This window comes from Rhinolophus hipposideros, assembly GCF_964194185.1.
Source record: "Rhinolophus hipposideros genome assembly, chromosome: 20".
Lineage (NCBI taxonomy): Eukaryota > Metazoa > Chordata > Mammalia > Chiroptera > Rhinolophidae > Rhinolophus > Rhinolophus hipposideros.
The window spans coordinates 50130435-50403798 of NC_138066.1; the positions used below are offsets into that span (position 1 = coordinate 50130435).

A 273364-nucleotide genomic window follows, 5' to 3' on the forward strand; every position below is an offset into this window, starting at 1 on the left:
TAGTGAGGAAAATCAGAGCTCTGATTGTCTGCAGGGAGACGGGGATTTCGGAAAAGGGGTGTGAGAACTTTCTGGAGAGATGGAAATGGTTTGTCGGATCCTTCTTTGCATGGGTTTATGCAGTTATCAAAACTCGTCGAGTTTCACCACATGTTAATTTTGCCCCAATAAAAACTAACCAAGAAAAAAAAGCCAAAAATCTGAATGTCTCTCTGTGTTTTTTTTTATAGGGGATTTTAGTCCACATTATTTGTGAGTATTGATATTGATATATTTGGACTTATTTCTGCTATCTTGTTTTACTTTAAAAATATAGTTAACATTCTTTCTTGTTATTTCTTATTTTCCTTAATAAGACTTAAAGCTTGGAATTCACTTCTATATTCAACTTTGGCTGTATCCCATTATTTCCTGAATGGTCTGTAATAGGTTTTGATTTCCTTTTTGACACCATCATTATTTAAGAGATGGTTTTTATATTTCCAAATCACTGGCGGTTTCTTTTAGGCTTTTGTTTAAACTTGGCTCTTAATTTCTGGTTTTTGTTTGTAAAAAGTTGTGGTTAAAATGTAGTCTGTACCCTCTCCGCTCTATAGAATGAGGCAGAAAAGAGACTATACTCAGATTTGCAGATGTGTTATTTTTTATTCCGATGGCCTTGAAATGTCCTCTAAAGGTGAGAGAATTTTTAAAAATTGTGGCACATATAAACTTTTGATGCTTATTATTGAGGCCAGCAACCTAAGTGCTGTAGCTATTTAATGGTCCAAAATTCAAACAGCCCGACAATATGTGCTGAATTTTACTATGAGCCTGGCTGTGTGCTATGTTCCTGGATCTAGCTGTATCCATCTCCGCGTGCACAGAGCAGGGCTCCCTGTTTGCCGGAAGGCGTTTGGTGTCCGGACCACATGTATCCTGAAATATTTATTGCTTGCTTCAGCTAGCAAACGCAGCACCTAGCCCGTTGATACTGTCACACTAAGGTAAAAAGAATCATCTCTCAGTTGTGTCCTTGGGTGGAAAACCTGAATGCAGCAAGAATGAAAGAATGAAAGAATATTTAGGCTATGTCAGCAGTAACGTGCAGTCAAGCCCCGTGTCTTTTAAAAAATAAGTATCTTTAATGAGGGAATAAATCCATATACCCACCACCAGATATTCGAGCCAGATGTTACGTTTTTGACTTTTAAGAAGACCTTATGGCCTGTATCTCAGGTTCTGCCCATCATTTTTTACGCTTAAAGTTTGTACATTTCACTACAGGTAAATTTTGCCTCGATAAAAACTAGCCAAGAAAAAAAAAGCAAAAAAATATTAATGTCTCTATTTTTTTATAGGGGATTTTAGTCCATTCGCTTTATTTGTGAGGATTGATATTGATATGTTTGGGCTTCTTTTTGCTATCTTGTTGTTATTTTTTATTTTGTATCCGGTAGGACATTCCTTATCAGATTTTACCTGTATGTGGATAGAAAAGAAAGCAGTTTAAAAGATCTACTCTGAAACAACGTATAACCAATTTTGCAACTGTTCCATTGGTGTGTGAAAAGAGAACATATTATGGTTGTAGGACACACGTTTAAAATCTATCTTTCTACCCATGTATCTATCTATATGTATTAGTTATCTATGGCTACTCAATGAATTACTACAAAACATAGTAACTTAAAACAAAAGACATTTACTATCTCCCGGTTTCTGTGGGTCAGGAATTCAAGAGCAGCTCAGCTGGAAGGTTCTGGCTCGGGGTGTCATGAGGGGATAAGGTGTTGGCCAGGGCCACTGTCCTCTAAAAGTTTCACTGAGGCCAGAAAATTTGCTCCCAATGTGGCTTATCTGTGTGGCTGGTAGCCGAAGCCATTTGGGCTCCTTGCCCTGTGGACCTCTCTTTACAACTTTACAACTGGCTTCCCAAGAATGAGTGATTCAAAGGAAAGAGGAAGAGTATATAATCCAGACAGAAGCTGGGGTGTCTTTTATAACCTAATCGTAGAGGTAACTTACCATCCTTTCTTGGGACTCTGTTGGTCACACAGGATGTTCAGTAGCAGGTGGGCCTACACACAGGGTCACCTCTGAGGCTGGCTGTCACACTCTGTCTATCTAGTTATAGGTAGAAATGTATTGAAGTTGATGAATTATCTCATGAAAATACTTTAAATTTTTGGTCCACTTGATATAGATGACAGAGTGTCTACTGCTACAAGCATAATGCTGTTAACTTTCTTTGCATTGGACCATTTTTCATGTATATATTTTGATCCCATGTTAATTTGCGGTGTGGCAAATTATACTTTATTTTCATTGTGGAGTCTGCCTTTCAGCAAGATAAAATAATCCCAGTCGTTTTGATATCTTTTGCTTTTGCGTCTATGATGCCTGATAACATTTCCATCTCTGGTTTGGGTTTGTTTGCATTTACCTAATAACCTTTGCTTGCTGTTTTAATTTTTAATCTCTCTTTAATATTTAATTTCTCTTGTTTCGGACGTGCCTCTTGTAAAGCGCAGATACTCATTATGCTTATTTTTTAATAAGGGAATTTTAGTCAGTGACTTTTATTGTTATAACAAGTATATTTGGTTTTAATGCTGCTCTCTTTTTTTGCCTGTTCGTCCCATTTTCTGGATTTTGTTCCATAGATTATATTTTTACCCTCCTCTCATATTCTCTACATATTTTTAAGGTGTAGACCTGCTTTAGCTTCTTTCTGAATTTAACTGGAAATTTAAGAACATTAAAATCTATATATTTTTTGAATTATTTTTTCAATTACATTAATGCGTGTACATCATTTTAAATGTCAAATGAAAGGAAAGGAACAAAAAAAATAAGTTTCAAGCTCCTTCCCTTCCACAATAAACTAAATGGGTGTGTTTCTCTCCCCACCAAATTCACATGTTGAAACCTAAACCCCAAGGTGATGGTAGTAAAAGGTGGGGCCTTTGGAAGGAGGGGGGGGGCATGAGGGTGGGGGCCACAAAGGGGATTAGTGTCCTGATAGAAGATGCCCGTTCTGCCATGTGAGGTTACAGTGAAAAGCTGGTCACCTAGGAAGTGGGCTCTCACCAGACACTGAGTCTGCTGGAGCCTTCATCTTGAAGTTCTATCTTCCAGAACCATGAGAAATAAATGTCTGTTGTATATGTGCTGCCCAGTCTGTGGTGTTTTGTTGTAGCAGCCCGAACAGACTCACACGCCTTCCCACCCTCCCTCTACGATCCCTTTCCCAGACATATTTCACTTGGGTTGTTTCTGTTTTTGTATGCACCTCCGTAGTTTACTTCTTCACATTATTATTGACCTGCCATTTTGGAGGATGAGGATTTATCACCGTGCCCCTTTTCCCCACCCCTCTCTCCATCCTTCTAATATAATTATATCACGATTTTAAGTTAAAAATCATTTTTTTTTTTTAGCATTTATGTTGTCAGGATTATGTGATAGGGACGTGAAAAAAAACACACTTAATTTTCACCCCTGGGGTAAGTATTATTATGATACCAGTTCCTTTCTCGTGTAACTTGGCTGTTCTTAGAGTTAATACATATCTTGGAGTTAAGGATAAGATACTCACAGATTCCCCAGGAACAGGAGGCATGGCACACCATGCAGGGCCACAAAGGGCCACAGGAGGAAGGACCAGAGCTGTTCAGAGGGCGGGGGTGGGGGTGGGGGTGGGGGTGGGGGTGGGGGGGTGTTCTCCTGGGAGGGAATGGGCAGGGAGAGTAGATACGCTGAGATGCTACTGGTATCTAGTGGATGGAGGCCAGAGGTGCTGCTAAACATCCTACAGTCTACAAGTTAGCCCCCAATAAAGAATTACCTGGCCCCAAATGGCAATAGTGCTGAGGGTGAGATACTTTAGTCTGAATGGCTTCCTTTAGTATTTCTTACAGGAAAGGTCTGCTACAATGAATATCTGCCATTTTGTTTATTTGGGAATGTGTTTATTTTGCCTTCTTTTTTGAAGTGCAGTTTCAATGGATGGATAATTATTCGTTGACAGGTTCATCGGAATATGTCAACCCACTGCCTCTGGCTTCCATGGTTTCTGAAGAGAAGTCAGTTGTGACCCTACTGTCACTCCCTTGAGTAATGAGTCATTTTTCTTTCGCTACTTTCAAGATTGTTGTCTTTGCCTTTGGCTCTCAGCAGCTCAACTATGTGGGTCGCTTTGTTTCCATCTTACTTGTAGTCTGTTGAGCTTCTTGGATGTGTAGGTTAGTATGTTTTTAAAAAATCAAATTGGAGAAGTTTTCAGTTATAATTTCTTCACATGTTTTTTCTGCGCCTTTATTTCTCTTTTCTCTTCCTGGGACTCCCATTATATGTGTCAATTTCCTTGATGTCATCTTACAAGTTTCTGAAGCTCTGTTCATTTTGTTCACATTTTTTTCTTTCTGTTCTTCAGGTCGAGCTACTGTTGAGTTATCGGATCCTTTCTTCTACTATCTCAGATCTGCTGTCGAGCCCATCTCACGGATTTTCAATTTGATTATCTTGCCTTTAAGCTCTAGAATCACAGTTCCCATTTCTCTCTTGAGCTCCCCTATCTGTTGAGTTGTTGTCATCATGTTTTCTTTAATTCTTTGAACATAATTTAATTCAGTTTTGCTTTTCCTGTCCTCATTTTTAAAATAGTGGTGAAATATACATAACATACAGTTTGTCGTTTTAACAGATTCTGGGTCCTCTAGTTCTTTGAACAGATTTATTATAGCTGCCTTGAAGTCTTTGCTAAATCTAACCTCAGGGCACAGAGCCAGTCTCTACTGACTGCTTTATTTCCCAGGGTGTGGCTTGCACTTCCCCACTTATTTGTATTCCTCATAATTTTTGATCAAAACTAGACATTTTAAGTAATATTAGGTTGGTGCGAAAATAATTGTGGTTTAAAAGGTTATAAATAACTGCAAAAACCACGATTTCTTTTGCACCAACCTAATAAAGTAACTCTGGATTCTGTTCATTTTTCTTATTTCTTTATTTTTTATTTTTCACTTGTCTGTGGGATCTGTTCTTCCCACGGTCTGTGGCTGCTGATGTCTTTGCTCTGATTTTTGACTTTCATCCTGCCTTCCTTGGGTCACCCCTGAATCTGCATCGCTTAGTGGTCAGCCAATGATTTTTCTAGGAGGAGTTCACGGACTTAATTGTCGGACCTCGTAGTTCCCCAGTCCAGGGGCTCCCCGGTGCTTTTCTGACTGGTTTGCTGCTGGTCCACCTCAGGATGCAACCTTAAGCTTACAAAGTTGGACTTTCCTCCTTGCGCCAATCAAGCCCTCCCCTGGCCCTGCTCTGACTGCGCCCATCCGTATCCACCTTGCTTTGGGAGGATGGAAGCGTCCCCAGATGAGACCCTTGATCAGAGACCCTTCCACTTCTTCCCTGATGCCCTAGCAGTGTTCCAAGAACAAGAGCCCCTCAGCTTATTGTCTGCCTTTGGTCAATTTCCAGTACCCCCACAGGTGGATTTTTGACAATTTTCTACAGTTTGGTTACTTTTCGTTGCGAGAATTCACCCACCTCTTCGTACCACCAGAGCCCACATGTACCTCCAACAGATTGAGGTTTAAAAACTGTATGAGCACTCGTTCTCAACAGATGTCGAAAAGGTATGTGACAACATTCAATGGCCACTTAGGAATAATAGTAGTAATAAGAAAACTAATCTACTAATAATGATTGTCTACCCCACAGTGACGACAGCAAGCCTTGCACTTACTGAGGAAGTGTTAGAAGCTGTCTCTTTAAAGCCAGAAACCAGTCCGGGTGCTTCAAGTCCAAAGGGACTTAATAGAAGAAAGTAGGTGCTTAGAGGATTAATGGCAGGCTGAAACAGTAGAAACCCGAGTGCATAACTAGCTTCAAAGTCATGATGACATCAGAGCCGTGATCCTAAAATCCTAAAGTGACTGTGAACATTTTACTGCTTCACACCTACGGAGCTGAGGCTGGACAGTGCCGCCAGGAGACTGGAAACCCACTCGTGAACCACACCACCGCAGAGAAAGAGTCGGACTTCTTGTCCCTTCGCTGTCCAAACATCACAGAAGTGCGTCATTGGCAGACCTAAGCCACATCTGGTACCCTATAAAAGCAAGGCATTCTGGGAAACGAGGTTTTGGCCGGCTAGGTCCCCTGACACAGGGCAGTGGAAATGGATGCTGAATGCCACGGAGAAAGCCCAGTGCGAGCCTATAGAAACTTCCTCCTCGGGTCTTTGGAGTGAATAACAGGCTCTGCTTTAGCTCCAAACCTGTCTTGAATTTCTCCGGGTCCCCAGCCCAGGTGAAGCCAGGAAAATGGCTGGGGAACAATCACGAAGTGTCTGACATTTATGGACGGTGCTTCAAAACTTTTCAGCGTTGGCCAGATCTGGCGGAAAGAATGTGTCTGAATGCGTTTGGGCTGCTTTAACAAAATACCACAGACTGGGAGGCTTATAAACCACAGACATTTATTTCTTGTGGTTCTGGAAGCTGGAAGTCCAAGATCAAGGTGCCGGCAGATTTGGTGTCTGGCGGAGACCCTCTTCCTAGGTGGCTGTCCTTTCTACAGAACCTCACACGATGGCAGGGACTGGAAGCTCTCGGGGGTCTTTCTAAGGCACTGATCCCATTCCTGTGCTCTGCCCTTAGGACCTATTGCTTCCAGAGGCCTCACCTCCAAATACCATCACCTGAAACGTTAGGATTTAACAAATGAATTTGGGGGGGAGCCCACAAACAATTGCTCGATAGCAGGGTCCCTAACTAATAAATGGGAGACTTCGTAGCTCAGCACGATGTTGGTTAGACTCTGGAGGTCTGAGCAACGTGCCCATCGAGGAGAGAACAGGCCGTGGGTGCTTCCTGATGGAGGAGGTGGGAGGGTTACTGGGGACCTGCAAGCTCTGCCCATCCTCAGCCCCACCCCACTTCCCTGCCCCACATGGTGGCTCCGTGGCTCCCCCTGCAGCCGAAGGCCTGTCCTAGTGAGTGATAGCTGTAGCCCTAGAGCAAGCGTCCCTTCTAGCTCTGAGCCTCTTGGCCACGTCCAAAGCCTTTCTCGCTGGTTTCCTCTCCAGACGCTCTGTCCCCTCCCTGAACACATGTCTTGCTGCCTCCTTCTTCCCTCACCATCCAGGTGGGCTTCATTCACATGGACCGGATCCCTACCACCTGCACCTACAGTCATCCCTTGGGCGACCCCTGGGCGTAACTCCTGGCTTACTTCTCTGCCCCCGCTGGTTCTGTCCCCATTTGGCCCAGATCCTGCCCGGCGGGACCACTGAGGATCTGCTCAGCTCCCTGAGAGCAAATCTCCTGAAGATGAAGGTGCTCTGTGTCCCCCCCAGGCTGCTCCCACTTCCAACTGGAAGCACTGAGGGGCTTGAGAGTGTCCAAGAGCCACCTGGGAGGTGGCTGTGACATCCAAGCACTTTAAAGTCCAGGCTACAGCTTCCCCTCCTGATTTTCAAGTTCAGTCTCACATTTCTCCTTGGAAGCGTCATTTTGTTTTGCCAGGTTGCTGTGGCAGGGGGACTCTGGCTCCTGCGTACTATTTGGGAGAACAAGCTGCCTTGCGCGACAAGGAGGATTCTTCCTGCAGGACGCAGGCTCGGGTTTACAGACGGAATGAACCCCGGCGGCGCCCTGAGCCCCTCCAGGCAGCCTCGTCCCGCTCAGGGCTGAGCGCGCCTTCGGAATGTGTGAAATGGATTTCACATCCTTGCTTTTGGTGAGAGAAGACAGCACGTGACAGGGCTCTCCTGCCACCTCAGTACCCCGACTTCTATCTGCGATGGTGCCAGAGGCTTTAATCCTGCACGGCCACCCACATCTGCTGCCTGCAGGTAAGCCTGCCTGGGTGAGCCCACCGCACTTCCACACCCTGGAGGGAGAAACAATGAGACATGGGTTCACACAACGTCCGCTCCTCCTGCCATTTGACAGCACGACCTCTTCCATCTCCCACGTGGAGCTTCATGTGCTTAATTAATATCACATTCATCAGAGCTTAATTTGTGTTTTTGGGACATACAAGGATTTTTAAAACCCTACCAAGAGAGCAGTAACAGGCTCCGGCCTGCTCTCTGGTCTGGGAACGAGTAACAAGTCCCTAGGACAATATTTTCTCATCTCCCCATCATCTTCCCACTTCCCATTAGGGCACGGGACTGTCTACCACGGGGAGCCCCCACCCCAACCCCCCATGCAGAAACTCCATGGCCTCCCTCATGGAGACAATGGCAATGTTGAAGCCACGCTAGTGCCCTTCCTGGGGACGTAGGCAGCAGCTGGCAGCAGGCCACTGTCCCCGGGACACTGCCGTGCTGGGCGTGGCAGAGGCGCAGCGTTTTCAGGTGGAACCATGGGAGGGTCAGGCTGCCCCGCAGCGCGCCAGAGCCGGCCTTGATTGTGGCTCCTTCCTTCCCGTCCACCATTTATTTTTAACCCCCATCTACATTTCTCCTTGCCAATCACCCCGAAGAATAATGGGAAAGGGGAGGTGGCACCTTCAGGGTGTAGATGTCACTCTGATGGGAGGGAGAAGAGAGAGGGAGACAAATGCAGCCTGAACACCCACGTGGTGGGGGCTGGGCTGTTGAGGGCATTTCTGCACAGTGAACGGCATCTGTGCGCCTGGGGGCAGCACCTGGGCACTGGAGCATTCATTGCTCTCCTCACTTTGCTCAGAGCCCAGACGGTGCCCATGGGGTGTGAACACGGTCTTAGGGGGAAGCCAGGGGGCTGATCCGGGCTGTTCCTTGGTGTGCTCCATGCAGAAGCCCCTCTTGTCCTGGGCATGGTCCCTGGGGCCCTTGCCCTTGCGTTAGAGCACAGCTCAGCTATTTTAGAAAAACAAAAATCAAGGGGAGGGAAGCGTCCAGTGTGGCAGTGGCCAGGCAGCGTGCTCCGTGGTCACCTGAGACAGGTGGGCCAGGAAGAGGCAAAGTGCCCAGGGGGTGCGGAGGGCAGAGGGTGGGCAGGGAGGGAGGCAACCCTGCCTTTGTCTGCCTGTTCGCTCCTCCCTGGGCTCCAATATGGCCGGAGAGGACTTCTCCTTCTCCCCCCTCCCTGCTGCTTTTTAACATCTTCTGTCTGCAAAGCTTTCTGTGTCAGCTCCCTGGCCCCCGAGTCGCCTGTCCATAGAGGCGCTCAGTCCAGCCGTGACTGGGAGATGTGGTCTGTGCGTTCTCCCAGGCAGGGTGGGAGGAATCTGAAACCCGCTGGCTGCTCAGGCTGGCACGTCCCCTTCCTCTGTGTGCTGTGCCCGCAGCCACACCCAATGGCTGTGAGCTGCTAGTTCTTCCTCAGCCCCTTCCCGTCACCACCCCCAAATTACTCCCTCCTTCCACAGCTTCCCAGGGTGGGGTAGAAGGGAGGGAGGGGGCAGGGAGCAGAGTGACCATTGTTGGGAGGAAGCCCCTTCCTGCCTCCAGGCTGCCTGAGCGAGGGCCAGGCACGGTGTGTCGGTGTCGCACGATGGCAGAGGGAGTCCCGGGAGTGGGCAGAGGGCCACACGGGGGCTGGGATGTGCGTGTCCTGTCTTGGTGCAGAGCTCAAAATGCCCGAGGCAGCGGTGATGATAACAAAGGAAATAAACATATGACAATAATAGGTAAAAAGGGGGGTGGGCATGGGCTGCGCACACATGGGGGGGCCACTGGCACCACCTGTTCGGAGACACTGGGGCGATGCAGTCCCCTGGAAACCGGTCCCTCCTTTTCTCTTTGCTGCCTGGAAGGGATGGGCGGGCAGGAAAGCCAGCGTCCACCCTGCCAGCTATGTCTGGCCACCACTCGATGCACCTACCTTCAGCCATGCTTTGTTCTAAAGCCTGTTGGAGGCCCCAGGGACCGTGCCCTTGGCGGTGACTGTTCTTCTGCCCCTTGGGGAGCCGGGAGTGCAGAGCTGTGGGGGCACCTGCCTGGCATGATTAGGAGGACTGTATGTCTCTCTGTCCACCGCTGGCATGGCATGGCTGCAGGCAAAGACGACAGACCAGGAAGATTTTTTCAGGAGAGCTGGTGATTTGACCTGACACCTGTCAGTAGGCACTGTCCTCCTGCCTGCATGCCCCCCGGGGAAGAGCCACCGAGGGGGGAGAATTGCCCCTTGGACAACGGAGAGCTGAGGATGGCTGCTAATGAGCTGGGGAGCGTGCAGGCGCCTGGGTGCCATCTCCCCGTCTGCCAGGCCCTGGGTGGGGCTGCCCTGTCCCCCAATGCTCCCAGCCACCTCACGGGGTGCCTAAGGTTGACCCTGAAAACCACCTGCTTCCTTCTCTTGTCAGGACAGTCCTTCAAGTCTGGAACTTTCTGGAATGTTCTCTCTGCCTTTGAGGCATTTATGTTATTCATTATTATCATTTTTAAATCATCCTCTGGCATATTTGTCCTTAAAGATAAATAAAACCGGTGGCCTCAGAAGAAACCATCCCAGCCGATACCTTGATCTTGGACTCCCAGCCTCCAGAACTGTGAGGAAATACATTTCTGTTGTTCACGCCGCCCAGTGTGTGGTGCTTTGTTAGGGCGGCTGGAGCTGACTAATACAGAATCGGTTGGGAAAGAATCCAAAATGTATGTCCCTAAAAACCTCTGATAGGAGGGGAAGGCTTCATGGGAATGTTCTCACGGGAACGCACCAGGATATTTTCATGATTAGTCTTCATACTCCAACCAAGCCCCCTGCCCAAGACACACCCCCTCCACAGTGTTTCCTTAAAGCGTGCTCCTCTACAAAGGTATTTACACAACAGATCAACATTTAAACCTATGTTTAAAAAGCAATTATGACTCTGTTCGCCTGTCAGAGTGGGGTGGTTTCGCTCGTGTTTCCAGTTGGTTGAATAAATAATCAGCTTGTGTGGGTTTTTTAAACCTACCCCCTACGATAATTATGTATTTACCTTTATGATAATATCACGTCACTCTCGTTTTTAGCTACTAATGGAGATGAAGTTGTTCCAGTAAAAGGTAGAGGGACCGAGGGGCCCAAAATGCCGGCTGGTGATCTGAGGTCCTAGGACCATTGAGGAAATGCCACAGCCAAAGAATCCAACTTGTGGGTCCCGCGTGCAAACACCTGCATTGCGTTGTTTAATGTAATTTTATTCCTGGGGGAATGCTTTCAGGCTCTTCTGCTCCAGCCTCCAGTGCCTCTATGCGTGGGTTCAGGGCTTACCATACCTCACTGCTGCCCTGTGGGGGTCCGGACAAGAGCCAGACCCCCCCTCGACCCCTCCCCCCACCACCCCCCCAGTGGAAGTCAGGCAGCTCTGCCCCTAAAACCTGTGGCTTTCAGGCTTTTGGCAGGAAGTGACCTTCAGGTGTGGAAGCACGGGAGTTCCTGCCACTCGACTCGCCCATCTCCCCTTCTGGCCCTGGTGGTGCTGAGACCATGAGAAAGAAGGGTTTCATGCAGAGGCTGACCCACAGGCTGACCATCAGAGCCATGCAGATTCCCAGGCACTGGCCCCCTAGCCCCCCCCCCCCTCCCCCAGACTGCTAAACGGTACTGCCGAGGTGGGGCCAGGTTGCTGCTGCTTCTAAACACTGCTCTGGTGACTGACAGGCAGCTGTGCTGAATAGGGAGGGTGGAGGGGGAGCCAAAGGGGGGAGAGGGCACCCATACCAAGTCTCGCCTGGGACGCAACCCACAGATGCCCTTTTGGCTTGGCTGTTTTGGAAGGAGGGGTAGGGAAGCCTGACCTTCCTGGGAAACCCAGGGCTCCAGCATCACTCTGTCCCCGCCCCACTGCTCCTCTTCAGGGCCTGAACCAGGCAGCCAAGACAAGCAGCGGGGCCCAGCCGCTGAGGCTGGCGAGGTGCCCTTGGTCACCTGGGAAGCCAGGAGATGTCCTTGCCTGAAGATGTTTCTCCCTTCTCCCATGGAACGGAGGCCATGCAGAGTGGGAGCCATGTGTCATGTGGTGTGGGGGGGTGGCAGCCCCTCAAACACCCACCCACCCTTGGTTTCTAGCATAACATGAAGGTGTCTGATCACAGAGGTCCTTTCTGCTGTATATGGTGTCTTTATTAACCACTTGAGGGGAAAATTTAATTTGTAATAAATCTGTATTACAGTGGAAATTCGACTGCGCCAATGGCTATAAAAATTAATTCCTTATCCTAAACATTATTATGTAGCATTTAAAATGAATTGACTTGTGGTTGGGTTCCTGGTTTAGGTCATTATTAGTAATTAGTGTAATCAGATAGCATCGGTAGTATTTTCCTCCTTCCCTCAGCCCTCCCTCCACCGGCCTCACCCCTGTGTCTGGTGGAGAACTGGGTTCCATGAAATAATCAGACTTGTAAATGGGACATGACAGGTAGAAACTGCCTGCTGATGGTGGTGGCTAAGAAAGATGCTTCCTTTCTATTCCTGAATGGCCCATTTTAGTCACTATTTTTTCTTTTTCTTTCCAAGTGCTGTGTACTCTTGGGGATAGCGAGATAATTTTCCTCTGGAAGGAAACTGCTGAGTGGATAAGGACTCTGACATCTGCCTAGGAAGGAGATGAGGGTCTCACGACCACCGGCAATTGTCTGGAAAACATCGTGTCTATGTATGTGGATGGGCATTTGTTTTCCCCTGAGGAAACGAGTCAGTAGATTTTCCTAGTTGCGCAAAGGGAATCCATGCCCCAAACAATAGTAGCTAATATTGATTTATTTTATTTTATTATTTATTTTTTAAAATTTTATTGGGGAATATTGGGGAACAGTATGTTTTTCTAGGACCCATCAACCAGCTCCAAGTCAAGTCATTGTTTTCAATATAATTGTGGAGGGTGCAGCTCACTGGCCCATGTAGGAATCGAACCAGCGACTTTGGTGTCCTGAGCACTGCGCTCTAACCAGTTGAGCCAACTGACCGCCCCAGTAGCTAATATTTACTGAGAAGCGATTATAGACCAGACTGGCTGAGGACCCTAACCTGGCGTTCATGGAAGTCCAGGAGCCTGGATGAGGCAAATTTACATCTTTAGTTTCAGGAACCTTCTACTGAAATTTAGCATTTCCCCATGACGAATGGAGCCAACGCACCACAGTGGTATTGACTGTAGTATTTGACCTTGAGCTCCAACTAGGTGTTCACAAACGCGCTAACCATTTCCCACAATGCAGTGCCGTTGTGCAGGTCTGTGGGGGTGTGGATGAGCCACTTCTCACTGAGTGTGAAACAGCTCAGGATCTATGTGCCTTACCAGGGGTGAGGTCAACCTGGTTAAGCGGCTGCAGCACCAAGGGAGCCCTTGGTGCTGTCCTCTCTGCCACCTCGCTCTCCTGGTTTTTCACAGTAGTTCTTGGCCAAGCCACAGGATTTGAAGCTTTGTTGCTTTCTCTAAGGACTTACCTGTCAAGGAGAATTAGTTTGAGAGGGAAGGGGAATAAGGACTCAGTGTGAATCTAGGGTAAAAATCTCTGGGATCTGAAGACAGTGGGTGTGACAGCCAGTGAGGGCCTCAGGGACCCCACGGAGACATTCACACAGGTGCTGACCTCTGTGCTGACCTCTGAACAGGGAAGCACCTGCCGGGACCAATTAGAGCCTGTCTTTCTGGGTTGTGTTCATTTGCATAAACTCTGAGCTCCCAGGAAACATTTTCCAGCAGGCCTCCTCGTCTTTTGCTAAATGAAAAAGGTGCCTCTTCTTTCTTCAGCTGTCAGCTTACAGGGCTTCCCAAGAAAGCTTCTGCTGGGTCCTCAGACCAAGTCCCCTCCTTTGGCTGCACCCTTGGGACTCCACCCTCTGCTCCACACACCTCCCTGGTAAGTATTGTGTTTCCTCTCAGACTCCAGCACCAAGGACAGGGACTTACACTGTTGTTTTATCACATTGTAAAGCCAATGCCTGTGCGTAGTAGGTATTTTTGACTCAGTGAATGAACGGGTTTCTTTACACGACACGCAGCTGCCCCCTTGTGAGCCAGATGTTATAGAATGGCCACTCATAGGCCATTTAGCAAAAGGCCAGCCCGTTGGCATTTTCCTTTTTTTAAAAAACATTTTTAAAAATTTTTTATTGGGGAATATTGGAGGACAGTGTGTTTCTCCAGGGCCCATGGGCCCATCAGCTCCAAGTCATTGTCCTTGAATCTAGTTGTGGAGGGCACAGCTCAGCTCCAAGTCCAGTTGCTCACAATCTTCAGTTGTGTGTGGGGGGGTGCAGCCCACCATCCCATGTGGGAATTGAACCGGTGACCTTGTTGTTGAGAGCTTGTGCTCTAACCAACTGAGCCACCCGGCCACCCTGTTGGTATTTTCTTTAGCTCTTAGCCTGGTGAAATCTCTGCTAGTTTCTGCGCCTGCCCCTTAAGGAGCTTACAGCTGAGCTGGGGAGATAAGATGTAAGTACATGAAAAGATTAGTTTTATTTTTGGAAAGTTAAGCGTTGTAAGCCAGCATTCCCATGAGGCTGTGGGGTTAGGCTGGAGGTAGAACATTCTTACCCAATTTGGAATCGCTGACAAGTTCCAGAAAGGGCTTAATTCTTCACCCTTTTTATTATTCTTATTTTTAATATTCTGCAGAGATTCTGAGATGTTGAGGTGAGACTTGGGAGAAAAGCAAATGTCGAAATGAAGTGGTGTGCTGGAGCGCGGGGAGGGGAAAGAGAGTGAGTGGGAACTTGCAAGATTACGTTAGAGGGACTGGCTTTTGGGAGCTCCGGGGGCCGTCTTGGGGTCAGGCTAATACATTTGTTCAGAACACCGTTCATGATAAGCTGTGTGCACATCCTGGCTCCTGTGTCTTAGCTGATGGTGCTTCCAGCTGCTGGAATTCGTAATACAAATGGCATACAGGTAACATGGTCTCAGATGTTTGTCCCAGGGAGATTGGCGGAAGGAACTAGAACATGTAATGAGCAGCAGCGGCCCCTCCACCCCGCCCTCAAAGCTGGAGGAACGTGAGCACAGCGCCTCCACTGAGGAGGAGATGATGGGCGGTCCGTGTGGGACCTTAAAGACGCAGCTCCTGTATCCCCAGGAGTTTTCTTTCATTTCCTTCCCGGGAATCCTAAACACCCGAAGGCAGTTGCGCCAAGTGGCCACAGGGTGGCAGTGTGGACTTATATCCCCGAGCGTGTCCAGTAGCTCAACTGCCCTAATTTAGATGCTTCTGGAAGCTGGGGGGCAGCCCCGCTCAGGCTGAGAGTTGGGGCAAGAGCCAGGAGGGTTCTGCTGTAATTCATTCGACCCATGCGCTGAGCTGAGCACGTGTCTGCATTTCTCTACAGATTGGGCAGCTCCCTGTATGTGGAGGCTTCAGGGTGCTTATTTGCTGGGCTGGCAACACGCTGATAAAAAGTTAATTTCTATTTGCTGTTGCTCAGTAATTGGATGAACATGAAAGCAATTAAATATTAAAACATACAAACAAATAACTAAGTCACTGTAATTAGCCAAAGTTTGATCACTGTCATATTTATTTAAGAAGAGGTGATATGCCTCAGCAGGTGACATTTTAAATACCCTGGGCCTCTCTGGTGGTGTCTTTGGAGAATGCTGAATAATGTACGGAGAATTTAATTAAACCCGGTTGTAAATCAGCTATGATGACAGGGAAATGACAGCCACATGTTGAAACGAGAATTAGTCCACAGCAAGGGGTATTAATTAACTCCTTTTCTGAAGGCCTTTGGCACTAAGTGGCATTAAAAAAAAAAAAGAAAGAAAGAAAAGAAAAGCAGCAGCAGCAGCCAGTGCTATGACATGGGGAGGGGATGGTGCCTGTTATTATTTCTCTAATCATCATTATTACTTATGGCTGGAATTTCTTCAATGGCCAAGTGCAGCTAATAATTACACCACAGGACAATGAGAGTAAACAATGTTTCCCCGGGAGCCATGAGGTCCAGGTAGAAAGTAGCAGTATCCAGGATGCCAGGGAACAAGAGTCCCTTTGGAAAACACGGGCACTTTTATAAGCAGTGGATTATTCTCCAGATGTGACTCAGGGAGAATATACACAGAGGTGTTAGAGGCACGTGACAGACCTGGGAGCTGGGAGAGCCACACAAACCATCTAGCCTGATCCTGCGCCCCTGTCCCAAGAGGAACCAGAGGCTCAGGGAGGTCTGAGGATTTGCCAAGGTCACGGGCTTCCTGGGGCAGTCAGGGTGCAGCCTGACCCTGAACCCGGCTGCCTCCCCTCCCCGCAGTTGTGAGTGTAAACCACTGTGGGGACAGAGCCAGGAGTGCAGTTTCCAGGCTCTCAGCCTCACGTGGAAAGGTGCTGGCTCAGGTAGTAAATGGCCATCAACTGTGATCAGATGGCCATCAGCTGTGGCTAGTTGGCCGTCAGCTGTAACCAGTGAGCCATTGGCCCCTAATGTAACTGCTGTGGCTACACTAGCAGCAGATGGGGGCTAGCAAGAAGATGGGGGCTGAGCTGGCAAGCGCGGATTGCAGTTAGCACGGCGGGTTGCGGACAGTGTGGCTCCAGCCTCCAGCGAGACTATAGTGGTATGTCTCCTTTTGCTTATGGCTCCGTGGGTGTTCCTTTTTGGCCTCACCCTGTCCTGCGTTCTTATGTGGGGAGCGGGAGCTGAGACTCTGCAGGCCGCCCCGCATGACAACCACAGAGGACGGAGAAGTACGTGGAGTGGAAAGCTGCTGTTGTGGAAGGCTGGGTGACAGAAATGTGTGTCTGTCCCCGATGCTAAAGCTCCTCGGGCACAGGTTAGACTTAGAACCGAAAGAATGTGTAAGATGATAAACTCATGTCATTTTATGCCACTCAGCTGGTGACAATTTTTTATAGCAACAATAGAGAATGAATATGCACACCTGTCACGCTAGTCTTACCTGTGAGCTCGTTCTGGCAATGATGCCTGGCCAGTAAGCCACGTAAGCAATTAAGTGTGATTAGTTGATCACCACCTGGGTAGTGGGCACCGTGCACCAAACCACATTGTACGAGACGCACTTTGTATTTCACTTAGACGATCAGGACGCACGTGTGTAGAAGGGCTACAGCGACATGTCTAAGACACGCTGAGAAGGACAGCTAAGGAGGGACCAGATCTCTGCCACTCAGGGTGATCTGGGTGGCTTCCTGGAGGAAGGAGGTTGGGCCTTGAAGCCTTGGAGGATAACCAGGATTGGAGGAGAGGCGGGGAGGGCCTCTGAGCTTGTGCAGTGGGAGGGGCACGAGTGGAAATCTCAGGGACGGGCAGAGAAAAGGTGTCGGGGACATGGAAGCTGGAGGAGCCCCAGCCTCTGCCCGCCTCCCTGGGAGAGAAGTGGTGAGGACTCCCATCAGCGCTGGGGGGCTTGCCGGGAAGAGCAGGACCAATATTCTGGACAGTTTCCCTCCTATAGGGTGGGGTATGAATCTGCTAGTGGAGGCCGAAGGTGGGAGGGGCTCTCAGCTGCTGCAGCTGAGAATGCTTCCGGCGGCCTCTCTCCATCTGTCCTCCCTCAGTCTTCCTGGTATGAGGCCCCGGGGTGTGGAGCGGACTTTGGCATCTAGGAATTCGCCTGGGTTTCCAGGAGACACGTCTTATGTTAATTTTTGCTGCAAAAGATGCACTAGAGCTGATGGTCCAGGTAGGTCTTATTTTGGGGGAAACACGGTAGTTCCTTCCCGTTTCTGTTTCTGTAAGTTTTCCTGTAACAAGTGTTGAGGTGTAGGGGTGCATGTACAATTGCAGAATGGTCAGTGCTTGGAGCAGGAGGGGAACCACAAGAGCTGCCTTGTGTTGGAGGGCAGGAGCACAGGGAGGACCCTGCAAGGGTGGTGGCGCGGGGAGGGGTGCCCCTTTGCACCTGGAGGGGCTGGATCTTCAGCCTGCTCGCCAGTGATTTGCAGACCCCATCGTGGCTCAAAGAAGAAATGGCCCAGGGGAGTCCACTGGCAATCATTTCTGAGATGGGAATGCAAGCCCAATACTGGCCAGTGGAGAAGAAACTGGTGGGCTGGTAACTGCCAGGCGTCGGCTTGCAAGTCTGAAACCTAGTGCGGGATATTGGGGAGGGGGGAGATCAGGAGAGAGCAATCTGGATCTTTCTTGCCCTGCCTTACCTGGCAGGATTCACCTGTAGCCTCTACACCTTCTGTCTGGCTGCCACCAACACCTGTGAGTCTGGCCCCTCCCCACCCCTTCCCAGGTGGGCCATCTGAAGCAGGCCCTGCCCACCAGCTCTGGTGGGCAATGAGGCCTCCAACAAGCCCATGTCCACGCTCTCTGATCGCGTCAGCACCCTCCTTCCTGAGCTGACTGCCCACCAGGAATGCAGCCCTAGCCTTCCCAGGCCTGTGAGATGCCAGCTCCTCCTCCTCTGGCAGTCCTGTTCCCTTCCTGCCCTTTGCTTAGCCTGGCCTGGGGTTCTGGTGTCCCTGATGAAATGGAGACAGCCAACCAGTTTCGAGGAGGAGGAGGTTGGCTGGGTCCAGTGTGTGTCCAGAAGCTCCCAGGACTGACCAGGGCTCAGCTCTTAGGAAGAATCAGCTGTGGGTCCTCCACCCGCTCCCCGGGGTGTGCTTCTATAGAGAGGGGGCCCAGGCACCTGCCGTTTTTAAAGATCCGCAGTTGATTCTGTGATGGAGGGGACAGGGCTGAGAACCCCCGGGAAGGCTCTGGAAAGAGTTGGCTAGTTCACAAACGGGGAGCTTTCTCTGGAACCCGCCCTGCAGGAGTAGTTTGTGGAGCACAGATTTCAGACTCGAATGCATCTGGGCTTGAGTGTTGGCCCTCCCCTAACTGGTGATGTCACTTCAGACTAGTGACTTCCCCTCCAGGGCTTCAGAGTTTTATCAGTAAAATGGAAATAATTCCTCAAGTACCAGAGCCCACCTGAGCCAGCTCGATGAAGCTTAGGAGGTGTCGCTTGTGAGAATGGGGGGCGCCCTGGAGCCCCCCAGTTCAGCAGATCACTGACCTCTGGTCTCCTCGTCTCTGCAGGTGACTGTCCTCTGCCTCTCGAGGTAAATGCATGGACCTCTGTGGTGTCAGGTCCCAGTTCCCGGGGGGCCCTGTCTGGCCGTTTGGCATTCTGTCTGTCGGCTCCCAGGGTCTCACCTGTACCCAGGGTTGCAAGGGCCATGCCACTCTCCTGAATGTCGGAGACACACTAGGAGTAGGACCACATCTTCCTGGTTTCATAAAACGCAGACGCCTGTGTTTGCAGAACAGACAGGATGGGAGAGGGTTGGGCCTCCCCTCTGCCCTCTCTCCTGGTGCCTGCACACACTGCACCCAGGGGCGGGGCATTTGCTGCTCCGATTGGCAGCAAGAAGGTCTCTTCCCAAGGCTCGGGGCTTTGCAGACCTTTCCTTAAACAAACAGGAGAATTTATTTGTCGGTCAAACTACACGGAGGCCAAAGGGCTGGTGACCCCTTTTAGTTTGGAGTGAAGGGGTCACTAGGTTATTTGCTCTTGAGCTGGATAATCGGGCAGCAGGGGGACTGGCTCGTGATAGACCTCAGTCAGCTCTGCCGGTTCTGCTCACGTAATCGAGATGGAGTAGACAGCCCGTGACCAGCTGCTAAGTGGCACCTGGCGCCACTAAGGTGGCCTCCACCTGTTCCCTCCCAACACACCTCTCAGCTTGCGTCTCTCTTTTAAGTCCCACCCCTCGCCTCTGCTTGACAACCCCCACCCCCATCTTTTCACCTAAGCTGTTACCTGTCCTCAGTGAGTACTGCTCAGCCCAGTGGGTGACCCACAAAGGTGTTGGCACAAGGAGGTGCCCCTCCTCTCCTGCTCGGCGCTCAGTGGATGGCGCAAACCTCCATGGCAGGAAACGCCAGGGAAGGTGGGAGGCAATGCTGGAGGACATCAGGCCTCGTATCCAAACACAGGGCTTGAACTTGCCATCAACATTTGTTTACGTCAGGAAAAAAAGGCTGTGGGGTTGTAGAGAAAGTCCAAACAGTACAATTGTGAATAAGTCATTTTGAAAATAACCTGAGTACTACCAATAGTCATTATTCGACTTTGTATGCGTGCCCCAACCAGATCGTCGGCCACATTTGTTGATGACAATCAACGTTACACAGCTGTTACAAACAGCTATTTTCATGAGGTCAATCTGATCGACTGTATTTTTTTTCACTCGGGGTTATTGGGGTATCATCTGCTTACAGTAAAATTTGCCCTTGTTCATGAACAGCCCTGTGAGTTTTGAGGAATGCATGCAATCTGCAGCCAGCACCACCATCAAGGTGTGTCACCGTTCCCTCCCACCAGAACATTCCCTCGGGTTTCTTTGTAGTTAAAACTCCCCCGGCCCTTGGTCCCTAGAAACTAGTTATCTGTTATCTTTCCCTGCAGTTTTGCCTTTTCCAGCATGTCCGACATATAGTATATAGGAATCATAGGTGTATGGCCGTTTGAGTCTGGCTTCTTTCGCATAACACGGGCATTTGACAATCATCTGTGTTGTGTGTATCCGCGAGTTGGTACTTTTTACTGCTGAGTAGCGTTCGGCTGTACACATGTACCATTGTCTCTTATATCCTTTATCAGTTGAAGGACTTTTGGGGATGTTTCCAGTTTTTGATGATGCTGAGTAAGGTTGCTACAAACACTCACTTGTGGGTTTTTGTGGGAACAAAAACATGTTTCCAGTATGGATTGCTGCGTCATACAGTAAATGTTTGCTTAACTTTATAAGAAACTTCCAAAACTGTCTTCCAACGTAGCTGTATAGCTTTGCATTCCCACCAGCAGTGCGTGAGAGTTCCACATCCTCACCAACACTTGCTATTGGCAGATTTAAAAAATCGTAGCCATTCTATCTGTTGTGATGTCACATTGAGGTTTTCTCTTGCATCTCCCTAATAAATAGTGATGTTGGACATCTTTATGTGTGTTGATTAGCCATTTGTGTACCTTCTCTAGTGACGTGTGACATGTCTTTTCAAATCTTTTGGCCCCTTTAAAAATTGAGTTGTATGTTTTCAGATTTTTATGTTTTGAAAGTTCTTTAAATATCCTGGACTCCAGTCCTTGAACAGATATGAGTTTTGCAGATATTTGCTCCTGGGCTGGGACTTGTCCGTTTGTTTTCTGAACAATGTCTTTCAAAGAATGGAAGTTTTTAGTTCTGAAGAAGTCCAGTCTATCATTTTTTTCTCTTATGGATTGTGGGTTTTGTTTTGTATCTAAGAACTTTTCCCCTAATCCCAGGATCCTATGTCTTTTTCTAGAAGTTTTCAGTTTTACATGTAGGTCTCTGTTCCATTGTGAGTTGATTTTTAAATACTGTGTAAGATATAGGTTGAGAGTCATCCTTTTTGCATGCAGATATTCAGCACCCTTTCTTGAAAAGACTGTCCTTTCCCACTGAAATGCCTTTATGGAAAAGAAATTGAGCACTCTTCATTAGTTTTGAACATTTTGGCTTAATGCTTAACGTGATTTGAAGATCGACTAAATTGTTTATCCCAACACTTTTTCGTGGTGGTCACAGGTGGAACTGACACCTCACAGTGACATGTAGTTGCAACCAGAAGAAGCGAGTTGGTGGCTGCAGCTACTGAACCAAGATACTTCTTTTTCAATCCCATCTGACAATTGAGTAAAGGGTTTTTTTCTTTTGAATTGAAGTTTGGTGATTTCACTTTCACCTTTCCTTATGTCAGTTGTTTTTGCAATCTTGGGAAGTGCTGTACATTTCATATCTTTAAAAAATGAGTTCAACACCCACAAAACTCTTCATATGAGATATTTTTAAAAACCTTGTTAGGAAATTGCTTTCAGGTCATATACGCAAGTTTGAAATATTTTTTAAACAGGTGATGTTTTGGGTAATAATGATGCCAGCCTGACTCCACTGAGGATTTTCCACCTTTCTCTCAGGACACAGAACATGGTACAAGAACGTGGCACATGGGTAAGGTGCAGTGCTAATGCCAGGGCACTAGGAAATACCAGTGACACCAATGTGCTTTGTACAATGTGACTTACCCCACACCTGCAGTGTTCCAATTTTCGATTCAGTTCTTCTTCTAATCTGTTAAAAAATGTTGAGGGCAGGTGGCATGTTATGATTCTGCATTTGGAGGTTGGGGGTCTGAGGTTCTCCAGTGGTGTCCACCAGGTTCCCTACTGTGTCCTGCCATGTTTGGCACATTCCTGGCATTCCTTCGTCGGAGAGATTGTGTGTTCCTGGGGCTCTTCCTTCTCTGAATCCTGCTCTGTTCCTCTGTCCCAGAGCTCTCAATGAGCATGAGCAAGGCTGCATTTGACCATGGAGCTGAAAGACTCAGACAGAACCAAAGGCACAGTGCTGTTCTCTCATCCAGCAAGCACCCGAGAGCTTTTGGCACTCCCGGGGTGGCGCTGAGGACACCATCCGGGGGGTCCCTGTGGACAGCTGCACTGACAGCCATGCCCTCTTATCCTGGGTGCCCGGGATGTGGAGATAGGGCTCCTCAGTGAGCCTACCTGTCGGCATTGGAGTGTTTGGTCTGCACGCCCTCTCGGGTTTCCTGTGGGCCACCTGAATTTGGGGTTCCCATGCTTTTGCAGACATCTTCTCACAGTCCTTTATTGTCTCAGTTTGGGTGGAAGCCACTAGGTTTCACAACAGCAGTAAGTGCAAACTTGCTTTTCTCTGTTGTTCCCCCCCAACCACCCACCCCCGTGCAGCACCTTAGTTCTCAGAAAGGTGCCCCGGAAAGCTCCCCGTTCTTTGGCTTTCATGAGTCCTGTGAACGCTGTGAATCCATTGGTGCCCAGCGAGCACTTGAGTGGGGCCTTTTAAGAGCTCTCCAGGCTGAATGTCTCAGGCACCCTGGAGAGAGGCGCTCGGCAGGGATTTCCCTGCTCCTCTCTCCTGAGTGGGATTAAGCAGGACATGAAGAGAACCCTGTTCCCCATTTCTGGATCCATTTTGCAGCTAGGACTTGCTTTGGAGAAGGCAGCCTCTCAGCCTCTCTGTGCCTCTGTGATGTTTGACAGTTAGCCTCTCATTCTCCTATTGTCTGTCTTCGCAGTGAAAACATTGTGTCTGTTGAAATTTTTCTCCTTATATCATCAACACGGTGGGGACACTGGAATCGATAATGTAGACCTCCGTGGGCGTGAGGTCAGACTCTCCGTTCTGAAATCAGGGCCTCAGTACTTTCCTATGTGAAAGGAACCAGCAATCAAAACCACCTCAGTGGGTTAGTGCACACATCTCAGTGTGTCGGGGCTGCTCTAACACCGCAGACTGGGCGGCTGACACATTGATTCTCACAGTGCTGGAGGCCGGAAGTCCCCAATCAAGCTGCAGGCAGATTCGGGGTGTGGTGAGGGCCTTCCCAGGTTCCAGGCGGCGTCTTCTCACTGTCCTCGCAGGAGGAAGAAACAAGGGAGCTCTCGGGCTCCCTTCTACAATATAAGGGTGCTAATCCCATTCCTGACGGCTGTGCCCTCGTGACCCACTCTCCTCCCCAAGGCCCCACCTCCTAGTACCATCTCACTGGGGGGTAGGATTCCACCTGTGAATTTTGGGAGACACATATTCAGTCTATAGCACACATAGAGGGCTTAGCCAGGTGGGGACCCATGATTTGGGCACAGAGAATGGAGCTGCTCCAACCAGACCATGGAGCTGAGGTGGCGGTGTGGATTGATGGGGGAGAGAGAGAGAGAGAGGGAGCCCTGCACACTTAGCATGTCCTCCTGTGTGTCTGATGCAGCCGCTGTTAAAAATAGAACTGTACTTTGCAAAGAGAGTCTGAAATGACACCCACCAAGTGCCCATTAACTCATCAAAGTGGTGATTCCAAATTGATTATTTCGAGTGTAAGACATAATAACATGTTCATCATGGAAAATAATTAGCGGTGAGTGGGGCCTGGGACGGCCTCCTGACTGCCTGGCTGGCTCCCCCACACTGCAGCTGAGGGGTGGGGACAGGGTGGGCTCAGAGGGTGAGCTGCTGGCTTTCACAGGGGAACCGTCCTTGTCCTGCGACCAGCCCTCCTTCAGCCCCTCTGGCCCAGCCAGGCCCTCTGCTGGCACGGTGGGTGCTCCCCAGCCCGGCCCCTCTCCAGCTGCTTTGCAGGCGGGCCTCTGGTTGCTGGGCTCCACCAAGTGGGCAGTAATTGGCTGGGCTGCAGCAGGGAGCCCGGGCTTCTGATGACATGCATTTCTCACTCGCTGAGCACGGGCAGTAGCCTACGCACCTTCACACCGTTTCCTTGGAAACCAAATTGCTCTGGCAGCATACTGCAGTGACACACACACACACACACACACGCACACCCCCCACACCCCACCAGAAACAAGTGCCACAGGGAGCTGTCATCACGCTCCCTCCACCCCTTCCCCACAGCCCCCCACTTGTGACCCCCCCAGGCTCAGACCCCACAAAGGGGTGGTTGGAAATGCCCACCCTTGGGAAGGGAGCTGAGCGGTCTCCTAGAAGCACGGCGTCTGCTGAGGTAGCAGATTGAGCAGGAGGTTTATGAGCACTTGAATGGGAAAATGGCTCCTGACGCTGTGGAGAGCAGGCAGCCATGGAACAGGGTGGGTCTGGGAGCACCCCAGCTTCTCTGGGGGGGTTTGGTCCAGAGCCTCATTCTGTGGGGGGGGGCAGTGAGCCCAGCACGGGAGGGGCCACACAGCTCTCCCCCCGCCTGCCCACCCCTTTTCTCCTTGCCCCTAGCCCCTCTGTATTTCAGCCCCTCTGTATTACCAACAACAGGCAGAAAGCGTGGTTGGTAGCAGGAAATACTTGAGGAGAGGCTGTCCTCACCCTGGTGGGCAGTGATAACCACATGGAACATGGGGGCTGTGTGTGGCCCCCAGACTCCCCTCCCCTGCTGTCAGCTGTCTCCTGGACTTGCCTTCAGCTGGAGGGCGTCTTCCCCCATAATCCCTCAGCCTGGCCTTCCCGGGACAGCCTGTGTCCCCACCGGCCTAGGGGCAGGGGTCAGGCCACCTTGCCTCAACTGGGGCAATGCTGCGGAGCCAACATGCTCCAGAGCTCCCCGCAGGGCTGGCTGCTGTCCCTGCAGCTGCAGATCTCTAAGACCCCCTGCCCACGAAGCACCACTGCCCCGGGACCCCAGCAGCGACCCCAGAGGTGACTCCAGCGGTGACCCCAGTGGTGAAAGTGTGTAGGCATGTGACTTTTGAGTGCCTTCTTTCCTTCATCACGTCTTCCAAAATACTTTGAACACCTACTATGCGCCAAGCACTGTCACCTGTTCTGGTGGAGAAGCTGTGTTGGTTGGCGGAGACAGGAAAGAAATCAACAGTAAGAAAAATACCCGACACAAAGACACACTGTGTGCAGAGTTAAAATAGGATGACATGCTCGAAACTGGCAGGGGCAACAGGAGGTCAAGGAGGGCCTCTCGGAGGAGGTGATATTTAAACTGAAATTTGAGTCACAAGAAGGAGCCAGCCTGTGAAGGATTTTGCAGGCAGAGGGAGCAGCCAATGCCAAGACCCTCGAGGTGGGGAGAAGCTTGGTGCGTTCAAAGGACAAAAAGGGGGCTCTGGGGTGGAGCAGGTGAGGGAGGGGAGAGTGGCTGGAGAGGAGCCAGAAGGAGTGGGCGTGGGACCAGGTCTTGCAGGACGGCTTCTTGGATTTCCTCCCAATTGCCATAGGGAGGCAGGATGGGGCTCAGTGACTCGATGTGATCCTACTTTCTCTCCCTATGGATTTGCCCAGTCTGGGTCCCTCACATAAGTGGGATCACATAGTAGTTGTCCTTTTGTGTCTGGCTTCTTCACGTGGCCTAATGTCCTTGGGATCCATTCATGTTGTAGCAGGTGTCAGAATTCCTTCCTTTTGAGGGCTGAATTATTTTCCATTGTCTGGATGGACCACGTTTTGTTTATCCGTTTATACATTGATAGATGTCTGGGTTGGGTCCACTTCCGGACTGTTGTGAATAATACTGAGATGAACATGGGTACACCACAGAGGGTTTCTGAGCGCGGCAGTGACAGGGTGTATTTGCGTTTCAGGTAGATCTCTTTGGGGAAGATGGATTGGCGGTAGAATAAGCAGTCAGGAGGCCAGTGATGAGTAGGTGGGGGTGGTGGGCGTGGGCAGGGCATTTCCTGCTCCCCTCTCTGGCTGGACCCACCAGAGTCTATCTCATGTCCAAGAGGATGTAAACACCATGCAGGCAGGATTCTTGTGTATTTCATTCTCTGAGTGCCTCCAGCCCATGTACGTGGCACATGGTAGGTCCTTGGTAAACTAGCAGGGATGTTTCCGTGATCCCTCTTTCTCTCTCAGACCCCTCTATCCTGGCTCATCTCTTAATTCCATTGAAACACAGTCCCTGTCAACTGGAAATGAGAGTGAACTTGGGCGGTGGCAGATTATGTCTCTAGAACTTCACGTACAGAAAATAAACTTGCACCTGGACCAGCTGTGCGTGAGCCCAGCCTTGGGTTTCAGGGGCCTGCCGTGGGTGCCACGGCTGCCGAAGATCCTGGCTGACGGAGATAACATTTGACAAACAGGGAGCGAGTGCCTTTCCCTCTCTGCTCCTTTTTCAGATACCCCGCGTTCTTTATGGCTTTGCTCAGGTAGATCATTCCTTGCCATAAATTTTGTTATCTTCAGTGCTTTTCCAATTATGGATAACAACAGAAAAGCAGTCATTGGTTTCTAAAAGGTCATCAAGATAGAGAGCCCGTTTGGGAAGGGAATGACTTATGTAGTTGGCTTGTATAAATCTGGAGAAGTTTTATGCACAAGTCGGACAAGAAATGTAAGTGAGATTCATAAAATATATAAAGATTTACGGTGTCTCGGCTGATGAAAATTGCCTCTCCTTTTGCCGTCTGTGTGGGAATTATTTGTTCTTTCCAAGTGTTTTACATATGGCTCATGAACCGACAAGTCTCCACAACGCCCCCACGAGGGGCTGGTGGCATTCTGAGGGCACAGCAACAATCCATTGTGGCATTTTTGAACAGCAGGCTGGAGATCTGAGAAACTCTGGCTCCTTCTGAATGCTGAAATGCTCAAATCCCTCCACACAGCTGTTGATAGAGAAAACACGACACTTGGGGGACGTCTGACCCCCACCAGCTGGAATGAGCGCTGGGGACGGGACACATGGGCCTGGCTGCTTAGCATTTCTCAGGGGGGTTCCAGACCACCTGGGTTAGACCCAGTGCCGATTCTCAGTCTCCTCCACAGAGAGTTGAACGTGACTAGTTGAGGTGGGAGCCGGGAACCTGTATCTTGAGCAAGGGCCTCAGGTGTTTCATTTATATGCTAAGGTTTGAGAATGACCCATGTAGCATTTTGCCTTCCTTTTCGTGGACAGGGGTGAAGGTTCAGGAAGTATCCTCCGCCTTCTAGGGACTGAGAATATTACAGAGAAGAGAAGGCCCAGGACCTGCGAAGCCAACATGAAGAGCTTCTTCATGGAAGCTGCTAGCATTTGCCCTGGAAGGCCCTCAGTGACTCAGCTCGAGGGTCTCCCGTACGTTGCAGCTTTGCCCACCCCAAGTGTGGCATGATGGGGACCCTGTTAGCCTCATCTGTGTGATGATGTGCAGTAAAGAGTCAGACAACTGGCTCTTAGGGGGGAAAAGACCCGATGTTTGCCAGGTCCTCTGGTGTAAATACTCCTACCATGGTCAGTTTCGAGCTCACGAACAGGACCGCTCCGATTGTGGAGTTGGGAAGAAGTATGCAGGCTTGGCTCTCACAAGCCAGTCGGAGGTAGCTTCAGTACATCATGTGTCCGTGTCCCAGGAAAAGACCTGGATATAGGGTCAGAGAAGAGGGTCTGGAAGATACTGGAGGGCTGGGCAGACAAAGGGTCATGTCCAGGAGGCCAGCCAGGGGGCTCCCCATACACCCAGGGAGGAAGGAGAACCGAGGAGGGGGAAATGGCACTGGAGCTCATGGTTTATGCTGCCTGCCCCCCGCCGCCAGCCCTGGGGCAAAGGAGGGTGACTGAGCCCTGCCACCTAACCTCAGCCATGCTGCTGGTTGTCACCAGATGACAGCCAGGGACCTCTTGTGCTTGGGGCCCCAAGAGGCAGGGAGAGGCCAGGGGTTTCCTTTGTGATCAGGGCTTATGCCTCCCACTCGGCCTGGGGCAGAGGTCAAAACGAAGTTCAAACCCTCAGCCTTGCACGGAGACCTCCCTTTCCACGGCCGGCCTCCCACTTCTGCCCCACACTCTGGTGAACAGACCGGACCCAGTGAGACCCGTGTTTTTCTACCTCCTGGGTCTCGCTTGGGCTGTGCCTTCCACTCGCAATATTCTCTCCTCCTCCTGCTTTTTGGATTGTGGAAATCCTAGACTTTCCTAACGGACCTCTGCTAATGCCACCGCTTGGTGAGGACCTTCTCGGCTCCCCTCCACCAGGGAGCGCCCCTCCCTTCTTGACCCCAAGACGCAGTGTGCCTTTCCAACAGCATTGATGACATCTGCCCAGTGTGGGCAAGTGGCCTTTCCAGGGACATTGGTGATGTTTCCCTCCACAGCGGCTGTTTATTCAGCGTTAAGGTTCCAGGCTAGGCAGCTCGCCCGCCCATCTATGTGGCCGCTACAGCACTCGGCCCTGCAGCCTGGGACCTTGCTAAGGTCTTGTTTTACTCCGAAAGACCAAAACCAAGTTGTCACCAGCAGCAGTGACTGCTAGCGCGCTGGGATGCTGGTTGGGCCAGGCGTGTGCTATTCTAACCTCACAACACCAATTGTGCAGCTAGTGTAGGTCGCTCTGTCCTGGGGACTAGTGGCTGAGAGTCACAGCGATGACAGTCGGAACCTGAAATCTCCAGCTCTCCTTTCCTGAGATTCCCTCCAGGGCAGGTTCAAATCCAGCTGCCAACGTCAGGCCGAGGGTGGGTCACTGCTCCCTGCCTTGGAGAGATGACCTGTTCGCATGTGGTTTGGGACTGGCTACAGCCACATAGAGATGGCACATGGCCCCTGTCACCAGCCAGAGCCTCTCCTCACAGAGCAGGCACGTCCCTCCCGTCCCTGGCTCCTGGAGGGGACCCTGTGATTGGTAACCCCTGTTGATGCCATGTGGGTTGGAGGTCACAGTGGAGATGGCAGTGGCCTCCTTGGGCAGTGACCTCCTCTTTCCTTCTTCCCTCCCCACGTTCTCACCACACGCCATCAGAAGGAAGAATAATTTAATGGTTAAACACTCAGGCCCCAGAATTCCAACCTCAGCTTACCCATTTCCAATCGCCGTGGCTCTGGGCAAATTACTGAAACGGTCTGTGCTCAGTGCTGCATCCATGCAGTGGGCACAACACTGTGGCACCTGTCGGTTTCTGTGGGCCTTAGGTGACATAATGCAGACGAAGTACTTGGCGCCCGCCTGGCACATGGCACATGTGTGGTGCACACTGTCTGCGATTCTGTCCCCATCATACCCGTTAGTGTCAGGAAGCCCCACCTCCGGGATCGCAGGCTCGTCTGGCGTGTTCCTGCTCTCGTGTGTTGGCCTTATTACCATGTGCTGAAATTTAGTCACACAGGGCGAGGGCCTCACCATGCCCAGCACATAGTAGGCATCTTGTAAATCATTGTTGCCTTCAAGGGTCTGGGTGCAGCATCCCCACGCACCTGGCAGAGTGCTGGGCGCCTAGTAGGTCCTTCGAAATGGAGCCGAGGGGTCATTCTAGGCACCCTCTCTTCCTTCTGGCGTTCCCTCCTTGGTACACTGTCCCTCACCCCTCATCAGGCAGCACAAATGAGCTGCAGGAGAAGGTTCTCTGTCACATGGGAGGGTCTGTGGCAGGGAAGTGAGGCATCAGGAGAAACATGCTCTCAGACCCTGGTGTGAAAGGGCTTGATTTTAGCAGAAACAAGGAGATGTGACTGTGTCTTGAATTGCCCGGCCCCCGGCCCCCCGACCCCCACTCCCATTTTAATAACCGGCTCAAGGTCAGGAGGCAGCAGGGTGGCCTGCCTGCTCAACTCATAGCACTTCCACCCTGTCCGACACTCCGGCCTTCTCTCAGGGGTCACAGCCCTGGGCCCCGCGTCTGACCCTGGGCCAGAGTGAAATCTCGTCTGACTGATGTGCCTTCATGAGTGACAGGATGGAGGGGACAGAATGTCCCCATCAGGGCTCATCTCCAGGACAAAGGCTGGCTGTGAGGCTATGTCCCTGGCAGACTGACTAGACCCTGGGAGTTCGTGTGCTGGGGCATTTGTCATGCTGGAGAATGACAAAGAGGAAGCAGGTGTCTGACCTGAGATGACAAAAACACAGAGCATGGAAAGCCCCCTGGGGGGGGTGGCGGGGAATGGCAGAGGGCAGAGATACGGTGTCATTTTTCAGCACAGTTTTCCTCCATTTAATGTTCCCATAGGTTATGGGAACGATCATCTCATGTCCTGTAGAGATGCTTTATGGTGTCGGGGTGTAAGGTTTTAAGAGAGAGAAAAGTTAATTGTGAACTTCCTGTCCTACAAAACCCTCATGTCTGTAGAATGCAAAGTTGATTTTGTTTTGCTTTTCTTGGAAATGGTTCAAAGTGAGAAAGATAGATAGAAATCTCTAACCTCCTGCTGCATGTAAAGAAAATGAACCTCCCCTCTTGAACCTTCCTTTTGGCATGGAAGACCCCGGGATGTGCCTTCTTGCTCCTCTCTGTGGGGGATTGAAGAGGTTCCTGGGACAGCAGAGAACTTGATGCTAAATAGTTTTCGAAACCTTTGGGTCTTTGGTATAGTTCCCTTGTCTTGGCTCCGTGATGAGGAGGGTCTGAGGAAAGTTCTCTCTCTCAGAGGGACCCTGTCCCAGACCACGTGTGTCCCAGGAGTCAGTTTGCAGTTCTTGTCCCTGCGAGTGAAATCGTTACTGAAAAAAACCACACTTCTCCTTTGCGAAGAGGAAAAGAAAAGAAACCATGGTCACATTCGTCTTGGGCCCAGGAGCACAGGAAAGATGCTCAATGTCATTAGTCATCAGAACATGCAAGTCAAAACCACAATGAGGGGCCACTTCCCATCCACTAGGATGGCTGAAATCAAGACCACTCGTAACAAGTGCTGACCAGGATGTGGAGAAATCGGAACCCTTGCACATGGCTGGTGGGAATGTAAAATGGTGCGGCTGCTTTGGAAACCGGTTTTGTGGTTTCTCAAAAAGCTAAACATACAATTACCATGTGACCCAGCAATTCCACTCCTAGAAATAGACCCCAAAGAATGGAATGCGTGTATTCAAACCAATACATGTACAAGCCTGGTCACAGCAGCACTCTTTGCAACGGCCAAAGGGTGAAAACAACCCACGTGTCTATCAGCGGGTCAACAGATCAACAAAATGTGGTCTCTCCGTATAATGGAATATTATTCAGCCGTAAAAAAGGAATGAAGTTCTGATACATGATACAACGTGGGCAAAGCTCAAAAACATTTTCCTAAGTCAAAGAAACCAGTCACATATTGTATAATTCCATTTATAGGAAACATCCAGAATAGGGAAATCTGTAGAGACAGAAAGCAGATTGGTGGTCGCAGGAGACTGGGAGGGGTGGGGGGAGTAACTTAACGGGTACAGAGTTTCCTTTTGGGGTGATAACAATGTGCTGGAACTACACAGAGGTGGTAATTGCACAACATTGTAAATGCACTAAAAGCCATTGAATTGTTTGCTCAGTTTAAAATGGTAAACCTGTTAGGTGAATTTCTTCTCAATTAAAAAGATATCTGAAACAGTTTCAGGCAGAGCCCTGAGAAGCAGGCTCTCTGAGAGACGGGCCGACTCGAGGGGTGCTACTGTGCAGGAGTGGAGAGTGGTTGTTTTTTTGTCCAGAATTTCTTGCTTCCTCCAATTCAATAATGAAGGTTTGGGGAGGAGCTCAGGTAGTAGATAAACTCCCTCTTGGGAGAATCTTGGGAACCAGGCTGCACAGAGCTAAGAACCCAGGGGTATACAAGCTGGCAACCCCATCAACCCCACATGTCTCCTGCCACATAAACCCCCCTACCCACAGCTGCCTGCTCAAACCACCAGGCCTTATGGCCGGGGCCAACCTCATCACGAGAACCTGCACAGGTGAGGGTGTTGGCAGCCAGCAGTGAGAACGACTCCAGGAAGGTGAGCACCTGGGACTCGTGCATGGCCCCCATGGGGCTGCAGTGTCCCTGTCTCCTCCTCCCATCCCTGGGCTCCAGATGGGCAACGTGCTTTATCTGGTCCCCCCCCAGCTGGGTCCTCAGCGGGGCCTCTCCCCCTCCAAAGGGCTGGGAGGGGCCCTTCTGCACAGAAGGTGGCAGTGAACTGAACTGCTGGCACCCCCAGGTCCTCACCCATCCCCATCCCTATCCCCCCACCCCCGCCCTCCGCCATCACCCCATGTCCACTGCCTGACCTCAATTATGTTTTCTCCAGTGTTTCCTGCTGCCCTGGGCCCCCCTCCTTCTTCCATGACATCCCTGCCTGGGGGTCAGGGAGAGGCAGGTCCCCAACTCCCAGGCCTCAAAGAAACCTATTGGAATGGAAGTGGCTTTTGAGGGTTGTGCTAAGAACCCTTTCTCCTTGCATTAACCAGCGAAGAGAGACGCCCCACCATGAATGCGCCACGCTCCACACGGGAGGAATGGATATGAAAAATCTTCCTTGATCTTTATCTGCAGAGCCCTGCCCCACCCCCACTGCCCCTAGCCCTGGAGCCTTAGTAATCCACGCGAGAGAGAATAATTAATTCAAAAAGGCCCCCTTCCCCCGGCCTCGGCCCTTTGACGAGAGAGGAGGGGAGGGAGGGAGAGGAGCGGAGAGGTCTGTTGGCATAATCCCGTCTTGGGGCAAGATTGTTCCAGTCCTAATGAGACCCCTGGGCATTATCTCCGTATATTGTCGTGGCAGCCAGGAAAAGGGCAAGCCCAAGTTTATTTCTGAACTTGGACTGACTTAAAGAAGTGGCATCACATTTGAAGGGCACCCAGTCGATCTGTTACCCTCGCCGCATGAAACTGTATTTGCTCGCCACTTCCTATCCTGCTGGGCGTAGCTGGGCTGTAAGTCACTGGTGACAACATGCTTTATTACGCCGTCCTGTTTATGAACTGTGCCTGGAAAGAGATGATAGAAATATGCAGCAATATGCAAAGGCTTGCAGGGCGGGGGAGGTGGGGGAGCAAATGCTAGTTGCCAGGGCAACAATGGGCTATTTTGGGCATTGGGTTTTGTGGATGATGAAAATCATTCTCCTCGGTGGTTGGACTCTCCCCTCCCCCACTCCTGGAGGTGTTAAACGCAGAACTGAACATTTAGGAAGGGGTGGCTTAATTTCTTAATTACTGTATTTCACCTTCTGCCACCTTGAAAAATGGATGAAGAATCTAAGGATGTTGATAAGCATTGTTGAGTGGAAGGCGAGCTTTCCTTCTAGTAGAAAGAGATGTGTGAATAATTTACTGCTCTTCACTGATCCCCGCTCCTCCCCCACCGCATACACCCACCTTTTTCTACCTACACCGGCTTAACTCTGATAAACTCCCTGAGCAAAATCCCTGAGCTCCGGACCTCAGCAAAATCGCAAAACCTGCAGGTGTGTATGTGTGAGCAGCATGAATTCCAACGAGTGTTGGGCAACTTGGCTGCCAGGGAGATGGCAGGGGGAGCAAGCGGACTCCATCTCACAAAGGCCCAGGGGCCAGCCCTGCTCCTGTCCCTCCATCTGGGACACAGATTTCCCAGAGGAGGGGTTTGCCCCCTGAGGGTCCTGAGCCAGTTCCATAACCCCAAGGACCACCAGGCTGGTGCCCTCCCCATCTATGCCTGTGCTGTGTCCGTTTTCACAGGACCGGGAGCTCATGGGTATCAGCCTCACTACCTGTCTGTTGTTTCATCAGTGGTTCTCAGAGTGGGTCCCCTGACCAGCAGCATTAGCAGCGCACTGCCTGGGGACTGGCTCCAAATGCAAATTTGGGGGGATACACTCCAGACTTGCTGAATCAAGAACTGGAGGTGGGTTCAGCAACCTGTGCTTTAGAGAGCCCCCCTGCGATGATGAGGCTGGTCCAGTGTAAGAACTGCTGTGTTAAAAAAAAAAAAAAAAAAAGGCAACCCCAGGTATTTTTAATCTTGCCCAGCACCCGGCATGAACCCCGTCACATAGTTATAGGTGCCTAGTACATAGGTATTGAATGAAGGGAGCTGGGAGCAGTCTTGGGATCCACCCTTCTGCTCTCCCGCCGGCCTCAGCTGTCTCCCTGCTCCTCAGCATGCTCTGGCGTGTGCAAAGCACGAGGCTGGTGGGCAAACAGCAGATGGATTTCCCGTGCTCACAGGCCAAGATCTGGGACTGGAGAGAGGTGGCTCATGGCGGACCTTTTCTTTCGGACCCGGGCAGTCTCACCTGTCCGGCTTTCTGTGGCCAAGTACCCCTCCCCACTCCTCCCCGGGGCAGGGGGTTGATCTCCCAGGGGCACCCCGTGAACTAGGACACCCAGATATGTTCCCCCTGCCCACTGAGCTCTGGTATTAGATCTAAGACACGCTCTGGGCGCGGGAAGCATCTTACAGAGCAAGCTGGGTTCTGGAAGCTTCTATAGGTATCAACATTGGTGGGATTGGGGAGGGGCTCTTATTCCGTGGTTGCATGTGTTTGTGCCATTAAAATACTTCTTTTGTGCCTCTGGCTCTGTGACAATGAGCTGTGCTGTGTTATCCCATCCACTCCCATCACCGAAAAGAAGCCCCCGTGCAGATGTCCTCTGTGGGCCAATGTTCAGGAGGTTCTCTGTGATAAATCGGGGGCAGGTGCTGTTGGCTTCAGATGTGGGCTCTTCTGCTGGGGTGGGGTATTCTAACATCATTGCCCAGAGATTGAAGAGAGGGAGAGGATTTAAGCTTCCTTTTAAAAATGAATCTTTAATTACATATTATCCGAGTAATACACGCTCATGTAGAAAATTTGGAAACTATAGAAGAGTACAAAGAAGTAAACGAATTATCTATACTTTTTCTGTCTGGAGAGAAAAGATAACATTTTCCTCCTTTTTGTATTCGACTCCGCTCTCTCTGTCTCTCTCCTTTATTTTTACAAACCTGAGATCATATTCCCCTTTTTTTTCAGCTAACATCATAATGTGAGCATTTCCCCCATTTTTAAAAATAGTCTTCAATACATGCTTTTTTTCTTTTAGTGGGTGCATGCAATTTTATAATGTGGATGTATCACAGTGCAGCTTTATCTGCGAATAAATTATTTTCCACGTCTCTTTCAGGGTATGGAAGTGGCAGCTTGTGATTTTAATACCAAAGAAAGCCGAGGAGCCAAGAGGCAGAGGTGAGTCCCTTTGTCTCTGACACCTGGAGTCAGTGCTGAGGAGAAGGGGCCAATCCGTCAGTGGGGTTTGAAGTGAGTTTCTGTGTGACATTTGGGGGAAGAGGAGAAATTACTCCCCCCAGGGCAGGTGGCCACGTCTGGCATTTTGAAGGTTGGCAATGAGATAAATATGGTGAAACAGAAGTTCATGCAAAGCTTCCTTTTAATGCACTGAAACAGGGTTGTCTCAGGAGGAAAATGGGAGCCCTGCATGGATCCAGGCTGATGGACTGCTAACCCCTTGGGGATCGGAGGCCCTGATCTGGGGTCTTACGCTTTCTGGGGTAAACAAACCTCTCCTGTGGGGAGAGGCCGAGGTCAGCTCAGAGTGTCGTGTGGTGATAGTTCTGCTCCATTTCCCCCTCTGTTATCACATTTTGGGTCCATACACCCATGAATGAGAGTGGGTGAAACGAAAATCTCCTAAAGAGACCGAACAGGCGGCACCAGCCTGTACCGAGTGGCCTCCTGCCTGTGGACGCTCCCTCCGCTTTCTAGTAACGCCTCTAACTTTTCCTGTCCCTTCCAGCTCTTGTTTTACAAGCATTTGGACTCGCCATCGGTTTGCAAAGCCTTGTCAGGCCCACTCCTTTTCTTCCCATCACTCCCATCGCAGCCACCATAGCCAAAAGGGAATTCCCAAAGACTGTGGGTGTGGGTCACCCTCGAACCACGGGGACATTTCTTGATAAAGTTATTTCAGTAGAATTTAGGGCAGCATAAGTGCAAACGCCCTTGTGATTCTCAAGGGCAGGAATTGTCCCCTGTGGCAGTATTGACGTCTGGCTGGCGAGTTCTGTGTTGGGAGCACTGTCCTGTACGCTGGTCCCACCCACTTTGTGCCAACAGCACCCCACATCACGACAACCAACAATGTCTTCATCCCCTGGGGGACAAAATAATTGAGAATACAGATCTAGAATAGCATTTCCCAAAACGTGTTCTGTGGAACCTGAGTTTAACGGGATGCGAATAGGTAGTTTCTGAGCTAACTGGAGAAACTGGTTTGGACCAACTTCATAGGATGGGCTCTGCTTCCCCTTCCTGTGGGTCACTTGTCTCCTTTCTCACCGTGCTTTCAGCAGGTGTCTGCTCCCTGGCGATGCTTTCTGGGTCACCTGCATTTGCAGAAATGGTTTTCTTTTGATTGTTGTCCCTTCAGTTCTTTTCGGAGTTATGCCATGTCACAGTCTCTCCCGAGCTCCAGGATCTCTGACTTGTTCGTTTGTGCCATCAAGGTCATTGCTTTTATTTTGGGTGAAGAGTTTGGCTGCATTTTTCATCTGTTCAGTGACACCACTTTTGCCACTCTATGGGGAACACTGTGTGGCCCTGCTGGGTGGCTGCTGGTGCCCTGCTGCCCGGAGCAGGCGGTAGGCTGCTGGCTTTGACACCTACTGCTTCATGCTATTCCCCATCTGCCTAACTCCCTCCATAACTCCCCACTGCCCTCAGGCCCGAGGCCACACTCCCTACAAGAGCCCTGAGGCCCTCTGCAGGCAGCACCCCACCCCCCAACCTCATGGGGAACCTCACACCCCCTCTCACACCTGTGATCCAGGTATATACCTACCACAGTGCTTTCCCTCCGCGTGGAGCACCCTCTTCTCTCTTTGCTTGGCAACGTCTAATACACCCTCGAGGTCTCGGATTAGAGGTGTCTTCTTCCAGGAAGCCCATCTGCCTGGGCTCACCTATGGTCCTGGCAAGTGGCCTTGGGGTCCTTCCAACCTCAGACCTCACACGGATGGACCCACCCACCTCTGGTTCTGTTCTCCAAGCTCAGTGAGGAAGGACTGGCTGCTGCGTCCAGCTGGCACATACCCACATTTTTATGAGTAGCCATTCAACTTTTAGGTTATGGAACGTGTTATCTTTAGTTCTCTCCACTCCTTCACACCCTAGACATTATCTGTCACCATGGTTTGTCATTTTCCCGCCCTCAAAATGGCTTTCAGTGTCATCCCCAAAGCCTTTGCCCAGCCCAGCCTGATGATGTCCTTATCTATTCTGTCATTTTCCGTTCTTCTTTTTTAAAAAAAATAAGGACTATTCTTTTAGAGCAGATTTAGCTTCACAGCAAAATTGAGAGGAAGGTACAGAGATTTCCCACAGACACCCTGCCCCCCACCTACACAGACTCCCCCACTATCAACAGGCCCCACCAAATGGTGCATTTGTTGTGATGGATGAACATGTGTGGACATAATGACCAGAGTCCAGAGTTTGCACCAGGGGTCACTCTTGGTGCTGTGCAATCTATGAGCTTGGAGAAACGAATAATGACATGCGTCCACCCTTACAGTGTCATCCAGACACTAGTTAGTTTTACTGCCCTAAAAATCCTCTGTGCTCTGTCTATTCCTCCTCCCCCCACCTCCCGTGAACCACTGATAGTTTACTGTCTCCATAGTTCTGCTGTTTCCAGAATGTCACATAGTTGGAATCACACAGTATGTAGCCTTTCAGGCTGGCGTCTCCCACTTAGTCATATGCATTTAAGTTTTCTCTATGTCTTTTCATGCTCATTTCTTTTTAGCGCTGAATATTCCCTTGTCTGAATGGGCCACGGTTTGTTTATCCATCACCTCCTGAAAGACGTCTTGGTCCTTTCAAGTTTTAGGGATTATGGGTAAAGCTGCTGTAAACATCTGTGTGCAGGTTTTGTGTGGAAGTCAGTCCTCAACTAATTTGGGTTAAATACTGAGGAGCAGGATTGCTGGGTCACGAGGTAAGAGTACGTTAGTGGGGAAGGAACCGCCAAACTGTCCTCTGAAGTGGCCGGACGAGTCGGCGTCCCCACCAGCAGTGAACGAGAGTTCCTGGCTCACCTCCTGGCCAGACTGGGTGTTGTCAGCTCTGGGTTTTGGCCATTCGAAGAGGCGTGTCGTGGTCTCTCACTGTCATTTTAATTTGCATTTCCCTGATGACACAGGACGTTGAACCCTGTTTACATATTTATTGCCATCGGTATATCTTCTTTGATAGACATCTGTGAAGGTCCTTGTACAATTTTTCAATCGAGTTGATTGTTTTCTTATTGTTGAATTTTAAAAGTTCTTTGTATATTTTGTACAACAGCCCTTTATCAGGTTTGTCTTTTGCAATTATTTTCTTCCAGTCTGTGGCTTGGCTTCTGAGTCTCTTGACATTGACTTTTGCAGTGCAGAAGTTTTTCATTTGAATGAAGTACAACTGATTAATTACTACATGGTATGCCTTTTACTTTGAAATCACTTAGATTGCTAAAACAGTGCACAGATAGTACAGTGTTTCTGTTTACAAGTGATCCTTCACTGGGAGGCCCCCAGGGAACGCGGGCAGTGTAAGCAGACGTGCCTGGTTGTCACACCAGGGATGGGGAGGGTGCTTTTAGCATCTAGAGGGTAGAAGCCAGGGACTCTGCTAAACACCCTGCAATGCACAGGACAGCTCTCACAACAAAGAATTATCTCGTTCAAAATGTCAGTAGTGCTGAACTGAGAAGCCCTGCCATGTGCCCCTCAGCTCCATGAATGTCATCTTACAATAACCGGGGCACATTTACTAAGACTGAGAAATCAATGTTGGCTACGATACTAGTATCAGTTGGCTTTTTTTAACCCTCTTAACATTTTTGAAGTGTGCAGTATATTACTGTTAACTAGAAGTGCAATGTCACACAGCAGATATCCAGGACCTTTTCATTTTGAAACCGTGATATAATTTGAACTCCCCATTTCCCCTGCTCCCAGCCCCTGGCAACCATCATTCCACTTTCTGCTTCTATGCGTTCGACGACTTTCCAGGCCTCATGGAAGTGGAGTCATGCAGGATTTGTCCTTTTGTGACTGGCTTGTTTCATTCAGCATAATGTGCTCATGGTTCATCCATGTGATAGCACGCGTCAGAGTTTCCTTCCTTTTTAAGGCTGGGTAATATTCCATTGCATGGAAAGACCACGTCTTCTCTATTCATTCATCTGTCAGTGGACAACTTAGGTTGTCTCCATAACTTGGCTATTGTGAATGACGCTGTAATGAACACGGGAGTGGCACCTGTCTCTTGGAGATCCTGATTTCAATTCTTTTGGGTAAATTCTCACACGTAGGATTGTTGCTAGTTTTATTTTTAATTTTTTGAGGAGCCGCCATACTGTTTTCCATAGTGGCTGCCTCATTTCTCATTCTCACCAACTGTGCACAGAGTTCTGATTTCTCCACATGCTGACCAACACTTGTTATTCATTTTATTTGTAGAATGGCCATCTTATCAGGTGTGAAGTGGTATCTCATTGTGGTTTGATTTGCATTTCCCTGATGATAGGTGATGTTGAGTGTCTTTTCACAGACCTGTTGGTCATTTTTGTGTCTTCGTTGGAGAGCTATCTATTCAAGTTCTTTGCCCACTTTTTGATTGGGTTGTTTGGGTTTTTTACTATTGAGTCATAGGAGTTACTTATATAGTATGGCTATTAACCCCTATCAGACATATGGTTTGCAGATATCTTCTCCTGTCCTGTAGGTTGTCTTCTCTTTCTGTTGGTCATTTCTTTTGCTGTGAGCAGTTGGCTTTTTAACACTTTTGTTTTATTTCTTTATACCTCAACTCCTTCTGCTCTTGTTTAAGTTACTGGTGGCATGAAACAAAATTTAAGTGCACAAAAGAGGTTTCCTTCATGGGGTGACACCATTTAATAAAATAAAACCTATGTCACCCGGTCACCTTTGTATCATCGATGTGTTTGGTAAAATTCATATTTGGCCAGGTTTTACAAAATCAGGACCCAGGTGTACTTTCTGTGAACCCATTAACAAATCTCCTGTGTGAGGTGAGAGATCTGGGTGGCACGACACAGTCGGGGGGATCTTTCTGGGTGATACCAGGTCCCCTGTCCTGAGCACAGGTCATCATCTGAAACTGGCTCCCAAGGGAGCTGCTTACATCTGTCACCATGTGGATGTGAAGGACCATTTCCGAGTAATGACTGCTCATTTAATCCATCAGATATTTACCGACTCCCCCAGGTCCTGGGTTCTGAGGTGGGGGGGGGGGATCACAGTGGGAGGCAGTTGCTCCCTGACTTTGGCAGAGTTAGGTCTCTGTGGTACCCAGAGCAACAGAGTCAGCTCCTGGGACTCCCCATCTGGCCAGATTGAAGAGAGGTTGGGGAACAACCACGAGCCGCTGTCATCATTTTCACTGGCTCTCCCCGGTCTCAAGCACCAATGCAGATCCCAGAAAGCAAAGCTCTGCTCTCTGCTCCCAGGGAGCTGACACTAGGTGTGTCAGAGAGAAGAGAAGCTCATTCATTCATCACCCCACCGAAAAGGTGCCCTGGATCAGTGGTGTCAACCTGACCATGACACAGTGCCCTGGGTGTCTTGTTAAAGGCACATTCTCATTCAGCGGGTCTGGTGGCCCTGACATCCTGCATTTCCAACATGCTCCGTGATGCCCACACTGCCGGTCCTGAGCCACAATTTGAGAAGCGGAGGAAAGCCAATGACAAGCCGTGACCTCGAGATGCTGCACAAAGCAGGGGCTATCCTGAGCCTTGAAGGGTGGGCAGGATGGAGGTGGCTGGTTGCTGGGGCCAGGATGTCCCAGGGCAGGCCGAGGGCTGGGAAGCAGAAGGGGAGACCCTCAGCTGCCCTTGTCTGCAAAGAAGAGGTTTTCATTCTCTAGATCTTCCGTTTTCCTCGAAGCAGAGGTGTGACTTGCGGTGACCCAGAAGGTGCAAAGCAAAGGAAGGACAGGCTCATCCTCATTTAGTTCAACCAGATTCACCGAGACACCTATGAGTCCGGTGGCAAAGCAGCAGGAAGGCGGCGGCTCCTTAGGGACATCGTGGCAGGAGGGGAGGGCTTTTCCAGGCTGACAGCTGGAGGGTAAGGAGCCAGCTGTGTGCAGCCCAGTCTTGTCCTCGTCCTCTGATGTCTTTGCCTTTGGGCCACCAGTGGGGCTACCAGCCATCCAAGGGCAAAGTTTGTGCTTTTAGAAATTTCTCTCCACGGAAGCGATTAGCCAGCCAGACCTGTTGTCCTTTTGCGAGCAGCAAATTACCCAGGAAAATGTAATTACCCATTCGCTTTGTTATTAGTGCGGTGCTAAGAAGATTGAAGCAATCGCCCCTTTCATGGTATTTCAAAGCGTATTCACACGATGCAGCCCTGATATTAAACACAATGAGACTTTTTCGAATTCAATTAAGCATTTGCCTACTGTGACTCTTTATTCATTGCAAATTGTCTCGGTAAATAATCTTCATCAGAAGTCAGAACCAATCCCCATTAGTTGTTTAGATTAATTAATGGGTCCCCCCAGAGCCACCCAAATGAATTCAATTTGAACATCAACAACTTGGCCGTGGACTTTCCCAGGTTGGCATTAAGACGATATTAAACCTGCAATAAGTCACATTTAAAATGTTAATTCAGAGACCCTCTCCATTTAGGGCATTTAATTAAATCCTTAAATAAACTGCTCGGGCTCAGTACCAGATGGTTCTGCATTTTCACTGCGGCACTGAGCCGGCCCGGCGTTGATAACCAGGATATATAGAGTAATAAAGTCTAATCTCGTTTCCAGCGGGGAGATTCAGTGTATGTACACAGCCCGGGCTCAGATCGTAAGTTAATGACATTAGCCCCAGTGTACTCCGGCATCTGTGCAGCCAGAGATGAAATTAGTCTCTTTTCCTATCATAAGATTCTTTTCAACTTCACTATATTAATTTTTAGCCAAATACTAACTCATAAGGAAAATTGAAGTTAATGTAACCAAAGATAAAGTAATGCAGCCTTAATATTCTGAAGGGATTAGGGGGACCGGTGGAAATACACTCTGCAAATGTCATCGACTTGGAATGGATTAATGGGACTGGGGGTGGGGAGAGGAAATGAAGACGCCAAGACTCTCATCTCTGCCCATTTCCCCCATCCCAACCTGCTAGGGTGAATAAAGGGCCTAACCTAGAAAATTCAGTCCTTGGATCCGTCTCACAAGGGTAGTGGAGAGTGTCTGTGGTGGGCAGGGACACACAGCCACGAGGAGAAGTTACTCCTTCACCTCAGTGCGGGTGGGGGGGCCCAGGTGTCCCTAGGCAGCAGGATTGCTTCCCCCGCCCCTGAGTGGTCCCTAAATTTCCATGGCTCAGCCTCTTAATCTCCTGGTACTGGAAGCATTGGTCCTCCAGGGGGAGGGACCAGGCAAATCGCTCTCCCAGCCTCCTCAGGATGCCCAGTGGGACCACTGGTCCTCCATTTGCCAGCCCAGAGACCCTTGGCAGCACCCCGAGTTATCAGTGATGTTTTATCATGCAGTGACTGGAGATCTGGGGCAAGCCTACATTTAAAGGACTTCCCTCACCCCCAAAGTCTGTCAGTTCTCAAACAGCGAAGCAAAGACTCTGCACCCTCTATTCAGCTCTGTGACCCTGGCATTCAGAACTGGCCACATCTCTCAGGACACTCTGCCCCCTATGGGAATGCGGAAACAAAGAAAACCCAAAACCTTTTCAATTTGTCTCACGCGTACAACTTTCGGCTCCTACAATTCCAAACAAAGCAACAGAAAATGTATTGAATTTTCTAGCCTCATCTTAGGAAACGATTCTGGTGGTCCCTGATGGGCTGTGAAAACCCTGCACTCACCTTCACTTGACCTTCTTTGATTTGGGCTATGGGACTTCCATTTAGCTTTCTTTTCCATCCTGACCTGGACTGTTAGACTTGTCGCTAAAGAATCTCATACTGAGGTGGCTGGTAGATTTCACCTGCCTGCTGGCTGTCACTGATGGACACTGTTCAGAGCCCTGTGTTAAGAAGGATTCTGAGCCTGAACCCACTCACTCTAGCATCGCACAAGTTAATATGGTGGGAAATTAGGCACAGCAAGAGCTAAAGCTGCAGAATTCTCATGGATAAAGACGCTGAAAGCCGGAGCTTTGAGCACTTAGAGATGATCAGTTTGGGTGTGCTTAACATCTGTGTCCCAGTACAAGGAATTGGTTAGCATTTCAAAGTGAACCCAGCACAGCTCTGATCCCAGAAAGGACCCAGCAGAGAGGGCCACCCCAGCTGCTTCGAGACGAACCCCAAACCGTTCCTCTGACCCCACTGGGCTGAGGTTTCTCCAGGTGCCTGGTGGGGGAGGGACTGGAGGTGACAGCAGCGCCACCCTGTCTGTTGTTGGCAGTTTGGGGTGTACTGCTTTTCCCCGAAGTGAACAGCCTGGCACACTGCATCCAGCTTTCCATGCTGTCCGAGTGTTTATGTGCCAAACAGTTCCGTCGGTGGCCTTGCCCTGGCTCTGTCTGACTAAAGATGACGATTGTTACCCACCTGGGGAGACTCATTCCCTCCAAGAATATTCTCGCCCTCGGTAGCCTGTACCTTCGTCTGTAGCTGGAGAAGGTATGGAAGGACGCAGCTCAATCCCCTCAAGGCCTCAGCCTGCAGCCCGGGTGTAGAAACCATGCTCTCCTGCAGCTGGCACACATGGGGCTGGGAACCGGGGACATGCAAATCAGACATTTCCCAAGGGCCAAGCAGGTGACTGTTGGTGCAGGAGCAGGGAGGGGCAGTCCTGTGAATGCAGCTCACAGTGTTAATTGACACTTATGGGATCCTTCCCAGGGAGGACTAAACAGACCACCTGGCCGCTGCCCTGGGGGCCAGCACAGGGAGTCTGCTGTCTGGCATCCCCCTACCTGAGTTGTGTTTCATTAAAATAAAAGAGATGTGAAGTAGACAGCATCACCTGCAGTCACTTACCAAAAAAGAGCTAAGATGGTCGGATGGCCCGGGGAACAGGCCAGGCTATCTCCTCTGGCCTCCCTCCACGCCTTGAGACCCATCACTCACTCTGTCCTTCGCAGACGGCTGCCGCTCACTGTGCAGAGTGGGCAGAGGAGGTGTCATTGTCTTTTGCCTCCTTTTGCTACGTGGCCTCTGTTTTGGGGGTTCATGAACGTGGTGAGCACAGCCAGGAGCTCCAATTCATAAGCAAACACTGAGAGTGAATGGGGGCCCCGGTAGGCCTGTCCCCATGTTTGGGTGTCTTTCGTGGTCCCCTCTGGCTCACCAGGTGGTCAGATGAGTAAAGCACTGCAGGCCTTGGGGTGATCAGCAGGAATGCGGGCGGGCCTGAGTGAATCTGGGAGATGACAGGGGGAGGTGGTGGGAAACTGACTCCACCTGCTAAGGCTCCTCCTTGCCTCGGCTCTCTCAGTAGGGGGGGTTCCGGCTCCTGCTTTGTCCTTTAGTAAATGGCTCCTTGAGATGAAATTGTTTTCCCCTTTGCATTAGTTCTCCATCACTGCTGTAACAAATGACCATAAATCGTCTCTGCCTCTGCCGTCATATGGTCTTCTCCTTGGTGCGGCTGTTTGAAATCTCCCTGTGCATTTCTGTTTATAAGGATACTCGCAGTGGCATTTAGGGAGGGTCTGCCCATATAATCTAGGATAGTCTTCTTATCTCAAGATCCTAATTTAATGACATCTGCAAAGACCCTTTTTCTAAATACTGTATTTTGCTGTGTATAATGCGCTCCTGTGTATAATGCACACCCACGTTTTTGGCCCAAATTTTCAGGGGGAAAAAATCTTTCATTTTAATTTTTTAATTCAAATTTATATTTGTTTATATTTAGGTACTTGTTTTTTGTATTATAAAGGAATTTTAGCATTTTTTTTTTAACATATGAAGGTACAAGAAATTTTATGTAACAAATAATTACAAAACACAAGAACAGATACAGGGGACAAGAAATTTTATGTAATGGTAACAAATTTACGACATTTATGCATCATAGAAGGCCAAGAACTCTTCGTCTTGCAAGTTCGTAGTAAGTTCAACAAAACCGATTATTGTGTTCCAGGAGGGTGCTATTTTGCATACGAATATTATTACTGATTTCTAGAGTCACACTTTTAACTCATAAGCATGAATAAAAGAATTAAAAACATTTATATAGATACAGAATTAGTACCACCCATGTGTAACGCACATCCTTATTTTTCCCTCACAAATTTGGGCAAAAAGTGCACATTATACATGGCAAAACACGGTAAATAAGGTAATACCAAGGGTTCTGGGGACTAGATGGGGATGCATTTTTCAACTTACCACACCCTTCTTGATCATGCTTCCCAGAACTTTTTATAACTTTGAGGCCAAATTTCTAGTCTGTCTCTTTCTCCCATTTTCTTTGGGAATCTTGTTTTTAAAGGGACCTTAGCCTTTCTGAAACTTCCAGATATAATTTTAAATGTAATAGAATGTGAAACCCTAGGGAGAGCCCATGGACCCTTCCAGTATATAAACAGTCAAAGCAGGGTCATCCAGGCTCATCGAGCATTTACTGAGCACCTACTATGTGCCCAGCTCACTCATTCCTCACAACCACCCCATTTTACAGATGTAGAAACTGAGGCCCAAGATTGTGAGAAGGTCATACTGGCAGTCACCAGTCTGGCGGGATGGGGGTCCAGGAACTATAAGTTCAAGTACAGGTGCTCTTTGTGGCTCTGCTGGGCTTGTCTGAAATCACTCACTATGCTGGACCCGCTGGGAGCAGGCCCTGGAGTCCTCCATTCCAGACTGGAATTTCTGTCCAGCACCTGGTCACTGCCCTTGCTCCAGACCCCTTACCCTGTACTTTTCAGAGCCATCTGGGCTCATCTCTTTCGTACGAGGTCCTGAGCAGCAGACCCTTCCTGTGTGGGCACAGACGTTCCCTGTCCCAAAGTCTTCTGCTGCTATGAGGCTCCATCATCTGGGGTGGGATTCGTAGGCCACTCCTCCTTTACTGCTGCCCTGAGGACCCCCTGTGAGAAGGACCCTCTTAAAGCCTTCAGCCCTCCCACAGCTCCGTCCCCATGTCACACGCTAAATGACAGTGTTAGCCCACTCCCCCTTCACCTCTCAAGTCTGAACCATCACCTTCTGGGGCTACCTTTGCCCACCCAGGTCACCTTCCCTGCAGAGAACATGGAAGAGTTAAATTCTCTATCCTTTTCAAAGACCATTAGCCAAGAGCAAGCTACAAATCTATTCTCTTTTTCTTCTTCTGGTTCTGGCTCAACCCAGGGACCTCACGCCCCGTCAGGAGGGCGGGTGATTTTTCTGAAGCTCTTCCTGGCCTCCGTGCCCTTTCCTCTGGCTGCCCTGTGATTCTTGCAGTTTGACTGCCCCATGCGGCAGACCCAGGGCAGGAGGTGGGGTGAGGAGAGAGGGGCAGCTGAGCTGGCTCGTCCTCCCTCTCCTCTTCATTGGCCCTTCCGGGTATGATTGTCAAAAGCCTAGGACGGTTCTCTGGGTCTTGTAATGTCCTTTCTCCAGGAGTCCATGAAATACTTTTTCTCTAGGATGTTTTATGCTGTTAACAGACCTATCAAACTGAGTGTCCCCAGATCATGCAAAATTCTCCCCTTGGTACCTGTGCCAGCCCTAAACTCGCCTTTCTGAAATGTGGCCACACTTCATCCCCAGCCTGGACAATGCCAGCTGTCCTAGGTGTCTGAGGTCTGGCCCTGCTCTGAACCTCATCTTGGAGCGAGGTGCCGACACAAATGCTCTCTGTGCCCTTAGAAATTAAGGCTGGCGTCGGCAGCCTGTGCTTTGGATTTTGGAACTGGCTCTCCAAATAAACTTTTTGTCTGATCTGTCACATGCTCCCTCTGTGTAGACGCCATGGTGATTCCAAGACCTTTGGGGAGGGCCCCAGGCTGTTCCAAACCGCTTCTATAAATAACCAGCTTCAGGAATGAATGAGGAGGATGGACTGCATTTACAGGTTTGCCTCTTCGTTTTTCCAGTAACCCAGATGTGTGCTGCTGGGCGAAGGCCACATCCAGGGGAGGGACAGCCCACATCTGCCACAGGCAGAGAACTTGGAGGAGGAGGGCAGCTCTTTCGCTGCCATTTAGAAGAGGATGGCGGGGGGCCGGGCTGCCAGCCCACTTGACGCAGGAGTGCTGGACTGCCTTTGGCACTGTGGTTGGCACGTGACTGAGGGTGTTTGGGAGAACAATGGCACCAGGTCCAAGTGCGTCTTTCCCTGAGGCTGTCCCTCACTGACACATCTGGGAAGCATCAAAATGAGACTGAGAACACTACGTAATAGGAACCAACGAGGGCCATTCTAGGCATCCCTTGTGGAGAAAACCCTTTCTATTAAGTCCAAATGCCTATGCTCCTAAGTGAACCGCGTGCATTTCTTTAGGGCAAACAGGTAACAGCCAGCTGCTCGAGCAGGCCTGTCGGTCTCGGTCACCTACCTGTTTCCTTTCCTCATCAGTGAAACAGAGGTGCACCCCACGGGGTCCCCAATCAAGCCACACCTTGATTGGGTGTGGGAGCTCCAGGTACTGGGGGAGCCAAAAGGGGTGTGTGCCACTGGGGAGTAGGTACCAGGAGTGGGGTCCTCTGGCCTGTGGGTGGGTGGTCAGGGCTGGGGAGTGGCCACAGAGGTCACGGCAGGGCTGTGCCTGCTCAGAGGAGCAGGACGTCTGCTCACTGGTGAGAAGAGAGCAAGCTGGACTAGAGAGGCAGGTCCAAGGAAGTGACCTGGACGTGGGGACGAGGAGATTCTGTCCCGTTTGAGCAGAGGGTCACTGCAGCACAGTTGTGCATGGAGAGACATGTGAAGGTCAGACAAAGACGGATGGACCTACACCTTATAGTCCTGTGGCCATGGCGTGATGCAAAAGGCCAACCCTCCCCCAACCCGGCAACCCCCTCACTTTGAACCCTTGGCCTTGACTATCTGTCACTCTCCCGTCTGAACTAGCCCTAGCCCTCCGTGCCTGTGCCCTGGCTTGCTTGCTTCATTCATTCGTTCTAGCGAGTGCCTCAGTGATATATAATGCTCTCCAGTTCAGAGCCCACATGGACCTGATCCCTGTGAGGACCCTGGCGCCCCTCCCCCAGCACCCTCGCCTTTGCCCTTTAGAGGTAGCCACTTGCACTGTTGTGCTGAAACGCCTTTTTGGTCTGGCCCAGTCTCCCAGGAGCACCCCGGGTGCAGACCGCTAGACAGCACAGGCCCAGCAGTTGGGACACGAGCACGGGCAGCACAAATGAGACGGGTGACACGAGTGCCACTTTCCCTGTTTCTCCCTCCATGGCCAGAGGAATGAATGAATTTGGGGTGTTCTGGGCTCTTTAACAGAGCAGCAAGTGGTCTGAAAGCGGTAGGAAAAATAAGTTCAGACACAGGCAGCTAGAGGCAGAGATTAGCTCAATTTTTACTCTAAAGAAAGAGGAGGGAGTGAGAAGGCCTTCCTCCCTTGTTGGTGACTGGTCCCCAGTTCTCCAGGTGACAGCCCTGCAGGGCCTCAGCCAGGCTCGTGGGAGAAGCCGCTCTCACCTGGCGGGATGCCTCGCAGGGGAGGCCATTTGGGATTACTGTTGGCCTGAGGGTTACATCCTGGAAGACACGGGCGCTTCCCCAGACCACACCCGTCCACCTTTGCACCACAGCAGCCTCTTGGAGGGACTCTGGGGACTCCGGTCTCTGTGACGGTGCAGAAACATCTAGAGAGTGGCTGGGAGTGTCCCCTGTGAGCCCAACAGACGTGGTGGTGAATGCCAGCTCTGCCATTTGCCAGCTGTGTGGCCTTAGTGAACTTCTGAATTGAGGCCTTAGCCCCTCACCCGATTAATGACGACAGAGCTGGCCATGTCACAGGGCCATTGACAGACTAAATGAGGTAAAAGACAGAATTCACTCAGCACTGGCTGGGTGTGTACCAGCATCCAGCAGGTGATAATTGCCATCCTAGCGTGGCTCCTGAGCACCCACAGACAAGAGGTGGAGGTCCTGGTGGGGCTGGGGCAGAGGATGGCAGCCCAGAGGACGGCTCGGAGGTGACCTGTAGAGAGTGATGGAGAGAGGGTGTGTATCAAAGCCCTGGGCGCATCTGGACCCTGGCCAGCCTAGAGGTGAGGTGTTGCCCAATTTTCAGAATGACACCCAAGACATTTCGACACATCTGTGAGGAAGGGCCCACTTGACACACGGGCAGCCCTCACTTCTGGTCGCCTCTCCTGCCTTTGACTAATGGCTGACCTGACGTCTTTCAGCGAGTGACCTTGTTGCAGCTGGTAATTCAAATATCTTTCAATGTCAGAAATAATAAACGCCTCCAAGAGATGAACAAGCAGAGCTTAAGTTGAGTGCAGATTAATGGGGTTTTAATATTCCTAATTTAATCACTCCTTCCTGTCGCACAGTGGGCTACATGATATAGCAGCTAATTATTTTTTTAAACCATGATGGGGATCTCTCCTAATCAATTTTATATTTAACGTGAATGAAGGACAGTGATTAATGAGAGACTAAATCTCACCAAACAGGCACAAGCAAGCAATTAGTTAAAATACAATGAGATCATTTTTTTTTCTTCTGAAGTAGCAAATTCTTCAGGGATGGGATGGGGGCACAAGTAAGCCTCTTTCATTGTGAAAAGGAGGACATACCTTCAAGTTTTAAAAAATGTGTTGGTTGGACAGGAATAAGCACTGTGTTTGTAATCTGAAATAATGTGCCCTGGTGGCATTTCCTTTTATAGGGAGCATAGCACAGAGTCGTGACAAACACATTCATGTTGGGAAAACGATGTATACTTGGCCGTCCATCACCATGGGTTCCACATCTGCAAATTCAACCAACAGATTAAAAATATTTTAAAGAAATGTTACATTGTTCCTGAAGTGTACCATGCAGTTAGCTCCACGATGGTTGCACGGTTGTGACTGGACCGGACATGCACAGACGTCTTTTTTCATGTCACTATTCCCTAAACAAGGCGTTATAACTATTTACATAGCATTTACATTGTACTAAGTATTGTAAGTAATCTAGAGATGATTTAAAGTAAATGAGAGGACATGCGTAGGGTTCAATGGGTAAAGACACACAGCACAGTGTCTGACACATGTGTGCCCCAAATCTAACTTTAATTGTCATGACACTGAAAGGTGTATCTTTGGCTGGGGTCCCCAAGAGTAGGTCCTGAGACGACGGTCTGCACAAAAAGGTTTTTAGGAGGCATTCTCCAGAAAGCAGAACAGCAGGGTGGGAAATGAGACCAACAGGGGAGGAGGGCATGCAAGGGGTCGGTATTAGGCCAAGCCCACGTTTTGGAGATGATGGTCAGACCCAAGAGTGGTCCCATCAGGGTTGCAGGGGCTGGGAATGTATAACTCACCCCACCAGTGATGAGGTAAGGGCGGCGGGAACTCCCGGGAGCTTTGGGTCCTCCTGCCAACCGGCCTCCGGCAGTCAGAAGACAACCCTCCCAGACAGAGACCAGGCGCCGTCTGTTGAGGGTGTGCAAAAATGGTGAAGGGACCCAAGATGACATGGGCAGGGGCGGACAGCCACTGCCCTGGAGGTTGGGCCAGTTGCTTCAGGTCACTTGGTGGATATGAATGAATACAGACCCCTGACCAGGAAAGGAGATGGTTGGGTCAGATGGGAACCCGCACCCTAGGAGCCTCGGGTCCCTGAACACAAGGGGTGTGCTCCGTGCACCGTGCCACGTTCCCAGGGAAAGCCAAGGGGCAGCGCAGGACTCCGCAGGCCAAAGAAGCCCTCACCTAAGCATATCAGGCAGAGGTGGCCATCTTTGCTAGCGTATTCATTCATTCATTCACTCACTCACTCATTCATTCATTCATTTAACCTTTATTTAGCAAATGCCCATGCTAGCCAGTGACTGTTCTAGGCACAGGTACAACAGTGAACATGGATCAGAAAACCCGGCTCTCACAGAGCTGCCATTCTAGAGGCAGAGATAGACAACAGTGTATCTTAGAAGGTAAAATAAAGGAAAATAAAGCAGAGAGGAAGCAGAGGGCAGGGCTGGGACGCAATGCGGAAGTGTCTTAGGGAGCCTGGCCACGGAGCTCTGAGCAGAGTCCGGGCGGAAAGGACAGAGTTGCCACGTTGTGTTTTGTAGAGGCATTCAAGGCAGTGGAAACAGGAAGTGCAAAGGCTCAGAGGTGGGAACATGCCTGGCAGGTGGGAGATGGAAGGGACCTGCTGTAGCTGCAGTGAGAGGCTGAGGGGTGAGGGCTTGGTAAACGGGCAGGACTCGGTGAGGCCTTGGGCCACTGTGAGGACTGTGGCTGCCCTCTGAGTGGATGGGCAGACACAGTCTGATTGCCTGTTAAAACTCCAGCTGCCATGTTGGAGAACATTCTGTGGGGTCACAGGCGAGAGCAAGGAGACCCGCAGGAGGTTTCTGGAAGAATCCGGGTGGGAGATGACAGTGACTCCCAGGGTGGTGGAGGTACTGGGGGTGGGAGGGCTGGATTTGGGGTGAGTCGGAAAGGTGGAGCTGGCAGGATTTGCTGAGAGATTGGATGTGGGGTGTGAGGGTCAAGGAGAAGCCCAAGCGTTCTGGAGGGAGCCTGTGGAGGGCTGGAGCTGCTATTCGCGGAGATAGGACAGTCTTAGGTAGAGCAGGTGGGAGGGCCGGCATGGATGGAGGCCAGGTAGGAGTTTGGGTGTTGAGTCTAAAATAGCCATCATGCATCTGAGTGACAATGTCGAGGACGCAGTTGAATATGTGAGTGTGGGCTTAGGGCAGAGAACAAGCTGGAGAGATACAGTTAGAGAGTTGCTCCTGGTGGGTTTAACTCTGTGAAAGGGGCTGTGGTCTGGATTCGGACTGGCCTGGACCAGGGGGCCTGTCCTTCCCAGCTGTGAAGACTCTGAGCTTCTTGTCTCAACTGGAAGGAAAGATGGAGTGGGATGAACTAGGAAGAGGGGCTGAGTTGTAGAGATGAAAATTATGTCATGGGGACAGTCACGGCCTGGGTCGCACCCCACAGCAGGTAACCATAGCGAACATTCGCACAGTACTTAACGTTTTAAAAATAGAATTCTTTCGTATACGTTGAACTTTCTAAACTCAGTATTATTTCACCCTCTCTTCCCCAACCTTCCAGATGGGAACTGAGTGCCGTGTTTGCGCGAGAATAGAGGCCAGCAAGGGGCCAAGCCTGGCATGCGCTCCATCCCACCCTCCTTCCTCTCACCAGAAGGTGGGGGGAGCGAGCCTACAGAGGGCAGAACTCATTTCCTGCCCTTGGAGCTGATGGCTTCTTTCCCATTTGACCTGAGAAGTTTTATATAAACATCATCTTGTGTTTAATTTCCTTTGTTTGTGGAGGTCAATTAAAGGTCTCAACATAATTCTATTAAAACTCTGTCTCCCGAGTGAATAGTTGAGGCCAAGTTATAAAACTTTGCAAGGGGAAGCCGTCATTTGCCTGGAAACCCCTTCCTTGGCCTCAAGGAAAATCAGAAGGAAGACAGATTCTGCAGATACAAGGGCACTATGACCTTGTGGGGTTCTTTGTTCATTTCCTTGTTCGCATCCTTTTGGCCCAAACAGTCCACACAAAAGCAGGAGCCTTGGTCCCTGCCTGTACCCCCCTTAAAAATCAGCTCTTCCTTTCTCACACCCAGGCACAGTGCAGTGGGTTACCCCAAGAGCCCCTCTCCCTCAGGCGACAAGGGGGCTCTGGTGCCTTGGGGGGCAGTGCCTTCGCTGGGTCAGTTCTTCCCACGTGTTCACAACACTCAGAGGGGATTAGTCCCTGGGCATTTTTCTCCCTTGGTTTTTAAACCATTTCTGTTTCAAGGAAATTGAATCCATGTGTGTTTGGATTAATTGCTTAACTCCTAAAAATGTTGTTTTGTAAGAGCAATTTGAGGTCCAAAAAGCTTTTATGTTGCTTCCCACCCTGTGCACACGGCCCCAGCCCGAGATCTGAGCGAACCTTTCTGGGCCAGGGCTGTGCTCACAGCCGGATCAGGCTAAGGAGGAATTAGCAGCCCAGGCGGGGTTCATTCACCCCCAAATAAAGTGGGCTTACTATCCCCACCCTGCAGTATAGGAAGCTTCTGGGGTCCTGCTGGGTTTCTGGGCTTTGGAGAGTGCAGACACCTTCTGTGGTGTCGTATTTAATTTGAGGTTTCCTTTTTCCCCGGGTCTGATTCCCAGAACTCAGCAGCGTCTGTGGTGAGTTCAATTGCAGTGGAAGAGATTTCAGGACGCTGAAGCGTGAACGTCTCAACCTAGTAGGTGCCTTCTGCTCTCAGAATTGTTCCTGGGTCCAGGCTTGTGAATGATGGGATGGCCACTATCGCAGGTGGAAGAGGAAGGACTCAGTTTCCTGAGTGGTCAAGTCCATCAGGAGGCTGGGGGGTTAACCCCCAGCCTAGGAACCACCCCCCCACCATCCCAGACTTCAGTCCCCATCTGTTTAATGGGACTAACCCCTGACCCCAGCATTCTTCTGACAGCCTGTGTAAGGACCTCCATTCTTGCTGGTGCCAGGGCTCTGCACCTTCCCAGTGGTGCCTTGTTCAAGCCATCCTCCCCCTGCCATGCGTCTGTAACCCCTCCTTCTGCTGACCTCATTTATTCCATCATTCATCCAGCCCCACTTGGCCCCCCCCACACCACACCAGCCTTCCATTCCCTAGCTATCACTGTAACCTGCAAAGGTTAGCACCTACGTGTTTCCTATCACCTTCCTGCGTGCCCTGTTGTCTTTCCAGCAGAAAGACCCACCACCCACTCTCTTCAACACCCTCGCCCCACACACACTCAAGAGAGGGCCAGGACAGTCTGGTTAAACTGCCTGGAGGTAGATCAAAGTGGGGTGTGATGGGAACGTTAATCTGCCCTAGGGTTCGGCATTCTGACCCTGGGAAGATAAATGTTTGTGACTAATTCCTCCTGGAGACTTGGTCCAAGTTTGTTTGTAGGCTTCAGTGTCCCTCATCGTCTCAATTCTCCCCTCAGTAACAGGACCAGGACTTGGCTTTCTCAAGGAAAGGTTTCTGGGGGGGCCAACAGGAAGAAAGCAAGAGTCCCGCCCCACCCCGCCCCCTGCTTCTGTGCAACTTTATACCAATGGCATAAGCACCAGGTTATTGGTGATGACATCTGCGATGCAATTCTGACACGACCTGGAATCGAACTGGCTTCAAATTTGAGACCTACCCTCCCAGGTTCAATAATTCACGAGAACAGCTTATAGAACTCAGGAAAGCACTACACTTATGATTACAAGCTTATCGTAAAGGATGCAATCAGAACCAGCCATAAGGAGAGAAGTCTGGGAGGGTCTCAAATGCAGCTTCTGTGTCCTCAGGATGTGTCACCCTTCTGGCACATCGACGTGATTGCCAACCAGGAAGCTCCCCTGAGCTTCGATGTGCAGAGTTTCTACTGGGGTTTCATCACATCGGCTCAATGGATCAGCCTCCTCATAAGCACATGGTCTTCTGGCCTGGCCTCCAACACCGTGAATAACAAAGCACATCCACCACTCCGGAAATTCCACGGATTTCGAGGTAGCATCCCAGGAACAGAGGCCACCAAGCTCTTTATTATACAACGGTACACGTATATGTGCAGCTGATAAGCTCTTACCACCACGTGTCATTGTGTGTCCTGACTTAACAAATGGGTCTCCTGACCTCGCTGGCTGAAGTGGTGCCCACATGCTGTGCAGAGATAACAGTAGCAAACTTGCTGGAGGCCACTCCAATGGCCAAGTGCTGTATTCTGAAAGAAGTGAAAGCCCAAGTTCACAAGACCATAATGAAATCTTTCAAAATATACACACATATATATTTTTAAACACAGGATTCCCCAAGACCTCCCTCATTGTGTTGTTCTCTGCGTCAGGATTAAAAAGCGTCGTACCCCTTCCCGACTCTGCCACCCGTGACCCTCCACTTCAGCAGGACAGGGGACTGGCAGGGTCTGTTAAGGCCCATCTTTGTTTTCCGCATCCCTCAGTGAGGATGGGGGCAGGTAAGATGTATTTTCCCGCTGAGAGGATTTATACCGCCCTCCCTAGGAGGCAGGGTGAGCCACAGTCACTTGGGGTTTTCAATTACCGTTTGTGTCCTCTCTGCAGCCCTTGATATACTCACAGCCTGTGATGAGGTCCCCCCTCAGCCATCTCTCCACCAGCTCCCGCTGACACTGTCTCTTCATCATCCCTTCTGTTCCCAGGCCCTTCACCTGCGGGTGTTCTACCCTGAAGGCCCTAGAGTTTGCTGGTGTCCTCCTTCCGCTGGGGAGGCCACAACTGGTGTCAAGTCCTGCGTAGCATTTGCCTGGTGGCATGGATTTCCTAGGAGCCAGTTCCACAGCATTCTCACTGCCATCCAGGCTGGGGTGGCTTCTCTTCACATTGGTGTCCCCATTGGCTCCCAGGAAGTTTGCCGCTTCTATACATTATGAGCAACTTTCCCCATGAGCGTCCTTCTGTTCCGTCAGGCCTCTCCAGCTTGTAATGGTGCCATAAGAAATATGAATGAGCCATGGCCCAGTGTGGCATCTTGTTGAATTACTTTTGAATCTTGACTCCATCATCACTTCTTTTAAACACCCTCCCAGGCTGAGGCCATTTGCAGATTTTTAAAGCACACCCCTGCTTCATTCCAAAGTGCTGTAGAAATACTGACAGCACAGAGTAGAGGACCTCCGCTGTGGCCCTCACTGCAGGCTGCCTCAGTGTCCAGCAAGCTATGAATTTCCCTAATGGTCCTATCGTCTCCGTCATTCACAAATGTTTATGCAAATCAGTTGGAACATTATTTGGGTCCATCAATCTGATAACACATTGAAAATGCAAATCAGATTCATGTGGTATGTTTTAGTCTCAGAGAGTTTCCAGTTTTGTGTTGCCTTCCCTTATGCATTCAGGAACCAACTCTATAATAGTTTTATCCTTTTCTAAAGCTTTATATCACATTTACTAGCCATCATTTCTAGATTTTCTTTTATTCCTTTCTTGGTGAAAATCAGGTCAGGAGTGGTTCATGGCTAATTTTTCAACACCTTCCTTGCCCACCGTCATTTCTCAGGAATTACCAGTAGGAGCTCTGAGATGATGGCTGCTGGCTCTTCAAACACCCTGATGCAATTCATCAGGGGCTGGGGAAGAACTCGTTTGTAGCAGCTCAGGTAGCCATTTTTTCTCCCAGCTTCTATCTGGTGGCAATCCCTTCTCTGCATTTCATGCAACAGAAAGTTCCTGAGCTCCTGCAAGAGTGCCTGATTTGAAGATAGTCCTCTTTCCTGCAACAGGCAGAAACAAGATGAGAACTGAGCTTTTCTGCTTTTTCTCTCTTCTTAAGGGAGGACCTTGGGGGTCCTTGGTCACCTTGATCTGGAAGTTGCTTTTTCCTTTACGGATTGTGTTTTAGTGTTCAGTCGAAGACCTCTTTATTGTTAAGGTTTTCGCCTGTGTTTTTTCTAAAAATGTTGTAGTTTCACATTTTACAAAGTCCACGATTCATTTTGAGTTCATTTTTGTATAAAGTGTGAGATGGGTAAGGGTTCACTTTTTTATTTTTTGTTTTTTTGTCTTTGGATGTCCAGTTGCTCTGGACATTGGCTGAAAAGGCGGTCTTTCCTTCATCAGTTTGTTTTGGCATGTTTGTCAATAATCAGTTGGGCACATTTGTTGGGGTCTATTTTGGGGTACTCTGTTCTGTTCCATTGATCTATGTGTCTAATTTTCTGCACAATAGTGACTACTGCAGACAGATAAAAAGTCTCAAGACAAGGTAGAGTGATTCCTCTCATTTTATTCTTTTTCCAAATTGTTTTGACTTTTCTAGTTCCTTTATCTTTTCATTTAAATTTTAGAACAATCTTGCCTATAGCTACGAAAAATCTCGCTGGGATTCTAATAGGAATTGCGCTAAGCCTGTGTATCTATTTGGGAAGAATTGACATCTTTACTGCACTGAATCTCCCAATGCATGAAAATAATATGTCTCTTCATCTCTTTGGGTTTTCTTCTAGTTTTTTGATCAGTGTTGTGTAGTTTTCAGCATACAAGTCCTACATGTGCTTTGTTAGATTTACAACTAAGTATTTCTCTTTCTTTTTTTTGAATGGTTGTAAAACCTATTATTTTTTAATTTTGGTGTCCATATGTTTGTTAGTATATATAAATATGATAGGTTTTTATATGCTTGTCTTTTGTCTCTTTCTAGTTCCAGGAGTATTTTTTGTTGTTGTTAGTTTCTTGTTTTTTATTCCTTGGGCTTTCCTAAGTTTGTCAAGTGAGACCTCAGGCGTGAAGTGGTGGGTGTGGGGAGGTGGGAGGGACATGTATGCGTGGCCAACAGGTGGACTTTGGGGCAGGACCCTTCCACGGGGGCTGAGGCTCTACCGCCTGAGCCAAGCGCTGGAAAGACTGTAAGTTGGTTTGGAGGAATAATTTGGTGTTCCAGGCCCCCACGTTCAGCTGCAGGCTCCCACGTTCAGCTGCAGGCTCCCACGTTCAGCTCCAGGCTCCCACGTTCAGCTCCAGGCTCCCACGTTCAGCTCCAGGCCCCCACGTTCAGCTCCAGGCTCCCACGTTCAGCTCCAGGCTCCCACGTTCAGCTCCAGGCTCCCACGTTCAGCTCCAGGCTCCCACGTTCAGCTCCAGGCTCCCACGTTCAGCTCCAGGCTCCCACGTTCAGCTCCAGGCTCCCACGTTCAGCTCCAGGCTCCCACGTTCAGCTCCAGGCTCCCACGTTCAGCTCCAGGCCCCCACGTTCAGCTCCAGGCTCCCACGTTCAGCTCCAGGCTCCCACGTTCAGCTCCAGGCTCCCACGTTCAGCTCCAGGCTCCCACGTTCAGCTCCAGGCTCCCACGTTCAGCTCCAGGCTCCCACGTTCAGCTCCAGGCTCCCATGTTCAGCTCCAGGCTCCCACGTTCAGCTCCAGGCTCCCACGTTCAGCTCCAGGCTCCCACGTTCAGCTCCAGGCTCCCACGTTCAGCTGCAGGCTCCCACGTTCAGCTCCAGGCTCCCACGTTCAGCTCCAGGCTCCCACGTTCAGCTCCAGGCCCCCACGTTCAGCTCCAGGCCCCCACGTTCAGCTCCAGGCCCCCACGTTCAGCTCCAGGCCCCCACGTTCAGCTCCAGGCTCCCACATTCAGCTCCAGGCTCCCACGTTCAGCTCCAGGCTCCCACGTTCAGCTCCAGGCTCCCACGTTCAGCTCCAGGCTCCCACGTTCAGCTCCAGGCTCCCACGTTCAGCTCCAGGCTCCCACGTTCAGCTCCAGGCTCCCACGTTCAGCTCCAGGCTCCCACGTGTGTTACTTGTACCTCCGCCTTAGTTTTCAGGCCAAAGTGGTTGTTGGTGGTGGTGAGTGTGAGTGTGTGTGTGTGTGTGTGTGAATTCTAACCTTCTATATGTTGAGAGGGAAAAAGATCTGTCTGACCTTGGCCAGGACAGCGAAGGAGCACAGTTCAACTGAAGTCTTGCATTGCCCCAGCTCTGGAGGAGATGGAGGGAGAGGGTCTGGGTAGATAAGAGACGCACTCACAAAACAAGGAGGATCAGAGTGTCTGAGGATGTTCATTTCTGCACTGGAAGGTTTTTCCTGCAGTGGCCCCAAATTGCTTTGTGTGTGTGTGAGCTTATATTTTCAAAGGGGCTTCTTTAAAGCCACAGCCCCAGGAGGGACCATGGGCCATCTCAGAACTCTCAGCTCCTGCAATTCCTTATGTGATGGGTGAGCTGGTCCTAGGTGCAGAAATGGGGCAGAGATGAGATTTGTGGCAGTGCCACAGCCACCCGTTTTTTCATTTTTAGAAAAGTCTGAGGATTCCCATCGACCCCTGGGAAAATGCCCAATGCCCCTTTAGTGTATGTGTAGGCCTCTAGTTAGAATAATTCTATTGAAAAAGCTGATGGTAACTGACCAGTAGGTGGCTGCTATCATGCTACAAAGCTACAAGGCATTATTAGTTATCCTCCTGTGATGGCTAACTTTATGTATCAGCCTGACTAGGCCACAGGGTGCCAGATATTCAGTCAGACATTAGTCTTCTTTTCCTTCTGTGAGAATGTTTCTGGATTAGAGTAACATTTAAATGGATAGACTGAGTAAAGCAGATTGCCCTCCATGAAGTGGGTGAGCCTCGTCTGATCAGTTGAAAGCCTGAATAGAACAAAAGGCTGATTTTTGAGGAAGAGAGAATTCTCCTACTGACGGCCTTCAAACTGGGACGTTGCTCTTCCTTGTTCTGCAGCAGCTTCTGGCCTTCAGACTCAAGCTGGGACATTGGCACTGCAGATTTTAGACTTTCCAGCTTTCATAATTGCATGAGGTAATTCCTTATAATAAATCTCTCTATATATATCCAGTAGGATATATATATATGTGTGTGTGTGTGTATATGTTTGCATATATATACATACATATGCATGTATTTATATGTATATCTGTGTATACACACATAGGATAGCTGTACAAATGTATATACATATGTAACCCATATGTACCATGTTTCCCCGAAAATAAGACCTTTTGCTCCAAAAGATGCATTAGAGCTGATGGTCCGTCTAGGTCTTATTTTCAGGGAAACATGGTATGCATATACAGGATATATGCTTATATCCTGCTGGTTCTGTTTCTCTGGAGAATCTTCTCTAATAAACCCCACTTTACAGATGCAAGAAATGAAGCTCGGAATGGTTTCCTAACTTGCCCAAGTCCACCGAGATGGGCTGTGCAGTCTGGCTTCCAAGCTGTTGACAACTGAACCATAACATCCCCAGTTATAAGACTTTATGCTTTGGGGTAACAAAATTGAAATTTTAAAATACGTTTTACCATAATTTGTGACTTCATGCTCAGCCATGGCTCTAGAACACCCTGGTTCTCCTTTGAGATTTGAGGATTTGTCTATTTGGTGGGGTCTAAGTCACATAGGGAATTCCACTCCCCAACTGCAAGGGAGTCTGGGAAGTGTAGTTATTGGATTTTCCAGCCTCTGAGTCCCAGGAAGAGACAGTGGAAAGGGCTGGAGTAGACGTGGAGTGAGCCAGGCCACAGGACCCAACAAGCCATGCACGTCAGGCCCAGGCCCTTCCCCAGGAGTAAACACTGTCGCATTTTTCAGTTTGTTTAGATAGGCCAATTCTTCTAGGTCTTTTCTGCACAATAATATGCATATAATTTTCTGTGCAATATACACATATGTGTACCTCTATATGTCTGGCTTTAGTTTGAAAAAAAGTAAATATCCCATAATTGAAACTTGCCTTTTTCACCTAAAAATACGTCTTGGAGAGTTTATCATGTCAGTTCATTCAGAGTCGCCTTCTTTGTTTCGGCCGCCGCCTAGGATCTCACAGGAGAGTGAGCCACGACTAACCGGACCAGGGTCGTGTTCCTGGACGTGGATTGCCCTTCTTTCTGCTGTATTACAAGGTCCCATGTGGATAGCACACATTGCATTCCAAAAAACCTGATGCCACCCATCATGAAATGTTCCATTACTTTAGGTGCCACGAAGGAAGAAAAAAGAAATGCTATTTGTTGCAAGATGCATACATTTCAGAGACGTTGAAAAGCAAACAAACGTGCACCTTGGCATTGATGAGCTATGGTATCTACTCCTGTGTGAGAGAGTCTGTGTGGAGTCTTCACCATGGAGGTGCCAGGCTGAGGCGTGAAGGCAAAGACGTGAAAAGAGAGTAGGGAAGGGCACGCCAGTGCCAAGGCCCTGAGGCTAAAGGACAAGATCTAAATCATTGACAGAAACTGTGAAATGTCTCTTGGAAGGTGGTGAGTGACCCCTACTCAATTGCCTTGTGAGGTGGCGTCATTGTTACCCGGGGCTGCTGTAACTAATTAACACACACTGTGAGGCTTAAATGCACAGAAATGGATTCTCTCACAGGTCTGGAGGCCAGAAGCCAGACGTGGAGTGAGCCAGGCCACGGGACCCAACAAGCCATGCATGTCAGTCCCAGGCTCTTCCCCCGGGTTTTTTTTTCTTCCTTCGTGGCACCTACAGGAATGGAACATTTCATGATGGGTGGCATCAGGTTTTTTGGAATGCAATGTGTGCTATCCACATGTGACCTTGTAATACAGCAGAAAGAAGGGCAATCAACGTCCATGGGATGAAGGTGTTAAGACGGGCTCCCTGGAGGCTCTGAGAGGAGTCTCCTTCCTTCCTCTTCCATCTCCTGGGTACCACAGGCACCCCTCTCTTGTGGCACCATCACTCCCATCTCTACCTGCATCTTCATACGGCCTTCTCTGTATCTCAGAGTCTCCGGTCTTTCTCTGCTTTTCCTTGTAACGACACCTGTCATTAGATTTAAGGGCCACCTGGATAATCCAGGATGATCTCATTTCAAGACCTTTCATTTAATCACATCTGCAAAGACCCAGTTTCCAAATTAGGTGAGACCTAGCTGTGCGAGGTGGGAGAGCTCTGCAGGCAGGAGGGTGGGCAGGCTTGCTGCTCTAGGAATTCTGGGGCAGCTCCACTTGAGGGACAGGGTTGGGGAAGCAGAACCCTCCTTGCTGGGGCATACAGGGTGCTCCGCTGGGCCTGGACAGCCCCAGGGGGACGGCAGACGCTCAGGGGCCCACCCAGGAGGGCTGTCAGCTGGGCAGGAGCAAGCTGCATGTGGGTAGTGGGCAGTTCTCTGGAATCAGGATACGTTTAACCAAGACGTATGTCCTGAGCAAAACAGCAACAAGGGCTCTATCTCCTCGCCATCTGTAATGGCTTCTGACCTCATATCCCCTCATCTCCGTGGGGTCGTGTTTACCTCATTCCTGTTAGCTGGCTGGAGGCTGGGTTGTCGCCCACCATTCCCGAATAGTTATGGAGTCTCTGTTTTGCAGTTGATGCAATAAAATACATCCCCTGTCCACAGAAATTCTGTGCCCCGGGGCGAGAAACAAGCGCAGCCGAGTAGCATCATTTGCAGACCGCCAGGTGAGCGCCGTAACCAAGGCTGCGTGGGGGTGGCTGCTGGGAGCCGGGCCAGGCCCCTGCTGCGTGTTGGCTCACCCCGTCTCTAGGTGAGGAGATGCAGACTCCCGAGTCAAGGCCCCTGCGCAGTCATACGGCTGGTAAGGGGCGGCTGGGGTTCCACACACGATCCAAGCTTCAAAGTCTTGCTCTTTCTGGAACCATGTGCTGCTCATGAATGAGGGAGGGGTGACATTATTGGGGGTGACGGCTGAGCAAGGTGGAAGGACCGGAGCAGGATGGGCTGCCCTCAGACAAAGCCCAGGGCCACCCAACGGGAGCTCTGGACATGTGCCCGGAAGTAACAGGGGCCCCTGGATGAGTGTCCCAGGGCTGCCTGATAAACTACCACAAATTGGGGGACTGAAAACAACAGAAGTGTATGCTGTCACAGTTCTGGGGCCCAGAATCCAGGTGTGGGCAGCACAGGGCTCCCTCCGAGGGTCTTAGGGGGGGGGCCCTTCCAGCCTCTGCCAGCTCCTGGGGCTCCAGGCCTTACCTGGTGTCACTTGGCCTGTGGCTGCCTCACGTCAGTCTCTCCTCCATCATCTCATGGCCATCTTCCTGGGGTGTCTCCAAATCTCCCTCTTCCTATAAGGACACCAGTCACCCCACTTAATCTAGCGTGACCTCATCTTCACTTGATCACATGGGCAAAGATCCCATTTCTAATTGAGGCTACTTTCTGAGGTTTCAGGTGAACATGAAATTTTGGGAGACACTATTCAACCTGGTATACCCCCAACTCACAAGTGGAGGGATTTCTCAGAAAAAGTGAGCTCTAACCTGAGACCTGGATGGGGAAAGGTAGGGAAGAGTGTCCTAGCTGCAGCCAGCAGTATATGCCAAGGCCCAGAGGTTGGAGAGCATGAGCCAGTTTCAGTATGGTTAGAACATTCTAGAAATGGTGCAGCGTGGGGTTGCACGGCAGGCAGGGTCAGATCAGGAAGAGGCCTCCTGAGCCATATTCTGGAATCTGGCCTTTATCCTGAGCCATGGAAGGGCCCTAACCTGGGGTGTGAGGAGATGGCCTCCTTCTGAGGGGGTGGAGGTCCACAGAGTCTGTCCCTACGCGCCTGCCCAGCCTCCCTCCAGGGGACACTGAATCCTACCTTTCACCTCCCACTTGCTCCTCGCACACTCCCACCCACAGTGCCCGGGCCCCCAGCTGTGACAAGTCCCAGTCACCCACCCTCCTTCTGAGAGCTCCCGCAGGAATGGGGGACAAGAGAGCGAAGATGACAGGGCAGTGCAGAAGTGCAGGGGCAGGCGCTGATGCCTGGAAATGGCCCTGACACCCGCCCTGACACAGAGCAGGCCCCTGCCACACCCGGGATGGTCTGGTAAGGAAGGAGAGGTGTGTGGGCTCAGCCTCAACTACAGGAGGCAGAAAGCATGGCAGTCTGTTTGCTTCCTCTCTGAGTAGAGAGGAGGACCAGAGTGGTCAGGAAATGTCAGACTTTTTTTCCAGATGTGGGATAGGGCAGCCTGTCTCTGGCCTCTCTCTGCCCCTCTGGCCTCCTCGGGGGCCAAGGCTGTTCCAGAGTATGGCATGGGAACCCCCATTCCTCTTGAGGGGCTCAAATCATCTTAGAACGTTAAGTTTCCTCCTGCTTTTTGCTCCCAACCTTAGGAGGTCATACAATTCATATCCTGCCTGGGAGTAGGACCGAACCCAAGCTGAACCAGGCTGGTAAGGCAGCCCCTCCTCTGGGCACCCCCCACCCCCCAAGGAGAAGTTCCCCAGTAATCAGGTAATCACCATCAGCGACACCCCCCCACAGCACCAAGAACACAGACCCCCAGCCCTGGCCGCTCTGCCTCTCTGCTCAGCCAGCACTGTTGCCATGGTGACGAGCCCACGTGAACATCTCCATCATAATGCCAGCGTCTTCCCGGGTTCTGCCCAGCCTGGCCCCTACCACAGCCCTGGGTAGGAAAGAAACCCTCGGGTCCCCATGCCGAGGCAATTAAATAGCAAGGACAGGAGCTGGGAATGGGCAAGGAACAGAAAGGGTCGGAGATGATACCATGTTTCCCCGAAAATAAGACCTAACCGGAAAATAAGCCCCAGCATGATTTTTCAGGATGACAGCCCCTGACATAAGCCCTCATACGTCTTTTGGAGCAAACATTAATCTAAGACTGGGTCTTATTTTCGGGGAAACACGGTAGCATCACAGGGCTGCGTCTTGGCAAGTCGGATTCCGACACTGCCCTGGCAGGAGAATAAGGCTTTCCCTGCAACTCTCCTGATTCTTCCAGGCATGAGCCAGTCCACCTGGACCATCCTTGAGATGAGCGGGTGTGGTGGGTCACAGAGGGTTGAGGTGACGAGGGGGGAAGAGATGGCCCGCCCACGCAGGGCAGATCCCTGAATAGAAGCCAGGACCCTGCAGCCAGACACTCAAAGGAGCTGGGTCGGACAGCCAAGAGGGATTCAAGGGGACCCATTTCCTAATCCCTAGCAATGCTTTTCGGAGCCTCCTTCACCTTCTCCTTAGTTCTCTTGTATGAATTGATGCAGTGGTTAGTCTCGTGTCAGCTTGGTCAGGCTGGAGTACCCAGTTATTTAATCAGACATTAATCTAGACGCTGCTGTCAAGGTATTTTGTAGATATGGCTAACATGTACAATCTGATAACTGTAAGACCTCCCTCAAAAAGGAGGTGGACTGCACCCGATCCGTTGAAGGCCCTAAGAGCAAAATATCAGTTTTCCTAGGGAAGAAATTCCCTCTCAAGACTGCAGCAGCAACTCCTGTCTGCGGCCTGGCAGGCCTGCCCTGCAGATTTCAGATTTGCCAGCCCCACCACCACCTGAGCCAACTTCTTCAAATAAATCTCTCTCTGGAGAACCCTGGCTGACACTCCAGTCCTGTCCAAGCAGCAGTTGGCTCTTCCCCTCCCCACTCTCCTCTCACCCCTTCGCCCCCCTCTCTCCCCTCCACCCCCATCTCTCCCTCCCTCTGTCTCTCTTCCATTCAGCTTCTTTTGCTCTTTCCTTTCCTCTCACCACCACCTGGATTCTCCACAACCAATACAACCAAGCCCAGGAACTGACCTCACAAATAAAAATCCATTTCCTTCCCCCACCCCCTCCGTTCAGCTTCTCTCTCCTCCTCCTTCTGACCTGCCCCCGGGGGGCCAGGAGCCAGGCTGGGAAGCTCTCCTGGAGGCAGGGTGGGGTTACAAGCTGAGAGAAAGCTCTGTTTCTGTGGCTGCGTGGGCGGGGGAAGGTGGGGAGTGCTGGGGGCAATGCATGTATGCTCCCTCACAGAAGGTTTTACTTGGAGATTGGATTCTGCAGCCACGTAGAAATGGAGTGTGCTGGTATTGGCTGGCCCTCAGTCTGGGCTGATGCCCGAAGCTGAGGGAGACATGTGACTTGAGGGAGCCCTGGCAGTGGGTCTGTGCCGACCGGGACAGGACGGATGGGCTGCCCCCTGGGACAGCCCTCTGCCCTGCAGTCTCTGCTCTTTCTGCCACACCAGCCCTATGTCTCTGCCCAACCCAGCAATGGAGGCAGCATATGCTGAGTACAGTGAGAACTACAAAAGCAAAGTTCACAGTGTGTGGGGTGGGGCAGCAAGGAGATGGGGGCCACGTCCCTTTGAGGGAGACTGGAAAGGCTTAGAGGAGGGGGTCATACTGGGCATGAACTTCGGAGGGTGGCCAGTGGGGTGGGGGCAGCCCGAGAAAAGACCAGAAAGGTTGCTTGGGCCACATCTGAACAGCCGTACAGTTCAGGGGGCTTAGCAGTGGGGAAGTTGAGGGTTTGGGGCATGTGAGTGGCGTCCTGGGGTACAACAGAATCAGGATTCAGCCTTGGTGGGGGTGGGTGGGCAGCTGTGTCCAGGGCATTGGAGGAGGAGCAGGGCAGAGGGGAGACATGGCTTCAGACGGGGGCAGGTCAAGCTGTTCAGCCAAAGGAATCCAGGGGGAGAAATAAAACTGGGGGTCACTCCCACAGACAGAGGTGAACTCTGCCATGAGAGCAAGATATACAAATCAACTGATACCCGAAATGGACAGAGGGGTTTTCCATTTAGAAGATGCTGGTTGCAAAGCAAAGAATTATCTTATAATTAGACTAACTATGACCAAGCCATGGGTCTAGGAAATAAACAGTGTGGGGTTGAACCCCAGGTCAGAAATGTGTCAGCAATGTGTTCGAGGCCAAGTCCTTTCACTTCCTTGTATCATGGACAAAAGACCCTGTGCCCTTTTGCCTAAAAAAATTGTTTCTGCAACGCATTTCTTTTCATCCCCATCCTGGCACTCTCTCTTTGTCTCTAATAATAGACTTAATTATTTAAATTTAATTTGTTAGAGGGTTGATGTTTAATTTGAAAATCCTAATGAATTATTAATATTTAATAAATAATAAAATTTAATATCTATTAACTTGGGTTTAAATATATAAACTACTTAATTTCTTAATTCAATGCCTATTTAAAAAAAAATAAAACAGGAATTACTCCTTGGAGCCATCAGGCCCCCGGGTCTCCGGCAGTGAATGGAGCATGAGTGGGCATCTGTGTGTGCCCAGGCTGGCTGAATGTACAGAGGGAAGGATCAGGAGGACGTTGGGTCACCCCCTCGCCTCCCCAAGTCCCAGAAGGATCTATGGCTCAGTGACAATTTCTGTTTAGCTATGAAGCATCACCAACTAATACATTCCCAGTGGTCCCATCGCCCAGTGGGCTTCCCTCTTGGTGTGGCTGCTACAAGTGGGCGACCTCGTGTCAGGCCAGCCGAAGAAGGAGCTGTTTTAAGAATGAGGCTCATAGGGAGCCTCATGCAAGTAGCTTTTATTTTTAAAGATTTTTATTAAAAATACAGTTGACGTACAATATTATATTAGTTTCACGGGTGCACCATAGTTATTCAACGTTTATATACCTAAAGAAGTGATGGTAAATCCAGCAACCATGTGACACCATCTCACGCTATCATAATATTATTGACGATACTCCCCATGCTGTACATTACATCCTCATGACTTGTTTTTATACCTGGAAATTAGAACCTCCTATTCCCCTTCTCCCTTCCCCCCCTTTTTAATTTTTCAATTACAATTGACATTCAATATTAGTTTATATTCATTTCAGGTGTACAGTGTAGTGGTTAGACATTTATATAATTTATGAAGCGATCCCCCTGATTAGTCTAGCACCCATCTGGCACTAGGCATAGTTGTTACCATATTATTGACTATATTCCCTATGCTTTCCTTTACATCCCCATGACTATTTTGTAACTACCAATTTGTACTTCTTAATCCCTTCACCTTTTTCACACTGTCCCCAAGCCCCCTCCCATCCCCAACAAATCTAATACCCATCTGCACCATACATAGCTATTACAATATTATTGACTGTATGATATATAAGTGAAATCACATTGCATCTGTGTTTCTCTGTCTGACACTCCACTCAGTACACTACCTTCCAGGTCCATCCATGCCAGATGGATGGCAAGAATCCATTCCCTTCCATGGCCGAGCAATATTCTATTGTATATATGTACCATATACAAACATATGGATGTACATGTCCCCTCAAAGTAGTGTTTTGGGTTTCTTTAGATAAATACCCGGAAGTGGGATTCCTGGGTCCTTCTTTGTCTCTTGTTATAGCCTTTGTTTTAAAGTCTATTTTGTCTTGTATAAGTATTGCTACCCCAGCTTTTCTTGTTTTGTTTCCATTTTCATGAAATAACTTTTTCCATCCCTTTACTTTCTGTCTGTGTGGCTGTCAACCTGAAGTGAGTCTCTTGTAGGCAGCATAGGTAAGCGTTTCTGTTGAGAAATCAACCGAGAGTCTTATGGGGGCTCCTTTATAAGTTACTAGTTGCCTTTCCCTCGCTGCTTTTAGGATTTTCTCTTTGTCTTTAACCTTTGCCATTTTAATTGTAATATGTCTTGGCATGAGCCTGTTTGGGTTCATCTTGTTTGGGACTCTTCCTGGGCTTGTATGTCCATTTCCTTCACCAGGTTAGGAAAGTTTTGAGTCATTATTTCTTCAAATAGGTTCTCAATCCCTTGCTTTCTCTCTTCTCCTTCTGGTACCCCTATGATGAGAATGTTGTTAGGCTTAATGTCCCAGAGGTCTCTTAAACTCTCCTCGTTTTTCTTTGGATTTTTTTTCCTCCTGTACTGATTAGGTGTTTTCTTCTATCTTGTCTTCCCAAAATTGCTGATTTGATCCTCTGCTTCATTTAGTCTGCTGGTTATTTCTTCTAGTGCATTCTTCATTTCAGTTATTGTATTCTTGACTTCTGAATGGTTCTTTTGTTTATCGTTTCTATGTCCTTTTTTATGCTTGCTATCTCTATAGAAGGTCTCACTAAGTTCCTTGAGCATCCTTATAACCATTGTTTTGAACTCTGTCACTGGTAGGTTGCTTGCCTCCATTTTGTTTAGTTCTTTTCTCTGGAGTTGTCTCCTGTTCTTTCATTTGAGATGTATTTCTTTGTTTCCTCACTTTGGCTGCCTCTCTGTGTTTGTTTCTATGTATTAGGTAGATTTGCCACGTCTTCCAGTCTTGGTTGGGTGGCCTTATGTAGTAGATGCCCTATGGAGCCCTGGCACAGACTCCCTGGTCACCTGCTCTGGGTGCTCCAGGAGTGTCCCTTGTGTGGGCTGTGTGTCCCCTCCTGTTATAGTTGAGCCTTGGCTGCTATTGGCACATCAGTGGGTGGGAATGACCCTCAGGCTGATTGGCTAAGGGGTTTGACCACGTCCACAGCTTATGGGTTGCTGTGCAGGGGGCTTACCCCACAGAGTGGGATTCATCCCGGTGGCTCTGGTGCCTGTTGAGACCGTCCTTTGTGTGGGCCACTTGTGGGGCTAATTGGGTGGTGTTCTGCTGCGGGCTGAAGCCAACCTGCAAGTATGTTGGTTCTGGGGCCTTTTGGAAGGGGCTCTGATGCAGGCCCAGGTCACCACTGCCTGTGACCTGCTGGGGACTACCTGGCAGGAGCTACAAAGTGACCCGTGGTTGGTCGCTGCCTGTGCTGGAGCTGAAGGCCTGTGGGAGAGGCCACACTGCAAACCGAGGATGTCTGCCACCAGTACCAGGCCTGGGGTAACTCCACAAAAAGCTAGGACACCCTGAGGTCAGCTGCCGCCGACTGGTTCCCTTAAAGTTCATCCACTGATAAAACCTCATGCGGGATGCAAGATGGGTGAGGCAGAGTCTCAGGGAATCACTAGAGTGGGAAGAGTTGTGGTCACCAGGTTAACGTAGACACTTGTTTGGTGCGAGTGCTGAGCCTGGAGCTATTCAGCAAAAGTCTCAGAGCTCACAGAGGCTAGTTGCTGCCCACCTGGGGCCCTCGGACTCCAGGAGTTTTCCAAGAAAGAATGCAATGTGGGCTGGGCTGGCTGCTCCCGGGAAAGTGCCTCTAGAGTTGAGAGAATTGGGTGGGGTGGGGTCCCATTGGAGCTCACCAGGACAATCAGATGAGATTTGGCCCTGTGGGGGCGGGCTCAACATAGGAAAGATGGCGTCTGCCTGCCAGCTGCACAGGAGCAGAATCCCTCACAGCGAAACTGGCAACTGTCCTCCAGTCCTTGGTCCAATCTCAGTCTGACCCCTGTATGCCTCCTATGCCCCCTGAGTCACCATCCCTCCACTGGAGCCCAAGGTGAGTGCCTGTGAGCGAGTGAGTCTGTGCTCGAGCTGTTTACGAGGACACCTGGGTTTCCCGCAGCCTTCTGTTCTACCTGACTAGTCGGAATCCCCACTGTTTTTCACAGTCAGATGTTGGGGCTCCTCTTCCTGGTACCAGTACTCTGGGTTGGGAGTGTGGTGTGGTGCTTGGGGGTCCCTCGCTCCTTCGGGGAGGGGACGTCCATGACTGAGCTATCCCTCCTGACTCTCTACCACAACACAGAGGTTTGGGCCGGTTCTGCATCTCTGGTATCCCTCCTACCAGTCTCTATGTGGCTGCTCCTTTATATCCTTAGTTATAAAGCTTCTGTTTAGCTAGACTTCAGGTGGTTCTCCTGGTTGATTGTTTTATACTTTAGTTGTAATTTTAATGTGTTCATGGAAGGAAGCAGGCACAGAGTTTCTCTGCTCTGCCATCTTGGATCTCTCTGCCCGGTGCTTTTGTTTGACTATTAATTGGCACCGATATACGGCACGTGTCTAGTTAGACTAGCAGTTAGCTACCAACGAGGTTCTGGAAGGCCATGCTGCTCCTGTAATTCTGATACAGAAGTTTCTAAAAAACATGCTGCAGCCCCACCTGAAGTGGCCATGCCCATGTTGTTCTCGGGTGAGGGGGGCTTCTGTGTCTCCCCAGTAGTAATATACTTACATTTGACCATGTGCTATGCGACAACTCACAGGACTGGTTCTAATCGAGTAACGCTTAGAGGGAAACATTTGGAGTGGATGAGTCCTGTGGTCCCTGAGGGGCTCTGGACCTTTATTTGGGTCAGGGGTTTAAGGCAAATGGAAAAGTTCCTTCCATTTCCTTGCCCTTTAAGGATGCACATGGCTTTCTTTCCCTGGTCATTTTGTCCTCAGACGGAAAAGTGAGGCTGCCTGGACATGGGTGCCTGGAATCTTGGGCAGGGCAGGGTCACAGGCCAAGCACTCAGGGCACCTGAGGCCAGGTAACATCCATCCTGAGATGCTGGGTCAACTGCAGCCAAGCAAGGGAGAGCTGCCCCAAGATCACCAGTCATCCAGGAGGCCCAGCCTGGTGCAGGTCACACGGTCATCTCATTTTACTATATGCATGTTGGCCTCCTGCTCTGGACTGGAAGCCCTTTGAGGATTCCTGCCTTGTCCACCTGTGCATGCCCCGCCCTTAGCACAATGCCTGGCATAGAGTAGGTGCTCAGTGTGTGGATGGAAGGAGAGGCTGAGTGGTGGAAGAGAGAGAGTCAGAATTGAGAGGCAAGAGCCCAGAGCCTCCAATCTCTTGAAGAGTGAGAATTCACTAGTAGTGAGACATAAAAGATGGCAGTGGGGGAAGCAGAGGGGGCAGCAGTTTTTATCACAGCTTCCCCAGGAGAGTCTATGCCTATAGCCCCCTCACCAGCTTCTCCTTCCAACCCAGATGCAGGTTCCCCATACTCCCTCCCAGGAACCCCCACCCCACAGGCTGGTGTCCTGCTGCCTGGAGGGTTGGTAGGGGAGAAGCTGATTAAAAGCTGCCCCGCTGCGGGTTAACTCTCCCACCTCAGCGCTCCCAGTGGTTGCCGGGCTGCTGTGACTCAGGCTGAGGGACTGCGGGCAGTTTTAAATGAGAGACAAGGAGCATTTCTGATCTCATTTTCCAGTATTTCAGTTGTGCCATAATCTATTTACCACACAATTTGTGTCACTTTGATAAGCGGCTGCTTCAAGACTGCATTTATTAAAATCAAGAGCAGGGACAGCTTTCAAGTCTCTCAAGAATTGTAATAAATGTTTGAAATTAGTCATTACGGTGTTTGGCCTGGTTCACGTCATATACTCCATCTCGGTGACAAACAATCACATCTCCTACACGTCCTTTGTGGTGATGATGGTGGAGACCTCGCCTTGACGCTCCCACACCTGGGAGTCGGGCAGGACGGGGTGGGGGGTGGGGAGGAGGAAGCCCCTCCCAGGCAGCCCTGTCCCCTGTCAGCAGCTTAGCCCATGGCATGCTCTTTGAGCTGGAGCTTTCATGCTTAATAAGGGGTAAAATGGCCCAGGAGCAACTTCTTCCCTTCCTCTCGTCTCCTCCTCCACCAAAACCATTGGCTCTTATTTCTCTCTGGCCTCCCCTCCATCCCAAACCCCTGCCCATCTAAGGTGCTATCTGAGGACATTGTAACTTTGCAGCTGGTTTACAGTTTTCTTTGGGATTTTTTGTTTGTTTGGTTTTTTGTAGCTGTGGGAAGTAACCCTGGCCTCAAATATGCCCCTTTTCAGAGGCTCAAGTTCAGCAGAGCGTTGGGCCCTGGGAAGGGAAGAGGGTCATCAGGAATATAAGAGGGATCAGCCAGGCATGGGAAGGGGCCTGCTGGAGCCTGACCCTGCCTCCCTGGTGCCCTGGGGGACACGGTCTCAAGTGATACCAGGAGGTGCTGATCAGAGTATGAAAACATTAGCATCAGAGACACCAAGAATGGCCCAGGGCAGCACAGCCTTGGTAGTGGGAGAGTGGAGGTAGGAATACACATTTTCTGAGGATTAGGAGACTTTCCCTTTGAAGGGTCCTCAGAACTGGTGGCGCCCCCTCTAGTGCCCTTACAGCGCCATACACCACCTGCTGTGGGGACTTTCCTGCTGGCTCCACAGATGCCACTGCTGAGTGGGCAGGGACAGCAGGTCCACAGGGGAAAGGGAGACACTGGGACACGGAGTCTCAGGATGAGCGAGGGCACGGTGGGGCCTTTGGTGACAGGTTTTTATTTGATGGGGAAATGGATCTGTTCAAAGGCTGGTGAAAGGAAGTCCTTATGGTTTACAAAAAGTATTGAAAACGGCATTCATCTCCTTTGAGAAAGGGTTTTCGCAGGGCAGAGACCTCAAGTGCATGTGTCACAGGCATTGCAGGATGGGCGGGGCAGGGTGTGTGTACGCGGCTGTGCCTGGGAGTCAGGCAGACAGACAGACAGAGACCTGTAACTGTTAGGTTGGTGCAAAAGTCATTGCGAGTTTTGCAATTATTTTTAACCTTTTAAACCACAATTACTTTTGCACCAACATAATGAAACATCAGAGAGAGATTGGAGCTGCCCATTCAGTCTTGTTCCCTAGTGAAGTTCTTTCCCAAAGACACGAGCGGGGAAAAAGGGCTTTTCCTTTACTATATATGTAGCTTTATTTATAAAAACGAACAACAGAAAACATTTTTGGTCTGATTTTAAAAGAAGCATATCCTCATTGCTGAAATTTTGGCAAACATAAGAGAGAACGAGCACAAATACATATATTTTCAAAGAGCTGTCATTCACTAACCTGGAGATGACCATGGTCACATTTTGATGTATGTTTGTGTGTGTCTTTTCTGGATTATGTCCAGGTTTGGGTCTGAGAGAACTAAACTTAGATATGTTGATACTAACTCATGCTGTACACATCTATATACATTTCTAGAGGTAACTGTGTATTTATATTATGTAAATCTGAGTCCACACTGATGCCTCCACCTCTAACCCATAACTGCCTGGATCAGTCTAACCTTCCCCCGCTTGTCTGTAACTTGCCTTTGCAACAGTGTAAAACTGTTGTACGATAAGGTTGTGTATTTTGGCTAGTATTTGCCCCTGGTTCCTGGGAGGAAACATCTGAACCCCTAAATTTCCAGTGTGCTTGGAGTGTCTGTGTCGTTCCTGATGGGCCCCTAGGACCCATCAGGAGTTTTTGCTAATGAGGTGACTCATGGTGAGCCCTAGATAGTTAGTGCTAATGAGATAACTTCGGATGGGGGCTGGTCATGCCGTCAAGACCAACCACGTGATTAGAGGGTTGGGGTTTTGAGCCGTGTGATACAAGATGGAGCTTTAGGGAAGGGACAGGGGATGGTGATCAAGTTCAACTGCATGGCGATTGATTCATTCAGTCATGTCTATGTAATGAAACCTTAACGACACGGAACATGTACACTGAGGGCTAAAAGCTGGATGCCTTTTTGGAAGAGTTAACGGTCACTTCTGGGGCATGGGAGACAGAAAGGACTTCTACTCTTATGCTATAAACTTCTCAAACATTTCGTTCAGACATTGCTCATACATAATAATTTAACTTTTTAAATACTTTTAAAAAGGCCAATAAACACATGAAAAAGTGCTCGCCATCATTAATAAACAGAGAGAGGAAACTAAAACCATACTGAGATACTACTACCCAGCCACTAGAATGACTAAAATGAAAAGACAGACAATAACAAATGGTGATGAGGTGTGGAGCAACTGGAACTCCCATACATTGCTGGTGGGAATGCAAAATGGTGCCACTACACTGGAAAGATGAAGCCGGGTCAGGTCCATCTTTCATCCCTGGTGCTCATCTCAGGCCCGTGCAAATTCACTTCCCACGTCACTCGTCCCTCACGTCTGTTCCCTGGGGCCATATTTCTCGATCACGTCCTCTCATGTAAGCCTGTCTCATTCTGTGTCGCCCAAGCTAAGACACCAAATTTTGATTCTCTGCCTTGGCTTTTTACCCATTTGGATGCTCAGGCTTCTGTGTTTGAAGCCTGCTTCAAAGCCTTTGTTTGCGGTATCCCGTGCTTTTCCACTGTGTGTTCCCATAAGAATCGCTATAACCCCACCTTCTGTTTTTTCCTCCCAGCCGCCATTCCCTCCATAACCTGTTTCTTTCCCTTCTTTCTTCCCTCTTTCTTCTTTCCTCTCTCCTGGCTTTCAAAATTCTTTCAGGCCTCCCTGCCATCATTATTCACACATGCAGATCTTGGTTCCTGGTTTGCATGAATGTCTGACCTTGGGTAGAGCTGCTCAAGGCAGGATGGATGTGTTGTGGCTGCATTTAATCAGCTGGAGCAGCCCAGGCTTTAAGAAACCACAGAGACCCAATTCCGTGTCCCCTGCCTTCAGATGGCAATGAACTTCTGAGAAATAGCTAATCAATAGATTGAACAAACAACTTGGGCAGCAGACCCTCTCTGTCAGGACCTTAATTACAGTTGCAGAAATAAACCAGGGGTGGGGGGAGCAGTAGCTGGGAGACAGGTAGGAGTCCTCTGTTAAGCCCTGATTTCTTGGGTGGGGTGGGAGGGCAAAGTGAAGTTCTCCCCTCCTGGGAGGGAGGATTGTGGTTTAAGGGGCCAGGATTTGATTTCTGGGAGGCAGTAAGAGACAGGAGTTTGTCTAGTTATCTGGCTGGCTCTGTACCCACACTGAGCTGAGAGCTCAGACACTTTTTCCCAGCTGGGCAAGACCTGGTCCCTTGGTGGCTGCCCCATGAAATTATTTTGAAACCCATAAAGTGCCTCCCAGCTGTACGAGCTGGAGACTGCATTAACTGTCCCTCTCAGCCAAGAACCACCAGGTCTCCCCTTGGCCCGTCCGTACCTCTGAGGTCTGGCGTCTACCCATCCAAGAGATGAGGATGACTCCGGATAGGTCAGCTGGCCAAGTGACCCGCTGCGGGGTCCCCGGAGTGGAGGGGCATGCTGGCTCTCCCAGACTAACTTTGCCTCAGAGGGTCATTGCCTTTAAACACATTTTCTTTAGCAAAATTGAAAAGTATAAAAGAACTGTTTGACGATTGCAGACAAAATAAAATTTAGATGAGCAAAACACAAAAAGTAAATTCAATGTAAGTGAATCTAAAACTCGCCTCCCAGAAAAGGCTGGTAAGATTGTGGTGTATGTTTTAGTGGAATTTTCTCAGGGACTTTCCTGCTCCCAGCTTTATAATCGTGTGTGTGTGTGTGTGTGTGTGTGTGTGTGTGTGTGTGTGAGAGAGAGAGAGAGAGAGAGAGAGAGAGAGAGAGAGAGAGAGAGAGAGAGAGAGAACAGGCAGTGGTGAGATGTGGAGATGCTGGGCCGAAGTGGCAAGCTGCCTGCCTTGCTGCCTGGAGCCGGAAATTTCCATGGCAGTAAATACATCTCCTCTGAGAGGTGGCAGGCTCACAGAGGACGTGAGTGAGGTGCCCGTGTCAGCTCGGTGTTTACTGCACACAGAGAATATTTACAGCTCCATCTTTGGTGTGAAATGTGGCTTTTCCAGATCCCACGAAGGTCACTGGAATGTCAGGAGGATTTATGGGTGTTTTATAGCACATTTGTGCCGGCAAGCAAGACGACAGGATTCTGGGCCTCTGGACCCAGCGCAGAGAGACTCCCAAAGAGGGAAAAAGGGAGCAGCTGGCAGCGAGTCAGCCCCCCAATCACGCTCATTTATGCCAGCGTGATGCTATTTGTCCGTGTGCGTGTAGAACATATGTTACTCTAAGGCTGGGGAGGGGAGGTGAAGATGTGCAGAAGGGGAGAACAATTAGAAGACTCATGAATCACGATTCTGTTTCTGCTTGTACTGTCAGGGCTAATTATTTCTTGGTTTGGCACAAGAGATTCTGCATTAATTAAAGCCAGTGAGGTCCTGAGTAGATGAGAGTTCTAGATTGTAGAATCTCGGTCCGGGAGCAGGGCCCTTCGAGTTAGTAAAAGGTTGTTGTCATTTTCAGTTGAGGAAGCCAAAGCCTGAAGACTTGTTGTTGAATGTGCTCGCACGTTATCAGAATTACTGGGGAGAACGACGCTGCATGTCGGCTCCGTGCATCAGAGGGAACTGAGTTGGGCTCCATCTCTGGAGGTGAGCACTCGTCACCCTGTGCCTTTTGTTCTGAGCCAGCTGCATGCTGTGTGTCACCTCACACGTTTCTGCCTCGCTGGGTTGTAGGTTTCTTCAGTGCAGGCACTGGTCCCGATCCTCTTGAACTTAGTCATGTGTTTATTCGTGTGCTGGCTCCACACCTCCCTGCGGGAGGGTCTGTGGCATGGCTCTGAGGCTGCAGATGAGAATATAAGAAAGCCCGGCCCAGGAATGTCCATCTCCTAAGGTGCTGGAACCATGTCGCCAAGACACAGGCAACGTATCCTGCAGCAGCTCACAGCTCTGCCCCCCACCATGTGCCTCTGGCTGGACCTGTTCCTCTCGGCCATGGGACTCTGGGCATTTCCCATCTATCTTTGTAGCCTCAGCCGCTCAATCCATAAGGGCACATTCTTGCTTTAAGTGATCTTTCATGATCCTGTGTTTTTCTAACTCTGACCAGGAAGCAGGCACCCAGGCTGAAACCTCCTTTTTGGTTGAGTCTGTGCTGCTGTTCCTAAGTGTGGGGTTGGCATGGAGAGCAGTTGGGAGAGGATAAAATTGTCAAAAGTACACGAAAATAAATAAATGGGGTGAAGGGAAAGCTTGTCTTTATAGTAGATGTCAGCTAACAAATATAAAAGGAATGATGGCGCTACGTAGTTAGAAAAAACTCATCCACTAATGCTAAAACCGGTGGTGAAAGTATATAATTAGGGTCCGGAGATGCATATAGTCTCCAGGTATCTCCCCATAAATTACATGTCACATACAAAGAGAAAGTGACTGCACAGTGGGAAGAGCTGGCGGAAACTTCCTGAACTCGGGCATCAAAGCTGACATCACCAATGTGGGACCAAATCATTAGTGTGTGCCACCTGGCACGAGCACACATCTGTGGTACCCCCTTCAGTCTGAATATGATCAGGAAGAAACATCAGAAACACCCAAATTGAAAGACAGTCTAGAAAATAAACTAGCCGGTCTTCTTCTAAACATTCTGGTGAAAGAAAGACCAACAAAGACTGAAACACTGTTTCAGATTCAAGGAGGCTAAAGGGAGGTGACTGCCAAGGGTTAGGTCCCGGACCAGGCAGCAAACGGCAACAAAGGACATTATTTGGATAATTGATTTAAACTTTGAATACTGTATTCGTTTGCTGGGGCTGCCACAGCCAAATGCCATAGACTGGAGGGCTTAAACAACAGAAATGTGTTTTCTCACAGCTCTGGAGGCTGGATGTCTGAGGTCAACGTGCCGGCGTGGCTGGGTTCTGGTGAGAGCTCTCGTCCTGGCTGGGAGACACCTGCCTCTCCCCGGGTCCTCACACCGTGGAGGGAGAGAGACAGATTGAGAGCCAGCTCCCTGCTGTCTCTTCTCATGATGTCGCTCATCCTGTCAGGCAGGCCCCACCCGCACAACCTCCTCTAAACCCAGTCACCTCTCCAAGGCCCCCCTCTAATACCATCATACTGGGGGCTAGCGCTTCAACACATGAACGTGGGGGGGGGCACCAACATCCGTTCCACAACAAATACGACTGTGGATCAGATAATATTTCATCAATGGTGGATTTCCTGACTTGGTTATGTAAGAAAATGTTCTTTTTCTTAGGAAAATGCCCACTGAAGTACCTGGAGGTATTTGGTAGTTGGGAGCGGGAGGGCACCGTGTCTCCAACGTACTTTCAAAAGGTGCAGAAAAAAAGGTGTCCAGAGAAAAAGCAGAAAATGTAGATAAGCAGTGGCCCTGGTAAAAGGTATTGGGAGTTCCTGGTGGTATTCTTGCAGCTTTTCAAAATCTGAAACTATTTCAAAATAAAAATTTACCAAAAAATCAAAATCAAAGTGGCTCAATAAACTGTGAAATGTAAGTTATTGGTGTTGAATTAAAGCCTACCTTGATTTGAGATCTAACTGTACCGAGTTCCCTAGTCTTTGAAAGTTGAGCTATGTGTTCATGATCTTTCAATGCAACAGTTAAAAAGTCGTTTTCCAAATGAGCAAGTAACCAGGTTACCACCATCACCTTACTCCTTTGCCCTTCCCCTGGAAAGCACTCAGATAGCCAGAGAAACAATTGTTAGGTGCTTGTACCTGGCCAGACAAAAATCTGCCCCAGCCGTGAACTGAGCTCCTCTCTCTCTCCCTTCCTCCAACATACCCCCTCTGTGATATGAGAGAACAGCTTCTTCTCACCTTGCTTGGCTTCAATTTTTTTCCAGAGAGAAGTGGAAGAAACTGTCTGGAAATTGCTCTGTGGGAAAAAAAAGTAGCAGAGTTGAAATTAAATATTGTAATGATATAAAACAGTAAGCAACCCTGCTTGACAGCTCTGACAGCTACTTGTTCCAGAAAACAGCATTTATGATGTCAGGCCTATAAGGGGGAATGTTTGAATTAAAATAATTACAGCTGATAGCACAACAAAGATTCCTTGTTGTCAATCATCCTTCACAAATACCACGGATAGGACTTTCCCAGAGGTGGGAAAAGTCTCTGTCAGTGGGAAGAAGTAAGTCGGTGCTTGCTGCAGACTCCTCCGGAAAACCAGATGTCCTCCAGAAGCCAGCACCTCACTTCCTGATGAAGCCCGGTTGGGGGAGGCCTCTGGGCCACTGTGTCCATTGGACTGAGAAGATGGTCACTGTCACTCCTGGGACACATTTTACCCTCTTCTGGTGAACTGTTTTGACTGAGTTGCTCCATTGTTTTGATGACATCATATGACACCCAAAGCTAAGTCCTTTATCTCCGATCCCTTTGGGAAATTTGAATTTGAATCTGGATTTGAAATGACAAGTAGTCCAGTTTCCATTTCCTTGTGGTGTGGAGGAGGATTGGGACCTGGCCAACATGGCCGGATGGCCAGAGAACCTTCTCAACCCACAGGCAGATCCCTTCTTGTTTACTCCCATTCCTCAGGTTTGAATTCTTCCCAGAATAGAATGACCCCAGTCGCCCCTTGGACCCATTTAATCTTGAGGGATCTTGCAGGGATTGGGCCTGGGGAGTATTCAAAGCTACTGGAACCCAACAGGGTGGGGACAGAGTGGCAGGAGGGTCTAAAGATGTCAAGGAAACAAGGCAGAGGAAGGGAGGGTTCCCTGGGCCTGGAGCTGGGCCCCTCCCCTCCACTCACTCAGCTCCATGCTGCTGGGCAGGGCAGAACGTCCAGACTGTGGTCTGGGACAGAGCCCTGCACGTATGCCCGGACCCTCCATCCTGCTGCTTCTCCCTGCCACCCCTCCTTACCATGCACCCACTCATCCCAGCCCCAGCCGTGAGGTTCCGCTCAGGGTGGTCAGGCCTCCTCTGCACGTTCTCAGGATTGCAGGTGGGGAGTATCTCCCCAAGCACGATCACGGGCCTCCCTCTGCACTGGGTTGGCACCGTGTCCCACAAATTCATGTCCACCTGGAACCTCAGAATGGGACCTCGTTTGAGAAAAAGGTCATTGCAGATGTAGCTGATTAAGGATTTGAGATGCGATTGCCCTGGATTTAGTGGGGGCCCTGCATCCAATGACACCAGCTTCTGGACGTCATCAGCTTACTGCTGTTTGTGTTGGTCACTGGGCATTGGTGCACTGCAGGCCAGATGGCTTTCCTGGGGCTGCTCTGATCAAGTCCCACACACCGAGTGGCTTAAACAACAGAAAGTGCTTCTTTCACAGTCTGGAGGTCGGAAATCCGAGACCGAGGTGTCAGCAGGGCGGTTCCTTCTGGAGGCTCTGAGGGACAGTCTGTCCCAAGCCTCCTGCCTACTTCCTGGTGGCCGTCCCTGGCGTTCTTTGACTTGCAGACTCATCCCCGCCTCTGTCTTCATCTTCACTGGCCCTCTCCCTGTGTGGTGTCTGTGTCCAAATGTCCCCTTTCTTTAGGGACACAAATCATATTGGATTAGGACCCACTGGAACGACCTCATGTCAACTGGATGACCTCTGTAAAGACCCTCTCTCCAAGTAGGCTCATATTCTGAGGTACTGGGGGTTGATGCCAACATATGAATTTTGGGGGAACATAATTTAGCCCATAACAGAAGGTGACAGGGAATTTCTAGTTACTATTGCTCTGTAAGAAACTAGCTAAGTGGCACAAAACAATAAGTATTGTGCTCGCAAATGCAGATAGGACACAGCAGGCCTGGCTTTCCTCTCTCCATGGTGTCTGGGAATCGGCTGGCAAGGTTTGCTGGCTGGGTGGCTCAGCAGCTAGGGGCTGCGGTCACCTGGGGGTGTCTTCTCTCACACGTCTGCTGGTTGATGCTGGCTGTGGGCTGGGACTTCAGTGTCCCCACGTGTGGCCTCCTCATGTCACCTGTGCTTCCTCACACCATGGCCACCTCAGGGTTCTTGGCCTGTTTATGTGGCTGCTCAGGTCGTCAGAGGCAAGCATCCTAGGACCAAGGCAGAAGTTGTGTGGCCTTTCTGACCCAGCCTCAGAAGCCACGCACTGTCACTGCTGCCCCACGTTGTCAGTTCCGGTGAGTCACAAGCACTCTCCAAACGTCACCAGCTCAGGGAGAGAGTTTTAGATTCTACACTCTGCTCTAAGGAGTCTGGATTGACTTCTTTCTCCCTCCGCCTCTCCAAACCCCACACTGCCCACACAGTGGAGAGTAGAAGCACGTCCTGACAGTGCAGAAGCAAGTTGACTTGTGGGGTGATTCCCTGGGCCTGAGCACTCACCGGGTCAGGAGGCCATTCGTCCATCCATCCATCCGTCCATCCATCCATCCATCCACCCACCACCCACCACCCACCCATCCATCCATCCATCCACCCATCCATCCACCCACCCACCCATCCACCCACCCACCCATCCACCCACCGATCCATCCACCCACCCACCCATCATCCATCCACCCACCCACCCATCCACCCACCCACCCATCCACCCACCGACCCACCCACCCACCCATCCACCCACCGACCCATCCACCCACCGACCCATCATCCATCCACCCACCGACCCATCCACCCACCCACCCATCCACCCACCCACCCATCCACCCACCGACCCATCCACCCACCCACCCATCATCCATCCACCCACCCACCCATCCACCCACCCACCCATCCACCCACCCACCCATCATCCATCCACCCACCGACCCATCCACCCACCCACCCATCATCCATCCACCCACCCACCCATCCACCCACCCACCCATTATCCACCCACCCACCCACCCATCCACCCACCCACCCATCATCCATCCACCCACCGACCCATCCACCCACCCACCCATCATCCATCCACCCACCCACCCATCATCCATCCACCCACCCACCCATCCACCCACCCACCCATCCACCCACCCACCCATCATCCATCCACCCACCGACCCATCCACCCACCCACCCATCATCCATCCACCCACCCACCCATCCACCCACCCATCCACCCACCCACCCATCATCCATCCACCCACCGACCCATCCACCCACCCACCCATCATCCATCCACCCACCGACCCATCCACCCACCCACCCATCATCCATCCACCCACCGACCCATCCACCCACCCACCCATCATCCATCCACCCACCCACCCATCCACCCACCCACCCATCCACCCACCCACCCATCATCCATCCACCCACCGACCCATCCACCCACCCACCCATCATCCATCCACCCACCCACCCATCCACCCACCCACCCATCCACCCACCGACCCATCCACCCACCCACCCATCATCCATCCACCCACCCACCCATCCACCCACCCACCCATCCACCCACCGACCCATCCACCCACCCACCCATCATCCATCCACCCACCCACCCATCATCCATCCACCCACTGACCCATCCACCCACCCACCCATCATCCATCCACCCACCCACCCATCCACCCACCCACCCATCATCCATCCACCCACCCACCCATCCACCCACCCACCCATCTACCCACCCACCCATCATCCATCCACCCACCGACCCATCCACCCACCCACCCATCATCCATCCACCCACCCACCCATCCACCCACCCACCCATCATCCATCCACCCACCGACCCATCCATCCACCCACCACCCACCCACCCCCCCATCCAGACATGTTTTCTGAGTCCCCACTATACACCAGGGGCTGTTCTATTCCTGGAGATTCAGGTGATCTCCCTGAATCCACTGTGTTGAAATTCCAGCAGGAGAAAGCAGACGAGAAACAAATAAATCAGTAAACACGACGATTTTAAATAGTGACGCGTGCGTGAGACAAACAAAGCTAGATAAAGTGATGGGGAGCAGTGAGGGCAGGGGCCGCCTTCCGTGGGGCGCTCAGGGCAAACGCATCTGTATGAGACGGGGCCTGCGAGGTGGGTGGCAGCGTTTCCTGCAGGAGCCCAGGCCCTGGCGAGGAGTTTGGGTTCTGCTCTAAATGGCTCCCCAAGGTCTGAAGCCAGGAGTACTTCCAGGGGCTAGGCCTGGGGTGTGCCCCAGACCCGGCCAGAGGGTGTGCATGTGTTTGTGGAGTGAGCGGTTTCATTGTCCCAGCGCTGTGCACTGGCTTCCCATTCATAATGCAGGGCATTTCCGGGGCAGATTAAATTCTACAAAGGAGTAAATGGCCTGGGAAAGTGAAGTGACGCCCTGGTGGTGGACAGCAGTACATTATAGGTCTTTTATTAGCCAGCAGCCCGTGGCAGCGAGCCGACCGGCTCTTATAAATGCACACATATGAGAAAAACAGGAACTGCATCCATCAACCTCTCAACTTCGCTTGAAAGGTCTGGGCTTGTACTGAAGGTGGCGAAGGCTAGGAAGGGATTGTCTGGCCCAGGAAGACGGTGCCCCGTGCGTTAGCCCCAGGCCTGGCCTGCGGCGTGCCGCCTGTCCAGAGTTCCAGTGAAAGTGACTTTAAAAAGTGTATTTTCATAGCAGTGTTAGCAGAGCACCATAAAACAATGTTAGAGGGAAATTCTGCCTGGTTGTTTTGTTTTGTTTTGATTTTTGTTTTTCGATGTCTGATCTTATTTATTTGTTACTCTTAGAAAATCTCGTTTTTGATCCGCTCAGACTAAGAGGTAGAAGCTCTCAGAGAGGACAGCCTGCGTCTCCTGGCAATCTGTTCCTGGCATTTTTCTTTGGCCTTCTTCATTCTCTTGGCCAAAAGCTTAGCATATTCTGCGGCCTCTTATTGTTCTTAGCACAGTGTTTCTTCAGAGCAATATGCTGACGTTTGTGTTGCAGGACTCGTGGAGTAATAGGGTGCTGAATCTTGGGTGCTTTGGTCCTAGGTTTCTTACCTTCTTTGTTTAGGGGCTGTCTCACAACATACTGGCAGACGTCATCTTCTTTAGAGAAATTGAAAAGTTTGCGGGTTCTCTTAGCTCTGTTGGGCCCCAGGCAACAAGGCACAGTAGTATCAGTGAGACCAGGAACATGTTTCTCTCCCTTTTGGACAACGACCACATCGAGAACACTCAGACCGGCATCCACAATACAACCCCGAACAGATCTGTGCTTTCTTCCTCCAGGCCTCCTTGGTCTGGAACAGGAATGCCCCTTACTCAGGAGCGGCGACACGGGGCATCACGACACCCCGCTTCATGGGGAAACCTTGTTTGTCGTTCCCACCACTGATTCGAAGCACACAACCCTTCCATTCTTCACCCAGAGCGTCAGCAGCAACTTCTGTGGCCACACATTTCTCCTAAAACGTACGAAGTTTGCGTTCATCGTCCACTTCAGTGAGTTTCTGGCAGCCAGTGGCTGGGAAAGAGATGTTCAGCTTCCTCCTGAAGCCGCCGACGGCCTCCAAGGCGCCATGACAAAGAGCCTGGCTGTTTTTGTGATCCATGAGGCTCCCGATGCCAAAAAACACTGCAAAAGGGAGGCCTGAGCGAGATTCCCCTGGATCTTCTGCACTCCCCATAGTGGGGGAAGGGGCAGCAGCACAGACAGCAGGTCCCCAGAGGTCCTCGCTCTTGGCCTGAGGGACAGAAACCCAGGCCAAGTAGCTCCAGCGGCTCCGTGTTGTTCTTGGCTTCTAACTTGGAGGGAATTGTGACGAGTGCTGGGGGTAAGACGATGTGGGACTCAGCCACCCAGCTTGGGGGCAGGGAGCTGGCAGGAGGGGTGGACCCGGGATGCTGGAATGTGAGCCCCGAGAGCAGCAATGTCCCCACTCCGGGAACCACACGTGGCACAGAGCAGGCTCTGGACACGTACTATTTGTCCAGTGATGGCCCAGCCAGCAGATAGGCCCTGGTCACTGTTTGTGAAACACCACGGTCGGTTGGTGGTTCTGCTTTGCGAATCCGCTGTCTTAAACCAGCGCCTTTCCTGCGTATGTGTCTTGTCGCCCTGGATTTTAAGCTCTGAGGGCAGAGGAGGACCGTACACCCCAATGTGTCCCCAGGACAGTGCTCTTACAGTAAGACGGCCTCTCTCTGCATCAAGGCATCTCAGTAGAAAGGGCAGTGGGCAGCCTCACTCACAAGTATTCTGTGACACCCTCCCAGGGCCACTCAGGGCACCCACTGGGCTGCGGGAAGAGAATGTCACTGCTTCTCACTGTATTTATTTTTTTAGTATCATGTTTTAAATGTTTTCAGTTTTGTGTGTATATTTTATAATGTGTATCCTGCCAGTTACTTTAGGCCACTGGTTCTCAACTGGGGACGATTTTGCTCCCAGGAAACACTGGACAGTGTCCAGAGACATTTTGGTGGTCACAATGGGAGTGGGAGTAAGGGGTGCTCCTGGCATCTGGTGAGTAATGGCCTGGGCTGCTGCTAAATATCCTGCAATGCACAGGATGGCCCCCAACAGGGGTGGGTCTGGCCCCAGCTGTCAGCAGTGCTGAGGCGGCCATTGTGGTCTAGTGTCCCTTCCTGCCCCCATCTGTACGAACCAGGGTACGACTGCTGCCTACCTTCTGGGTTCTTATGGAGCAACTGAGCTAATACATGTAAGGTACTTAGCACCAACATGGCCTCTTCCAGTTGTATGTATATTAATTTATAAATAATTGTACATGTGTTGTGGGTGGTGTTCAAAAATTTTATTCTGGTAGGAATTCACCATAAAAAACATTGGAAGCTCTAGAATAAATAGATAGATGATAGACAGATTGATTGATAGATAGATAGATAGATAGATAACAGTAGTAACTGCAGATAACACTTTTCGAGCTCCAGGTATCTGCTGAGTTTGCCTTAAATACCTGAACTCATTAACCCTCCCAATAACCCGATGGGGTTGGCATTAGGTACCTGATAACTATCTGTGGCTGAATGATTAATATTAGATTTATTACAAACGCCTTGTACAGATCGGTCTAAAGATCTGAGGGGAGGTTAATTTCATTTAGGATACTCACGAAACACTCCTCAGAGGTAGGGTTGGAGAAGTGGGGATGGATTACGTAGCCATGAGGAAGCTTGGGTCCTATGGAGTCTCAGATGTCTGGCTAAGAGGTTTGGATTCTGCTGGCAGACAGTGCAGAGTTGCACTGTGAGGAAGAAGTGATGCATTTGGAGGCTACCCGAAACTAACGTCAGGCTCCAGGTGGCCAAGTGCATTCCTACAGTCACACAAATATAGTTCAGGAACTAAAAGTGATTAAAACCATCACCTGCATTTCTTAGAGTACGGTAAAGGGAAGTGAGCTTATGGTTTTGCCGCAATGTTTGGAGTGTAGCTTCGTGAGTCTAGTTCCTATTTTTCTCAACCTGTACCGTCTGAGGGGACATCAGAGACAGGCTTCAACAACCAATCAGAAACCAGGCATAGGCCCTGGAGAAATCAGGCGGTCAGGCAGCGGGTTTGAAGAAGATCAGATAATAGGTCTTGAAGGAAACATGAAACTTTCTCCTTTTGTCCCCATTGTCGATTTCCCTTCGTAATGGTCTGAATTTCACAGACAATAGGCATTCACTCAGAAGTGGTCACTGAAGAATGTGTCATGAAGGGAGGACTTACAAAGGTGTGGGCTGGGATGGAGAGAACCAGCAAGGGTGGTGAAGGCCCCCAGTGGAAGCTGTTACCACCCCTGGGGCTGAAAGGTAAGGGCAGAGGGCCAAGTCCTTGGAGCAGTAGAGGAAGCAGCGATGGCCAACACAAAATTCAGCAGGGAGGGAGTAGGGGAATCAATATCCCAGCCTCTTTCTCCTCCTGCCCTTTACATCTGCTAGTGTTTCCCATTGGCCCAACCCAACTAGCAGCCATAGGGCAAAGGAGACTGGTAGATGCAGTCAGCAGAGGCCAGCCTCCAAGGTCACAGAGCAGGGTGGTTTTGGAGGGGCAGGGAGAATATCCAGCCCACCTGGGAACTTGGGAGGCAGATGTCAAAAATACGAACCACCACAAATAATGTAAGTATTGAATGACATTACCACATGGTTATGTCTGCAAAGTGACTTTTTTATATTCAGCATTTCATTTATTTGTTTATGGTTTTTACTCTCCAAGTGTGTTTCATCACCCCCATTTTCAAATGCCTTTAGTGGGACAGTTTCCCTGTTGGTCACAATGGGTCCGAGTAAGGGGTGCTCCTGGCACCTGGTGGGTAATGGCCCGGGATGCCGCTGACTACCCTTTAAGGCATAGAGCTTAGGTTATTATTCTTTTTTCTTCTCTTGCATTCAATAAACATCCATTGAGCATCTACTGTGTGTGCTCAGCCCCTTTTCCTAAAAAGCTACATAAATGATGCTCCCTCCTCAGGTGCTCTCTGTCTCGCATTGGAGATTGATGTACAAACCACAGTCACACTGGCAGCTTCTGAGAGGGGGAGCCAGAACAGCAAAGGGCACTGAAAGGGTCCGCCGGCTTGGCCTCCTGTTTCAGGTTCTCGGCAGAAGGGCTGATGAAAGACAAGAAGAGAAGGTCGGCCAGCGACCCACATCCTTGATGTGTGATCAGAAACGAAGTCATGGGCAGCCCACGTGCCTGTTTTAACTCAGTGTGGGGACAGTTGTAGGGAATAGAGTTCATTGTTTTGTATATTTAGCCATCCGAAAGCCCTGTTTTAAAAATGTTCACTTTCTAATTAAGTGACAAAGTGTCCCTGTTCCCTTGGAAGCCACAGTGGATGGAGTCACCAAGAGGGAAGTAAATAGTACCGGAGATCTGGGAGATAAAGAGAATTAAAAGAGAAGCAGGGCCTACTGCGTCCTGCCCTCACCACATCCCTCCTGGGTCCATCGTCCATTTCTTTGTTCAGTCATTAGATCATTCACGGGCTGGTCCAGTCATTTTATTGGTTCATCCATTCATTCAACTCACTTTTCATTTCTCTTATGCATTGCCCGATCCGGGATTCTCCTTCCTCACTGTTGCAGCTGACATTTATTGAGCTGCTGTACACCAGGCACAGATAATGCAGAAAAGATGGAGATCAAAGCAAAAGTCACACCCTCAGCGAGCACCTCGATGGGTCCATTGTTCTCTGGGCCCCCTTTCTCCTCTGCCTGAATTGTGTTCCTGTCCTGTGGCCAGAGCCACCTGCAGTCACTGGCCCTGAAGGCAGCCCTTTATCTCCCCCAGACCAATTCACAGAGACCCCTTTGGAGTCACAAACTGAACTCAAGCACTGTCCCTCTTTGTAATTCTCAAAAACTCCTGTAATCAGATAATGTGAACCTTCGAATTTGTTCTTTTTCAAGATCGTTTGGGTTATTCTAGGTCCTTTGGTTTTCGAGATAAATTGAGAATCAGTTTATCAATTTCTACCAAAAAAAAAAAATCCTACTGGGATTTTAATCAGGATTGAATTTCATCTGTGGAGCCATTTAGAGGGAATTGGCATCACAAGCAAGATATTAACTCTTCCAATTCAAGGTTATGGTATATCTCTTCAGTTGTTGAAGTCTTTTTTTTTTTCTTAATTTTCCCTCAGCAATTTTTTTGTATTTTCTGTGTAGAGTTCTTATACCTCTTTTGTTAAATTTATCCCTAAGTACTTTATAGTGTTGATTCTATTGTACATGAAATTGTTCTAAAATTTTCATTTTTCTGTTTCTACTAATATATAAACATTCAATTGATTTTTATTTATTGACTTTATATCCTAACACCTTTGTAGATTCATTTATTACATCTGGTAGTTTTTTTAAAAAAATATATTGTTGGTTGTTTCCATGTCTGGGCCACCTTTAGGATGTTCTATGTAAACATGTCATCTATTGATGAAAGAAGTTTTATTTATTCCCCTTTAATCAGATGCCTTTCGTTTCTTTTTCTTGACCTACTGCACTGGCTTGAATCTTCAATGTTGAATCGAAGTAGTGAAAAAGGACATCTTGTCGTTTCTGATCAGACTTTCACTGTTAGGTGTAATGTTAGCTGAAGTTTTTTGTAGACGCCCTTTATCAGATGGGTGAAATTCACTTCTATTACTATTTTACTTAGAGGTCTGATTATAAATTGATGTTGAATTTTGTCAGATGCTTTTTCTACCACTATTGACGTGACCATATGGTTTTCTTTTTTAGTCTGTTAATACGGTAAATTACGTTGATTAATTTTAGGGTGTTAAACCAACCTTGTATTCCTGGGAAAAACCTCATTTGTTCAGGATGCATAATCCATTTTACATATTGATGGATTTATTTTGCTAAAATTTTAAAGAATTTTTGTATCTGTGATCATGAGGGTTATTGGTGCATATGTTTCTTTTATTGTAATATAATTATCTGGTTTTCTTGTATCAGGGTGATGCTGGCTTTATAAAATTAGTTGACAAGTATTCTCTCTTAAATTTTGGGGAAGAGGTTTTGCAGAATGGGTATTATTTATTCCTTAAATGTTTGTCAGAATTCACCAGTGAATCTTGGTGAATCCACCTGGGCTTGGATTTATTTTTGTGGGAAGGTTTCTACTAAAAATTCAGTTTTTCAGGTACATATAAGGTCATGCAGATTATTTATTTCTTCTCAAGTGAACTTTCATCGTTTGTGTTTTTCAGGGAAGTTGTCAATTTCATCTAAGTTGTCAAATTTATTGGCAGAAAAGTCATTCATAATAGCTCCTTACTATCCTTCTAATCTCTGTAAGAGATGCAGTGGTGTCCCTGCTTTCGCTCCTGATATTGTTAAACTATGTTTTCTCTCTGTTTTATCCTGATCAGTCAGGCTAGGTTTGTTTTGCTTTAACAATTTTAATGATCTTTTTCCAAGATCCTACTTTTGGTTTCTTTGATTTTTCTATTTCATTTAATTCTGCTCTTATCTTTATTATTTCCTTCCTCGTGCTCATGTTAGGTTTAATTTGCCCTCTTTTCTCATTTCTTAAGATGGGAGCTTAGATCATTAATTTGAGACAGTGCTTCCTAATATTCTTCTTCTTTCTAATATACATCCTCTGTTTAAATGAATTTCTTATAGATATCATCATAATTTCTTATAGATATCATAATAATTCTTATAGATATCAATCCGACAATCTTTGCTTTTTAATTGGAATATTTAAATCCTATATATTTAATGTGGTTTTTGATATGGAATCCAACCTACTATCTTGTTATTGGTTTCCTGTTCATTCCATCTGTTTTTTTTATCTCTCTTTTTTCCTGACCAATTTTGCTAGGGTATCTTGTTCTCATTTAATTTGATCTCTACTATTAGCTTATTTGCCTCTCTCTCTCTCTCTCTCTCTCTCGACTAAACTGCATCTTGGCTTGGTGAGGTCCCACCTCCCTAAGCACATGTATGCGCAATACCAGGCAGAATCAGGGTCTGTTAGCCAGGGACAAGGAAACGATGGGTGTGGGGGGCCCAGCAGTGTTGCTACCTGTAGCTCCAACTTTCTAATTCCTAGCTTTAGTCTCAGGGAAGTCTAGCTCTCTTCTGGTGTCAGTCCTTGAGTGTTTGTATCTTGTTTGCAATCTTCTGTACTAGATTGAATAATGTACCCCCAAATTCACATCCACCCAGAACCTGTGAATGTGATCTTATTTGGGAAAAGTCTCTTTGCAGGTGTAATGAGGTTAAGATGAGGTCATATTGGATTAGGGTGGCCCCCATCCAATGACGGGTCCTTCTAAGCAGAGAGAGACTTGTGCACAGAGCCATGCGCATAAAGATGACCACATGGGACACAGAAAGGTAGCCATGTGAAGCCAGAGGCAGAGACTGGAGTGATGACGTATCTGTAAGGCAAGGGAAGCCGAGCCTTGCCGGCGGCCACCACAGAGGGGCCTGGGACAGACTCCCCCTCAGAGTCTCCAGAAGGAGCCAGCCCTGCTGACACCTTAATCTCAGACTACTGACCTCTAGAACTAGGAGCAGATACACTTCTGTTGTTTTAAACCCAGTTTGTAACAAACACACCCTCCAATAATACACCATTTCATCGAGCTGCTTTGGGTAGATTTCTGTTCCTTTCAATCGAAGGAAAAGTCTTAGTCATAACGCGTCCCTTTCTCCTTTACACGTGTTTGGAATTCCCACTTTCTCCTGACCCGTAAGTTCGTGGACACCCAGTGCCCTCACCAGTCCTCCTTCTCTCTCGCCTGTGACCTACTTTTGCCCTTCACCTTGTCACATGACCTCTCTGGGCCTGCTGCAAATCCCGAAGGACATCTGCTTGGTCTCCCCCAGCACCAGTGTCTGTCAGCCCCCAGGGAGGGGAGGCTGATGGGTAAGCTGGTGCCTCCCACAGTGCATGATGGGCGGGGGCCCATCGGGACGGTTTGGGGAGGGTGCATGATAACTCTGTCTATGGGTCCGAAGTCAGTCAACCAGGTCAAATCCAGAGAGGCCAAGAATGCCTGTGCCCCGGGGCCCTTCCCTCACTCCAGCCTCTGCCCTTGGAACCGAGCCCCTTCATCTGCCAAAAGCAAACCAGAAGTGAAGGACCCCCGGGACGCAGGATTAGGGACACTTACAACTAATGCCAAATAAACAAGACAGAATTATATGTAATTACTCCTAAAGTCATTTACTTGTACCACTAATTGACCTGTGCGTCCTTTAATCTTTAATGCCCTTTAAAATTCAGCCTGAGGGAGTTGTCGTGGTTACTAACGTTTGTCACGGTGTGGACTCTGGAGGCATGAGGCTTTGGTTAAGATGTCTTCAAAAGAAATAACCGATTTAGGAAGACGTGACATTCACCCGTGGGGTGAAGAGACGCAGGGTGAGGGGCTGTGGCTGCCTGCATTTTCCTGGGTTGGAAACAATGGTGATGATGGTCATGACAGTGAGACTTATTGATGGCTCAGCATGTGCCACAAATGATTTCAGTTCATCCTTTTAACAAATCTTTAAGGTAAATGCGACACTAGCCTTCTACTGGAGAAGACTAAGGGTGGAGAGTTTAATAATCTGCATTCACGGCCGTAGGTGCTGAGGCCCAGCTGGACCTCACTTCTGTGGGAGCCTTGAACCCCATCCTGCGCCTCATTCGGGTGGCCCATAGCCTCTGCCTCTCAGGCGCCCTTGGAGGACGCCACACCTGCACGTGCCCTCGCTTCCCTTCCCTTTGGTTGTCTCATCTGCAGAATAAGTACAATGGTTCTCACTTCGTTGTATGTTTGAGGACTGAGATTACATGAAGGCAGCAGCTTAAGAAACAGCAGGTCTCTCTGCTTCCTTCCACGCGAGACTGGAATGACAGACGTAAGCCTTCTCATTTCCTGAAGGTGAGAATATGGAGAGACAGTGTACTGACTTTTTGTTTTACCCCTTTGAGTGTTGCCACAGCCAGTGTTCTGAATGTGGTAAAAAACCAAAGCACCACCGGGCTGGTGTTGTGTGGGGGTTAGAAATCTTCCTTGGAATAGATGTCACCTGTTGGCAATATTGCATCAATTGCCTTAGACTCTCGGTGGCCAGGCGCCATCAATGCTACTGTCTCTTATCTTCTTATCTTGAGGTGAGAACATTTAACATGAGATCTGCCCTCTTAACCAATTGTAGTGTACAAACAGTATTGTTACGTAGAGGCTCGATGTACAAATCTCCAGAACGTTTCCATCTTGCATAACCGAAACTTTGCACCCCTTGAGCATCAACTCCCCCTTTTCTCCTTCCCCTCTGACAACCCCCGTCCTATTTTCTGCTTTTGTGAGTTTGACTCTTTTAGCGATCATCTAAATGGAATCCTGCAGTATTTGTCCTTTTGTGAGTGGTTGATGTCACTTAGTGTAATGTCCTCAAGGTTCATGCATGTTGTCATTTATGGCAGGATTTCCTTCTTTTTTTAAGGCAGAACGATATTCCCACAATTTCGTTGTATGTTCCTGACACCGTGGAGGGACTCTCTTGCCTGGACGCAACATCAGCTGCCTCCTGGTCTCCAAGCCGCCTCTGGGACCAGCAGCCCAGCTGGGTCCTGCGTCCTCGTGGAGGGGGTCCCCACACAACCACACCTGCTTTCTCACCCTCCACGTCAGCAGCTTACACTCAGGCCAATGCCACGCGGTCACTCACTGGACCGTGCCACACCCAGGCCACACTCCTGCTATTGTCCCTGTGATTTCCTAGTAAACATCTGCTCCCGCTGTTTGAGCTGGGCCACCCTTTAGCTCTCAGCGCAATTCCTCCATCCGCTCAGCGTGCATCTCGTCTCCCCCCACCCCAGCTCCAGGACCACCCGTGACAACCCAGCCTGCCCTCCTCCCGGGGTTCCACAGGAGCCTGTCGGTTCTCTGCTGGCCACTCATTCTGCTCACCGGGCAGCAAACTCCCCGCTGGGCAGGTAGTCAGCAGTCCATCCACGCCCGCCTGATGAATTGGCTGAATTAATTAATTTGGGGCTCATGTTCCCTGCTTGGGTGGGGTCAGCCCCCAGGGTGGGACTGGCACGCCTGGCACATTAAGCCTGGCCTCAGACCCCATTAAATGGAGGAGGAGGAACCCCCCCCCCCCACACACACACACACGCTGTCTCAGGCTATTTAAGGAGGTTAAGGCAGAGGGGAAGGCCTGCAGCTAATTGTCCCATGCATAAATCACAGCGTGCTGCTGGGGACTGCCTGTTAGCAAGAATGTGTTAATTCGGTAATTACTGAGGAAGGGGTGGCTGTGCTGTAATCTCTGGCATTATTTTTTAACTGAAATATGAAACAGAAATGGAAAGACTGAGGGAAAGATTTCCCATGCCCTCGGGCTGTGAGCTGCTGACTCCCTTTGTTTCTCCTCAGCACCTATGTCTCCCCCACCCCCCAGGGCTGTGGCCCCAACACTGAGGGGTCATGTGTCGAGGTCAAGGTCTGTGTCGTGGAGAAACAGGATTAGAACCCACATTTCATGACAAATATCACAACAGCCAAAAGATGGCAGACCCCCGACCAAAGCCTTCTCCGGAGGTTTTCCAAGGGGCTGGTGGTTCCCCACCCCCCCAGGTGGGGTCTTCTCCCGAAACCCCTGCTTCCACAAGGCTCCCATTCACTCCTTGCCCCACTATTGCCCTTGGTTCTGTCTCTCTCTTTCCTGCCTGTCCCTCCCCCCAGTGATGGCTCAGACACCATGTCCCGCTGCGAGCTAACCAAGGTGTCTGAGTGCTTTGTGGGGATTGTACTTGGTTATTGAATGTGGGGTCTTAAATGCTCGGTAATGCTGCAGGCAAGGCGTGCAGCTTTACAGAGCCCACAGCTCTGTCTTCCTGTCTGCCTACTACCTCTGGAATCTCTGCTTTCCTCCCAATTCCCATCCCTGTAAACAGTCTGGGTGACTTGGTGGGTTTCTTCATGGGACCACTGCAGCATCTCCGTGAAGACTCCTCCTTTGGCCTGGCCTGGCCCCTCTAAGCCTCTCCTGCTGCCACGCAGGACACAGGTGAGGGGCGGGCAGGCTCAGGTTACAGTCTCAGAGAAACCGCCCAAGTCCTTTCGATGGCCCTGCAGGCCCCTCCTGGGCCCCCGATCTCCTCCATGCCTTCGGCTTCACCCTCGTTCTGCTCCAGCCACACTGGCCGCCTGCTGTTCTAGCTCCATGGATCTGGGTTGGGGGGCTCTGGACTCTGGTCCACGTGTAAGCTCCCCAGGTGGGTCTGATATGCAGCTAGGCTTGAGACTCAGGATCTCCAGGCTGACGTTCAAGGTCACCCAGTACTTGTGTGACCTGGCCTGGGTCTCTCCTTCCAGGCTCCTTTGCCCCCCCCTCCCCCCCCCTCCCCGTCCTCGTACCCCGGCACTTCCCTTGAGAAGATTAAATGAGATAATGTATGTAAAGCTTGACATATAGTCAATTACTTAACAACTGTTAGTTCCTTCCCGGCCCCCCCTCCACACCCTGCACATGCTTCCCATCCCACTTCGAGCCAGATTCCTTAGGGGCCGTGTTCCTTGGGACAATGAGCATGTCTATACTCCAGCACCCAGCAGAGGGACCCAGCACTGGCACTTAGTGGCACTTAGTGGGGACTCAATAGAGAGCAGAATGATGAAATTCACGTTCCTGACGCTGCCCACCTAATTCCAGTAATATTATCTCTTCCTCCACTCACCCATCTTTCCATCCATCGATTCATTCATCCAGCACATTGAACACCTGTGGTGTTCTAGACAAAGGGCCCTGAGCTCTGAGAGCTGACGGTCCAGTGGGGAGACAGACAAAGACCTGCCAAAAACGCCAGCCCAGGGAGTGAGGCAGGCTCTGGGCAAAAATAAAGGAGACTAAGGACCAGCAATAAGTTCCTTCCCCCAGGGCAGGGGATGTTTCCTACACTACATTTAGGAAAGTCCTCTCTGAAAAGGTGACACTTGAGCACGGTGAAAGTAATATATATCTTTGTTAACATTGCAGAAAGTCCAGAGTAACATAATGTTTTTCTATAACCATCATTCAGAAGGCACACCGCCTCACACCTCATCTTTTGTCTTCTTGTTTAAATACGCAGAATTGTATCATGTTTTTAAAAATACAACATTACATTACATTACTTTGTAGCTATATTTATGTTTTTCTATTTCCTGTGTATCACTATCTAATAAGAATTTTTAAAATTGGTACATAACTATATGACATTTTCCCACCTTTACAAAGAAAGTGCATGTTGTACAAATTCTAGAAAACCATGATAAGGAAAAACAATGAAAATAGTTTATAATCCTTCCATTTAACACATTGGTCTATATGCTCCCCATTTTTTCCTTCCCATAAAAGTGGAAAGACGCTCTCCATAGAGTAGTTCAGTCTTGCTTCTAGCTGTTTCATGATAACGTTTTAAAGCTGGGAGGTGGTTGGATTCAAGTGGCAGGAGAAGCGAACATCTTGCAAAATCCAGGATGCAGCCTCAGAACCCTCTGCCACCAAGTGACATGCTACGTCATGTAATCCCTGAGACCAGGTTCCCGTGTGCCAAAGGGAGTGGGAAGTCCTCCTGGATCTTCAGCCTGGAATAAACAGCAGGGAGCAGAGGGGGGCTGCGGAAGCCATCAGGCAGGAAGGCCGCCTGACTTGCAACTTTGCCCCACGTGAACATGCAGAATTTACTCCAGACCCAAGAACCCAGGGGTGGGTTAGAGTGACGCTCCTCCAGGAACACATTTGTTGAGGCCTCACCTTACGTTTTCTTCTTTCATCCTTATCATATCCCCTCAAAGGTGGCAGGACTCGGCTCATCGTCTTACAGGGGAGGAAGCTGCCTCGGAGCGGTCAGGACACCTGTCCTAAGACCCACAGCCCCGCAGTGGTAGGGGGCTCACACCTGGATCCACCTGACCCAAGGCCACGCTCTTACCCGTTCAGCGGTAGGAGATGAACTTCCCGACACCTCCATGCACTGTGCTGGGCAGGGTGCCCAGGGTGTCACGAAGAACAGAACTTCCGTTTGCAGTGAAACTACTCAAGTTAAATTGGGAGAAAGAATCTGCTAAATGAATCCTAAGGTTGACTTCTCTCTGACTTGACATCGGGCCCACAAGACGTCAGCCAGGATGACGCATTGGGCTCTGCTCCATCCTTAAACATCAGGCACGTGCGATGACAGCATGCAGCCTGGGCTCAGAAGCCGCGGACTGGACAGGCAGGCACACACCTCTCACCAGCCTGAGTTTATCTACTTAAAAACAAAAGTGCTATGGAAATACTAACTCTCTTACTGAGAAAGTAACACATGCAGAATATAAACATTAAAATAGTGAAAAGAGGCATTTGCCCGAGGGTCCCCCCCTCTTGCCCTTGGCCCCCAAATCCTCCTTCTCAGAAGCAACTATGTAGAATTGCTCATATCCTTCCAGAAACTCTGTGTCCATGTAATCAGAGGTGTCTGTGTATCTAACAGACGCATCCTGCCTTTTCAAATAACATGTCTGATGTCTCTGCGTACCAGCACGTTTGGAGCCACCCAACCTTTTTGCTGGCTGCATAGTATCCCACCACCTGGGTAGGTTCTGGTTTATCCCACCAGCTTCACACTGACAGGTTTTTGGAATTTTATAGCATTTTGCTCTTGCAGATGCTGCTGTACTGAACGTTCCTGCATGTCCAAATAATTCCTAAAAGCAGAACAGAATTTGTTATTGCTCTAGAGGTCCTAGCAAACAGAACGGAAGAACTAGAAATAAGAGGCACACAAATTAGAAAGGACAAGACAGATATGTCATTATCTGCAGACAATGGAATCTCCCACTTAGAACATCACACAGAATCAGCTGACCGATTATTAGCGCTCATAGGAAAATCCAGCAACATGACCATTGAAAAACATCGATTGTCTTCCTATCGTCCAGCAGGAACCAATTAGGAAATAAAATAAGAAAAAAAGTGTGGGATTTCTGGGCCAAAGTGTCCTGTATCGCAGTGTTTCCCAAACTTTAGGTTTCTTCAGTATCACCTGTAGGACTTAAAGACACAGATTGCTGGGCCCCGCCCCCAGTTTCCAATTCAGCAGGTCCAGGTGGTGCCCGGGAATCTGCATTTCGAAAAATTCCAGGTGGCTCCCTCACCGGCCTGTGGACCCCGCTCTCAATGATGAGGACCTAATGGTATTATTCCCATTCCCACTGCCCCCAGTCGTGTGTAAGGGAGCAGCCTCCTCCCCACTTCTTTTACCAAGACTGGACATTGTCAAAGTCTTTGTTCTGTTGCCCATTGGATGGGTGAACGTCTTACTTTATTGTTTCAATTTGTGTTTCTTTAATTATGAATGAGGCTGAGCATCTTCCCACACATTTGGCCTTGGCCTTCATTTTCATGGGGTGACATAAGTGTTCACATCAGCAGATGGCAGTGCCATCTCCCGTTGAGTCCTGCCCACGCCTCCAGCTTTGCCTGCCCCTCTACGGCGAGAAGGGAGGTAAGAAGCGCTGCAGGCCTGTCCTCCCACTGGTCACCACCCACCCGAGGAGCGTTTTCCAACACAGAACCATCTTCTCAGTGGGAAGAGCAAAGGATTTGAATCAAGAAAAGCTAGTATCTGAAGCCGCAGTATCCCCACTGAAAATGCGAAGTGACGCCAGGGAGGCAAGTGAGTTGAATCACAGCAATGCTGGCATCTCAACCATGGGCTTTATTCCACATGTAAAGCAACGCTTTGACACTTGGGAAATAGTAAGATGGATGGAGGGTGCCAGAGAGCTACCCTGTACGAGGTGGGGCTTTTCATGCCATTTCAATTGTGCAATTTTAGCAATGCATCCTGGCATGTTTGTTAATAAAGACACAGAGCCGAGGCAACACAGTGTTTTTGTTTCAGCCCATTGTGTACTTCCAGAGAAACGTTATTGGCATCACATTGCATTTTCAGGTCCGATGGAGCTGCAGTAATGTAAGCATTTTATGCAAATGTGTTGTGGTGCAAAGAATAGCGTGTCATGTACCATAAATCTTAAGGTAACTGGAGCCTTTGTTACGTCTCAGTTTTAACACATCCTGATAGAAGGCAATTATTTTGGACCAACAGACTGCCTCCCGTGGAAGTTTGTCTCTGCGTTAAGTGGGGGCCTGTTTCCTAGCACAGATTTACGGGGTGATGACAGCCCAGGTGGCCATGAGCTTGGCCATGGGAAGAGATGAAGGCCCACCCATCCGCCACTCATGCGTGCATTCATCTGTCTGTCTTTCCGGGAGTCAGGGTCATGCCAGGGACAGAGGTGGGCTCTGGACTCTGGGGCTAGAGTGGCTGTGCCACCTGCCACCTGGATGACCTTGGGCACGCTCCTTAGCCTCTCTCAGCTTCACGTTCCTCGTCAGCAAACTAGAGATGACAATAGTTGTTGGCAGGATCAAGTGGGGCAAAGCACAGTGCTTGGTATCGCACAGATGACTTCCTAGTATCTGGTCGTTTAATCACAAAGCCATCAAGTGCCTCGTTCTTAGAAAGCCCAGGTGTGAAGAACCACCTGAGTGTGAGTGTGTAAGTGTGTGTGAGTGTGTGTTGGTGGCAGGGACACCCTGCAGCTTGGAAGGGAGTCTGCAGGCCTAAGGGCTGCATCTGTCACGTCGGCATGTTTGTGGTTCTTTCCAAACATGGTCCACAAGGAGCCTGCGAGATTTTTTTCCGGGACAGTGGCTCTCCTGGTCCTCTGTGTCCTTTCTTGGGAGAGCTGTGTGTTGAGGGAGTGAAACAAGCAACACTAGTCTCTTGTCAGGCCTGTCACGGCGCGTGACTCCCCCGCCCTAGCTCTTCTTGGTCCTGGGACCAAGGGGGCAGCACGCTTGGCACTTTGCAGCCCATCCGGAGAGATTTGTTGGCCACCCGTGGGTGAAGGGCACAGTGTTGCTGATGGCGATGGCTCACAGGTGGAGATGACCAGCCCCTTCCAAAACGGGGGAGGTGCCCCAGGTGACGGTGATGTCTCAGGGCTGTGCCCCACACGGGACAGTCAGGTGGCAGTGCAGCTTCCGGGAGGCGGGGGCGGAATCGGGACGGGAAGGCTTCCTGGGCATGGTGCTGAGTGGCCTGGAGGACAGCTGGTTTGGACCTGAGGCACAGAGCTGCCCAGCGTTCGTGGAGCCTGTCCCATCCCGACCTCATTCTGTGTCCTCCTCTTGTCCCCACAACCAAATCTGAGTATGCTTTACTGTGTCACAGGGCAGAAAAAGAGAAAGGCTGGAGCAGAACCGGAGTTTGCCATCCCCTCACCAGTGTCACCCACAGGAACCTTTTACCTTTCCCCCAAATCCCTTCCTGCTGTCCCAGGCCTTCCTGAATTAAAAAGAGAAAACAGAAAAGAACTCCAGCCCTGCAGCAGAGACATTTAGAAGGTGAGGTGGGTGTGAAAGAAGTTACAATGGGGGAAGCGATAACTTAGAGTAGCGCTTTTCAAACTTGTGAAACTTTGACTCATAGTAAGAAGTAGGTTTTACAAAGTGATCCAGGCTCCATAAAAATGTCTAAGAAGCTGAAAATGTCATTCCATGAAATATGACCCTTTCTATGTGAGACACACATTACTATTTTCTTTCTTCCGTTTTTTGGCTTTGTAATTAGTATATTAAGGAGACATTCATACATTTCAAGAATTCCTTAAATTCTGATACCCAGGTTTAAGCTTGTGAACATGACTTTTAAATATACAATTAAAGTTATTCATCATAATTTGCTATACTGCCAACATTAAATTACTGTTACTTTGGAGTGTAAATTAAATGGTTTAAAGCACGCCTGTAACGTACCTAAAAAACACCTTCCTATTTCACTCATGCAAAGTACTTCTCTGTGTAAAGGTCTCATACGCTAAGGTGGCCTGTTCCTGGAAGCCATAACTCCAAGGCTTATCAGACACTCTGATATTTTCTACTTCATGTTTCAAAACTCTGCCTGCAGCCCACTGAGGTGATGTCATGACTGAGCAATGGTTCCCGTGGGTAGGCAGGAGCACTTTGGGCAGTCACATGGGCAGAACCCACGTGGGGTGTAGCTGGTGGTCATGTGGACAGAATCCAGGTGGGGCGACGGGGTGGTCACGTGGGCAGAACCCACGTTGGGTGTAACTTGTGGTCACGTGGGCAGAATCCAGGTGGGGTGTAGCTGGTGGTCATGTGGGCAGAATGCAGGTGGGGCTAATTCCACGTGGGGGCGCTTGTGCCGGCTGAATCCAGTTTAAGCTTCTTTTCTGGACCCCTAGACCCTCCCAGGCACCCTTTCCCACCCTTGACCCACCTCTGGGGCAGGGCTTTGGTGATGGAACTTCAGGTTGCCAGTCTCAGAAGCCCCTGAAAGAAAGTGAGTGGAACCCCGGTGGTGCCGGCCCAGCAGGACAGAGGCTGTCCCCGGGGCCCCTGTATCTGCCCTGTTGGCACATGCAGCTCAGGCCGGCGGGCTCTCACTGCTCCTCTGCGTGTAGCGGGCAGGAGGTCCCTCCACTCACTGCCCCACGCTGTGAGATGAGAGGACTGCGGTGGTGGGAGAGGGGTCCTCACTGGGGTCAGCCCTGCGTCGCGTCTCATGGAATCCTGACAATTGGAATCGTTTTTTACATTGAGGGAAAATTCACATACCATCAGCCATTTTAAAGTGAACGGTTCAGGGGCATTTAGTTATTTTCAATGTTGTGTAACCATTGTCACCATCAACTTCCAAAACACTGTCATCACTCTAAAAAGAAACCCCATCCCTGTGAGCAGTCACTCCTCCTCCCTCCTCCCTCCAGCTCCCAGAAACCACTAGCTGACTTTCTGTTTCTATGGATTTGCTTATTCTGGACGTTTCACATAAACGGAATCCTGCAATACTTGTCCTTTTGCGCCCAGCTCCTTCCAGCATGTTTTCAGGGTTCATCCACGTTGTAGCGGGTGTCAGTGCTTCACTCCTCTTCGGGGCCGAGTCAGATCCGTGGCATGGACCCACCACATCTTGTGTTTCCACTCACCATTTGGGTGGTTTCTGCTTTGGGTTACTGTGAATACCTTTCATCTTTTTTTAACGGGACTGAGTGTTTGTTTTCTTGTCTGATTTCTCTGTTGGACTGAAGGCTTCTTGAGAGCAGGTGTGGGTTTGGAGTTATCGCTATTGCGTCCCTCAGGCTCACAGGTTGTACCGGAGAGCTTACAGGGAATGCAGGAGGAAGGAGGAAGGAGGAAGGGAGGAGCGTGCCCCACCCCCCACGACTGCAGAAGAGATCCAGCCTGCCCAGCACCCACCTTGCCACTCAGCTCATCAATTCTCCAGCAGCCCCCGGCTAAGGAAATAATGACCTCCCCAGCCATCCCCTCTGCTCCCTACCTGGGAACCTGGCACCAACAAATGGAGGCAGGAATAGGGCAGGTGCCTACCCATTCGCCCTCCTCAGCTCTGGGGGACATAGACCAACTCCCTCCATTTTAGCAGTGAAAAAATCATTGCACTAGACTCCTGGGGAAAGTGGCCACGTGCGTAGGGAAAGAAGGGCTCCAGGAGACTATGTGACAAGGACAGAAATGCATGTGTTCTCAGGAGGGAGAGAGCAGTTACTCTGGTTCGCAGTGTCAGGAGGCGTGAGACAAAAATGGTTGTGGCTGGGACCCTAGCCCCTGACGAGGAGCCAGAGATCTTGTCTTGGAAAGTCTTGCTGATGTGATATTTTCAAAAGTCAGTGCCCCGTCACCACAGGTGAGCACATCTGTTTCAGGTAGGGAAGGCTGCTACAATCTGGGAGAAAATGGGCGGGTGTAAAAACCGGAGTCGGTCAGTTCACCCCCACTTGTGGCACTGTCGAGTGCCAGGCACAGGGGTGCTGAGGGCACAAGGTGTGCTCAGTTTAGTGGGGGCAGGGTGATGAGCAGTGGCCGTCTCCCGGGCCCTGACACAGGCCAGGAACCAAGAGACATCCCTCCGCATCCCCCCACACCACCCAAGGCCCCTCTTGGGCATGTACCCCCATTCTACAGGTGAGGAAACTGAGGCACAGTAGATGAATCATAGGCAAGCCCACACAGTTCCCCAGGGACAATGCAGCCTTTAAACCCTCTAGAAACACTGGGCTCTATTTACTATATCATGTCCCCTCAGACGGAGGAAGCAAGACTTTCCTTTTCTGAGAACTGACTGCTGTGTCTGTCACCATAGCTCCATCCAGCCATGGCCTAGGGGTCCGGGTGGCTGTCTGCCGTGACGTGAGACAGCCCCACCCCTGCTCCCACCATATCAGGGCACTGCAGTGGGAAGCCCAAGGTGGCCCAGACCCACCAGGCTGCAGGTTTGGAGATGGGTACAGCCTCTTCCAATGCACTGATTTGCGGTGCAAAGTGCCCCCCACCTCCTGGTTACATGGAGCTTGTATAAATTACCCCACCAGTGCGATTAACTGTTTGTCCAGGCTAATTGTCAGTATTAAATCTTGTTCAGTCACAGTTTGAAAGCTTAATTTAAAATCTCTATCTTTAAGAAATTCATACTCACTCCCACCACGGGGCAAAAATAGATTTAATGGGTTTAGTCCATTTCCGTGTGGGGAACCCAAGCTATCATTAGGTGTGTGCAAAGTGGCCCTGGGCTGCTCTGTGGGCGGCAGGTCTGGGGGGTCCTGTGGGGGGGTGCCCTTGTCTTTGCTCCTGAGCATGAATCTCTGAATTAGGAGTTATGCTTAGAGACCCTGAGCTTCGTTGGGGGCCCCTCCCTGATGACTGCACAAATCCTGTCTGTGTGCTCAGAGGAAGGGACAGAATTCATCCCCAAAGGGGAGAACACAGCCAGGAAAGCCCCTGCTCACGAGCCAAGGGTTGAAGGGCAGCCATGGGAGGGCGGGGTGGTTGAGGGGCTTTTTCTCCCTGGGAGGGAGTCAGACACCTCTGGAATGCATGGTTCATACCGCCTTCCTGGGACCCACGTGCCTGCTGGCAGGTGTCCCCTCTCCCTGAAGGCTAATGTCGCCTGTTGCAGCTTATGAGGAGTGAGGAGGGGGCTCCCTTTCTTCTTTCTCCCTGTTCCAGATCCCCGCTCAGAAGCAGGCAGAAGACAACCCTATGTGAAACCAGGATCATCAGACAACTCAGGCATAAAGGTGGGGAATTCAAACTGGAAGGAGCCGCCAAAGCCCCCAGTCTCCCTGTTCTATCGTCTCGGGGGAAATTGAGACCCAGAGAGGGGCTATGACCTGCCCACGGGCACACAGTTGGATTGGCCCAGGGCTGAATCCCAGAGGCCTTGGCACCCATTCTCCTGCTGGGTATTTATAATCAGGGCTGGCCGTGCATTCCTTATTCCAGAGACACATTGGGAGATTAATATTACTAAGGCTTATTATGAATTTTATGTATTATATGTGCCCGTCTGTATCTGTATTTATGCCTGTTGTCCCTCTTTGGGCTGGAGAGAGCAGAGAAGTGGGGATAGGTCAGTTGGAAGTCTCAGTGTGAGACAGGAGGATGTTGATCAGAGTGACACCAGGAGACGTGGAACAGAGGGCTGCCCCAGTGCGAGGGGACAGCGGCAATGGAAGTAGTGCCTGGGGGCTGACTGGGGGCGAATCCTGGGGAGCGTAAGGGAAGAGTCCCTAAGAGCTGCAGGGTTTGAGTACAGGGGCCCGGGACATAAGTGGTAGCAGTGACTGCCCAGGAGCCAGCCCTGAGCAAATGTTGGTGGAATAACCCTGTAGAAGTACCCAGCAGGAGCTCAGGAGAGGGGCTGGGGCTGCGGGGGTGACAGGGTGAAGCAGCACCTCTCTGGGATTGTTGCCCTTCGGCCCAGGCAGGGGCAGGGCCTCCAAGCTGCTTCCACACTAGAAGGTTGGGCCTAGGCTCAGGGCTGTAACGCAAGGTGGCCAGGAAGCAGGAAGGGGCCGTGCACGGCCGCACACAGGGACACATGGGAGCGGCCAGAGCATCACAGAGCAGGGATGGCCAGTGATGACCCAGGTCAGGGCATGTCCCAGATCGGAGACGGGCAGAGAGCATAGCAGGCAGGCAGCCACCCTGGTCCTGGCCTCTCGCCCACTGAGGAGGGGAGGGGAGAGAAGGCTGCTCCTGGTCTAGCAGCCTGTTTTTTCTCTGCCTCGGAATATGGGGGGTGGAAGGTCACCAGAGCCTGGACCTGAGCCCTTTCGTACTGACAACCCCACAGCTCACACCTGGGTTGCCCCCTCCTGGTCTGGTCTGCAGACACATGTAGGCAGCCTGCCTGGAGCAAGGGAGGGGGCTGTGCAAGTGTCCTGGGGCTGCCAAAACAGACCACTACGCACTGGCCAGCTTCAAACCACACAAATGTATTCTCTCCCAGTTCTGTAAGGCGAAGCCAAAATCAAGGTGCCTCCTGGAGGCCCTGAGGGAGACTCTGTTGCACGTCTCCTAGTCTCTGCTGGTAGCCAGCAACCCCTGGCATTCCTTGGCTTGTGGCCGTGTTGTCACTGTCCACCTCTTCTCTGTGTCTCTGTGTCTTCTCCTCTGTCTCATACAAGGACGTTCGTCACCCTAAATCCAGGATGATCTTATCTTCATCCTAACTTGAGTTACATTTGCAAAGACCCTTGTTCCAAATAATCTCACATTTTCAGGTTCTGTGTAAATGTGAATTTGGGGGATATTATTGAACCCACTACAGCAGGAGAGGGGAATCAGGCAACTGGGTAGAGCCATGGTCCCCGAGCGTGGATGGGGCACCCATATGTGTCTGGAGCAGGAGTGGGCCCAGCAGGGCCCGGCAGGGTCCAAAGGGCAGAGGAGAGGGAGCCCCACCGCACGCCCCTCTCCCCTAGCACAGCTGGCTGAGTGCCCCCTTCTGGAGCCTTCTCCATCCCCATTTACCCCTTCACCCCTGCTTGGGGAGATCATGGTGACACCTTGGAATGTAATGGAGTTATTAAGAATAGATGATTCGGGAGCAGAGACAAATGCTCTTCGGGAAGGTGATCAGTGCCACCAAGCAGCACAGAACAAAGGACTATGCGCCATCGTGGGAGCTGCCAGGGTTGGCTGAGCGGGGGGTGTCATGGGGGGGCTGGGGGTGTCATGGGGGCTTCTCCTGCCACAGCCATGCTGGAAGGAGGCTGGGCTTTCCTCTCCCTTCCCTTCCTGGGAATCATGGCCACAGCCATGATTTAATATGCAAAGGTGGAGAGGCTGGCACCGAGGCAGGCAGGCGTCTGCTGCGGCATGCCGTATTTCAAACAAAGAATGTACAACAAAGGGCCTGCGGATGCAGGGATTTGTCAGAATTCAGCGATGGGAGAGATTTATCTAAGCCAAGTGGAGGGGCCTGTGACCTTGGGCTTGAGCGCTTTCAAGAGAACAGGCGGCTGTTGAAGAGGGAACAGAGCCGCTTGTGATTACCATTATTTAATATAATGGTCTTAAACTGTTGGGAGGGGGAATTAGGTGGCACAAGAGAATTGTTTTTATTCCAGAAGATGTAAGGAAGATGTAATGGAGGGGAAAACTCGGGGGGGAGGCAGAGCGAGAGGCTGGAGAGATTTCTGAGATGAAGGGGATGCAGGAGAATGAGTGAGTGAGTCAGTGAGAGGCAGCAGGAGATAAACAGCACCGCACCCCTCCGCCTTCCCTCTCTCCCTCCGCCTTCCCTCCCTGAAGGTTCAGCCTTAGCCGTAAGGAGCAGGTGGTTGTCAGACAGGGGCTGGGCTAGAAGGGGCAGGGGCTTTGGGGAAAGTGATCAGGAGAGGGGACACTGAACTGTCGGTGCCTGGGGAGTCAGGGGACGGCAGGGCTATCAGTTTTCCCAGGCTGGGGTCCAAGGCTGCCAGGATACCTGGGCATCCCACTCAAGGAAGCTTGGCACAGGGGAAGGGTGTGTGTGTGTGTGTGTGTGCGCGCACGTGCGTACCTTGGGGTCAGTGAGGACCAGGCTCTGGGAAACAGGCTGGTGGGAGACAAGAGCTGTGGGGTTCTTTCATTAGATTCCTGAGAAGTGGACGGTGTCCCCTCATACAGGTTTCTGAGCCCTGGAAGTGCCAGCCCTGAGCTTTGGCACGGGTGGAGGTGGCTAGCTGGGCCACCTCGCTGCCCACGCAGCTGAGAGCAGAGTCGGTCTGAGATCATCTGTGTGCCAGGCCTGTACCAGGTGTCCATGGCTTCCCGGAGCCACAGCAGGGCACCCGTGCTGATGACCCAGAAGCCCAGGCCCTTCACTTTCTCAAGACTCGTCCCCTTGTTGCCATTTGTAATTTTGCACTCTTTTTCTTAAAGTGCCCCTCTCCCAGTTGTCTAGGTTTCAGGTCCAACTAAGACGGTGTCAACTGGGTGGTTGCCAGGACCCGAGTGAGGCAGAATGACTGGTTCTTCCTGGAATGTGCAGGAAACTTGGCAGCTGAGGGGCTCAGGGGAGCTTCAGAGCCAGGTGGGGGTGGGGGTGGGTGTGAGGACAGGGTAGCGGCAGCTCTGTCCTGGCAGCGGGCCAGACAAGGACCCCCATTTCCTGCCTCGGGGTGCAGCCATCCAGAGCATGTTTCACTAGAAAGATTTTCCTCATTTCACACTAGCTGCTCAGGCCACAGGCCGCCTCACACCCTGAGATCTAGAAATGAGAGGAGAAGGAAACAGACAGAGATCCCCAAACCTGGCCGCACTCCGGAAGCCTGGGGGCAGCTACTGGGCCCACCCTGGACCTGTGAAGATAAACCCTGGATGGGGGGGGTGGGGGTGTGTCTTTTAACAGGTATCTGGGAGACTGATGTCCCCAGCTCAGCACCAGGTCAAGGATAGACCCTGGGGCCCTGTACTGGCAGGCACTTTGCTCCACTCCAGAGTGTGGGCTCTGGGGGCCGGGGCCCAGGCCACTGCCCCTGCTCTGGTCTCATCTCCCAGCAGCAGGAGGGGATGGAACACACAACTGTTTGCCTTTCTCCTCCACTCACCAGGGACTGAACCCCAGGTCAGCAGACGAGGGGAACAGGTGGGCCCCCATAGTGCAGGAAATTTGTCTTTAAATGGGCTGGCACTCCAACTGTGGGACACTGAAAGCCTCTAGGAGACCAGGAGACCAGGACACAGGCAAATGGGGGCATGAGGGCAACGTAGATGATCCAGCAGGTGCCCCCCCCCCATGTCACGAAGGATGCCAGGGCTTTAGGAGGTGGCTGCAGGGCTTTGTCAGAAGGACCAGTCTGGAGTCAGGTCACCTGGACCAGCCCTGCCACCTACTTGAAGGATGGCCATAGGACTCAGTCTTCTCTTCTGTAAAATGGGGGTAAAGGGACCTACCCTCGGGGTAACTGTCAGAATGACGTGAGGTGAGGTATGGGAGAGGGCCCTGCAGGCTACAGCAGTGTTGTCACCCACCCTGTCACTGCCTCCATCACCCATGTCATCTCCAGAATCCTCACAGGAACAGCCCCCTCTGTCTGCCAGAAGGAAAGCTGGCTGGTGTTGGGGGAGGGGCTCAACCAGAGGGAAGATGTGCCTACGTTTTCAGTTGACAAAACTGACAGTGTAGCCTAAAATACGCCCCTGATTTCTCTCTCTCTCTCTCTCTCTCTCTCTCTCTCTCTCTCTCTCCCTCTCCCTCTCCTCCTCACACTCTCCCCTCCCCCAGTGCCCCCAGGACATGTTTCTAAAGCTATTGGTGAGGCTGTGATCTCACTGTTATTTGGTCCTTTAGCTGCTGTCTTGGCGATTTTCTGTTCCCTGGGACAGACATTCCCTCCCCAGCCCCGTTGTGAAACACTCTGCTATAGGGAGAGTTAAGCGTGTCTACAGTTTTCCCTCCTATTGGAAAATCCTTCTCATCTAACTTACGTCCTTCATGCTGTAGTTTAAACTTATTTCTTATCCTGCTTTTAATTCTCATTCATTTCTCTACTTAACAGACTCTGATCAACAGAAATTGGTCCTGATTGTATTAATCTCGTAATTCTGTCTGAACCCTTTTCCTCCTTTTCTGCTGCAGACAGAGGGGCCCCAACTCATCGGGTTGCAGCCCAGGGAGCCTGGTGAGGCCCTCAGCTGGGCTGTCACCTGGCCTTGGCAGGATCCAGGCTCAGGGGTCTTTCCCGAGCCCAGGGTCCTCTTTTCCTTCACTCCACATCATTATTCAGAGACGATGCAGGTCTAGGAGCGATAACCCTTTGGCTTTGGAAAAATTATGCGTGACACTTTGCATACGGATCAGGTAATTAATGGATGGCCCGATTTCCTCTTCCAGGACAGGAGGGCGAGGAAGGCACTCTAATTCCAGGTAATTAAAGGGCGATCCCGTTCACTCACGCTGCTGCTGGAGTGGGGGTGTGGGCTGCTGTCATTAACACTGCCGAGCCCTCTCCATTCTCCACACCTCACTGCAAACCACCACTGGGCTCCCTGGGGGCCGATAAGATGGAGAGCCCAGGCCCCCTTCCATGTAATTGAAGTGGCCACATCTGCAGCCCCGCAGCTCACGGAATGGGGCGGAGCATTCTGTCACCAAGGGGAGGTGGCTGGCTGCCATTGTCCCCCCAGGGTCAGCCTGCCTCTCTGTCCACCCCAGGTGTGCATTTGTGTGTGTGTGTGTGTGTGTGTGTGTGAGAGAGAGAGAGAGAGAGAGAGAGAGAGAGAGAGAGAGAGAGAGAGAGAGAGAGATGGAACCTCACAGCGGCCTCTCTGAGGCAGCCATGCCCCATCTTACAGACCCGGCTCTCAGGTAACGCACAGAACTCAGAGACTGCTGCCACCTGGGAAAAGCCAGTCACAGTGTGGCAGAGCAGCCCCAAGGAGGGCACAGTGTCCCCACTCCCGCCCTAAGGAACTGCCCGTTATGCCACTCCGACACAGGACACTTCTGGGACGTCTCAGGGGCCTTGCCTTCCCCAGAGCTGAGGGTCCCGACACAGGACACTTCTGGGACGTCTCAGGGGCCTTGCCTTCCCCAGAGCTGAGGGTCCCTGGGCTTCAGAAGTGGCAATAATTGGTGCTCCACAAGATACACCACAAACAGCCCTGCTCCAAAGGCTCGTCGCTGCTGCCGAGCCCAGGTGGCCAGGCTGTGGGTTGTCATGGGAGCAGGGCAGGGGTGGCGGGTGCTTTGCAGCAAAGCTGGGCCAGTCCTCAGAGACCTCCTTGGGAGAGGGGAGCAGTGGCTAATTGTGGCCGAGAGCACTGACAGATCCTGCTTCACACAGCACATCCGTCACATTTCCTGATAAGTATCAGCCAGGCCTCACGGGTCCCCATGCTTCTGTGCCTGTCTGTTTACTCCTGGTTAGTGGCTTCCAGAAATGCGTGTGTGCTCATTTCCATAAATGCTGGCTGCGCATCTGCTGGGGGCCAGGCAGGCACTGGGCTCAGTCACCAAGCCAGGGACGGGTTAGAAGGAGCCGCTGCACAGAACAAGCTGTGGGCAGCTGGGAGCCACCGTGGAAATAAACCCAGATGGCACAGGGTGGCAGGCATGCAGGATGAGCAGAAGCCAAGGTCTGCTGGGGAAGCTGGAGGCCTGGGGAGGATCTGGAGGGGGCTCGGGACCTGCCAGGCAGAGAAGGCCAGGGGAAGGGAGGGAGCTCATGCAGGGCGAGCACAGCGGGTGTGTTGGTGTGTGCCCTGGGATCCGAGCACGCAAGCAAGTATGTGCCATGTGGTCTTGCAGCTCACTCCCATCTTGCCTCTGCCCCCGGTGGCCGATGTCCTTCCCCAGAGGGCACTTGGCCACACACACCTGTCGGGAAAAGGCCTTGAGAAGTTTCAGTGCATGACTGACTGTTGCAGTATTTGTCACTCCTTGTTGAGAGTGTATATATTTTAACTTGACAAGTAAGGAAGAGCTGTTGTCCCATTTCACAGATAAGGAAGCTGAGGCTCAGCCAGGTTATATAACCTTGCCAAGCCCCACTCCAGGAAGAGGAATCCCAGGTCTAACTGACCTGACTCTGTGCAGCTGCCCACACCCATGGGCTCTGAGGAGCCAGGAGACGCTCACTCTGGCTTTACAGATGCCCTAGAACCAGAGTGCCACGTGGACCCACAGCACAGGGCCCTAGTCTCTGATTTCAAGCCCAGGAACCTAGCTCTGCAGCCCAGCATTGGTGCCAGGGGCTACCTTGGTCAAACACTGTGCCCACTGCCCTGGGACAGGGGCTCAGCGGCTGCAGAGAAGGGTGGAGACTCCCGCCTGCCTGTCTGTCCTCCCAGCCTTTCCCCAACTGGGCCTTTACCAACTGCTTGAAATGGATTGCGGGTCACTTGACTCCAGCCTCCCCATCTCCCCAGCCTGTCCAGGCCCCTTATTTGTTGCTCTCAGTGGCCCCACTGCACGGAAGCAAAGAGAAAAATGGTTTCAGATTCTGAAGCCATGACCCGAGGTGGAGGTGTTAGGAGCGATTCTGCAACCGTTTAATGCAGCTGTTTCCTGGCTTGATCCCATATCCAGCCAGACCTGCATTCTGAAATGCAGATGCCCACAGGTCATTCACAATACTGCCACCACCTTCCTTTGAGAAAAATGCTGGCGCAGTGAGCCGGGGAAATTGTCTTTGCAGACCGCCGTACACAGTAGGCGCTCAGGAAATGTTGGCTGGCTTGATCTGAAAATCAGCGTGTGCAAATGGCAGCTGTGTACAGCTCCCCTCTGTCTGCAGGAGGCTGGCATTTGACATTTTCCTCTTCCTGACAGTCTTTTCCCAAAGCTCCAGAATGCGCCCGGGCACTGCTCCTTTGGGGCAGGGCGTGGAAGGCTTCTGCAGACCAACTGTTCTCCAGAGAACTTGTCACAGTGTCAAGTAGGAAACACAGGACACACAGCTGCACTTGCCGAGTCATCTCAGCTTTGTGAAAAACACGTGAAAAGAAACACCTAGAAGGAGCAGTCCGTTTGTGCAAAGAAAAAGGAGTTTATGTAAATAGATCACTGTGCACTTTTTTATTTTCTGGGAAAAAGTCACAGAACTGTTAACATTGGTTAATTTGGGGCAAAGGGGAGAGAGTGGGGTTGACCAAAAGTCACCTTGGACAGTGGAGCCCCTGTACGTATGTGGTCTCTGTTCCCAAACTCTGTGTGTGTGTGTGTGTGTGTGTGTGTGTGGCTTTTCAAATGTCAGTGGGGTTATCTGGGTTGCACAATGTGGGCCCTTTTGTTTGTTTTCTTCTCCATACCTTTGCAGAGTAAAAGCATTTTTAGAGATAAATAGATTTTTATTCATGTTGTCAGGTAAATGAAATAGAAAATTAAATAAGGAAAAAAAAGACCAGAAAAAAAAATATGCAAAGCTTTTAATGATGGTTTTCTCTGGTTAGGTAGATTATTGGATTATGACTTTAATTTTCTTCTTTATAGTTTACCTTCCTTACAGCCAAACTGAATAGAAGTAATTGGTAAGAGGAAATAATATACCCAGGCAGCAGGCGAAACCAGGAATTGGTGAGTTTATCTGGGGGAGGGCTGCCTCCCATCCACCATCCCCCAAATATCTGCCCAGGCCACAGCTGCCCTCTTCTTAGTGGCAAATTCCCTTTTGAATATGAATTCCTGGTTCCTAAATCTTTCTATTGTGGTCAAGGCTAACGTGTTCCCCCAAGAATAGCTTCATTGCTCCAGAAAACCCAAATTCAAGGTAAAATCTTAGTCAACTGTGGTTCTTGAGGAGGAAACTAGACAGGAAACAGGACACATATGGTGAAGAGCACAGAATCTGCAAGCAAACGGCCTGGACTGGAGTCCCTGTCCCACTGTTTACAAGCGGTGTGACTTTGGGCAAGTTCCTTAACTTCTCTGTGCCCCGTGTCCTCATCGGCAAATCGAGCAGAATCAGAGCTTCTAAGGTATTGAGTCATTTATGAGGCTTCAATGAGATGTTCTCTGTAAAGCCCTGGGACACTGGTGGCACACACTGAGTGCCCACTGAAGGAGAGTAGCCAGTGTGTGGGGAGCAGGCCCTCCCGGGCTGCCATTCTCAGTGCCACAGCAGTGGGCACGTGCGTTTCACACCTTGTACACAGAAGCTAACATGGAGCTGAGTGTAAGTCAAGCCAAGGGCCCAAGAGAGAAGCAGGATGTCCTGTGTGACTTCTGTGGCTTTGGGATGGGGTGTCTGGGGATCTGCGGGTGACAGGGAGGGCCGCTGGTATGTTAAGCAATTTCTTCCAGCCCAGGGGCGAGGGCAGACTGGGGCAGGCAGCTTGCCATCCAGGAGGCCCCGGGCTGCAGTGCATGTGTGAGAAGTGACACAGTGAAGTCCCTCACTGGGTTTGTTTTGCTTTTGTTGTTTGCTTTTTCTTTGTTAGAATCGAGGTTGCCCATCCATGGAACAGCCAGAGAGAGAATAGCTGAGAGATTCAGAACCTGGAAGTGCAGAGGGCACACAGTTCATTTTCCTGCGGCTGCAGGAGGCAGTTTGGGGACACGTGCCTTGACCTTCTTGGCGGGTCAAGGGTTTCAGAGAGAGGCTGTGTCTGGCCCCTCACCCGTCTGAGGTTAATAGAACAACCGGGGTCTCGTTTCTCATCCCATCATTTGGGGTGAGAGCGCCTGGGGATTCGAATGACGAGACCAGGTTGGTGAAATGCCCCACCCCGGGTCCTGCAGCTGTCAGGGGCCCAGATTCATATGTGCCCTTCGCCAGGCAGGTCCACAGCAAGGGCCTTGGACATCCCGGCTCCGCTGCTGGGATGTCCCAGGGACTGCGTCTGTCACTCTGTGTCCCCCGGGCCTGTCACAGGATTCGGCCAGTGGCTGGCACCCTGTGCGCATTTACTGGATGAACAAATGCGTGAGTGCTGTCCGCGGGCCTCGTGATTCCTTCCAGACCACTCCTAGGGAAGCAGGAGGTCAGATCCCCAGCGCCTGGGGACTGTCCAAGCCACAGGCACCTCTTCTGGCAGGAGCCTACGAGCACTGGTGGCCGAGGGTGGGGACACACATGATGCAACAGAGTGATGGAGGTTGGCTTTTGGCTGTTTTATTTTTATGGTGTGTGTGTGTGTGTGTGTGTGTGTACGCGGGAATGTGTGTGGGGGCATGTATGTCAAGAAGCAGAGGGCAGGGGTGGAGGTGGGGTGGAGGGTGAGTGGAGCTCTTTTCGTCCCTGATCTTTGAAATCTCCACTGCTCCTGCCTCCTTGATGCACAAGTCCAGTGACCTCCACACCGTCGCAGGCTGCTGATCCCCAAAGGCTTGGAGAGGACAGGGCGTAGAGAGGGGTAAAGGGGCATCACCCAGAGCAGAGGTGATCCAGGGCCAGCTGGGCAACCATAAGTTAGTGGAAGAGGCCGAAAGAAGGGGGCTTGAATCGTCACTGCCCTAACGGAGCCATGTGGGTGTCCCAGAAATCCCTGGGGGGGGAGGTGCTCAGGGTGGGGCCTGCTGAGGCTGCCCAGGAGGTTTTGCCCACAAGAAGAAAGCACAGGGGCTTCTCCATAACAACACGGCCCCCCATTCCTCCCCTCGTGGAGAAGGTGGGTGCTTACCACTGGGGAGTTCACCACCCTCAGGAGCGTAAAGTGAGCCCAGGCCAGGCGTGGCGGAGAAGTCTTAGAGGGAAAGGGGGAAAGTGAGCGCTCAACAGAGGGAGAAGGGGTCCCTACTTCCGCACCCTGGCAGCACCCTGGGAGAGGGGCAAAGCCTGGTCTGGGGGGAACTTAGGAGGCCTCCCTTCGACCACTGGGCCAGGCCAATTCTGGCGAGGCCAGTGGTGATCTTGGCCCAGGCCTGACCTCTCTGGGGACTTCCCCAGGCTGGGGTACAAGGGACCCCTCCTTTTGAGCATTAGGATTTGCTCTGTGGTGCCAGGCTAACATCGTGGATTCCCTTCAGTGGCCAGGCTTCCTGCCCACCCACCACAGGACAGTGCCATGGTGACAGACAGAGGGGAGCCTAACTGCTCACTCCTGGAGGGCCTGTGAACCCCCATTGAAGGGGAGGGTATCTGTAAGCAAGTGCCACCCACAAGGTTTTGACCTGAGACGCCTGGGGTTAGCAAGGGTGGCTACGGGAATATGTTCTGTACGTGGTCATATATATCAGTGTCCTGTGGCTGTTTGTAACAAAGCACTACAGACGGGGGATTTAAACACAGACATTTATTTCCTCACAGTCCCGAGGCCAGACGTCCCAGACCAATTACCTTTGATCAGCCGGCACATGTTCAATGAGCTGTCGGTTTCTTGCTTTGGAACACACCGGGGTCCGACGACTCTCCTCTGTGGACCATCCAGCCTTTCTTAAGCCACTGCTATGCTCCAAGGGCTGCCCTGTCACAAAGTCACGTGGAGGAGGCCCAGACATGGCCCCTGCTTTCAAGGGCCTCAGTGACAGGAGGGGCGAGGGACAGACATGCGCACAAATAACAGCCACTGGGTCCGTGGCCCTTTTGTAAAGAGCAGACGAGGGCCATGAACTGGGGGGAGGGTGGACCTGGGCTGATGGAGAGAGCCGGCAGGAAGTGTCTTGTACGTGCTGTGATGAGTTTGTCCTGGGGACAGTGAGGAGCTGGGACGGATGGCAGGCAGGGGGACCACATGACCACTCAGTGTCTCATGGTAACTTTGATGTAAAAATGCAAACTAATGAATAATTTACCAACATGTTCCAAAGCCTGGAGTCTGAATGGAGGGGGTGGTCTACTCCCCATGCTCCTTTAGGGTGAAGAAATGCAGACCCAGGCCCAGCCCAGGTTTCTGTCCGGGCTGTATGTCCCGTCCTGAGTGCGTCTCTCACCTCCTCCGAAGAGCGGGCCAGTGCTACTGATCGGTGCCACCATTTCAGCTCTAAGGCGGCGAGTTTAGGAAACTGGGCAGCATCAACACAGGGATTGCTCCAACAGGAAAAAGAGGAGACAGGGAAGGGGGCACTGCCGTGCTTGCTCTACCTTTAATGCACGTTTCACCGAAGTCCTGAGTGGGAAAGATTGCGACTCCATTTTACAGATTGGGCAACGGACAGTGAGGGTAGGGGACTTGCCCCGAGTAGCACAGCTAGCGAGTGGCAGAGCTGGGGTTCAAACCCAGGTCTTTCTTAACCCGTGCTCTGTCCACACTGCATTAATAAGCCACACCTCTGGAGAGTTGCTTGCCAATCGGAGCTCTGTCCCATCTCCTTCCCATCTCTGGGTCCAGGAGTCACTCAGACACTGAGTCCCAGCCACACTCACGTGGCTGGCTCCCTTGCCTTCTTATCCTATCTGGGATAAAGATGGGTGTGTGTTTGTTGTTGCTACATCTTCTCAGTGAGACGGGGTTCACGCCACTAGAAACCGTATAATTAAGGTGGCAACAGAGTAAAGCACACAGTGATTAACGGATAATGGCCTGATGAAAAATCGCTCCATTTCAGATCATTAGCGGAAAGGCCACGGCGGATTTTGTTTGTTGTAACCTGCTCCCCAAACGCTCTAAAGTAAGGTGTGCTCCCCACCTGGGCAGGAGAGCCCCCACGGTGCGCAGTGGGTATTCGTATTTCAGGGGGGGGTGGAAATTGTCCTGGTATTGAAAAATAGGAGCGAGATCTCTGGAGCCTCATCCTGAGGCTAATTTTCAACTACCAGTGAGGTGTCTGGGAAATTCACTTGTCTTAGGTTGGGTTTTCAGAGATTTGTATGGAGAGCCTGTGGGGGAGTGGCTGGCCTGAGCTCAACACTGGGGATGGAGGCAGCAGGACCCAGAGAAACCGAAGGCTGATGCAGTCACATCAGAATTCCTGGATGCCATGGAAGTCACAGGTGTTGAGTCACAGGTGTTGACTAGTGAGTGAAAGGGGGGTGTTACGGGCTGAACTGTGCCCCGCCCCCAATCCACGTGTTGAAGCCCTAACCCCCGATGTGACCATATTTGGAGACAGGGCTTTAAGAGGGCATTAAGGTAAAATGAGTTCATAAGGGTGGGGTGCTGATCCAACAGGACACCCATAGAGAAGAAAAAGCAGCCGTCCACAAGCTAGGAAGAGAGCACTCCCCAGGAACCATCCCTGCTAGCCCCTCGGTCTTGGACGTCCAGCCTCCAGAACTGTGAGACGTGACTGTCTGCTGTTTAAGCCTCTCCGTCTGCCGTGTTCTGTGATGGCACCCACACCAGCTAATATGGGGGGTATATGGACCCCCACTGCTCCCATTTCCCCCAAGATGCAATATTGGTTTTTTAAAGTCAGCTTTATTGAGGTGTGATTTATATACAATAAAAGGCACCAATTTTTAGTGTATATTTGACAAGTTTTGATCAGTGCAAACGGCAGTGTAGTCGGCACCGGAGTCACGAGAGGCAGCATTTCCATCACCTTGAAAAGTCCTCTCCTGCCCTTTGCAGTCAATTCCTCCCCTCCCCCACCCCACCCGCCCCGGGCGACCACTGATCTGCTTTCTGTCCCCGCAGCTTTGCCTTTTCTGAAATTCACAGAGAGGGGATCATACAATGTGCAGTCCTTTGTGTCTGTCTTTTTTCACTCCGTGCAATGCCTTGGAGATGCTTCTGTGTGGCTGCGCGTAGCAGTTCATTTTCTCTTATCGCTGAGTAGTAGAGCAGTGTGTGAATATATGAGACGTTTTTACTCATTGACCAGTTGATAGACACTTGGGTTATTTCCAGTTTGGGGCTTTTTATGAATATTCACATACAAATTTTCTGTGGACGTGTATTTTCTCTTGGCGAATTGTTCCAGCACCGTTTGTTGACAAGATTATCCGTTCCCCTGTTGAATGACTGGTACCTTTACTAAAAACCATTGCCCCGACGCACGGAGTCTGCTCCTGGGCTCGTCTCCATCACATCGACCCCTATGGCTCTCTCCTGTCAATCCCACCCTGTCTTCATCATGGCAGCTTTAGAATAAATCTTACATAGGGAGTGTATGTCCTCAATTCTGTTCTTTTCCCCAAAAAATTTTGGTTATGTGAGCTACGTATCATTTCCATGTAAATTTTAGAATCAGCTTTTCACTTACTATTTTTTTTTTTAAGGCCTGCTGAAGTTTTGATGGGATTTCTTTGAATCTATAGACCAATTTGGGCAGAATTGGGGAGTTTTGTAATAGGGAGTCTTCTGATCCAGGAATACGTTATGTCTGTCCGTTTATTTAGGGCTTCTTTAATTTCTCACAACAAAGTTCTGTTGTTTTCTGTGTATTAGGTATTGCTCCTTTTTTGTTAAATGTATTCCTAAGTATTTTGTTTTTAAAAGTTTTTGTAACTTGTTTCTTAATTTTAATATTCAGGTTTTCATTGCAAGTATGTAGACATATAATTGAGTTTTGTATATTTTTGTATGATGTGACCTGGCTAAACTCACTTATTTGCCTTAGCAGCTTTTTTGTATATGTCTAGGATTTTCTTCATAGGCAATTATGTCATCTGTAAAAAAAAAAAAAAGAGAGAGAGAGAGAAGTTTCCATTTTTCTTTTCTAATCTATACATCAGTCCTTTCTTTTATTTTTCTTGCTTTATGGCAGTGGCTAGGAGGGGAGGGGACGGGTGGAGTTCAGGGGCTTTCACTGGGTCTGTCCCCTCTACAATCGCTCTTACACCACAGGCCTAGAAACAGCCTGAAGCTTCCATCAACTATCAAGTGTGTCCATTCCATTACACATTTGAGGACCAGAGAGATGGTCTGAGTGAGTCCATGGGCCTTGGAGACCTGATTTAAGCTGGACGTGGCCAGAATTCCCTTGATTATGTGTGCCCACATGCCATCGCTCTAACGGGAGGCAGTGGTCATGTATTGTCATCACCAGCATCATTGTTGATAGCTAACTTGATGGGCACTTTTGTGCCAGGCATTATGGAGAGTTTGATGTGCACTGTGTTTTCTATTCCTCGTGATTCTGTGCAACACCTTGCCCAGGGTCACATAGAAAGAAAGACCTGAACCCAGGCTGTGTGACTCTACTGACCTTTCCAGTTCTAAGCATCATAGTAGTAATTCACACGTGCACAGGGCAAAATAACGCAGACAATGTGGGGAGAGCAGCAGAGGGAAACGGGCATGGACCAAAGTCCAACAGGAGTGCCCAGGTCTGTCCCATTAAACCACTGCAAAGGTAGGGGCTTGCTCCACGCAAAACTGGGCCTCGGGCACCTGGCCTCGTTCTATATACCTTCATCCAGCAGTACTCTTTCCCACTCATTCTAAACCCTCTTGTTTCAGGCCTCACATCCAACTTCTCCCCATCACTCCACCTGCTGTTCTGGCTAAGACCTTTTGTTCCTCTCCTAGACGATAATTTAAACCAGGGTCAGCATACCGTGAGTTTCGTGCGGCTACTATGCAGCTGGCCTCCTGAACCCTCCCAAGCCTCCTGATCTTTCTCAGTAAAGGACTCAGGAAGTTTCTGGTGATCATTCAGAATCAGCATGAGGGACGGAATTTGTGTTCCGCCCTGGTTCTAGCCTTCCCGTCTGGCTTTGCTGCTGTTGGTCATCCTGGGAGAATGTTTGGTCCAGTTCAGCCTGTACCTTGCTGTGCTGCCGTGATTGGGGTGTCCCGACCTGAGAGAGCGCTGAACAAAGGGGGTGCACGAGCTCTCCCACCCCAAAGCCTCGATGGATGTCCTCAGTTATAAATGCAGTGCTAAGAATGCCAATTGGACGTACGCAGAGGTCCCTCTTCTCACAAAACGAGGAAGCAAGGAAGAGGGCAAGGCACAGGGACCTCTAGCTAACCAGACCTGAGTTCAGATCCTGCCCCACCACTTGACAGCTCCGTGCCTTTGGGCAAATGGCCACTGCTGGGTCTTCATTTCCTTCTCTGTCGGGCAAAAATACAATGCCTACAATGGTGGTTAGGGGACCCAGGCTCACAGGGGTATCCTGGAATCCTCATCTCCATCCTCCTTTGAGAAATAAAACTGGCCAACGCCACTGGTCCTCTGAGGAGAGTGTGGCCTGTCACCTTGGGTCTTGCCGCTGTCTCCTGGCAGCGTTGCCTGGAGCTCTATATGTTGTTCAAATTTTGCAAGTGTCAGGACTGGTCACCTCCATCCCTGACGAGGGCTCGTCAGTGGCCAGCCTGGGTGATTTCATTTGGAAATAGCACTGTTCCGACTTGTCAAACACCACGGCTCTTGCTGCTTTGGGCACACGCGGCCCAAGCTGCGAGCCTCCTGCCAAGTACGCAGTGCCCTCGTCAGAAGGCGTCTTTGTGCTCCTGTCTCCTGAGAACTGAGCAGCGAGTGAGCGGGGTGAGCCTTTCTCCCGTCGGAAAAGTACACAACGCATCCCCTGAGCGTCTCTGCCGTCTTTATCAACAAGGAGCCCTCTACAGCGGCTGACACAGCGCGTGGCTCAGCTCTCCAGCTCCGGTGTCTGCCATGAATCCTGCTGCCCTGCCAGGATTCTCTGAGTCAGTTGCCCACAGGGCTGCTGAACATCTTTTGGTGTTGGGGAGCCCCGGTTCCGCTGGGAGGGGACACCCCCTCCCCAGCATGCCCAAGAAGCTGGCAGCAGACTAAGCCCCACCCCTGCTTGTGGATAGCCAGGCTGGCGATCCTGAGGTTCTGGGAGCTTGAGTTGCTTGTCAAACAGCCAGGACAGCACAGAGGAGGGATCTGACCCAGCAGTTTGGGTCCCAGGCTGCGCTTTAACCACTAGCCTGCCCAGCCTCCTCATCCCACCCTGTTAAAATTCCTCTTCCAACGAGAACCAATTGTTTCCATGGTCACCTTCCCTCTCCTTCTTTTTTTTTTTTTTTTAATTTTATTGGGGAATATTGGGGAACAGTGTGTTTCTCCAGGGCCCATCAGCTCCAAGTCGTTTTCCTTCAATCTAGTTGTGGAGGGCGCAGCTCAGCTCCAAGTCCAGTCACCATTTTCAATCTGTAGTTGCAGAGGGCGCAGCCCACCATCCCATGTGGGAATTGAACCTTATTGTTGAGAGCTCGCGCTGTAACCAGCTGAGTCATCGGGCCACCCCTCTGGAAGCTCAGTGGCAGCTCGTTGTCTTCCATCAAACTAGTTGTGGAGGGCACAGCTCACTGGTCCATGTGGGAATCGAACCGGCAACCCTGTCGTTCAGAGCTCGCGCTCTAACCAACGGAGCCACCCGGCCATCCCTCCCTCCCCTTCTTTATTACAGCAAAATGAACCATGACAGATACAATGCCCAAGGATCCCAGAGAAAGGGAACCTATCAAGCCCAGGGGCCGTCCCAACCAGACTGGGGTGCATGCCTCAGTGTCCAGCAGGCACAAGTCATGGCACAGAGCTGCAGGGACACTATGACACTAAAGGGTCGTTCCCAGCACAACCTTTTCTATCCTAGTTATAGTCCTCATTGGTTGGCCTGGGGAAACAGCTGGGTTCCCAAGGCTTCCTGGAGCCTTCACCCCTTGGCTGGGAGGAGCAGCCTTGCCCACTCACGGCCTCTGCTACGCATTTACTGCCCTGGAGCTGGACAAAGTCCTAGACTCCAGAGTGTGTGACTGGCCTTTGCTTCTCTGAGTGATGCGTCTAGGGCCCAATGCAAGGATAGTCTCTATTTTATTAGCCTGAGAAAGAAAAGAGAAAGGGGATCATGGCTGAGGTCCAGGATGGGCCCAGGGTCTCTTCACGGGAGGGTGGAGACATGCATCTTTGTAGAAAGAGCACGGTGGAGAGAGAGAAGCAGGAAGGAGCATAACCAAGATCAGTGACAGACGGGCTGATGGGGGAGTTCCTGGGAGGGGGGCTGGCAGCGTGGGGCACACACAGAGAAGCCAAACTTTGCAAAGGGATGAACAGACTGCCCATCACTGGTTTTAGAAGCCTTTCGGAGCAGAGGTGCTCTCTAAGACCTTTATCGGCAGAGGGAGGAAAGCCCTCCTGATTTTCTCTTTATAGTCCCTGTCCTCATGGGAACTTCTCGCCCCACCATCTCAGTGACTACTCCACTGCCTGCCTGCAGCCCAGCTCCACCCTTTCCACCTGCTCCTGGGTTCCCCCTTACATGCAGGTGTACATGTAGGTGACCTGTAGGGACCTGCCCAATGTCATTTTGCGCTGGGAAATCAGCACAAAAAGTGCAATCAGCACAGAAACTGAGACTCCTAGGGGTAGGAGTGGGGTGGGGTGGGGAGGAGAACCCTGAGCTGAATGGGGCAGGTCCTGGGTGGTCCAGGTCAAGGTGAAGCCCCCAGAGGTAAGCGGGGTCTGCTTGGCAGCATGAATGTGGAGACCAGTGACAGGAACCCCACATCCAATTTAGCATCAAATGAAAGGCTTGAGCAAACAGAGACGTGTGAATGCAGAACCTGGGGAGCAGCAGAATTCCATGTGGGGTGGGTAGTGGGGGGCACTGCTGAGCCCCAGGCAGAATGGATGGGACAGGTCCTTCCCAGCCCAGAGTTCCAGTGACTTCTGCAGTCCCACGTGTTCGATTGATAAAACCCGGTTTCTTGGGTTGAACTTCAGACAGCGGCCCCACGGTCCCACAAAACTGCTCCAGTAACGTAGTGCTCAGAATGTGAAAGGGAGTCAGCGGGGCGTCTGTGCCGGCGCCCTGAGGCTCTGCGTTCATGGAGCCAGTCAGAGCCCATTTGCTGTGGCTTTGATCAGCCTTGACTGGGAAACCTCTGGGAAAAAGGAAAAGCCCCCAAAAATCTCCGTTCCACGGAGTCAGTCCTTATTTCAATCAAGAAGCCTCAGTTTCAAGTATTTATATTCAGGGTGGGGGAAGGGAGAGCTGTGGTTTTTCCTCTTAAAAAGTAAGCTGCCCGATTGTCTCTCTGCACTGAAGACCGTTTTCCAAGGGGAGGGGGTGGAAGGATGGAGGGGACCTGCTGAATCCCTGGGACCTGCGCTTGCAGGGCTAATCATTAATGGCTCCTCGTCTCCTGACCAAGGGAGACTTCCCCAAGATCCAGCTCCCCATCTGCAAGCCCTCTGCCCCTCCTCAGCTCCGGTTAGTGCTTGAGGCTCGGTTGGGGTAACCCGCCCCTTTGCATTGACCTGTCTGCCACCTGGGACAGGGCCTTTGCCTCCTGAGTGTCCTTCTCCCACAGAGTCCAGATTGGAAGCCCCTTGACCTGTGCTGCACCCTCCCCAGCCCTGTCTTCCACTGGGCTCTGATGGGGGGGCAGCTGGAGGGGGCCTGCTCTCCCCCACTGCTCTGCCACCCGCCCCCTTGTTATTGCTTGTGTTGATTTGCATGCCATTTTGCTTGTGGTCTCCATAGCAACAACTACCAAATGGCCTAAAGATAATAGAGGGGCTCCAGGGGAGGTGGGGGGAACCCAAAGAGGGGTTTGACTGTTAAAAATAAACACGGTGGTTCCACAGCACGCTTGGCACAGGCTGGCAGTTCCCCCCCAGCGTCCTGGTCACTGCGGCCTCCTAGCGGCCCCCACCCAGGGGCCTGGTCCCTACCTTCCCGGGGGAGGGAGGCAACCTCTGGAAAGGAGCAGCCTGTGTGGCTCCAGAACAATGGAAAGAGCTGAAGGAAGCAGAGGAGGCCAGGGAGGGGATGGGAGGGCCCACCAGGGGCAACCAGAACCCAGAGCCTGCAGGGAGCCGCTCCACCTTAGGATAAAAACCTCAAGCGAAACTGGTCTTATCTCCATTGTCCATCTTTGTTTCTCATCTCTCCATTTCCTTCCACCCTTCCCTGGCTCCTTTCTGCAAAAAAGACAAAGCGTTACTTCATGTCTCAGGGCCTAGCTTCTGGGTCTACAATCTGGAGAAATAATTTTCTAATTCCTTACATGTGTCCGGCCCGGAGCTGTTTACAAAATGTCTTCATAGCCACAAACCTCAAGCCTGGTGAGGCTGGAGGGCCAGGACTGGGTGTTGTCCCCACTTAAAGATGAGCACACTGAGTTTGGGGCTGAGGGGGGCAGGGGGAAGAGACGGGGCATGGGGGTGGGGAAAAGACCCAGCCACCCCTAGCCCTGTGCGTCTTTCCACACGGAACTGGAAATTCATTTCCTATTTTGAATACTTTACATTTGAGTTGGACTAGACTTACCCGGTTTTATTTATTTTCAAAGCATATTTCCAAATAATTTCTCACTTCCTATTCCCACCGCTCTGTGAGTTAAGGAGAGCTACCCTGGACAGGGCTCCTGCCACCCCCTCAAACTCTGCAGTACTTGACCTTTGCCCCTGGGCCTGGGGGATGTGGTGAGAGTGGGGTGGAGGGGAAAGAACCTGCCATAAAAAACAAAAGGCCAAAATAAAATGCATCACTTGGGGAGCGGGGAATAAAGCCCCACGCTGAGCATTCCCTTAACAGATTGCAAAAACGAGGCCCTGGGAGGTTAAGCCAGTTTGTGGAGCATATGTGTGCACACTCACATACACACACAAACACTTCTGCACACACACAGACACTTAAGCACAAGCACACAAACACACATGCACACAAAACACACACACAGAGTGTTTCTGTTGGGGCCAGATATCACAAAAGGACAGGCCCCACTGGATGAAATCTTCCTACTACTTCCCCAGGGCACTTGGCTCTCTCCCCTCACTGTCTCCAGGCTCGCTGATCACTCCCACCCCCACCCCCAACCAGGAGGAATTCTCAGGCTTATCACATTCAGTCTGGTAGTTAAAAGAAGCAACCATGTGAGGGGTGGGATTGGGGGGTCAGATTTTCGGGGCCCAGGCAGAGTTGATTATGAATCAGAGACATGCGATGGGCCAAGCCCAGCCAGGCTTACTTTAGGGCAGGGGTAGGCAAACTGTGGCCTGCAGGCCAAATCCAGCCCTCTGCCTGTTTTGTAAATAGTTATTAGGACACTGCATGCCCATTCGTTTGTGTGGAGTATGCCATGGTTGATGGGTTGCAGCAGAGACTGTGTGGCTTGCAAAGAAAAGTTTGGTGACCCCTGCTTTAGGGGATTAGTCACAGGAATGTTCTCAGGTTCATTGTTTTCATTCCGATACAACTGGGTCCTTTGGTTGTCCAATCGCTATCTGTCAACTCTATTTGGGGAGAACCACTTACTTATTTAAGGAACATTTATTGAGGCTCTGCTATGTGCAGAGGTTCTAGAATAACCCAAGATATACCTAGAAGACATACAGTGTCTTGTCCTCACCAGACTCACAGGATTCCAAGAGACTGTTACCAAAGACACAGCACAGGGTAGACTAGAGAAGGTGGCTGGTGGCCCAGTGCAGGCTGTGTCTGTGGCGGTGAAGGTGAGGAAAGGCTGGGAGAAGCTGAGAAAAGCTTCCTGATGGAAGTGACAAGGAGTTCAACCTCAAAGGGCCACTAGCTAGCAACAGAGGAGAGTCTGAAGATACAGGACTCGGAAAGACACTCGGGTGCGTTCAGTTTTGGAGCTTGAGGTGCTGGTAATGTATCCAAGTGGATACGAACCCAACACCATTGCATGTATGAGGGTCCAGAATTCAGGAGAGAAAGTCTAGGCTGAAGATGTAGATTGGGGATCAGTAGTAAGAGATTGGTGCAGTAGAGAGTGCTGCTTTCTCAGTGATAAAAGCCTTTAACTAACAGGTAGAAGCAGTCTCTTCCTTTGAGCAATCTTAGCACTTCCCTTAAATACATTATGGCACTTTGCATTTCAATATGTATGTACCTGCTATCTCTCTCCATGAAACTGTATCATCCGAGACTTTGGCCATGATGGAGTAACCATGTACTCTCCTGCCTTAACTAAGAATGACCAAATATATAAAACAACAATTTTCAGACTGTAGACAACAGGCATCGTAGCAGAGTGATCTCTGAGAGAGGAAAAGCAAATGAGGTGAGACCTCCAAGGGCCTCAGCTCATGACCTGGAGAGTTTCCAGGCCACAGTACCAGAAAGGGGGAAACACATAGCATCCAGCAAGCTCACTGAGTTATGGAAATAGTGTTCAGAGTTCGGGAAGGACAAGGCAGCAACAATTTGTGAGTAGAGTCCTGGAATGGGGAGAGTTGCACACACACAAAAAGAACTCCAGGGATCTGTAGAGAATCCACCCGAAGCCTTTGGCTGAATACTGATCAGTGCCTGCATGTGAAAAGATTATGAGGCCAGAGAAAAGGAAAAATGCAAATGGAACAATCTCAGGAGCTCACAGGGGCCCAGGAATAGCTTGTGAGTCCGAAAGCCAGTCGAAAGACTTCCCAATACAGGGAATATCAAACAGCATTCTCAGAAAGGTTTTGCTTCAGAAGGGGGTGCTACATTAACCCTAGACTAAAGGCCGTTCTAAACTTGTGAAACAAAGCTTAGAAATAATCCTTGAAAAAATATCAAGCTCTTTTCCAAGTAACTTAATATGAACCAGAAAAAGAGTCCAAAGGTACTTAAAGGAAGAAGCAATTAACAATGTCTGACATCTGCTCAAACATTGCCACAGACATGCAAAGAACCAGGAAACAGGCCCCATAGCTAGGAAAAAAGCAGTTCATAGAAATAGACCCAGCGATTACACACCTAGTGTATTTAGAAGGCAAGGATATTAAAGCAGTTACTATAAATGTAATTTATATGTTTAAGAGAGTAAAGGAACGCATGAGCAAGGTGGGGAGAAGAATAGAAGAAATCAATATCTGAGATGAAATACTTTAGATGGGATTAACAACAGATTAGTCACAGAAGAAAAGAATAGTAAACATAAATTCATAGGCATAGAAACTGTTTAAAATGGAATACAGAGAGAAAAGTAATTAGAAAAAAAATGAATAAAGCATCAGTGAGAGCTGCAGGGTAACACCAAACAGTGTGAGACATGTATGATTGGGGTCCCAGAAGGAGCAGAGAGAGAGAGGAAAGGACGTAAAAATTAGTTGAGAAAAATAAATGACCACACATTTCCCAAACTGAATGAAATCTATAAAATACAGAAAACATGAAGAAAACCACACCAAGGCACATCATAATCAAATTGTGGAAAATCAGTGATTAAAAAAAGAATCTTAAAAGCAGCCAGAGAAAAAAGACACATGAAGTATACAGGCTTAAATACAAGGATAACTGCAGACTTCTCATCAGACACAGTGTAAGCCAGAGGAGAGTGGAACAACATCTTTAAAGCACAGAAAAGAAAAAGAAATGCTGTCAACTTGAATTCTATGCCCTGTGGAAATAGTTTTGTCTTTACTTTTATATGAAGGTGAAATAACGACTTTTCCAGACATAAAAAGCTTAGAGAATTAATTACCAGCATACAAGCACTACAAGACATTTTAGTGGAATTCCTTCACGCAAAAGGAAAATGATCGGGTGGAATACACAGAGGAATCAAAACATCAGAAATGGAAAATATATGCAAAATATAAAATAATAACAACTATTTTCTTACGTTTTAAGTCCCTTTTAAAAATCATTGACTATTTAAAACAAAACAGCCACAGTGCATTGAAGGTTTGTTTATGACCTATGCTTTTGAAATTCATCCATGTTGCATGTGACCAATAGTTCACCACTTTTGTTGCTAAGTAGTATTCCATCCTATGAATATACTAGAATTTGTCCATTTACTACTTGATGGAAGTTTGAGGTGTTGCCAGTTTGCTATAAAATAAATCAAGCTGCTATAAATATTCACATAGAAAGCTTTGCGTGGTGGGTGTGTGTTTTTTCCCCCTGGGTAATAACTGAGGAGTGGAACCGCCAGGTTATATGGTAAGTGTGTGTGAACTTTATAAGAAACCACCAAATGGCAGCACCTTTTGCGTTCCCCAGCAGTGCGTGAGAGTTGTTTCACATTATCGCCTAAACTTGATATTATCACGCTTTTGAACTTTAGTCATTCTACCATGCACATGATGTACTTGTACAATAGCTGTTTTAATGTTCTTGTCTCATTGTGGCTTTCATTTGCATTCCCATCTTTTCACACGCTTATTTGCCATTCGTATATCTTCTTTGGTGAAGTGTCTGCTCAAATCTTTTCCACATGTGTGGGGGAGGGTGTGTTTGTCGTCTTCTAACTGATTGTGCTCATGTGCTGTGAGTTCCCACCAGTGTGGCCTGGATTGTCTTCCTCTGGGAAGTGCCTGGTGAGTGCTGGCCATGGGGACAAACTTCTCCCATCTGTTGCGTTGACAGGTGCAGGCAGGGAGAGGGGTGAGTTGACCTCCAAACAGCTGGCTTTGCTCTATGAGGAGTCCCATTCGCCCCTCCTCCCACCCCCAGGGCCTGGCATGTGGGCACTGCATTGGACACTTGGCACCAATGACCACTCGGCTTGCCAACTCCCACCCACCTGCCTCCTCCCTCCTTAATTAACTCAGCAGCAGCAACTTTGTTTCCCTTTGCCAAGGTCAGTATCCTGGCATGCGCCAGCCCCGATGGAGTAGAGAGGAACAGACCGGCACAGGCCTGGCATAGCTCTCGTTGGGGGAGCTCCCGATCCCACCATCCCTGCACTGCTCCCCTCCCACCTCAGGTCCCTGGGGAGCTGCTAGCTGGCTGAGCGACAATCCTTGGGCTCAGGGATTTGCATGTTAGTTAAGTGGTGAGTTGAGTAACTGCTGGCTGTGTCCTGGCTCCTCCCAGGACCAGGCTGCTCTGAGAGATGTCTCCATCCCAGGAAGGCCTGGCAGTCAGCCCAGGGGGACGGGCTGAGTGGGAGAGGGAGAGGGAGGGGCCAGAGGCTCCTGGCCAGCTTGGGCCCTTCTCCTTTCCCATTCTGCCCTCCACTCTGATGGGCAGAGAAAAGCTGAGCCTCCTCTCCAACTAATGGGGGGAGGGTTCTCGGGGGTCCTTAGAGGTTTCCTACCAGCTCTGCCCGGCTAACCTCTGCTGCCCCTCCATACAAGGTCCTGTCATTGAGACATCTGGCCTTCAGCATCTTAGGCTCGCCTAAGGGGGTTGGTAGACATGCAGATTTCCAGGCCCCAAGCCCAGCTGTCCCACCCCTGATAGCTGGAACAGGCCTCAGAATCTACATTTAAACAATCCTCCAGGCTGGCGGTCCATGGGCCATGCTCCGGGAACCCCATCCTAGATCTGCCTGCCGGGAGTGACCAGGCTAGAAGACACCCCTGTCTCAGCTCGGCCAGGCTCTGTGGTGCAGACAGGTAAACAAAACCCACACAGGTGAGGGACAACCCATGGTAGCAACTTAGAAGACGAAGATTAGAAACAAGGCTCCTGGGTCTCCCCTTCTTCTCACAGCCAGGACAGAGTCCTGAGGTAGGAGGCACCCAGGAGGAGTCATGTGTCCCCTCCCTGACCTTAAATATCCAGAAGGTGAGATGCCCCGCTTCCCCCCACCAAGGGATGATGTAGGGCAGCCATCTGACTTTGGCCTGTCCCAACCCTGCAGGTGACCTTTCCTGGCCCAGGCCCCGACTGGGTCCCGGAGGCCCTGCTCTAACAGGCATGTGCTGCCCAGGAGGCAGGGTGAGTGTGGACGGCAGGACCTCCCTTCCCCCACCTCTCCTCACAGGGCTCCTCCCTTGTCCCCTGAAATGGCCCCTGGTGGCTGTCTGCAAGCTGGGGCTGAGTAATAAACACAAGGGAGTACCTGACACCTAGAAGGCTCTCCAATATTTGTGGAAAGGGAAGGGGGGAGGCGGGGAGGAAGAGCAGGAGGGAGGAGCCATTTTGTAAAAAGCTGGTGGAGGAGCAGAAAGAATACTGAGCTAAAAGAGAGAAGTCTCACATTTGGTTTTGCCCTGTTCTTAGGCAGCAGCGTAACTGTCATGCAGGGGACCCTGCTCGCTGCGCCATGTGTCAGGCAAGGCAACCTGTGGGGTCTCTGCTCCCGCTGCCCACACAAGAACGCAGGATATGGTGAGGCCAAAAAGGAACACCCATGGAGCCATAGATGGGGAGTCATACTGCTATATTCTCGCTGGCAGCACTATAGTCTTACTGGAGGCTGGATCCACACTGTCCGCAACCCGCCATCCTAACTGCAATCAACACTTGCCAGCTCAGCCACCATCTTCTTGCTAGCCCCCATTTACTGCTAGCGTAGCCATGACAGTTATATTAGTGGCTCATGGCTCACTGGTTACAGCTGACGGCCATCCAATCCAATCACAAGTGATGGCCATTTACTACCTGAGCCAGCACCTTCCCGCGTGAGGCCGAGAGCTTGGAAACTGCACTCCTGGCTCTGTATTCCTGCACAGTAACCTTCGGCTTCTCTCTCTCTGGAAACTTTTGGGGACCCCCTCCCTCCAGGCCTCAGCTTCCGCGCCTGTAAAGCATGGAGTGGGCCCAGATGCTCTGACATTAGCTTCGACATTGTAAGAGTCCAGCCTTCTTGCTGCCTGAATCTCCTCCGGATGTGGTGTTTATGGCGCCTGGGCCCCTCCCCAGCTCCCTAGGGGCAGGAAGCTCCTGTGAACCATCCACCTCCCAGCCTCACGCAGGTGAGTCTCATTAATAACGACAGGAAAGGATGTCAGCCTGTGTCTGAAGCCACCAGGGGCCCAGCAGCCTGCCATGCACTTTGTCATAAAATATGTTGTCACCTGGGGAAGAATCATCACCGATGAAATATTTCAGGAGACAAAAACAAGAGGTGCATTGATTTTTCCACGAGGTCAGACAACTTCTGGGAAGCCTCTTGTAACTCAGTTGTCACGGTATCTCTCCCTGCACATCCATTTAGCCGCGATGTCAGCAGCCTTTGACCAGGTGGACACCCTTCCCAACCCAGACTATTCTTTCCAGAGGCCAGAACCATCCCCTGGGCTTCCCAGACTCTGGGAACTAGGGGTGACCCGGATCCAGCAAAAATTTCTTCTCCGGATTCATCCAAACCGGCTTTGAGAAGAGTCTGCTCAGGTGTCTCCAGGACTCTGCTGACCAGCAAAGTTCGCCATTTGTTAAGTTTGTGACATACGCAGAGAGACTGGCCAGATGCCCTGACCACCACCCCCAGTTTTTGCTGGGGTTTCAGCACACAGGTATGGTTGTTAAATCATTGACTGTGAGATGAAACTCAACCTCCTGCACCCTCGCCCCTCGATAGACCTCATGCTGGCCCGAAGTTCCAACCCTCTAATTGTGTGGTTGGTCTCTCCGGGGACCAGCTCCCATCCGGAAGCCATCTAGGGACCTGCCAGGAGCCATCTGATTAGCACAACAGACTTTCCTATCACTCAGAAAAGTCCGAGAGCCTTTGAAGCCCTGTGCCAGGGATGGGACAAAACCCAGGTATCATCTTTATTGTACCACAGACGGGTTATCGTTGTCATTTTACCAAGAATTGACTGAAGCTGAGAGAGTAAGGGATGGGCTCCAAGTCCAGGAGCTGGTCAGTGAAGTACGCAGAACCAGAGCTCAGACCTGTTGGGCGCCAAGTCTCTGAACTTACCCCTAAACTGTCCTATTGCCACCGTGTGAAGGAGAGTGAGAAACTCTCCCAAATGAGGAGTGATAAAAGCCTGATACTCTGGACACCAAGTTCTCTACATACTCTGGATATTAATCCCTTATCAGATCGGCAATTTACACATAGTCTCTCCCATGCTCTGGGTTGCCTTTTTGCTCTGTTGATAGTGTCTTCTGATACACAAAGGCTTGTAATTTTCATGAAGTCTAGCTTGGCTAGTATTTCTTTTGTGGTCTGTGCCTTTGGCATCGTATCCAATAAATAATTGCCAAGTCCATTGTTGGGAAGCTTTTGCCCTGTTTTCTTCCAAGAGTGTTATAGTCTTAAAACTTATGTTTGGATCTCTGATCCATTTGGAGTTAATTTTTGCATATGGTGTTAGGTAAGGGTCCCACTTTATTCTTTTGCATGAGGACAGCCAGTTGTCCCAGCACTACATGTTGAAAAGACTGTCATTTCCCCATTGAATGGTCTTAGTGCCCTTGTAGAAAATCATTTGACCATATGGGGAGGGCACTCTAGTGTGTTCCATTGGTCTATATATTGGTCTTTATGCCGGTACCACACTGTTTTGATTACTGTAGCTTTGTAGTAAGTTTTGAAGCTCAGTGGAGTTTCCCACTTGGATTTGCCAGGAGGGTGATACATTCTGGAAGTTTGTATCCAGGACCCTCCCAGACCTTGCCCTATGCATACCCTTTATAATAAAACTAATCAAAAGTACAGCATTGCCCTGAGCTCTGTGAGTTGTTATAGTGAATTGTCAAAACTACAGGGTCAGAAGAACCCCTGAATTTGTAGACAGATGGTCAGAAGGGAGGGTGGCTTGGGGACCCCGGCTGGCTCTGAAGGGAGGACAGCCTTGTGAAGATCTCAGCCCTTCATTTGTGGGGGTCTGACGCTAACTCGGTCGGGGGTGGTTACTATCAGAACTAAGCTGAAGTCCACCCGATTGGGATGGAAACAGAATATCCACATGACGTTGTTGTAAAGAGTAAAGGAATAAATGGAAAAAGTCAGCCGAGTCCCTTGCCCACACCCAAAACTCCCAGACAGTAGCTCTTATATTTGATTATTTTAACAAATGTCTTCTTCCGCTTCGGCCAATTGAGAGCTGAGCACTAAGACCTGTCCTAGCATCTCAGTGACTACCAGGGCTTGACAGGGCTGAGTCACCTCCTTAGTCCTCTGTTTCCTCGTCTGTAACGTGATACCGGACAAGATCACATCTAAGGTGGCCTCGAGCTCTAAAATCTCATTCGGTGTGCCAAATTTTATTTAAAAGTGTGCTTTTAAGTCTCAAAAACATCCCATTGCATGGTACTCTGGGCTTGCTCGTTAATAAAGAATTCTAGTTTAAGAAAGAGATCCATTCTCACGGAAAATCGTAATTGAATGGCAGTGCATTCATCTTCTCTGCAACTGATACTGATGTTCAAATGGCAGGGGAGGCAGAAGCATGGCCATTCACCCGGTGAGAGCTCACCCAAATTGCAGGCAAAGTACGTGGAAAATCTAATGTTACGCAGGTAGCTCCATTCTGAGAAGAGAAAGTGTCTGTTCTCACAGACTCCAGATAGCCAGGCACCCAAGAAGCCAGGATCCGAGCAGAGCCCTTCGGCGGCCCATAACTTGGGTCCACGGAGCCCAGCCTGACTTTGAAAGGCTGTGCAAATCGCCCAAGACTGAATTGGCCTCTGCTGAGTGTGTTAAATGTATTTCATCGCATTCTGATCCTTTTAAGTCCGTAACTGTGTGCTATTCAGATACAGAAGGCCTACGTGCTACGTGCTACGTGCTACGTGCCAGATGGTCCCTCACCCTCACTCTGTGTTCCCCCTCCATTGCTGCCAGCTCCCAGCCAGGTCAGACCTTCCTCTTTCTCTTGTCTGGCTCCCTTGGGCCCGATGCCTCCAAATGTCCTTTGCTTCCGGTCCAGGTTCATGTTTCCCTCGGAGGCCACTTCCCTGCACAGCCCCAGCTCTGACTTTCCCCGCATCAATCAAACGTGGTTCTCTTAACTTTTCCCACAGATGATACAGGTTCTCATCTCTAGCAACAGAATGCCAAGGAACAGGAAAGAAAAATGTGCCTGAGCAGCCGAAATCGGTATCACACAGTCACGTCCCGATGAGCCCCAAACTCGCGTCTCACTCAGTCTACTCACTTTATCGACTTACTCAGACAGTTTGAGTACAAACAGTTTGGTTTTACAATCCACAGCGCGTTAATGACAGGGGGAGAGCGGAGAGCTGGGAGAAAGGACAGAAGCAGCCGGTAGCAGCAAGAATTGAGAGCAGATGAGAAGGAGGAGGGAGTCAAAAAATATATGAAAATTACTTGAGAAACCAAACATGACGTGTCTGGGACCATGCTGTGTGGGAGCAGAGAGTGTCTTACGATGCAGCCTTCCTGGGTAAAATGACGGAGTATGGTGAGTAATCTCCAGAGGCATAATTCCTGAAACATCAAGGAAAGGTTACGTGTGATCGATCATTTAAGAAGGCATGAAAGCAGACCATGCATTTTGGAGGTACGATGGCAAACTTGTAGTTAGTGGGAAATTCCTCAGCCTGGAGTAGCTACCTTCCCATGAGGGCTTCTTAAGAGCGTTCGTGTGTTCGCTTGGTGGACACAAAATCCACCAAGCACTTGTTTCCTGAGCACCATTCACCGCTGCCTGGAAGGGCTCCCCTCCTAGGGTGGGCGCGCCTCGGCTCTTCCAGGAAAGTGATTGTAAAGGTCCTTTCTGGGCTACAGATGACCTTCAGGACGGCAGGGGCGCTGGTGGTGGTGGTGGTGCAAGGGGGGGGGGTGATTTAAAGATAGATAAGGAGGGTGGGGTTCACAAAGCCACAGAATGGGGTGGGACCTGGAAATGCCTTCACCAGGCTCTAGGCATCGTTGTAGGCCTGCCAGCAGCCAGCAGGAGGGTGATGGGTCTGGGTGGATACTCAAGCTCCAGAGAAGAGTGAAACTGCCCACAAGGGGACCAAGCCGAGCTTCTCACTTCCCTCTGAAGCTCTGGGACTTTGATTGTCTGAAACAGACCCAGAGCTTTGGGGGTGACCTACACCTAAACCCAGCACAGGCACCGGCTGGAGAAAAACAGTCTGATGGAACCAGGACGGGCCATTGCCCTGCCCCTGGAGAGTGAGCGAGGCCATCTCCCATCTTGGTCGCAGGCTGACCCCTCATTTTGTGTCTTCCTCCCAGTCTCCAGCAACCCTTCCTCCCTGGCTCCCCTCTTCTAAGCAGCCCTCTTCTAAGCAGCCTCCCTTCCTCTCAGGCCTGGAATCTGCCCTGGCTTTCACCTCGTTGGCCTCTCGGCCCCGGCCCCGCCCCACTCCATCCGTGCTGCACCCCGAGGGGCTGTGCTGCTCCTGTGTCCGTGGGTTCTTAGCCAACCCCTCTGACACACTCCCATCCAGCTTCCACTCCATCTTAACGTTGTTGGATCACAGACCGTCATGAGAATCTGACGGACACCAGAGGCCAGAAAAGGGCCACATGCGCAGCATTTCACGTGGGACCTTAGGGAGTCTCCGACCGCCCCAAAGTTTGTCCCCCAAGCCCCTGCAGGTCTGTGGACCCCACCAAGGCCAAGAGTCCTGAATCCAGCTCAGAGGTCCCTTCCACAGCACGGTCTCTTTGGCGCGTTCCCTCATCCGCTAACTTTCATTGAGGGGCTGCTATGGGCCACGTCTTGGGGTCCCGTCTCCTCCAGGAGCTCTTGGCTCGCGCCCTCATCATGGCAGCTTCACCTGTACTGCACTTCAGGTGTTCCCATGACCATTTCCCCAGAGACATGACAAAGTCTTCCAGGCTCTCGTGAAGGTGCATCTATGTCTTCATTCCCAGCACAGAAGTTTGTCACGTGAATGAAAGAAGGTGGTCAGGGAAGGTGTTCAATTGGGATGTTTGCAAGGCGAGTGCATTGGAAGGAGTGATCCTTGAAAGGCCGTGCCAGCGCGTGGCCTGACCGCCACGCGGAAACCAGTCGTTCTCAGAACCACGGAGGCCTGGCGCCTGCGCCAGTGTGGCCAGGGAAATTAAGAATTTTCCCCACCTTTCAGCTGTTATTGTAATAATACCTTTGGAGGGTAACACCGCACTTTTACAAAGTTGACCTCATCCTACCCTCCCAACAGGTTTGTGAAATAAGGGGATTTTATTTGGCTCTTATTTGGCTTATAATGGCTCTTACCTCCACTGTTAAGACAGGGAACCGCAGCTCCCAAAGGTGAAATGACTTGCCCCGCGTCTCGTGGTCACTACACACCTATCCCCACGGCCCCTGCTCAAGTCCAGGCAGCTCTCTGCCCACAAAACTCGGTTTCCTCTTTCCCTTTTTCTGCCCTTGCCCTGCCACCTGGAGGAATTGCTGTTCGTCCCATTCCCCCCACTCTCGAGATCAGACCTCACCTGAGCTACTTCTGTGCATTGTTCCAGCTCCAAGTTCAGCCACATCACATTGGGAGTTTGAAATCAGCCATGCTGGGAGTATTTACACTACGGAAACTGACAATGGTCTGGTGTCCAGCCCTGGCCCTCTATCCAGTTCCCTTTCCCCTCCCCCTTCCCCCAGCTGGTTCTGGTTAGTACCCTAAAGCTTTCTGTCTCTCAGAGAGAAATGCAATCTTTCCCGGGGCACCTTGGAGGAAGGGTTGTACTGGGCTGTGTCAGGCAAGGTGGGTGCTGCCGGCCCCAGGCAGAAAGACCCTCTCTGGGAGGGGGCGGGAGTCCGGAGCCAGGACCTTAACCGTGATGAGCCCTGGAGCTCATTTTCTCCCGGCTGAGCCCCCTTCAGAGCCTCCTTATAAATGCCAGTCAAGCCTCATGATGGTCCTCTTTCATTATTCAGCGAGGAGAAGGCGAATTAAAAATACATGATGGCATTTTCCAGGTCGGATCACTCAGCATGGCAAGGGTGTTTATCAAGTGTCCTTGTTCCCGCGGTGACATTGGGGATATGAAGCTGGGCTCCCCGCCCTCTCAGCCGGCCCAGAGCCCTTCCGCCCCTCAGCCTCACGCGGACATCTGCTGTCTGGGATATGCAAGCCCATCTCCTGCCAAAAGAGGCAAGTCCTTTGTGCTTTATTGAAAGAGACAGGATTTATTTTCATTTTCCTTTGCCTCCTGTGCTTTGAGGTTCCCTAAAGCCAGGGGATTCGGGCATAAGCAAAGAAATGAGATCCCCCATAAGAGTGGCTTTCTGGCTAATTGCCTGGGTGAGGATTAGCTGTGAATCCTCTCCTGCTTTGAAATCTACTTTCTCATTAGGCCTTTACTGATCCTCAGGTAGGACAATAATTGCCAGCCCTCCCTTTCATTTTAGGGACACTTCTAGGAATCTCGCCCTTTCTTTGTAGAGGCGTTCAGTGCAGGGGAGGTAAGAGGGGAGGCTGTGCTACAGGACAGCCCCGTCGGTCGCCATGCTGGCTCTGTCCCCGTCCCGGGCTCACCTTTGCCCCAGCCCTGCTCAGGCCTCCCTGACTGACAGACCCGACTCCGCTTCCCCTCCAAAGGCACTGACTGGGAGGTGAAACAAAGGACCCTTGTGTGCAGGCAGGGGGGCCTGGAGAAGGTGGGGGTCTTTTGGAGCAGGGTTTCAGGCCTGGATACCCCATCTCTGTGTGCAGTGGGCTGGAGCCTGCTCACATAAGCGCCAATTCTGCTCATCTCTTTCCAATTCCATGTTGAGTAATATAACGTTGGCAGCTTGATACTGGCTGTGGTGGGAGCCTTTGCACCACGGAAATGGGCAAACGCCACCATCAGGGCTTTTATTTTTCTGGAGAGCCAGTTGTTCAGGGTTTACCAGCACACCCCTCCTTTGTGTGCTGCCTCCCCAATCCCGGGGCCAGGCAATCCAGCAGGGACTACAGGCCATGAGCTGGAACCCAGAAAAGCCAGGGGGTGCATGTGCTTTTCTAGGTAACAGAGCTGGGACCTAAATGCTCCTGACCGGCGAGCAGGCTTCTCTATTTACCCCAACTGCTGTGAATGGGGCTCCTGAGTAAGGCTACATTAGAGCCCCCCCTGCATGCAGAGGCCCCCGTGGGGATAAGACAGAGGACAGAGGCGAAGCGTGGAGAGACCTCTGTCTCCCCCCTTTGACCTCAGCTTTGGTCCAGGCTCTGTCCGTCACAAAGACGTGGTCTCTGGACTCAGGGTTTTGGAGCGTGAGGCAGAGGCCGTGATGGGGCACCTCCACCAGCTGCCGCAGGTCCCACCTGAGGACACAGGGGCAAGATTACAGCATTGAGCTCCAGTTTCATCTTGCCCACCCTGGGCAGCCCAGGAAGGCCCAGCAGAGATTGGGACACGCTCAGAAACTGGACCAGGCCAACTGGGCATCCAGGCCCCAAGAAGGAACAGGTAATGTCTGGCTCTCCACCCGCTCTGCGCATACTGACCCGGGAATTGTCCCACAGCAGCAAGTCACGAGCCACTTCCTGGACACAGCTGGCAGCCCGGTGCCAGCCCCAATGAGAGAACTTCCAAGGTTCCTTCCAATTAATAGAGGCTCTGGATTAGCTCCCAGGAGGGAGCAGCCCGGCAGAGTGACAACGTCTCTAACCGCCTCTGCCTGTCCCCCTCCAAATTAGAGGGACTCTAAAGTCCAATTATGGCAGGGAACACGTTACCTCTTTAAACCAGAGAGTCTGACTCTGCTCAAGGGATATTTGCAATTGCCTCCAGCCTCCCCTGAGCTAAAAAATTATATGCTTTTTCTCTGCTGAATTACCACATCCTCAGATTGGTGCTGAGGGGGTCCCTGCCGGAAAACCCAAACGTCAACCTTCTTTGCAAATTCAGAGCCCGTAATTGGTTTGGAAATACCGAGTGAATAGCTAAAAAGGCTTCAGGGGGATTAATGTCAAATAACGCGTCCCCTTGATGGCGTGGGGAGCCGTCGTGCGGGCATAGGTGGTGGCAGGCCCCATGAATTTCAGCTGTGGTGCAGAAATATCATTAGGACTCAGAGTTGGGAGTCCCACATTCAGAGCCCCGAACTAGCCTGCACAGCCAAAGGGTACTGTGGAGGCAGCTTCCAGCCATGCCCTCTCCCTTCCTCCAGAAGGGCTGGAGCAGCCGTAAGGGTGGGGACTCATGTGGCTCTTGGCAGGCCACACCTGTCAAAGACCACACCTGCCTCTGAGTGGTATTGGGCGGCTATTTCCTTTGCCTGCAGAGTGTTCCCTAAGCGGAGTGTCTGTAAGCACACGGTTCTTTGTCGTCTCCCGCCTTGAGCTGGGGTCCACACAAGCGCAGAAGAACGGGCTTTCAGGTCAGACTCTGGGAGGAGACCTGCCTCCGCTGCTCATCAGCCATGTGGCTCGAGGCAGATCATTCTGAGCCTCAGTTTGCTCATTTGTCAAACCGGAAGAATGTTTCCAATGAGTCTTTATGTGGGAGGATGAGATGATTCCTTAGACCTTCCCCCAAATCACCTAACCAAAGACCGTACTCTATTAAAAGTTCGTTCTTCCTGATACTACAAAGTATAAACCCAAGCGGTTCAACTACAAAGGCATTCCTGCCGGTCTGGCTGGAGAACACTGACCCTAACACCACTTCAAATGCTCAGTGGTCACATGTGGCTGGTAGGCAGCACAGACATGGAACAATTCCATCACGGTAGAAAGTTCTGTTGGGCATCACTAGTCTAGACCGATTGCAGATCGTGGCTCTGCAGTTAACCAGCTGTGTGAACGTGGGCACACCATGCAACCCCTCTGAGCTTTGGTTTCCTCAGCTGTAAAATGGGAACAATTGTTGTTGTGAGGATTCCATGAAATAACACCGATTAAGCACCTGGCATGATGCCTGGTGTGGTGGTTTAATAACACATCACAGATTCTTTGACACGCCTCCCTTCAAGAGGTGGGGTTTAATTTCCCTTTTCTTGAATGTGGCCCGAATGCAGTGACTCGCTCCTAACGAATAGAATATGGCAGAGGTGATGGTGTATGACTTACAAAGCCAGGTCCTGAAAGGCATTGTGACTTCCTGCTTGTCCTCCTCTTGGATCACTCACTTTGGAGGGAAGTTGGCCGCCATGTTGCAAGGACACTCAAGCAGCCTTAAGGAGGGGTCCACATGGTAGGGAACTGAGACCTCCAGCCAACAGCCGGGTGAGTGAAGGATCTTAGAAGCAGCTCCTTCTGCCCCAGTTAAACCTTCAGGTGGCTGCAGCCATGGCTCACAGCTTCCTGACCCTCTGAAACTATGTGAGATAATAAATGTTTATCATTCTATTTTAAGCCACTAGGATTTGTTACACGGCAATAGGTAACTAATACACAGGGCCTATTATGCAGCTTAATTATCGTTAGCCATTCTAGCCAACTGTCTACAGAGTTGGCCGAGAGGGAAAGAGCCCCGCTCCACCGGCCTGAGCAGTATGTTCTGCACAATAGTCCTCCTTATTGCAAAAGATGGACTTGGCCTCCTGGCCTTGGAAGTCAATCTGTGAATGTGGTCGATGTGGCCACTGTAAGTGTGGGCATCTGAGTGGGGTTCTCTGACTTACAGCAACAGCAAATTAGTGAGTGCTGGCAAGTCGGGTGTCTGTGTGTCCAGGGCTTAGGACCAGACCTTGGGAGGCTCCTTCCAGCCCCACAGAGCCTTTCCAGTGGGACCTGGTGTCGCCCTGTGTCCACACTTCAGCCCAGAGCTGGCAGCAGGCTTCTTGGGGCCCGTGGGTGAATTCACACTTTGTAAGGAGAGGAACTATGAGGTTGGAATGGGCGAGGGAGGTCTGGTGTTCTCCAGCTTTGGCCGCAGCCCTTCCTTAGCTCCGCCTTCCCAGATTTTCACCAGTCCCAGCCTGGATCTCAGGCGCCATCACCTAGGCGGCCTCCCCGCGGATTCCTGGGACACACCGAGTCCAGCCAGATGGACAATCAGAGACTGCGTGCCCTACGCCCACACCAGTCACGGACCTCAACCCCTCAGATTGAGCCAAAGTCCCCAGAACCTCTCCCTGCACCACTGGGCTAGGACCCTAGAGGAAAGAAAAGAGCACCCCCAACAATGAGAAGACAGGATGGGACCAGTGTGGCCCTCTGCCACATGATTCTCAGAGAGCATAGCATATAAATTCCTGAATTGATTGTACACATCCCTGGTTCTCTCTCTCGGAGTCCCCCAGCTGTGGAGGGAGGGTGATCCTGCCAGCAAGCACTTAACAAATTGGCCTGAAATGCCCCATCCTTGGCTCCCAGACCTCCAGGCTCCCGGGAGAGCCAAGAGGGGAAAGCCCAGAAGCCGGGCAAGCCAATTAATTGACGGTTGAGCCGGGTACTCAGAGGCAGGGCCTGTCCATCCTCGCTCTGCAGTGAGTGCACAGTCTAGAGACTGCCACACACACACCAGGACCCTAATAGCTATGCAAAGCAGGGGCCCCTCTTGCAGTAAGTGAAACTAAGCCGTCCACCCCAGGTTAACAATATATATTTATGAGATGTCGCCAGCTGCTCCTGTGTTTTCACATGTGTTTGTTAATGAAAGGTAACCTGAGGGTCAGGTTATTATGTAAATAACTGCTATGGATTGGTGGTGGTAGAGGTGACCCCCCCCACCCCCCCCCCACCAAAGGAGCTGTCTCTGTAGTTTTCAGGAGGCGCTAATGAATATTGGATCCTGTCATTTGCCTGGCACTCAGGCCTCGCTTTACACAGCAAAGGGATGGAAAGGACAGGCCTGTCTCCATTTGAGCTCAAATGAGCCACTTCTCCCTCCCTTTCTGCGTGACAGGAGTGAGTTCACATTCCCCTGCCTCCTCCTCCCTGCTCCGCCCTGAGCCTGCATGCATCCCCACACAGACAGGGGGCAGATGGGGACGCTGGCTGTAGGACCTTCTGGCTCTTTGCAGATGGCTGAGTAGAAATCACAAACTGTCTCCACCCAGCAGGCCTTAAAGCCATTAGCTTCATGCCTCTGGCCCAGAAACCATCATCCTGGGTCCCCCAGAAAATAGAAACAAGAAGGTTAGCCAAGGAGGACAGTGGCCTTCCAGAGTCCATGCAGGACGCTGACCACGGCGTGGCAGACAGAGGAGGACAGAAGCCCCCGGCCCCCACTGGAAGGCCCCTGATACCCTCAGCCTACCCCACCAAGAGGCAGCCAGCCTCCTTGTACAGAGGCCAGGAGCAGTGCCAGGCCGTCCAGGGAGGGCCACCTGTGTGTGTCTGCCATGAGCCACAGGAGCTATGCGTCCAGGAGAGGCTGAGCGGAGGAAACCGGCCTGTTGAAAGGTGGGCCAGCTAGCTGGCATTCATGGGGTTCCCAGCACCTCCTTCAAGCTGGAGCCCCACCAGCCCCTGCGTCAAAGGCAGGCGGCAGCAGGTCCCGACCTTGGCGGGGCCCCTGCCTTCACCGCCCCCCACCCACTGTCTGTGCAAAGCTCATTTAGAGCTCTGAGTCATGGAGTGTTGCGACTGGGACGTCTCCACACACGCGATACTGCGATTCCCTAGACTTCCCCGGGTAAATAAAAGCTAAATATAAATAATGGTCCCGTGTCGCCTACTGGCTCTGCCTTTGACTAGAAGGAACACACCGCAATGGTTGATTAAAAATAAATAAAATTAGGCGGTTCTAGTTTTTCCAAACAGAAAGGCATGGCTCGCCTCTCTCTGCGTCGGCCTGAGATAAAGCAGCCCGGCCACCCTGGGTGCTCCCAGAGACTTGGCGTGAGCTGGTTATGACTGGTTTTACAGCCCCTGTATGATTTACACCCGCTCGCAGGCATGTAGCAGACAGATACATTTTTAACACTAATTGTCATGTATATAGGGTCCTTGAGTGTCACAGAACATCTCTCTAGAGGAAGGCGGGTATTCCAGGGTTTTCTGTCAGGAGCAGGGGTGGTAAGAAGCAGGTAATTGGGGATGGTTTGCAGGAGCCACCCCCATGAACCAAGGGGTCAGGGACACAAATAAGCCCAGGCTGGCCTTCCTCTGCTCCTTCTTGGACATGGTGACAAATGCCGATCAGGAGGCAGCCACTGTCACCCACCTTCCCCCACCACACCCTCCAGCCCGGCCTCTCCCACAGGAAGACCCTGGCACGGCTTTTTCCAAAGTCGCACCTTTAGGAGCTGACCTCAGAGCAGGTACATGGCTCGTGCACGTGGCTGCCCTCACCAATGGGACGCAGACACCACCAGAAGGACGCAGCTTCCTTCCCCTGTAATAACAACGTGATGGTGTCATGGTAATAACGCTGGCATTTATCCTGCTTTCTACGCCAAGTGCTTTCCAGGCATTGCCGCATTAAACCTCGGTCCCCCCCAATGCAGGCTCTGCTGGTGCAGCCCCTTAATCAAGGAGGAAGAAAGCTTTGGGGAAAAAAAGAACTTGTCTAGAATCTCACCACAAAGAAGTGTAAAAGGGTCTTCAGACTCGCACCTTCCTTACACCAAAGCCTGGGCCTGGGGCCAGCCAAACCTGAAGCTCCCAGAAAGGAGGAATTCTCCCCAAGGCAGCAGGTTTGCTGTGCACTCAGCAGACACCCCAAAATGGTCCTGGAATGAGCCGTTCGATGTTTAGTCAGGGCACAGGTATTGTTGGTACACATCTTACGTCTAAGTTCCAGATAACGTATGACATCCTCCGCTTCATTTTGACCTCGTGGCTGCCAATCCTGGCTCCCTTTCCTCTTGTTTTGGGGAAAGTGTGTTCCGTCTGTACAACAACCTTTCCATCTGTAAGACAAAAGGAGCGTACGATGCTGATGGCAGAAGATGCTGGGCTGGCTTCACGAGCTGAGGACTTGTGTCGCTGAGGGCCCATGTTCAGAGGGAGCCTGTGCTGGGTGAAAGCTCTGCTGTCACCGTCCTGAAATTCCCCACCATTTCTGAACAAGGGACCCATCGTTTTCATCTTGCATGGGGCCTGCAAATGTTGTAGCCAGTCCTGGATAGATGTTTTTAACAGTACAATTGAGATTATTGGGTGTTCGTACTATTTTAATGAGTTCTCTCTTCCCGTGCACTATCTGTGTCTTCCCAGAATTCACATGTGATGGTCCTTGAAGGTGGGGCCTTGGGGAGACGCTTTGGCCATGAGGGTGGAACCTTCCTTCCTACATGGGACCTGTGCTCTTATAAAAGAGACCCCAGAGAGCTCCCTTGCCCCAGCTACCATGTGAGCACACAGAAGATGGCGGCTATGAACCAGAAGGAGGACACTAAATATGAAGTCACCTTGACCTTGGACTCCCAGCCTCCAGAACTGTGAGAAACAAATTTCTGTTATTTATAAGCCAGCTGGTCTATGGTCATTTGTTACAGCAGCCCAAACAGACTAAGACATCTATGGATGTGTTTAAAACAACACTTCTTAGAGTAACACACATAGGATTTAAAAAAATCAAAACGTATAAAAAATTCAGTGTCCCAGGGCCGTGAGCCCCTCAAGGCTTCTAGCTCCATATCTGGCAGAACAGAGGTGAAAGGGGCAAGGGAGTGAATGAAGGAATCACAGACTTTTGGAGTGGCCTGAGTGTGTACCTAGGCTCCATGGTTCTCAAACTCTGTTCCAGGAGCCCAGGGTGCGTGTTGGGTGGGGTGGGAGCTGGGTGTGCAGGAGGGGTCATGGTGAGGAAGGGTGCCAATCTCCTTCACTGCAATCAAAGAAGTTGTGGGGGTTTTGTCTATTTTGTGTACGGAGTTTCAAGCAAGATTCGATTTGATAAAAGGGTTCCACTGCAAATAATCAACTGCAACAAGCTGGCCCATTGTTCGACTTTGTAAATAAAGTTTTACTGGAACACAGCCATGTCCACTTTGTACGGATTTCCTATGGTGGCTTGTGCTATGCAACAGCACAGGTTACAAATTGCCACAGAAGCTTTCTGGCTGCCAAAGCCTGAAATATTTATTATCTTGTTTTTTATAGACAAAGTTTGGACACCCTTGATCTAGTCTAATCCTCCCATTTTATAGATGAGCCAACTGAGCCCCAGAGATGTATTCAAGGCCTCAAGTTAAGACAATAGGAGAGCTGGAACTAAGACTCCAGTCCAGGGAATTCCTGTGCATAGAGATTTCCAAGAGCCACCCCCCTCCACTCCTCACAGCTCACCTTCAGAAACAGGCAAGAAAAAGACCCAGATTTGACCTTTTCCAAAAAAAAGTCTGCAGGTGTTCAACTCCAGCGCATTGTTCCCTCTCTCGTGAGCCTAGATATACAGGAGTGCCATCTTCCATGGATGTGAGTAAGGCACAGAAAAGAGAGGAAGGGGTAAAGCAGGGCTTGGAAACCATCAGCCTCCCACCTCCCCACCCCCCTCTTTCTCTTTCACATGGAAACAGCTTCAGTCTCTTGGGCTTGGAAATTGCATCTGTTGGGCCCTTCCTGTAAGCACAGGTGAGCAGGGGCTCAGGCATCATAAATAATGAGCAGAGCATGGATTTGCTGATGATGGAGAGACCTTCGGAAAAGTAAACCAACCAGAGGAAGAAGGAACCACATTTGCCCAACAACACAGATGATCAGAGTAAGTGGAGAGAACATGTCATTCACATCAGCATGGCGAATTGCATGCAAAGGGAACCTGTCAGCAAACCCAGAAAAGCAGTGCATGGTTTTAAGGAACATTATGGATTGCCAAAGTCCACCAGTGTTTGTGCCCTGATGCCTGGGCAGACCAGGAGAAGGGATGGGTGTGCTGATGGGTGAGCAAACAGCACCGCTCTCGGGACAGAGTTATGGACAGAGCTGTGTGGCATTGGACTAGTTACCAAGCCTCTCTGAACATCGGTTTACTCATCTGTAGTATATATTTACCTCAAAGTGTTGTGGGCACAAGAAATTACCACGGGCAGTTGGCTGGAAGGAATGGAAAACTTCAGTTCAAGTTAAAAGGGGTACCTCTATCAGAAGGAATCATGATTTAAAGTTTTCATAATCCGCTCTGAGGGAGCTCATCTTCCCAGGGTCCATCCCTGGCTGACGTCTGTCACCTTCCTTAGTCAGCTGGGCTCACCGCCTGCAAGGTCATATCTGCACCAAAGGCAAAACACACCAGGCCCTCTGCTTCGCTGATTTCTTTGCCCCGGAGTCTGCACTGGGCTGGGGAGCAGGCCCCGCCTCTCTCTCATGCTAGTCCCTCCTCCGGAAATACCTTTCCCTCCTCTGTCTGGCCCCAAACTGCACAAACTTCAAAACCCAGCGCATATGTCATGTGTTCTGTGAAGCCTTCTTCACAGCCCGCCATCTGGGAGGGGGGCTGGCTTCCTCAGCGTCCCTGTCTTTCCAGTTGCTGCATCCCGGCTGTGGGAACGAGGACGCAACCTCTGTGGGGACAGGCAACATTGTTTGGCCGTCATTTTCACCCCACCACCCAGCACAGCCCTGAAAAGACCAGTGTCCAGTAAATATTTGTGGCATGCACGGATGGATAAATGGATGGACAGATGGACGGATGGGTGACCCACTAGAGTTAATTCTTAGCTCTGGCCGCCTGGCAAATGAGAGTAAGTCATCCCATCCCAAGGAGGTCCCGGGAACATTTGGGGGTCTCTCCTTCCATAGCCTCTCTGTCCCCATGCAGTGTTCTCCATTCCCCTGAAGACCATGGAAACTGACTTGACAACAGCCCAGAGGGACTTGTCTCTTCAAGCTGCAGCTTTCAAAATCCTTCTCCCGTCATCAGAGCCTGCAAATAAAATAGTAACTATGCCTGGCAACCCCAGAGGATCAAAGGCAGCAAGAGAAAAACAAAATCAAATTACCCTGGAAGGCAGCAGCTCCTGGAAGAAATATGGCTTGTGAAACTGAAAGCCGAGAGACTGGAGCCTGGCCCCACCCCTCCTCTCCCACCCCCACCACCCGTCACTGGAGGTTTAGAGCAGGGATTACAAACTGCTGGGTGAAGGAGAAGCCAGCCCACGAAAGGCTTTGTTTGAGCCATACCGTGGTTTTTAATTTTAAAATTTGGGTGCCGACATCTAAAATCATGCTTTCGTGTAAAAATCCAGCTTGTATGTCCAACTCCTCCAGAAACACCAGATGCTCTGGGCGCCACCAGCCCCCCCCCACCCCCCCCAGCCATCATCTGGAGCTGAGTGGTCACTTCTCTGCACTGCGGCATTCTCCAGCTGATCCCAGGCCCGCTCATTTGTACCTGCCTGGCCCCTGAAGGTGGATGAATGTGCGACATTCACAGAAGCACACACTCCCAAAGCACACACTTCCGAAGCTCCCAAATGTCCGCGCGTTGGAGGACTCTTCCTGGCCTTTCATAGGCTGGAGCCAACACGGCTTCTCTTCCTTCTGTCTTTCTCATGCATCGGAATTTTCCAGGAGACCCCAGACCAGGGTCCAGATGTCAATTCCATAATTCTGTGATTTATCTGTCTACAGAGGGGAGGCCAGTGTGGGCAACGGGGGTTCCTTCCTGGCCTGTTCTGAGCTTTCAGACTCTGCTGACACTGAGTTAGGGGCTGTATGGGGACAAGTTGTGCCTCTGCAGTTTAAGGGACAAAAGGGAAACTGACAAGGGCCTCACTCAGCCATTACCCACTCCAGCAAGTGGACCAAGGGCCCCGCTTGCTCCCCCAACACTTGGCCCACTTGTCCAACAGGCCAAAACCCACCAGCCTGGGACTCTGCTGATGGAAGACGAATGGTGGGGAAGAGGGAGATGGAGAGAAGAGAGGAAATGTTGGGCATCCTACCTGTTTGCACTTGGATAACACGGTGGGTTTGTGTGCTGGGAGGAGTGCGGTGGGCTGTTTGTTCTGGGAATGGTTAATCCTTGTTCAAATTTATATTCTGAATCTTTAATGCAACTCTGTCAAGGAAGTGTTGGCAGTGCCACTCCGACAGCTGGGCCTGACTTGCTCAGTAATTGACTCACAGTTGAGCAGGAGGACACAGGAGAGCACCAGCACCCGCAAGCCCCATACTCACACTTCCGGGAACCCCGGGAACCTCCATCTTCCAGAAAGGTTGGCCCAGGGAGAGGAAGGCAGGAAAGCTGTGACGGGCCATGCCGACCAGCTCTGTGTACAGAGATCGTGTTCTGCGACTCAATGTGGGGACCCTGTTTTGCTCAGTTTGTTTACATGTGTTTGTTTTTTAAATAAGTGCTGGTGTTGGCTGGGAGTTGAGTAACCTGAAGCCCCGTTAAAGCAGTGTAGGCTGTGTGGACAGTTCAACCCCCACTTTCAGGGGAGGGGCAGCCCGTTCTCTGCAGACGCAGGAGAACAGAACAGCGGCCTGGCACCCTCTCAAAGCAGCCATCATAAATGTTTAACAACCAGTTCTACAGGGGGAAAAAATCCCTGATTTGTTGCACTTGCCACTTCCTGTGGTGTAAATGCTCCCACCAAAGCTGATTTCAAGCTACCAATGTGAAGTCGCTAATCTGTGCAAGACACCTCCCAAGCCCGGCATGCTGCTCTGAGCTTTCTTCTCTTTTCTGCTGAGCTGCAAACAGAAGTGATAGAAAACTTGGAACAATAAACAAATAACGAAAACCTTTGTCTGCTTATGAAAGGGTAAGAGGACTGGCCAGTGGCCAAATGCAAAGATGATACTAGCTGGGAGTCCCCCCGCCCCCAAATCCCAGCCCAAGGCAGCAGGGCTGGAGGTGGCGAACAGAGCCCAGTCACAGATGCCCGAGGGCCCCAGATGGGGGGCGGGGGGGCCAAGGCACAGGGTTCATTCTTGCAGGAGTGCAAAGCTGGTGGAAGCTCAGTTTCTTTATCTGTAAAATGGACTGATCACATCACCCCCTGCAGAGCGCTATGAGAATTAAATGAACCGACACACATTGAATATTTCAGGATTGAGTAGAAAGTGCATTTCTAATGGACGAGACACCACCCAGCCGGGGACAGGGACGCGTAGGTCCCAGGCCATGGGCATCACTCAGGGCTTGGAGAGTTTATCTCCAGCAAGACGGGCAGGGAGGAAATCAGTCTTTACACAGATGGGAGGACAGGAGGACTGAGACACGCAAATACACAGAGGGAGTGGCTATCTACAAGAAGCAAATAAAACAGCACGGACGTATGGGACTGGAGCACAGCACAGCTCCTCTGTGGGAGCTTTGTGACAGGCACTGCGCGTCCTCACAGCTCCGGGCAAAGTCTTGACCACTTACTAGACCAGAATTTCCCAGACTGAGTTCCTTGGAAAACAGCAGTCTTCAATAGGGACCCACAAAAAGGGTTCCATGGCCGACAGCAGCCTGCCTCCTGGCACAGCTTCTCCACCAGGGGCCCCAGCCCTTCTGAGTCTCAGAGGAGTGACCAAACTACTGGGACTTCTAATTCTCGCTAGAGTATGAATGGAGGCTAGTGAATTAATGCATTGCCTTTCTCAGATATTACACTTTAAGTGGGGTCTCTCAGGGGCCTTGCCAGAAGGAACGATAAGTTGGCAATATCAGGGAGCGTGACTCTCTGTGACGGAATCCAGTTTGGGGCAGAGTTTTCCTGATCACTTCCAAGGATAACACCCAAGTATGTGGTCATGTTGGCCACTCAGGAAGCTGGCACTCACTTGCTCTCACTGTCGGCCCCAAGCAGAGGCTCAGGGAGAATTCCTTCTTACTCTCAGTGCAGACCCCACTGAACTGAGGACAGCACCCTGTCCTCTGCCCCTCACCCCGGGAGGAAGGGCTTCCTGCAGCCCCGCCCCTGCCCCTGCAGCCTGCCCAGCCAGCCACCAGCATGTAGTTTCCTCATCCCCCAGACACTGGCCCTCACCACGTGGAGATTAGCCCCGCCCAGTCATCTTGTTAGCATGATTCAGTGCTAAATGATCTGATTAAATGGGGCTTTCTATGGCCCAGCTGGAGGTGATCAGCTCCAGCAAGGAATTTGTTTTACCTCAAACTGGGATGTTTAACCCCAGGAAGAGAAAAAAGACATCCCATCTCCCTCCCTTCCCCTGATTCATTCTCTCGCTGCATGTGGATAGGCTGAGCTGATGGGCTATTTGCAGGGACGGTTGGATGGAACCAGATTCTGTGAAGGAAAATGGCATCTCTTGTGGCCACTTATGAGAAAGGAAAACGTGAGCAAGGCAGGGCTGGCCATCTTCCCCTGTGAGGAGGGCATCCTGCATGCCAGTCACAGCGGGAACTAGGCTGCCTGCAGCTGAGCCCAGATCTCCGCTATGGCTACCCTCCCTGTGGAGGCACCGTGCTCAGCTCAGTCCTGATCCACAGGTCAACCTGCATCTGGGCAGCCTCTACTGTCCCACAGATGCACCCCGGAGTGCTGGGTGTTTGGGAGGGGGACAGCAGAGGTGGCCTTGAGATCGAGGAATTTGTGCCATGCCATGGGATCTGGGTTCAACTCTGGCTCTGCTACTTACTAGCTGTGCAACCTTGGGCAAGTAACTTACCCTCTCTGAGTCTTAGGATCCTGGTCTGTAAAATGGAGATAATAAGATGACCTTCCTTACAGCGTGATTTTGAGAATTGAATGAGATACCAGTGATGTGTAAGGCCAGCACAGAAGCTAGCGGACAGCTGGGGCTCAGGAGACGGGAAAGATGCTAGTGAATAAGGACAAGGAAGAGAACTCATTCTGGATGTTCTTACGACCTATGACCCCACCACCCCCTTCCAGAACATATGTTGAGGGGCTGTTGCACCCGCAGATCCAGGGACATACACAAGAATGTTTCTCGCTAGTGCTATATAATAGCAGAACACCAGGGAGGAGGGTCCAAATGTCCATCAACAGGAGAATGGGTGAATAGATTGCTGTATTCACCAGTGTGCTATTGTGGATTTATCAATGCGTGGATTCCTGCCACCTGCAAAGGCCTGAGTGATTCCTTTGAAAGGGAATGTTGGGTTAAAACAAAAACAAAAACAGAACATGCAGCTTACCTTTCTAAGGAAGGTTAAAAACAAGCAAAATGAATATCACAGTGTTGACAATTCCACCTGTAAGGATAAAATTCTTTTTGAAAAGGCTGGGAATGATGAACACAGAATTCTGGGCTGTAGCGGGTGGTGGTGGGGGGCGGGCAGGGTGCCAGAGGGCAGGAGGGAGACCAGTAGGATGGTGATAGTCCAGATCTGTGGTCTGGGGCTTTGCAGACGTTCGTGCCATTACCTTGCTCTTCCCTTACATGTAGGTGACACGGATTTCTTCCCATGTGTTAAAATTACTTTTTTAATAATAAGAAAAGATTATTTGGAAAGCACTCCTTCTGACTGCCCGGTGAGGGAGTGGGGAGGGATCAAATGGGAGCACAGTGACCATGGGAATACAAAGAGGGTCAGCTGCTGGGGAAACCAATCTGGTAGTTTCTTACACAGTTTCCCATACATTTACTGCACGACCCAGCGACCCCATTTCTCGATAGTTACCCAAATGTCCCTGCAGAGATTTGTATGTAAATATGCATAGCAGCTTTATTCACAATAGCCCCAAATTGGAACCAACCTGGCTGTCCATCAACAGGGGAAGGATGAAGAAACGGGAATCTGTTCAGCAATACGAAGGCATGAAGTGTCGTCGTGCCACACCATGGATGTCCAAACCGCTGCACTGAGCGAAGGAAACCAGACTCAAAGGGTACATCCTGTATGATTCCATTTACAGAAAATCCCCAAAGGCTAATGAGACATAGCAGAGCAGTGTTGCCAGGGAGAACTTCCTGGGAATAGGAAAGGGAGTGGGGTCCCTTATCCAGATCTTGAGACCCAGGATGACCCCGGCCCATCCCAGTCTGTCCAAGGTCCCATGGGCTTGGTTCCACCAGAAGGCCCCAGGGGTTATCCTTCTAGTTGGAGCTACCTGCCCCCATCCTCCTATTCCCAGACCCTGTGGAAGAGCCCCCTCCACACTAGTCTCCCCTCACCCCACCAGCAGCAGCCTAGCCCCTCCTGCTAGATGGCAGCAACCAGCATGAGAGATGAGAGTTCATTTCAGAATGGCCTTCTACCCCTCTGCCCTTGGCATTCAGACCTTTCCTAGTCCTTAAAGGGTAGCCCGTCCTGCCGGCTGTCAGCTCCCACTCCCTTCACCTCTGCTCCAGCAAGACCAGCTCCGTCCTTCTCGTATTTTCTTAGCCTTGCCCTTCAGGCCTCCTCTGGCCGGTGGTCCTGGATCCTGCCCCTCAATTCGGTGAGTGGTACTTCTCTGGCATCAAGGCTTGTGTGGAAGGTTCTGGAGTCAGACAGACAGACCTCAAAGCCTGCCTGGGTCACCTATGAGCTAAGTGGCCTCATGTAAGTTAGTCCTGCCTCTTCCGAGCTTCCTCTTCCAAACGTGTGAAACGGGAATTAGAAACTGGAGCTGTTACTAAGGACCTCGTGACGATTTCAATGAACTGATGTTATTATGACCCTATTGGGCAGATACCTCCCCAACACCCCAATATAAAAATGCTCATTGGGGGTTGCACCAGCTCTCTCCTGCGGCTCACTGCCCCTGGTGCCACCTCTTTCTCTACGCAATCAGTCTTGTTCATCCAATGCCATTTCAGCCTCACCAGCTTCCCTCTCACGCACTGGGGCCAGTCGGGGTGTTTTCAGGGATCTTGAAGGAGAAAATGGGGCATTTGTGAGAGACGTGGTGGGGCCATCAGCATCCGAATAAGGAGGCTGGGCAGGGTTGCTATGTAACACGCGCTCTGCCTCTTGGTGGAACGCACACTGGCTGCTGCCACATTAGCCCCTTGCTTCAGGGAACAGCACGTCAGTGATGGATGAGACTTTAATTAAAGTAATGAGACGTTTATAACGGTGGTTATCTCCAAAATTAGGCCTTTTAGCAATTATTCCTGGGGAATGTTCCCTGGGTAGATGGCTCCCTTTTTAGAACAAGCAAAGGGTGGGGGAGGGGTCTTTGCACCTGAGCACAATTTTTCCAGCAACACCTGGGCTGTGATGGGTCAATGATGGGACTTGGTTCATTTGGAGAACAGGACTTGGCTTCTGCCTGAGATTTCTTCCCAGAGGAGCAAAGTTTCGATGGCCTTCGGGCCCTGGCCAGATCGTAGGATGCTAGATCTCAGAGAGGGCACCTTTCGGCTTAGAGCCCAGAGATCTTGGTGCAAGTCTGGCCTTTACAATACTTACTGGTCCTGGGAGTTTGGGTAAACCACTGTGTCTTGAGCCTCATTAGCCTCTGTAAAGTGGGATGAAGACCTCACAGGCTATTGGGAAGAACAGAAATAAAGTGAGCAAGTACTTTGTGACCTCTCAGGCACCAGACCCGTGATGCATGGCTATAATGTGATCATAATAGCCCATTCTAGAACATTCCTATGTAAACTTCAGGGCAGCCCCCTCCCTGGGATTATCTGGGCTGCCAGCACTGTCGATGGCAGTGTGTAAACAAACAAATAAACGGGCCTCAGAGCCCCAGCCTACCATGAGGACACAGGAACTCTGAGCACAGCTCAGTGACGTGGGTTCTGGCCCTCCTTGTCCGGGAAGGTGTGATTCTGGCCAAGTTACTAACTACCTGCGCCTCTGGTTTCCTCACCGGAAATGCGATGCTCATGGTCACTGGCCCATTTACAGCCCAGAGAAGGAGCGAAGGTGTCAGGTGATTGCCCTCAGAGAGGTATCCCACAAGCCTAAGTCCTCTTATCACCTGACACAGAAAGGTCCCCAGACAAAGTCAGGACCCCTGGGGCCGCCCGCCCTCCCTAACTGACAGGGGCGTGGCCCTGAGACCAGAGTTTCCAGGTGTGGTTGTGTGGTGTGAAACCCAGGCCTCCTTCTAAGACTTTCATCAATGTCCATGCTTTGGCTATTATTGCTGGCAACTTTTCACTAACATTTATTTAAAATTTATCATGTGCCAGGCACTATTTTAAGCACTTCTCATACATCATCACATTGTATCCTCATAATAACCCTGTGAAGCTCATTATTATTGCTGTTGTTCCTATTTAACAGATGGGGAAACAGGCACAGAGAGGGTGAGAGATGTTCCCAAGGTCACCCAGCAATATGGACCCAGGTCTGTGTCTCTGCAAAGCCTGTGCTATAAACACCACACACTGCCTCCTACCCTAAATACCCTCATGGCCACAGGTTGGCCCATCTAGCTACTCTGGCTGAGGGAGGAGATCTGCTAAGTGGAAGGTACTGCTGACCCAGTCTTCCTGGAGTTCTCCAGGGTCTGTCCTCACTGCCCTGCCTCTCCGGCCCCTCAGCCTCTGCCATTTATCCCACCACACCAGCTCAGTTTTCCTGCCACCACACAGCTACTTCACCCCGTATCTGCTCCTTCTCTACTGGGGCCCCAAGACCTCCCAGAAATCAAGTTCTGTTCCCATGGGAAGGGCACAAACTGGCCAATTCTGGCTGGGAAAGGGATGTGGTATTGTTATCGCTCGTATAATTATCTATTCATCAGTGTGTCCTAAGCCCCTACTCTATGCCAGGTGCTGTCTGGGTGCTGAATATACAACCGAGAAGAAGTCAGCAGGGCCTGCCCTCCGGGAGCGGGCATTCCATAAGGGTGCACAGCCTGAGAGAGACCCTGGCTGTCTGTGGTGCCGGGCACAGCACTCCAGGAGACAGGATGGTGGGAGAGCTAGGGCCAGGGTGCCCACCTGCTCTTCCATCAAAAACAGGGCACTGGGAAGGGCTGAGGCCCTGGGTGGGAGAAGCGGAGGGCAGGCCACGCAGGCAGAAGGCAGGATACGTGGTGCCACAGCTGCCGTGCAGAGGCCCGTGGTACTGTGACATGGCTGGTCCCTCTGCTTTGGTCTCCCTGTACAGGGCTCGCCAGGAGGGTGCTGGCCTCGGAGTTGGGGGAGCGCCTCAGCGGGTGGTCATGGCCTCCACTGGGCAGCCTGGGTGATGGAGTGGACCAGGGCCCTGGGAGCAGGCAGCACTCCCCACTCTGCCCAGAAGAGGGAGAAGGACCAATGGCAGACATGGGGGCGGATTCTTGCCCAGCAACAGCTGCCAAGACGGAAGCTGCCCCTCCCACATCCTCTCAGTGCCCTGACTTTGCAAACGCAGGAAACCGCCAGCGCCAGGGTAGGCTCAGCAGATCCCTCAAAAAGAGCCAGCTCCGTGCCTTGGATTGCCACAGGAGAGCTGGAGCACATGTCTGTCCTGCTGGCAGTGGCATCCTGAATCCAGCTGGGAGATGCCCACTTACCAGTCCCATGGGGTGGAGGGTGGGAAAGCAGGACTGCCCCCTGGGGGGTCCATGACCTGCAGGGACAATGAATCAGCTGCCTGGCATCCCAGGAGACAGGCAGTGGCATCACTCTCGCCAAGCCACAGCAGCAGAAGCCCACCCACGGGCTCTACTCAAGACCCTCCCCAGGAAAGACTCCCTCTACAGGCAGGGCACTGCCCCGGGTCCCCAGGGAGGGGCCTGTCCTAACTGCCTTCCTCCAAAACCCCAAAGATGTTTTCTAGTACATGTTCCCCACCTAAGGGAAACCTCCTCTCGCCCTCGGAGGGCCTGAGAACACAGATAAAACTCTCCAAGGAAACCAGAGGGCCAAGAGCCGGGACCCAGCACCCCAGGACAAGGTGTCTGGGGCAGCAGACCAGTAAAACGCCCTCCTCTCCATCCCGTGCTCGGTGGTGCAGGTGGGTACGGCGGGCTTGTGCTGGGCAATGGAGCGGGGCGCTGACTCAGTCATACATCCCAGAACCTGATTTCTCATTGAACTAGGGATGCGCAAGTCCAGCAAGTGATGGGTTTGGAAACAAGAAACCCATCCGTTCCTTCCCCCGGGGCCCACAGAACAATCTAGAGCGTGCATTGTGCCACTCAGCATATCCTTTCTCTGGAAGTGCATCCAGCGCAGAAGACCACAGGGGGAGCCAGGGTCGGTGGGCACTCGGAAGCATGGGGGATGCTCCCTCAGTGTTGTCACCTGGAGGGACCTGCACGCCCCCCCATCAACATGCTTTTCAATCAGAAACCGGGGTGCACTTGTCCCCACAGGGCGTGATCTGATGTGAAAAGCACTACAAAGGCGGTCCCCCTCAACCTCATCTGGCGACGCAGTTGAGGAAACATTCCCTAAAAACAATACAGCTACGTGAGAGCAGTGTGCACTGAAGCCTGCTTCTGGGGTACCCTAGGTGCCCACAGAGGGGACCCCGCACACAGCTTGGATGGTCCAGGATCGATGGGACCACAAGGGGCAGAGCCCCTGGCCAAGGCTTCTCTCCCTGGACTCTATGTAACCCCTCCCCCGTCTGCCTTTGTCACCAGACACACATGCCCGTCCTCTATTGTTCGCACCCAGGTTGGCTCTGACTCTGCTCCAGAAAGCAGTTTGAAATGGGACCCTCAGCCAGCTCCCCCAAATGCAGGTAGAAGGGAGGAGGGGGCGAGGGTCCCCCAGGGACCTCACCTGCCCTCTGCACCCCAGCCTGCCTCGTGGCCCCTCACTGACCCCTTCCCCCCACAGGGTCCGTGGGGAACCTCCTGCATGCACGCCTGCCCCAAACCCCTGGCTCCCGGCCCCTCTCCTCTCCCCAGAGCGCTCTGCCTTGCTGACTTACAATGGTAATAGCACAGAGCGGGTTTTTCTTTCTCTTTTAGTCAAAATCAATGACAATGACAGTTATAAAGCAAGCCGTGGGGAGGAAGAAGAAAGCGCCTGGTGTCAAAATTGATGCAGGAGGCAGTTAGAGGAACCTATTAGGATTTCAGTTGCCTGAGGGTGTGTTGCTGGGCACAGAGCAGTGTGATGTCAGCGAGAGCACTGGCAGCAGGCAGCCTTCTTCCACTGCACACCTGTCATTAGTGTGGAAGGTGGAACAGCGCGGGGATTAGTCTGGGGGCACAGGGTGGAGACGCCTCAGTCACAGGAGGGGCACCGAGAGCTCCACAGGGAGCCTTTGAAATGCACTCTCCAGGGCTGGGGGAGAAGGGGGAGCTCCCCAGCCCTGCTGGAAAGGCAGCTCCAGGGTCAGTGGTGAATCTGGAGGCCTCTGGGGGTATTTGTGGGTGTCCTGGGGTGTCTGAAGGGAGAGAGTCCACTTCAGTGCCAAGCACACGGCTGAGCCTTGCGGGCTGAGGGGACCCTGGATGGACACAGGTTGGACAGAAGATGCCCAGTGGCCAGGTGGGGGGTCCCTTTGTTTTTCTGCTATTCTGGCTGGCAGGTAGCCAGCACCTGGGCATGGCACCGCCTTCCACAGGCCTCAACACGCTCCTCCCCAAGCCGCACAGGCTTCCATACTCCCCCAAAGAGGATGGCAAATGGGGGTGGTGGTATATTAGTCCCCGCCATTGGTCTGGCAGAGATCGGGGTAGCTCCTGTCCTTGTCACTTTGCCAGAGTCCCTTCACAACTTACAGCTGAAAGAGGGGCTGGTGTTATAGTGTTGGCACCCGCCACCTCCCCAGAGAGTGAAACAAATCAGAGGGAGGATGTTCCCCCCCATCAGGCAAAGCAGCTGATATGGCAAAAACTCAGAGGTTTGGACCCTCATTACCCGATGTTGTTGGGCACCTACCTGTTTCGTCGTCTGTAAGATGGGGTGCTGATATGTGCATATGGGGTTGTCAGAGGCTGAATGCAGGGCCAGCTACCTAATCTGCTGGCCCAGGGCAGGTGACAAAGGGGACCTGCGGTCAAAAAGTGGGAAGGACTTCAGGACGGCAATCATTATGACTAAGTATTTCAAGAGCAAGAAGCTGAGTGCAGGGCCCTTCTAAGCAAGGGTCCTGAGTTGGGGGCAAGGCCACCAGAGGCTGCTCGCTGTCAAGGCGGAGAAGCTTCCTTTTGCCCCTGTGCCCATGCTGTTTGGATGAATGAGGGAAAGAATCAATGAATTGGCAAAGTTGCTGAATGCTTCCTCAGGATGGTGGCTGGGAATGGCTAGGAGTTGGGGAGGGGACCCCAGGACCCTGAGTTAGCGCAGGTTCCTGCTGCCTTGATAGTGATGGTCCAAGGGGAACCACTGAGTTTGCCCGCTTCGCAGGGCCGGCTGCCATGCGTGTAATCAGGGATGGGAGCACCCAGCACCAGGGTGGAGGGAGTTGGGAGTGAGATGGTGAGTCTTGGTGCAAACATTCCTATCCAGGCCTGTCCTCCCCAGGACCCACCACACCCCCTTCACCAGGTGCCTCCTGGAAGCCCCATGGGATGCTGGTAACCATGACAACAGATGTCGATGGCAGTGCCATGCAGCAGCATCTGTCCTTGCGGTGGCTGGGAGTGGGTCCTGGTCTTTGAAGCCAACAGAATTGGGTGGTCAGAGAGAAGGTTGCACGCTGCCCGCCATATAGCCAGCACCAGCCAGGTTTCCCTCACTGTCTTGTTGAAGGGTCACCCTGCAAGGAGCGGTTTCTTGTCGCCATTTCACAGACAATAAGGAAACTGGAATGCAACTAAGGTCAAGAACTTGCCCAGGATTCCGAGCTCGGAGTGAGTGGCAGAGCTGGAACCCATGCCATCTGACTTCACTCTGTTCCCACTGGGCCATCCTGTCTCAGAACCAAACGTCTGTAACTGCAGGACTCACCCCATCATAGCCACCCCTGCACCCCCTCCCACCCTTGACGTGGGCTGCCTCACTCTCCTTTGATGTTTCCTGTGCTCGCGCAAGTCCCTTCCCACGGGGAAATGCTTCAAGAGTGGGGAAGGCGGACACAACTCGGTGTGGAGTGGCCACTGGCTAATATTCCCATTAAATAAATACATTGTGCTAATTGGATTAGTCAGACAGTATAATATGCTACTGGATTTCCAACATGATGCTAATAAATCGTGTGAAGAGCTTAATCATGTTAGTATCCTGAAAGCTTGTAAGAGATGAAATTAGAAAATCAGACAAAGTTGACATCCAGCTTTCCTTAGGTTTTCAGACTCCAAGCTTCCCTGAGCTCCCTGGGCCGGATCTTTGAAATTGAACCTGTGGCTATGTATTGGGTGCATAGAAGGGGATGGTGGGAAAGGAGAAGGGACAAGGGGGGGTATTCAGGCAGAAAGTGAGAGTCACTGCATGGGGAGCCATCCCTGGGAGGGACCCATGGGGCTGGAAGTGGTGGGGGAAGAGGAGCAGGGCTGAGGAAGGCTCCTTGGCAGCGAGAGCCTTGCTTCAGCCCTCACAGGCCATCCTCATCCCCCAAAAGCCCGCCAGGTGAGGGCAGAGCAGGCCAGGTGGCTGTGGTTCCCTTAAGGTCCATGCAAATAACACCAGGGCCCTGCCTGCAAAGCTGTCCTTGCTGCTCACTGCGCTCCTCCCCTCAGCAGAGACCCACACTCTACCTGGTGCCTTTTAGCGTGTGTTTGCACCCACGGTCCCTTCACACAGGGAGATGCTGGGCCCACGCAGCCACGAAGTGGTTGTGGGAAGGGCCTGCGGTTTGGGGGTTTTTAAAAAACGATTTTATTGGGGGAGGGGAACAGGACTTTATTGGGGAACAGTGTATACTTCCAGGCCTTTTTTTCAAGCCAAGTTGTTGTTCCTTCAATCTTAGTGTGGAGGGTGCCGTTCAGCTTCAAGTTGTTGTCCTTTCAGTTTTAGTTGTCGAGGGCGCAGCTCAGCTCCAGGGCCGGTTACCGTTGCTAGTTGCAGGGGGCGCTGCCCACAGTCCTTTGCAGGACTCGAGGAATTGAACTGGCAACCTTGTGGTTGAGAGCCCACTGGCCCATGTGGGAATCGAACCGGCAGCCTTCGGAGTTAGGAGCACGGAGCTCCAACCACCTGAGCCACCGGGCCGGCCCAGGCCTGCGGTTTTGAGGAGGGAAGGGGCAAGGGCTGAGCCAGGTGGCTGACAAGGCCCTGTCCCCTTCATTAATCCCCCTTCCTGGGGGCTTCAGATAGAGATAACTGCCCCCTTTCCTTTTCTAATCTGGAAAATGGGGGGGGGGAGTTTAATTAATGTTGATACTACTGTGCTTCCCTGAAAATCAGACCTCACCGGAAGGTAAGCCCTAACAGGATTTCTCAGGATGACATCCCCTGAACATAATAAGCCCTAGTGCGTCTTTTGGAGCAAACCTTAATACAAGACCCGGTCTTATTTTGGGGGAAAACACGGTAGACCTGAAAAGTGAAGACCAGAATCAAAGAGCTCATGACTTCTCCTGCCTCCGTGCCTTAGCCCCTGGCCACCCGGGAGTTGGTGAGGGACACGGATTTGTGCCGCAGAGGCCGTGGGACTTGCCAAGCCTGCAAATATCAAAACACAAGGCAGGCGCTTCCAGCAGCATGCAGGCAAACGTGCACACACACACACGCCCATGCACACACGCGCTCACAAGCTCGTGCGTGCACACACATCTGAGCAGCTCTTCCATGACCAGACAGAACCTCATTAATAGAATAACTGGCGTGGACGGCAGCTTCCCAGGTATTCATGCAAATGTTTCTCTAACTCTCCAGGTTCAAGAGCAACAGCGTATACAATTCTAATTAGCATAACAGAATCCAGTTAAAGAGTAGAAAAAAAAATCTCCTCTTGTTTGATGCTTCTTGGTAATTAACAAGAACAATTACTGCAGCATCAGGAATTTCCAGCCCCAAAGATGCCAGGGCCCCACCTGAGACCATGGGGAGTTGAGTTGATTTAGAAAAGCCAAAATAAGGCTGCTACGAGGGACACTCGCCCTGCACACGACGTGTGTGCCTGCAAGCAAGAAGCACACACCTGCCTGTACGCCGCCCCTACACGCAGGCGCCCGTTCCTCACTCTCACACGCGTCCACACGGACACGCCTGCCCACACACACCTCGCCCACGCACTCACCCACCCAGCCACCCATTCATTCAGCAAATGCCAGGAGGTGCCCTCCGGGGAGAAGGCCTTCTGCTGTGTGCCCTGTCCCCAAAAAGTCTTGTTCAGTTTATTCAAGGTGCATCAGCGCGGGCCTTCTGTGTGCGTGCTCTAAGTGGTGACAATGTAAGGATGAGAACGAGACAGTCCTGTCACATCAAATGTGGCATGGGACCTGAAAAGTGAGGGTGCAGAGAGGGGGTGCTTGTCTCTTCTGGGTGGTCAAGGTATTAGGGCACACTTCCCGAACCAGGTGACGATGCAGCTGGGTGAAAGCATACAAAGGAGTTGGCCACGTGGGCACAGGGAGGAAGAGCAGAAAGAACACTCGTGGAGGCACCATCGATAAAGCCCCCAAAGCAAGAAATGGCAGGGGGACATGAGGGCATGGCAGTGGCACCAAAAAAGCAAGGACACACACAGCAGATGGGGCGGAGCCAGCACGCGGCCTTGGTGCAAACAGTCCTTCCACCAAAAGGGAGCCCGAGGAGTCCCCACAGCACCCCCAGACCACCTGCTCTGAGGCTCTGCTGCGGACCTCTCCTACCGGGCCCAAATCCATCACCTTGTGCTGACGCTGGTCTTAGCTGGTGACCAGTGGCAGTGGACACAGCTGGGCTCTTCTGCCCCCATAAGAGCCTTGAACCGTGAGTGAGTCTCCCTGCTGTTCCATCCCTTTGTCCACATGGCACAGCACCTTTCCTGGTTCCCACAGGCTTCGTCTTGGGGCTGTCCGAGAGCCTCCATCTCATGAATGGGATAATTTACATAATTAACTTCCAAAGTGAAGGTTAGAACTTAAAATGAGGTTTCCCTGTGTCCTTCGTATTCTAGGCTGCTTTCTCCTAGCTCTGTTCCCTGGAGAAATGGGAAGGGCAGACGCATGGTCCTTCAGTGAAAAGAAGCATACGGTTCATCCTGGTGTCCTTCTCAGCGCCTCACACGGGGCTCCCAAGTGTGTTGAATGAATGAATGAGTGAGTGAATAAATGAATGAGCTAACAAACCAACTAGTCCCCTACCTCCTCTCATCCCAGTAATGAAGCCTGTTCTGCACATGCTCAGTAATAAGCGTTTCTGTTCCATCACCACTGGCAATCATCGTGATGCTTTTCCAGTCTAGAATGGGGATATAGAAAATCCTCGTTTCCTTAGAGTTCTTAGTAATCCATCGGGCACTTTTGTTACTCTCTTCTAAGATTTACGTTTTTGACGTGACCTTCTGATAACACGTTTGTTGAGCGGGAAAAGGAAACCAGGAAGCCATTCAAATGCCGTTTTTTGTGTTTGACCTGCAATCCAGCCCCTGCTGCACAGGGTGGCTCGAGGGGCAGAGGCAGGGCACATGCCTGGCCAACTCTGCCGATTCTCTTTGTCTGCACACTGCCCGCTTGGCTGCTCAGCAAGGACAGTAGGAATCCAGGGGTACACGTAGACAGGTCTCAGCAACAATTACAGATAATAGGCAGTGAGGTTATTTGCTGCAGGTGGAGGTAAGATAATAATGTGAGGAATTTAAACCCCAGGCTCCAGGTTGGAATCTACAGGCAGTAAAAAAAGGAAGGATGGGAAGGGAAGGAAAGAGGAGGGGAGGCAGAGGTGTCCCGGAAAAGGGACAAGAAGAGGAGAGTTCCAGACAGAGGAAACAGTGTATGTAAATCTCAGGGGGCAGGAACAACTCAAAGGAATCCAGTGGGACCGGAGGAGAGGGTGATATCCTGAGTGAACATGAGGAGCGGGCTGAGGCAGCTTACACAGGCCGAGACAGGGGAATGCCCGGACTAACTTCTACCTGCTCGTGAGATCCAATTATTAAATCTTCAGGAGTCTTAGGAACTGGTTGTTAAACCCTACTGTTAGAAAAAAAAAATACGTTATATAAACTTACAATTAAATTTTATTAAAAACAGTGGTAATAAAAACTCAGGACTCTTCATTTCCCAATTAGTTCACTGTATTTTATTATAAGCTACACGCTTGAGATTATTTCTATTTCTTGGTGGAAATATTCTATAAGGGTGGCTACCACACATCTCTTTCCAACTTTGTGTTCAATAATGTCACATTGTTTGAAATTGCCCATAACAGGAGGATTTACACCACAAAAATCGGCAAACTACAAATCAAGACTTTATTTATATAGTTTTGTCGATTTTCTAGACTGAAGAAAGTGATAGACTGTTAATAATGTAGATTCAAATTAAAACGAACTCATTGTCATTACACTGAATGTCACACGCACAAGATTGTCAAATTAGGGTTGAACTGCAACCATAGGTTGGCTACAGATATAAAAGTTCAGCAAAAATCAACAAAAACACCTTGCGATTATCAATTGGCTATATGGAATTTATAATAAGGAATACCGTATTTTATTATTTGTAAACATGCATATTATTTGTAAACATGTGCCACGCATTCTTTATATCAGTACAATTTATGATAAATGCACACATTTGTTTTTCAGAGAGCTGCTGTCAAACATTTAGCAGCACACCACTGCCCAAAATCCACATTTCAGCATGTGGATTTCATCCTAGATTACAAGGCTATGACCAATCACTAGCACTGCACCCGGCGTCCCCTCACACAGGGCTCAGGGAATGTGAACCATCCCCCCCCCCATCACTGCCGATCAGGCTCATGCCATGAGTTACTGAGACCAAGGGTTCGCTTTCCTTTGAGGGATCTCCCACAGCTCCCAAGCATGGCTTTCCCCCTGTGCAGGTAGACCAGTTGTCTAGTCATCTGCCTTCCATACTCTCAGTCATTCTCTCATTCAGCTCGTGCTTATGGAGAAGACAGGGCCACTTCTGAAACCCTGCGGAGACCACTGTGAGAGAGCCACGGAACAGACTGGGCAGCAGAGCCCTGAGATGAGCATGGCTCCCTCCTGACCCCAACCCGAGGGGGGAGGCCCCTCCAAAACCATCCAGAGGATGTCAAAGCAGGCAGAAGCCACTGCCGATATTCAGAAAACTTTCTTTTCTCGGCTGCTTTTCACAGACTGCGGGGCCTCATGCCCTGTGCCCCACACACGGGGAGAGGCCGGCAGCCAAGTCACTATATGGTCTGAAGCCCCTGCGTGGTGCCACGGCCACGGTCTCTCGTCCCTGCTGGCAAAGAATCAGTGCCCTCGGCCCCTCTGCGGCACAGGACATAGACGGCTGACCCACCGAGGAATCCTGCTCTACAAGGTTAGGCATGTTTGCCCAAGAAATATGGATAATGCTCTTATCACGTATGACCTTTACAATGTGTGGAACACTGTCCGTGACAAAAATGCCATTTTTCAAATGGTTTTCACGCCAGGGTATCCAGCCATTAATCACAAGGCTTGGGAAGACTGTGGTCGCTGCCTGGGAAATCCTGGAATCCGTGTTAGATCCTGGGCAGGCTGCTGGCGGTGTGCGAGCCTTCACTTCGTCGCAATGGACGTGACCCCGATGACATCCTGAGCCAGGCTCTCCCGCAGGGCTCCGGAAAGGGTCTGCCCCGTCAGCACCGGCAGTCCTGTCCGTGGGGTCCTGATGTTAAACGTCTTTGCATCCCAGAATGATATATAACTCATTCTCGATGCTTCTGCTAAGGTTGGCTATTTAGTGTCAACTGTATACTTAGACACTGGGGCCTCCACACCCCCTCCCCCCTTCCTCTGCTTCGGCCCTGGTATTGTTCAGTGGGGCATGGCTGATGCTGTCTGCCCCAGCCTCCACCTGCACGCCTGAGGAACGGCGAGGGGTAGAATTCAGGATATTCTCTTCCACAAGGACGTTTTCTGTCAGCTGGTGAACACCTGCACTGTCCCGCCAGGTAGCCACCCCCCCACACACACACGTGGTTTGTGAGCACTTGAAACGAGGCCAGTTCAAATTGAGAGGGGCCGTGGGTGTAAAATACACACTGGATTTCAAAAGCTGGGGACAGAAACACATGCAACATATCGTTTTAACAATTTTTATACTGATTACGTGTTGCAATGATAATGTTTTAGATATATTAGGTTACATAAAATGTATTGTTACATTTAATGTCCCCTGTTTGTTCTTTACTCATTTAACGTGGTTACTAGAAAATTTAACATTTAAGATGTGGCTTGTATTATACTGCTCTTGGGCCAAACGTCGGCCCCACACCTGGCCCCACACCACGCCTGGATGTGAGCAAGGCAATGGGAGGACAGTATAGAAAGGTGGGTCTCTGCCCTTGGGGTGCCCTCCTGACCTTATGGGGGATGGAGGACAGTGGTCACACAATCTGTGCAAACCAGCACCTTTTGGGGGGTGTTTGTGCTTTTCAAACCTGATGCTTGGGCAAGGATGGGTTGCAACACACTCCACTTTATGAATAGATGCTTCGTGGTGTACTTGGGCATAAATGGGCAGAGGCAGCCAGGGCCTCCTGTGTCCCCCCTTGGAAGGGAACTGGGCTGACCTCAGAGGTCATCCACCTGAACCAGCAGTGTCCCCTCCCCTGCGGTTTGACGCCTGGATCTGTCCTGGGCCAGTTCTTAGAACGACTGGGAGACACACTCCAAGGAGGTGCCCCCAGAAGGCAGTTCCCAAAGCATTCTGGGTGGTTTCCAGGCCACATGCAACTGTAACCTAATTTCCACCACTGTCCAAAGAAGCACCTGGAAAGTGCGGGTACCCACCCTGTGACTGGCATATTTCTCCATCAGGGCCGTCATGAGCCTAACTCCGGTACCAATGAAGAGTAAGAGTGTCCTAGGGCCAAGAGCAGCAGAGTGAGGACACACACAGAGGGCCAGGAAGCAGACCCTGTGGGATCTGCCTGTCGGATTTTTGGGGGCGCCCCTGTATGCCAGACTCTGCTGGGTGGTGTGGGCTCAGAGATAGATGTGAGTCACCCCTCAATAGGCACTTAAACCCATCCTCCCAAATATGTCGTGAGTGAGTCCATAGGATTCCTGGGGGCACTTAAGCCCACCTGAGGATTTGGAAAGTCACAGGGAGGAGTGAAGGAACTGATGCCTGTGTTTTAAAGGACAAATTACAGCTACACCAGAAAATAGAGGCAGGAAGGGCATGCTAGGCTGTTATATAAGCAAGTCTCCATGGAATGTGGCAGGCTGAAGGGTGGGAACTGCGCAGGCAGGGGCCTGGGGGACCCCAGGCTGTTTGGTCTCATGGACTGTAAAGGTCAAGGCGAAGAGTGACAGGCAACAAAGCTGGAAGAGTTGATGGGGGTGGGAGGGAATGAATGCCACGCCCAGGAATGGATCTTCCCTCCCCCGACCCCCACAGACAGTGGCTCTCTAAAGGGCCCTCAGCTGGGCCACACAAGGCCAGGTTTAGATTTTCCTTACGTTGTTCTGGCAGCCAGGGCATGAAGCTGGACTCACACCAAATGGACAATGTCTGGGGCCTGGGCTCAGACACTGGTGTTAAGAATGGAAAAGAGGCAAAGATCCAAGAAATATTTCAAAGACATCATTGGCCAGACTAGGTGTCAGATTCAATGTAGGGGTCTAGGCAGACCCCTTGGGGTCAAGTGTGTGTCTCCCACATGCTGGCTCTGATCTCCAGATATGACAAAACCACAGGCAGGCCTCAAATAGATTCTGGAGGCGGTAACAATATCCATCAACACTGCACGCATGGGCCCAAGCAGCCTGGCCGCCTCCCACGGGCTTCCTGCTGACCTCTTGCAGTGGAGGCCACCGGGGGGGACGCCCCAGCTGCCCAAGGCAGCAGGTCAAACACAGCTAAGTAACTAAAGATATGATTGTAATAATGATTAAATTGAAGCACCTCATTAATTTCGTGTGAGAGGTAGCACTTCCCGAAACTTATTGTGTGCCTGGCTCCCAGACATCCCCACGCGACGTCTGGTTGGCTGGAATTTAAGTATGTAAATTTAATGGTTCAGTAAGTAAAACTGCCTTATTGTTTGGAATGGTCTGCGCAGTAATTTATGGACTTGGCTGGTTCCTTTGATGGGTCTCCATGATGGAGTAGGTGATGGCCGTGAAGTAGGTATTTATATAAAGAACTCAGGGAAAGTGTGGAGAAAAATTCAGCCCAGAACATCATATTCCTGGCCAGCAAGAGCAGACTGGTGGCCGCCACAGAGCAACGACACATGTTCTGACCCGGAAGAGACCTAATCAAACAGCCAGGGCAGCTCCAACCTTGGGCGCTCTGGAGGGTCAGGGAGCAGGAGCCTTGGTTCCCTCCTAAATGCCTAAATCCCTCCTCCTTGGTTCGAAAGTGCACTGAGTCAACGTGGCATGCAGAAATTGGGAAGAACTGGGAACACTCTAAATGGGCACAAATCTAGATATTTTGGCATTTCATCCACCACCTACTTTCTGACCCAGTCCTAAATATACATACACACTCCACCCCATGCCTGCTGGGGGCAGCTAATGACATTGGGGTGGGGACACAGTGGGCAGGGATGAGTGGAGATGACCAGGGACAGGTCACCGGGGCAGAGGTCAGCTGGAGGACCAGGATGAGAGTCCACATGGGACCCATTTTCTGTCTTACCAGGGACGGTGCTAACATGTAGCAATGAGAAGGTGGAGGTCCGGGAGCCAAGGGCTGAGGCTCTTCCACACGGAATGGATACAGGTGGGAGGACAGAGCTGGTTGCCATAGAAACCTGATCGTCTTTATTTTTGCCTAAGGTAATTGGAAAGTACCTGTGAGCACTTGCTAACTGATGGTAAGGAGAGAGCGGGCAGGGGGCTGCAGGCCCACCTGTGTCCTTGGTCAGTTCCTTGCTCATTTCTGTCTCTTTGTCCTCTTTCCCACCTCCCCCAGTCCTGGGGGGGGGGAAATCCATTACTGAAAACGGGGTACAGAGAGAACCATTTATCACTCCGCTTTGATTGTATGACTTCTATCCTGGGCCAATGGTGAGAAAATCTGATGGAAAATGGTGTTTGGAGAGCCCTGTTACAAAATAGTCCATCTTTTACAGGTAGAGGCATTTTAATTCAGGTCCTAAGAATTCTGCACTTAACATATGATGGTGGGTCAGGGCTCCTGAAGGAAGGATGAAGTCTGTGAGTGAAAGCGGGCAGAAACGATACATCTCTTCCAGCAGGCCTCTGTGGCCGGCAGCCCCCTCGTTCTGGAGAGGCGCTACTGAGGACCCTGCTGAGCTGAGGGCTTCCTGCTCTGTCAAGGTTCCGGCTCATTCCATCATCAAGCGTCAGCCCTCCCCCTCCCTAAGCTTTCCCCCACCCTGTATCATCTTGGGTATAAATAAGCACGACCACCTCCCACCTTTGCACAGCTGATTATCCACTTTGTGGATTATCTAAAGCCAGTTTTTGCTTCCAGACAGCATTGTCATGTTCAACGGCCCTCCCCACCCCACCTGAGTGGAGAAGCCTGCTCATTTGAGATTCGGCCCCTGAAAAACGCAAGTCTGAGAGGAACACAAACCTCTATCAAAGCGGGGTGCTATCCTCATGCAATAAAGACCCAAGATTTAGTATCATGCGCCTTGTTAATAGAAAAAGAAAACTATGCTGAAATCAAGCCTCCATGTTTGTTTCCAGTTCACTTCTCCCCGTAGGGAGACGGGCTCCCCAAAACAGACTGATAATTACAAATTGCTGCTATCCATTCTAACGGTGACAAGAACCACTGATTTCCATTGAGGGCTCACCCGTGCCCAGCTCCAAGTCAGGTCAGGTAGGTCCCCTCCCCACAGGTCATGGCTACGTCCCCAGGAAGTGGACTCTGAGGCCAGGATCGGAGTGCAATTAATACTTTAATCGGGAAGGGAATGCAGGGAGCTCCAGGGTGTGGGAAGTGAGGTAGGGACAGGAGACAGCCAATAAAAGCACCTCATTCATGTAACTATGTCCGTGGGCAAACGGCACTCCCTCCCAGTGGGGACTCTGGGAGACAGAGACCCTCCCCAGAGCCGGGTAACTGTCCACCAACTCCCTCCTTGTCCACTGTTTGGTTAGGGCTCAGCACGTGTCCTGCACTTCTACCCAGGGGGACGGACCCTGCACAGGAAGTGAGTCCCGGTGTCAGAGTGAACAGCGGGGAATGTCCAGGAGCCATGGGTGAGGCATAACAGGTTCAGCTACACCATTTTAAGACAGGAAAGTAAAGCTCAACAAGGTGACTTGCCCAAAGCCATACAGCTAATGGCAGAAAGGGGTGTTCCCCAAAGCCCAAATCCCCCATGACTCTGCCAAAGGGGCCTTGGTGAGCCTGTCCCTGGGTTCCCCAAAGCACCCCAGCTCCCAGGTCAGAGAACATTGCAGCCCCCCTTTTATTGCCCTCCCCATTACCTGTCTGTGAGGACAGAGCCAGGAGTGCTGTTTCCAGACTCGCCCTCACATGGAAAGGTGCTCACTCGAGTAGTAAAAGGCCATCAATGTGATTGGATGGCCATCAGCTGTGGCTAGTTGGCCATCAGCTGTAACCAGTGAGCCATTGGCCACTAGTATAACGGCTGTGACTACGCTAGCAGCAAATGGGGGCTAGCAAGAAGATGGTGAGTGGTAAGCGCGGATTGCAGTTAGGACGGTGGGTTGCGGACAGTGTGGCTCCTGCTTCCTGTGTCTGTAACCCAGCCGCCAGCGAGACTATAGTGGTGTGACTCCCCTACCTATGGCTCCGTGGCTGTTCCTTTTTACCCTCACTATGTCCTGCGTTCTTATGTGGGGAGCGGGAGCTGAGACCCTGCATGCCACCCTCCATGACACTGTCCCACTAGAACAGCACCACAGAATGAAACTCTGACTGTGGCACCAAGGCCAAAGGCTAGAAGTGGTAGGAGCATGACCTTGAAAATCCTCTTTTCTCCACTGACACACAGGAGAGTTAACTGGGCAAATCATCCAGCTGACAAGAGTTGGAGGGGAGAAGTCAGAATCCTCACCACTGCTGGTGGGCACATAAAGTGGTTCAGCTCCTCCGTCAATGAAACAGAATTTCCAGGTAACCCAGCAATTCTACTCCTAGAAATAGACCCTGGGAATCAAAGGCAGGTGTCCAAACAAAAACTTGAACACAGATGTTCACAGCAACACTATTGGCAATGGCCCAAAGGCGAAAACAACCCAACTGTCCATCAACGGAGGCACAGAGAAACGAAATACGGTGTGCACGCACAATGGAATACTGCTCAGCCATGAGAAGGAATGAAGTTCTCGCTTAGGCTACCACATGGATGAACCTTGAAAACATGATGATAAGTAAGAAGTCAGACACAAGAGGCCACATATTGCATGATTCCATTTCGATGAAGTGTCCAGAACAGGCAAATGTGTAGAGACAGAAAGCAGGCTGCTGGTTACTAGGAGCTGGGGGAGAAGAGGAATGGGGCGTACCTGCTTATTGGGGGGACTCCTTTTGGGATGATGGCAATGTTTTGGAACTAGATAGTGACAGAGGCTGTACAACTTTGTGAGTATACTAAATGGCACTGAATTGTATTTAAAATAGTTAAAATGGTCAATTTTATGGACTGCGTATTTTACCACAATGAAAAAAAAATAGCCACCCACCCTAGAAGAAGGAAGAAGTGATATGGCGATTATAAACATTTACTGCACATAATTCAAAGGGTGCACTTGTAAAACATAAGAAATCATGACTTTTTCACGCCCAAAATGGAGCCTGGGGACAAGCCTAAACCAAGAATAATAAAGTAATAAGCCCTAACAGCTGTGAGAATAAAAATCATCTCTTTGGCTCACATGTGGATAATCGTGAGTTAACTCTTAATAAAATAATAAAACACAGGAGCAGTGAGAATAAAGATTACCTCCTCAGCCAACTGCCAGAGACCATAGTCATAAAATAATGACTCCCTTTTTTATTTCCCTCGTTTTATTGTACAAGATGTAATTGTCACCGGGCTGTTCCCCAACTTCCAGGGGAAGGTAATTGTCAATCAAGACGCAACATGTCATAATATAAGTCTGTCCCAGCCTGAGAAGGTCCATATGGTCTTTAAGTGAAGTATGTCAAGCAGTGATTTACACTGTCACTAGCAGCTTTTCGTGACATTCAGGGACCTCCTGGACCGTCACTTTCAGTGGCCACCAGGTCACACTCCGCTCTCAGGTGCTGAGAGTGTTCTGACCAGATGACACCACCACTGTGGGGTCCTTGGTCAGTCCCCCGAGCCCTGGAAGGAGGATGGAAGAAAGGGGCAGGGCCCCTGCCCAGGTAACCCTGGGAAGAGAGCCGGCAGTTGAGAGGGCACAGAAAGTAGTTGACTCCCATTTTCCCCTCCTGCTGCTGCCTAAAACTTACGTCTCTAGAGCAAATAATAAAGTCTAAAAGTCTGAAGTCAATGGTTTTGCTGTTGTGTTGTTGCGGGTTATTTATTTATTTATTTTGTCTCTTATTTGGAGGGTTTTTTTTTTTTTTTTGCAAGAATGCTTTGCAAGAATGCTTATGTGGGACGATGGGGGGGGTGGTATAGTAAAGGGCCATATGTGGAAAAGGAGGCAGTGCACTCCTATTGCCCAAGGCCAGTGTCATTGCAATCGCAGGTGCCTGGGCTTGGAGAGATCCTTGAAGCAGGACCATCCCCAGAACCTGTGAAGTCTAGCCTTGCAGACGTAACCCCCACCGATGCCCCCAGAGTACCCAGCACGAGATTTAACGACTCTCCTTTGCCCTTTCCTGGACCCCTCAGCTGGCACTTAAACCCTGCCTTCTCTGGAAGAGCAGAACCAGTCCTGGGCCCTCCTTCTTTGGAGCCTGCCATCACCCCCCTCCCAGGCTGTTGTTTTTCATTTTAAATCAACAGCATCTGATTAGCAATGCAAGCACTTAGTGGGGACAGCAGCCTGTCTTCCCCCCACCACCACCACCACTCTTTCTTGGGTCCCCTGGGCCCAAGGGGCTGGAGTTTCTCTGGGGAAACCTGGAGGTTGGGGAAGCTCACGGAGTTTCTGAGGACAACAGCAGAGCGCGCATGCCCATCACCCAGTCTCTCACACACACTCACACACATTCATATGCTCACACTCTCGCATACTCCCGACTCACACTCACACACTCACAGAGTCACGTGCCCTCCCAACTTTCAGGAGGCCCCCCCCATTGGCATGCAGCATCATTAACTGATAGCGTCTCCCCATCCTCGTCTCCCCTAGTCTAGGCTGTTCAGCAAACCTCCTTTTGTTTCCTTTTGAGAGGGACCCGTTTTGATTAATATTAACTCTCTGTCTGATCCTCTTTCCCAACCATTTTAAAGGGCACCTCCTCTTGGGCAACGGCATTGATCAATTTTGATACAAAGCAAGGCACTGGGATCAATATGGAGAGTCGAGGGAGCAGACTCCATTCCCGAACGGCCAAGATTTGTATCATTTTCCTCCCCTGACCTCTTCCTGCCACCAAGACTGAGCTTCAGACACAGCTGGAGGGGCTGCTAGGACTCACCCTCTGTGCCCAAAGCCAACTAAATTACCTCTGAAACAATGTGATAATCAGCTGGGCAGAGGATGGCGCCTGGGCACCGGCAGGGTCCTGCTGATCCTGTGTGGCAGTCTCCTCCCCTCCCTTCCTCGGCCCTCCCCTCCCCACTGCTCAAGGCCCTGCTCTGGGCGGCAGCCCCCTCATTCAAGAAGATAGCCTCCCTGCCCACTAGCTGCCCTGGGCCACGGCACCAACCTGGGGTGGGCGTTGGGGTGGGCGTTGGGGTGAGCCCTGCCGTCCCCCCACCTCCCCCTTCCTCCCCCCTTCCCTCCACCCCACCCCTTCTTTCCTCTTCCCCCAGATCTGCTGTAACTGACATTTTCCATCTGACAGGTTCTGTTTTCCTGCCTCCGGTTGCCAGGGAAACACACGGAGAGGACCGCAGCCAGAGAGTCGTCAGCTGCCTTTTTAAGGTGCCTTGGACATAAACAGCACTTTCCATAATGGGAGCTGGGCATAGAGGTTTAAAAAAAAAACAACAATACAGAAGAGGAGGCTAGAGTGGGAAAAAAAGTCAGGGGAAGAGCCCCCCCACCAGGTTAATGGCAAAGAGAAGGAAGAAAGGCAGAGCCAGGAAGCCCCACACTGGGCAAAACCAGGCACCTTTCTGAAAAAAAAACACACAAACGGATTCTCTCCCTGATGTGAAAAAAAGCAGACACCTAGCCCCAGCCCTCAGCCAACTCCTAAGGTCTTCAGTGAGACAGCAGGCTCTGAGGGCAAGTCTTAGCACCCCCTGGGGACGTTAGCCCCACTGAGCTGCAGGGGACTGTTAGGATAGAAGCCACCTCGGGTAAAAGGGTGTTCTCCCTGAAGTGACAGGGAGCAGCCAGGCCTCTCCTCTCACCCGCGCACACCCACCCCAGGTCTGTCAGTAGAACTCTGGATTCTGCCTTTGAGCATCCTGACGGCCCTCTCCCTCTCCACCCCCCCCCCCCGTTAATCCCCCCCAACCCCAAGGTGGGCTCCACCATTTTCCCTGAGCTATGCAATTGCCTCCCAATGGTCCCGCCGCCCCCACCCCTTTCCCATCCTAGGCTGCTGCCAGCAGTGACCTTTCCTTACACAGCCTGACCGACTGTGGAACCCCCGTGCCTTCCACCTGAGAGCACCTGATACAAAGTGCTTCCCCTCGAGCCCAACACACCTAGCACCACCTGACCTCTGGCTGGCTTAGTTTTGCAGCTCCTTCTCACATCTGTCCCCTGCAAGCCACTGGAGTCCTGCAGTGTACTTGTGCTTCCACACCCCAGTTCTCCAACCTGGAAGGTTCTTCTTTCCTATCCCTGCTCAGTTAACAAATGCCCACCCATGATCCAGTAGAAATGTCACCTCCGGGCAGCCCTGCCTGCGCTCCCTGGCCAAATTGGACCCCCTCCATTTTACTCTCACCCTCCATTTTACTGTCACCTCTTCTGTTGAGCACCCACCTTGGGTTTGGTTACAGGCCTGTTGCCCTTGCAGGTCTGAGGACTCTGGAGAATTTGTCTGCACTTGGCATGGTCCATTGCATACAACTGGTGCTCAATAAATGTTATTTCTTTGTCCTCATGGTGGGCTCCGTGAGGGGAAAGACAGGTGTCCTTGCAATAGAGAGGACCTGTGGTAACAACACTGTGGTCGCCACCCTGAACCACACTTGCACAGCAGACACGCCTGGGGGCCGGTAGGATAGCATCCCCGCCTGCTGGAAGGAACCGTCAGGTGGAGAGGAAAAACCTCCTTTAAGTGGGTTCACTGACAATCTTCACGATGAAATGTCGGAGGAAACAAAAAGGATAAAAAATGGAGTTAACTGGTCTTTAATAATCAAAAAGTATAAAGAAGAAAATCGAATGTTGTTCATAATCTCATAACTCTTTTTGACATTTTTAAAAACTCATACAAGCTGAGCACACGTTAAAAGCCTAACTCCCGGCACGTGTTAAGAGATGGTCAGTCTCTCAAGGTCAAGGAAATGAACTGGGGTTGTTTGGGAAGCACCACAGGGGAGGGTGCCTGGGGCCGGGCTGCACAGGCGGGACTGCACCATGAGAGGAAGGCAGAGGGGGGCCCAGAGGAAGCAGTGTCCTGGAACAGCAAGCTGACTGGGTCTGGAAGAAGACAGGCACGAGCGGGGAGCGGGGAGAGGGGAATCACCGTCAGGAGACAGGTCAGGAAGATCTGAGTGCTAAGGCTTCTGTGTCACATCAGAGGGGCTGGAGCTGGAACAGCCTGGTGTCCATACACCCCTCCCGCTTGACCATGGTGTGGTCCTCAGTGACCAGCCCTTAGCTCCTGCCTCCTTCTCTCCTCTGGGAATGCAGGTCATGCCTGGCCAAGGGGTGGGCAATTAGCAGCTGCTCCTGCCATGCCATGCCCTATACTGTTGAGTAACAGAGTGAATGAACTTTGGGTTGGTGGCTTGGGGTCACTGGCAGGGTCTCTGGGGACACAGCTATCCTCTCCAGGGGGCCTGCTCCTTGGACAAAGGCTGGCTGCAGGAGGCCAGCTTGGAGCTGGAGCACCTCCCAGCTCAGGTGCTGTTGATGTCTGTGAGGGGAAGTCTCTGCACAAGGCTTGCTCCCCTTCTGTGTGTTGTCCTGTGCCCCCAGCCCACCCCCTCCCCCAGAGGACCAGGCAGCCAGAGAGTGTGCAACAGCTCTGAGCTGACAAAAACAGGGGATAGAAGGAGCCACCTGTTTGCATGACACCGACGCTAAGAAATCTGCTCTTCTTTCCAGGAGCAAAGGGAACTGATCTGTTATGAATGGGAAGTTCATTCATCTCCAGAAGTTCAGGCCCACCAGTGTCCAGGGGCCAAATCCTAGACGATGAGAATATCATGCCCCTCATTTGCGTCACGCTTTTTAATTTCCCAGAGTGCTTTCCCATCTTCATTTCATTTCGTCCTCTCCATAACCCTGTAAGATAAATGGGAAAGACACAGACTTAACCTTCCTTTACATGTATAATTGTTGGCCAATTCGTCCCATGGATTATCAAATGATGATATAGGGAAACTGAGGCCCAGAAACGTTAGATCAGCCGCCCAAGGGGTCAGAGGAGACTCAGAAAGAGTGGTTTGTAGCTTCTGAGTCAGGACTCCTCTTGGACAACAGTGCCTCCCAGAAATGGTCCTTCATAACGATGGTGGCAAAGAGGACGCCAGGGACATGTATCGGATTCATGTTTTATCAGTTCACAGTAGATGATAAAGTCTGAGAGGGGATCAGAACCAGACTGAAGAGGACCTTGGTTGCCAAGGGCAAAAGTTTCCACTTTCTCCAGGAGCAGCAGAGATTCAGCATGTTTCCAGGGAGTGTGTGTGGTGGGTTGAATGGTCGCCCCCCGAAAGATCTGTCCCGTCCCAATCCCTAGAATCTGTAAATGTGAACTTACTTGGAAAAAGGGTCTTTGCAGACGTGATTCAGTGGAGGACGTCATGAGGAGATCGTTCTGGATTATCTGGGTGGGACCTAAATCCAACCACAGGCGTCCTTCTAAGAGGGAGGCAGAAGGAGATTAGAGCCGGCAGGGTTGCGCTTATTTGTTACCGCAGTCACAGGAGGCTGATAACGGGTGGGTAGTGCAGTGCCAGGGGCAGAGGCTCTGTCTCACTTGCTGCTTCCTCCACAGGGGGCTCAGGCCTGGCTCGTCTGAAGATCAGGCAGCCTCGCCTGAGGACCCATGGTTGGCGGGCACGGAGGCAGGACCAGGCCCTGCGTGTCCTGCCCCATCCCAAGGTCTCCCTCAGACCCCAGATAACGGAAGACTGTGTCCCCACCCCCCACCCAGCCCCTATTTGTTCCCTACACAGACCCCACTCCTCAGGTGAAAGATATTTTCACCTGATTTGCATCAATTAGGTAAGACTCTGAAGAAATCTCTGCCTTTATTCAAAGAGTTTACTTCTGAATAATAAATCAGAGGGTGAGCTGGGAGGCTCTAGCCGGGCTTGTGGGTCGCCCCTCATAAGCCATGACTGAAACCGGGGACCAGGGAACCCTTGGGCTTGACACCCATTCTCAGGATTGCCCTCTTTGGAGTCAGACCTAAATCTCTCCAGTCTTTAGTCTACTCATCTGAAAAATGGGATTGTTTTCATGGCTCCTTCCCAGGGAGGTTGCAAAAGATAAATCCAATAAGAGAACACGTGATGTGTTCAACAAGGTGTCTTGGACGCGTCAGGCTCTCCATGGATGACGATGGTGGTGGTCGTGGTGGTGTTTAAGTGGGCAGAGCTCCCAGGAAGCTGTGCGGCATGTTTGGAGCCTGAGGACTTCGCAGGAATGAAGAGCCCACACTGACCTTTCCAGGAGGAGCAAGCGTGGCCTGAGCCAGGCCAGCATCCACAACGCCCAGGGCGCCAGGACCTGGCCAGCTGCCCACCTGGAGAGGCAGCTCCACTTTGCTGCCCAGAGAAAGCCCTGGGCACCTCCAACACCCTGTTGATTGGAACTAAATTAATTGCCTTTGTTGCGTTAATCATGCAAGTGTTCACTCCGATTCTTTTTCAAGAGGCAGATTCTTGTGTTGCTAAAAATAAAAACACATGACTCACAGCTTCTGAGGACCTAAAGGAGAGAACCTGGCATGGCCTTTCTGCTTCTTGGAGCCAGGCCAGGGTGCCAGCGGGCTGAGGGGCTGAGAAGGAGCCCCGAGCTTGCACCCAGCTGCAGAAGGCCAGAGAGAGGTTCCAGAGAGAGCGGAGGGCCCCCAGCTGCTGGCCGTGTCTTCAGCACATCACATGACACCACAGTTGTTCAGAAACCTTTTGCACCATTTCTTTGAGCCCTTCCTCTGCCCTGCTGTTTGCGGCAGTATCTTTGAAAGGCTGAGATCTCAGGTCTCGTTTCTGCTCCGTAGTGCAGCCCACTGCTGCTCACACCAAGCCTGGGGAAGCGGTGAGCGTCTCCCTCATATGCCCTGATGTGTTCACTGTCCCTGGGCCGTCCACAACCTTGCCCCCGTGAAGGGCAGGCGGCTGCGTAGATTCACAGGGCACCAACCTAACCCAAATGAGCCAGACGACCCATTCCCACCCCTTCCCTCTGATGCCCCGGCAGTCCTGCTCTGGGAATGCTTTGTGCAGTCCTCCCATGCTCTGTGAAATACGCCTTCATTTGCTTCAAGGACAGACCTTGGGGCCAAGAGGCAGCATCTTGTGACCCTGACGAGAAGGGATTCTGGAATCGGAGACTCAGGCTCAGGCAACCTCTGCTTTCTCCTCGTCCAGATAGCAGACACCCCTCAGTGGGTGATGTAAGGAGTGAGGGAGGGCAAGCATGCAAAATCCTCAGCCAACGCCTGGCCCAGAGAAAGCTTCAATGCATGTCGTCACTGATTAACACACATTGTTAGTTTCTGTGTTTACGCTCCCTCTCTGCTCTCCCAAACGTGGGACTCCCGCTGACCCCAGCCTCACTCCACATCTCGGTCTTCAGCCCCTCTCCTTCCTGGGCGTCTCACCCTCTGAGTCATGGACAGTTGGCCGAAAAGCAAACACTGTGGGTCCCCACCCGCCCCTGGGAAGCTGCAGCTGAAGAAAGGAAAGCCTTCAAGAGAATTTTCTTGGCAGCCAAAGCCCCTCCGATGAATCAGGGTTCTTTTCCGATTACTTACTTTATTCCAGGTGACCTGTTGGGTCATCTCCACTCCCCTCCTGGGTGCAGAGTGGGCAGGACCGGGCATGCGGGGCAGGGGTTAGGGGGCAGAGGTGGATCTGTGCTCAGAAATAAGGTGCTGACAAATCCCTCTCAGCACCCCCACCTCGAAATCATCCTGCTGTGGCTGGAGCCCAGGGAGTGGACATTCCTTCCTGTGCATAAAGCCCCCTGCAGTGGCCACCACCTCCTTCCCCCTGAGGTGTCCCCTTCCAGAAAATCATCTACTCAGCTGTAGGCAGTGTGGGGCGAGGGATTTGGAAAGAGCTTTGAGGTGGAGTGGGGCCCTAATCAGCTCTCAAATGAGAATGTGACAGAAGGTTTGGGGCAGATGGCCTGCGACTGCTCTGTCCGCCATGGGCCAGGGGCAGTGTTAGGGCGCACCTCCTCTGCCAGCACCCTAGGACCCTCCAGCCCTGAATGGGCAGAAGTGAAAGCCATCAGGTATCAGGTTAGAGCTGGCGGCTGGGGCTATACCCACGCCTACCTCCTCTTTGTTCTCCGTATTCAGAGAGCAGGACAGCTGGGAAGGGGTCCCCTCTACACACAGAGATGCCTGTTCCCCAGGGATCTCCGTCAAGGCAGGGACTTAATGACCAACTATTTCCTGGTGCCTCCAAATGCACAGGAAAAGCTTAAAGGTGGCAGTTAGCAGTGAACCACATTAAACAGCAAAAGCACCCAGCAGGAGATCTGGTTGTATGTGCTTGTGCCCCCAACACCACCACATGCACCCCCTTTATGAGCGCAGGTCCCAGCCACACTGATCAGTAGGCAGCTATTATGCAGCAGCCAAGCTGGGGTGGGGGTGGGGGAAGGTGGAGAGTGGGAAGAAAAACCCATAATTAAACCTTTGAGTGCAAAAGGTTCTTTCTATGTGGGAGCCTGAGTGAACCAGAAGGAGGGTCCTATCAAAAGGTCTATTACCCAATTCACCACCCCTGGCTAACTTGGGAATTAAGAAGGACATTTTTTGAAGCGAAGATGGTGGGCTGTGGTGGACTGTTGGCATTTTGTTTTTATTATATTCCCAAAGTAGTTTCCATCTTCTTGCCCCGCTAAGATAGATTGTTCTAGAAATGGCCCCAGCTCATGCCTGCCTGCATCCATGCCAGTGAGTGCCCCCTCCAATGCTGATTCTGAACTTGGCCATGTGACCAGCTTTGCCAATGAAAGAATAGCAAATGTAACCCAGCAGAGGCTTGGAAAGTACTGTGCCTTTGGAACTCTGAGACACCATGTGAAGAAGCCAGGTCTCACCTCTTGGAGGATGAGAGGCCACGTGGAGCAGAGATGGGATCCCTGGACCAACCAGCCTGCCACCTGCCAGAATGTGAGTGAGGCCGTTTCGGAGTCTCCAGCCCCAGCTGAGCCACCAGCTGACCATGCAGACCAGCCAAACCTGCCAGAAAAGAATTGCCCAGCTGACCCACAGGAAACCGAGAAATAATAGATATGTACTGCATTTAATGTACTGCATTTGGGGATGGTTTTTTACTGGTATCCCCTCAAACCGCACCATGAGTCACTGGAGTCAAAGACTGTTTCATGTGAATGTGTATTTCCGTGCCTGGAACAGCATTTAGTGAAGACTCTCAGTACCATGAGTGTACGGAATGAACTTAGGTGTGACTGGAATTTCTCACACGTGAGAGACTTTCTTCACAACCTGTGTTGTGGTCTGAGCCTGACAAATAGCAGCCCTCCCGCGCCCCGTGTCAAGAGGGCTCCCACCTCACCCGCCTCTACATATAAATGACAGTCTTAAGAGCATCAGAGTTTATGGGGTCCAAGGTCAGGTTTTCTTTCCAAAGCAGGCCAGCGTTCAAGGCTGCTCAGCACACACAGGCTAGTTTGACAGAGCCTGCTGGGATCCAGGCTCTGGGATCACCCAGGTTTGGGGCCTTACCTCCAACCCCCTCCACACCCTTCACTCCCCCCACCCCACCTCCGCCCCTTAGGCCTGGTGCCTGGTCATGTGGCAGCCACCCTTCTGCCCTGGGAGCACCTGGGACCTAGAGTTACTCCGCTTCCTCTCAGCCCCAAAGGCCCTACCCAATTCTGTGAGAAGCGCTTGGAAACCAGCCCGCTTAATAAAGTGTTGCCCATGGGTACTGTCATTGCCATTTGAGGAGTGCAAATCGCTACAAGCTTTATGGGGGCAATTTAGCAAGATATTTAAAATTTTTAAGTGGCTATACCCAGTCAACAGAGCACTTCTCCAAGTTTATCCTCAAGTACACAAAGTTTAAGAATGTTTATTTTAGAATTGTCTGTAAGAGCAAAAGAAATCGTGAGCAACAGACCGTCATACCCCAATACAAGGTAAACCCAAAGATCAAGGCACAAAGGTGCTGGGGGCTTTGGGGCTGGGGAGAGGGGACCAGTGAGAGTACATACTTTTCAGGGTTAGAACATAATAGTCAAATCTTACCTATTATATTTATTTTACTGATTTTGTTAGATATTTGAAAACATGTTCTATGAAATAGTAGTTTAGAAATAGGGCGCTTTTTTTTTCCCATCCATGATTTTGTGAAACCATCTCTTCCCATCCACACCTACATTCTGTGTTGATTTGTTGCAAAATTTTCATAAGGCGTCGTTGGAAATTTTATTCCAGGCCACAGGGTCCCATTCACTTAAAGTGAATCCAGTGTTTCACTTTGTTTGGTTTTATTTGTCTGTCTTGTTGAGGCCCATTTATAGTTTGTACAAGGTAGCCACGCATGGTGTTGCATTTTAAATTGATATTTAAAATGTTGTTTGCAACAGCATTGATTAGAGTCTAATAGAACAAATATAAAATAATTCCTATTTTCTGAGGGAATTATTTTTAGATCTTGCCTTTTATGAAATCATATACAATAAATGTCCATCAATAAGGGGTTGCCTTAATCCGTCATGACACCTCCCTACGATGAAAGACTGTATAACCTTTAAAAAGAACGAAACAGATCTTCAACACAGAACGACATCTGCAATATGTTTCTGAATGAAAAGAGCAAACTGTGGAATAATATGTACAGTATGATCCTATTTTTAAATACATTTATAGGTTAGTAATTGCATACAATGATGTAAATTAAAACAGGTCATGTTATTAACAGTTACTATCAAGGCAAGTAGGATTGCCACAGTGCTCACTTTTACTTCAGACATTTCTGCGGACATTTTTAATAAATGAGTGTGTGTTCCATTTATAATCAGAAAAATAACTGCAGATTAAAAATAAAGAAATATGTTGTGCCAATCCCCAAATCGCCAGGCTTAAGGGGTTAATCGGGTTTATGGGATAGATTCCATCATGCTTAATATTTGTGGCTACATAAAAAATTCAGCTGAGTAGACAATGCCCACTTCATGAGCCGACAGGAAATCCAGTGTAGCTCCAGAATCAGAAGTAGACTCTCCCGGGAAATGGAATCTTAAGGCAGACATTGAAGGCCCTGGTTATCACTCTTGGAAAACAAATGTTTCCATCACAAGCCCCTGAACTATTCCACAAGGACATGCAAACTTCAGGGCTTAGACGCTCTTGCAGGGGCCCCTGGGACTGTAACTAGATCCAGTGACACCCCCTTCTAACGAGCCCATCTGCCCTCAGGGACCCCTGCTATGTTAGTCAAGGTGTGCTAGAGTAGTAGCAGTACGCTTCCCTGAAGGTTTAGGGGACAGGCTCATTTATAAATGACCAGTCCTCCCACTGAGAACTGCTGAAAAGGCTGCTTAACTTTTTTTCAAGACATCGGAGTGCTGACAAGGCAGCAGCCCTTGAGTAGACAGGCCACACCCCCAGAGAGCAGGGAAACTGAGGTTACCATGGATCCTACACTTCTTTCCCTCCTGAGGCAGTTGTCTGCTAGCCTGGCCCCTAAACCTTAGGTCTCTCACAGATGGTGACCGGGTGCCAAGAGGGAGTAAACACTCAGACGCAAACACTCCAGGGGACCAGACGGCAGCTGCCTGGCCTTCTCTGACTGTCTCAGAAGTCATGTGCTGTCACTTCCATACACTCTATTGATGAAAAGGAGTCACCAAGGCCAGCCCCGACTCACGGGGAGGGGAAGTGGACTCCCGCTCTTACCAGGGGAGTGGCAGGTCACGAGGCAGAAGTGCCCGTGGGGAGGGGTGGGAGATGGCGAGTGGCCGATGTTGGTCCGGGAGCCATCAGCACATGGCGATATTTGGGACCATGGAATAGACACGTAGCATGAGAAGAAGGACCTGCAGGACAGAGGGAGAGAAGCCCTAGGGAGACAGAGCACCGCCACAATGGGAGGCCAGAGTGTGCCATGTCTCCAGATCACCGGCTAGTCCTGTGAGCGGGTTTATGGGTGGGCTCTGCCCCACCCATGGGGAAGCGGTCTAGAGAGGCCTTCTGGAAGTTCAAGGTGCTGGCCCCTGTGACTCTTGTTCCCGTAGCCTATCATTTAAGTTATAGTCAGGATGGGAGGAGGATGGCGAAGGCAGCACTCACTGAAAGGCAAGGAGCCCTGCACTGAGTTTACAGGGGGGCTCCCAGTTCCAGCTCTGGCACTGAGACGGTGTGACCCCTCGGAATGGCCTCAAGGAAAGCAGAATCCCATGCCTGCTCCTGGGGGCTCATGCCTCTCTGCGGACCCCACCCCCTCCATCCCAAGTAAGGACAGACTTGGGGGTGCTCCAGAGCCCCTTAGGCACAGGCCCCACTGCCCTCTGGAGAGACCCCAGTCCCTGCTGCCCTCTGCCCTCATCTGTACACACACACACACACACACACACACGCACACACACACACACGCACACACACACACCAACACACACACACACATCAACACACACACATAGACACACGCACACACACACACCCTTCCACACAGACATGAGCTCTTGCTCAATAGACTTGGAAGCTTTTCCCAGATCAAAGGACAAGCACAGGATGGGTCCTTCTTCATCCACTTACCACCCCTGCTGGAGCCCAGGATTCTCCCTGCAGAGGAGAGGGCGGGAGCTGATGAAATCTCACAGTGAAGCTATTGGAAGACCCAGTCAGGAATTTCCCACCTGTAGGAGCAGCCTCTCTCTCCCCCCTTCTGTGGGATGGTGTGTCATCAGAGTTTCCCATTTGGAGAGGGAGTTCAGGGAAGGTCACCCCTCCCTCCCTCCTTCCTGATGGGGAAAGGAGAGTGTCCAGCTCTGGGGAGTTGGGATCACACCTGCCTCGGTCCTGCCCACATCTCTGACCTCTCTGTGCTACCAGTCACTTAGTGCAAACCTTGGTTCCCATATCTGTAAAATGGGAATTTTAATGTCAGGAACCTTCAAAGGTTATTTTCAGAGAAGTCCACAGCAGTGCTCATGAAAGCATTTTGCCAATTGTCAATGTACGCATTGTAAAATGGTATGTCATTAAAAAACTATTTTCTGTTAATGGAGAGGGAGAGATGACAGATTCAGGGAACCGGTAGTGTAAGCTTAGATCTTCAAGCATGGCGTGGAAGTGATTTCTGTGGTCTAAGGAAGCAGGGAGAGAACCACGAGAGGGAGGCCCCAAGGCAGGGTGGTGGCGGAAAGGAAGAGTGGGTTATCAGGCGGCCCCGCAATTTCCGCCTGGCCCCGCAGAGCCGGAGCTGGTCCCTCTCCTCATGCCTTCGCCTCCAAATGGTTTCCAGGAAAGGCATTGGTTGCCATGGGAACACATGTCCAATTATTCTACTTGCAGAAAATCACTTATCAGCCAACTTGGCTGGAACACATCCCTTCCACAAAGCAAAAACTGCCTCTTGCTTTTTTGTCTGCTCCCTGACCAGATCTTCCTGTGAAGAGGTGGAGAAGCAGGCTGGGGACTCAGGCCACGAGAGAGGTGGTCTCTGGGCCGGAGAGCCCTTTAATAGACCATGAACGGGCTCCCCAGTGTCTACAAGTTAATAGACAAGTTGGAGCCTCCTGGAGGCGCCATGGGGTAGCAGGGTGGGGAAGGACTGAGGCCATTCGATTCCACTCAGGCAGCATCACTGAGCGCCTGCTCTGAGCCAGGTTCTGCTAGGTACTGGGCACACAGAGGTGTTCCCAACACCTCCTTACACCGTTGATGGGGGGCTTGGAGTCAAGAGGGGGGTGGAGACCGGTGAGCAGGTCATGAACGATAAGTGATGAGGACGATGATAGGGTATGTTCAGAGTAGTAAGAGGTAGCTCAAGGGAGAAGAAAGAATGGGGGAACATAACCGCGAGGCTGGGTTGTGAGGTATGAATAGGAGCCTGCCAGACAAGGGTGAGGGCGGGTGCTCTGGGCAGAGGAAATATGATTAAGGAGCGGAGTCTTGGAACAACAAAGTGTATTATGGGAACAAAAGGTTGGTGAGCTCTGACCCTGTGGGGAGCACCGACGGCGTGGGGGGGGGGTGGATTATGAAACTGGGAGTCACATATGCCTTGCCAGAAGTGTGGCCTTTGGCCTGTGTACAATGGGAAGAACTCAGTTAAGACTGGCATTTGGCAAATGCAGGATGGATGGAAATCTGGAAGACCACCCAGGAGGCAGTGGCCACAGCCCATGGGAGAGGTGAGGAGGCCTGAATTGGTGTCAACAGCAAAAGGCTCTCTATTGAGAGCCAATCACAGGTTTGGGTCACGGAGCTGGACGGTGGGACCAGAACTCTACCCAGTCCTCAGCTCCAAGAGACAAAGTTTAGAAACACCCTTCACCAAAATGGTGAACAGAGGAGGGGCAGGTCTGGAGGGAAGAACAAGGTCAGATGGGGTCACGCTGAGAGGAAGGGCCACACAGAAAACGGGGAGGCAGGGAGAAGGTCATGGGCTCTGGAGCCAGACTGCCCGAGTTCGAATCCTGAGGCTGCTGCTTCTTGCTTATCTATGTGGCCTCAGCGAATCCCTAACCCTCTCAGAGAGTCTGTTGTTCTCTGTAAAATGACGCCCACTTCACTGGGTCCTTATGAGGATTCACTGAGGTGAGTATGAAAGCACCCCGGGATTCTAGCTGATGTGAGCTCCTAATAGCCAGCGTTCCTGGTCACACAGCCCAGGAAATGGAGCTGAGTTTAGGATTCCCTTTGGCCAGACCAATGAGACCATGTGGGTCCCTTCAGGGAAAAGGCCACCTTCTCCCCTGTCCCTTCTCGACATAACCAAGGCACGGCAGAGTTAAGATGCAGCTTCCCACGGAAGCAACCAAAGTTACAAAGAGAAACGTTAAATGACAAACCGCCTGGAAAACACACTGCCTGTGGGAATCCCAGGCTCCCTCCAGCTCCCCAGGGTACACACATCCCTTAGGAGCACCAGGTGACAGGCGAGGGGGGAAAGGGGAGTCACAGACTGAACCTGAACTCTAGTTAGTGCTTTCCAACTAAATGCAAACCCGTTGGTACCTGCACACACATCCATATGCGCGTCCCTGTGCTCTTTCTGACATTTTAGATTTACACATATGAGCACCTGTCCCCTGGATTGTGTCCTCCTGGGCCCCACGTGGGAAGCTCACTGTCCTGCATACTCCTACACATTGGGCCCTGCCATGTCACTTTGGGCACGTTGGCTTGGCATTCATCCTGGGATAGGTGTTCTACCTAGCCAAGGTGACATGACTTCTTGGCAACAGAAACATCTCCCCAGCTGTCCCGCTTTGTAGATATTGCATGATCTCATGTGGCTACTTCCCCTGAGGACCGGGATGGAACAGTCCGGTCTCTGTACCTGCTTCTCGTGTCTTGCAGAAGTCCAAGGAAATGACTTCCCCTCATTGACCTTGACCCCTCCACACCTCTCAGCCAGATACAGGGCCAACTCCCACCAGCGAAGCAACACTCAGGGGACTCTGGTGTCGGGAGCTTCCCAGCAGGCTCCGAGCTCCTCAAAGGTGCTGCACGGCTCACTGGCTGCTTCCAACTGCTCCTCCTGTGCCTAGCCCCATGCCGCACGTCTCGGTAAATGCACGGTAATGGACGAACTAATGAATAAACTCAAAAGTAAATGTAAAACCCCATCTCTAAGATGGGTGTACCCTAGTGGCTAGCGCTCATCTGCACAGTAGCAAGGAAGCTGGTGGGTGTCTGGGTTGCAAGACCCCAGCTAAGACCTGGGAGGGCCATCTGGCTGTTGCAGGGCAAAGTGAATACCTGGTGTGCAGGAGGAGGCAGGGCGAGCCAAGCCTCAGGAGCACGCAGGTGGGGCAGCTGGAGGCACCGGAGGAGACTGCGGGAAGCCTAGGCATACAGGCTCACCGTGACCTTGACCACAAGACGCAGAGAAGCGGCTGAGGCAGCAGGACCCTCCCGTGGGAACAGACAGCCCAGGGTTTGTCTGTAGGGTGAGTGGTCAGTGCTCTAGCGGGCATTACACTGGACTCCATGGGGTCATCCCCACCCCACCCCCACACATCTGGGACCACCCAGGGAGCAAACGCTGACTTCTCCAATCCAAGAATTCCTAAATGCCCAGAAGGCCTGGGATCACCTTTATCTTCTCCTCCCTGCAGGACAGGACCTCACTGCTGACCTCTTGGGAACTTTTGTTGTTGGCAGCTGCTGGGGATGCCCCTGGGTTTCCATCTGCCGTGGTGGTCTTCCTGAGAGCCATCCTGGTGGGGAGGAAAATCGTGAACTTCCGGGCTTTGCAGACCTCTGTTTGAAAGCTACCACTTATAGCTAAGTGACCATAGCTAGGTGGACAAGTCAGGCTCCTAGGCTGAGATTTCCTGTCTGTTCATTGGACAAGGTGATACCTAACCCCCTTGCTCTGTGGGTCTACTGAGCAAAGCTTCTGAACCCAAAAATGGAACAGGTGCTTTGACTAAAGGATGTTTGTGTTCTTGCTTAGACAGACAGGGGAGCCTGAAGGATTGGGTTTGAATGTCAAAGCAGAGGGAAATTCAGATTCTGCAGGGAAAGCAGGTGCTGAAAGCAGGGCTGTCCTGGGAATCCAGACTGAGTTCCCTGACAGACACCTGGGTCCATGCCTCCCTGACCCCAGGTGCCCACCCTCCTGCCTCACCTGTTACCTGCGCCACCTCCCATCCTTGACACAGTGACATCCACTGACCTGAATGTGTGTGGCTCAGCGTTGAGCCGGTGCCAACAGCAGCCCCTGAAAAGAACAAAGCCCCATCCCCACCCCAGAAACAAAATGAGAAGGGCAGACCCTCGGGGTCCAGCCAACAGAGGGTAATACCCACCAGGTCTCGGGGTTTGGTTACAAATTACACTGTTTTTTTAAAAGGAGAGAAATCTTCAGAATGAAAAATCATGGTTCATTTTTGTTTGTTTTTGAGGGCAAAGCTTTCAGTTCTGTGTAACCATCCCAGCTTCCTTGTGATTTTATCAAAAACGCAGTCTATTTTGTCCACCGCGAAGTAGCACCATTTGCAGATATTCAGTTCCAACGAGAATGAATCTCTTCCTTTCTAAAACAATAAAAAAGTGGATAATTAGCATGTAACCGCTAATGATAATTTTAGAGGGGTTGAGTTCATAACACTATTCTGAATATATTTGCATTTCACTGAACTCTTTTTTTCTCTCTTCTGTAATTTTTTTGTTGTAACTGTAATTATTTTAATTGCGATCTTCCCTAATGAAAACAAAGAACAATGACTGTGGGAGGGCCTGCTCCTTGGGATACCACAGATCCTGGCAGTGCCCCCTTTCCTGGGTCAGCCTCCAGGCCCCCGGGGCCCCGCAGCCTCTGGTGGCTCTGCCCTCCTTCCAGCAGCAGGAGTGGGGAGGCTGTGTGCATGCATGTGCGTTTCGTATTTCCCTTCGTTCATTTACTGCCCCTGCTCCAGAAGGACAGCACCGTGCACGGGGAAAACTACGGACCAAGAGATCTGGATTTTTATTCCAATTCTCTACCATTAACCAGGAGAGCGACCTTTGGCGCCTTTCCCTCTCTGTGCCTCAGTTTCCCATAAAATGCTGAGGTTGCTTGTGGCCTCTCAAAGCCTCAGCTCACTCTGGCCATGAATCCCCCACCCTGTTCTCAGCGACTCCACTACAGTTGTGTGTTGGGGGGTGTACTCGATGTGTCAAAAAGGGAGCACATCCTGTATCTCCGTCTTCCAAAATTCGCTTTCTAGAAGCTTCTACCGCACATGGCACACAGAGAGGAAGATGCTGGCGTGACCTGCCCTCTGGGCACTTCACTTCACGACTCAAAGGAGCAGCACAGGGTGCCAGGCAAACACCAGTGGGCAGCAGGAAGAAGTGGACCCCCACCCCAGCCTGTGCAGCCAGGAGTTCTGGGCCCTCAGACTGCCCCACCCATCTTGCTCTGTGCTGGAGCCTCTCCTCTGGTAAGAGACCTCTTCCAGGCAGCTCTGGGCACTTTGGCCACTTAATTCTGGCTCAGTTCAGCCCAGTTCTCATCTCACATGTTCCTAACCAGTGTCCACACTGCTGAGTCGCGTCACTCAAGGCCCCGGTCCCGGGTTTCTATCCCCACCCACAGCTGCTCATGGGCCCCCAATTCTTGGAGGCATGTTTCATTCAATGGATTTTACCCAGAGCCTTCCCTGATGGCTGTTCAGTTCTCTCTCTCTCTCTCTCTCTCTCTCTCTCTCTCTCTCTCTCTGCAAACACAGGAACCAAGGTGAGCACAGAGCTCTTCATTCAGACCCATCTGGGGGCCTCCTGGGAGGGAGGGAGGCCCGGTTCCCACCTCCAGGGACTAGACATTTAACTGGTTCTTTCGAATGGGCGAATGGGTAGACTGCTGTGCAAAGGCATGAGGTAAATGCCCAGGAAACTCACAGGGTGGCCGGTGGTCTGTGGAAGAGGCAGTTGCAAGCTGGGTCCTAGGGACGTAGGCAAGAGCGAGCCCTAAGATATACATGACGTGTCTCCCAGCCTCAGATTTGGGGTCCTAGATTTCGGTGAGGTGTGTCTGCTTGGAGAAACATTTCCTTCCTGACACAAAGGGGGGCTGTCTCTATTACCCTGGTTCCCTGACTCTTCGGCATGGGCCCAGCCTGCCCCTCCCCAAGGTCACCAGAACCTTTGCCACTATGGCCAGTCCCTGGGAGGGAACTTGAGCTTCACAGAATGGAACCATGGCGGAGGCCGCAGTATGTCCATCCACGCGCCTGGCAGGCCTCCGGTCAGCAGAAAATGCAGACGGGCAGCAGGGCCAGGAAGTTTCTGGAAGGACTGGTCCAGAGGGCCCACCCTGCCTCCCAGCCGCAGTGGGGCACCTCCCTCAGGAGCGAGGCCCCTCTCTCCCTCCCGGGCCACAAACCTCTCCTCCCAGGGGCGCTCAGTGACTCAAGAGAGGAAACTCCACCCTGATTTTTCATTGTTTTTACAGAAAAGTTAGTTTCGGCCAAAAGGAAAAAAATTAAAATGAGAACAGCCTTTCCCCACTCCCAACCCCCACCGGGAATTGTAATTCTCTTCATTAAATCTTCTGGCCTGGCCTGGCCTGGCCTGGCCATGGGTCCTGGGCCTGGCCAGCTCTTTCTCCTCCTTGGCTGAGGAAGGCTCCGCCCCCTCCCTCTTTGGATCAAAAGCAAAAAAGAGGCGGGCCAGTCAGGAGGGTCTCCAGTGGGAGGCGGAAAGAAACACAGCAACAGAGAGAGAGGGAGAGGCCAGACCACTCCAGACCCCAGCCACCCCCGCCACAAGGCCACCACCACTCTGGACACATGAGTGAGGGTTCTGATTTTGAAAACCCATCAGTGAGTTTCTGTGACCCCCCCAAGGTCCTGATCACATTCCTCTTTCCTGGGAGAAATCTACTGGATCCCACAAGCCCAGCCAGCCACCTGGCTCCCCACTAATCCCTGTCCTCATGTCACACGGTCTTTCCTCTGTGTGCACATCCTCTGCGGGTCCAAACGTCCTCTTCTTATAAGTGAGTCAGAGTGCATGAGGGCCCAGCCTGAGGGCCTCATTTTAATTGTATCACCCCTTCAAAGACCCTCTTTCCAAGGAAGTCCCAGCCTAGGTACTGGGGGCCAAGGCTTCAACATGTGAATTTAGGGGGAGAAACACTTCAGCCCATTACACATGGTATGTGAATTACATCTCCTTAAAGCTGTTTAAACAGAAGAGCAAAGGGTCCCCACAGCTTTAGCCAAAGAAGTGGGTCTGATTTTCCTCCAAAGGAGGCCACAATGGAACTTCCTCCCTTACTTCTCTAGATGCTGAAACAAAATGGGCAGACCAGGCCACAGGAGGGTTTGGAATCTAACACACCTGGCTTCAACCCACCAGCTGGGCAGGTGGGCTCGATGGGGCTGAAGCATCTCCAGGAGGGACAGCTGTCCCTCCAAATATCCTCCAGAACATCTAATGAGGCCCATAGACATTTCCTGAGCTCTGCAGGGGGGAGTACCAGGAGAAGCAGTGCTCAGCAAGTAAACACACGGCCCAACTCAGGCAGCTCTGCCCTGTGGCACTGCCCCCCCACAGGCCAGACGGTGAGCGTGAGGAATCCGGTTCAGCTGGGGGCGGAGCTCCTCGGTCCCCGCATACCCAGCCCCTGACCTGAACGCACTCGCTGACTGACACAAGCCCCCAGAGGGCTCAGCTCCCTCTCCAGAAAAGTGCCACCCACCAGGCTGCCCGTCAGAGACTGCAGTCCCCCAGTGACGTGCAAAAAGGGTGATGGCCTCAGCTTGTCTCTTATTTTATGAGGAATCTCGGCACCTCCAAAGCCTCCGTGGATATTAACTAATTAATGTAAATCCAAGAACAGGGAGATTGCCGATTAGCTGGCTGCTGTTGGCATTGGGTCATTAGAGGTGGTGAAAACCTTCCCTGAGCACCCCTCCTGGGCTTGGCTCCAACTTTATTTCATGCAAGTCTGGTGTCAGGGCCAAGAGAGGTATAATGCGGTGAGAGTCCGGTGAATGTGGAGTGGGAAGAAAAAGCAGTTTTCTGTCCCCTGCAGTGGACTCTATGGTAATGGCTGGTCAAGAGGAAATCTGGGCCCGCACTATTGGAAGCGAGAGATATGGACCAGTTTGTGACGGCGACTGGGTGCCCAGGGAACCTACAACTCGAGGAGTGTCCACAGGTCAGCACTCATCTAGCACCAGGGAGGACCCTCGTCCTTGGGGCCTCTGGAAAGACAGCTGTGGGGCAGGGCAGCGAGGTCATGGGAGCCAGGAGGCTGCTTCTAGGCGCTGCTGGACTACTGATCCGCTAGGCATCTCTTCTTCAGAGTCACCACATTCATTCATTCATTCAATCCATTTTCCAAGGCATTAAAAACAGAGTCTCATCTCATCAGCACATCCTGGACTCTTGCCTTCCACTTCTCCAGAGTCAGCCACTTCTTACCTTCTCCAACCTGTCCCTGTGCTCCAAGCCCACTAGGTTACTGCAGGACTAGCCCAACAACTCCCATGCTTTCCCCTGCGTGTGCATGCACGTGCATACACACACACACACACACACACACACACACACACGCACTGTAGTGTCAGCACAGCAGCCTTTCCTTGGCTCCCATCCCTGTCAGAATAAGAGCCCAAATCCTCAAAACCCCCCACTTCACTCACTCCCACTGGCCTCCTTGCTGTCCTTGGCCAAACCTGGCACATCTGCTGTCAGGGCCATGGCACCTGCCTTTCCCGGGTCTTGACCCCTCTTCCCATAGACATGTGCTCAGCTCCTCCTCACCTTGCCCGAGAGGTCTTCCCCGAGCATGTCACCTACACAAGGATCAGCAAACCTTTTCTATAAAGGGCCAGATGGTACATAATTTTCAACTTTGTGAGCCAGACAGTCTCTGCAGAAACTATTCCACTTGAAAGGCAGCCATAGACAGCACAGAAGGGAAAAACCATGGCCAGGTTCCAATAAAACTTTATTTATAAATACAGGCGACAGTGAGCCGGGTTGGCTGATCTAGTCTAGTCTCCCCCTCGCCTGATTCTGCTTGGTAGCCCTTGTCACTGTGTGACGACACGTATATCTGTCTACTTCCTTATCATCTGCCTGCCCCATGGAAGGCCAGTACCACGAGCACAGGACTGTTTCACTTATTGATGTGTCTCCAAATCCTAAAACAATGCCTGGCACAATAATAGGTACTCAATGTATTAAAAATAGATAAGTAAAAGGGTTACAAACTGTTTAAAATGCAATGAAAGTAACAGAAAATTATAGCTAACATGTATAAATATATTTATATGCACACCTAAATGAATATATACAGAGGGTGCCAAAAAAATGTATACACATTTTAAGAAAGGAAAACTATATTAAAACTGTAATACTCAATATATACCGACAACAGAAGATGAATACCAGTCACGTTTGACCTCTGCAATGACAAGAGGTGCTCAAAGTCGTTACCATCAGCGTCCAGACACTTCTGATTACGGTGAACCACTGCTTGAGCAACATTGACCAAAGTGTCCACTTGTATACATTTTTCTGGCACCTCTGGTATATTATGTGAATTCTATATATTATATATGTATTATGTATATTGTGTGTGTGTGTCACACTCACACGCCAGGCTTATATGTCAAGCCGATAAGGAAACACCCAAGAAGGGGTTCAGTAACTCATTTAAGGTCACAGGGCTAGGAGTGGCAGAGCCAAACAAACCCAGTTCCAGAACGTGTCTCAACCCCATTCCCGTGAAATGAAGGGGTCGGAATTGATCGGGATACGCACACAGGCCCCCATGTAACACTTGCCCATCTCAAGCGGCAGATACCCTACTTGATGACAACACTCTCCCGTGAGTCTGCACTCTGCTGGAATCTCCAGCCCAGCCCTCTCGGCAGCCGGCGCCAATGAATGACACAGGTACACAGGTACTCTCTCCCCCACTTACCCAGGGAACAAAGCAATCTTCACCCCTCAACCCTGGACCACTGGGGCTGCCAGCGCTCAGTATCTGATTGCTCCCTGGGGTCTTCTGACTCTGCCGGAAGCCCCTGGAAAATCATGAGAACTTAAGCTCAGAAACAGGAAAGAGTGCTGGCAGCTTTCAAAGCAAACTTGCCACTGAGAGTGGAAACTGAAATTTTGATATTAAAGATGATGTGCTAACATAGGGTGGTGAATAAATGTGAGAAGATATTGCCCTCCAAAATCCTGGCATGAAAATTGTTTGTTTACTGGTGACTCTTCTCCCATCTTCCTCTCTGTCTCTTTACCCAGGAACCAGCACACGGTTGTCACCTGTATTTCTTAAGGCAGGTGTATGATACCCTCCCCCCTGCCGAGTGCCGAGAAGTCCCATCATCATCAGGGAGATGGTCTACTGTTTTCAACAAAGACTAGGGCCCATAATCCATCTCTTCGGGTGGGTTTCTCTGACACGAGGAGAGGAGGAACAGGTGGGATTAGCAAGGCCGTTAGCGGCTCCCAAGGCTTCAGATTCAAACTAGAATCTCCGTCCGTCCGAGCCTTATTTGGAAGAGAAACTCTCCACATCTCTGAGCCTCATGAGTCACCCAGCAGGAATGCTTGTGACATTTCATAACAAATAATAACAGTTCCTTACCTCTGTGGCCTCTTAATAGGCTGTCATATTAGCTCATGGGACCTGCACAAATCTGAGAGGCCAGGTCCGATATTCTATCCACAAGGTGCACAAAGGCCAGGCAGCGTTGCCCGAGGTCATACTGAGAGAGAGCCGCTGGAGTGAGCAGAGAATGCAGGCTGCTGGCTTCCGCCCAGTGCTGCTCAGGCACTTCCTCCTCAAAGGCCAGGCCTCCTGTCTCTCTGATGTGTAAACCAGTGCTAAGGCAACATATCTCTTAACAAATGTGCGTCGGGTCTGTATTTCATGCAAGAAGCGGAACTGAGCACAATGCAGGAGAAGAATAAGGCCTGACTATGAAATCTCCAGGGTGGAAGGAGAACCATCGGCCTTCCGGGCGATGCAAACATCTTCTCACTACGTCATGTATTGGTTATCAATTATCGCTGCGTAACTATCACCACGGCTTAGCTGCTTAAAACAGCACTCCCTGATGATCTCACATCTCTGTGGGTCAAGGGTCCAGCATGGCATAGCTGGGTCCTCAGCTTCGGTCTCATCTGAAAGCTGCAGTCGAGGTCAAGGCTGTGGTCTCATCTGAGGCTCAACTGGGGAAGAGTTTGCTTCCGAATTCCCAGCGTTGTTGGCAGGACTCAGTTGTTTGTGGCCTGTTCGATGGAGGGCCTCAGTTTCCTGCTGCTGTTGGCCAGGGCTCACCTTCAAGTCCTAGCTGGTAGCTGGCCAGAGGTTGCCTTCAGCTCCTTGCTGTGTGGACCACCCCAAAATGGCCACTTGCTCCATCAAAACCAGCAAGACAGAGTCCCTTGGTAAGAGAAACGTCACATCTTACACAACATAACCACAGAAGTGACATCTCATCCCCTTTGCTGAATTCTAGTGGTCAGAAGAAAGTCAAAGGTCCCGCCCACACTTAAGGCCAGGATCAGGGGGACCAGTGTAGTCTGCCCCCAGAACTCCTATGTCTTCCATCTTTTTCTGAACATCTCCAGAAACAGGTTGCTTACCAGCTCACAAGGAAGCCCTTTCCATTCTGATGTCACTCGAATGACTAGAAAGTCCTTCCTAGGATCAAATCTAAACCCACTTCCCTGTAACTTTTACTCATTGGTCATGGTGCTGCCATGTGGAACAACACAGAAAAAGTCCAAGCTGGCAGAAGCTGAGCTCCAAGAGAGCAGGGATTTGCTGTCTCTTCAGAGAGCAGGGTTGCCAGAGAGTCCCAGGCACACAAAAGGTATTTAGTAAATACGTAGTAAATAGAGGACACAGGGCCGTTCAGCGGGGTTGTCCCAGTGGCTTGCTGGCTGGTGTCTGGGGCAAAGGCAGCTGTGCATGGGAGCTCGCTCAGCCACAGGGCTTGGAGGACAGACCTTCACAGTCTTCCCGCGGACCCAGAAACCTGACACTTGAAGGCAATCCAGTTCAATCGTACCACTAGAAAACACACGACTCACTCAGGTCACACAGCTGGCAAGTGGCAGAGCCAACAGCGGGAGCCGGCCTCTTGTCTCCCAGCATCTCTCTGCCTCTATCTTTGCACATGACCAACCGGGGCCAAGGACACCACACAGGCCTGCACATTGCATCCTGGGAGTCTGCACCCAAGGCGATTTCTCCCCTTTCTATGAACTGTCTTGATCTCTGGCCAGGCAAACCAGATGTGGCCCATCACATCCCAGGCGAAAGCAGGTTAGCAGAGGGCCTCTGCGGGCTGGACAGGGATCTGAGGACTGACGCACCTGCTCTGCATTCCAGAACGTGGCCTCTCCCCCAGGAACGACCACAACCCAGTGTGCTTCCTGGGGGGCTGGGGCCGTCCTGACACTGAGAACCTCACCCGGTACGGTCTCCCAGGCCCCCGGGCTCCATCTGCTCTGCAGCTTCTCAAGGGGGTCCCCAGGTGCTTCCTCCCTGCCCCACACCTCTCAGCACAGGCTGTGAGCTGCGGGGATGCTTGCAAGTGTTGACTGGATGATTGAGCAGAAGGGGCTCAAAAGCCTGACTGGGAATCTCAGCTGGGACGCCCAGCCGCCCTACCCACGAGAGGACAGGCAGAGAGTGACCCCAGGAGACTCCTGCTGTGGCCTGGCCTCCGAGCCTTTGGCTAAAGCTGCACCTAAACTGTTCTGGAAACGGAGATGTCACGAGGAGGAGCAGGACCCGCGAGCCTGTTTCCTTCCTTGGAAATGTCCCGGTCACCCCGTGACTCCTAGCCCTCTCTGCTCTGCTCTCCTGCCTCTGAAGGCTCTCCTGCCTCCCCTCAAGTGGGCTCCTTCCTCTGTCATGTGCTTTCACCTTCTCCCTTCCGCAGCTAGCACATAGCACGTGCTCAATAAATAGTCCTAATTAAATGATTGTGATTCTAACTGCTCCTTTCCCCTCCATGTATTAACATGCTCAAGGTTCTGTCATCTGAAAGAAATATAAAACCTTCAAAATCATTTCACATGGTAGGCCAGAGGTGACTTGTATTTATGCCTTTGAATTTTTACACTTCAGTCTTCTCTATCATGAGTGCGTCTTAAAAATGATTAAAATTGATAACAGCTGACGTTCCCTGAGCAGGGACCCGGCGCCAAGCTTTCCGAGCTGGTTTTAGTTCATCCCTGCCCCCAGCAGCTCCATGCAGGGTGACGACTGTCCCAGTTTTCCCAGACCGAGGGACTTCCTGGGACTGCAAAGAACAGGGCAGTCCCTGGTAAACAGAAATGGTTGGTCTCCATTCCATGTGGGAGACTCTAGTATGTTTCCCATTCTACAGATGAGGAAATTGAGGCTTAAAGAGGCTTAAAACTCCACCTCAGAACTTTTTCCAAAAATGAGCAAAGAACTTAAATCAACATTTCTTCAGAGAAAATATGTTAATGGCCAAAAAATACCTGAAGACATAGACGGTCAATGTCATCATCATCAGGGAAATGCAAATCAAAACCACAAGGAGATACCACTTCACAGACACGGGGATGGCTGGAATTTTTTAAAAAATGGAAAATAAGTGTTGGTGAGGATGTATAGAAATGGGAACCCTCGCACATGACAGGCGGAAATGTGCAATGTCTCCGCCACTGCGGGAAACAGTTTTGCAGCTCTTCAAAAAGTGAACCATAAAATGACCACATGAGCCAGGGTTCCGCTCCTAGGTCTAGACCCAAAAGAATTGACAGCAGAGACTCAAACAAATCTTTGTGTACACACGTCCAGAGCAGCACTGTCCACAATAGCCCTAAGGTGGAAACGACCCAAGTGTCCACCAGCAAGGAGCAGAGACCCACGGTGGTCCAGGCACACCACGGACCATTTTTCAGCCCTTCAAAGGGAATGCATCTCCGACACACATGCTGCAGCACGGACGGCCCTCAGACGTGGCCTCATGGAAGGAAGTCAGTCAGGGAAGACGACGTGCTAGAAAGTTCTATTCGTATGAAATACGCAGAATAGGGGAGCCTATGCAGATGAAAAGTGGTTGCCAGAGGCTAGGAGGAGGGGATGGGGCTCCAGGCCATGAAATGTTTGGAACTAACAGCGGTGATGACTGCGCAAATGCCACTGAATTGTTCACGTTAAAATGATTCATTTTAAGTCACATGAATCTCACCTTAAAAAAAGAAAAGCCAAACCTGTGCCTCAGGCCACGCAGCCGATGGATGAGCGTGGCATTGAGTGTGGTCTGCCAGCCCTGTGAGCCCGTGTCCGTGCCCCAGCTCCCCTGGCCATGGCCGACCAACTGCCCCCTCTCACCTTCCCTTCCAGACACTTCTCCAAAACCTGCTCCACGCACTCATCGCCACGGCCAGGCTTCCTTGCCGCCACGCTGCCTGGTTCTCCCGTGGCCTGCCACTGGCCCGTCCCCACTGAACGCCATTTGAGGGCATTTGTCATTTTTTCCAACTACTACAATAGATACATAAAAGTTTTCATAAAATTGCTAAGTAAAGCCCCACTGGCTGCCCCCGGGGAGGACAGAACCCACCCAGACGGCCTCCGTAGGTCATTCACGTGAACCTCTGAGCCCATCACCCGGGTCCATATTCTGGATCCTCTCTCTTTACCCCCAGTCAGCCCCGAGACCCTGCTTGGGGCAGTCCTCTCCTTCCCTTTGCTTCTCCTATGTTTCACGGGGCCGTCGTCCTGGGGCTGGAGAATCATTGCCGTTCCCTGCCTGTGCTCTGCACGGCAACGTGAGCCTGCGGTCGGAAATAACGTTGCCATCCCCAGAAGCCCTGGGGAAGAGATTCTGATGGCATTTCGCGCCGTGGCCTCCCCAGCCCAGCTCTGAGGAGAATGGTGAGGTTGATCTTACACGGAGCCTCCTGCCTTCTGTTTGTAAATATATCACCAGGAAATAGGCAGTGGGAGAGCAGTCACAAACCTGTGGGAAGGAGGGCTGTCCCTCTCAGGGAGGAAGCGGAGAACAAGTGGAGGACAGGGCCTCTGGCAGCCTGCTTCCTGGGGGCCCCATCAGACAATGTGGGCCAAGCATGCACCAGGGACACACAACCTGCCTTTCGGCTGCGGGACCCAGGATCCCCTGGTTCACTCTCCTCACCTCCATCCAGAGTGTCCAGAAAGCAGTGAGCAGAAACCGGCAGGGGAAACAGGTCCTGTCCACAAACCCGTGGGGCTTCAAGGATGAGTAGGATGGAGCGATGGGGAGGAAAGCACACAGGTGACTGGGATTGTGGATGGAGCCCACCTGCCCAAGAATCACCAGTGGAGTTTGGAAAAATGCAGAGTCCTGGGCAGGCCCGTGACCTACCTGAACAGGAGACCTTCTGGGGATGGGCCCAGGACCCTGCCCCGAGGGCTGAGTCCCTCTCTCGCTGGTCTCTGAGGTGGCCAGGCCTCCACACATTGCTCCTCACTCACCCTTCTTGCCCACCGTTGCTCATAAGGAAGCCCACCCCCCCACACTCCCCTGCCCAGGGCTCCGGTGGCCTTCCTCAGAGCCCCCCCTCTGCCTGGCCTGCAGGCCCTGACAGCACTGACAGCCAGGTAAGGGTAGCCTGCCGGTGCACGAGGCAGCTGGACCTCAGTGTGCACAAAATCACTCACCCAGGAGGGATGGAGACGTCAGAGTGTACCAGCAGGGGACAGTCACTGTCCCCAGGGACAGCCACCAGATGACGGGCTCCCAAAACAAGCACGGGGCAGGGATCTCGAGCAACCTGGATGAGGCCTGTGAGTTTCCCATGGGGCTCCACTTCCTCCTCTACAGAGTGAGGCTTTGGAAACGGCTCTCTCTGAGGTCCTTTGTGGCTGTGATGTTCCATGGCTGTGGCCACCTATGGCCTCTGTCCCCTTGGGGGAGGGCTTTCCAACATGTAAATGCAAACCCAGAGTGGAAACCCTCAGCTGGGCCCCACACCTCCTTCTCAGCAGGCCCTGGGGAGGCTTCTGTTGGACACAACAGAAAGAAATGTTTTATTAAAGGATAATATGCATAAAGAAAGGCGTAATGCTATGTATCCAACGTCACGAATTTTCACAAATGAGCACACCCATGGCGTCAAACCCCAGCTCAAGAAGAGGACACTGCCAACGCCTCTTCCCATCTCTAACCCCCACCTGGACAGCCACACCCTAACGTGTTCATCAGTCATCTTGCCCCTCTCTTCACCTTCACAGAAACGGAATCACACAACACGTGCACTTTGTGTCTGCTCTGCCTCCCGCCCTGTATCTGTGGGGCTCGCCATCTGGGCGTGGAGTACTTCATTGCCTCTCGTTGCTCTACTCCTTCTTGTGAACAAATCACGATTCACCACCAACCCCACCCCCCGCCAGTCCTCTGAGGCTGCAGGGGGGCTCAGTGTCAGGGGGGCTATTATGAAAAGTGCTGATGGGAACGGGCTGTGGGGACCATTGGTACACATTTGTTTGAGGCGCACACCTGGGGATGGAACTGCGGGGTCATATGGCAGGCGCACATTCGGTTTGAATAGGTATTGCCCGTTTTCAAAGTGGTTGTGCCACCTGCACCCCCCCACCAGCGTGAGAAGCTCCCGGCAGCGCCCCCCCATCCCGCCAGCCTCACCAACACGAGGGAGGTCAATCTTTCTTGTTGTAGCCACTGTGTTCCTCATGTAATGGCATCTCGTGATCTTAATTTGTATTCCCATGATGCTTAACGAAATTGAGCGCCTTTTTATATGCTTATCATGTCTTTTTCATATTGATTTGCTGATGTTCTTCATATAGTCTGGGCGCTAAACATAGATATAGATAATGGATTCAACATAGATATGGATGAGGGTGGAGACAGAGACAGAGACAAATATAGACAGCAAATGGCCCTCTGACTCTAGGCCGGTGATTTTTATCCTTTACTCTGTTAATTCAATGAGTTACTCTGATAGAGTTTGAGTTGTTAAACCGATTCTGTATTCCTGGCATAAACCCAACGTGGCCGTGAAGCACTGGCCCTTTCATGTCGTGTAAAGTCTGATCTGCAAGTGTTTGGCTTAGGTCTGCTGCACCCACGTTCACAAGCAAGGTCAGCCTGTAGTGTCCTTTTCTTTTCGTCCCTGTGAGGTTTGGGCATCAAGATTAGACGCAGAGCCGGGAAGTGTCCCTCCCTGTCTATCCCCTGTGAGAGTTAGTGGAAGGTTGGTTCCAGGGCACACTCAGTGTTCATCTGAGGAAAGACCCACTCAGCTCGTCTTTGCTGGGCCTGGGGCCTGTGTCTGGGGTCCCGTGTGTGTGGCCTCATCTGCCTTCTGAGCATGCGGGAGGGGGACGTGGGGTCTCACCTGACAAACGCCCCTGAAGGGCTTGAGCGGGAGGTAGGAGCTGCACCCAGGGCCCCTCCTGGGGCTTTGCTCTTTCTTCTCCTCCTTATTCCTTCTCAGCTTCTCTCTCTCTCTGCTTCCAGTGCCTTCCGCTACCCCCCACCTTTGCTGCTCAATTCCTACTCCCTCTAGGCCCCTTTTAATCCTCTCTCTCTCTCTCTCTCTCTCTCTCTCTTTCTCTCTCTCTCTCGCTCGCTCTCTGTCTGGCAGGACTACCCACAAACTCCTCCCCAATGCTACGCACACATGTGTGTGTGTGCATGTGTGTACGCACGTGTGTGTGTGTGTACGTGTGTGTGCATATGTGTGTGTGTCCCCACATGTGCATGTGGCCAATGGCGGTGCCCACTGCTGGGAGATCCCGGAAGCTACTTGGTCACAGTCACTCACCTGCTGTGGCCTGGACTCCAGCTTGAGCCTCCTTCGTGCCCCTCCCGCCCCCACCGCAGCCCCATTGCTGCTGCCTCCGCCTCCTCCATTTGCTGGCTCTGCTGCTGGAGCCGGCAGCCTGCAGTGCTCCCGTGGCGTATGCGTGAGCGTTCTTCTGGAGTGCCATGAAAGATTCATGAGGGCCGATGTGAGGGTGTGCTGACTGGGTAAAGGCTGGCTGCAGGGCAAGCCCTGGCGGTGGGCAGGGGGCTGCGAAGGGCAGCCTGGCACCAGTCCTGGCCACAGAGGAGGGGGGCCCCCCAAGTCAGCACATTGCCACCAAGAGAGGAGGGGCAGGGGCACCCAGTCGCTGAAAATCAGGCCGGTGTTCCATTAGCACAGACACAAGATCTAAAGCACGCACAGTCCCGGCCAGGAGCTGACTGGCTGTCCTGGATGGGGGTGGCCCCGGGCAGCCCACTGCCTCTTGGCGGGATGGACGGAGTTGTTCCCTTAACGCCACTTAAAGGTTAGCGAGCTACTGTGTACGGTCTCCCGAATGCCTGTGTGTGTCTGATAAAAATGCAGCTCTGCTCTCTCAAGGATGTGCTGAGGGCAGGAGGCGAGGCGAGTGGGTAGGTGGCTCCTCCAGGAATAAGGAGCCTAGAAAAGGGCACGCGTTCCAGAACCTTCCACATTGAATTCAGTGAGCTGTGCTGACAGCTGACAGCCTGATGGAACGGTCCTCCTGCCTCTCTCCCTCCATCCTCTTCCAGCCAAACATTTTCAACCAAGCTCTGGCCTCAGGGCCTCAGCCCTGCTCCCGCGGGCCCTGCCTGGGAGCTGAACCCACAGCCCTGGAGCTTCCTGCAGCCCCCGCAAGACCCCAGGCAGAGGCTGGGGAAGATGAGCGTGCCCTGCTCTGATTGGAGCCCCCGCCCTGAGTGGGGGGCCACGGGAGGAAGCGCAGCCAGCCCAGGCACTGCAGCTAACTCCTGTGATGTTCTTAGGCACACCCCTGCCCTCCCTAGACCCCGCGGCTTCTTCTGGGAAGGGACACAATTGCCCCTGGAGACATGGACCGGCCTTCCCCACCCCAGTAGCCCACAGCTCCATGGGGTCTGGGAGAGGTGAAGCTTACGGCACTGGAACCCCAGGGACACAGGGCATGGTGGGAGGTGCCCTTGGGCTCTAGGGACCCTGCCATCCTCGGGAAGGGTATCTGTGGGCCTCCCCCAAGCCAGGGGCTTTATGGGCTCTCAGCGGAAGTTGCGCGTGTCGTCCCTGTTACGTAATCTCCATATCGAGAATAGTAGTAATCACCCTCATCATAGCCTGGCCCCGTGGGCTGGTGGCTGCCTGAAGGGAATTATGACCACAGAGGAGAGGAATATTCTTAGAAACTAGAGGAATCCCCCAGCCTCCTGGCTGCCGGGGAAGCGATGGGGAAGAGGCAAACCTTGCCACCTGGGCTGTAAGCAGTCGCCAGTAAACAGGAATACCTCCTGCCCGAGGCTTCCAGTCGGGGCCCCGGAGGCGGGACCTGCCCTGGCCCACGTTCTCATCGATAGAAATAACATGTGTCTCCGGATCCCCAAGACCAGAATTTATCCCCTGCACCCCCAAGAGCACACCTCTTGCCAGCCTCTTTCTTGGGCACCTGATTTCAAAAGAGATACTAACAGACTAGAGTTTGCCCCAGTTGGAGGTGGAGAGAGGGAAGATGGTCAGGACACGGAGGGAGAGAAGATACTGGTGAAGCTTTGGTTTCAAGGAAGGAAACAGCTTACACAGGGGCGTGGGTTGGTTTGGGGTGCCCCACAGAACCCACGGGCAGAGGAGCACAGGCCCTCGGGGAGGGTAAGAAGCAGGGCTAGCCAGCGTCAGACACGCAGGGGTGCCCTCTCTCCACCTCTCCTCTCTGCCTCCTTCTGCCTGGTGGCTGTGTCTTGCGCCCTGCTACCCAGGCCTCCCGGCAGGAGGAAGGGCTGCCCTCAGCAGCTCTTCCCCAAAGCTCAGTCTGACCCAGTGGCAATTTCCTAACAGCAGTCCCAAATGCCCAAGAGAGAAAAGCTGATGGGCTCAACCTGGGTCCAGTTCATCCCTCGCCCGGGGGGAAGGTACAAAATCAACATGGCGTAGGCAAGGGGTTAAAGGGTGTCCCCCGTTACAGGCTGGGCCATTCCCCCCAAAACTGTCTGCCACAGATCAAATCCTGTGAGGTGTGGTAGGAGTCAGGCACAAGAAGCAAAGAGGAGACTGGCAGGGGACAGTGGAAGGGCTGTCAGGGAAAGAATGGGGACATGAGTTCTGTGGCCCCAGGACCCTTGGAGGGGCAGGGAGGGGAGAGGGCCCTGGAGGAAACAGGCTGCAGCTTGGTGTCAGGAGCCTTCTAAGGACTAGGTGAGCTGACTCACGGAAGGGCTGCCTCGGCAAGGAGTCAGTCTGCATCCCTGAGGACACCGGCCAGGGACAGTGCACAGCAGGGCCAAGCATGGAGAGAGAGATACTCAGAGTTCCCTCCCTCCACCTTGGTGTTCTATCCAGGCCTCAACACATGGCACGGTGCCCGCCCACACTCGGGGGCTGGGGGAGCAATTTGCTTTACTCAGTCCACTGACACACGCTAGTCTTTTCTAGAAATACCCTCACAGACACCCAGGAACAGCATTTAACCAGCTATCCGGGCATCCTGTGACCCAGTCAGGTTGACACATGCAATCAACAATCACAGCCTTTAAGGGCCACCCCACGGCAAACTCGTGTCCTTCATTCAGGCCATGTGTGACCAGGCTCCTGCTTATCACTCCAGCTTCCTTGGGGGCGTCCTCCGTCCAGACCCCCACCCAGTGTCCCTCAGAGCCACATGCTCTCGCTTTCCTGGCTGGGTGCCTGCTGGTCCCTGTGCCTCATTCCAACACATCCTTCTCTCTTCTCACCATAGCTCCTGCTTCCGGGGAGCCTCCCCGATGGGCATAGAGACCGTTCTGTCCCTCCTCACACCGACCCTACCTCAGGCGCAACTCACTGCAAACTGTAAGGTGTGCTGGAAAGAAAAGAACCAGGAGCTGAGAGGGAAACCCTGTGGGGAGTCAACCAGTCTGGGGAGGAGGGACGTCGGCTCCTCAGATTATCTGGTATGAACACAGCATCCAGCAAAATCAAACCTGTATTTTCAATCCTCCTTTATCAAAACAATCCTGAAATCATTCCATAAATGGTCTACAAGACCCAAAGTCAAACTCCAGCTCACATTAAAGCACCAGGCAGGCCCTGCCTAGCTCCCGGCAAAGGGTCACGCAGCTGGCCAGAGGTGGCTGGAGGAGAGGAGCAGACAGCCGCCCTACCCGGCCCCCTCTGCCTGCAGCTGCGTCACGGGCTGAGCCCCTGCGCCAGCAGGGAGGGGGAGACGAACAGAGGGAGGGAGGCAGTGGAGCGCTCTGCTTCTCATTCTCCAGGGGGGCCAGAACGCTGCTGTACACAGGCAACCCAAACCTAATCTCCCAAAGGAACAATGAGGAAAAGGAAGGGTCTGACCTGTTTCCAGCCTTTTGCATTTTCTGTTTGGGGCTCTACAAGGAAGCTGGGCACTTGAGCACTGGTTCCGGTTCTGTGGTGGGAGCCCCTCCACCCCTCTGCTCCTGGGCCCACAGAGTGATGGACATGGAAGGCACTGGCCACCCTGCAGATCTCCTCCCAGGGAGCTCACACACCTCTCGCCCCTCCCGTTTCTGTCTTATTTGCAGTCAACAACTTCCATCCAGGGTCTCTGCTCACACTCCTGTCTGCTTCTGCCTTTTCCTACTGCTATCCGAGGGAGGCGGGGGAGCCGAAGTTCATAGCTTTGTTGAATATGGAATGTAGAGCTGGAAGGAACCCATGCGGCCTGACCCCTGGAGGGCTGCAGAGTCTTCATGCCGAGACCAAGGTCCACACATCCAACATGCAGGTACAGGCTGAGTAAGTAATGCCCAGATCGGGGTTATTTTGCAGAGACAGACACATGCAGTTGCAAATAATCAAATACAAATTGATTTTAAACCACTACTGAATTCAAAGTAGCCTTTTGTCATTCTGAGTTTTCTCAACCAATGAAACCTAAAAATAAAAGCACCAGCACGTGAAGAGATCCTCAGCGAGTCTGACATTAAAATGCGGTTCACAGATTTGAAAAGATGGGGAGCCTCGATACCACGGCAAACCCATCTTTTCAGTTGAAGAAAATGCAGTCTGGGGAGATTAAAAGCCTTGGTCAGGGTGGTATCACTTACGAGGGTGATGGCACCCGGACCAGCCCCGTCTCTGACCTCAGGCCAGGGCGGGAACTTTCATTGCTCTGAATCTCCATTCCACTCTGTAAAATGGGTTGCTGAGAGGAGTCAATGAAAGCACCCGGGCACAGGGGCAGACACAGTGCCTGGCACATAGTAGGCACTCGATAAGTGATAAAGATAGAGAGATTCCCATTGTCGTTATTGCTATTGCAGCCTGTGGTCCTGCGCAGTCTCCGTGTGCATCTAAGCCACTCCAGCTTTATGGATCACGTGGCCTTACACACACATCAGAGTGGGGGAGGCACCACAGTCAGACAGCACAGCCACTTTGTGCTACCCCCTTCCTGCCTACAACTGGCAGCTAAGAAATACACGTCCGTCAGCTCGAGCCCTTGCTGTGAACTCCGGTAACAAGCAGTACTTTTTCTCCCACGGCGTGGCTTTTCCTGCATTGTCTTTGCCTGGGTACAGGTCTGGGTCTCGCAGCAAAAAGCAGCAAAAAGCAAGCGAAGTGTGATCGCAACCCAGGTGAACAGTTCACTGTCTAGCACCAGCGCTTAACCGTGATTGATGGATGGATGTGTGGCTAGACGGTGGAAGGATGGAAGGGTGGATGGTGGGGGGGTGGACGGATGGATGGACCATTTCTTGGGATGGGTGAAAAGCAAGATAGTGAAGACTCCAGGTGCAATGCTTCATATAGACTCTAGATGACATTTGCAGAGTTTAACATCAAGCAGCTGCCCAGAATTCTAGCATCTCTGCCACCCCTGCGGAGATGAGGATTGGGAGCTGAGTGGGGAATAGAAAAAAACCCAAAAACCTCAACCCAGTCATAGGAGCAAATCACCTTCCGTCCTAATTCCCGAGCACAGAAGCACACGCAGAGAGGCCAGGCCTGCTTGGCCGAGGAAGGGGGAGGGACTTTACTAGTGGCTGAATGAAGGCAGCGGGCACCAGTGGGAAGAGGGGTTTCCTCTGAGAAGGACCTCCAGGCCCTGGCCCTGGCTCTGCATGAAGGTCGGCGGTGGACCCCTCGTTCCCCGAGCCCAGGGCCAAGGGCAGCCATCTAGGGCTGCAGCTGCTCCCACTTGGGGAAGGAGTGGGTGGCTGCCTGAGAGCTCCTCAAGCCTGCGTCTATTTATAGCCAAGCTGCTTGTCTTATTTATTTGTGGGTTTTTGTTTCTTTTTTGCTGCTGCGTCTCAAGATCCCATGTGCCTTGTTCTGCTGGAAGGAACATGGCTGCACAGGCTTGGAAGCTGTCACTGCCGAGGACCCCCACCTGTGTGGGGACTACAGGAAGCCACACACTCACACTCTCACACACACACTCACACACATTCACACACACAAACATGCATACACACACTCTCACACACAAACATGCACACACAAACGCGCATGCACAGAGACACACTCACACACATGCACACACACTCACACACACACTCACACACACACTCACACACACGCACACACACACTGACTAATCAGGAGCCTCCTCTCCCTCCACCCCATCATTTGCAGTCCCTAACACGTCACTCACCTCTGCTGACAGACACATCTCTTACTTTACACAAAAACTTGTCTCTGAAATGCCTACACTTGACGCCTGACTTTGGAAATCAAATCCCTTTCCTTCTGCAAAGGAAGCCTTGGAGCAGGTCCTGGGGGAAAGTTACAACCTTTCTATAAGCAAAAAACTGGAGTCAGAACCTGTCGAGAACCCATGATGGAGACGTCAGAGTTCGGTCATCACCTCACAGAAACCGTTTTGTGAGTGAAGAGTTTGGAACCTTGAGTTTTTACCGCCAGCCCAGAGGGGTCAGTTTTGGGGCTTTGTATTTGGGCTCACTGGGGCACCTGGGAGCCAGTCCCCATTTCTTTCCCTCAGAGTAGATTTGACTGATCCAGCGAGGCTCCACGTTCAGGGACCTGGGAGGGACCTGGTCCCCACCTGCCTGGAGCTGTCACTCCTTTGTGGGAAGTAAAAGGAGGAAGAAGGGAATCTGCCACCCAGCAGTGGGCAGTGGCCCTGGGAGTGGTGGCCACTGGGAGGATGTGGGGGCCAGGGCACTAAGAGTCCCCGGAGGGAATCTTAGGAAGCAGGTGGGAGGAAGGGTGAGTACTAATTGAGGTGGGCACCTTAGGTCCCCCTGGGGCGGGGGCGGCTGAGCCAGGGACCCCTCAGCCAAGCGGTGGCCGTCCAGGTGGAGGACAGGCGGGTGCAGCTTGTCCTCCAGAGAGGCACTCAAAGCTGGCCAGTGAGCTGCCGAGACTCACAGACACTAGTGGAGACACTTCAGGACGGGAAGGGTACAAGGAGCAGCTGGTTCTGCGTGGTCAGGAGCTGACTGGTGTGGGTGGCAGCAGGCAGAGTCAAAGACTGGGGGTGGGCTGGGGCGGCACTTAAGCCATTATGCGGTAACCGGGCTCATGTTTCCTTAGGTCTTCTTACTGTGATCCAGAGCACTGCACGTGTGCAGGTGTGTGTGCACGTGTGAATATACATGTGTGTGTTCTACACTGCTTTTGATCGTTTTGTCCTCTGAAGAGAAGGAAAATACCAAGATAAATGACCACGCAAGCTTAGCCCCTCTGGCCAGAGCTCCCACTAAAACAACGAGACACCTGGAGGTGACTGCTCCCCACCCACCACCCACCTAAGTGCCCAGGGGCCCCCTCCCCACCCTCCTGGTGGCGGGCTGTGCCAGCCTGACGGTCGGGCCCAGGCCGGACCCTGGAGAGTCGCTACAGGGGCAGATTGAAGCTCAAAGTAGAATCTTCATGGATAAACCAGCTGTAGCCTGCTTGCTGGGCTCCCCAGCTCAGGCTCCTCACAAGGGGCCCTGAAGGAGAGCTATTCAGTGCAAGTCCCTCCAGGCCTTTTACTGTTATGATTAAAAGACAGTGTTGCTTAAAGGCTAAGAGCCCAGACTTCGGCTCTGATAGGCCTGGGTTCAAATTCTTTTCTGCCACTTATGAGCTGTGTGACGCTGGGCAAGTTACTTAACCTTTCTGTGCACCGCTGTCTTTGTCCTGTAGACTGACGATACTGCCAGTGCCAGCTCCTTGGGTTCTTGTGCAGAGCAAACGGGAGAACACACATAAAGCCACTAACACACAGCCCAATAGTGAAGATGTGATTGCCATTTTTATTTACAGTTTACTAAATAGCAAACAATATGATTCCATTCACTGCAAACTGTAACTAACAGATGACGTGGGCCCAATGCCAGCTTCCAGCCCCGTTCACTAAAGCTGCAGTCAGCCTGCCTTGAAGTAGCTAAGGGCAGGCAAGGCCTCTGTTCTGGCCGGGTCCGCCCCTCACCTTCTTGCTCCACAGCCTCAGCGGCTACGGCATGCCACGGTAGGCTGGGCGTGCTCCCCGCTCCACCTCTACCTGGAGTTCCCCGGGCTCAGGCACGTATTCCTCAGGACATGTGCTGAACTTAAATTGATAAGTGTCCTGGGGCTGCCCACATCCCCCTGGAATAGGTTGTCTCTCTGTCATGCAGGATGTCATGCGGGGTCTCAGCTCCCACACCCCGTACCATAACGCAGGACACGGTGAGGCCAAAAAGGAACACCCATGGAGCCATAGATAGGGGAGTCAAACCACTATATTCTCGCTGGCGGCTGGGTTGGAGACACAGGAAGCAGGAGCCACACGATCCGCAACCTGCCGTCTGCTTCTCTGCCAACCAACCCCTTGCTAACTGCAATCCGCGCTTGCTAGTTTAGCCACGGCAGTTATATCAGTGGCCAATGGCTCACTGGTTACAGCTGACGGCCAACTAGTCATAGCTGATGGCCATCTACTACCCAAGCCAGCACCTTTCCGCGTGAGGCCAAGAGCCTGGAAACTGCTCTCCTCGCTCTGTCCCCACACTCTCCATGGAAAGAACAAGGGAAACACTTGTCAGCCCTCTAGTCCTTCTGTCTCCATTTACTGATTAGCCCAGAGAGAGTAAGCAACTGGCCTCAAGACACACAGCAAGGCAGTGGCAGAAGATTCTCAGGGTTCTGCATTCCACCTTTTAGTCTCCTCCACCAGACTAGCTTATAACTAAACTGTGTCATGTCCTAAAGACCTGGAGAGGGTAAAATGAGCCGTCAGTAAATATTAAAGGTCCCCCTCCCCTTCCCTGAAGCCTCCTGGAAACTGCTCACACACTTCCTGCTGTCTTCTCACTGTGGTCAAAGGCTGATCTCTCTTCACCTTACAGGAAGAGAAGCGACTGCTGGAGAAGACATTAAACCAAGTCGGGGAGAGGGGAGGTCAAGAGGCTGCAAACCTCCCCGAGCAGCTGTGAAAGCAAGATGTGAAGGTCGGGTGGCACCCAGCCAGGCCTGGGGCCCTCCGCAGGCAGGCGTCTTCAGCAAGCCTGCCTCTCCCCCCACAGTGGGCGGGGGCTTCAGTGGGGCTCAGATCTTACCTGCACTGCTTCAAGAAGCCTCCTTGAGGCCTGAGCTTCTCTCTGCTTAGCAGGCAGCCTCCTGCCTGCACAGCCTTAGCAAATAAAAACAACTTGTGGATACTTCTACTCAGCCCTTCCTGGCACCTCCTGTGGTTCCAAACCCACAGGAAAAGCTCAGGTGAGGCATGGCATAGGTGCTGACATTGTGGGAATGCAAAGTAGGGGAACCAGTCACGTCAGAAGTACCTTGGGCGCCTAATCCAGTCCCCTGGTTTCTTCTCTCTTTGGACCAGTGAGAAAACAGGAGGCGCATTAGCGAGAAGCGCTTTTAGGAGCCTACTCTCATTCAGCCCACAATAGCCTGTGGGGAGGCCAGGGTGGGCGTTCCCATCCCACCTGTGAAATGAAGGGATGACTTTTGTGCTGCTTGCAGCACCCTGTCCTGGGCACACTGGGGGCTGAGGAAACAGCCTGCTGAGGCAAGTGTCAGCAGCATTGATCCCCTCATCTCCTTCCTTCCTCAAGGACAAGGTCAGCCAACAGAGCACCTGGGCAGGCACGTGATGGAAGAACAGGTAGAGAGCGCATAGAAACAGGTGGAGGCCTTCTTACCAGCTGAAGGGTTAGGTAAAGGAGTGTCAGGTTTGCATGGAATCAGGGCTGCCTTCCTGGAAGAGGAGGACTGTGAACCGGGTTTGGGAAGAAAGGCACTAGGACTAACCTGTTAAAGCATGTCCACAGTCCCGCCCGCCTGCTTCGTTAGCAAGGCAACCACCTTCTGGATGTTGTTCCCATGACCGTGACCTGCAAGAGTTAATGTCAAATCAAACCAGGCTGTGGCTAGGAACTGTGCTTTGGTTGATTTCTGTGGTGTATCTGAGTGTCATGGGTTAGATGAAATGGGCAGTCTTTTTCATTGACTCATTGTCACTTTTCCACTGTGACCTTCCTGCTGCCCTGAGTAGTTTTGAGACTCCAGGAGCTGGGGCCACATCAGAGGCTATAAGTAGGTGGAGCAGCCCCCCTGCCTGCTGTAAACTGGGCACAGCAGGAAATCAGGGGTGTCCCAGGCTGGGCACCCCCTCCCTGTTAGTCCTTGCCAGGAGTGTGGATTTTCCCATGGACCTCTGGATCAGACCCATCGTTCTGGGGAGCAGAGGCTGTACACAGCACCACTAGCCTTTACAGACACACACACACACACACACACACACACACACACACACACACACACACCCTGGGTGCGACTGGCCGGCCAGCACAGTGCCTTGGCTGAGGAGAAAGGGGAGGGCAGACACCCTGTCTAGGAGTCAATCGGCCAGGAGCCTGCATGAGCTCAGCAAACGCTATTCCAGATGCTGGGTGGACCTCATTTAGGCCTGCAAAGAAAAGGGATTCCAGGAGGGCAGGAGCAGGCAGCGGCCGCAGGGCAGGGGTCCTCCGGCAGCTCCCACGGCCCACAGCTCATCATACGGGGCCAGGAGCTCAGCGGTCCTGGCCCCAGGTGCCAGGGAGGCTACGTTCCATGGAGAGGGCCTTGGGGAGACCGGGAGCTTCCTCCTGGCCTAACAGCATCTGGATGTTTAGCTTCTCAGAGCTGTTTACTGTTTACCAGGTCCCCAGACTGTGTTGAGTCTCAAAGCGGCTGGGCTGGTCGACCTAGGAACCCACTTGCCCCATGGAGGAGGGTGACACCACCGCCTGGAAGGCTTCCCTGAGAAAGAGCCAGAGTCAGGCGGCTGGCTCTCTGTGCGCGTCCCTGAAGAGCAGAATGAAAACAATCATCAAGTCGTGCAAGCCCAGAAGTGCCCTCGTGCCTCCATCACCAGCCCTCAGCCCAGAGCACTGAGATCATTGGCTCACTGGGCCCCCACCTGGGGCTGTCAGCACACCTGCAAGCCTTCCAGCGAAGACCACTGCTTTTCTTTAAAGAATAGTAACAACGCATAAACATCATATTTAAATTGTGGTCCATCCAGACAAGGGAATATTATTCAGCGCCAAAAAGAAATGAACTGTCAACCCAGGAAAAGACAGGGAGGACCCTTAAATGCACATTCTTAAGTGAAAGACGCCAGTGTGAAAAGGCTGCACGCTGTGTGATTCCAAGTATCTGACATTCTGGAAAAGGCAGAACTAAGGAGACAGTGAAAGGATACAGGGCTGCCAGGGGTTGAGGGAGAAGGGAGGGTGGGATGAATAGCTGGAACACATTGGATTTTTAGAGCAATGAAACTACTCTGGATGACACTCTAAATGTGGATACATGTCATGATACATTTGTTCAAATCCATAGAAAGTACAATACCAAAATGAACCCTCATGTAAACTGTGGATGACAATAATGTATCCACATTGATTCAATTGTAACAAATGTGCCACATTAATGTAAGATGTTGCTAACAGGGGAAACTCTGTGTGTGCGTTGGGTGTGGGGGGCATTTGCAAACTCCAGTCCAGCCTCCAGATGCCCTGGTAGGCACCGTGTGCCCCCGGGACCCGTCCCCTGACTCGTTCCCAACTTGGGGTGGTCAATTCCACCTTCTCAAGGTCCAGATGTATGTGTCTACTTTGCAGATGTTTCAGAATTTGGAGCAAGAAATCCAGAATTAGGCAGCATGAGATGCCACAATGGGACGTAAAATACAGATTCCTAGGCCCTGCCCAGGCAAGGCTACTGGGCAAGCAGGTTCAGAAACCACAAGAGGCCGAGGAAACGTTTGCATTGGGACCACGAAGCCAGCACAACTCCCAACTCACTAATCCCTGCTCTGACATTGACCTGCTCTGTGAACTTGGGTGAGCCCCTTAACTCTTCCATCTCAGGTCCCCTTTCCCCCCATAACACGGGAATCACAGTTTCGGCTCTGCCAGCCTGCCGGGCTATAGGCAGGTCAGGTGAGACAATGGGATGTGAAAGCACTTCCATAAACCATCCAGCACTGAACAAATACACGACGCTGTTGTTATTACGTCACGTCCCCGGTGCTGTGAACACACGGCCACGCCCGTGTCAGCCTCCGGCCAGCCCTGCCCACCTGCAGTGCCGGGCTTCCCAGCCTGCCTCCCAAGTCTGCATTGCTCGAGGATCCCCAGACTCCTGTTTGCATTTATCCCTCTCTGTGGCCCTTGTCGCAGCAGCCGATCATGGTACTAATGACAGTAGCTGACCTTCCTTGAGCACGTTGCCTGTACCAGAACGGTGCACTCTCCAGCAAGCCCATTTTTCAGATAAGGAAACTGAGGCCTAGAGAAGATAAGACCTCGTCCAAAGTCGGTGAGGGTGAGTCTCTATCTCAGATCTGTCTGGTGGCTGCTGTGCCAGGTTTCGTGGGCATTTGCCCTCCACCTTCCTGAGTTTTGCCAGATGGATGTCCCTCCTGTACTGTCACATATGATCGTGCACGTAGGTGGATCATGTACAGTCATTCATTTGACACATTTTTATTGAGGACCTAATATATGCCAGGCATCGGACACAGGGCGTGAACCAAACAGACCAAAATACTTACCTGTGCTGGGTTTACCTTCTAATCTGGTATCGATGTCCGTAGTGGTTTTTAACCACTTTTTAAAGAAACATTGGTTTTGGAAGAAAAGTTTATGTCGCTACTGTAGATGCAAACCCCGTCTTGGATTTTCTGATCCCGTAAACATACCAACGATTCCGATCAAGGTCGTCAAAGTTTAGCTGAGTGCTCTCACCAGCTGAAGATTTGGATCCTTCTTTTGTTGGCTTGAACAGGGTGACTTCTGGTCTTCAAAACCGTAAACATAGAAGGAATAGGAGCCAGGAATTCCACTCCTAGCTATATGCCCCAAAGAACTGAAAACAGATTTCCAAACAAATAGTGGCACACAAATGTTGACAACATGCCGTCGTGACCACAGCCCAAATGTCCATCAACAGAAGAATGGCTACACACGTGGCCTGTCCCTGCAATGGGATATTTTCAGCCACAAAAAGGAATGAGGTCCTGCATGCCACAACGCAGGTGGACTTCGAAAACCTCGCGCTCGATGAAAGGAGCCACGCACAAAAAGTCAATTACAATATAATTGCTTTTCTAGGAAATAGCCAGAAATGGTAAGTCCACAGAGACAGAAAGCAAACTAGTGGTTCCAGGGATGGGGGACAGGGGCGACGGGAGCGCAGACTTTCCTTTGGGGGAGATAAAAGTGTCGTAGACCCGGGCAGAGGTGGTATGGCACATCAGGGTGGGGGTACTACATGCCACGGACACACACACCAAAACAGTTCATGGTTAATATTGTATTATGGAACTCTTACCCCCATTTTTTTTTTTTAAGCGAGATTTCCAAGTGTTAACAAGGCAGGAAAGACATATCTTCGCCAAATGAGATTTTCTGCTTAACGGAATAAAAAGGAAAGAAAGAGATTGCATTTTGCCCGCTAATCTCCATGCTCTTTTGCCTGCAGTATGTCATTGGGCCCTCACAGTGACCTTGGGCAATAGACAGGAAGGTGATGGGGTCTGCGTTAGTCAGCTCAGGCTGCCATAACAGAGCACCTCAGACTGGGCGGCTTAAACAACAGATACCTATTTTCTCACAGCTCTGGCGGCTGCACGTCTGAGATCCAGGTGTCGGCAAGTTTGGCATCTCCGGAGGCCTCCCCTTGGCTTGCAGGGGGCCGCTTCCTGCTGTGTCCTCACACGTCCCTTCATCCCCCATCCCTGGTGCCTCTTGGTGGGTCCAAATGTCCTCTTCTTGTGAGGACATCATTCAGATTGGATTACGGCCTGCTGTGAGGGCCTGATTTTAGCTTCATCGCCTCTCGAAAGGTCCTATCTCCAAATGTGGTCACATTCTAAGGTATTGGGGGTTAGGGCTTCGACATCTAGGCTTTATGGGACCCAATTCAACCCAGAGCAGTGTCCCAGTTAACTGAGGAGAATTCAGCTCAAGTCACAGAGCTCCGGGGGTGGCGGTTAGGGGGTGGGGGGAGCCGAGCAGGCCAAGAACCCAGGTGGGGAGCCCCCTATGTCCGCCACATCGAGTGGTGTGGATGACCACGCAGGGCACCACTGACGTCCCTGAAACTGGGGGCGAAGTCACCACACACAGATCTTGTCTAAACAGTCACGTTGGCCCCAGCTCCCCTCCCCATCACAGATCCCCACAGAATTCCCTCTCTGTCCAACAACCAGGCAGGACTTCCGGAAGGCTCTGACTAGCATCTGGGAAGATTACATGTCCACACACCTGGTAGGAAGGTGCCGTGCAGAGGGCGCATGCCGGGAGCCCCGCATGATACCTGGAGAGATTGATAACTACAGGCAAGCACTCAGAATTCAGAGTTGGGTCTTTGTTTAATAGGCATCTTTCTTCTCTAGGCAGCAAAGAGATTAATTTGGTGGAGTAAACAGACTTCAAAACAGGATTTAGTCCCTGAGAGTCTGTACCTGATTTGGCGGCTCTGGCTTGAACTGCCCCGAGCCTTAATCATTTTGCAAGTGGATGAAAGAGATCGCAGATAGTGGAGGGGCGGAGGGAGGGGAAAGACGATGCCCACGGAACTGCCATGCGTACTGGTTCTCTTCCTGCAACTGAAGCCGAGGCTGTTGGAGCCAAAAACTATGCAAGGAGACCAGTTCCCCCTCCCCACACCCCGCCTTACAGGAGCCCTGTCTCCTGGCCAAATACCTCAAAGGCTGTGCCCACTGCGTTCCAGTCTTTCTTAAGGACCCTCTGAAAAGAGGATCCCCTGGAAAAGCACGTTTTCTCCTGATCAGCCGGTTGGCTCCCCGCCCCCAAGCAGCCCTTCTCCTTCGGAGTGGCTCCTCCACTCTGTTCAAACCAGGAACTGGAGGCCCCTCTGGAGAATTCTGTGCCCCTCGTCCCTGCAGCCAGCCACGGCTCCCACAGAGTACACCCCTCAGAAACCCTTCGTTCATGTCATAACATGAGGCCCCTGTTCAAATGCATCTTTAAATTATTAGAGGGAGGGGGGAAGTCACATACTCTTGTAAAAGCAGTTTAGGGCAAATATTTGGGAGGGACCAGGTTGTAAAACCCAAGGTGGTTTCACAAGCCAGTGCTGAGGTCCTGCCAGCCTGGCGCTGGGGGAGAGGGGAAAGGGGTGGACGGGTTCACACATCTCCAACTGTGCTGAGAACTGGTAAGGAAGAGGGGACACACCCCGTTATGAGGAACCCCAGCTCAGCCACGCTGGCTGAGGTCATCCCTGTCCCATTCTGGACGCCAGGCATCTGCGGCCACCCACAGGCCTGGCTTCTGGGTCGCCTTGCCTCTCCCCACCGGAAGGCAGGAACCACAGTGCCAGGTAAGCAGTGTCGAGGGGTACGCGCACACCCTAGCAAAACTGGCAGACTCCAGCAGTTCCTCTGTGACATGGGGGGCATGCTTTTAACCTCCCTGAGCCTGTCTCCTCTCACGAAGAATGAAGATGAGAACCAAAAGGAACACACTGTGGGAAACACCCCACAGAGAGCTGGCGTTCGGCCATCCCCCTGCTCCTTTCTCTCTCCCCCAGCACTTTCCTCCCCCCTCGGCTCCTGGGGAAGCGGGGAGCTGCTGACAGGTCCAGGCCAAACTGCAGCCCGCCGGTCATCTCACTGTGCAGCTTCCGGGGTGACCCTCAGCTCCTGGGTGCCACGTGCTCCCCCAAATCCCAGCCCCCCTTGGCGCTGAGGGAGCTCAGACTAAGGAAGCACCGGGCTGGCTCCAGCCTGGCCACCCTGACCACACGCTCACGCTAATTCTGCCAGAAAGACCAGCCTGTGGTTAGGAGAAGAAGCCATTATGGTTTCCAGAAAATTCCTTCGAGCGGGGAGAAGCTGTTTGCCATTCCTGTGGCCTGTAGGAGTGCGGTTTTCCAATTAAGCTGGGGCTGCTCCCACAGCTCTACTTTAAACAGCCATCGATCTGCTTTTCTTCTCAAGAAACAAAAAAATCCTCCAGCCATGGACCCTCCTTGCTCTTATTTTTTAAAATGACTTCTGACTATTTTTTTCTGATTCCCCAAGTCATGTCTGTTCTACCTCCAGGAATGTCGCAGGGGCCCAGTGAGGGTGGGAAGTCTGGGCAATGAGCTGGGGGCCATTCAAGGAGAGATGAGTTTGGGGGAAGGATGACGAGTTCCTCTCTGGATGGGATGAGCAAGATGGGCAGGGATTTCTGGGTGAGGGTTTGCTACCCGGGGCTGGCTCTCAGGCCCTCGGTCAGCGTCAGAGCCTGGATGAGTTCCAGAACAACCTGGAAGGTCAAGTGAGAAAAGAGCCAAGTGTGAAACAAGAACCCAGGAACCTGGGTTCCTGGGAGAAATCATCAGAGAGGCCTGGAAGGGAAAGGAGAGGAGGAGACCCAGGAGAGGTGAGTGCCATGGAGCTCGGAGGGGAGGGCTGAGGGAAGAGGGCCAGCCAAGTCATGTGGCCACAGGACTCCGTTTAGATGAGGCCTCAATGGTTCATTGGATTTGGTACTTAGGATGTCACTGGACACCCCCAAAGGTGCTGTGCCAGTTCTGGGTCTAGTTTTTAAGAAGACTGACAGCTTCCACTGCCTCCTTCTTGAAATGACCTTTCTTGGGATACTCCCTCAAAGAACCCAGCCACCATGCTGTGAGAAGCCCAGCCTAAGATGTGCGTGGCCTCTCCAATCAATAGCCCCTGGGCTGAGCAATCGGCCCACTGTCCGCATCACATGCCAGTCACGTGAGTGAGACATCTGGGGGGCTCTGATATAGTTACGTTTACACATGACCGTCGCCCAGCCAAAGAGCCTCCCTGCTGAGCCCAGTCAACTCACACAATCGGGAGACTTTAAAAATATATCATCAGAGACTTGACCAGAATAAGTTTAATGGACCCCTAACCAAGAGAGATTAAGCATGAACAGGGATGTGTGTGTGCGTGTACAGGGAGTAGAGACAGTGTTTGGAAGCTCTTCATTGCGGAACTTGACCACGGAAGGAAGAGAGGGGTGGGATCTGTCTATTGTCCTGACTACTTCAAAGGTCTCTTCTTCACCAGGTCTCAGGCCATGAGCCCAGCGAGAAAACCGATCCAGAGCGCCAGCATTTCGATCAACCAGATGTAGCAACATGTGTGATCAAACAGTCCTTGCAGACAGGGGTGGGGGCTCGAGGCCCAGTCCCAGCCCTGCCGCCCAAACTCGTGGGTCTGTTTCCTCTCCTCTCCAGTGGGGTTAATGACACTGGGCTCATCTAAGGGCTCACAACCTACTTCAGTCTACACAGCACATCCACGTGACGAGGCTGAGGAAGGTCAAGGGGGCCCACAGGGCTTTAAATCTCACCACCAGCCTGAAGACCGTCCCCCATGGGGCTCAAATTGTACATTGAGAGCCTGCCTAGCCCTTGGCCCACGTGAGGGCTTCTCAGATTTGCAGGTGAATTGAGAGCTGCTTCTGCAGGCAAAAATGACAGCAGTTTCTAGAGCATCTGCCGGAGGAGCTGGCAACCTCTGTTTATCCTAATCCCATTTTCTGCCTCCAACATCTGTAGCTTAAAAATCAATGCTGTCTCCTGGGGTGGAGGAGTGAGCAGCAGGAAATGAGGCTGAAAACAACATAAAGTTAAAAAAATCATCAGCACCTTTATCCCACTGACCTGCAGGCAGCTCTCGGCACTGAGGCTGTGAGTCACCTGGGAGAGAATGGGAGAGGGGATGAGACACACAAAGCAGGGAAATAAATAAAAGTCACACATCGCGTTCTCGGGAGAAGGTCCAAATGGCCGACCAATGGCGGCAGAGCAGTCGCTCCTGATGGCGGCAGCTTTCGGGGCTTTCCAGGTGGTTTCCATGACACCCGCCCCTTCATAATCTTCACCCAAACAGCTCCCCTTCTGCTCACCTTGTGTCACCAAGCCAGAGGAGAAAGGGAGCAGGTGTGACAAAGATGCCGACATGGAGAAAGTCGTGAGTGTGTGTGTGTGTGTGTGTGTATGAGAGAGAGAGAGAGAGAGAGAGAGAGAGAGAGAGAGAGAGAGAGAGAGAGAGAGAATGAGAGAGATACAGAGTGCCAGGGTTTTCCTCCAGAATCGGTGACCTGGGTCCCTGCCTGGGGCCTCTGAAAGCATTTCTGGGGCTGAGCCTGACCAAACTGACCTAGAAAAGTCCATGGACCCAAATACTCACAGGGTTTGGAGGGGATGGTCAGGTCTTACCCACAGGTCACATTTCTGCACAGACCCTGAGCCTTTCTCAACCTTAGACCCCCTCAGAAAAGGAGGTGTGGGAGGTCCCCCAGAGGAGCCTAACCACCTCCATTCATTGATTTTTTTCTCTCTTATTCATTTCACAATTATTGAGTGCCTGCGTGGGCCGGGCATGGGACGGGTTTGCGGGCAGAGTTCCCGTCCAGACCGATGTCCCATCATCCCTCCCTCGGTTCCAGGGCTCAGCTGACAGGTAGGTTTGAAATGAAACCTCGCCCCTGTGCGTTCTCCAATTTCCTGCTCTTCAGATCAAGCCAGGGCAGCAGCAGGCAAGTGAAAGGGATTTCCAGGTGCTCCGCTCTCCTTTTATCCTTCTTTTCTCTCTCCCTTTTTTGTCTCCTTTTTTAAAATGCTCTTTAACAGTGGGAAAGTTCACATGAAAGGAGAGAAAATGAGGCTCAGAAAGAATGTGTCTGATGTGCACTGAGTGTTTAACCTGCGAGAAGTCTTCCTCTCCAAGCCGATGCTGGAGGGTCCAGCGCTGCCTGCAGCCGAAGGGGGTAGCGGCAGGGGGACCGGCCTCCTTTCTCCCCTCATCAGAGCAGAGGCAGGAGACCTGTCAAGGGAGGCAGTGGCCCGGACCAGAGACGGCCAGGGCCTGTTGCCAGGCCCCTGATGACATCTGTTGCAGCCACACTAGGGCCCGGAAGAGTCAGCATTGTCCTTCTCTGTCCAAGGCCAAAAGCCTGGCATCAGGGGATGGTCGGGAAGGGGAGGGGGCCCTTGACACAGGGCATAGCGTCCCCGTGGAGCAGTGTTGGAGTCCCAAACGGACCAGGTCATTCCAAGGACTCAGGCCACCACTGCCCACTCCTTCCAGCCTGGCACCTGGCCATGTGTCCCGTTGCCCTCTGGAAGAGCCAGTCGGACACCAGCCATGAGCTCCCCCAGGACCCCAGCTGGGCACTCCTTCCTGGACTGACCCTCCTGCCACCCTCCCCTACCCACATGAAAACATGGACCATGTCTATAAAGCAGCAGATGGAGAAAACCCCGACCTTGGGGTTTCTCTGCTTTCTAGAGAGGAGCCTGGCTGCCCATCATGCTAGGCTGGGGTCTGAGCCAAAGTGTCCACAGGGTGAGGGTTTACTGAAGCTTATTTCCCTGGGAAACAATGGGGGGTATGATGCAGGTGAGCCTCGAGCCTGGACAGGGTTCGGATGGGCCAGTGATTAGAGTGTGGGCTCTGGCACCAGCCTGCCTGGGTTCAAATCCAATCGCATCAGCTTTGCACTTATTAGCTCTGCGCCCAGAACTGGGTCTCCAGCATCCTGCCCAGAAACTGGGGGCAGTAACAACATCATCTCTGAATCGTTGCATGAGTTACCACTTGAAAATACTAGAACAGTGCCTGGCACACAGTCAGTACACAGGAAAGACATGGGGACAGAGGCACACAGGGTGTCCTGAGCTCAGCACTATCATTCAGCCAGGCCCTGAGGCGCTGTCCCCTCCCTTCCAGGCAAGGTGCCCTCACTGGCAGGACACGAGGATGGAGAACGTGTATTTCCCTCCATAGCCAGACTCAGGAAGCAGCACCTCCCAGGGGTGCCCCTGGCCCTGGAGCCCCAGACGTCCTCCACTGTAATGGAGGCAGAGCTGGGCGGAAGAACCAAAGTGGGCTGCGGGACTGGGGGTGGAGCTGCTCCTTGGGGTCACCTCATCTGCACAGCTCCAGGGACACCATTATGGGGCGGCCCCTGCAGCCCAGGATGCCCTGAGGGCCATTTGCCCCACTACGGCTGTTTAAGGGCCTGGAGGATGAGCCCGGGGGGGGGGGGGGGGGGGGGAGGTGCGGGGCCAGGACTGCCGGGGAGACCCCTTCGCCACCTGCCCAGCCTGCGGGGACATGGAGCTCCTTCTGGAGCCCCATGGCCTAATTGTCCCTGAGACTTAAAAGGAACTGGGAGAAACAGCTTCCACACTCCTGCCAAGGCCACCTCAGGCAGCTCCCACGCCACAGACAGGCAGGCAGGTGGGGCCAAGGCCAGGCCCCTTCCAATGGAGGGGCCGCAGGTGGAGAGTCACCGGGAGAGAACGGCAGCTGTGGAGGCTGATACAGGGGTGTGTGCCAGTGCTCGTGTGTGAGACTGTGCACACGAGCATGTGTGCAAGGGTGCACACAAGTGTTTTGAGTGTGCAAATGCACGAATGTGTGTGCAAATGTGCACTGTGTGAGTGTGCACAAATGGATGTGTACATGTATGTGCATGTGTGTGCAAGTGTGCCTGTGTGTGTATAGGTCCTGGGGAGAGAGGGAGGGGAGCAGAGCAGAAAGACCCACAGTGAGTGTCAGTACTGCCCCGCAGCCACGCAGACAGAAAGCCCTGGCAGCGCGCACGTCACACTCACTGTCGTCACTGCCGGTCCCCATCTCAGATCCAGGCGCACGATGGGTGCGCGGTGATTAGTTGTTGCCTGCCCGACAGACCACACAGGTCACAGATGCCTGCCCTGGGCAGGACACAGTCCCCACACTCCCTCCTAACTTCACTTCTCCCTGTCACCTTCACCAGCCAGCCCCTGCCTCTGGCCACCAGCCAGGCCAGCAGTCCCACGCCCTGACCCTTGAGGGAGCCCAGGGGCGTATCTGCTCAGAGTCTTCCCTCCATATTGGCCCATTCTCCTTACCCAGGAACAAGGGGATTTCCTGACCATTTCTTCAGGCGGGATGATGTAAGCTGTTTTTCTAGTGTTCAGCCAAAGAATTTTCCAGGCCTTCATTCATCTAAATGTGGGGGCCGTGGGGAACCAACTTAGCTGGCTTTTTCCCACCCAGCACCCTGGATCAGTGCAGACTAGTGCTGCCTTCTGATCACTGGGACAGAAGAGACAGGGCCCTGCAAAGGCCTAAGGAGGCGAGATGCTTCCTCAGTCCCTGCCCCCCTCCCCCACCCCCCAACCCCCACCCCCTGAGCGATAGTGTTTCCATCTGTGACATGAGGTTGGAACAGAGCCTGCAGAGGCTGAGACCCCAGAGCCCCAGCGCGGCCGCCTCCTCTGTGTGGATCTGTGGACTTCTCTTCACCGGCTGACTCTTTCATCCTTCACAACACCACCTGAACAGTCTTTTCTCCCGCGTCTTTTCCTTCCCCAAGTCTGGGTGGGCTGCTTCTCCTGGGGGGCTCACATTGTGCCCCAAACTCCCACTGTCAGCTTCAGGCACGGTGACTTGGAATTGCCCAGTCACCTACCCCCGGCATATAATCTCCTCGAGAGCAAGACTGGGTTCCGCAGCCAGTTATATGCCCGGTGCCAGGACCCAGTAGATGTCCACACAATATATGTGGCATGGACGAGCTCTCCCAGCATGCAGAGCAGAAACCCACTCCGGAACCAAGGATGCAGCTAAGGTGGGACTTGCAGCGTCTATTGAGTGGCTGCTGGGAGAGCAGCCCATCTCGTGCCCCCACCCCGACGCCTCTAGCCCCTCTCCCCGGAAGTCCCTGCCATCTATGGAAGCCCAGCTCCCACTCCAAGGCAGCCTCAGGATGGCAGCCCTGCAACCTGCTGATGCAGACTCCTCAGCTGTTGCCATGGAGACCAGCCTGCAATCAGCCGGCCCCCTCCTGCTGCACAAGGCGGGCAGAGCAAAGGTGGCAGCCAGCTGTGCACAGACAGAACCGCCAAAGCAAACGCCTGGCTCTGGACTCAGACAAGTCGGGTACGCAGCTGCCTCTCTCTTCCCCACAGCGGTGTGACCTGGGGCGAGTCACTTCACCTTCCAGAGACCACAGATTTTGAGGGATGAAATGAACCATGGAGGGCAAGGGCCGTCACCGAGTCATTTTGGTGTGCGGGCCTCAAGGTCCGCACTCTGGGGGCTATTTCCTGAGTTTCTGTCCCTTTGTGTTTCATCCTCCCCAGTTTAGGTGGGGCTGGAGGAAGGACAGAATCCAGTACCATCTAGCAGGAAAATATTTCCTGTGACACTTGAAGACAAAGAGGAAGCCCACTGGGCAACTGACGTGGCCTGGCCTGAGGCCACCAAAGTGTGCCACACTGGCCACTTGCTGAGCAAACCCGCTAAGGGCAGTGGCCTCTGCTCGCAAAGGACTTACGGTGGCATCATACTGGCCCGACAGCCTCTCACTGGCATGGGATGGGTGGCATCACCCTATCTCCTTATTGCGTTAAATGGTGCCTATTTCTGGGAACAGCTAAACATCCCCATCCCTGCTGAGTTCCTGGGGGCAGGAACATGCCGAGATACTGATCTGGCCCCTGGCACCAAGGAAGTGAGCTCTCCACGGCCAGCCTGGAGCTGGGCACTGCATCTCAGACAGGTCTGGTCCCTGGTACAAAATACGCCTGCCCACCCACCTTCCCTCCCCCACACATCAGCCCAGCCCAGGTTCTGGCCTTAGTTACTAGTGGAAACAAGCTTGGTATGTTCCAACAGTAGGAAACAGGAAGTGTTCCCTTTCATTAAAGTATAGATGGATGGATGGGTGGGTGGGTGGGTGGATGGATGGGTGGGTGGGTGGGTGGATGGGTGTGTGGGTGGGTGGGTGGGTGGATGGATGGATGGGTGGATGGATGCGTGGATGGATGGATGGGTGGATGGATGGATGGATGGATGGATGGATGGATGGATGGATGGATGGATGCGTGGATGGATGGATGGATGGATGGATGGATGGATGGATGGATGGATGGATGGATGGATGGATGGATACCTAGGACGAAGGGAGGAAAGGAGAGAATAAGTGAGCTCTTCTTGGAGCAAAGGCCTACAGAGACCGTGGGACCATCTTTCACACTCCCTCCCTCTCCTCACTCCCCAGCAGGTGTGAGAGTTTGGGGGCCCTGGGAACCAGAATCACAGAGCCACTGGTTCTAGAGCCTAGTTCTCTGAACACTTGTATGGTGGGGCATTCCAGGGGTAGAGATGGAAAAGGAGGGCACCAGCAGCTCCGCTATCTGTCCCCCTTCCCCTGGAACTGTCCACATCCCAAAAGGCAAGACCATAACTCTCAACCCCAGGAAGGAACCAGCCCTCACCATAACCCCACGTATTACCCAGTATCTGTCAGAAGAGATGCAGGGTGGTGTGCTAATCTCGCTGCCAGAGCAATCAGGACAGACCAAGTGAGGAAGGTTGCCAAGGGATCGCCCCAGATGGGTCTCCCATGAACAAATGTCAAAAATGCCAAGAAGTGCCTTAAAAGGGAGATAGAGAGAGAATTAAAGAGTCTTATGCTTCATTGCTCTGAAAAACACTGAACAAAAAGTGAGAGAAAATTTAGAGAAATTTAGAGAAATGACTCCGTATAATTTTTTGGTAAGGATAATAAAAGTAAACCATGCCCTAAACTCGAGAAGACCTGAGTGTTTTCTAAGCGCCTTATTTATCCCACCGTGAGTCCTGCGCAGAATCTGCTCACCCCATTTCACAGAGCAGGACACTGAGGCACGAGCAACTGAGACGTGCCTGTAACGCGGGCATGTGGAAGGCAACATGAGCGTGTTCACCGTTGAAGTCTGGGCCTTGGAGCTCAGCGTCTTTTTAATCATTTCATGTGACGCTGCCCCATCTGCTTGACGATGAGAAAACATCAATATTCCGCAGGACTGACAGGCTGCATTTGCAATTGGCTTATGGCTCCTAAAAAGTGGACATCTGGCAAGTTTTCATTTTTACTCCTCTCAAGGCACTTGCAGACCCTACTGGCAAAGAGAAGTTACAAATGAAAGCGACAATCCCTAGTTTCCATCAGTGTGTGACCCGGGGGAGACTTAGCTGACACACTGGACTTCACATCAGCAAAGCATGTGTCCAGCCTTTGTCTCCCAGGACAGAGGAGCGCTGTACAACCGAGGGGAGACAGGGTCCATTGAGGCCTCACCCTGTGGCCGAGGGGTCCTGGGCCAGTCCCCTCACCTCTCTCTCTTCAACAGTGAAAAAATGAAGAGGTTGTCGGACTAGATGGGTCTTAAGACATTGTCCAGATCTGGTCTTAGAAGAAAAGCAGAAAACTGTTGCTGCTCACCCCTCCATCCCTGTGAGGCCCGAGTTTCAAGGTCAGGAGAATCATCTGGACCCCAATACATAACACAGAGTATAAGGAGTGTAGTTTCAGGTGAGCAGTGGAGCTTCCTGCCTGCTCAGGTACCCATTCCCATCCTGTCCACCTCAAACTCTGAAGAACCCCAGGCTATGAGGGACAGACTTTCTCTTGTCTCCCCACAGCCTGAAAGCCATGGCTCTGTTATACAGGAGGCCCCTTGAGGCCAAGGACTATCTAGGAACAGTGTCTTTCCATCTCCAGCTTCTAGCCACATTCCTAACACATAGCAGCCATGACGTCTGTTGAGTGAAAGAATGACCAGCAAACTAGTCAGCTGTCACTATGCTAATGCTGTGTAACAGGCAATCCCCCAAATCTCGATGACTTACAGTAATAAACATTGACTTTTTTCTTTTTCATGGGTAAGGTCAGCAGGGGTAATTGCAGGATCAGGTGTCTCCTTTTAGGACCAGCAGCCACAGGGGACCTGTTCTGCTCATGGTAAATGGTGGAAATGCCAGGGCTAACCATGCAAGCACATTTAAAGGCTCTGCCTGTGTCACATCCACAGACATTCCATGTATAGCCACACCCAGTGGGGTAGGGGAAAATTCTTCACCTACCCTAGTGAGGGGTGCAATAAAGCCACCTGGCAAAAGATGTATGTGTGAAATACCGTACCAGGGACACGTGCACACAGACACTCTCTCCCCCACTGCTCCCCAAAGGGACTCATTTCAAAGGTGTAAATACACTGAGATTACCTACCTCGGAGCTGCTATGAGTGTCAGATGAGAAAATACCCGGGACAGTGACCCGAAACCAGAACACACTCAAGTATGAAGTGTCACTCAGATCCCAATTCTGCTCTCAGAAGAGGCCTCTCCTGCAAGCTCTGCTTGTGTGCAGAAGTTTGTCAGTTTTCTAGTTTCCTTTTTTCCCGTTCCAAAGCTCCTCTCACTCAAGAGAATAATGTAAACACTTATGATGGCATTTTAATCGTCCCAGGGGCATTGACCATTATTATGAATCTGAAAAGAGCTGAGTTATTAATGTGTGACAGTGCAATCATGCAGGGTTCGATGTCGTAAAACCCTCATTGCTGAATGCTGCTTTTATTTTCCAAGCACTTTTCATCTGTTGTCTCAAAGGGGAGGAGTTGTTCTCCCAATTAGGGTGATTGGAAAACCAGGGTCATGAAAGGTCAGACCACCCGCCATGGGAGATGGCTGGGGGCCCAAGGGATCAGAACCCCACAGCCATCTCTTCTTCCCCCTGGAATCCTCACCACCAGCTCCTGGCAAGTGTGAGGCTTCCTTCATTGGCTCCTCCTAACGCCTTCATGTCTCTGTCCTCCATGTCCCCACCTTGATCCCCAGACGTGTACCCTGGCCCCTGGGATTGGCTCAACCAAACATCTCTCTCCAATTAGCTTTTTTGCATCTCCCGCCTCACCTTCTGTGTGGCTACCCTGCAGTGTCTGTGTACAGATGTGTTCATGTCTCACCCTCCCAAACAATCTGCTCTCTACACAGGTCCCCCAGCAAACACACAGTTTCCCCCCTACAAACACACATGTTCCTCCACAAACACACAGGTTCCCCCTGCAAACACACAGGTTCCCCTCTGCAAACACACAGGTTCCCCCTGCAAACACACAGGTTCCCCCTGCAAACACACAGGTTCCCCCTGCAAACACACAGATTCCTCTGCAAACACACAGGTTACCCCTTGCAAACACACAGGTTCCCCTCCGCAAACACACAGGTCCCCCTGCAAACACACAGGTCTCCTGCAAACATATAGGTTCCCCCTGCAAACATAGAGGTTCCCCTCTGCAAACACACAGGTTTCCCCCTGCAAACACATAGGTTCTGCTCTACAAATACACAGGTCCCCCTGAAAACACACATGTTCCCGTATAAATGTACAGTCACAGTACCTCACACCTACAAACACAGATCTCCCTCCTGCAAATACACAGGTTCCCCCTGCAAACATACATGTTCCCCCTGCAAAGATAGAGGTTCCCCTCTGGAAAAACATAGGTCTCCCTGCAAACACATAGGTCCCCTGCAAACATACAGGTTCCCCCTGCAAACACACAGGTTCCCCTCTGCAAACACACAGGTTCCCCTCTGCAAACACACAGGTTCCCCTCTGCAAACACACAGGTTCTCCTCTGCAAACACACAGGTTCCCCTGCAAACACACAGGTTACCCCTTGCAAACATACAGGTTCCCCTCTGGAAACACACAGGTCCCCCTGCAAAGACACAGGTCTCCTGCAAACATATAGGTTCCCCTCTGCAAACACATAGGTTCTGCTCTGTAAATACACAGGTCCCCTGAAAACACACATGTTCCCGTATAAATGTACAGTCACAGTACCTCACACCTACAAACACAGATCTCCCTCCTGCAAATACACAGGTTCCCCCTGCAAACATACATGTTCCCCCTGCAAAGATAGAGGTTCCCCTCTGGAAAAACATAGGTCTCCCTGCAAACACATAGGTCCCCTGCAAACATACAGGTTCCCCCTGCAAACACACAGGTTCCCCTCTGCAAACACACAGGTTCCCCTCTGCAAACACACAGGTTCCCCTCTGCAAACACACAGGTTCCCCTCTGCAAACACACAGGTCTCCTGCAAACATATAGGTTCCCCCTGCAAACACATAGGTTCCCCTCTGCAAACACACAGGTTCCCCCCTGCAAACACATAGGTTCTGCTCTGCAAACACACAGGTCCCCCTGCAAACACACATGTTCCCGTACAAACGTACAGTCACAGTACCTCACACCTACAAACACAGATCCCCCTCCTGCAAATACATAGGTTGCCCCCTACAAACACACAGCCCCCCCCCACACACACACACACAAACAGGTACCACCCTGCTTTGATGGCTTATACCTCCCTGATAGGTGAGGCAGTTCGGGCTTTCTGGGAGGTGACCCCAGGAGCTGGAGAAGAGGGCAGCATAGGGAAGGAGAAAGAGAAAACAAGGGTGCATTGAGCTCGGGACCTTCTGAGGAATGAGTAGAATGAGCCTCAGAACTGTCCCACCAGTAATCATTTCACTCAAAAAACTGGGGGTTGAGGGCAGGGCTTAACTAATTCAACTGGTGAGCGATCGAAAACGTAATTGATGTAAGACACATAGGACTATATTCTGGGGCCGGCTGCAAAAGTCACATGAATTTTTGCAACAGGCCTCAATGGTGCACAAGCCTCTGCAGTCCTGACCCACAGGAATCTGCTGCTAGAAACACCTGGGCCTGGCCACCAGGTGTGGGCGCACCCTGGCCCAGCTCAAAGCACTCTCATTTTCTCTCAGGGCAGCTTCGGCCTCACTGCCTCCCCACTCCAGATGCCCAGCCCCGCTCTTGGTGCAGGAGAGCTTGTCCTCCGCCTGTTGGAAGGTGGAAGGCGGGAGCCCTGAGCTGCCCCGTGGTGCCTGGGAGGCCTTTGAAGCCACCTTCCCTATTGCGGCAGCCACAGACCAGCCTGAGACACAAGGACACCAGCCATTAATCATTCTTCTCGGGCTTTGTCAGGGCTGGCAGTCTCCTGTGGATGCCACATAAATACACTTAACCTTTAAAGGGCCAGGGTGGTGGCCCCAGGGAGTGAGAGCTAAAAATCCTCACCCACAAGGAAGAGCCACCAGCCCCTCCTCTGCCCAATTCTCCTGGTCACAGAAGCAGAGAGAGTTTAAAACAAGGAGGAAGAGTTTGTTGTAATCCTAGCCCCATCCATCAAACTGACAGAGCTCGGGCCACCAAGAATCCAGGGAGGTTTTACAAGAGGACAAAGGCCAAGGGAGTGGGTTAGTGTGAGTGGCCGAGACTATCTGTCTAACTTCCCCAGGGGGCAGCCGTGCCCTTCATGATGGGACCTTGCCTGCCAAAGGGGCAAGCAGTGGTCAGGGTCCTGGGCTGGGGCAGGGAGCTGCGCTTTGGCCTGACCCTGGGGGCCTGCTAGGCTGTGGGGACAGAGCCAGGAGTGCAGTTTCCAGGATCTCGGCCTCACATGGAAAGTTGCTGGCTCAGGTAGTAAATGGCCATCAGCTATAACCAGTGAGCCATTGGCCACTAATAGAAGAGCCAAGGCTACACTAGCAGCAAAATGGGGAGGGGGGGCCTAGCAGGAAGATGGTGGCTGAGCTAGCAAGAGCGGATTGCAGTTAGCACAGTGGATTGCAGTTAGCAAGTGAGGTTGGTTGGCAGAGAGAAGTGGACGGCGGGTTGCAGATCGTGTGGCTCCTGCTTCCTGTGTCTCCAACCCAGCCACCAGCGAGACAATAATGGTGTGACCCCCTATCTATGGCTCCGTGGTGTTCCTTTATGGCCTCACCGTGTCCTGTGTTCTTATGCGGGGAGCAGGAGCTGAGACCCCGCGGGACACCCTGCTTGCTGTAGGCTGACACGCCTCACCTTGCCCTCACTCCTTCATTCATTCAGCAAGGCCCCTGAGCGTCTTCCACGTTCCAGGCATGACACTAGTTGCCAAGGGGGCAAGGACAAACCAAAGATAGTCTCTGAGCCAAGCTACTCACAGTCGGGGGCAGGTAGGAGTGGGGAGGCAGGCTGCAAAGAAATTATTTCCATAGATGAAAGTAAATTCTAGGATGGGGTAGGAAGGAGGCACCATAGCGCCTGAGAAAGAAAGCACAGGTGGCTGGAGAGGGAACAGAGATGGCATCTCAGCAGAGGGGGCACCGGATCTGGGTCGCATTGCCTGAGTAGGAGTTCTCTAGGCAGGCAAAGGGAACTCAAATGGAGTAGCTAGGACATGGGTAGCAATGAGATGGAGGCCAAGACTAGGGTCCTAGGCCACCTTGGACGATCAGTGAGGCCAGCCCCAAGCAATGGCACAAAGTGATGGACACTGGACAACGCCACCCAGGCCCTGCTTCAATGCTGGCGGCCCTCAGCTGCAGAGAGGCGCCCCTCCAGGGCCTCCCCCTCCCGAGGGGCCACAGGCAAGAGCCTGTGGATGGAGGCTATGAAGTGCAGTGCAGGACAGCTCGGGGGCCATCGCGTCCAGAGCCTCCCTCTGCCTCCTCCTGCCGTCTTCCCTCCTTTCATTCTCTAATAAACGCTTGTAGACTTCCTATCCTCCCAGGAAAGCAACCTGCAAAACACACATAGGGTGACGAGAAGGCCGTTGTTTACACATCAATGATCAATAGGCCAGATGAGCAAGAAAAGCTCCCCACCAACCAGAACCACGAAGTCATTCCAACTTCACAATCAAGACTGTGGGGCAGAGCCCCCGAGAGCAGTGTCCAGGCTCTCGGCCTCCCGCGGACAGGTGCTGGCGCGGGTAGTAAATGGCCGTCAGCTGTAACCAGTGAGCCATTGGCCACTAATATAACTGCTGTGGCTACACTAGCAGAAAATGGGGGCTAGCAAGAGCGGATTGCAGAGAGGCGGATGCCGCCGGTGAGAATATAGTGATATGACTCCCCTACCTATGGCTCCGTGGGTGTTCCTTTTGGCCTCACCATGTCCTGCGTTCTTATGTGGGGAGCGGGAGCTGAGACCCCGCAGGCCGCCCCGCACGACAAAGACTCACTCTGCTTCGAAAATACCTCCATGGAGGATGGCGGGGATCTGAGGCTTCTCGGGGAGCAGCTCCCCATGCTGTGTCCTCTTTGTCCCCTAATTAGCTTCCTAGGCCAGGACACCGCCCACGCAGGACCGTACGGTGTGGTGAAGAGAGTTTGTCCTAAAGAAGCACTGGAACGTCACAGTGGGATTGCCAGGGCTAGGAATTACGTGTGGTGCTACAATGACACGGAACCGGCGGGAGGACGGCGGGAGGACGTGCCCCAGGACCTTCACCACACGTTGGTGCTCAGAATATCTCCGAGCCGCTCCTGAGAGAACAACAGAGCTTCCGGAAACCACAAATGTGGGTACAGCTGTGGTTCCCACTCGCGGCTGGCCTGGCCACCGTGCACGCCCCACTCCGGGGGAAGGGGCCCCTTGAGTTACCCAGGCCAGCAGGTGAAGGCACCTGGGACCTCAGGTGATCACCAGCAAAACTCGCCTCGTCCTCTTCCTCTCCTCCCCGATCCCTGGCTGAGCAGCTCAAGGTTGGAGACAAATTAATTTGTCTTAAGGTGCTTGAGTTTACCCGTTAATTACACTCGCCCTCCCAAGCAATTTTCCACCTGCTTCCCATAAACATCCTCACTCACGCCTCTGGTGGGGCTCTCACCAGATGCCCAGCTTTGAGTGGCTGGTGAATTGCTCTTGTTCATTTGTTTATTACAAGGAAGCTCTGTTGCCAGGAATTCGTTAAATAAGACACCACAGTGTGTCCTCCACTTATTCTGACCTGCCCCGCTGTGTAGGTGTGGCTTAGAGAGGGAGGTATGTCCCCTGGTTTTCTGATGGGCCACACACATGTGACAGTGGCTTACAGATGCCAGTCCCTGTGGGGATGGTTTGTTCCCGTGACACCCTAACCCTAGACGGTGGGCAGGTGAGCATGGTTTTCTCCTCTCACCTCCTCCCTCACAGACCTCAGGGGACCTCAGCTTAGGGGTGAGGTGGGGGAGGGGAAGAAGTCTGAGCTGGGACCAGATGGAGACCCACCCCCTAAAGGAGACCAGGGCAAGTGACCTGGCACAGGGTGGGCTTTGGGGATGCAGCTCAGCAGCTGGCCTGCGGCTGGGGTGAGGCAGGAGAGAGCCCCTCCAGTCGGGGTTCTTGGGAGTTGAGCAGAACCTGAAGGGGTCTCGGCAAAGGTGGCTTGAGTCATAAGGGAAGCACAGAGTAGGCTGGACAAGGCCCTCCGGGTGACAGGTAGGGTCCGGTGCAGGTGTGACATCCTGTGAGACTGGGCAGGCAGAGCATAATGAGGGGAATGCAGGCGGGGGCCCTCACGGGGTGCTGAGTGTCTGGGGCAGGTCCCCAGCCCAGACAGGCCCACCAGAAGATGGCCCTGGAGAGCAGGATCCAGGCCACCTTTGGCATCGAGGCTGACCAAGAAAGGAAGAAGCGAGAGGAGCAGGGTGAGACTGCGCGAGCTTCAGGGAGTAACCCTGGGGCCTCCACCGAGGCAGCAGCGTGTGTCTCCGGGGAGGCCAGGCAGCTTGGCACAGCTTCTCACTTGTGGCAGAACCACCTGAGCCCGGTGGCTCATTATAAAGATCCTGTTCCAGCCATCACCACCCCGCCCTCGTAAACCCCGGGCATGGGGCCTGTCCAGGTGACTGGCACACTGAACTTTAAGCATCAGGAGTGACCAGCACGAGCTCTGGGCTCATGTCTAGGTCAAGGTCTCCATCAGGGACTCTGCTTATCCATCTTAGAAACTAACCCAAGCCTCAGTTTCCTTGCATGTATTAGGCTGGAGCGAAGGTAATTGCGGTTTTTGCCATTATTTTAACATTGTAAACTGCAATTACTTTTTTTTTTTTTTAAAGATTTTATTGGGGAAGGGGAACAGGACTTTATTGGGGAACAGTGTGTACTTCCAGGCCTTTTTTCCAAGTCAAGTTGTTGTCCTTTCAATCTTAGTTGTGGAGGGCACAGCTCAGCTCCAGGTCCAGTTGCCATTTTCTAGTTGCAGGGGGTGCAGCCCACCATCCCTTGCGGGAGTCAAACCGGCAACCTTGTGGTTGACAGGACGCGCTCCAACCAACTGAGCCATCTGGGAGGCAGCTCAGCTCAAGGTGCCGTGTTCAATCTTAGTTGCAGGGGGCAGAGCCCACCATCCCTTGGGGGACTCAAGGAATTGAACTGGCAACCTTGTGGTTGAGAGCCCACTGGCCCATGTGGGAATCGAACCGGCAGCCTTCGGAGTTAGGAGCATGGTGCTCTAACTGCCTGAGCCACTGGGCCGGCCCCCAACTGCAATTACTTTTGCACCAACCTAATACACGAGGAATAATAATTGTCAGTAGCTACCTCATAAGATTGCTGTCCTAATTCGAAGAACAATGCACGTATAATGTGCTTAACACAAGGCCAAGCAAATGGTACTCAAAACATGTATTATTATTATTACTACCACCATTAGTATTACTGTTATGATCAGTGACGTAATTCCAATCCCTGCCACCCAGGTGTGGGGACAACAAATGTATGTTTCTCTCTCCCTCTTTCCCTTCCTCTCTAGTTGTCTGATACTCAGGCAGAAGGACACTTGAGGCTCAGGGTGGCCAAGACCCCAGCTCAGAGGAGCTGGGAAAGAGACAGACAAAGAAGCAAGGATGGTCCCTCCAGGCCTGAGCCTTCCAGACACAACCACTCCAGTGGGAGAGACACAGATGCCAACCTCAGCCCGCCAGCCACACCTGAGCACAGCCCAGGACGGGCCCTGAGGGAGGTGGAGCAAGGCCAGGTGGCACTGAGTTTCCCTGGACACTCTCCTTCCATGCCAAAGAAAAGGAAACCAGCCCCGGCACAGCTATGACTGCTCCTGCCGCCCTTTCTCACACCTTCATTCTTTCCATCTCACCTCTGGAAAGCAGCCAAGGGGAGGATGAAGAGAAACGTCCCAGGTTCTTCTCCCTGCTGCCCGGGCCTGCTCAGACCTAGAGGGGAGGTGCGACCCCATTCTGTCCATCTCATCTGCTCAGGCAGAGGGTGGCTCACCAGCCCCCAGCAGCCGCCACTTCTCCCCTTCCAACCCAAGACCCCCACCCCAGGTCCCTTCTTGCCGAGATGCCCCTCCCCACAGCACTCCATCTTTAATAGCTCGAGGCTGACAGCCTCCATCTGCCCAGGGAACGAACAGAGGACATCTTGACACCCCCCCTTGCTCCCTGGCTCCCCCACCCCTGTCCATTCGGGGTACAAGGGCAGATTTTGTTGCCTTCATTATAGACCATAGCACAAAATCATAATAAAATAAAATGAATGTTTTCTCAGTGAAAATCCATTAGATGAGTTACTGTTGTAATTTAATAATGGGATGGGAAACTACAGCAAAGTACCGAAGTATATAATTAAAGTAAATCTATTTTCAAGTCCTTTATTGCTTGGTGTTTCTCGGATCTCAGTCTCTCCCCACTGCACCCCCTCCGTTTTTCTGAGTGTGTGGAGGGGATGGCAGCTATGGACTTCTGTGAAACTGTGGGTACCTCGTGGCAAAACAGCTCCCTGATCTTTCAGAAGGAGGACAGCGTGCTTGGCATGGCTGAGGCCCCAGGCTGGCCCCCCTTGGCAGAGCAGGGGAAGAATAACTGACAGGCACAGGCTGAGGTCAAATCCCAGGACCCACATCTGCTAGAAGTGGGGAGGGTTCATTTTCACCTTAAATGCTGAATCCCTTAAACTGGGGAGGGGGTGGTAAAGGGGAAGAAGGAGAATACCACCTGGACCTCAGATTTACTAACGATGGTCAATTTCAAGATGGTATTATGGTTAAGAGGCAACAAGAAGCTAAGACTCAGAGAGGTTCAGTATTCTCCCAGGGTCACACAGCGACAGGGACAGAGCTGGAATTTGATCAAGCACTCGACACAGCACCAGCACCTTCCGCGAAGCTCCAGGCAGAGATTCCTGGCTGCTGGGTGTAAAAGCCCCATCATAATTCACCAGTCAATTGCTGCCGTTTTCAAAGGTGGAAAGAGGGGAGGTAAAGTGCTCCACTTGCTTCCGTGGTTGTTTTCTATTTTCTGGAGCTCAGTGTCGGGGTGGGAGAGGCCCAGGGTTGGCAGTCAAACCACAAAGTCCTATCCCAAACCATATTCTAAACCTGGAAAAGGGACAGACTTCAGACCCTCTGGGATGAATCCGCTTTATCAGAAGGCCAGGAGTAGGTCCTGGGAGACTCACCGAAGTCCCCTGAGTGTGGCCTGGCCTGCCATGGGTGGGCTCTGCGGGCTGGCCAGCCTGGCTCAGGAAGGGGCTGGCTGAGCCCCGGTCTCCTGAAGGATCGTGATGAAAAAATTTCTGTAGTTCATTCAAACCCAGGAATATGTGTTTCCCCCTTTCTACAGCGCTCAGGACCGCTGTGCTACTGGCAGCTGCAGAAAACCAAGTGGCCCGAACAGAGACTAAGCCACAAGGGCCACTTGATTAGACAGCGTGCTCTTGGCTTAAGAGAGAAAATGACTCCCAAGAAAAGGAACAACTCCTCTGCCCATTGGCAGGTTTTCCAGGGAACACTGGACCTCAGGAGAGCCAATCCTGCCCACCGCAGCCCTGGGCAGGGGCCCTGTCCTCCTCTGGCTGGCCCTCCTCCTCTCTTCTCCTTTGGAGGACCTGGAGGTGGCCCCCTCCAACTCCCCCACCCCCACCTCCATGAGAGGATGATGGAGAGGTGTGGGCTTGGCAGGCTGCCTGTCCTATGCAAATGAGATGCAAAGTGGATGTAAATCTGAGCTCACTCTCTGAATCTCCAGTTGTCATCTGGTAGCTGAGCTGCTGAGCCCTCCATGTACTCTGAAGGCCACAGTCTCCTTCCAGCTTTCTGTCCATCAAGGACAAGGAGCTTTGGTGATGGGGGAGGTGAGCAGGGCTACGTAGAGGGCAGGGGCTGCCCACCCACCACAGACCTGCCCAACCCTCTGAATGCCACGTTTCCTGGGGCTCAGGCCACTGACAATGTCTTATCTGCAGCCATCTTTTCCAGTTCCAGTGTGGTGCCCAAAGATATGTGCCCCCAAAGCCCCAGGGAATGCCTGTCCTGAATGCGCAGTGATTCCGGGTTGCAAACGCCCCCGTGCCTCCCTGTAGCTGCACAGGATGGTTGTTGAGCCTGGTACAGTATTGAGGGTGAGTTCACCAGGATTTCCAAGATTGGAGCCGTCTTGGGGCTATTTCTTGCACCGGGAAAGAGAGTCAACTGGGGGAACACTTCTGCTTGTCCCAGACTGACCTCAAAACCACTCTTCAGTGCTGCCCAGCCACACATTCAGCCCTCATTTGGCATCTGTCCCCAGGCCCATGGGCACCTGGGGCCTGCTGAGAAAGTGCTTCTGGTGGCACCCAAGAGCTGCAAGGTTCTGCCCTGGAGAAGGAGCCAAGATTCCATGGCCATGTTCACGCTCAGAGAGAAAAGAGGCCGGCCTCAGGTTAGCTGTTTGTGGAATTGGGAAGGCGAGGCCTTGAAAGGCAAAGCAGACAGTGGAAGGACGTGTCCTAAAGGTTGCAGGGAGGGGCCCGAAGGCCACCATTTGTCCCCCAGCTCGACAGCATTGTCTTAAGTCTAGCAGCGATGGCACTGACCTGATGAGGGTCCGACAATTCTCTGAGTGGCCATGGCCCTCGGCAGCCCGGTTCAGCTCCAGCTGCCAGACTAAGTCATGGATTCTGGCTTTCTCTAACCCCCCTCCCACTCCCAATGCCTCCTTGTCTGAGATGAGAAAAGCAAAGGGGGGAGGGGGAAAGGTGGAATAAGCAGGCCCAGGGGTCTCCCTCTTGATATCCATAGCCTCCCCGCACCCCATGGTGGTGGGCTAGGACCTGGGGCTGCGAGATGCAGTCAGAGACCCAGCCCCTCCTCAGGACGGCCCCGCTGGCCCCTCCTTGCTTCATGCAGCCTGAACTATCAGCCCTGTGCACTTTCAAATGCTCCAGAGGAAGAGAAACCTGTTTCAGAAATCGCCCTCCAAGTGAGACACTCCTTACATCCACAAACCTCTGTACCCGGATGAGGGGACAAGCCATGCTCATGCAGGCGTGAGCACGCACTGAGCTCCTGCGGCCCGCCAGGCTCTGTGCTGGCCCCGGGGGTGAGGGATGGCACAGTGGGGGACTGGTGCCCACGCTGGTTCTGTACCTGCTACAATTAACCTTCAAAAACAAGAGGTTCACCAAGGTGAAGGTCGCCATCCAAGATGAATGGGAGCCAGGACACAGCACAGCCGTGGGTGATAATTCACTAGAGTAACCAGGAAAGCCAGAATGCTGGCACCAAAGGTGCCCCCTACACCGAGAGGGTGCTGGCATCTCCACCGAGTATCAGCCAGCCCCTCTGGATACGGGTGGCTGCAGCCGACCTACATGTGCTTTTTGGAGCTAATTAACAGACATGGGAATGCAAGTCAGTGCAGAGGCCACAAACATCTCTAGAGAAACAAAACATACAAACAAGAAGAGTCTGATCTGCTCGGGACCCCAGGACGGGCGGCGTCCTGGACATTGCCTCCCTCGTGTGGGGCCCCAGCTTGGCCTGGCGTCGCTGTGGTCTGCCTGGCTCAATAGCTGTTAGGCGGCTCACTGGGTGCATGGCCCAAGATGTGTGTCCTTGGCCTGCCACGAGGGGCTTTCCAGCCCTGGCCAGCTCTGAGCTGTATGAGGCAGACAAAGATCCAACAGAAGAAATCTGAACCACACTTCCCGCTGCCCCAAGGGCACACCCCACCTGGGCAGCTCTCGGAAATCCCTTCAGCTGTACCTGTTGGTTCAAGGAACGCCACAATTGTCACCATTACAAACAGGCAGGATGCAGGAGCCAACTCAGGGGAACACACACCTGTTGGGGGGGATGAGGCCCTAGTTAGCTGTGTGACCTTGGACGTGTTCCTTAACCTCCCTGGACTTCCGTTTTCTCATTTGTAAGATAGGAAAACTCATACTTTGCTGCTTTGTCACATGGATTACATTATCATTTATGTCTCTAAAGCCGTGCTTCCCTGTGAACTTTCTACAGACCAAGTACTGAGTTAAATACTCTCATACCCAGTATTGCATGTATCCCTTCTGTGAGGAGGAGGAGAAAGGGACGGTCTTCACCTGTACTTTATACATGAGGAAGCTGAGTCTCCCTGAGGTTAGAGCACGCACCCAGCTTCAAGCAGCTAAGAGGTGGTCCAGCTGCTCAGATCCAGGTGCCCTGAGTCCAGACCCTGCACTCTAATCACCATTCCCCAGGGCCGTCCTCTCTGCTCGGGCCCCCGAACAGCCTCAGGTGCATAGAAGTCTCTCCATCAAATGTCGCCCCTGTCTCACTCTAATCCTTACTGTCACAGTGTTGCCTGTTGCTTAAAATTAACCAACCTGTGCACCCACTTCGGAGTGTGCATGGCCTCGCCAGTGGCCTGTGGCCGCATAGCAAATTACCCCAAAACTGATGAGCTTCAAACACACGGTAATTATCTCACAGCTTCTGTGGGTCAGGAGTCCTGACACAGTTGGGCTGGGTCCATCAGCTCACGGTCTCACAAAGCAGTCCGTCCAGGCTGTGATCTCATCTGAGGCTGGATTGGGGAAGGCTCCACTCCCAGACTCACACGGTTATGGGCAGAATTCCGTGCTTTGTTCACTCTCAGACTGAGGGTCTCAGTTTCTTGCGGGCTGTCAGCAGGGGGTACTCAGCTTCTCAGCTCATGGCGTCGCCAAAAGGAGCTCATCCATGGCCACTTGCTCAGTCAGGGCCAGCGAGGGAGAGTTTCCTTACTAGACGGCTTTACAGTCTTAGGTAACCTAATCACATAGACCCTGTCAGTCATGGGTCCTGCCCACACTCAGGGGGGGACCGCACAGGCAGGGCCTGAACACCAGGAGAAAGGGATCGTGCCCCTGAGAAGCCAATCACCGCAGTGTGACACGGCAGTCACCAATAGTCATTTTCCCAGTTCGTGGATGCAGGAGGAGAGGCACATGCAGATAAAAGCTACACCCGAGGCCAGCGTAGCCTTCTGTGTTCACATCAACCTGTGACGTGGCTCAGCTCTGTAGACATATTCATTAGATAAAGGTGATATCTGCTGTGGAGTCCCAGCACAGCCAGACCAGCGCCAGAAATGATCGAGGCAACCTGCAAATATCAAGGCAACCAACCCGTCTGTAAGCTCCCTGAGCCGGAGAACATAGGTTTGATTCGCTGCGGTCCCCCCAGAACCCAGCAGAGCATACATAGCATGAGCAGGTACCCACGAGCATGTGCAGAATGAAAGGAGTGACTGGTTGGATGGAGCAGGGTGGCTGTTTGGACTGGCTTTCCCCCAAAGGCTGTTTGTGGGGAGGGGGAGAAAGGTCTGCAGGACCCACTTCTCTCCCCACGTCTGTCTGTCATCACAAATGGCTGAATAAACAGATGGACCATCCAGGGAGTCAGGTACATTCACTCAGTGCCTCTTGGGCTGTCCTGTTTGGGAAATGGTCATGTCTGCAGAAGAGGAAGGGGAACTCAGCTTAAGGAGGGCAAGTAGGGAGTTGAATTTACTCCCCTTTCAGGCCACAACCCTTAGCTGCTAGGAAAAAACAAAAGGCTTTTGATGTAAGAGCCCTCTTTAATGGGAAGGAAATGCGTCTTATCAAAAGCCCCGGCATCCCCTCACACAATACGCACTGGTGACAATGTGTAATGAAGACTTTTATGATAGGAATGTAATTGTAAAAAAAAAAAAAAAAAAAAAAAAGAGATTAAAAAAATTGGTTTCAGTGCTTTGCGATCCAAGAGTTCATTTGTTTCCTCATTCATGCACTAAATAAGCCCCTAATTAATCTTGAACCTGGGAGAAAGGAGACTAGATTGCCATTTTCTCCATCAGGCTGCACTTCACATTTTGGAAAGTTTGAAGAGGCTCTTAAGCATTTCCCTTTAGTGGTATTTTATCAGCATTTTAGAGCGGCTTCATTAGGCTGCTGAGGCTGCTAATTGCATTACCATATTTTTAAGCCTCCTAGGTGCAGGGTCAGGTTCATCGTTCCCGGAATTCTCCCGGTAATTTGCTGGTTTGACATGTCAGAGATCTGGCACTCATTTTGCTTCCCAGAGGAAGGGAAGATGAGCTGTGGGCTGGTGCGGGCTTCACAAAGCTGCAGCTTGTGATGACGGAGGACAGAGGCCACCTCTCACACCAGCAGGAACCAAGCTGCTTTCTCTTTTTGCAGAAAATTTAGCTTCAAGAGTCACTGTGATGGCTTCATTCCTGGAGAGGAAGAATAAAACCTCCAATGTTCCAGCTAAGAAAAGAAAAACAAAACGTGTGTGTGTGTGTGTGTGTGTGTGTGTGTGTGTGTGAGAGAGAGAGAGAGAGAGAGAGAGAGAGAGAGAGAGAGAGAGAGAGAGAGAGAGAGAGAGAGAGAGAGCTCTGAACCAGCGAGAGCGCCATGTGTTGGAAAAGCAGAAAGTGGGCAGTGGGCTGGGGCTGGGACTGCGGGATGGTGAGCATGCCAGCATATGGCACGCATTCCAGAAGTGGGGGCTCCGTCAGGATACCCATGCCCAAAAAGTGCCTGACAACGACCCCTCCCATCCAGAGGGCCTTCCAGAAGAGCCCTGCCTCCGATGGCCACCCAGCTGTCAAACAAGCGTGCTGACCACTGGAATGGGGGAGGCAGAGATGTCACGCACGTGCCCAAACCCCAAACCACATCCCATCCCCACGTTTTAAACATGACATGCTCCGGAAATGGTTTTCCCTTCTACCGTACACTCATTTTCATTCTGATTTTTCTTTTGGCTGATCTCACTACAAACTCAGGCCAAGAGAAAATGGATCACATGAGGCAGCTAGGAGCCATTTTCTAGCTCTGGCCATTCTCTCTCTCTATCCCTGTTTCTCTCTCTCATATACACATGAGGACCAGACATTAAACAATAATGATAATAACAAGGGTTGCAGCCAACACTAAAGATTCAAAATGACACACCTGTTTCCACACCTGTGTACATCCCTCTCCCCATTCTTCACACCAGCGTGAAGCTAACCCACAAACAAAACGATGGAAAATGCCGTGATGTGGGCTTACATGTAAGACACACACACACACACACACACACATACACAGGTCTGTCTTGGCCAATGACATCTGCCAGGTATTATCTCTGAGGTGTAGATTTTTGTCCCCTTTATCAGAAAGGAATTCCAGGCCCAGTTACTAACCCAAGTAACAATGTGACTTCACTGGGGGACATGTGATGCCAGCAGTGGTCCCACCCTCTGAAGACACTCCATTTCTCCCCAGGTGTCACTTTTTGCCTTGTAGTCTTAGCTCCGCCCCACCCCCAGGGAAGGGACTGGGTCCTTTGTCTTGGTTTTTCCTGGATCCAGCCCAGTGTCTCTCATACAGTAGGTGCTCAATCAATGTTTGTCAAATCAATGTCCGCCCAACACCTAGGCTGGGAGAAAGCGAGGCACCCGAGCTTCTGGGGTTCTCTTGCCCCATCTTAATTCCATCTCTCTGCCTGGAAGCCCTGCCCTGTGGCCACCTCACCTGGAGATGAAACACCCCCCTCCCCAGATGTCACCTTGATTTCACCATGTGGCAAAATTGCAAAACAGAAGTAGGGGGTGAACATGAACAGCCAGCTTAATCTTTGAGTAAGTACAGTTTTTAAAGCATTTGCCATCAAACATCTCCGTTATCTTCTAAATCAAAGGATTTTCTAACACCAAAATGTAGAAAGGATATAATCGGAGAATAGAGAGCAGCTCTTTAAAGGGGCCGCTCCCAGTGCGATGAAACACTGACACTCCACCCATGTCCTCGAACCGACATCAAACAATGGAGCAGGGTCTCGGAAGGACAGTCTGCCAGGCTTGGGGGGTGGGGGGGACAAAGGGCCGGGCCAGGAAGGCAGGAGGGAAGTGGGGAACAGGGTTCCCAGTTACAGCCAGAGACACAGAGGCCGAGACCTTGGGAAGGAGATGTTGGGGGGTCCCAACCAGGTAGGCCCCCGAAGAGAAAGCGGAACCCATGAGCTGGAAGCCAGCCACGCTCGGGATAGGATTTCACCTGGAAAGCGGAACAAGAAACCAGAAGACTTAAAGATTTCCTCAGGACGCTGAGATTCTTCCAGCTTCTCGGTGGAGACAAATTGTGTTCAAGGCTGGCTCGCAGTCTAAGCTCTAATTTTATACCGACACAGTCTTCATTTCCATGAGCGTTTCCTGTGAAGCCAGAGCCAAAGTGAACAGAACACCCCACTTTCTCAGCCACCTCCCATCTCTGGCCCCACAACCACACTGTGTGACAGCATCAACAAAAAGGGGCCAAAGCGGCCGTTCCTCCATCTTCCGTCACCGCCCATCCATCTGCCCACCCCACCCCCATCTACCACGACCCTCACCCCCATCTTCCATCACTGCACACATTTTCACTCGCAAACAGTCATTGAGTGCCTTCGCTGTGCCACACACACACAGTTCTCACCCACCGAAGGTCCCCAGCCTGTGGCTCTCTGCTCACTAGACAAGGCGGGAGGACAGAGGAATTTGTCTTTGAGTATCCCACTCCCTTGTTTCTCCCCATCCCTCCTGCCCCGTGCCTCCTGTTTGGTTCCAGAGCACTGTCACCTAAACCTAAGGAGGACACATACTGCTGGGTTAACCCCAGGAGCTGTCAGTTCTGGCTGCACGTTAGGATCGCCAGGGCTGGGAGGGGGCCTGGGCTTCCCTTCTATTTTAAAGGGTCCTGGGGATTCTGCCATGGAGCTCGGGGAGGACCTGCGACACCAAAGGCCACTTAGGGTGACTGTGTTGAGAAATTACCTCCTAAGCTTTGTCATCTGGCCCAAATGAGGCAGGAACTCTGAGCTTTCCAGGACATGGAGTAGAGCGGGGTGACACTGGGGTGGGGGGAGGCCTTCTGTTGCGAAACCCTCCCCTACTCAGGCAGCGGCTAACAGGACAGAAGGACCCAGCCCTTCCTTCAGCTTGCCTGTCCCATCCCCAGGCTCTTTCCACCCTCCCTCAGTGGTTCAAAGCAGGGGAGTTGTCTGAACGGCCCCTGGGGACCAGCCGGCTCCCAACAGTGCCTCCTGCGCGCCAGTTGTAAGAATTAAACGGGATGTTGAATGGAAAGTGTGTGGCATATGTCAGCGCTTTGAAATCGTCAGCCCTCCTGCTCTTCCCCTCAGCCCATCTCAGCTCCTCTTTCTCTGTCCCCCACTGTGGACATGTTTGTTCCCCACATGACTCCTGGAGGTATGTCACCTCCAGGAGCTGTGTCCCCAGCATGTCGCTGCTGTGTCCCAGCACCTAGAACAGAGAAGATGCTCAACAGACATCTTGGGGTGACGGCATAAATACCTGCACACAGGTACACACCCCTCTGAACGGCACCACCATCCACCGGGTTACTACGAGGGAACCCTGGGCACAGGCCTGCAATCCTCGCTCTCCCCTCCAGGCCAAGGCAGGCCCCGTCCTTCCACGCCGGGCACACCAGCACCCTGCCCGGCTCCTAGCCGCTCTCCCAGCCTCCACACCACTCTGCAAATTGGACTTTATAGCCGTAATACCCACTGAAGGTGTGTACATGCCATCAGTCACCCATAACGGCATTATCCGCAAAGGTTTGCATTTTAGAATACGATTCCGTCTGAGTCAAAGTTACCAACCCTCTAAGAAAGTTAACCTCACTCAGGCGCTTCCTCTCCAGCACGTATCCCTGGAGGGCTGGGGGGGGCGGGGTGACTCCACCCCTGACCGAGGGTATGTGCTTCATGTGATGGTCATCTGTCGTGTGAGACCTCGCTGTGTGTGCTTCGTCTGTAAAATGGGGGAATATCGCCCTGGTAGGGCTGGCGTGAGTACGCAATGAGGTGTTGGGTATAAAAGTCAGAGCAGAGCCCGGCCCATTGTAAGTGTCAGCTATCATTCTCATCATTGTCATCATCATTGGCACAAAAAGGGGGCTGAGAACTCCAGTTCTGCACTGTAGCCAGTGATGGCTGTTTCCTCACACATCTGGTTACTTCTCTCCCCTCATACAAATCTCTCCACGGCTCTCCAGGGCCCTCAGACGAAGTCCTGCGAGATCTGGTCCCCACTTTAACAACCTCATTTTGCATCACGCACCCCTACCCCCCAGCCACACCCACCAACTTCCCTGGAGGGGTGGCCTGACAACAGCACGTTCAAAGCAGCGGGGTGAGTTGGCACTGCCTCTCATGAGAATCTGCATCAGGCAGTGTCCTCTGGCTTAAGGGCAACATGCAAATGATAAATTCTGAAATTAACAGTAGCCAAGATTACGTATCAGGTACAGGGAGCTCCTCTTTCTGTAGCAAATGCAGTATTTCTCCGACTGCCGCTTGTGTGTTATTGCCGGTGCCTTATCTCATTTGACATTATTTTTTAGAGGATAAGACAGCAATGTTAGCTCTACTCAGAATTATCAACCTGCAATTACAGCTACCTGTTCTTGGTATTCACCTCAGAAGCAGAAAAACCTTCTAAGACTTGTGAAACCGATCTGAAGGGTAGGGTGGGGGTCGGGGGGGACAGAGAATATAAAAGAAAGAAAATCATAACCGTAAAATATTATCCTAATTAAGCATGGGGGAGGAGTTCATGCACTAAGGTTCAAAACTGCAGTTTTTCTTTCTTTCTTTTTGCTTTTTGCAAATTGTGTGCTTGTGTGTTTCATGATGACTGATGTGATATATTCTGGGCTTTCAGAGCAAGAAAAGTCATCAGGGTTTCATTTGTTATGTTTATGCCAATAGAAATAAATCTCAGCCATCATGGAGAAGGCTGCTCACATTCAGATGGCGTCTGGGGACCCCGGCTGGCCGCGTCCCCGGCAGGCGGGCAGAACAGACAGAGTAAGAGATACACGTTGGCCTTATTGATCAGAGCGTTTCTTCATTACTTCTGTGTGGGGCTGCAGATCAATAGACAGGCCCACGGAAACACAGCCAATTTTTTCTTAGAAAATCAATTAAGCAGAATATTTTTTACCGAATGCAGTTTGCTCGGACATTGTCTTGGGTGTGCAACGTAACATTTTTCAGGCAGTTTCTTTCCAAGGCGCTGCCTTGTTATGACCAAGTATCAAAGCCTCATTTAAAAGGTCTCCTTTAAAAGAAGAAGAGAGGATTCTGGGAAGAGAGTACCCAGCTCATCCCTGAAACCCTGGCTGGACACTCTGGTCTTGCTAGAAAGCACTGGCTTGGTCCCTGAACGTCGTCATGTGGGCAAAATCTGTCAGCGTGCCTCCTTTCAGCCCAAAACGTGGAACTGAAACTCCTTGGAAAGCTCAGATTGATGTCTGAACTTCCCCATTCCGAAAGCAGAAGGAAGCTCTGCAGGCGTCAAGGTGAAATGGGGCCAAGCTGCTGCAGCTGCCCAGGTTGGCCAGGGCGTCACCCACTTGTCCCTCTCCCCCAAGGACACAGGGGAGCGGCTGGAGGCTCAGGGATGCTAGGCGCAGGCTTTGGGACAATGACAGGAGGCAGCTAAAGCCTGGAGCCCCAGCCAACTGGCTGCACATGTTTAGGCTCTTTTAGTTCACAGATATTCAGGCAAATCCCCACCATGCCCAGAGGGAGTGGGTGGGGGTTGGGACAGCGTGCCACTTGTAGACACACGCACCTCCCTAAATCCTGGTGCCTGGCGGGCAGAGGCTGATGCGACCCGTTCCCTTTGCTTCTTGCCATGGTCTTCTGGTCCTTCTGATCCTGGATGACATCCACTTAAGAAAGAAAATTCTTCCTCCACTTCTAGCATCTCTACGGAGAACGACACAAATTGACATGGTGACGTGATGTGGCGCTCAGCAGGACGGCCGAGCTGAAAGTACTCCAGCCCCGCTGAACGTAAGGAATTATATGTTCCTGATGGGACACAATAAATAACAAAGCTCTGATTCCACAGAGGAGCCGGTGATGACATTTAAAACTCTCCCTTAGCTTTGTTCTTGTGGCTCATGTCATCAGAACACCGGGATGGAATCGCAGCCTGAATTTATGTCCATTTGGGGGGGGGGGTGTCTGCTATTTAACATCATTTCCTTTGATCTGTCTCTCATCTTGGGCTTGTCTTTCGGTAACTCAAGGGTCCCATCTGGGCCTCTCTTCCTGCACAACCCACCCCGGGGCAGATGGCTCCAGCCTCTGCAAACTTTAAGTGTTTGGATCACTAAAGGAGCATAGAGCTTTGGCTTTGTCTCAGTCTCTGTGGGTTCAGCCAGTTTCTTCTGTATTTTTTTCCTCTGAGTCTGAAAGATTCTGAACTGATTCAGGAAAGCTGAGGTGACGTATGAAGCGCTGGTCCCTTTCTGCAGGGCCAAAAGAGAATCAGAACATTCCCCAAACTAATCCAAAGCAGTGAGCTGATGGCCTGGAGAAGAGCACCGGCCCCAAATGCAGCTGCTATTGCCTTTGACACTGAGAGATTCCTCTGCCTCTCAGTCCAGTCTGTATGGAGAACGGGCCTGGGTGGGGGCCCAAGGGTTTGGGGCAACACCATTTAGGATGTTGTTTAGGGAAATGGGGTGCAATAGAAAGTAGTGCAAAGTTTAAGGGCCAAATGGAGGGGTTTTTAGGTCCAGGGATCTGGGGGAAATTACTTCTCCTAAGACATGTTTTCAGTCTGCTGGATTTCACGTTACCTAACACAGGTCTCAGCAAAACAGTGAATGATCCACCAAAGGGTTGGCTTTGAACCTCGCCCCCTTAGTTGTTCAGAAATTCAACTTGGATCCACAACAAACACTGAATTCCAAGACTTTGAGGAAACATGAAAGGAAAAACGACAGCAGCGCCACGAGAAATTTTCTTGTGGAAACAAGAAAATCCGTACATGTCATCTGTGGGGACGTTGTTACTCGAAGAGCCTTAACTCCAAATTCCTACCTCTCAGAGATGGACCCAACGAGGCATGAGCTCATCCAATCAGTGTTCACGGGGTCCTGCGATGAATCTCCAGTATCTAGAAGAAAGCCTGCAGAGAGTAGGCCTTTCATCTGTTCTGGAGTGTTTGTACTGTACATGTAGACATACGTGTACAGTAATAAGTAATGCATGTGTCATGAAGATCATTTTCTAAGAATAAAACATAAAGGTCCTACAGGGAGCAAGCTTGACCCTGGAGCAGAACCAGATTTACAGCCCTACAAACAGCCCCACACTCCACCGGCCTTCGCACGCCACTCAATCAAGCCCACAGACCAAACACGCATCCCCGACTTGCATCAAAATTCAGCCTCCCCGTCACCTGCAACCAAACCTGCTGCCCGCAGGTATTTTCTGTAGTGCCAGGTCTCAGGCCTTGTCTCATGTGGATGATGTTTTTAACCCCTGCCCCACACAACAAAGTGATTTTTGGTAATTGTGGTGGGCTGAATAATGGCCCCTGAAAATATCCTCATCCCTAGAAACTGTGGCTGTTACCATATATGGCAAGAGGGTCTTTGCCCATGAAATTAAGGTGTTTTGAGATGGGGAGATTATCCTGGATTATCCAGGTGGGCCCCTCAAAGCAATCACATGGGTCCTTCCTTCGAAAAGCAATGCAGAGGGAGATTTGAGAGTGAAGAAGGCTACCTGAGGACAAAAACATGATTGGCGTGAAGCCCTTTGAAGGTGGAGGAAAGGGCTGCAAACCGAGGACTGCAGGCAGCCTCTAGAAGCTGGAAAAGGCCAGGGGCCCTCACCTGGATTCCCTGGAGGGAGCACGGCCCTGCCAACACCTTGATTTTGGCCAGGTGACACCCATTTCAGACTTCTGACCTCCAGACCTGTAAGATAATAGATGTGTGCTGTAGTAAGCCCCCAAATTTGTGGCAATTTGTTACAGCAGCGCAGGAAACCGATACAGGAATAAAATGCGTACTAGCCATTCTTTTCTTGATCTGTGATTGAAAACAAGCATTTTAAAAGAATAAATTTTCATTTTCAAAAGATAGTCTGAATTCAGTAAACTATGTCGTGTACTCACTAAAATTTATACTTTCCAAACGTAAATGCATCTTGTCACAGTTCATACGGCCTCACCGTTTCAAATGTTAAACACAAATAAAATCGTATTATACGGAGTCCTACAGAAGGACTGAGTTGAGGTGCGTCCCGTTGTGTCTCGATTGTGGTCACTGTGCTGTGCCTGTTTATTTCTAACCCTCTGGGAGTGCAGCTCCTTGGGGAAGAGACACACAAACTGCACCAGAATGCATCGCGAAGGATTCCGAATGCTTACGAACGTACTCCCCAAATGAACGCGGCCGGCCATCCCACACGGGCAGCCTACAGCACAACTGGGGCTTGCCACATTGACTCCCATGAAGGACGCGATACTTATCCATGGTTAAGTAATAAGAACGTGCTAATTGGAAGCTCCCATATACATTATTATAACCCAACAGTAACAGCAATTATTTAGAACGTCGACCAACAAAAATACATTTCGGGAATATTGCAGGCGCGTGGTGTTCGTACAATGCAGCAATTTTTGCTGGCTTGACTGTTGTTTTTCAATTTCCTACGGATACTGCGTGTCCTCCTTGCCCACACATGGAACAGACAGCTCCCCCCAAACCCTGCCTGCCCTTGGTCCTGCGCTATTTGTCACAGTCCAGGAAAAAAGGAAAGTGGAAACTTCTCCTCCCCAGGGGACTGAGGGGTACACCCAAGGCAGTGCCCCTTCTCAGAAAGAGAGCCTGAGGGCAGAGGACCAGGGGAGGAGGCCATTCCATGAAAAGCCACCAGACCCATCAAGTCTGGGGCATCAAGTATAAGGAGGTTTCCCTCGGTGCTAAAATGTGCAGCCTGGGAAGGGCCTAGACAAAACTGGCACAGATTCCAAGTGTGTTTCTTGTACAGCCTTGTCCAACTCAGGAAACTTCTCCCCTGGGACACCCCATCCCCACTGAACCTCCCAGAGAGCCCTGCCCAGCCCTCCCCGGCCCTCAGAAGCCCCCTACACTGGCCTTATCCCTGAGGGACACCCTCAGCCAGGAACTCACCCACTGGGCTGGTGACAGGCCAGTGACCGTTTCCATGACCAGATGCCACCCCCAGAGTGGCTGGCCCTGCAAATCAAGGGCATCTGGAAGTCTCTGGGCACGCGGTAGTGCCATGGCGGCCGAGGGAGGGATGAGCTCATCAGGAAGCCGAGAAGCACCTGGAAGGGGAAGGTGGCCCTGGATCTTAGACTGCCCAAGCCACTCTGCTGCCCGGCACCTCCAGCCTCCGGGTGGCCAGTCACTGGTCACCACCACCCACCCTCCTCCCCTGATGTCCCTGGAGTGCAGGTGGCCTCCTGTTGAGCTGTGGGCTTTGGGCTTTGGAGTCAGCAAATCCAGGGCTGGAATGTTAGGCCTGCAGCACTGCTGTAAATCGGGGCACTGAATGGTGCAGGAAGGGTGCCTGGCACAAAGGCGGGAGGGGGGGGTCTTCCCCACCCCTTTATGAGAACATCCAATGGTAGGGCACAGTGTCATTTGTCCCAACTCTTCCCCTCATCCCCAACCAAATTGGGATCTTATGCTTGCCCTTCAGAGGAGCTTTGACTTTTTTTTTTTTTTTTTTTTAAGGAGGTCACAGATCTCAGTGGCCTATGCGGGAATCGAACCGGCAACCTTGAGTGTTCTGAGCACAGCGCTCTCATCAACTGAGCTAACCGGCCACCCCAGAGCTTTGGCTATTTTAACTGGGGCTGTTTGGAAACAAACTATCCTTTTCAGCAGTGCCAGTGAGGGAAGTGTCCAAGGGCTTTGGGGCGTCACTCAAGGTGGCCATGGGGCTGGCAGCTCGTTCGGAGCTGGGCTAGAATGCTAAGGAGGAGGAGAGGAAAGGGGTGAGCCTGGGAGGCGAGGGCTGAGGGAAGCAGTTCCCACACGTCAGTATGCAAATCACTTGCCTCGGAGATGAATGATCCGGCAGGAAGGCAGGCAGGGTGCCCAGCGGGAGCCATTTGTCATTCCTACTCCGACGAGCAAGCAAGCCACCCCCACCCCCAACCCTCCCCAAGAGCTTCCTCACCCCTCCCTCCCACCCAGGTAGCTCAGTGTGGGCACAGGTGCCGGGACAAATGCAGGTATCTCCCTGACCTCCACCTCCCGCGTCTGGACAGGGGCAGGGCCCGCTTTGCACAGCCTTGGAGGTGGGTAGCCCAGCAGCGTGCACGGGAAAACGCTCCTCGGTGGCCAGCGGAGACGGCCCTTTTTCTCCTGGAAGGACAGCGTGAAACCGCAAACCTCTCTTTTGGAGATCAGCTCTCGGCTAATTGACAAGCGCGAGTCCTGTGCATGAGCTGCTAAGATTTTCCATGACATCAGCAGAGCCCAACAATACATGGGGTTCACCCTGCAGGCCTGGCACCCAGCGGAGGAAGTTGAGGGCTCAGGGTGTGTTCCAGCAAGAATTTGCGTAAGACTTGGACCCCGTGGCCCCATTCATAAATGGTTGATGAAGGATAGATGGATCGATCAATCCTGGAGATTTTGAAATTGCCAGAAATTCAACCCAAGTCATCCCAACCTTTCCCGCTTGGGGATCTTAGGCTGGAGAGCAAAACATTGAGGGCATCACACTCAAAGGGCAAGACTCAAAATGCTGTCTGGGAGCAGGTGCCAAGCAGCAATAATTTACAAAGCTGTCACCACCGGGGTACTGCCCCACCCATGTCATATGGACCTGCTCCCAGGGCTGGAGACCATCTCCCACAGTGGTGATGGGCTGGGCTGCTACGTCCCACTCCTTTCCAGAGTTCAGAGTCGGATGCATGATAGGGGCTCAATAAATAGTTGCTGAATGAGCTAATAAGCAACCAGAGAAAGCCCTTCATAGGACCACACAGCACAGACTTAATTCTGAAGAGAGACAAAGCTTTTTGGAATCAAACCCACCGACTTTGTATTAAAAGCATATGGCTCCACTCTAGCCTTTTATTCACTGTTCATTCATTCATTCTTTCATTCACTCAAGAAATATTTATTGAGCTCCGACTGTGTGCTAGCCCTGGGCCACGGGATTCTCACTAGGTCATGGGTTGCCAAGAGTAGGGTCCCCTAACAACGGTGAGTGTGCTCTGTGCTGCCGAGGGCTGGTCATTGCCAGGAGTTCTCAGGAACAAAGGGCCTGCAGCTCTTGGTGAACCCAGGATATTGTGGGGCTCTGCTACATTGTGGGAAATCTTAGCAGCTCACACATAGGACATGCCGTAAATTAGCTGTAAACTCACACCAAGAGAAAGGTTTGTGGTTTCACGTTGCCCTTTCAAGAGACAAGGAACTAATCTTTGCTAACAACTAGGGTTTTACCCTGGCCACCTCTTCAGGAGAGCCCTTATCTAAGAGGCTGAATGGGTCTGTCATCTCTCTTTTGAAGTCCCCATCAGAACACTCTGAGATCAACTCTACCCATAGTTCCCTTACTCCCCAAATTTGGGAAAACCAAAAATGCAGATTTGACTCAATTTAACTCAATGACACGTTAGATGCCTACCACACACAAGGTACTACGTTAAGTTACCAAAATAACAAAGATAAAAAAGACCTGGTCGCTTTTCTTCAGTGACTCGCCAGTCTGGAGGACACAGACACAATTACCAGGAGGCTAAGATGACAAGACCGAGGGTCGGTGCTGAAACAGCAGCCCAAGTACAGGCCGTGTTGACTGAGCGCGTCCCTAGTGCAGGAGCCCTGCTGATTCATGGGCACATCTTCACTTACCTACAGGACGGCTCTGTGAGGCCCCACGCTCGCTGCCTCCATTCTACAGATGATTGAGAGGCCACCTCATTTACCCAAGGTCATGCGGCCAGTGAGTCCCTGTGGGCCAGTTATGGGGAGGAGAGGCTTCTGGCAGGAAGTGGAGACCAGGAGGGAGGACGTTAGCCTTGGTGATGCCCGAGCACCTGCTCCCTTTCTCTTGGCCCTGCTCCTCCCCCCACAACCCCGTTCTGGGAGTCCTAGATCTCTCACTGGGAACTTGAGAGCCTGTCACTTCCCAGGGCCCCAGAGCTGGTTTCTTCTCCTCCTTCCCCCCCTGTGCTCATGTCCTCACCCTCCCAGGTTCCCCAAATCTCCTGGGTCTCCCAAAGCCCTGAACTGTTGGGTGGAGTCCATGTTTAGTTTTTCACCTCCACTGAAATCAGGTGTCAGCAGCGACCCAGGAGACCCAGGACAGTCTCCGTGGCGACAGGCCTAGACTTCCTCTGCGCTGAACACTGGGATCTGCAGCGGGAGGGGAGGGAGTGCTCTGAGCAGCTGCGGGAGCCGATTCTTGGGCGGGGGCAGCAGCAGAACAGCCCCAGCCAAGAGCCTTTCTGCTTGTTGGTTGCAGGCTGGAGCCCAGAAAAATTCACCCAGGGCCGACAGATCTGGGGGCCACCGACGAGCCACAGTGGCCCATGACAGGCAGGACCCGAGACATGTCACCAGGGTAGCAGAAGGCAGCCAGAAACCAGACGTCATGTTTTATAAAAAGAAGGCTCTAGACCCAGGGCTGAATGCCCAGTTTGGCGGTTTCTCCACTCCCTTTGCTGTTCTCAGTCTCCTGCCCTTCTCTCTCCTTCCCGAACCCTCTTCCTGGAACAAAGGGAGACCTTCAGGAGAAGAGTGAAGCCCCCTGCCTTGCCTCAGTCTCCCTTTTTGTCAAATAAACAGTCCTAAGGCCTAGAATGAATGATGGGCTTGGAATATACCCATTTTCTAGTCCCCAAATTTGAACTTTTCCAGCCAATGATCCTCTGCTGGAGAAGGCCTGCTCAGCTCCCTCTCTTCCAGCTCCTTCCTCACCCATCCCACCTGGCCCAGCTCCCTCCTTCCAGCCCCATTCCTCACCCTGTTCTCCAGGCTTGCTGAAGTCTCATCTTCTTGCACATTCGATGGCTATGGCCTGGCTTGGTAGAGATGACAATTACTGAGTTAGCCCAGAAGATAGGTTGGGGAGGGGTTAGATTGAGAACAGGGGGAGTGGAAAGTTCTTTATTAAATGCAGATGTTTTTAAATCACTGTAATTAACTGGAGTGGACACCACGAATCACAGGCATAAAAGCTAAATGGGCTTTTGTTTTAACTGTTTGTCATGTATTTAAAAGGGTCATTGGAGAATATTCCACACGTTCTCCTTTGCTTCCTTTGCTTTGGCCTGGCAAAGGCTTTCTCTGGGGGGGTGTGTGTGCATGCACTTGCGTGCACGTGTACACACACACACACACCTCCCATCCTCTCTCTGTCTCTGTCTCTCATGCAGGTACACCCACATATTCACTGGGCTGGCGCGAATGATTCTGGGCTGGAAGGGCGAATGGATTCCACTCGTGCAGCAGCAGAAGCTTCCACAGAGGCTGTGGCACTTCCTGTACCAGAGGCCATGCAGCAGGTGGCTTCTCAATGGACACACATAGGCTGGAGCTGAGCTGTCTGCCTCTGATCACCACAGTGCAGGAGGAGTATCCATGGAAACTTGCTGCTCCAAATGCTTCCTTGTCCCGTGAAATAAGTGGAAGGACAGACACATCCTTCTTTGGGGTCAGAGTCCCCCTTTTTTCTCCGGAATATCTGGCCTCTTTTCCACTTAGGCACATTCCTTCCCAGTTTCAGAGCAGTGCGAAGGAGGCAGAGTCAGGCTGTGGCAAGGACAGAGGTGCTTTCAGAGGCTTCAGCAGGTCTCCCTGCCCAAATACCTGTTCCTGCCCCTATCCCTGGGCCTGAACCCAAAACACCTAGCAGAAGCAGGGTCTGCAGCTTGTCCATGGCTCCTGGAAGAGAGAGAGTGATTAGGACAGGCAGGGGAGTCTGCAACAGCAGGGGTGAGTGGGTCTCCCGGGTACCTCTGGGCCAGCCGGAACCTGCCCGCCCAGAATCACACCTGCAAGGTTAAACCACTGTCAACCCAGTCCTTTCCAGGAGAACCCACCCCCTATATGTCCACATAGCCAACAGCTGTGCTGCTACATGAAGCCCAGACTCTGGGGTCTGATAGCCGGGTGCCTACCTCCAATCCAGCCACCAGGGCCTCCAGCCTATGCCCACTGAGTACCTCCTGACACAGCATGGTCTCTCCGTTATACTATCAGCCTATCCTGCCTCTCTAGCCCCCTCACCAGAGCTGAGCCAGTGGAAAAGGAAAAGGGGCTGGGAGGGAAATGGGGTGAGACTCCCTAGATTGTGGGGGAAAGAAGATGATGTTCCTGGAATGTTCTATCAGAACCAGAAACCATCCACCCCACATTCCCATAGAATCCACGTTAGGACACTGGGTTCTCCTGGGTTTCATGAAGGTTGAAATTTAACTACACCCTGAATCCAGCCAGAACCCCAACTCCCCTGAGAACAAGGCCCAGAGGCACTTCCAGACCCAGTGCACCGGGGAATGTCATCTTCCAGGACAAGCTTTTCCTAGTGTGGTCAGCAGAGAAACCCAAATTTCCAGGTTTGAATTTGACTCCCATCTCCCCCCCACCCCGCCGCCCCCTGGCACTCCCCTACTTCCCGAACTCCTTCTCATGGCAACACCTTTCTGTCTGGGTTCTCTGGGCCAGTGGTTTTCAGACCTTCTTGGCCGAGACCCACAATGACAGGTAGATTACACCACGTACCCCAACCCAGTAATACACATGCACACATATTTAAAAATAACAGAAACAAATGCGTCACAAAAGGTCTCACCCTTACACGGTCCTTTCATGCTGAAATTGTCTATTCTGTTCTATTTTTCTATTTTTTAACATTATCTTTTCTATTCTATCCTAGCTCTGTTTTTCACAGCCTGCAACCTGATTTTACCCACCAGTGGGTGGGTCTCCACTTGAGTTTGAAAACCACTGATCTGGGCCAAGTCTTCACGGTCTCATTGAACCAAGGGTCAGCAAACTCTCTGTCCTCAGAGATTTCGCTGCTAGCATGAATTTCCCAGTGCTTGCCCTGCTCTTTCTTTCTCACTGCCCAGAACAAACATCCAGAAGAGCGTTCCTACCTGAGCTTGATATGTCACACCACCCTTTCTTTTGGCCCCCTCTCCTAGATGCCTTCTTTTCTGATCTCCTTCTTTCTATCCCCTTCCTCATGCTTTCTTCTCACTTGTCCAAATTTCAAAAACTTCTTCCTTATTTGGAGAACACAACTTGGGTCTCCATGACCTTGAGAGATGATGGCCAAGAAATCCTGCTTATTTCAATTTAAAGAACCCGTTTGCATATGTGACAAGCAAGGAGATACTCTCAATTGATGTAAAGGGTTTCGCAAGAAGGAGAGGAACTAAATGTTTCCTAAGCAGCTACTGTGTGTCCTGAGCTCTCTGTGGACTTCTAAAGGCACCATCTCCTTCACTCTCTCAAGAACACTATGAGATCTGAGATCACACTCTGCCTGCTTCCTTCTGTGAACAAATTAAGATTATAACTAAATTATAGAACAGTCAGCCTGGAGAATCATCTGAAGTCTGGCTGAACGGAAGTTTTATAACTAAGAATATAAAGAAGAAGCCATGTCAACACTGGTAGGAGGGGTGGAGACACGGAACTGGCCCCAAACCTCTGTGAGGTGGTTGAGAACCGGGAGGGTATCTCGGCCATGGAGGTTACCCGCAGAGGAGTGAGGCACCCCAGCTCCAAACCAGCCTCCCAGGCCAGAGTACTGGTGCCGAGAAAAACTGTAAAAAACAGAAGGGATTCCAACCATTTGAGTGGGATGAAAGGCAGCACGAAACCCAGGTGTTCTGTTAAAGGGCGGGCACACAGACTCACTCACAGGCACTCACCTTGGGCTCCACTGAAGGGAGAGTAACTTGGGGGTGTTGGAAACATACAGGGGGCAGACTGAGTTGTGTTGCTTCAGGACAAGGACTGGAGGACATTTGGCATTTTCTCTGCAAGGGGTCCTTCTCCCAAGTGGCCAGCAGGCTGGCACTGTCTTTCCTGTGTTTAGCCCACCGCTGATGCTTATGGCCAAATCTAAATCTGATTGGTCTGGTGAGATCCACAGCTCTGCACTGCTGACTCACTGGGATCCTGCCCCACTCAACACCCCCAACGCCGGAGGCACTTTCTGCAAGAGCAGCCAGCCCCACCTGTATTGTACTCTTTCTTGAAAAACTATCAAAGTCCAGCAGGCCCCAGGCAGGTGATAACTGGCAGGTGAAAACTATCAAAGTCCAGCAGGCCCCAGGCAGGTGATAAAGTCTCAGTGTGTTCTGAGACGTTTGCCGAGTAGCTCCAGGCTCAGCACTCGCACCAAACAAGCGTCTACATTAACCTGGTGACCACAACTCTTCCCACTCTAGTGACTCCCTGAGACTCTGCCTCACCCATCTTGCATACCTCATGAGGTTTTATCAGTGGCTGTACTTTAAGGGAGCCAGCAGGTGACAGCTGGCCTCAGGGTGTCCTAGCTTTTTGTTGAGCTACCCCTCAAGGAAGACATCCTCAAGGAAGACATCCTCGATTCGCAGTGTGGCCTCTCCCACAGACCTCCAGGGTTAGCACAGGCAGTGAACAACCACAGATCACTTTGTAACTCTTACCAGATAGTCCTGGCCAGTCACAGGCAGTGGATGACCTGGGCCTGCATTGGGGCCCCTCCCAAGAGGTCCCAGAACCAACATACTTAGAGACTGGCTTCAGACCACAGCAGAGCACCACAAATTAGCCCCATAAATGGCCCACACAAAGGGCAGTCTCAAAAGGCACCAGAGCCCACTGGGGCAAATCCCACTCACCAGGGTAAGCCTGCCACAATGCAGCCTATTGGCTATGGACATGGCAAAGCCACACAGCCAATCAGCCTGAGGGTCAATACCACCCAATGATGTGCCAATAGCAACCAACGCTCAACTATAACAGGAGGGCACACACAACCCACACAAGGGACACTCCTGGAGCAGCCAGTGCAGGTGACCGGGGAGACCGTGCCACTGGGCCCCACAGGGCACCTACCACATAACACCACCCACCCAAGACTGGGAGACCTAGAAGATCTACCTAACACATAGAAACAAACACAGAAAGGCAGCCAAAATGAGGAAACAAAGAAATATGTCCCAAGTGAAAAAACAGGAGAAAACTCCAGAAAAAGAACTAAATGAAATGGAGGCAAGCAACCAACCAGATACAGAGTTCAAAACAGTGGTTATACAAATGCTCAAGGAATTTAGTTGGAACTTCAACAAAGACATAGCAAGCATAAAAAGTACATAGGGGGCTGGCCCAGTGGCTCAGGCGGTTGGAACTCCGTGCTCCTAACGCCGAAGGCTGCCGGTTCGATTCCCACATGGCCCAGTGGGCTCTCAACCACAAGGCTGCCGGTTTGATTCCTTGACTCCAGCAAGGGATGGTGGGCTGCGCCCCCTGCAACTAAGATTGAACAGCACCTTGAGCTGAGCTGCAGCTGAGCTCCCGCATGGCTCAGTCGGTTGGAGCGCATCCTCTCAACCACAAGGTTGCTGGTTCGACTCCCACAAAGGATGGTGGGCTGTGCCCCCTGCAACTAGCAACGGCAACTGGACCTGGAGCTGAGCTGCGCCCTCCACAACTAAGATTGAAAGGAAAACAACTTGACTTGGAAAAAGTCCTGGAAGTTCACACTGTTCCCCAATTAAAGTCCTGTTTCCCTTCCCCCCCAAAAAAGTACATAGAAACCTTAAAAAATATCCAGTCAGAAGTGAAGAATACAATAACTGAAATGAAGAGTGTACTAGAAGGAATCACCAGCAGACCAGATGAAGCAGAGGATTGAATCCGTGATTTTTGGAAGACAAGGTAGCAGAGAATACTCAATCAAAACAGCAAAAAGAATCCCAAAAAATGAGGATAGTTTAAGAGACCTCTGGGACAACACCAAGCTTAACAACATTCTCATCATAGGGGTACCAGAAGGAGAAGAGAAAAAGCAAGGGGTTGAGAACCTATTTGGAGAAATAATGACTCAAAACTTCCCTAACCTGGTTAAGGAAATAGATACAAAAGCCCAGGAAGCTTGAGTCCCAAACAAGATGAACTCAAACAGGCCCACACCAAGACACACCATAATTATAATGGCAAAGGTTAAAGACAAAGAGAGAATCCTAAAAGCAGCAAGAGAAAGTGAACTAGTAACTCATAAGGGAGCCCCCATAAGACTGTCGGCTGATTTCTCAACAGAAACTTTGCAGGCCAGAAGGGAGTGGCACAAAATGTTCAATGCGATGAAAAGCAAGGACCTACAATCAAGATTACTCTACCCAGCAAAGCTCTCATTTAGAATCAAAGGACAGATAAAGAGTTCCCCAGACAAGAAAAAGCTAAAGGAGTTCATCATCACCAAACCAGTATTACAAGGAATGTTAGAGAGACCTTTTTAAGATGGGGGTAAAAAGATCAAAATTATGAATAATAAAATGGCAATAGCTATATATCTATCAACAATTACTTTCAATGTAAATGGATTAAATACTCCACTCAAAAGACATATGTAGGAGGGCTGAAAGGATAAGAAAACAAGACCCTTACAAATGCTGCCTGCAAGAGACTCACTTCAGATTGGAAGACACACACAGACAAAGTGTAAAGAGATGGAGAAGATAATTCATGAAAACGGAAATGAAAAAAAGAAAAGAAAATCTGGGGTAGCAATACCTATACCCGACAAAACAGACTCTGAAACAAAACCTGTAACAAGAGACAAAGAAGGACCTAGTAATCCCACTTCAGGGTAATTATCTGAAAAAACCCAAACGCTACTTTAAGGGGATGTGTGTATCTATATGTTCATTGCAGCATTGTAACAAAGGCCAAGATATAAAGGCAACCTGGGTGTCCATCAATGGAAGAATGGATGAAGAGGAGGTGGTACATATATACAATAGAATATTGCTCGGCCAACGTTCTCAAAATGGAGGTACATCTTATAATCAATGTCAGGAGAAATGTGTCAGCTAACATATCTCTTACAGTTGTGGCGAATAGGAATAAAGAGAAAAACAATACATGGTTCAAGGCCGTCCCTGGAGCTCCCCAAGGTGATTGTCACTTGGGCCGGCTAAACTTCACAGTGCAGCTCGCAGAGACACTAGTATGTATAGGCCTTCCTGGTTTGTTATCAGGAGGGTTAAACATAATCTGGTTTCCACACTGATGTTGGGGGCCATGTTTATGTTTATATTTGAACGGTCTCCTGCATCTACTTTCAAATGTACATTCCCAGCAGTTTGTGGTTTTGGTTTGTTTGTTTTCTTGCTTTTTGCAGTCACAATTAACCTAATAAACCACCTTTTCGTTGCTCTGGTAGATTAACCACTTCAGAGAGCTTTGCATTCACGCACCTTCTGAGAGAAGGCTTCTTTTCAGAAGCCAGGCTGAACAATGGGGGCTGATTCAACTGTGCAATCCTGGTAATTAGAGAGAAGAGGCCCCTCAGGTAACTGCTGAGAAAGGTTCCTTAATTTGACCCTGTTTCACACAGTCCAATTTTCAATAAAATGAGGCACTTCAGCACTGTCCCTTAGGAAATCACCTTGGAGCCCATAATCCCTAGATCTTCCCCGGGTTATTCAGTCTAAAGTCCTCCCTTCTGAGCCGTTTGCGTCAAATCAGCAGTGCCTCTTCCCGCTTGTATTTACCCAGGACCGTTGCCGTGACCCCACTGCCATGCCCCATGGCAATATCAGTCAAGTACAGCGGTTTCATCCTCCTTCTCTTGGCACCTCCCTTCTTATCACTGTTTTTGATGATCTTGAACTTGCTTCTCTTCCTGACTGTCAGTGGAAAACTGAAGCGGTATTTGATGGTTTATTCATGATTTACTTATGTATTTATTGAACGGTATTTCTATTGCAAATACGTTTTTACCAGAAGTCAAAAGAAAAACATACTCCAGCTTTTCTCGCCCCCACACTCTCCTCCCCTGCGCAACTCTGAGAGGTGGTATGTATCTTTGTGAATCCAAAATCACCCAAATTCACTATAAAATTTTCTCCCTGGGCGGTTTACTGCTAGGTTTGTTTTTCGTCCCCAAATTTCCCTCCCTGAAGCTTGATCTGGCAATCTGGAAGCTTCAGGCAGAATTCCCTTCTGGGAGAGAGTAAATTTTTCCACTCTGGTGCCCAGGAAATGCGGGTGCTTTCTGGAGAGCCCTCATGTGGGCTTCAAAGCCCCAATATCTCATCCAGGCCTCTGGAGTCACTGGGCCAGGTACTCTGTGGCTGAGATGAGATGAGTCAATTGAACCCAGAAGTTCACTGAAACCATAGAATAATAATAATAGTAATAATAATAGAATAGCTCATTGTTAGTTATCTAACTGTGAGGATAGATCCTTAAATAAAAATTGGGTGACTATTATCGTAAGGGGGGCTAGAGCTGAGTCACAAAATCACCTGCCTGCTGCCTCCGTCAGGGATGGCGCTGATCCAGACCTCCCCAATTGAGAATATTTTGAAATGACAAAAAACAAAAAGCTACCAATAATCTCATCACTCAAAGACAATGACTATTAGTATCTGGGGGTGCTTTTCCTTCCAATCTTTTTCCTGTATGTAGATGTTTTATGTAGCTGTGGTCCTATCATCTACGTGCTTGCTGTTTTGCCTTTTTCCACTTAATACTTCACTTTTCTCCCTTAACCTATAGTTTTTGTCAACACTTAACTGCATAATATTACATTGAGATGATGTGTATTAATCTATTTAATCATTTTATAATGGGCTGTTTTGAAACCATATGCTATTGTGAAAAATACAATCTGAAGCATTTTTAAAACTTCAAATTTGGTGTAAGAAGTGATTCTTCAAAAAGTAGGTGATAATCTGATCTCAGGGAACCATCTGGGTGGTCCTAGATCTCCTAAGACTCTTCCTCAGTCTCCCTTCTGATTCTCCTTAGAATAGTGGGAGTTAAGAGTATCTTTTTTTGGTTTTTTTTTTTTTTTTTTTTTTTTTTTGGTTTTCTGAATACTCCCCGCTTCACCCAGGGAACCACACTGGGCTCTCAGGTGATAAATTCATCACATGGATGTGCTGCCCACCTACAGCCCTCTCCAGGGAACAATTGTCTGAGTTCTCACAGGCTGCCTAATTGACAACTTTCTTTAATGCGCTGGGATGATCATTCTTCCTTAGAGCCACAAATGATGATGGATGGAGTTCCAGCAGGACAAGGTCTCCCTTTCTTCTCACCTTCATTATTTTAATCTCTCTCTGAATCATTGTCTAATGGGTCTGTATTGCTGAAAAATTTCATGAAGGGTGGATGGGTATCTATAAATCCCTCAAAATCACAAGAGGTCCCGCCACTTGATGAAGGAGCCTGCGGAGAGGCTCAGATCAAAGTCTGCCCAAGCCGTGGATGCAGGAGGGTGAGGACAACTGAAGGAGGGAGCAGTGGGCCTGACCCTAAGGTGGCTGGATGACTTCAGGTCACCCCAGTGACACTGAGAATCAAACTATATCTACTCCTTGTGGGAAGGGATAGGAGGCCAAGGTTGGAATGGCAAATGGAGACTGTCAAGAATGCAAAGGGTTGTGAGGAATTAACTATGACTTTGCCAATCGATTCATTCAATCGTTTGGCATTTTATTGAACTCATTGGTCTATGCCAGGCTCTGTGCCAGGCAGTGGGAAATCAAGATAACTGGAATGGCCCCGGCCCTCCGGAGTCTCACAGCCTCGTGTGGGAGGAAAAATCTACAGTCCAATGATGACCATATGAAGCAAAGTGCTGTTTATTTGGACCACGTGTAACAAGGGCTGGCTTCATGGGAGTGAGAACTGTGCAGTCACACAGGGTCCGACATGTAAAAAGACCTCACACTTGGCTTAATGCTCTGCTGGTGGATATGGCTACCCTTCAAATTCATTCATTTGCAAAAATTTATTGAGTGTCTACTATATGCCACGGACCCCCTCTGGGCACTGAGGACGAAACAGACACAAATCCGGGACAGGCAAGAGCAGATAACTATGTAAAACATTGGATGTCAGATGGGAGCAGGTGCCGGGGAAGAGAGCAAGAGTGGGATGAGGTGAGGGCAATCCCAGTCGCTCATCTGTACAGTCTACACATACCCGGTGACCACCTACCATGTCACCACCTTGGACACCAAGGCGGTTGTGATAGTTCAATTTACATGTCAGCTTGGCTGGGCTGCGGTACCCAACTGTTTGGTCAAACGCCGGTCTAGATGGGATTCAGATTTTTTGATGAGATTAACATTTAAATCATAAATCGGTACGCTTTGAGTAAAGCAGATTACTCTCCCTTCCTATCTCTCTCATTCTATCTACCTACCTATCATCTATCCATCCATCCATCCATCCATCCATCCATGCGTCCATCCATCCATCCATCCATCCATCCATCCATCCATCCATCCACCCATCCATCCGTCATCTATCTATCACCTACCTATCTATCTATCTTTCCCCATTGGCTCTGTTCCTCTGCAGAACCCTGACAAACACATCGGTGCGCAGGGTCTGACTGCTGGCTCTGCTTACACCCCCTGCTCCCAACCTCACTAAGTGCCAGAGTTGGGGTGAAAAGGGAGGGGCTACGGAGCCCAGGGATGTATCTGAAGACTCCCCTCCTCCAAGTTTCTCCCCCAAACAGCCAGGACAGCTGCCCCTACCTTTGTCAATAGTCTGGCCACAGGTGTCTTCTCATTTCCCTCTTTCAAGGACCCGTGGCTTGGAAGCCCTGCTCGCTGCCCCTGGCGGTGTCCTCTGGGGGCTGGGCTGTCTGTAGGGCAGAGAGGATCTCTTCCTGAAAGCTACTGTAGTCGGCTGGAGTTGAATCGGGCATGGAGGACCTCTGAGGCAGATAAGGGCATTAAATCACGCCCAGTGAAACCTTGCAAGCTGCTAATCACTGCACTGTTTGGCACTTCACACCCAGTGCTCACCCAGTCCCCGCCAAGGGACTGTGGCCTGCCGAGTGCTGGGAGGCTGGCGCTGCAGCCATTTATTTGGATTGTGTGTAAAAAGGTCTTTTCGCGATAAGCGCAGGATTCTTCAGAGATTTTTGCTGGAATGTCAGGCTCTGCTCCTTTTTTTTTTTTTTTTGGACGTTGAAACGCGTGTCATTGCTCCAGAGTGCTGTTGTCTTCTGGGAACAAACACAGAGGCCCATTGTTTACACTGCCAATTAGGAGCCACAATTGACCCCAACACACAAAGGGCTGGTTGTGCCCGAACACAGATCTTTGGACCAGGGAGCCTGGGCTCGTCGTTTACGAGGTTCTGAGGTGCCATTTCCTGCTCAGCAAGCTGGTGGTGCAGCCAGGAGGGGGTTGCAGGTCTTAATACTGGTTCTCATGGCATCGCTCCACTCCATTGACAACCACAGGGTTCACTGGGGCTTTCCAAGGGCACGTCTCACCCTGGGGCAGCTGCTGTCCCCAGGTCATGCAGCATCTCTTTCCTGAAGAGCTGGAGAAGGAAGGTGGATTTGAAGGGGCAGCAGGGAAACTGAGGCTGCCAAAGGCCTCCTGGCTCAGCCAGGGGGGCGGGTGCGCATGCTACCGACCAATGGGAATCTTTTGCCACCATGGGCTACACAGAACCATCGTGAGCAAGGCACCAGGTGTCCATGACCTTCAGAAAGCAGTTCTGTCAGGTGGCAGAACTTCCCAAGGGCAACCGCAAACTACTTCAGTCTGACTTCATTCAAGAGGCCAACCCACTTATTTCATCTGCTTTAAAATGAAGACTAACGGGGAAAACAGATTTTCCCAAGTAAATGCAGGAGTTACTAAAATCTGTTCTTTGGGGTAAATTTCAATCTTTAAACAGGCAGAGGAAAGCAAGGGAGATGCTTTGGTTTAAAACATGTTGGGAGCAAACAGTGCCAATGCCCAGACATGCATCCTGGCACCTCTGAATGATAGGAAGAGCTCCCAGGTCCCCCAGCCATGAGGGCTTTGAAATAGACCATTTTGTACCTTTCGCATCTAGTAGGAGATTCGTTATGTAAGTTACGGCAAAGTCATTTGATAAGACAGTATGTCTGCCATTAAGATGGTTTTTATGGAGTTTCTTGTAATCACATGAACAATTATGTGCAACAGTTTCTTACTTATAGACTGAATTCGTCCTCCTTTTCCCCAGAGAGTAATTCAAAAACAATGAACAGAGTCGTCGATGGTTTGTCAAATTATGCTGAGCTCTGAGTCTGAGGAAACACTCTAAAAAATTGACATAGGCTTCTTTGGGGATTGGGACCATGTGAGATTTTTCTTCTTTCCATCCTTCTATTTTCTACATTTTTTCGTAAAGAGCGTGTATTATTTTACAGTTGGAAAGAATAAAATAAACAAAAATAGACAAACAAGCGGTTGCTATGGTGAGAGAATAGGGTGGGAACTTCATTCTCTCGCTTCTCTCTTGTTCCAGTATCACATTATACCCATGGTCTGACAACTGGCAGCTGGGAACCCTGCCCAGGCTGTGCCAGGTGAACACCCAGAACCTCCTGGCTGACTCCAGGCCACACCAGATGCCAAACTTAGATGTTTGGTAACCTCTGAATTTTACCAAGTTTGGGTTTTTGGTTTTGTTTTGTTTTACCACTTCCGGCTACACACACACACACACACATACCCCAGAATCTATGCATTTTGAATTGTGGGGTTCAACATGGTTGGCACCCCTGCAAGAAGCAGGTTCTCAGGGTCAGAAAGATGGACTCTTTTTATAGATGTTGAAATCCCATTCTGTTCTTCTCCAAGGGACAATGACCCCTGAGGCCTACCAGTGGATGAGACAGATTTTGTGATAATTCCAAGTCACGCTTCCCAACACAAAGGCTGTGTTTCAGAGGTGATTTTGCAAGTCAACACAGGGACTCCCCGACCTTCCTTTCCTGGGTCTAAGCGCAGGATCAGTCCCCAGAAGGAGGGAACACGCTCGTGTCCCAGCAGATTGGCACACATTGTGACAGGCTCCATATAATATTGCCCTTGTTTCCACTACATCGACTGATTGAAATCTGGGGTTTGGGCAACTGCAACAAGCCTGTGAATTTCTCTCTGTCCTCACTCCTCTCTGATTATTCACCCTGTTGATTTTAGCAAGCATTCCACCTGGGTGTCTGAGGTCAGAATTGTTTCCATGATCTCACTTGCTAAGAGGAATCTGCTTCCATGCCCCACACTGGCTTCCCCACCTTTACGTACATGGAGCCCTGAGCCCAGAATGCTTGGACCCCCCTCGTTCACCTGATGCTCATCTACTTCTTAGTTCTGATGCCATTTCGTGAAGGATGCCTTCCCTAACACCCACAGGCAGAGGTAAACCAATAATGCCTGGTGCAGAAAACCATTCTAACAAATATGTATTGAGTACCTGTTACGTGCTGCACACTGGGAGTACAGGAGAGAACCAGTCAGACATGATTCTGCTCGTGTGGAAATGGTTGGACATTTAACAACATGGCCGAAAGGAAACCAGTGGGAACCCAGCCCCCTGCTGGCATCTAAGCTTAAACTACGCCATTTGGGATAACCAAGTGAGGAAATATCTCGGTTGAAACTGGGTCGAGACTCCCTTGGGTTGACTTTAACAACAGACTGAACATGGTTGGTAATTTGTTTACTGAAATATTATTTAAGATGACCTATTGTCTGCATGTTAACCAACCCCCTCAAAAATCCTCCTATTCCTGCTCCTGACACCACCATTCTTCCGTTCACCCAGGCTTGTCTGTCATCTGAGTGAATCACTTTGACCCCTCCAGTCTTCTGCCCGCCAATTAGTGGCCAAGTTCCTGTCTCTCTCTGAAATACCTCCAACTCTTTCATCCTGGCCATCACCTACTTATCTGCAAGGTCTGTCTTTCCTTCCTTCCACAAACGTTAATTAAACACCTGCAATGTGCCAGGCGTTGTGCTGGTCCTGGGACAGAGCAGCGAACAAAACAACAAACACTCGCTGTTCTTAAGGAAAGTACAGTCTAGTGGGGGAGACAAGCATTAACTAGGGTCTGTATGCACATGTAAATGAGAAAGTTGATTGAGTAAATGCACGGTTGCATGAATGACCAATTGCTTGGACTGTCCTGATTCCTGCTCTGATCCCTCCAATGGTGCTGCCTGGTTAACAATCCCCTAGCACATGTCACTCCCCTGCCTAAAACTTTCAATGGCTCCCATGGCACACTTGTTAAGTTCTACTTCCCTAGCCTGGTGGCTTTCCATGGCCTGGTTTCAACCTACCTTTCTAGCTTTATTTCCTTCTAACTCTCTAGGATGAGCTATGTACTATTCTAACTCTTGCTATGTTTGTGTTGCCTGTCTAGAAAACTCAACTCCAATTCCGACTTTGAAGGCTTGTTCATCAGGAGGAGGAAATGTGTAGAATGGTGGGATTTGGTGTAGAAGAACCAAATCCTCATCTTCTGAAGTATGAAGTCATAATATTAGAAAAATCGAGAAGGAAGAGTGTAAGCATATTATTTTTAGAAATGTGAAGGTGAACCACAGAAGAAACAGCTCACAGGCTTGAAAACAGTTACTCCTAGGGGTAGAAATTGAGAGGGAAGAGGGATGGGGCATGAAACTAGGGTGTTTTGTTTGTTTAAGACTAGAAGTATGTGATTGCCTTTTAAAACTACATATGTATGTATATATATTTTAACTATATATATATATAAACTATGTATATATAAACTATATATATGTTTTAAAACTATACATATATATGGATTAGAGTTTTATTTATTATTTTAATGCCTACAATAGCAAGATAATAATTTAAATAAGAACTGAAAATATTAAATGAGGTAATGTGTATAAAGTGCATATTGTAATGTCCAGCATGTAATATGCAAAGGAGAAAAGGTTCGCATCACTCTTTGCTATGAATCCCACCATGAAGCAGAGGTGGGAACGGCAATGTTATGCTTCTTCACATCACGTCATGTGGTGGTCCCTGCGCCAGCTTCCTGGGGAATTTCTTTGCCTTCAGTGTTTCCCTCCCACTTATCCACACATCCTACCAATCAATGACACATTCATCTTCCAAAGATCATTCTTCTCTTGAAATCCCTATTGAAAGACTTTACAAAGCTTTGCTAATACATGTTAGGGCAGTGGTAGCTGCTGGAACAAATAACTCTCAAGGGCTTCACCTAATACATTTTTCACTCATCTGGTATTCCTGCTTTGTAGATTTTTCTCCTCTTGAGGTTTCAGAAACACAGACCCTTTTCATTTCAAGGTTCCTCCCTCCTCTGGGGCCCTAACATTTTCTGCATCCAGGCAGGAGGAGGAAGGATTGAGACAAGAAGGTACAACTGCTTCTCAGTTGCCTAGGTACACGCGTGAAGCACATCACTTCTGCTCACATTCCATTGGCCAAAACCAGTCATGTGGCTCTATACCTAGATGAGAAGAAAGTGCTGGGAAATGTAGTCCCTGGCTGGTCAGCCTCTCCTCGGTGAAAACTCACAGTGTGGAAGGGCAGTATGAATTTTGGTGGCGGCATCTTGGCCACCTTCACTACCTACAGAACCACATTTAAACTCGTGGCTTAGCCCAACGTTTCACTCATTTGTCCAAACTGTGTGGTTCCACAAGAACCTCCTATAGTCCCAGCTACCAGATCTTGTTATCATCTCTCCGGTTTAGTTCTATACATTCCATGGAGCACTTCCCATCCATTTAAATACAGTGGGGTTTTTCAAGTACAAATTCCAACTTCTCTTCATAGACGTTTCCATTTCTATAACTATCTATTGACAGAACCACTGAAACTGAATTTCTAAGTCATAGAGTTTGAGAGTTGGATGGGACTTTAGCAATATGGTCCAATCTCATTGATGTAAGAGAAGGGAAATGAGGCTCCAAACGGCTAAGGGAATCCCCCAAACATGGCATTCCCAGCAGACCTTTTTTCCCTATGCAACGGCAGCAACCTCAAAGACACTGATCTGAATTTCACTAAGTCATGAATTTGAACTTTATGTGCTGGAAATGAGACTAGCTGACCTCCGGGCATTTGTGTATCCGTGTAGACTTGTTGTAATGGAAGCCAGCCTACAAGATGGCCTCATGAGCTCCACCTCCTGACAGTCACACCCTGTGTAGTCCCGTCCCACACTGAGCCAGGGATGGTCTATGTGGCAGAAGTGATAGGGTACTGCTTCTGATATTAAATTATAGAGGACTTTGGCTTCTGTCATGCTGCTCTCGCTTTTGGAGCACTCACTTTGGGAGAAGCCATGTCATGAGCAGCCCTGTGGAGAAGTCTACATGATGAGAATCTGAAGCCTCCTGCCTATGGCCATGACAGTGAGCTTGGAGCAACTCCCCCAGCCTCAGTCAAATCTTCAGTGACCACAGACCCAGTCAGCAGCTCAACCATAACCTCATGAAAGACTCAGAAACAGAACCACCCAGCTAGGCTACTCCTGGGTTTCTCACTCTCGGAAACAGTGCGCTATAACATGTTTGCTGTGTTAAGCTGCTAAATTTGGGGATAATTGTTACTCAGCAACAGATAACTAACACAGCCATTTTTGTTTTCTACTCGCAATCAAGTGTGCATTTTGGTTTACTTGGGCTGGGGAATAAATTGAAAATTACATAATATATTAAACTTTCTTTTTAAATTTGGGTTCTACAAAGGTCTCAGGAACAGTCTGTTGTAAATGTCAACCATTCTGGTATTTCTTCTGTGTGTTGTCCTAAGTCCTCAAATAATGGGTACACAACTAAGAAAAAGAAAAAGAGAAAAAGAGGAAGGAAGGGAAAGATGACGAAGGGAGGGTTGGAGGGAGGGAAGGAGGGGAGGAAAGCTATCCATTCTTCTAAAGCTCTCTAAATGCCAAGTCTCTGTGGAGCCCTCCCTGACTCACCCCTCATATATGATATCTAGATGTCATTTCTCCTACAGCACTTTGACATTAACTTTCTTAGGACATTTATCACAGCATAGCATAATTCCTTCATTAACTCAACACGGAAATATTTATTGAGCACTTGAAGCCAGCTCTGTTATGCGTGCTTGAGACACATCAATGAACAAAACCCAAGGATCTTGCACTAGCAGAGCTCACACCCTAATCAGGAAGATAAGAAACAATAAGCATAATAAAAAGCAAATTATCTGCACAGCAAAAAGAAACCTGTCGACAAAATAAAGAGGCAACCAATCGAATAGGAGAAGATATTTGCAAATAATGCCTCCGATAAGGGGCCAATATCCAAAATATATAAGGGACTCATACAAATCAACAACAACAAAACAAACAATCCAATTTAAAAATGGGCAGAGACCTGAATAGACATTTCTCCACAGAGGACACACAGATGGCCAACAGACATATGAAAAAATGCTCAACATCACTAATCATCAGAGAAATGCAAATCAAAACCACACTGAAATACCAGCTCACACTGGTTAGAATGGCTCTCATCAACAAGACAAATAATAACAAGTGTTGGAGAGGCTGTGGAGAAAAAAGAACCCGTATATACTGTTGGTGGGAACACAGATTGGTGCAGCCTCTATGGAAGGCAGTGTGGAGGTTCCTCAAAAAATTAAGAATAGAATTATCGTGTGACCCAGCAATCCCTCTCCTGGGTATCTACCCCAAAAAATCTGAAAACATTTATCCATAAAGATACGTGTGCTCCAACGTTCATTGCAGCTTTGTTTACAGTGGCCAAGACATGGAAACAACCAAAGCGTCCTTCGATAGATGAATGGATAAAGAAGATGTGGTATATATACACAATGGAATGCTATTCTGCCATAAGATGAAATAGTGCCATTTGTGACAACATGGATGGATCTTGAGATTATTATGATAAGCGAAATAAACCACAGAGAAAAAGTCTAGAATCATATGATTTCCCTGATATGTGGGATATAAAACTGAAAGCAACAAAGGAACAAGACAAACAAATAAAGAAACAAAAACTCATAGACACAGACAATAGTGGTTACTAGAGGGTAAGGGGGGTGGGGGGTGGTAGATGAGGGTAAAAGGGATCAAATATACGGTGATGGAAGAAAAACTGACTCTGGGTGGTGAACACACAATGTGATATATAGATGACATATTACAGAATTGTACGCTTGAAACCTATGTAATTTTACTAATGATTGTCACCCCCAATACATTTTAATTAAAAAGACAGCAAATTACGTATCACAGAAGGTGATCAAAATCCTTTTGCTATTTTGCTATAGCAAAAATAGAATGCAGGCCAGGGAGGTGAAATTGCTTATATCTTTATCATCAGCTCAGGAGGGTAGTGGTGAGCTTGGAATGTCTGCAGTGCGTAGCTTTCCCCAGGGGCCTGCAAATATATGCTTAATTCATTCAAGGATGGAGGAGCTAGTCCCAGAATGGGGAATTCACTCAGATGGCCAATCCAAGAGTTACTGGCTGCTAACGTGAAGCCCAGCTCCTAGTTGATCATCAGATCTATGAGCAGATTTGGGCCACAGAGAAGCCCAGCTGGGCGACAGCCCATAAGGAATCCTTTCTTCAACCCCCAATGAAACTTCGCTTCCTGAACCACCTTCTCTCTCCCCTCCCCCCACACCAGATTGCCATTGGGTAGAACTGGATCTAAGAAGCCTCAGTGTCCCCAAAGCTGTCCGCCCAGTATCACAGGACCCAGCTAGATGAGGCTATTTTAAATACCTGAGCCCCTGGTACAGGTAACATCCTTATCGTGACTTCATTGGTCATCTTACGTTCTGCACCCAGATGACCTCACAAAGGTTTTCATCCCTGAGTCTGGTAGGAATAGACCCAATAGAGAGTGCTATGAAGTGCCCACGTGTGCTGACAAGGTCATTTAGTCCTCTGCAAGGGCAGGGGGGAGCCAGGGGATAAGCAGCGGGTTGCAGAGTGAGCAGGAGTGACAATCCAAAATGTCACTTTATGATTCAGACCCAAAGACACAAAGGCAAACAAAATATATCTACCATGGTTTAGATATGTGGTCCCACATAATTTGGGGGATGGACTTTGCTTTAATAGCAGGCAAAGATACAAGGAGTATGTTTCCTATTATGATTAATACACCACAGACAATAAATTATAATGCAATACTGTTAATGTAGAACAAAACAATATTTTGTATTCAAATAGCTATTGAGTTGCAAAAGATCTAGAAACAGAATTTTAGACCCAGAAGGAATCCTAGGCCACTTTCCAGTATATTAAAATAAAAAAAAAGTGATAAACCTCCCCCACCTCTCTCTCTCTCTCTCTCTCTCTCTCTCTCTCTACACACACACACACACACACACACACACACACACACACAAACTTATGTGTCTCTGCAGCTATCTCCATGCCTCCCTCTGGTCTCAGTAACAAAAGTGACCCTTCACAGGCCCTGAACACAGAGTCCTCCTCTCCTACCCCCATCTGCCTAAAGGCCTTTCTCACTCCATACTCCACCCCTTCAAACAAACAGAAAAACACCTTCCTCTTTGCTGTGTCCTCTTTACTGAGTCTTTCTTCTCAGCATATTAACACTCTCAAGTCTCTCCCTCTGAAAAAGCAAAACAAAACACAACAATGAAAAACCACTTTCTTGGCCTCACATTTCTCTCTAGTCACGTCCCCTCCTTTCATGGCTGTATTGGTTTCCTGTGGTTGCAGTAACAAAGTACCACACACTGGGCGGCTTAAACAACGGAAACGCATTATCTCAGTCTGGAGGCCAGAAGTCCAAGATCAAGGTGTCAGCAGGGTTGGTTCTTTCAGAGGCTGTGAGAGAGAATCTGCTCCAGGCCTCTCCTGGAGCTCCTGGTGGTTGGCTGGCAGTCTTTGCGGCTCCTTGGCTTGCAGAAGCATCACCCCAATCTCTTCCTTCATCTTCATGGGGCCTTCTCCCTGTGTGCTTGTCTGTGTCCAAACTTCCCCTTTTTATAAAGACACCAGTCGCATTGGATTAGGGCCACCCAAACGACCTTAGCTTAACTTGACTATATCTGCAAAGGCCCTATTTCCAAATAAGGTCACATCTGAGGTACTGGGGGTTAGAGACTATAACAAATATTTTTGGGGCACACAATGTAACCTGTAACAATGGCCAATCTTACACAAGTGGTCCGTCCTTACCCCTCCCCCCTCTTCATGCCTCCTGCTGACTCTGAAGCCTGCTGCCCCCTGGGTCCTGCACCACACTTGCTAAGGACTAAATGATCTCATGGTTGCCCAGGTTGGTGGCCGCTGTCCTATCCTTATCATGTGGACCTCACTACCAGGCTGCTAATTGCCTTCTCCTTCCTCAAACCCCTCCCCTCTTGGCCTCTCTGATTCCACGGGGGCAACTCCTGGATTCCATATCTCAGGCAGCGAGCTCCTCCTCAGACTCCGTTAGGGCTTTCTCCTCCTCCTCGGTGTTCCTCAGGCTCAGTCCTCAGCCTTCGCTCCTAACCCACACCCCGAACTAGTCATCTAGGCCCCTGCCTTCAATGTCCACCCTATGCAGACCATCCCAGATAGATTTCTCCAGCACAGACATCTCTCCTGACTTCCAGGTCTGACCGTCACCATTAGCTGTTCCCCAGGGGACCCCAACTCCACATGTACCCAAGCAGACTCACAGGAGGCTTTGTCTCCTGGAGCCCCTGCCTCACCTTCCATCCACCTCACGCAGGATATAGTTAGGCCAAAAAGGAACAACAATGAAGTCATAGATAGGGGAGTCATACCACTATATTTTCGATGGCGGCTGGTCGAGACACAAAAGCAAACATCTGCCAGTACCCCAACAGGGATCTTCCTGCACCCCAGTCTCTCTGGGGGCCCCACGCAAGACACAGGAAGTAGGATCCACACAATCTGCAATCCGCCATCCACACTTCTCTGCCAACCAACCCCTTGCTAACCGCAATCCGCACTTCTAGCTCAACCACGGCAGTTACATTAGTGGCTAATGGCTAACTGGTTACAGCTGATGGCCAACTAGTCACAGCAGATGGCCATCTACTATCCGAACCAACACCTTTCCACGTGAGGTCGAGAGCCTGGAAATTGCTCTCTGGGACTCTCTCCCTACACTTACTTACCGTATATATCAGTCCCCAAATCCCCTGGAGTTAAAATTATTTTTCACACGGGTCCTCTCCGTTTCACCTCTACTGCTACTCTCGTTACTTCCATAGGTTCTAATCTCCTGGCTGCATGACTTGTAGGCCTCCTCCCTTGTGCCTTCACCTACTGCCTCGCCTTTCTTATCTTATCCTTCTTCTCCATGTCATCCACCACAATGTTTCCAGAGAGATCTCTCAGACAGCCAAGTAAAATAATGCTTTGAACCATTCAAGGGCTCTGCATTGCCTTCAGGATAGAGTCCAAACTCCTTAATGTGACATGAGATGCTCCTTGTAATCTGGCCCCTGCTCATCTCTCCCCCTTCTCCCCCTTCCCCTTATCCATGAGCTATTCCAACCCTATTGACACCTTGCAGTCCCCTGAAAGTGTGTGAAGCTCTCTTATATGTCCTTTACAGTGGCTTTTCCCTCTGTCTTCAGTGCCCTTCTGTCAGCTTCTGACCATTGCTCCTCTTGTATCCTTCAAGACTCAGACCAGAGGACTCTCCGGGAAGTCTCTCTGAGCCCTCTGGAATGACCCACGTCTCCCCTGTATGGGTGATAATCATAGGTCAGCCATGGCTTTCAGCTTAAGTCTCCAGCATCTAGTCCACTGCCTGGAACTTAACACAGGTTCAGTAATTGTTTGAAGAGAATCCCTAAGCCAGTGAGGAGTACAAAGGAGAAGCCTGAGGCCCAGAAAACTGCCTATGCTCAAACAACCCATGAGCGGTACAGTTGCGATTTAGGCTTGCTCACATTTGAAGGTTCTTATCTACGTTCCAGTATTTTCGTCAGTGTAGTGGGAGGACAAACACATCACAAGCACTTGGGGAGCTGGTTAAATATGCAGCTTCCCCAGCCTCAGTCTGGACTTGGATGAGTCTGTATCTAAGACCAGCTACCCTGGTGATTCTCATGAGCAGAGTTTGAGAACCTAAGCCCTGTGCCTTGATGCCTGTCTGAAAGACCTTTTAAGTTTATCACATGTTTAAAGGCCCAGACAGTTGCTATCTCTGGGCAACAAGCAGGGAGAAGGGAGCCCAGTTCCATTCTATTTTCATCTAAAAGCAATCATTTATTTGTTTGAGTCCCGAAGCTTTTCCTTTTAGAGTCCACCATTAGGATGCAAATTCTAGTAGCAGAATCAACAGAGACAGAAAGATGGAAGTAGCAACTTGAGGAGGGAGCAAAAGCAGCCCTGTGTGGTAGGAGGTGCTGGGAACGGAAGAGGGGCAAGTATCACAGACAAATAGGAACCTAAGGTGCCCTTTACTACTTGCTTTATTCTCAAATGTTAGCATGTGTTGGAATCACCTGGAGGGCTTGTTAAGCGTAGCTACTTGGGCCCCAACCCCAGAGTTTCTGATTCAGCAGGTCTGGCAGCTGGACCCAAGAAGCTGCATTTCTAACAAGCTCCCGCATGACGCTGACGCTGCTGGTCCAGGAAGCACACTTTGAGAACCACTGAGCTAATTCAACCTTTGTCCCCACTGCAGTAATCTATTCTGTGATGTCCACAGAGATAGGGACGTGATCACCCAGTCTTTCTGCTTGAACTAGAGGTGGACATTGTCACATTTCAAGCTGGAGTCTTCACCGACAGCTCTCACAATTCTTCCTATGGAACCAAAACTTGCCTCCAAACCTTCCACCCACTAACCCCATGTCTGCCTCTAGGTTCTCACCAAATGTATCTGTATCTATTTGTACATGGGAGTTCTTCAAATATTTGAAGACAGGCAGCCTGTCCTGCCTTCTCTGGTTTCCTGTCGGCTTCTTCTGCTCCTTCAGCCATTGCTCAATGACTGGAGGATTTTCATCAGCAACCGCTAGCTCCCTGAGACAGTCTTTAAGACGATCAATTCCTTTCTCACACCACAGAGCCCAGAATTTGCTATAACACTCATGTGGGATCTGATCAGCTCAGAGAACAGTCTCTTGAACTGGACACTATTTATGTGTAGATTGTATATTTTGTAACAAACCATTTTGCACATGTTGAGCAAGTGGCCACCTAAAATTAGAATTTTTTAAGATGAGCTTGTATCCGGCCAGGTCTTCTCCATCTGTCCTTAACTAGTTGATTTTTAACAAGAGCTACATTTCACATTTAACCCTCTTAAATGTAATTCTGTGGGATTTGCCCATTTTTACAGATTATTAACTCATACCTTAGTTGTGAAGTAGTAGTGACATTGCCGATAAGGGGATGACAGACCGTAAATATGCACTCATCCATTTCCCAACTTTGCCTGGGGTCCTTACTCATACTTTATTCAGTTTAAATGACCACGAATAAATGACACTGTGTTCTGTAGTCCCCATACTCATGACCATCACATGCCTCAATGCTTCTGGGTCAGCCCTCATTTCAAATATTCTTTCTACTGCCACAGGTCCACAGGCCACATCATGAGTCTAATTTAATGGTTCAGGAAATATGGTCAGTATAAGCGCTGCCCTTTCTTCAGGTGTTTACGGTCTAAGATAATAGAAGACAATTATTTTGCCTGGTTTAAACTCAGGGCGGTGGGTAGTAAAGAGAACAAGACAGAGAAACGTCGACAGGTTACAGCTACAAATTCAACAGCAAGGACAAATACTACATAACGTGATTTTGGTTTAATTTTCCACAAGGTGAAGTTCTGCTTATTACAATGATTGGTCCACCCAAGTACCCGAATTGCTCGTTGATTTAGTCATCTATTTAGTGGTTACTGCATGTTTTGAAGATGCTATTATTTTACAGTCCCTCCTGGAGCCTGTGACGATACCTCTGTCACCGAGAAATACAAAGGATGCAGGTTTCTCCGCAGTCAGGAATTAAATCACTAAATAAAACGTTGAATGGAAAAAGACAGAAGCCTCTATGTCAGCCCCGTCTGACTTCAGACCCTTCTCAGTGAGGTGGGTTTTGGGGAGGGAAAATACACAACACAGACACTTGAAGACGACTTTCGAGGGCTGGTTGTGAATCTGACTACAGGAGGGTTTAAAATACAGAAGAGAGAAGGGCACCGATCCTGAAGGGAAACGAAAGTGGGGAATTTGTTGTGTCTCTTTCATCCACGGACGTTTTAAAGCATGACACTTGCGGTAACAAAATTGCACTGCGAACGGAGTGTGTCATTATCTGCTCTTCAAGATGGGGACACGT

The 273364-nt window shown here is 51.1% G+C and overlaps 1 protein-coding gene, 1 long non-coding RNA gene and 1 pseudogene across 4 annotated transcripts; 1 reads left to right on the plus strand and 2 right to left on the minus strand.

The window, feature by feature from the left end:
• The first annotated feature begins 3804 nt into the window (after nt 1-3804).
• Nucleotides 3805-143520, plus strand: LOC308488857 (uncharacterized protein). 2 transcript variants are annotated; one of them, XM_081029082.1, is made up of 6 exons: nt 3805-5621; nt 5707-7843; nt 13666-13774; nt 35142-35203; nt 128200-128276; nt 128562-130711. In XM_081029082.1, exons 2-6 carry the CDS (start codon nt 7792-7794, stop codon nt 128571-128573), a joined length of 312 nt encoding a protein of 103 aa, XP_080885208.1. In that variant the 5' UTR covers nt 3805-5621; nt 5707-7791; the 3' UTR covers nt 128574-130711. The 2 variants fall into 2 exon arrangements, with proteins under 2 accessions (XP_080885208.1, XP_080885209.1); XM_081029083.1 differs by lacking the exons at nt 128200-128276; nt 128562-130711 and adding an exon at nt 142248-143520.
• On the minus strand, nt 83364-84221 carry LOC308489261 (small ribosomal subunit protein eS6-like; annotated as a pseudogene). The gene has a single exon. The product of its transcript is annotated as a small ribosomal subunit protein eS6-like (transcript).
• LOC308488858 lies at nt 132451-142252 on the minus strand. The gene is made up of 3 exons (XR_013991979.1): nt 141610-142252; nt 141326-141423; nt 132451-132684 (listed from the first exon to the last, which is right to left on the minus strand). It is a non-coding gene; the product is annotated as an uncharacterized lncRNA (long non-coding RNA).
• Nucleotides 143521-273364: the final 129844 nt, after the last annotated feature.

Coding starts and splice junctions, on each gene's coding strand:
- LOC308488857 (XM_081029082.1), top strand. CDS start 7,792: ATGGTGCCAGAGGCTTTAATCCTGCACGGCCACCCACATCTGCTGCCT. Junction 7,844..13,665: donor CCCACATCTGCTGCCTGCAG/GTAAGCCTGCCT, acceptor TTCTTTCTTCAG/CTGTCAGCTTACAGGGCTTC. Junction 13,775..35,141: donor CTGCTCCACACACCTCCCTG/GTAAGTATTGTG, acceptor CGTCTCTTTCAG/GGTATGGAAGTGGCAGCTTG.